The sequence below is a fragment of the Nothoprocta perdicaria genome, unplaced genomic scaffold (genome assembly GCF_003342845.1).
Source record: "Nothoprocta perdicaria isolate Ctin4 unplaced genomic scaffold, notPer1 scaffold_103, whole genome shotgun sequence".
NCBI lineage: Eukaryota > Metazoa > Chordata > Aves > Tinamiformes > Tinamidae > Nothoprocta > Nothoprocta perdicaria.
The window spans coordinates 1,025,710-1,314,067 of record NW_020454128.1 but is presented as its reverse complement, the minus strand read 5'-3'; the positions used below and the strand labels follow the sequence as shown (position 1 = coordinate 1,314,067).

General features: G+C 40.7%; 2 protein-coding genes and 4 long non-coding RNA genes across 9 annotated transcripts in view; 1 reads left to right on the top strand and 5 right to left on the bottom strand.

Moving 5' to 3' along the window:
* The window catches only part of KCNU1 (potassium calcium-activated channel subfamily U member 1), a 54,928-nt gene extending 37,983 nt beyond the window's left edge, over positions 1–16,945 (bottom strand). The window contains 5 exon segments of the mRNA XM_026042475.1: positions 209–270; positions 1,173–1,289; positions 1,825–1,901; positions 5,681–5,735; positions 16,931–16,945. Of these exon segments, the coding sequence (XP_025898260.1) occupies positions 209–270; positions 1,173–1,289; positions 1,825–1,901; positions 5,681–5,735; positions 16,931–16,945 (326 nt within the window).
* Positions 16,946–55,408: 38,463 nt separating this feature from the next.
* LOC112950567 lies at positions 55,409–56,973 on the top strand. 3 transcript variants are annotated; one of them, XR_003250050.1, is made up of 3 exons: positions 55,409–55,508; positions 55,938–56,019; positions 56,708–56,973. It is a non-coding gene; the product is annotated as an uncharacterized LOC112950567 (long non-coding RNA). The 3 variants fall into 3 exon arrangements; XR_003250048.1 differs by having other exon boundaries at positions 56,686–56,973; XR_003250049.1 differs by having other exon boundaries at positions 55,924–56,019; positions 56,686–56,973.
* Positions 56,974–93,169: 36,196 nt separating this feature from the next.
* UNC5D (unc-5 netrin receptor D) lies at positions 93,170–173,148 on the bottom strand. Its single transcript, XM_026042467.1, has 16 exons — positions 173,052–173,148; positions 138,668–138,886; positions 135,913–136,056; positions 134,138–134,241; positions 119,946–120,126; positions 119,050–119,217; positions 118,451–118,615; positions 111,710–111,895; positions 108,745–109,122; positions 106,456–106,540; positions 104,560–104,728; positions 103,073–103,300; positions 100,198–100,347; positions 97,143–97,307; positions 95,461–95,639; positions 93,170–93,901 (listed from the first exon to the last, which is right to left on the bottom strand). The coding sequence occupies exons 1-16, from the start codon at positions 173,146–173,148 to the stop codon at positions 93,697–93,699; spliced, it is 2,823 nt and encodes a 940-aa protein (XP_025898252.1). The 3' UTR covers positions 93,170–93,696.
* On the bottom strand, positions 129,217–130,054 carry LOC112950575. The gene is made up of 2 exons (XR_003250053.1): positions 129,951–130,054; positions 129,217–129,283 (listed from the first exon to the last, which is right to left on the bottom strand). It is a non-coding gene; the product is annotated as an uncharacterized LOC112950575 (long non-coding RNA).
* A 13,282-nt stretch (positions 173,149–186,430) lies between the features above and the next one.
* On the bottom strand, positions 186,431–215,488 carry LOC112949706. Its single transcript, XR_003249864.1, has 4 exons — positions 215,349–215,488; positions 214,997–215,138; positions 194,956–195,082; positions 186,431–186,534 (listed from the first exon to the last, which is right to left on the bottom strand). It is a non-coding gene; the product is annotated as an uncharacterized LOC112949706 (long non-coding RNA).
* A 36,107-nt stretch (positions 215,489–251,595) lies between these two features.
* On the bottom strand, positions 251,596–253,197 carry LOC112950984. Of its 2 annotated transcripts, none has more exons than XR_003250117.1 (3): positions 253,112–253,197; positions 251,969–252,122; positions 251,596–251,796 (listed from the first exon to the last, which is right to left on the bottom strand). It is a non-coding gene; the product is annotated as an uncharacterized LOC112950984 (long non-coding RNA). The 2 variants fall into 2 exon arrangements; XR_003250116.1 differs by lacking the exon at positions 253,112–253,197 and adding an exon at positions 252,205–252,285.
* Positions 253,198–288,358: the final 35,161 nt, after the last annotated feature.

Sequence of the window (288,358 nt, the reverse complement as noted above, 5' to 3'; positions counted from 1 at the left end):
CCAGCTTTGAAGGTATATCCAAGGGGCGTGTGTTTGTGTGCTCCTGTGTGCAAACAGAACAGCCTCACACCCAAACACCCCTTCACTCACCCCAAAACAAAACACCCCCAAGAGTGCTTCAACAGAAAGATATATGAAAAACATGTGCTCGGGCTTCCACAATTTGTTCTAAACAAACATTCTGGATAAACTTCAAGAATCTACTTACTTTTTAAGGTCGACAAAATACACCATGAGTGAGCCAATATTCAGAAAAAACACCAATATCACCTGAAAACAGGCAAAGAGGATGTTGTGAGGTTTCAGTACCATGAATTCCAAACATACTCTTAGACCCCACTTTGGTTGCAACTCTGGTTGCAAGACATAGAAACAAGGCAACTGAGGAGTGTTATTGGCAGTAATCGGTCATACTGAAGGGACCAAGGTGGGATTGCGACGGATCTTCCTTTCTGTGCCACTTGGGTGATATTTTCTGCTTGCCTTTTCCTTGTTCTCAGTGTTTGTCCAAATTAAACTTCAAATTACTTGTACTGAAGAAAAGGTGGAAAAAACATTATATCCATTTCTGCAGATGTCTGAGATCCAGCTGTATTTAGGGTAATGACTGTGGGCAATGAGACCTAAGATGCTACCTGTGATTCCTGTGTGTTCAGGAACTCCCTATGAATGATATAACATTGAGTATACGTTTGAATTCATTTAACATACAGCCTCCCTACTCATTTCTCCTTACAAAGGTCTTTGCCACGTGCAATTCTTTTGGTGGCTGAAATGGCACTCTCAAACCACTGTACATACACTTAAATTAACAAAAATCATCTTTACCAATACCACTGTAATGAGATCCCACTTTAGTAGCCTTGGCTGAAAAAGTGAGCACTGAGTCACAGGACTGAGCCTCTGTAACTACCACAACAGAGGTTCTGTAATCAGCCCCAACAACGTACCTACAACCAGAGCAACACAAGCATCAGATAATTTTCAGCCACTTTATCATTTTTATTCTACTTAAGACTTAGTTAGACTTTCCAAGTCACCTCCTCAGGTCAAACACACTTGTATTAGGGAAAAGCCTGCAGTAGAGCTAAAAGATCTGACACTCTCGGTGTTTTCACCGTGCCTCAACGTCCTCAGAGGAACTAGCACCCTGTGCTGGCCCATGTACGCACCAGCACACGCCCCATGGACGTTTGTGCTGACAGCATCATCTGCACCTCTGTAGAGAAGATCCTCATCCAGTAGACGGAGCTTTGCTTCCTTTGGTAAGGCCACCAGACATCCTTGTCCTGCCAGAGAAGCAAACAGAGCCTTATCCTCAAGCTCCCCACATGCTGTTCCTCAGCATGGCTGAGCAACACACACAGACATAACCCAAACCGATCAGAGTAACATACAGGGGGTAGGCACATACGAACTTGTGTGGTTAGAACTGACAGGCTATATACAAGCAGAGATAATTGTGGTGGCCAGTGAGGTGACAAGCATTCCAGAGTCTTTCCATGTTTATCGTTTGCATATATAGGTGCTCATGTTCCTGTACGTATGTGTTCACATTACATAGTTGTAGTAGCTACCTTGCCCCCTCCTTTCAGAAGGGGAAGGACATTAATGTCCAAAACACTAATCTTGCAAAAATAAGCACCTCAGAGGTAAAAATCAATACCTTTGAGTTTCCTCAGACCAAGCTTTCCCTCAGCACACCCTATGCAAGATGCAGATTCTCCAACTGAGTACAACATAAAAGGGCCCAAAACTTTGACCACCACATTCTCATATCAACACATAAAACATGAGCTATTGCAGAAATATGGTGCGTTTTACCTTTTTCCTCCAGATGTATGCTAGGATGAATCCATAGGCATATCTGGTTAGCCTGAAAGCCAGGATAGTGAGCAGGCCTCCCAAGAAAATGAACAAGGAGGGCACAATAAAAGCCAGCTGAAAGTGTAGTGCACCAGTGAGGTCAAGTTTCTCTATCACATTATCCAACATTTTGCTTTGCCTTCTACTTCCTCAGCTTCCTTAAATTCCCTGGCCATGACCTTCTAGAATGTCCCCTGCTTTTGTGACACTGCTGTTGTGCTGCCATCACGATGCCACTGGTGAGAGAGGCTACTGGAACTAGGCTCCCTCAGCAGCAGAAATATCTAAAAGGTGGTTTAAGCCAGAACTATTTGCAGGTCTAGTTGCCCATTCCCAGCTGGTGTGGTAGCAATGGGATCAGATGCCATTCATTCACTCAGAAAACTCATCCCTTTCCATTGAAACAGAACCTCATCAAAAGCTTTAGGTCTAGTCAAGAATTTTGAAGTTATTTTTATTTTTTTAAATGAACACTGCACATGAATAATGCAATCAGCCTCCTCTTCATGCAATCAGGACAGCTGAGTCTGGAAGTAGTGATTTTGCCTGAAATGGGAAGACGCATGCCCAGGGCAGGGAAAGAATGTTGAAATAACAGCCCAACAAATTGTCAAGCTGGGAGGCTAAGGGCATTACTGCAGCCTTCACGTGCAGTAACACACACCGCGTACCCTCCCCTTGCCTTTCACGCCGAGCAGCAGAGCAGCCTGTGAACAACTGGAAGCAGCCAGGGATGTTCTGCAGGGTGAGGGTGGTTGTGGGGACAGTTGCCCACCTACCACAATCGTTACTTGTGTTTGCTTGGACACTAACACACCCCAGCTGCCAATGGTTCCTCACCTAAGGCTCTAGAATGCCCAAGACATGGACAGAAGTTATTTTCAACACATTCCCAAGGGCAAGGATGGAAAAAGTGCACTGTTCTAAACAGAGGAATCTGTCTTTTACCCTGGTGTAACTGCATTTTACTTGCACATGTTAAATTTCACTATACTCTTATCACTCCTTACACCAAGCTTTTCTGGTCTAGGAGTAGCAGCTGTGGGACAGTGCGGGTGCTAGAGCAGAGCTCTCCGAGGCTCTGCCCTTCCCTGGGGCGACACGTACATGCTCTATTACCAACAAGAACACGTCTCCAAGCAGCTCAGCAAGCAGGAGCAAGGGAAACAGCAAAGAGTGACGTGAAGCTCCCATCCACCGTCTATCTCAGCCCAAACTCAGGCCAGACACTTTCTAGGATGGGCTTGTCCACAGAAGCACTTTTAGGGATGCTGGAAAGTCAAGACTCACTGTGGGGACTGCAAGCAGACCTGGCTCCCTGCCCAGCAGGTAACCCCACCTCAGCATGAGGGCAGGGCCTTGGCAGCTGCCCCTGTGCCTCCCTTCCATGCCGCAAGCCGCTTTTCTCTGCTGCCACGGGAGGGTTTGGGCTGCAGGTGGCAGCCTCTGCCCGCGCGTTTGCAGCTCCGAGGCGGCTCCGGGCAGGATCCATGCAGGCAGGCCAGCCCTGTGCAAGGGCAGCCATGCCCAGCGCAGGAGCAGCTCCCCGGGGCACAGCCCCGGAGTGGGGGAGCTGCAGCTCCAGACACCAAGGCAGCAACAGCCACGCGCGGCCCCGAGGAGACTTCTGCCTTATTTTCATTCCTGCGCCTAAGCTGTGGTTTCTGCTACCTGGATGCACACGCATGTGACCAGATACATACACGAGGGGGCACACCCTGCCTGCTTCCAGTGCAAGCCCAGGGACCCAGCTCCCAGTGCTCTAGAAACGCGAGGAGTTTCCCCACTTGTCTAGTGCCAGGAAACGGCTCCTCCCATCAATATTTTGCAGGTAGAAAGCCACAGAAGGGAAGAAACAAGGCCAAGAGGGGAGCGAGCAGGACACCGAGAACCCGCCTGCAGGAGCTCCAAGCACCGAGGCCCCTGTTTACATCCTTCCCCCGCAGCAAATCCATACTGCCTTGACCTTCCAGCCAAGTATTACTGCACCTGCTCCAGTGCAGTATGGAGCACCTAACATTACAAATAATCATCCCTGCATTTGCGCTCATGCACCCTGACGGCATCTCTTTATTTCCTCTTTGACAGCCTCAATGGCTCAAGCTCCTTATGTTCCACGCTAGCAACACGTTTCCCTGACTCGGAATCATTTTCACGGCTCTTGGGAACCCTTTCAATTTCTCAGCATCCTCTTTGATCTGCAGGAAGCAGAAGCCGAGTCGCTATCCTACTGAAGATCTGGCTAATGTGGCTGCATGAGCTCTAAGCTTATTACGGGAGATCTGTGACGGGAGAGATTTGGGTTGAGTGCACCAGTCTGACTGAAAGGAAAGAAGGATGAGAGAAGCACTGAATTGGGGAGACATTTCCTGAAAGGATTAAACTTCTGTCTGGGTAATGAGAACATCCACAGTCATATTAGCCTGGATTAAAGAGACAGATAAATTCCGCTCCTTCCAAGCATAAACCAATAGCTGCTGGGGACTGTGAATAAATGTCTCCTTTGGGTGGATTCTCCCTACAGTGAGCAATTAGAGAGGAACCTAAGTCTCCCACCAGAGCTGCTGGTTACCAGCACAGCCAGGGCCCTGGGATGAACGGGCTTGGAGGAGGTCAGCCAGCTCCAAATTCCATGGGGACACACACACACAGCCTCAATAAAGCACTTGTGTGTAAAGATCAAATACTTGGGTCATCTGCCCCTGCTTGCAAGCCTATCTAGGTAAGAAAGCTAAGGAATCAAACTGAGAAACATGTCCTCAAACCTGTGTTCTCCCATCCTTCTTCCCACTGCAGCCTTCATTTCGGAAGGGAGTGAATATCACACGTGAATGCAGAGTTCCTCTAATGGCTGCCTGGCAAACAGGCCCTGCTTTTACTGTGCTCTGAACCTTCCAGGTGCAAAATAAAACAGATTGGTCTGGAATTTGGAAGCAAATGAGGCAGGCTGCTTGCTCCAGGCTTCCAATTTAATAAGCATGCACCTATATCTAATAGACAGTCTGTCACTTCCCTTTAATAGAAATCACCTGCTCCTCTAATAATCATTAAACAAATTGACAGCACAATAGCCAGAGCTTCTCATCTTAATGCCACCTGCAGCAAAAGCAAGATAATCTACTAGTATCTTGCCAGCAAGGCCACTATTCTGCCCAACAGGCAGCCTGCCCCCTCAGCACACCCTGCCACATGCCAGCAGAGCAACCCTGCCCACAATGGGAACAAACAGCACTGGGAACCCACTGATACAGTACAAGTGGCTTATTAATAAGCTCATTTCTTTTTTTTTTTTTTTTCCCTCCATGGTGAGGAAATCATCCCTCAATGCCTCCTGTAGTGTTATCTTGAGGCATTCTGTCAGCGTTCTCAGCAGCTGGGGGCAAAACAGCCATTTCTCCTTCTGGCCTGGCTCACATTCCCCTCCACATCCTCACTCCAAACACCACCCAGAGCCTTCAGGCCCTTACTCCAAGCTTTCTGCTCTGCAGCAGTCAGTACCGAAGGACACTTGAAGATAATGAAGGCTTTTCAGCAGCATTATGCAGACTGATTGTCTCAATCACACTGATTTGGGAGCTAGGTTGTGCCTGATGGGGCCTCTCATGGCTGATGAGGGAAGGAGGAACAGCTATGCTGGGGTGAAAGGGGACCAAGGGCCACAGTTGCTGTTTGTTACCACAGCCCTTCACGAACTACACAGGAGCACCAAGACAAGTGACTCTAAAGGCAGCTGTGCAGAGAAGTCTGATCCACACACTGATGTGTGGTGGCCAGAATATCTCACAAATTCCCAAACTGCAAAGCTTCAAGACACCTCTATGTCCAGCAACATGGCTCTCTGCATGGGAAGAACTCTGGAGGGAGTCTTTCTGCCTTTCCAAAGCAGCTCACACTGCAAATTCCCAGGTGGGTTGTGTAGGGATAAGGACTAGAAAGCCAAGAGCCCAATTATCTCCCCTGCGCAAGAGCAAAGAAGTCACTGCAGAGCTCCCCTCACAGCAGCTACATGGAAGGTAACTGCCCATGTCCTCCTCCAAATAGGGAGGTGGAGCCAAAGGAGGGTGACAACAACTTCCTGGTCCTCCCCAAAGTCCCCCATGGGGGCTGCAGATGAGGGGAATTCAACCAGTGTCTGCCCAGCTCCATAGCCCAGGCACCTGTAACAAACAGCTCTGCAAACAAACCTGACTCGAAGTCTCAGCCGCGCTGCCAGTGTCTCAGGATCCCTCTTTTTACCTAGGGCCTTTCTTCTTTCAGGAGGTTCTTCCTTCTAGTATCTGCATCTGTTGGAAGCCAGATCCCAGCTCGCTTCATTACTGCCGTACTCATTGCAAGGCACTGATATATGCTAAGACACAGGATTACATTTCCCATGTCCACAGAAGCTAATTTAGATGGTATTGTAGCTGCAAATTAAACTCTGTAAGCTCTGCACAACGTCGTCTGTCTGCCTCTCCCCTGTCTAGTCTGTACTGAAAAGCTGCCAGCTTCAGTGTACAGTTGTACACTGTTTACAGTTGTAAAACTATGAACTAAAATTCCTAGAGCAGCCCCAGCAAATAGAGTGATAAAAGCAATATATGAAGATTTATCTGATTAAGCACTAGTCTTCGAGTGCCAGGATTAAAAACCAAACACAAAAAAAAACAATAAATACCACTTTTTGTATGATTACGTATGGTGGAACAGAGTACCAAAATTCACATTCCAAATCTTCAGCCTGAGCAAATTAGTGCAATTCAGTGAGTTTTAAGCACCATAGCCAAGCAACCAACTAAGATCACACCTCTACAACCTCATTCACAACTCTTTTTCCTCTGAAATGTTGAATATAGTGGACTATAGCGCCCGGGGGAGTTTCAGTGCTTGTTCACAGGAACACGAACACCTGCAATGGTTCTTCTTCCTGCACGTGCTGCTATGATGATCAAAGAAGTGTTCACTGGATACAGGTTAGTCTAAGCAAAGTGTGTTAGACAGACAAAGATTACATGCCTAAATGATACATGTGCTCTAATTAGAGAATGTAATCACCTCAGGCTTGCTCATTATTGCTCCCTTTCTGTTTATCATTTCAGCTGCATTAAGGTCCCTGGCAGTGCTTTTATCTGACTTTTATATTCAAGGACATCAGGTTTTTAATCATTAAACACCTTAAGCTCTATTCTTCAGGAATCTTTGAAGAATAATTATTTTCCTAGTATAAACCATATATCACTGAAGGTTGTTTTAAAAATCTCTCATCTCTGGCTGCACTTATGTCAACAGATCTCTTTGGGCTGTGAAAAAGTATCTCAAAAAAGAAAGGCAAAAAAATATTTTGTCATTCTTCCTCTGTTTTTCAAACATTTTGTTCTGCTGGAAGACTTCCAGCTCAACTATATTATCTGTCAAAGCACTAGCCATGGCAGAGCTAAGGGGATTTTCATGTGAGCTGGAGCCCTTAAGCACCACTTCTCATCCTTGCTAACAAGAGCATGCAGCATTTCAGCATTGCCCTTGATTTGAAGCTGCCTGACAACAGGAGGAGCTCATTTAGCCAAATGATCCTTCTCACACCTTTCTGCACATAACCACATTTCCCCTCCCTGTATGGCAACTGCCCTTAAGAAAAATAAAAACCCACTATGCCACTTCCCTTCCAAAAGTCTCCTACAATCTATAGCTCTGGGACTACTTCCAAACCCCTCAAAAAGTCTACATGGACATGAAGCTAATATTTATTAAGTTATGAACTTTGCTTTATTTTGCAATCCCCTCCACCTGCTAGTTATTCAATTCCTTCAATCAGTGATTGCCCTATCTCACCCCAAGACCATGCAGATTTTTTGACCATTTCATGTCCAAAACTCCTCTCCATTATCGGGGTCTCTGGGGAGGCAAAATGGTTTAAAATAAGTTAAAATGTCAACATGTAGAGGAACACAAACCACAACACTAAGTGTAATTAACATTTCTGATGGACTAAAAAAGTTCAACACTTGCTAATTAGACAGGAAAATTGCTTCTTCTTCATGGGATAGTTGATTTCTTCAGAAATCTACCCGTACCACTGATTAGATATTATACCTTAATCCATGTTTTCTAAGCACACACCAATATCTTCTATTATTTAAATGGGCAAAGCAAGGAATCTTTTGAGACACACAGTGCTAGCAAAGCAGAGATGCATTATATCTAATTTATACATATATACACATGTGCATATTTATATGTGTCTCTACATAAACAAAATCAGCACTATTAAGAGCCAATAAAATCTCCCATTTTTTTTCCAGAGGGTAAGAGACTGCTTTTCTATTTCTCCACAGCAATACTACAAAAATCAAAATGACAACAGCAGCTATGGAGGAAATTTGAGCCTGGTGCAGAGCACAAGGACTCTCCCAAGTGATTTCAGGATCCTTTCCACAAGTGCTTCATTTTGCCACACAAAGCAGTGCTGGCAGGAGCAGAAGGCCCCTGGGTAGCTGGTTAATCTCCTTTAAAGGTTTTCTGCTGTCATTAGTTGCAGCTCAGCTGACACCTGCCCCTCACAGCACAATCTAATTTGATAACATTGATTTACATTAACAAGGGGGAATGACTTCTATTGTTCTGTATTTGCTTTTTCTCTGCAGTCCTAATTGCTGGATAATCTTTTATTTTCACTGTTGAAAATAGAAGGGGAAGTTGCCCCTTGAATGAGACACAGCTAGAGGCTGGAGATCTGCACATGCAAGTCTGACTGCACCAAGGAACCTTGTTTAATGAGATTCCTGGTTTTGCAGATTGATAAACACAATTACATTCCTCAAAGTTGGTTATTCATGAGATTGGAGGGTTGGTATTTGAGGCCCAGCAACCCCCTCAGAACTGAAAGCCAGAGCAAACTGCAGACTGTATTTTGTAATCAGAGGCTCCAGATAAACCAGATGCATTTTTCCCCTGCACTCAGAGAATTGGGATGATAGATGTGCAGCAAAACTGAAAGCAGGTGAGTGCTCTCAGGCTCCCCACCTGGGTGCTCGCAGACAGCAAAGGGCCAGTAAACGCACAGCAAGCGCTTCAGCCGAAACCTTACAGAAAAGGGTGAACAAGCCCATCTTGTCCCAAACCACATTTCTGATGCAGTTCACAGAACACCTGATCCAAAGCCCCCTGAAATTCATACAACCCCCTTTTGGAATCTGTCTGAACATCTCAGGCTGAATTGCTCCATGTGGTATATATATAGTGTACTGCACAGAATAGTGCACACTGTGTGTGTGTATATATATGTGTGTGTGTGTGTGTGTGTGTGTGTACACACAGATTCTGCACTAGCTGGGGTGCTCTGCAGCCAAGGGAGAAGGGAATCAAATCTACTGGGTCCCGAGCAGCCAAGATTCCCCCTTGCCCCCTGTTTTCTTATCACTGGGACTCATGATACACAAGAGAATTTACCCTGAAGGAAAGGTGGGATTTGAAGCCTCCAGGCCTAGAGCCCTTTTCAAAGGGGCTGACAACCTCATAGCTGTGAAAAATGGACATGGATTCTTTAACAAGTGTAATGACGTGAAGACCATTGGCACTGATACATCATTTGAAAGATTAAGCAGCAATCCTGCAAACTAATCACCATAAAGCAGTACAGAGACTCCATATACTGCAGATTGCATCACCTAGATGCAGGCTAAACAACAGCATGCTTCCAGCTGAGAATTTTCTCTATTATTAGAAAATCAATTACTCCTTCCCTTCCTGGCTACAAATATTGGAGGTGACTAAGTATCCTGTGCTTCTGTTCAGTCAAACTTCTTGACAGTAGGAGCACCAGAGAGGTGGTAATAAAATTTGTATCTGGGGGTTCACACACATTTCAATATTATTCTTCTGGAAGTGAGCCTGGTGAATGGAAAACAAATTTAAATCATGATAAAAGCCCAGGCAGCTGCTATCCATATTGTTAACTGCTTGCCATAGGAAAAGATGGATTTTGCATCCTTTGGGAATGGCAGTTCTCATTTCTTCTCATTGTAAAGCTGTAACATTTATTGTACCTGAGCCCCAGCTACAAGGTTTTCCACACAGATGATGTGCTTGCAAGAAGGGAACCTGGCAGCTTATTGCTTTCTTCCTTGTACTCCTCCATCTCCCTGCAATCCTCTACAAATTTCTGCCTACAATCATTTTCCAAGGCTAATCAGGAAATTCCAGATTTGCTTCTGCTTGTTCACAAGGCGGAACACACATTTAAAAACCGTAAGTGTCCTCTCCACTTCCCTAGTTGCAGGTCTCATCTTTCTCTTCTCCTATCTAGTCCCAAAACCAAAAGCTTGATCCAGTCACACTCAAATACTCAAACGGCTTTAAACACGAGACAGAAGGTGGGTTCCAATAAGATCACAGGAGGTTTGGTTAATGAAGGTGCTTCAGGGACTAAAGAAACTACCCCAGAAGTCAACAGGCAGATGTCATGTGCCAACAAAATATGCCAAAGCAGGGGAGGCAGTGGTGTTTGCTCATTATAACAGGTATTTTTCAGACAAAAAAGGGCACCCAGTAAGATGCAGCGAGTCATTGACATCACAGCTCACATGATGATCTGGCAAGCCTAAAGCAAACAAAACATTTGCCTTTATTCAAGCAGCATTTTGTTTAAAATATGACCAAATTACAAAAATATTCAGAAGTGCTGGGGCTGCTTTCTGGAAGCTCCTCTGCACACCTGCAAAGGAAGCAGTGGAATCATTCCCAGAAGCTCAGTGCTATTCAACTTGTTCAATGTGAACACATGGCTGCAGACTGAGTATATTCAGTCTTCCCAACAGACACAGCATCGCTTTTCTGCCTTTCCTCATAAAAGAGAAAGAAACCAGCTTATCACTGGTAACTATTAGTAGGAAACATGTTTTTAACACAGGTAAATAGGCAAGATGAACTACAAGGTTAGGAGCACACAGGAATATTGCATTTTGACTGGGCAGCACAGCCTCATTTCCATTCCTGCTTACTTGCAGCTGGCCAAAGCCTGCCAGTGTCTTACTGTAAGAACACAACTTTTAGAGCACAGTCTTTCACAGCAGCAATAGCTGCAAGCCTTTAATAGGCCAAGGGGTCTAACAGAGACACAAACCCACCTTCCTTGGTGACTGTAGCAGCCTCAACACAGTTTTTCTTGCACCAGCACTGCTGTCACATGAGCTAATATTCTCTTTTCATCAGAGACCTACTTTAAGCAAAATAAAGGTGATGAAGCCCCTACACAAGTCAGTCTGAAGGAGTCCTGTGCTCTCTTCTAAACGGAGTTTAATTTATAGCGGTTTCCTTTGAGACAGAAACAAGGGAATATTCCGCCCCACCACCTCCGGCTTGTTTTCATTTTCTCTTGATCACTTATTTTCAGAGCTTCAGGAATTAGAACTCTTATGTACCATAAGCCTTAAAACTATGTAATTAATTTCACTAATGAAAGAATCTCTAGATACGCTTTAAAATATATATTTTTATGCAGTTGCCTAATTTCCTAGGTAAATACCTAGCTATTACCATTTTGAAAGGCTCAAATTTATAAATAGTATATTTCCAGTGCACTAAACTTAATAGAATCCTTCTAGAAACCCCATTATATTCTTTAATGTAATGTAAAGTTTTATTACTTTTTAGTAATTACAGTGTGTATTTTGCCCAATTAATTACCAGGCAGCTCCACCATGAATGACTTATCATTCTAGCCTTCTCTCCCCTCTAGCTACACATCCCAAGTTCTGGCCATGGACATAATTACCAGAGATGAGGAGAAACAAGTGGATTGGTTTGTGTTCCCCGGTACACTTGACGATGAACACATTTCCTTATGAAGTCCTTCACTTTGAATTAAACCTTGAGCAGGAAAGGTAATGCAGTAAGACTATTAGAAGCAAAATACTTTTTTTTTTTTAAATGAGGGATTAAGATTTTGAAAGTATATAGGGTATTTTTTATCTTGAGTTTCCCATATTTGGGATCAACAATAGCATAAAAATTTTGAAATACAATGGTGAGGTTTCTTGCTGTTATTTTTATTACAACATTGCAGTGAGGATGCTATGGTAATAAGTCCTATAAAAACCACATACCAAAGCACAGCTCCTTTGCCACTGTCTTGTAGAGACATCAGCAATAAAGCAGATTGCTTTGTACCACAGGGTCCTAGATATGTCAAACAGGGATATTCCCAAATGGAAGCTCATCCAAATCCAGTTAGTAGGATATTAGCCCTCTGATAGCCCTGGAAAATGGGAATATTGTGCATCATAAAAGCTCAAAACAAGACATATTTCCACTCCTTTACTCCGTTAACATGACTGTACTTGCAGAAGTCTAGTAACCCATTTTAACTACATTTTTTTCTTGCTAAATACTTAGATACAGAAAATAAACACGATGTATCTGATTATGTCCTCAGAGAACTTGGCACAAGCCTACATCAAGACAGACTAAACAGCTCCACAAAACCATGCAACCTGCCTTCCCCTTGCTCTCACATGCACACACACACACGCAGTACAAGTCACTCAAAAACATACAGGCAAATGTGAAGTCCCAAGTTTTCATTCTCAGAATCCAGAATCAGGTGCCAAGGATTTCCAGACCTTATGCGACTGTTTAGAAAGGAGCTGTTTCTGAAATGTGACATCATGCAAGTCATGCATGTGCTGACATGTTTATATGATTGAGGGCATAATGACTACCAATTACTCTAAATTTCCATACCAAGCAATAGCTTACGTTATATATATTTTGGAAAACCTACAGCCTCAAGAACAAAATACTTACAAGCGATTCTGTGCTTTCCTGAAACCAGGCTTAAACTTCTCCTGCTGAGAGCACAGATCATTAACATTGTTAATGCTCTCACTAAAACTGTTTGGAGAATGTGACAAGTCTAATTTGTTACTGACAGACCAGTTGGGAGTACGTTTCAAATGCACTGCTCTTGCTGTTGTATGCTTGGAATGGATGTGCATCCTGTCAGGTAGGCTTGTGATTTTGTTAAAGACTATCTGCTATTTCATCAATCTTTTTAGCTACATTCAGAAGGGAAAACTCTGCATTCTGGTCACCTCCATTTCTGCTTTTAGATTTAAAAAGCCTGTCTTTACAATATCATGATTGCAACCCAGGGAGAAAGGAACTTTCCAAGACACAGCTTGGCAACCCAGAGGTGTTTGATTCCTCAAACAGAGCTATTTTTTGATTAAGCTGTATAGCTAATTACCATAGATAGCACATCTTCTCTACCTTAACTTTGATGGTTTGATAAGATCTATTTACACACAATGGAAAATTCAGTGCTTTGGCATAAAATACATATTTTAGTAGGCTGCATATAAAATCAAGCAATGTCAATGGACATAGCCTCTTTTCTTCAGAGATGAGAACTTTCTAGAAGAAAAGGCCTAAAGGATTTTTCTTCCCATTCCTCTGCCTCCATGTCTTTCATAAATTTAGCTACTTTGAGACAGAAATCAGACCACTGGTTTTATGACCTATCCCTGATGATGCAAGAGACTGTCAATACCACTGGTTTCAGCAACATGAAATACCGAGTCAGTCTGCCATCTCCAAGAGACACACATGCTCAAAGACACTGAAAACATAACTGCTGGGAGCTTTCAGGTATTACTACCATGAAAATAAAAATGTTTACCCTAAGAAATGTAAGATGAGAAGCTCTTCTAGCTCTTCCCAGCTCCTTTGGGAGCTTACTCCCCTGCAGAATCAGCCTCTCAGAAAATGCAACATCCACTGCGTGGCAGCTCCTGGTTGTCTTTTCTAACATTGTAGCACTTGGAAATAGGCAAGACTTCATAGTCTGAACTTGCAAAGAATGGCAGTGGTGGGAGGTGCATTTGTCTGAACTGACACTAATTAAATTCTGTACTCACCCCTTTCTCCATGTTTCTCCAGCAAAATGGCAACAGGTGCATTCATGCGGAGACAGCTTTTGTTTTAAGCAAAGCTGACACTGCTATAGCAGATAGCAAAGACTAAATCAAACTACATAGTTTGGGACTCCTTACCTTTTAAATACTCCCCAAATCATACAGATGCCAAGAGCTGATCAGAGAATATTCACATCTCCACTGGTACAACAGCATTTACATCAGTGCACGTCCTGATGACTACACAGCAAAAAGAGCTTCAGACTCACAGAAATGCTTGAGAAATTCCCTCATGAGTTCTCTTGTGGAAGAAAAAGGCAAACTGAGTATTAATCAGTATTTTAGCATATGAGCATGGCTACAGATTCTGATTCAACCTGCTATTGCTGAGTCTTTCCATCTCAATTTCCTAGCTATAGCATCCTGTGCCCACTGCTGCTTAACTCCACAAAAGCAAACCTGTTCTCACTTTATGGCACAGAAGATGCACTTTTCATTTCACACAGTGAGGGAGACTGCAGCTTCATTAGAGATTTAGTTGGTCTCAAAGCTCATTTGGAACTAAAAGCCCTATGAGAAATCCATAATGAGAAAGATGTGATAGCTTAATGCATTCCTGCAAAAAACTATAATTTGCTAGGAAATTGATGGGATAATATTCCCAAGATCAACCAGAGGGCTATGTGTTAAACCTCAGCTCTAAGTGTCAGTGTAGAGGGATTCACTTAGGTATGGGAACACAGTTCAGAGTTCCATCGTATGCAACACCTCTAGGGAAATCCATGCTAGTTCTGAAGAGTTTAATGTCACATAATTTTTTTCAGTTATCCTACTCAAGATTACTCAGTTTCACAGCTTGGTATCATCTGGATCAGTGCTCAAAGCAATCTCCAAATTCATTACGACACAAGTCAGAGAGCTCAAGCTCCACTGTACTATACACTACAAAAGAGCATCACACAACAGTGTCTAAGAAAGTCAAAAAGCTTTTCAGGATGACAGCTGATGCCTTCTGCTCTACACAGTTGGAAGGCAGCTTTTGGAGAATCATCACTGTTAGCACCAAAATAATGTAACAAATCACTCAGCTATTTAAATTTGTCATTTGCTATGTAGAAATAAGGTCTCTTTCTATACAGAAAGTGTGTAGAGAACATTTTCAATATTAAATGAAATACACGAGCATTCTGAAACCTAAGCTTATCCAGTGAAACATTAGTTTGGCAGATTTCAGCTCTGTATCTCAAGATATTCCAGCAAGGCAATCTGTCACTACACCTCCAGACTTCCTGATGAAATAACAAAGAACAAAAGGTATCAGATAATTGAAAATCATCCAAGATAAGCAGATAATCCTAAGATTTGGAGCAGAACCAAAAGGAGATGACTCCACATTCAACCAACTCACCAATAATTATCCTTAGAAAACAAAGGGGCCAATAATTTCACAGATTTGATATAATGATCATGGACATTGCCTGGTGTTTTATGTATGAAGTGCCAAACGATGTTAATTTTAAGGCAAGATTGACTGGGAAATGAGACAGAACAGAGAGAGGAGCATGATCGTTATCTTAAGGATGCTGCTGCTGTAGGATTTATGGGCAACGTAAATCTGAAAAGACTAGAACTAGTGAATTAAGAGGAAAGTCTTGAAATATATCAAACTGATCACCTCAGAGGTAATAAGAAATTGTAGGGTAGAACAAGCCCACTGCAAAGAGGTGCCTGGAACAGTACAGAACAAAACTTTGGAAAAAAAATTGCATAGTCAAAGGTGAAGTTAATGCATCTTTAGGATTACTGCAGCCATAATGTAATGCAGCATAGAGAGCTGCTCATAAATTGCCTCAAGGGAAGGAGATGTCAATGGGGAGCCTGTGTGGTGTTAGTGAATAATAGTATCAGAGCATCTGCTACCCAATATGGTTTGAACTTCACAGAGCCCTGTTGTATAACTTGCTTGTCATTTGTGCTGAGCAACAGATGACAGATCTGCCAGGAACACTCAAAACAGACCTATTAACTTTTTTCCAAATAGAAGTTTCTAAACCAGCTGTTCTCACGAGATGGCATTTTAGCAAATATAGGTCTCCCCTAAGAAAATGGTACTGTGGAGTCTGGGAACAGGTCCCTGTCAGGGCAAGAAAAAGTTAAAACAGGAGCTGTGGCACCTTCAGTAAACTCACAGCACAAAACCAGCTAGGAAGAAATGCAGGAACACTGTACTAGAATGGGCATCAAGTCCAGACTTTCACAGTATGAACACAGTGATACCAGTGAAACTCTCTAGAGATATTTCAAGACTATTCTCAGACACATGAACAGGACAGGATAGAAAAGGTTGGCAGCACTGCTGCCTATCCTTCCAGTCAGAGATTGTGAGTCAGAAACAGTAGGAGTTTGCAATTAAGAAATACCAATTTTAGAGGGATGGTAGAAACTGAGACAAATGTGACAGCAGCACTGGCTTCCTCTTTTCACAGGACACACGTAAATACTTGGTCAGCCAGCTTGCTAGGAAATGCAACAGCTGAGTCAGAAGCTGAAATCAGAATGGCCATCTGTTCTGACAACATACAAGTGACTTGTTTGCACCAACCAGCAGCACAAGTAATAAAAAGATGGATGGATAAACAGCAAGGAGCAGGTAAAGAGATACACTGCGTATATACCACATATAACCTCAAAAATAAGAGTCTGACATAACTAGCTGTCCTTTGAAGTACAATCATAACAAATCAATGCTGTAGGGAAATAGCCAAATACAAAATCAGGAAAACAGATGATCTAATTTTAAAAAGACCGATCCATTCAGGCATCACAGAGTCTTCTTCCAGATGCACAAGCACATACAATCCTGTATTAAAACATGTGCAGATAGCAATTAAAAAGGTCAGGGCATCACTATAGTACTGAATCAAGACACTACCTGTTCCTGACCAAACAGATGCAGTTTTAGTAAATCTTAACAAGTCAACACCAATCTTTTGATTGCTTTTATATTCTCAAATTGTCACCCATTTTTCTTCCACTGAGGCAGAGCCAGCGGAAGCTTCCTGATTTGCAGTGCACACACATTCAGAAGGCATTAGCCCCCACCCCAAGCACTAAGCAAACAGTTAAATTAACAGTGACTTTTCCAGGCTCAGTGGATCTCTGTAAGGCACCCTTACCACAGGGGGTACCATGTTGACAAATTATCCCCTCTTTTGAATTCCACCTCCACTCCTACTTTTCCTCTGTGCCAGATAACATCTTTTACTGATTTCATGTTCCTTTTTCATGCTCATTAACTTGAGCTATTTAGCTCTTGTTTGACATGAAAATGGGAAATGCTGTTAGCCATGGAACAGATTCCTTCCCTCTAATCAAATCTGCTATCTGAAAATTGAGCATTATTATTACATTGTTTCCAGCTTCTGTTCAGTGTAAGCCAGACTGCACACTCAGGCTTGAAAGCCTCTGGTTCAGTTAACTTCCAATTTAAGCTGTGTTCTCTATCACATACAAAGGATTCCAGCGTCAGAAGACCTGAGGAGTAACCTGACTCTTAGGCCATAACTCAATCCAAAGTCTGCTTAATATCATATTTGACTATTATATTTGTTCCAACTTGTCTTTAACCTCTGTGTAGCTGGGAATCTTTTTATACTTGCTCTGCTGCAAACCTGTTTCAGAAAGACCACCTATTTCAGAAACCAGTGGTAACAATAAATAAGTTTTCTATCTCTTAGCTTGAGAGATTCTATGTCTATCTGTATTTGTTCACTATAGAACAGAAAACTTAATTTCTATACACCAGGAATTACCTATTATAAATGGCAAGTATCAAATTCCTTTTCAAATGCTGTGGGTTGACAAATGACATTCATAACATGAATCCTAAATATTCAAAGAGTTGGGGCACACTGGAGCCTTAAAGACACTGGGTGCAATTACCAAGTCTTCTCTCTGTTTTTTTTGGTGACTTAAGGCTAGCCCTAAGTTGCCTTCAGGCACTTTACCAAAGATATTTCATCTTATTCTTGGGGACAGTTTTAGCACTCAGGACTTGCTCTCAGTTCTTCAGACAACTCCCACCTGAGCTGTATTGTGCAGATCAATACAATATTAAGGACCACATAATCACCTAGATACCCATGGTTTGCGCAGGGACCTGCCGCCGAGTCATTTGTGTTTAAGACAAGTGATCATCTCCTATTTAGATCTCTCCTGAACTGTCATGCAGCGATTCACCACGAACTTAAGAACAAAGTGTTTTGATCATTTAAAAAATAAAATATCAGTAAAATAAAGATACTTGCAGTGACATCTTTGATGTTTTATAGATTAAGACTGTCTCATAAATAATAGTCATTCCTTCTGTCATCTTTCTCTCACATTGAGAATTTTCATTAACTGAGATTAACACTAACTGGAAAATAATTAAACCAGCTTGGAAGAACCTAGCCTTCACATCAGCACTAGCAGTAGCTAATCAACACCATCAATAGATTTCAGTAACATTAAAACTCTGGTACTCCACATTATTTCTCACCCCCACACCACCCACTTCTTGCCTTAGTTTCATTGTGTGCTGGTAGCAGTATTCTCTAAGACAATGCCAAGAGAAAAGAGACAGGAACTAAAATTAGCCCAGATTTGCACTGTCCATGGAAGAAAAGTATCATGTTCTTTCTGCATAATCGCCCAGCATCACTCACCACCGCTCCACAAATCTCATCGTTCAGGTTTCCTGCTCTCTCCTATAAATAGAAACTTCTATGAGGAAGCTAAATTAGGGAGAGAGGATATTTATGCAAAAAGATCCTCCAGCTGGTATGATTCTATCTTCCCTTTGGGTTGTTATTGTTCATTGGATTAGAAAAAATAAGTCAGCCTAAATTGTGTTAATCACACCAGAAATAGAGCAGGTTTTCTCATCTTTTATTTTCATGTTGTTTAAATGAAAATGAGGTCCTAGTTCCTGGTGGGGGTGAGGAAGATCATTAGCCCTGCTGAAACATCTATGACTTTCAGAAAGAGAATAAGACTCTAGTCAATTTTTCATCTTCCCAAGCACAGAAGATCAGTGAGGCAACACCAGCTTTTGTCCAGGCCAAACAGCTCATAATTAGCTTCTATCTGTTCATTCCTACTCAAGAGGACTGATTAGGACATGTCAGCAATCATGACTGCTACAACTGTTTGCAGAAAAGCTATGGAAGGACAAAGAAATCCTGATTTTGGCTTGTTTCCTAAAGTCTGTTTCAGATTTCTTGTATTCTGACACATTTGGCACTTAAAAAGAGGTTAAGATATAAAACCACTATCTTGAAGAGGCTGATGACATATGGAATCAGAACTTTAATGAAACTTAAACAGTAACTACAAATACTAACTCACAGTGATTCAAAAAAAGTCGTTGTATTTCAAAAAGAGACCATTTCCCTGAACATTTTACTTTGCTTTGGTTCTACTAGTTGCTGAGGGATAGAAAGTGACTTTGGATGCATCACTTCCACTTGAGACAATTTCTCTAAGTCTAGGTACCCTGCATGCAAAAGAGCACATACCTCCCCTGTGGCAGAGTTAAGGTGACTTCAGTACCTTATCAGAAAGGGACAGATTTAATTCTTTGCTTCTTGATGTCTGTGGAAAGTTTAATTAACTTTCAGGTTACAAAGCTTATAAAATGGTGAATTAGATATGGATTAACCATTCCTTTATCACCAAAACCCAAATTTTACCAGTGCATCATCTGTTCCAAAGAACAAAAAAGCTGAGACTGTGCAGAGGCACCTTAACACATGCTGGAAGCCCAAAATCCCCACGCAACTAAGTTTTAAAACTCAAGATTTCATGCAAAATAGAATTCTAGATACTTAGCAAGCCTCTGAATGAAATGCTTAATCCAAAAAATCCAAAAGCAATCTTGCTGGCAACGTAATTGTTTTCTAAGGAAGAGACTCCAATAACAGCTTATTTACATACAGTTGGATCTACATGTTTGTGTTGTGCTTATTTCTGAGACCTTTCAGGATAGAAAGCTCTCCTGTAATGTTTGACTTGGCTTTTTACTCTCACCTGAAGAATTGCACATTACTTCACATAACAGCCTAGGCAAATATGAATTCTGTATTAGTCCTGATCAGGAAGTACTGCTATTCCTTGAAAACCAATATAAAGTACACATAAAAACTGAGCAACTTGCACTCATTTTTAAATTGTCATCCAATTTAAGCCCATTGCCTAGATCAGCTTCTGTAGGTATAGTTCAGCAGGGACAGAAAGGTAACTTTCAGTGGGGAGAGAAAGATAAGTATTAGCTAATTCTCACACCTTGAGCAGAACATGATTTACATCTGCACTCAGAGGTTGGTGTGATGGATGATTTTCAGACTGTGCCTCCCTCTCACTGATATCATTTATAGTCTGTAAGTGAAAACATTGCATTTACCTTATATTCCATTAGAGTTGTCCACATGGGTAGGGTAAAGGAAGGTCAGAAAGTCTTTGGACTGAACTGGAAGCACAGCTTGCCATGCTGCATGCAAATGACATGGAATTCCTTGCCACGACAACAGCTAATGTTGCATGAACTGTAAACAAGAAATTTGTTCCCTACTTAGTGTTCCCAGATTTGTTGTGACAGATTTTCAGCTCCCATTTACTTCCCATACTGTACAGTAGCCACTATTTTGACACGCAGGCAATACAGCTAAGAGATAAATAGGAGGAAAAACAAAAATACAAGATTATGCCAAACCCCTCCAGATCAGCACATCCAGGCATTTTCCTGACTCCAGTCATGGCCAATACCTGCCTGACACCTGTGGAGAAGCTAGAAGTCCTCCACACTAAAACTAGCGCATTTTGCAGGATGCGTCACCTCAATTTTGAGTGCTTAGTTCAAAAGGGGACAAGAAGAAACTCCATACATTAAGATGCCGTTACCCAGAACATGTCTGTTACCTGGACTTGGCTCTCCTGGAAAACAGCAACAAGGCAGAGGATCCTGATCAGAACAGCCAACATCCACTTTCCAACTGCATCCCCTGTAGTCCAGCTGCTAGCCTAGTACAAAACAAAATAGAGGGGAAGCCGCAGGGAGCCATTAGAATTGAGGTGATTTCTGAATCCGGAGAAATGCTATTTGCTTAGAAGCCTGCCGACACAGTTGAGTCCTGCAATTCCAGTTTTAAATACAATAGCCTTCCCCACATTTCACTATGGAAAAATCCTGATGTGTAAGAACCTGAGGTTTACAGTTCAATTCAGTCTTTCTACACCAATCCTTTCCAAGCTTGTTCTCTTAGGAAAGAAAAGATGTAGCCTTCACTGTTATTTCTGACAACTCCAGCCTGACACTTGTAAAGCTATTCAAACCAAGCACAGAAGATACGACAGAACAAGGCTGACATTTTAAATGAAGAATAATGATAAAATGTCTAAAAATGTGCTGTAAAAAATACGGCTCTTACAGATGGTACAAGTAATTTGAATACAAAGAATTTGATCAGAAAAACATGCAAGAAATTTTCATGCAGCTGAACATGGAGTTAAATTATGTAAAAGTTGCAAATATTACATTACAGAAAAGGAAACTTGGTCCTTTTTTGTGACTTAATATATATGCCTATTTTGCATTAAGAATTGTTTCACTTTCACTCCTGACAAACACATCTATTTCATGAACAAATAATACATGGAAAGTAATGATTCCCTCACAGGTGAAGAAAACGGGTCATCTGGTGAGTTAAATACATTTTTCCAGGGGCATTTCAGGAATTCTTCTCTCCCAATACAAGTTCTTCAACTGCCACAATTATGCTTGTCATGTATCTTGAGGTACCAAGAAATAGCTAATTGTTTTTCCAGAATAAAATTTAAAAGGTGAATAGTGTACTATAAACAGTAAATGAATACACCACTGAAAATGAATGAATGTCACCACAAGTGACAGCAGTGGAGACTACAGACCTTAAATCAAACAGTACTCTGCCTCAGAAGTATTTTTCTATCCCACCCAAAGGATTACCAAGCAAAATATTTTCATAGCTAACTCATAAGACAGTGTAGCACAGTATTGATAGCAGTAATGTGCAGAGTGGAAATGCCTATGAAATGCCTGGATTTTTTTTCCTGACAACATGAATTCCAAGATGTCCCAACACCACCACCAATATATTACTTGTTAAAGAGCTAAAAATAGAGACTTAGCTTATATTTAAATACTGAGGTGTGGGAATCCTACCATGTGCTGTCTCAGACTTAATTGTCATTAGTATCAGCTATGCAATCCCTTCTTGACACAGTTTGTATGTGTTCCAATAAGTAGCATCTAAATAAAAAATGAAAGCTCAGTTCTGATGCAGAATCAGCAGGAATATCACACACACAGGGTCCTGGGGCTCATACCCCACCAGTGCAGCAAGCTCTCCATCACCTCAATTCTCTTGCCTCAGCTCTGCACCTCCCTTCCCTGAAGGGAAGCTCTGTCTGTGACCCAGGGAAGGAGTCCAGTCTCCTCTGCACATACAGGGTATCTTGCAGCTTTTCCTCAGGGCAGGAAAAAGAAGGTAACCATGAGCATGAAGTGTAAATTACTGAACTCCCACATTAGGATACATCCCCTTGACAGCAAGGCTGCTTTCTTGCATGAAGATAACATACATGAATGTCCTATCCCTCACTTGGTTTATGATCTCAATAATACTTGATTAAACATTGAATAATTAAGTACAAATAATCCATTATGTTCTTCAAACAATTATAGTAGAAATGAATTAAATATGGGCCATTAAGTTATTATTGAATGTGGCTGCTGTGCTTGCATAGTATTAACTTGCTTCCCCAAAACCACGTAGTATCCGGTAGTTAGCACCCATTTAGGATGTTAAATTTATATAAACCACAGTCCAATAAAAAGCTGCATGTCAAAAGGGACATGTCAGTGTGGACATCTCAACCTGCCAGGAAGCCAGTTCCTTCCTCCTAGGTGCCAATGGCAGGAGACAGGCAGCTCATTAGCAGAGACAGTTGCAGGAAAGCCAGTGTAAGACAGCTGAAGGAATCAGCTAATCAGAAATAACCTAGATGGGTGATGTGAACAGGAAAGGATTTTCCATGCTCCTAGCTCTACCCTACAGCACCACTATGTGGATCTCTGTTCATGCAGTGGAAAGTCACAGACCTTCCCAGAGCTGGCAGCTTGTTTGCTGTCCCCTAGTAGTTCTGCTATTGATTTAGTCAAGGAGGCAGGTTTTCAAACAGGACAGAACTTACCCCTGTGCAGAAAAAGTCAGTCACTGGCTTCACTTACATCCTTCAGCTCTATTTTTAGAGATATATAGAATAAATTAGCACTCACTCTTCCTTTTTCAGCTGTCTTTCCATACAGAGCCCACATTCCCCAAGACACAAAATTGTCCATCTGCTTGTCTAAATAGTCTCTCATTGCTAAAGTTGCATCATCTTCATCTTCTACAGGCTATTCATGGAAACATTAATGTGCAAGGATAGCTACTCTGTGCTATTTCCCTGTTTCTTTGAATCTTTTGAAGATTTGGGGAGATTTCATATATGAAAATGTCCAAGATCTACAGCGTAAAGAAAGATACTTCCTACAGAACCACAGCCTGTTCCTGAATTTGTTTTTTTTGTTAGAGACTGTACTGTTTGTGAAGCAGATTTGTTAAACAGGTAGGTGACAACCCACTTTAGAATTGCATGATTGGCAACTGAAGGAAAAAAGTACTTTAATTACTAGTCTCTGAGGAAGATTTTAAATTGATGAGCTGGTTCTAATGTGACAGCACTTACTAGCAAAATTGAGAAAAGAAAACAAGCCACTAAAATCATGGGACCATGACTTGGAACAGCTGCTGGAATCTTCACTAGAAGAACTGCTCCTCTTGGGGCCTAGTCCTCCCTTCCCTTGCTAGTGCACATACCCTGACTTGTTCAGCTCAGCAGCAACCCACTGTTGCACATGTAACATTGCTGTTACCTCTGATTAAACTAACTGGGAGAGTCATGATACCTTGGGTTATAGGATATCTGCACTGTTCATTCTGAGAAGTTACTTGAGCTACTGTTTACAGACATGGCACCTGCCAAGTTGTAATTTTTCAGATTCTGAGCTATCACAGATACTGCTGGCATCAGAAACAAAAGCTCAGGAAAACTGGTGCTGTGCTTGTAGAACTTGTATCAAGTCCCTTTTCCCTTCTCAATTGCATACTTACCCATTCCTGAGTTGTTTTTAACCTACACTAGAGAATTTTAGCAGCTAACTGAATTAAAAGGCTAGTTTTCAAAAATTTCTAGCAAAAACAAAACATTACTTGCAGCAAATACCAGCACTGTGTTACGACAGTACTGAGGTGTTCAGTGACAGCTTCTGAACAGCTGAGAAATTCAGATTCACACTCCACGGGACATGTTTATGTTCAAGGTCATTTTAGGAAATCAGGATCTCTTCCCAAACTGCAAGAAAATAAAAGCACAAGCATCACTATGTAGTAGACAAGTAGATATGGTTTCAGTGGAAGTTATAGTACTTAGTTAACAATTTAGATGCCATTACAAATACCCAGGGGAAGCAAGGAGCTGCAGGTAGGTCACAAGCCCCTGTTTATCATGTTAACCACTGTACCCTCCATTTATTTTGCAGAACTCCCATCAAGGAAACAGCAGGTGTCCTTCAGGCTGCTTTGCTGGGTGGCTCACATGCATGAAATTGTACATGGCCTTTAACTAGCTGTTTGTCTTCTTCTTCTGTATTAGTTTTAAACGCTGAAAAATGAGCACCAGTTTCCTCAGTCAGCAAACCTGCAATCCATTATAGCAATTAATCAAAGACATACTTTGTCAACTTCCCCTTGTTCTCTTATGCTTTATGATCATGCTGTTATTCACAAAGACAATAAAAAAGGATTAATCTTCATTGCTGGGAAAATTGCTTTCAGGGCTAAAGGTAGCCAGCCTATGCTACTGATCTTGTGGGTCAAATCAATCCCTGAGTAGAATTATTTTCATCTGAGATACCCTCATTAAACTCTAGTAAAGCATTTTCACATATTAGCAAGTTTTTTATACATGAGCATAATACTTACCTGCCACTCAGGGCAGTATGTTTATGCATTCCCTGTTTGCAGGGTCAGCAAGGAAGTGATCAGGACTGTACACATTGACTACAGACATGTCAAGTGAACATATACAGTTACACCTACAAAACACATTAGCACACCCCCGCACTGCTGTTACTGAAAATAGCCACAGTAATTACACCGCTCTGTACTGCAAAGCCAAAACCATAGATTAAATGCTTACAAACTAACATCACACACTATTTTCTAATCTTGAGACTACTTAGGCTGCCATTATTTTTACAGTACTGGTCAGCATATTTGGGACTTTTCAGCCCTATAATCAGCACCAGTTTATGTAACTGGTCATGTAACTTGCCATGGAGCTTTCAGACTTTAGGACACTCCAAATAACACAGGACCTGCAGGACCCCTTTGGCCAGCAAAATCATTGTGATCATCAGAACCGTCCCCTTCTTCCTACAGCCTCCCCTAGAACATCAGCTCAGCTTCAGGGTTGTTGCCACAACAGAGTAGTTAACAGTCCTGGACGGAACTTGTTTCCAAGGGTATCTAAAAAGCTAATAACACCCCAAGTCTGCCTAGACATCCAAGTGCTACATCTAAAAAAAACCCAATATCCACTTATGTAGAGCAGAGCCTCATTTCATAACATTCAAAATGTCTACATTAAAAATTGCCTGGTGCCACAACAATACTAACCACAGTGCTCAAAGACTTGTTTCAATCGTGGTCACTAGACTCTTACTGCATTTCAGAAGAGTTATTCAGAGCTCTGAGCTCTGTTTGAACCACTCGGATGTTTGGAATCCATGGACAAGTACTTAAATCATAACTGTGCAAGTCATCATCAGGTAATGCAACATCAGTGTGAACATTATTCTGATAACAAAAAAGCAAATAGAAATTAGTGACATTAACCAGAAAAATCTAATGGAGGAGCTATTTTCTTTCAATTATCCTGAGCATAGCTTAATGAACCTGCCATGCTTAGGATTTATATGAAAGGAAAAACAAAAATGAAGTAGCATATTTGTAATGGCAGTTCATGATAAAGTGTAGAAACAGTTTTGCTAAATTACTAACTGATGGCACTTCAGTGGCAAGGTAGTTCATGAGAGAAACAACTTTATTGATCAGTTTATCCCACCAAGCCCAAGAATTACAGCAAAGAACAGACTGTGCTGCCTCCACCTCTAAGCAGCTCCCAGCAGGATCAGACAAGACCAGGGACAAGGGATGCTATGAGCAGGACTGCTCTGGTAGAATAAGACTTCCTTGCATTTTCACTTATATACACACACTCCAAGAGACATTCCACTGACAGGGAGCTGAAGTTCCTGCAGCAGTAAGTCAGTTTTCTAAAACTATTGGTCAGAATACACAAGTTTCTATTTAATAGTTCATCTCATAGTACCAGAAATACCTGATTCTCAAAAGTCTTTCCAAGAAAGACTCCTTCAGCATTTTGTGATATCATGATATTCAGTTTCTTAAGCCTTTACACTTTCCATCAACTTCTCCAATAACTCAAGGCATATTTTTCTGTTTTATGATCCATAACTCATCTGAGTTTCAAGTGATCATAACAGATTAGCAATGACTAATACAAAGTGATCAATCTTTTTATTCCTCCCTCTCTCACAAAAGCCTAGTAATAGCTAAACTAATAATAATCACATGGAAGTATTTCCACTGTGCATTTCTGGCAGTAAAATCAATTGTTTTCAGGACAGATATTACTGTAAGAATTAATCACTGCTATTTCTAATGACTGTACCACACCATTATCAGTGATATTTATGATGCAAGACATGCAGGTGGGCACCTTGATAGCAGGAAGGCTGTACAGTAACTACCAAACTAGTGTTAGCAAATAGCCTGACTACTACCTCTTTAAAGATGACACCCCATATGATTACACAGGCCTTTAGTGCACAGAAAGACCAGCCTGGCTTCTCGCCATAGTATCAACTGAGAGAAATGCCACTCTGGTCTAACATGAAAGCCCAAGAACTCTCCCAAAGCCTCTCAACTCACCTAAGTTTTACTGCATGTCCACAACAAGCAGAGTGGCAGAAGGCAGCACAAGGCTGGGCAGAGCAGATCTCAAAGGCAGCAAGCACCTTCCTTCAGTTATTACCTGACATTTCTATAAACTACATCTGTGCTGTGAAGACAAGTCAAATTCCATACTTGTTTAAAATACTAATTTCCTATTGTATACACTGCCTTGGTCAGGTCTCCATGCCTCATTAGCCACAGCATCTCATGTGCCCAACTATGAGGGGGTCCTGGGCTTGGGAACCTTTTCCAAAGAGCCATCATTTAATAACTGTTATTTAACTAAAGCTTTAGGGACCAGAGAAAATTGTCTTTTAAACATTAAAAAGTATTATTAGCAGTAAGCAATAGAAATGATTGTGCTGGCATAGAAAAAGCATTTCCTGAAAGGATCTGTGCCAGCCTTAATTACACTCCCATTGTATTTCATCTTCATGCTCCCTACACAGAGAGGGAAGGGGTGGGTGGAAGATAATTGGAACAAGGTGAAAATGAGTGCTCATTAAACTGCAGACTACACAAGTACTTATTCCATGCAAGAGGGCTGTAAATATGACTTTTAATGAAGTTATGACATGCTTGCCAATAAAAGTCATTTATTTCACAGTATTACTGTTAATTATAAACAGCTGGAGCCATTTATGGCCCATCCCTTGTTAACTTTGCCTGGGCTCCTTAACTCTTTCACAGCTCTGTGCTCACAGTATCTTCCATGCAAGGGGTACACTGCCAAAGGCTGCAGGAACTTTAGGAGGAAGAGTGGGAAAAGTCAATGTAGATATTATAGGAAACCTTTAAAATAGTAAATTCTGAAAACAGAACTATGCTTTTGTTCTAGAATATATATAAGGCCGTAGAAAACTGCGATAGAAGTGTTAAGGTTATGAATGGAAAATGAATGTGAATGAATGAGCACAGAAGCATCAGAGAAATAGCAAAAAGAGCATGAAAGCCAGGGTCGCACCTGGGTCTGCACAGCCTATCCAGCCATGGTCCCAAAGCAAGTCATTCAGCAGAGCTCTGTTTCACCAGAAACCTCAGTCTTCCCCATAAACTAAAACACACGTCCTCTGGAACTGAGAGCACATTTTGGTTTGCTACCTATTCCCTGTTCCTTACAAATTCAGCCCTTTGGGTAGCATGTGCTTAAGCACTCAGCACCCAAAAGAGGAGCTTGACAGTAGGACAGCACCCTTTAGACATACTCCCAAGCCTGACATTGGTCTCTTGTTCAGGGGAGGGTTTGTAGCACAAGCGCACAGACTTTTTGCACTGCAGTTCCTGCAACATCTTGTTTTTCCATGGAAGAGGTCCCACTTGAATAAATATATCAGTGTTAGCTCCTTTAGTGCTTCTTTGAAATTTTTAAAGCAGAACAAACTATCCCTTGCTTTCCCAATTAGCATGTGAAACTCAAGGATTAAATACTCCAAACACTGCCACCAAATTCTTTTGTTATGTAGAAAAATCATCTGGGACCTGCAAGTGTGATGGAGGAAGCCAACAAAGATTATGGTATGTTTGCCCTTAAGAAATCCTGCTGCAGAAAGAACAGTTGTGCAATTTTAGCAGTGAAGCCTCCATCAGGTGAGATTGAATTGGTGCTCTGTTTTAAAAAAAATTCAAGCAATAGCTCCATGACACTGTAAATCAAGTTTAAGATGCATAGTAACAGCTTCAGTTACAAGACAAAGTGCTGAACTAGGACAAACTGAGTCTGTTAATGCAAGTTTGTTGAAAACGTTTTGAAGGTGCAACTTCATGCCTGCAGATCAGACTGCTTGGGCAGAAATATTTCTACTATAGCCAGCAAAAAGCTAGCAAGTCAGAACAAACACTATGCACTCTAATTTCATTAAGGTGTGCTCATGAACTTGTCTTATCTATATCAAATTTGTACTGCCAAGAGACCTGTAACAGATTACCAAACACAGACTATGGCCTCAATGTCTTCAGCAGATTTCACCGTTGCAGAGAAAAATTTTAAGAATCTAGAACTAACGTATGAGGCTTACCTGGTCTACGAAAAGTTATCTAAGGCTGCAGACAACTCCCAGCTCACCACATACTGGCTCAGTCTCCTCTACAACTGACTTCACAATCTATAGATTTTGTACCATAACTCATGCTGAAAGGTGCTTCAGCATATCATACTTCTCAATTATCTAGAGCACTAGGATGGCCAATACCTGAAGAGGGCCAAGAACTCAAACTGGTGCACTGAGTAGTTTGTTATGCCCCCAGCTCTGAAAATCATCCGCTTAGTAATCCTGGATTAATATCCTGCCTTTCACTGTTTTGTCTTTGCAATTAGTACAATCTGACCACTCACCTGTACCCAACTTTGGGTCCTGTCTATAACCCAGCATGCTCTTAAGTCAGAGTAACTCCAAATGAAAGAAAAATTGGCTTCTTGCCTAATCAAAGCAAACCTGCACCCAAAAATCCATGGATTTAGTATTTAGAAGGAGCTACTCACATGCTACTTTAAGTGTGTACTTAGATGTTAAGCTGAGTTTGAACACTCCCAACTGAGTCTACAGATGAAACCGATAGAAACATTAGTATTTGCTTTTTACTGTCCTGGTGCTGCTGAAACTATGTTACAGGATATGGGTCTGCTTTAGGAAGAACATTAACCCCAAAAGCCTAGATTACTGCTTCCAACTGCTGTATCACCAAGACAACCTGTTTCATTAGCCAGTTTGCTAGTTAATGGGTTTAATCTAAATAGCTGTGTTTCAGCTTCCCAAGATAGTGAACAATAATCATTTCATTGAGGAAAATGGTATTTTTGTTGTAATTAAGTTTAAATGAATCCTGCCAGGAGAAATTTTTCTTCATTAACAGAGCATTCCACTTTCTTTATCTGCATCATTTAGTCACAGATGAAAGTATTCCTGCTCCTGCCATGAGCCAGCAAAGGACACACTGACTAAAGTGACCTAGTGGAAAGACTTACTTCTGTCTCCTTATGTTCTTCCTTTACCACAATGATTCTCCCACTATTTCATATCTTTAAATCTGTTTTAGATCAGTGTTTATTTATAGACCAAGAAATGGGCTATCTGTTTTCACATATTCTAGCAACATATTCTTTCCCATACAGGCATCTCAATCTTTCCTTCAAAATTTTCTACCTTAGTGCACAGTATCACCTGAAGTCCAAAGGTTTAGTTGTAGAACAAGTAAATATACTCTGCACAACAGCAGCTTAAGACCCACATAGGCTGAATATTTAATGAAACAGGCCAGATTGGCAGCCTGCCCTGAGCCCACCATATCTGGGATACATATCATCACATACAGCAGCGATACTGTACTAAGCCACACAGACACAGCACCCAAGGCTCATGCTTTTCCAAAATGGGTAGCACCCAAAGGTGCAAAACAAAGGACTCAAGCTTTATACAATGTTACATAACCTTGGCACTACATCATAATTTGCTCCAATTTGCTAATGAAGACTAATTATTCAAATAATTCAACATGAGTATCTGCTCCTGACCACTGCAAACCATCCTGCTGTTCCTCAAAGCCCTGACTGCTCCCTCTCCCTTCTCTTATTTTAAGCCCCTGACTGTTCCAAGTGGCTTTTATTTAAAGAGAAATTGGTTACCTACTGTGTAAATTTCTGCAGGGAGCCCTTCAATGCAGATTCTTGTAATTTTCTCCAGGAATATGCTAATAATTACGGTGACTAGGGACTCACACTACTATCCAAGAAGCATCAAACGACAATGAAAAGTTATTTATCAAAAACTGAAAAGAAAAAAGGTGAAGAGGCCATGGTGTCTTCTTAAAGATTGATAGGCTAGAGAATTAAAAAACAGAGGGGGAGCTTCTTCCACTCATGCACTAAAGCACAAGTTCACAGTAGAGAAGGACAGTTAAGACATCAAGGGCATGAATTTCTAAGCTAGTGGTTAGAGAAGGGCCAAGGCAGAAAAAAAAGAAAAGAGTTCAACCTCTTGCTTACTGAGCAGTGAGGAGACAACATTAGAGAATGAGCTAAAACTTGCAAAGATAAAACACTGGGAATCATAGGCCGGACACTTAAATAGTTAAGAAAACAAAACAGAATACCAAGAGAACAATGCTTAATCCATGGAACCTCTTTCCCTTTGGAGTATTTTAATGAGAGATTAGGAAAACATGCAAGGAGTGTTGTAAGCCTTGCTGATCCTGCCTTTGAATGCAGGATCTCAGGAGATTCCTCTCAGCCCTCTTTCTCCTGTAACTGCATGTTGCAGAAAGCTCTGAAATTCTGCCTTTATTAAAAGACAGATGTAAAGCTCAAGAGAGCTCCTGCACTTGATTTATCATTTCCCTCAGCCTCACAATCTACAAGAGTGATTAAGAGATCTCATGATCATAGAGAAGTCTCATATCAGCTTACTATTATAAAACTCAAATCTCACTAGTACCATAATGCTAGATATCAACTATTTCAAAAAATATTACTGTCCCAACCTCTGCACTCTAGTTTTCATAAAGTGGCTGTGATAACACCAAGAAACAGGCAGGATAGGGCAGCTCCAGCACAGCTCCAGCACAGCTCCAGCAAAGCAAAGCAACTGAGGATAAACACAACAGAGATAACACAAGAACCTCCCAAACAAAACACAGCTCCAAAAGGCTGCCATAGTGGCAGCAACCAAACACAAGATGGCAAGAAAAAAATAAGTGGCACAGGGACCACAGCAGGAGGACAGAGAGTCCCCTTCCTAAACCAGAGCCAGACTAAGCAGGAAGGCTGCAGGCCTGAGCTTATACAGAGCTCCCAGCCAATGGGCAGGATGGGGCCCAGGTGACACTGGTCAGGCAACTAAGGTCAATTGCTGCACCAACACCTGACAAGTTTCTTAGTATCTGACCAGCACCTGGTGGAATCTTAGTATCTGTGGCAGTCCTGAAATCAGGTGGGTCAACTGGATCAGGGGAAAATGCAGGGCTGGGCGAAAAAGAAAAATCTACCTCAGAAAGCTTTTGGTCAGTTTGTGTGGGGTGAATGTGGGCAGATAATGTAATGGAAAAGCAATATTTTATGGTAATAGTCCTACTATTCTTTTACTTCTTACTTGAGGCTTTTCACTTAACGCTTGTTCAGCCCTCAGCTGACCTATCTCGCTACAAAAAAACAATCTGGATTCCCTCCTTTTCACACTAACCTTCACTGGAAGAAAGCAACCCTTCCAAAATATTTTCTTTAAATAGGTATATGTTTACATCAAAACAAATGTCACCATGTAAAGTGTGAGTGCAGATAAGGCCCTGATAGTTCAGCCTCGACACAGCTAATCAGGATAAAAATGAGATGTATTTGGAGTGATTATTCTGAGCATAGATAGCTACATTGCAATACAGATGGCTTGGAGAAAAGGTAGGAGGAAAAAAAAAGAGAGAGAGAGAGATAACAGAGTTTGCAATAGTAGCATTTCAAAAGTCTTTATTATCTTTTAAATCATATGAGCTGGGCTAATAGAATCTGAACAGCTTGTCAAGGAAATAAGTATGTAAATGTGTGAGATTGTATTTTCAGAGTGACTTTTTTGTTCACCCAGCACTTTTTCTGACGGTTGCTACATGTCTACATTATGCAGTTAAAAGAAGATATTGATCAGCCTTATGTTTATGTCACCTCAGAGAGTCAAAGCACACAAGACTTGCACGAGCTCTCAGCAAGAGTTGAGATGACCCATCAGGAAGATGGGCACTGCTGAGAACTACAGCATGAGAAACAGGGCAGGAGTTGCACTTGGGAAATGTGGAAGGGATTCCCAGGGGAATGGGGATCAATGGATGTCTCTAAGCCTGTTCCCAAGTCCAGATTTGCTACATCACTCACATAAAGCCACTCTGACAGACATAATTTTTGTCTTCCTCCTACAATATACACATGAAAAGAATAATTCCTCTAACCTTAAATGTACTCTTGGATGAAGCTATCTTTTTACATATACACACTGTGTAGTGAAACAGGAAGCAATGAATACTGAAGGGAGAAAGTTAATATGATCTTAAGTGAGTTATTGTGATCACTATAGAATTCTTTGGTGCAGCAGGAAGCAGGAAAGAGAAATACAGGGGTTATTGACAATTTCATTTCTTTTGATTCCTAATCCATCTGTGGATTGTGTTATGTTAGATTCTGTTGCTTATCTGGCTTCTTAATCCCTCTTCAGGGGATTTCATGAAGGGCTTTTCAGACAGGTGTTTTGGAACTCAAAGAAAGAAGCACAGATCAAGAAAGGTCTGATACCAACCACAGCTAAGTATACATATCTAGAGATTCAGGACCAAAGCAGGCTGCCATTCGTAGTCATGAAAGTTCAATTTTGAGAATGCTGAGATTTAATTTGGCACACAGCAGGCCTCCCAGTCATGGAGCAGGAGTCTGTGCAGGGAACTCAGAATGGTTGGCTCACATCTGCTGTGCTTCAGCTTTGGTAGTAAGAATACGTAATGCAGTGGGTAAGGAGAAAGGGAAGCACAACACCTCAGCTTTTCCAAATCTGCTCTGCTTCCCCATTTATGTTACGTTTTTAAAGGCTCTTTGACCTGAGAGCTTTTCTTTTTAGTTTTAGAAATGTGGACTTCATATTCAATTGCATAGAGATGTTGCTTTTACAATATACAAGAACTTGCAAACTTAGCTGAGAGGCTGGCAATACTAGCAATCTATGGAAATTCTCTCAATAACCCTATTTCAAAAGACAAATAAATGCAGGACAGAATTATGTACCACTCCTGCAAGTTGATCAGTCAAAACAGGTGAAAGTACATCATGCCCTGTAAGAGTTTGTGGGTCAGTCTAAGTATGTTCATTTGCAAGGTCAGAGTTTTATCTACAGTAAGATCTCCTCTGTCACTCACTGTAAAATGCTACAGACTCTGCCTGAAAATTTATTTAGATGTTCCATTAGAGTTACTGAAATTGGAAAAGTTGATTTCAGAGGCATAAACCTGGCTTTGAGATGCTAATGTGCTTTGAAGACAACAGTAATTATACACCTTGAACAGTGACTTTGTGGGGAACATCAAGCAGAGAATGTAGAGATTTGTCTCATTCTCTTCACAGTGGTAAAATTCATTCCTGAAAATTAATTGCAAGCTGTTTAAGAACAGAGAGCACTAGTGTAAATGTGTTCTCTGCAATGAACATTTAATAATAATAGTAATAAACAATAGAGGCATACAAACAGTTTCAATTTAACAGCAGAGTTTGCTGCTGCTGTTTCTATTGTTATGAACTTGTCAGAGCTTCCTGCTTTAATTAAAGAGAACATGTTGCTGGTATAAGGTATTGGATTGACAGTACCAGAAAATGAAACCTTCTGCTTATCAGCTAGCAAGCAACAGCCACAGTTGCAGTAATATAATGAACATTTGGTGACTTTTGGTATAAATTGGGAAAGGCCAATCTCTGAACTTCTTTAGAGTTACTGTTTGTTCAAAACAAGATTTTTCATGAAGATGTATAGTTTAGTCCATAGGTAAGTGCTTTGCACTGTGGATTGAGTTTTGAGAGACTTGGGTTTTACTGCCTGCTCTGTGACTCACTGGTAAATCACTGTAGCTTCCTGGGAAGTTCAGGACACCCAACACTCTGAAGCCCTACCTCAGACCTAAGGATGGGGTGAACTGTGCCTAAGAAGTGCCTTTTTCTCTCCATGGCAGAAGAGAAACAAGACAGACAGAATGAACTTTGCAGTCAACCTTGTCTTTACTCTTGATGTTGCATTACACTTGAGTGAATGTGTTGAAGATCTGTGCCTTTGCATTCTTGCTGCAAGAGATTAAATATTTTTTTCCATTAAAACTAAAACATGTTTGTAAATGACACTAAAATTCGTCTTTGAAGTTTTATTATTTCTGTGACCGCAAGTAAATACACATTGCTCATTCACACTTCAAGTAACATTCAAAATGCTCTAGCAACTTTAATCTCTAAACCCGAAAGACTCTGAGTTTGCATTTAGATACAGTTTACATGTTTAGGAGAAAATCTTCGGTGGAAACTGTTTCAGGACTCCCTTCTGAATTGTGCACTTGCATAAAGACTGCTGAACAGTGTAGATTATGTGCATAATCTCCTCATATGGATGAATGAATCCATATTTTCTGATTTACACCAGCCTGCTTCTATATGGCATCTGTGGTCCCCAATATGGTAGTCATGTTTGGGTTTAATTAAAAAATGGGATAGCACATCTAATCCTCAAAGCAAATTTTATCTTCTCTTTCTACATTGTGTTTTCTTGCATTTCTGTTTGCATACTTGTATGTCTCTATGTCTGCCTGCACATTCTCAACACTTTTTTTTGTATAAAGTTATCCAAGGTTTTAACTCCTTTGTTATTTTTAATTCACATTATTCTTGCTAGAATGCAGATAATCTTAAGGGGGAAAAAAATGAAAAAAAACCCATACACATACACTTTGGAGGTCAAATGCTTGCTTACTTTACGTACTTTACAACCTGTATGTTACAGCTAAATGCAGATGACAATCCTTTAAAAAAGCCCAAGCGAAGCTATTTTAGTTAAAGCCATTTGGTTTTTTGTTTATAACTAAAACATTCGACTTTAAATTCCCTTCCAGTAACAGAAAGCTAAAAGGTGATTATACCTGCCTACTTTTCTCCTGCTACAGAGAGAGAGAAAACCAGTAAAAATATCTTTATTCTACTATATCATTTTAGGAATACCAGTAAAGTGGTAAAATCAGAGGAATTCTGCCTCAGAAGACTGACCCTGGAAAATGTTAGAGCTTTGCTAATTTTCCAGAGAATGATCAACCAACAGTTCTAGTGGTTGCGATAAGAGGACTCCTGTTCACAACAGCATTCCAGATAGCCTGCTTTTGTTTTAATACCGCTTTTTTCATTTTTAATCTACAAGTCTCTCAGAGCGAGGCACAGCATGCTCTTACCACCTACAGTCTTTCTGTAGTAATATATGACCCATAAATCTCAGTGACACTCTTTGCCAGGGCTGTCTTTTAATGCTCTTTTCTCACCTCCCTTCTTCTCTCTCTTTTCTCCTCATTTCTGCTATGCAGTCCGGGTGTTCCACCGAAAGAGGATAAAACAGAATGTGATCACATTTTCTGGAAGAACCTGAAGGCAATCACAGCAAAAAGTTGATCAGATATGGATCAGATACTGATAGGGAGTCCTGCTTATTTAAATACATCAATATTCATTGCATTGTAGGAATCTCTAAGGAGTTTGGAAATTAAAACAAGCCTTTCTTACAAAAATCAGTAACAAATTTGGTTCTAGAAATTCATACAATCTAGTTCATTACAGGTTTCTTCTCAGAGATCACTCAGCACTCTAAGGTAATGGCAGCCACACATTCTACAGGGAATGAAATTAAATTAACTTTTTGGAGCAACTGTATGCCGTTGAAGTAAACTTTGTTGGACGAGTGATGAATTTGGCCTCTCGAGATCCATTTTCCATTTTGAACACACACTAACTCATAAGGAGAGATATATACATACACAAGACTGCAAAAATTAATTTTAATATCTCTAGAATTAATAGATTCTCTCCAAACTGCTAGCATTCTCTTAGCAAAGAAATTGCAGAAATGATTTATATAATAATTGCCTCCAAAATCTTCTTATTGGTTAATTGGACCATTTTGACAATTCCACAGATATATGTTTCTATTACTTTTTATTTCATTATTTATTTGGCTTTTTGTTCTGTTACATTTATTCTATTTAGACAATAAAATCTCTGTCAAGTTTTAACTTAATTGGTATATAAAGCCTGATCTGCATTTACATTTTACTAAAATAATAATGTTGGCAAGAGGTATGTTTTTTTATAAGAGAGCTATGCTGTTATGAACACTTTGGTGGATGCAATTAGATTAGTATAAAAGTGATTTATATTCCTTTAGTTCTTCCTCTACGCTACGGTAATAGCTATCTAATTACAATGTATGTTTGTCCTGGTACAATTGTATCCACAATCCTGGTATACTTTTCATTCTTCATTTGTCTCAATGTAAATTCTGCTGGAGGAAAATCACACATATACAAACACAACCGCCCACCAGCCAGATCATCAAAGTCCTGAAAATCTATTCGGTCAAATTCATGAGAAGATAATTTTATTCCTGGGGCTTTAATCTCCAAAGAGCAAGATCAGTTTGTGGTGACCAGAGCTGCTTGATTTGCATCAAAGCATTGGCAAAAGACTCCCACAGTGCTTAAAAAAATATCATTTTTGAAATGAGCTTGAAGAAAATGGGATCAATCGTGTACTAAGGTGCTAAAGTGTTACTTAAAATGTAAACTAATTTAACTCTTTAATGCAGGAGAGGTAATACAGTTCTTGATAAAGGAATCGAAGTTTTGCTGCACAGTTCTCTGATATAGGAGGGCCCTGACAATTTTTTTTTAAATGCACTCTCCGTTATATTCCCTAGATTTGTGATATATGCTAAAAAAACACGTGAACCTTGGAAGTGAGGAGACCCTGACGGGGGAGGCGGTGCGGACATTCGAAGTGCGTCGTTTGTAACGAAGCCCTTTAATGGAGGGAGGAGCCATTAGCCTCTGCGGGCCCCACAAAGCGGAGGCACCGCGCGCTCCTTATGGGCTCCACCTGTGGTGGCTCCCACCCCCTTTTTAATCACGGCCCAGGGCGGCTGTAGCAGGAACCGGGTTCGGGTTTGCAGCGGGTGGTGCTGGAGCTGCGCGTGGGCGCAGTGAGGTGAGGGCGGGAAGCGCGAGGCGGCTGCTGCCGTGAGGGAGCTCGCGAGCGCCGTGAGGGCGGGAAGCGCGAGGCGGGAATCGAGCTGTGAGGGAGCTCGCGAGGCGGCTGCTGCTGTGAGGGAGCTCGTGGGGGCTGTGAGGGCGGGAAGCGCGAGGCGGGAATCGAGCTGTGAGGGAGCTGTGAGGGCTGCGCGAGGCGGCTGCCGCTGTGAGGGAGGTCGCGGGCAGCGCGAGGCTGCTGCGAAGGGTACAATGAGACGAAGCGGCCCAACTAACCCGTACCTTTATGGGTGGCGAGGCTGCTGCCAGCGCTCTGTGCGGCCTCGCTAATGGCTCCCGGCGGCAGCTCCGCGGAACTTTCCAGAAGCCCCTCAGGAGGCGGGCGGGCGAGAGCGCTGCCGCTGGCGGCGCGGGGTGCAACAGCACGGGTAAGCTGCGGCTAATTAACAAAGAAACGTGTACAAGTGCATAACTTAATTCATTTGTGAGCCTAAAGACTGTAGGGAGGCCTTTTGTAATTTTTTTCCTGTTTCTGTGTCGTAAACACTGAAATTTCCTTGTCCTTGTAGGGCTGTGCAAGAGAGGTTTTTGAGGTGTTAAATATGCATCTTTAATTCCTTTTCCCCTCTCCCACCATTTTGTTGGTATCTTTTCAGTTCTGAGCTTATTTTTGCAAAAAGCAGGTGTACTTCAAGGGTTGTTGTGTGTTTTAACCAGTGCTGTGGCAGAGCACAAACAGCTACAAAATGCCAATTTGCTGTAGCTATGGCTGTTAAAAAGTGTGGCTCTTCTTGACTTGGGCAGAGCAGTTAAATAAATATGAAAAAAAAAGTAGTCAATTGGCCTCAAAGAAATGGACTAGAGTTCACATTAAAAACAACAAAAAAAGTGGTCCTTATGGGAAAATTGATGCAGGGCAGTAATACTGGAGTATATGCCAGAAGAAACAATTATATTAATTGATACTTAATTTCATGAATAATTCAAGAGTTGTGAATGTGTTGGGAATTGGATAGCAAGAGAGAGGGTCAAATTCTAATTATAAAAAAGCTCTTTTGAATGTTTCTGGGCTGGTTAGGCAGCTTGCTGTATTGCTGCATGCAGTATCCACCTAACTGCAATTTAATGCCTGAAGAACCTCCAGGCTGCTGATAACATGACCCAAATTTGATATTCAGTAGTTCTGAGTAACAGGCAAGTGCAGAATAAGTACTTTGCTGTGGAAGTTCTGACAATTTAAGCTCAAACACAGGTGCTTGACTCTTTTGGTCCATTTTTTTTAAGATGTTATTCTCGGTTGAGTCTTTGCAACTCTGAAGTCTTCAAGTTGGAAGGAGATGCTCTTGGGCATGTTGTATTTAACATTATTTTTAAGCAAGTTCGCCCTGAAGAGAAGGTTGAGGGGGGATCTGATCAGTGTCTATAAATACCTCAAGAGAGGGAGTGAGGAGGATGGGACAGACCTCTCTTCAGTGGTGGCCACTGATAGACTCTGCGTGTGCAGGGGAGCTGAACTAGTTGATCTCTAAAGGTCCCTTTCAACCTTAAGGATTCTCTAATTCTAGGTATTGATTTGGTGTGTTCCTGTTAAAGGATAACTACTGTAGGAAGTCTTATTTCCAGTGGATGCGTATCCCTTCTCACTGATCCAGGCATCACTTCTGCCTGGAATTCTAGACCTACTCACTTCTAGATTGCTGTAGTTGCTTTTATGCCTCATATAGGATATTGAATCCTTTTATTGCTTTTAGAAAGTAAAAATAGATCCTACTTCCACTCGCAAGCCAGGAAGGTAATATTTGCAAAGCACTTGGCTATTGGGAAGTGCTGAGAGTTGTTAATTCTTTCTAAATAGCCATCTGTTTGGTTCAGTTGGTTCACTGTTTGCACCAGGGAATTAAGCAAGCAGTTGTGACTACCGTCTTCCATGGCATGTAGCTCCTAGGCAGTCCTGCTCAGCTCCTGTATCTAAGAGGTAAGAAGATTTGGGATCTGACAGAAGTCGAATGGCAAGAACACATTAAGGGAGCTATGGCCTTTCTGAGATGCCAATAGGACAGCAAATCAATAACCCTCTTGTTCGAAGAACAGAATGAGCAGGGAGTTTAGAATGAAGCTAATGGGAGGGCTAGGAAAGAAAAGCCTCAACTGCTGTTGCCATGACAAATAATGACAAAAAATGACTGTAGCATTTTAAAGGTAATGTTGCAATAAAAAATATCCTGTGGGTTGCTTGACTATAATTGGGCTGGGCGCTGTCAGCACTTGTTAAAACTGAGAACAAGTGCTCAGTGGGATGCAGAAGTTGTGCATGCACTGAGGGACATGCAGAGGGGGGAGATAAAGGTATTGTGGAAAGGCCTTGAACTTAATACCCCTGGGGCTTCTTTAAATTTTCTGTTGATGGAGTACAGTCATAAGGCATCATCTAATAAAGTATTATCTCTATTATCTAATACTTAGAGACTGATAACTGATGCTTCTCAGGTGTCTTGCTATCTTGGAGACATGGGGGTGTTTGCTATTAGGCTTTCAAAATGTAACTGAAATTTCCTGCTAGAAATGCAGGAGAGAAAATCCCCTGAAGTACATTTGCTACTAGAAATGTACCTCTTTACTACTCAGGCCTCTAATAATAATTGTAATATAGTTCTTTAAAAGGGATACAGGATATTTTCAAAGAGAAGCTACAGTGCTGTAAGGCTTATTGTATGCTTAGTATCCAGTTAATGCCAAGCGGATTCTCACAAGTGTATAATATACAGCATATACCTAGGGCTTAGCTGCATTCAGGTCTGACTCTGAAGTCTTTGCGTCCACGAGGTGTTAGATTTTCTGCACTTAAGAGTGGTAATATGTGGCTTGGAAGCATTTTGACTAACAAGTCTTGCTTAAAACCTTGGTGCCTTGCCAGGGAATTAGAGGCCTTACTGGTTCCATGTTGTTTGTTGAGCTAGCTCTTGTTGCATATGTTCTCTTGCACATAAAGTGTGGTGCTGCCTGTGGATTGACTGAATATTTCACCCTGTGTTTCTTTAAACTTCTAAGCATTGCAGTTGTAGACTGTGCACATAATTTATGAAAGGCTCTGTATGTATTCCAAGCCCTACCCTTTTGGCATCTGCCATTTCATCTGAGTGTTACTTGTATGTTACAGAGCTGTGATAAATTAGCTACTTAGTGAGCTGGTATGGTAGATTTTTAAGAGAAAGCTGGAGTAGCTGTTACTCATAAATATGCAGAAATTTGCTATAACTGGGAAAAAAGAGCTAATTAGTATAATTACTGTCATTATAATTCTAATTTAACTGCATAGATGTCCACTGCAGTAACACCAGAACTGTCACGTTTGTAAACTGCATAATTGTATTTATTAAGGTCTGCCTCTGTTGTACCCAATATATAAAATGGGCTTTTACCCTAAACTGCTCAGAAAAAGTAGTCAAAATGTCATTAGAGGTCTGACTTCATTTCCTTGATTTTTTTGATTACCAGTGAATAGTGAAGCAAAATACTCTCCTAATAGATATTCTTAAAAATATAATTTGATGAATATCTGTTGATGGTGAGTCAAAGTAGCTAATAATTTGTATGTGTATTTGCATGCGGGTGTGTTTGTTTTGTCTGTATTTATAAATCCTGCTGTCTCCTACTTGTAGGACAACTCTTTGCTTAAGTGTTACAGGTTCTCTTTCACTAAAAGTTGCATAAGATTTTAATACTACAGTTAGGAAGAATTTATTATTTCCAAGCAGAATGAATATAACCATGCTGATACTGAGATTTTTTTTAATTCATAGCATACAGAATAATGTAGACTATAAAATCCGGCATGGTTATAAACATCGGATATTGAAACGTGGAGTCAGAACTCCTGGGTGCCTTTGAAGTAATGATCAGGAAATCAAGTGTATTGATAACTTCTAAATAATACATTTTAGCATTGTCTTGATGGATTTTTTTCTTCTGTATATGAGTTGAATATTGCCAAGCTTTTTCAGTTTTGGAAAGCCTCAATCTTAATGTGATAACCACTAATGGTGTAACTCCATGGGAAGAGAAAACTATTAAATGTAAACTGAGTAGTCAGAATTGTTAAAATGTCAAGGTCTGGTAGTGCTGATCATAGAGGTGGTCACCTTCTAGTGTAGTATCTTAGTTGCATGTCTAATCAACATATGCAATATTAAATGCTTATTTAGGTAAAGTGGGAGCTTCATGAAAAATATAAACTCAGTTCTTACACTGTCCAGTCCAGAAGAAGATGAGTTTTTCTTGGGCAATATTTTTTATACTTGGTGCTACCCACACTTCAAAACTGATTTTATACTTACTGGCTAAGAGTGGAAATTGGCAGTGATCCTTTTCTGAGCTTCTCCAGTGCTCCCCACATAGTGCACTTAATTGCTAATAACTCGGATATATATTTGCCCCAGGATGTCAAATGAAAATCATTCTGAGCTTTGAAGGTGTTAACAGACCTGCATGCAAGTTTACAGCGCTTGTAAAGATAAACAGAAAATGTAGGGGAGCAAGTATAAGCTTTGACATGGCCCAGATTCAGTTATGATTCTGAATTCTCTGACTTTGTTTAATTCTTTGAGACTGTGACAGGTTACACACCCTTTCTGAGCCCCAACCCTCTTCAGAGATAGAGCACATCCTGTGAGATTTCCGTACTTAATATGTATTTATGCTTCTGGAGCAATCTTGACAGTTTGTTTTCTCCCCTTTTCTACATAAAAAATGAGTTGCCTTTGTACTGCTCTGCACTGTTATGAATATTAATTTGGGGGTTATTTTTGTTATTCTAAGTCTGCCTGTATCCTTTTTAAGAAGAAAAATGGGATATAATTAATCTCTTTGTTAATCTCTTTTTATTTGCATAGAACAAATGAAACAAGCCCTTCAAACCACTTGCTCCACACTGAAGAAGTATTTACACTGTAGTTCAGAGGGAAACTTGAGGGTTTATTTATTTATTAATTTTCATCCCCTAAGATTCAGTACACAGTGGGAGGCAAATCTCCTAATTCCCAGTGTTTTAGCTGCTTCACAGTAGTGATTGGAAGTGACTTCTCAAGTGTATACAGGGGAGGAAGTGGGAAGATGCTAAATCTGAAAAGGCATTTAAAGTGTATTTAAAGCGTGTAGCTTAGCTTGGTGTATATGGTTTGGGTCTCCAAATGTAGCGGGCCAAATGAGTGCACTTTAGAGCTTCTTTAAGCTTAAGCCTGATGCTTAGAATCACTGAATTTGTTGGGGTTAAGGTTCTGTCACAAACTCAGTAGGAGTTTAATTTTTGAGTAGGATGCTCTGGAAGCAATAGAAAAGCACAGAAAGCCAAACTGTATGCTTTATTAAATTGTAAAAAGCTGTTTTCTCAGGACACAGATCCCCTTTCTGTAGAAATAAGAATTGAAGTACAGTTATCATAAGCATCTGTATTCTTATGTAGAAGGTCAAGGGTTGCATTAGATGAGTTCTGCAAAGAAGCTTCAAGTGTTGTGAAAATGTGAGCAATACAGAACACTTAAGCTATTTGTCAGTACAAAACAACTTGTGGCTCAGCATTCTGGTACTTGTCACATACACTGAACACATACTAGATTTCCCAAGGCAAAAAAAAAAAAGTTTTGGGCACTGTGTATTCTAGTTGCTATAATGGACATGGCAGAGCAGCACAAGCAACATCAGAGATGTTTATGAATCTTTAATAAGCATCACAGTGCAAAGGAATTGAAGCTTGTTTGATCTTGTTGCTGTTCTTAAAAAAAAGAGGAAGAAGTGCCAATTAAAAGAAGGGAGGGATCTCTATGTAAATTAGTAGGATTGGTAAAGCAATGGAAATAGACACGATTGTAAAGGCTAGGCTGGGGAATTATGCTTTTTTTCCTAGACCTGAAATAAAATGGATGTTTCGTCTTTATGGAAGCTGGGAGGTAAATGGTTACTTAGGTGATCTAATACCTTATCCTCAGCAGGGCTCTGATATGTTTTACAGAAAATGGGCCAATACTTAATGGATGACTCCATGATGGTGGGAGAGCTGAATGAAGCACTCCTGTCATCAAAACCAGGAGGCTCAATGCAGTAAAGCTGCTATGTTAGAGCTGTTATGGTTTCATAAGTCACTGACTTATGAAATACTGGAAGGTGACAGGTAGCTGCTGCTTTTTTGAACCTGGTCAGTTTAAGCAAGAGAGCATCTTATAGAAAGAAGCAGCAATTTTTTAAAAAGGAAGCTATTCAAATCTGTTCCCAGCCCATCTGTTGGCATTTTGTGAAGAACATAGCATGTGCCCAATGTGGAACCTTTGCTATAGCACTGATACTGAGCATGCTGATAAATTGAACTCTTCGGTCTTAGAGAAACATGTGTTGGGGAAAGATGGCTTACATTGAAGTGCTTTCCTGTATCAGCCTTGAAAATTGCTTGGTGTGTCTAATCCTCTGTTCCTCACTTTTATTATTTGATATTGGAGACTTTCAGTCTGGTGCTGGAGTAGTACATCCATCTCATGTTTCAGGGTAATGCCAAGTGACTTTGAGATTACATGTCTAGGCATTTTGATCTGATGCACAGCTATACTACTGAAATTCTTTTTAACAGGTAGCTAGAGGAAAGAAAAATCTGAGTGTCTAAATTTCTCCTTGAGATAGGGGTCTTGTGTATAGCACTATATGAAGGTCTAGTTAAGATACACCTTCTACACAGAGCACTTGAAGTATAACTGAACAAGATCGATGTTTTGCTCACAAGCACTGAGAGCCAAGAAAAGCACAGGAGAAGCAACTTTTCCACTATTAGGCATTGGTAAAAGAATTAGGCTTAATTTGAGAAGAATTAAACCTAACAGCTAAATGTTGTTAACCTTGCAACTGTGAATCATATAAGACATAAAAGCACTTCTTGGAAGGTCCTTACACATATTGACTCCTGATTTAGTCTTTTTTTCCCCCCTGCCCCCAACTGCTTCCTGAAAATGTTTCTATCCCCTTCTCCAGCTGATGACAATAACACAGATCTGGCAGTTGAGAGGCCTGGCTTTGCTGACACATTTCTCTTACAGCTTGCTTACAAAGCAATGTTTCCATCTGTTCATGAGCTGCTCTGTCACATCCTCTGCAGATAGAAGCTGGTGATGTCCCATTAAATTGGTGAAGCCATTCCAGTTATGTAGGTGAAGATGTGCACTTTCTGTGGACCTTAACAGAAATTTTCACCTATTCCTATAGTTCAGGAGAGTGACTTAAGTGGGAGGATTTAGCTCTTAATGTTTTCTAGTCTCATGGTTTGTCAGACTTTCAAAGATGATGTAAAAGAGCTCTAGGGAGGTTCATTCAAGGTGCTACAGCCTTCTGGAGTCAGGCAGCAATCTAGCTGAAATAATGGGCTAAGGTCTTCTGTGCCAAGTGACCAGCAGCTGACAGCTGTAGAGCTGTATTTTATGCTTCATGATACAATCTGATTAGTTGGTGTGGTGAAGGAGGCTATTGTTTATACCCTTCAGACTTCGAATCTTTTAGCCAAAGTCAGCAAGCCTTTTGAGGTCGGGTGAGTTACACCAGAGCTATGAGGGTGAGCATGGCTCTTCATCTGAAAACTAAATTAGAGCAATATTGAAGCTTTGGAAATGGTAACCCTCCTTTGAGGGCTCCTGTTTTATGCAAGGTGCTTTGAAGGTGTTAATTTACACAAGAATGAATTCATGCTATTCATTCTACCATTTGTAGAATAAGATATAATAGCAGTCAGTCATGATTGCTGACATCTATCAACAGTTATTACAGAGCAGTTGGACTGAGGGGAGCGTTTATGAGAAGTATTACTATGTGCAAGCTGAAAAGAAAAAAATGAACTTGTATGAAAATATTTGGTCTATTTTCCACTCAGTTCTGTATATCTGATGTTCTTAATCTTTTTTTAGAAAGTGAAGTTGTTGGGCTTTGCTAAACTTGTAAAAAATAGCGTTTCTCCAAGGAGTCACTTATCCAAATCTGAATATCCAGTTAAATGCATGGTACTCTTAAGGCAGTTGAGAATTTTACATGCACTTTTATAATTTTGGTACTTTATACATGCCTTAATTTATATAAAAATATAGGCTATAGTGCATATGTGAGGGCATATACCATGCCCTCCTATTTCATCAGCCTGCTGCTATTCAATACATTAGCCCTGTTTCTTAAAAAAAGTATGAAAAATATTTTCTAGAGGTTTTTGAAAAGGAATAATAGCATATAAAGCTAACTACAATCTGTAGATTAAAAACATACAAAATCAATATTAATAAAAAGATACACAAGCTGGAATGGACACAGCTGGGAGTATGGTTTCACCCAAATCTCTGAAATGCAATTGAGCTAATAACTAGGTAACTACTTCCTAATGTATAATTTTCTCATTTATACAGCTAAATTGTAATTAACACATATGGCCTATGGATACATGCAGGGAAAAATAATCTAATTCTCTTATCCCAAGTATGGCTAGATTAAAATGCACTGTTTTGTGGGAATTGTGTTTTAATGAACTCTAATATGCACAGATCCCTTTAAAGAAAATGTCTTTATTGACTCTTAATTATGAGGATCGGCTTAAAGCAAAAGGATTTAAAGCTTTGTGTTTAAAAAAAACAAACCCTATGACTATATTCAGAAATAATAGCCTTACAGTTTTGACTCTTTTCTTGTTAAACTTGTGGCACCATCACACTTGCAAGTATCTTTTGAGAGAAACTTTAAGAATGCTGGCTCATCAACACCGTTGTGTGGCTTGGTGAGAGATATGTAAGAGGAGGAGAGGGAGAGGTAGTGATAGACCTCAGGTCAGCAGCTGCCTCTCATTACCCAGCAATGTGGGGGCTCTCTCCAAGTTTTCATGGTTTTTTTTCTTGGTATTCTTCCATAGCACTTTGTCCTTCATTTGCCTTGTGTAATTGAATCACGTTGGTGGTGTCTCTTTCCTGAGGTGGCAACAATTATGCTTTTTGCAGCTGCATTCTGTCTGGTCACTAGCAGTTGAGTAGGCTGGTGCTTTTGTGATTGTTCTTGTTAATCCTCTTTACCCTGCCATGCTCAAGTCTCCAAAGCTAGTAGCTCCAGTTGGAATTCACTACTGTGTGTCTTTGGGCACGTGTACCTCTGAGTCATTTCTGAGCACTTTCTACAGAGGCAGAGTCTTGCAGCCACCTGTCCTGGAAATCACTGCATCAATTTGGTGGGCTGGCACCAAACGAACATGGGCTGTGATACTGTTTGAGGTACTCTTTTATCCCAATCCTTCATAGCTTAGATCTGATGCCACTTCCTTGTAATGTTGCCTCTTTCCAGCAGGTGTCCCTTCAAGCTCACCAATATTCTGCATTTCTTGAAGAGAAAAATTAATGAAATGCTAGGTGAGACTTCAGAGCATAGCATGCTTCAGTGGGCTTGCGGTATACAAAATGACACTGTAAAAAGGTGAGGTCTATCACAGTCACTGTACTGGACCAAATGCCGTATCTGTGAATGCCCCACATCTGAGTAAGGTCTTCCCCCATAGAGGGAAGAGATGATGAAGTAATTCAACTGCATCATGGGGTGTTGATTTATACATAGGCAGATTTGTTTTTAAAAGTCAAAGCCAAACACCCCCAAGAAGTATGCTGTCTGAGTCTGTTTGCCAATCTCAACAGGGGTTTTAGAAGTTATCTTTCTTTTCTAGGTGTAATTTGTGGAATTGATTGTGGTTTTGTCAAGGAAAACCTTTTTTTAAAAAAATAAACAGCTACTATGTCAATGATCCATGAAGGCTGCCATACTGGTTAAAAAAAATCAATCCACCCTTTTTATTTGGGGAAAAAAATTAAGAAGCCTTGACCAACTCTAATTTTACTACAGACTCATATGCAGCATATGTGCAAAACTTATTTTTGAAGGAGGAAGAAAAAAATGTAAAAGCTGCCTTCTGTGGCTTGACAATTTTAAAAACTACTGTTTCTGTAGCTTATGTCTGTGAATCAAAATTCCTAGGTTTTAACACTTCTGGTATGTGGGAGTTTGCTTTGCTGGGTTGGATATTTTTGTATGTTATCACTAAGTACTGCTACTATACTGGTCTTGTAGCACTAGGAAGTTCAGCAATGTGATGGAGTGGCTTTTTGGCCCTCATTCCCTGGATGAGGGCCACCTCATGTATGTCAGGCTGCTAGCTCTGATTTCTAGGGGATTGGTGACTGGACAAGAATGAAGTTGCTTTTGAATTTGGTCTCTGAAAGGATATTTCTATGTGCAGTATCATAAAGGGAGCCTGCAGAATGAATCTTTCCCATTCTGAGTAGCCAGCTGATGGTCTACAGAGTGTTAGATAATCCCTCTGGTTCTAATTTTACAGTGATTTGCCTCATCGCTCTGTGTGCCCTTTCAAGGTGATAATTGTTCATATTCTTCATCTATACTTAATGCTTATGCCAGTTGGAGCCCCTGGCATTTAGCAGGTTACTGGGAAGTTGATCCCTAATTAACTGCAGATGTCTGTCAACTTTGAGAAATATCATTAAACAAAATGCCTAGTATGGCAAGAAGCAGCAAACTCCAGATTTCTCTACTTCGGTCTTCACCCTGCTACTTTGGGGTTACTTTTGAAATAGTAATGATAGTTATTTCCCATAAAGTTACAGCGTGTGGTTATCATGCATTTCTTAGATTAGTAAATAAGAGCCTTGTTGTCAAGGTGACAGGCATTTTATAATAGTCACTTGAATAAATATGCGGAAAATTAAATCTCTAGTTTTCCTGTCGTGATCAGCTTTTGCACTCTGTTTATCTCAAAATGGAAGACTTCTAAAAGCTGTTTTTGTTAGCTTGCCTAGATGTAGATGTTAAAATCTCAGATGTGTATTTGGGCTTGCAAGGGGTTCCAGGCTGTCCTCCATTACAAACAGTGAACTTATCCATATGATGCTGTCATTTCCAGACTTGTAATAAATTCTTGTCCAGATGGACTCCATTTCTTTCTTTCAACCCCCAGACTGATGGAAACTTCCCTCACTGTTAACAGTATGATGTACAGGGATAAAAAAAAGTTGAAAGCATATGATAAATTGTTATCTTTGCAGACAACTTGTGACCCATTCTGTCACAAGAGCAATCTGGTCATCTATCCATGTTAATTTAACAGTTGGTGTTTTGATATCTAATTTGTGGTTATATTTAAATTTTGACTGCTGTTGAATGAAGAAAATGAGGCTGTTTTAAATAATAGTTTGAAAGCTTCAGTAGTTGGAAACTTTGTAATTTTAACTTAATAGTCATACTGAATTGTATATTAATTTGAAATAATTCAGAGAAACTACTTAGTATTCATAACAAATGATTGAACTTCCAGTTTGTTTTTAGATAATTTAACTGTTTCTGTGGAGTTTGTTCCTTTGCTTTCTCGTCATATTGTTGGATACTATTGAAATGCAGTGGTTACAGTCTAAATATCCAAGATCTGTGCAAAATGAGGCATGACTGCAAAGGGTCTTGCCTGTGGCCTTGTTGCAGGTTAGTGACAGAGCTAAAACAGAATATTTCTGCTTCAAGTGGACCATATTCCTTAATCTAAAACTCTCTTTTGTTTCAACTATTTTTAATGCTTTCCCATGACATTGCAGAGCTGTGTTATCTCTTTACTTTCTTATTTTAAACTTTATTTAAATGTGCTCGAGAATAAAGGCTCATCGTCTGCTCTATTTTTGTGCTGAGCCTAACATAGTAGCTTATATCCTGAAAAAAAAATCTTCCTTTGTACACAGAAATATGAACAGAGTTTGTTTCGGCCTTGGAAGATAATTTTGGTATGTCCATTTTGATCATCTTTTGCTATGCTAGATTGATATGCATACACAAGCTAGAAGAGTTGTGTTTTTCTGCCTTTCCTCCCATCCCAAATCAACAAGCTCAATTATCCTGAGAGCCACGTGTTGCAGGGCTTAGCAGAGTACTGTAAAGGTCACTGCTCTGCAGGTTTTGATGACATTTGTGAATCTGGTGGGATATAGAGTCAGACGGTTCCCTGTGGAGTGACAGGGACTGTGGTAGCGGTAGAGTCATTTTTAGAACGGCTTTTGTGCAAGTTTCAACTGATTTAGCTCAGCAAAAATAAAATTGTTTGCTTGAAAAGATTAAAAAAGAAATAGCAGATCAGTGCAGAGCTTGAAGAAAATCTGTGGCATATTAGGCTATTGTGTAAATGAGATTTTTCTTAATTTGAAATGGTCTCTACTGTATCATGCTAGGGCTGTTAGCACCTGTGAACCTTGTATTTCAGTGACATTGCACAGTAGGATGTTTCACACTCATTTAAGTTGATGTAAAAACCATATGGGCAATACCACATTAGTTGGAGTTGCTTATTTTATTTCACTTAAATCTCTAATAAACGTAGGCTAAATACAAATTTGTGTTCTAAGCTTAAGAATGCCTACCCATCATCGTATGTCATTTTAACTCTTGTGGTTTGGTATTTTTTTGGTATCAAATTGATAAACAGCCTAAATGTGATGCAAGCTGTAGCACAATCTCTTATTTTTTAATGCATCTTTGAATCTCATCCCACTGTATAATGTAAAAACTCCAGTAAGATTGTGCATGGGTTGTAAAGGACCGATATACTAGTAGGGATAGGGGGAGTTCAGAGCTTAGTGGTGGTTGGGGCATTAAGCTTGCTCACAAAACTGAGTTAGATGAATGACTTTGAAAGAATTTTATGACAGTTGCCACGTTAACATTCTTGGCAAAGGTGAGAAGTGAGGAAGAGCCCAATGTAGACCCCTTTGTTTTAATTAAAAAAAAAAAAAATGACAAAGTAAACTACTAAAATGGGATTTTACCTGTCTAGAGCGAGGGGAGAAAGTGCTAAATTGGGCAGATGCCTTGCATACAATAAATAACATAACCAACTCTTAGACTATGGAAAACTAACTCTTGCTTTCTAATTTCAGCCATGCTAATAGAATAAGATTTTGAATTAAATGCAGACAGACACTTAACTTGTAGAAGGAAAAATGTGTAGTATGTAATTATCAGAGGGATGTTAAACGTATTCTGGAAGAAAAAAGGAGCTAAAGAGGGCTGCTATCTTACTGTGTATACAACATTGCAGAAGTAGCAAATGTATAATTAGGGCAGGGATCTGTAGATGTGTGGGCTGTGGTGGCACAAAATGACAGTGTTGTCAGTTGCTCTAGTTGCCACAGGAATAATTCCAGGAAGCTGACTGTCTGTTCTGGAGTTTTTGGTCTTATTTTTCCTGTTCTCTGTAGGAAGAATGTGGTGTAACTGCTTCAAAATAACATGCAGTATGAAGAATATATATTAGGGTGTGGTAAAACATGGGCTTGATGTTAGCTTCACTTAGATGGGTCAGTAGTAGTGCTGGGTCTTCTGAAACGATAATGCTTGCTTTCTTCCCTGGAAGAGGGCATAGCACCCTAAAAACAGGTGTGTATGGCTGTCTTGGAGGACAGGAAGGGCCACTTGTGCTTTCTTACATCTGCCCATGTTGATACCTCCGATTCTATGTAAACCAATAAATTCATTCACATGTTTTGTAGTGGTTAATAAGCCACTGCCATTTTATGTTCACAGGTTAAATCTTTCCTGGTCTGACCTCTTAAAATGGCTTTTTTAAAGCCAGGGAAGAGGGAATAGAAAAAATGAGTAATTTTTGTTAGCATCTTTTCTCGTTAGTTGCCAAAAAGCAAATATCATCAGCCTGTTACAAATTTGGAGGTGGTTCAGGCCCTGATCTCTTTCTGTCAAGATGGGTACAGTATGCCAAGGGCAGAGACTTAACATAATACTTCATTGCAGACTGCTCTTGTGCAATGTTCCAAAGACATTTGCAGATAGAGCCTAATAGTTCCACAACCCTATGACTTCATGGGAGGAGGAGAGGAAAACAAATGGTGATTGAGCACATTTTTCTCTCCATTAATTGAGGCAATGTACTGCATAAATAACTAGCTTTGGATTTTTCTGCCTCATGTTATTAACAATAGTCTGTTGTGGAAGATGGTGAGACAAAGAAGATGGACCACTTAGAAGAGATAGCATGAGTTGGGTGGATTTCATTGCCAGGTGGTAATTTGCTGTGGAAGGTGTGGAATGAATGGTGCTAAGTCTAGTTGCTTTATTAGCTAATTGGAAGAAGGTGGGAAATGAAAACTGCAGTGAGGTAAAAGCTAGCTGGCAGTGCTATGGCATCATTCTGCTCGCTGATACAGAGCTCTCCACTGTTGTGTTTTACTGAGTTGAACAACTGAGTGAAAGGTCTGTGAGGTAGGAGGTGGTAGAGTAGTGATGGTGACAAAAAGGCAGTTCAATTGCTGCTTTTGCCTTTAGAATCTTGCCTGGATTCCAGTACTTTAGCACATCAAGCTGTGGGTCTCTTACAAGTGTTGCTTTATGCATCTTGTTTCTTCCATCTCTTTAGATATCTTCCATTTTATTGCTTATCTACAAGTGCCATGTCTCCAAGTTGAATATAATTTTTCTCTTGTATTTGTAAATCTGTCTATTCTGGTTCTGTGGAGAAAACTAGAGAGGAAAGAATATTTAAGAAAATCACCTTTGCAGTGATCAACAAACAGCGTTTCCTGCTGTGGTGAAAATGAATAGTGTGAGCTTGTGATTTTAAGAGGTGGGAATAGCAGTAAAGATTTTAGTTGGAAATGGAATTAGGATCTTTTTGAGCAGAATTCCTTTGAAAACAAACAGGCCGATCAGATTCCTCTCTTCCCCAGGTATGTCATCTGCAGCTGTGGCTGGGATCTTTCAAAGCTCTTGGTAAATCAGTAAAGTGTTCAGCAGTGTCTGTAATGAGACTGGGTTCAAAAGTTGATACAGCCATTAGTTCATCCTTGCTCTAGAGCTACATTTTGGAAGGGAAAAATGAGGAAAAAAGCAAGAAACAAGTAGAATTTATAAGGGCCATTTAAACTATTAAATGCAATTTTTGTGTCATTATAAGTGTAAAACAACAAAAAGCTGGACTTCGAACATCTGAGGCAGGATTTATTTCTTTGTCTTCCCAATTGCCTTAACAAACAGCTTTTCCGGTCTCTGTTCACTTTAGCTGTTTTTAACAGCCCTGGAAGTATTCATGAATTCAGGTTTCCTCACTCCCCTAATCATGTTGTCGGCTTAAAATTCACATTTAATTAACCTTTTCACCTGAGGCATAAATCAATACTAAAACTCCAAATGCTAACCACGCTGATAGTGATTTTCATTTGGAGAGAGCCTGCTCAAAATTAGGCATTAGGGTGCCTGCAGGAAAGGAACAAACTAGTTATGTGGAGTGAAACACAACTAACTCATAAGCTGCAATAATGTATGTCCTTGGATGGCATGAGAAATCCACTCCTTAAGGTACAAGGGAAGAAAGTGAGAAGCACTATATTGCATTTGGGGCAACTCATGGGTGGCAGGACCTACATGAAGTATTGCTGTGTTTTAAGAGTACCACTGAAATGACAATAGAATAAGTAACACTAATCTGATACTCTACCTACCTCATCATCTCGTTAGGTATGTTTTACTACCTGCTGTAATCAGTTGTTTGTTTTGAGCTTTTCCCTTCTGTGAAAAACTTAAATCTTTGCTAGAAATGCTAGCACTTTTCTTCTTTGAACCAGCTGTCTCTTGCAAATGAGCTTTCAGCCAATCCTGCAGTCTTAAAGTGCTTATGCTATGGTTTATATCCCAGCTGTAAACAGGGAGGTGTGTGTTGTCTTGTGTATATTTAAAACATGTTCTTAATCTTCATCAGTCTGTCTTGAGTAGCAGTGATGGATGATATATCAAAGCGAGTCTGTCTCTGTAGAAGCCTGTTTCCCTTCTGTGGTTTTTTTGCTCTGGTACAGTAGAATATAGCTGTTAATTCTACCTAGCGAGAGAAGCCTTTGAATTTGAGGTCATCTCAAAGCAAGAAACTTGTGGCTTTTTGTTTTTTTTTTCATTTGTCTGATATTTATGGTAGTAATGAAGTTCACTTGTACCAGGAGGTCATGGGATAATCTTGTAGCAACTGTCTTGCTTTCAAATATAGTTAGGTATATTTGAGGAGTAGCTCAACAAAGACCTCAGACTCTGGTCTGATTTGTGTATCTTGTTTACAAATGTTATTTCAGGTGGACCTCTATTTTGCAGTAGATGCAAGTCTGTGTACTTCAACTTTTAAACTACTTGAATTACACACCTCATTTAACTGGAATTTAGTGGTTAGTATATCTTCAACAGAACTGTTAACTGAAGTCTAAGCTCAGCAAAGTATTTAACCATGTGTTTAAAGTTGAACACACTACAAGTCCCCCTGATACTTGAGGAGCTTCAGGCAAAATTGTCTTCAGTTGTGTTACCTCTATAGTTAAGGAGTTGCTCAAATGCAACTAAAACCAAAATGAGGCATTAAGACCATCCTGCATAGTCCTGTCCAGTTGGCTCTTCACTGAAATTGGGAGTTCTAATACAAAACTTGAGGTGGAATGCAGGTTCAGGTTGGTTAGCACATAGTCAAACTTCGCAATGCAAATACACTTTTTATTTTGAGGCTCTGTTGGTCTTGCCTTGTGGCAGAATTAGCTGTGAGAGGTAACTCCAGTGGTTCAGGCACACAGCAAGGATGTGATCTCATGGCATAGTCCAATGAAGGTGAAAATCAAAGCTTTGTTATAAGCTTGAATTAATTATGTAGTAGGAGGGCATGGTGATTTTGTGTTTACTTGTAAATATATGTATTCATATGCATGCTTAGCCAGTAAAACTGTCAGTAATTGAACATGGGTATTCCTAAGCTGTAACCACTGTAATATGTAATCGGGTTCATTTAATGCAGTGCATAGTGTCAAGGCTATCTCTGTGGACAGAGAGCTGCTGAGTTGCAGGGTTAGTTTGGGGTCAGGCGGAAGCAGTAAAGAGATACCCCTTGTTCTGCATGGAAAAGGCATTTTAAGGTTTTATTGGAGCTTAACCTTGTGTGCTTGCAGCTGCAGAGCTGCACAGTGCATGCATGTACGATAGCTGTCACTTCAGGCTCCATTTCACCTTGTCACATCCTATTTATAAGGTGGGGTGTCTTAATAGGAAGACAAACAGTTACTGAATAGAGGAAGGCCTTAGAACATAAATTAAACTGAGGAAGTTGGAGATGATTGAAGCTGACACCACCTCATGTGTGCATTAATTATGAATCCATTTAGAAGACTTTTGTTAAAGTGCTGACAGGTGCTGGATGCAATCTTTTGAAAGCTCTTGACCCAACTCTTGAGACTGGGTAACCCAAAAGATGCAATTCAACCTTGGGGTATTTAAGTTCTGAAATTCTGGGCAAAGTGGCTTTCTATACCAACTATTTCCTGCAGTGCTTTTCACTTGTGAAAGAGACTCTCTTGTATATGAAAGCAGCATTTGATTTTTGTGGGCCATGGCATCCATAGCTTCTCCACGGGATCTTCTGGGCTTTCTTGACAAATTGCAGCCAGTTCCTGGTCTATTTTATGTAGACAACTGTAGATAAATAAATGTTCTGGTTGCCACCTGGGGCAAAAACCTGGAGGAGATGTCTGTTTTTATTATGTTCCTTATTGTGCTGTTCCTCAGGGAACATGTTGGTTAGCAGGTGACTGCACATCAGAGCAGATTTGAGATTTGCTTTTGGTCCTGAAAATTGCAGTCTTAGTCATGTGTTTTCTCTGCTTTTTTTCCCCCCTCTTAGGCATCTACAAAGTCTTTAAAGAAGAACTTCAGCCCAAAATGAACCATGTTCAACTTCCCTTCCTGCTGGAAGGAGGACACCAGGCATCCCAGAGACCACCTGCAACAAAATGTGAGTAGACAGGACAAAAGCACATACACAATCTGGCCTCACATAATGGGGTAACTCTCAGCAGAGTGTAATGCTACCAGATGTCCTGCATGACAAATGATGATGCCTTTTTAACAGATGTCTCTTTGACCCTCAATAAAAGGGTCATAAGTAATAACTTTGTAATTACTTTCCTTAAACAAAAGCAGAAGCACAAAAGGAACCACAAACTGGCAGATATGTAGTGCAGAATTTCATTGGGGTGTATGTGTTAGTTTTTTTTTTTTTGTGCCATGTGGTTTAGGTACATGTCAGAAAGAGGAAAGGTGGCCTATACATGCAAACAGCTAGAAGTCTTCAGGGTCTTGCAAAATAAGCACTAATAGTTCCAGCACCTGTGCTGCTACATGATGAATAAATGAGGTGGACTTGGAAGTTTTGTATTTTTAGCATGCAAAGGGGGTTGCAAGAACCAAACACTGAGGAGACAGGAGCGAGTGACTGTCTGCTGTCCTCTTCCCCTCCAGGAAAGGTAAGTGCCTCCCTGCATGTAACTATTAAAGTTCACTCCTTCTCCTTAATGGAATAAGAGGGACAGCTAGGAGCACTGAGATGAGTTCCTCTCGGGTTCCTTCAAACAGCCAAGTGTTAAACTTCTATGAAAAGCAGATAATTGGAGCTAAGGAATCATTTGTGTGAGGCGTTGCCTAAGCTTAGTTACAGGCCATAACAACTACTTTAGTAATTGTTTGTTGTAGTGACTGAAGTTAACCAGCTGGCTGGAAGTACTCTGACAATTTTGGGACAATAGCTGCTCTGAGAACTGGAAATAAACTGTTGAGGGTGGTAGCTTCATAACTGCATAGAAAACTGCCAAAGCTTCTTTGCTTGTACACTAAGGCATGATTAAAGTCAGTTAATTAACCTGACAAGGTTTTAATGTTGTAACTTAATTGGGCTCAACTTAAGCTTTATCTTCTCACTGCATCAGGAGTTTGCTTAGGCTTAAACAGAACAGTTAAAATGGCAGAAAGATCTATATAGAGAGCTTTTCTTTTCAGAATCTTGGCTCTGATAGAGCTATTTTTATGAAATAACTCCTGTCTTCCCAGTTGTAAATTAATTGAAACACAAAGTTGGGCCTGTGGACCAGCATTAAGAGCTAATGCATTTCCTTATTCTAAATCCTTTAAACCAGTTCCTCCTTTATTTCATACAAGGGCAACTATGAGAATCCCTGAAGCTTATTCCAAATGCCAATCTAATATAAACTGAAGAAGGATAGACTGTTTTGTTGCAGCTGCTGTCTGACCATGGGATGCTTAGTGACCTCTGCAATATGCCCAGTCTCCACAGGCATCAAGAAGGGAGTCTGTTGTTAGCTGCCATATGGTCGGGTTTGCTGGCCTGGTGTGCAGCTTCCAGGCTGCTGGGAGACCTAGGAACTCATTAAGCTGCGTGTGTCATAATGACTTGTATTCTTCTTCTCCCATGCTCATTTTTCCCTTTCTCTGCATTGACTAAAATGCCAAATAAAACATTTGATACCTTACAAGCAAAAAAGACTTACTCCTGGGCTGCTTTTTGCTCATCTTGCAGATCATTCTTACTGCTACTGTTTCCTTAAAGTCAGCATCATTTCAATAAAACTCAGCAAATTCAAATAAAAACAAAACAAACCCTCCAAAAGTCTTCATGTGGTAACAGTTGACAATACATGCAACTAGTATAGCACCTTATAGCTGAGGTGCTTCAGAAGCCTTTAAAATAACAAACCTTACTTATATAAAAACATTAAGTAGATAAACTTGGTAATCGGCCCATATGAAAAGAGCAATTAGTGAGCAGAGCAGTTGGTCCAAAGTCAAAAAGCAAGTGACTGTTGAACTGCAATCCAAAGCCCAAGGGTGCTGATTATCCATTACCCGTGATATTTACCCATGATATTTACTGTAGCTGCTACATCTCAATCTTTTTCAGAGCAGGCAGTAGAATCCAGAAGTCCTGATGCTGTCCTAATCTTAAATAGACAGGAGAATGCATGAGGGCTAATTTTTTTCTTAATGTCACACAGGTGAACCCCATGCCAGCACCATATCCTCTTAAAGCAAAGCTTTCCTTACAATAGTAAGTAGTATAGGATTTGCGGTAGTACAGGATTTGTCATTATATGTGCTGTACTAGTGTTGTCTTACAGTTTTGGACTAGAATCTTAAGATGCCAAGCAATTATTCAGCTAGAATTTTGAAGGTAGATTTGAGATAGAAAAAGGAAGAAGGGGAAGGGAGAGACGGGTAATTCTTTGAAGTATTTAATGATTTTCACAAGGAGGTGGCTGCAGAATATTAACTAGTGTGCATGGCTTGGTAAATGAATCTGGATTTTAGTTTTATAAAATGCAGTTATATTGTTCAGTGTTAAAATATTCCCCAGTTTGTCACTGTATCTACCTGTACATGAGGTTTCAATAAAATAATGGACAGAACATTATGGATCAAATCTAGAAATAGGTCTCTTTCAATCTTAACTTATTTTCCTTTCTTTTCAAAGGAAAAGACAAGTATTATGTAATAACTGGTGTTTGTTGCCTTTCATATTGCTGAAAAATATATTGCTGAAATTCATATTGCTGAAAAAAAGCTTAGTTCTTATTTAAGCTGAAGCTGCTGGTTATAATTTTTGCCCTGTAAAGGGGATCTAAAGCATTTAGAAATCACAAATCTTCTTACATTCACATTTACGTTCACGAATTTTATTAATCTAACAACTGACCTTTATTTAAATTTACTAGTGAAGAAAAATATAAGATATCATGGACATAAATGTGAGTAGTCAAAAATTCAAAACCCAGAGTAGTATGTCCCTGAAGAATCCTTGACTGTCAAGCTAGTGTGGTCTGTAGAAACTCGAAACTAGCCATTTGTCCAGGGTGAATTGCAGAGGTCTTTAAAAGATGGCCCGAACAGTGGAAGTGATGAAAGGAGGATTGCCCTGGGGCTGAACTTGCTGAGACTTAGTGAGACGGGAATTGTATAGAAGCATTTAATACTCCAGAAAAGAGATGGGAAAGATGAGCCTGAAAGCTAGAGCTGCTAAAAGCACATTTATTTCATTAAAATGCTTTGTTTGCCTTGAAGATCTGCAGAAGGCTTGAATAGGATTAAGGGAAGGGCATCAAGATGAGCAGAGAACAGCCATATCGCAAAGGGTTCTGCAGATGACATCTCATGAAAAGCCTTTTATACTTTAAAATTATGTTCAGACAGCTTAATATAAGGTAATAAGAAAAGTAAAGTCAGGTGAATATGTAGGAAACTAGCAGGTGAAGCTAAATGCTATCTTAAGGATTTTCTGAAAGGATTTTTGAGTATTATGCTCTCCTTTAGGAAAATGTCCTTATTCTAACATTGCTGACTCTGGTGTCATTTGGTGTTTCCTCTTGTTCTCTATCACATAAGCATATTCCTTCAGTTTGCAGGGAATAGCTGCTGGAGTTCAGACTTTCAAGCTATAACAACACAATAAAGAAGACTTTATTCTATTCTGAAGTTCTAACTTTCTTAGAAATTTAAGCATCTATCTTCCCACATAAATGAGCTATTCCTTCAGCATACACAACAGCAACTAACTACTGTTGGAAAAGGATGAGTAAGAGCAGAGTGAAAAGCGGTTTCTGTATTGGAAAGCTTTCATATTTTACTGTTTCTCCTTCTGTCAAAAACATATGTATCTCTTATCACTTTCCAGGAAAGAGCAAACCAGAAGCAATACTCCTTGGTGTTAAGGAATTGCCTGAAATCCCTATTTCAGTGTTTTCTTTTTTTAAAAAAGGGGAGGGAAAAAAGAGGAATAGCTTAGTTCAGGTCTTTAGCTATAAGCTCTTCTGGGTAGAGAATCAAATTTCACATTTTTCTGCCAAGATGAGTACGAGCTGTTTAAAAGTGGGTAACGTCAACTCTCTGGTGATATCGGGCAGTAAGATGGGGATTTCTGACCAAGGTGAGAACATTAGATTTCTAATATATGTGGAATGAACACATAATTTCCAGCGCACAAACTGTGGCATGGAGCAAGTTGTAGATCACTGCATCCAAAGCAATAAAATCCTCAAACTGTGTTTCTGGACTGTATTTTTTATATCTTCATGTTCTGTATCTAGCTGTCAAAAATAGTTAAAGCTTTAGTGATACCCAAATTACTTTTTTTGGCCTAGATAATGGAATAGTTACTTTGGTGCCATGTGCTCTAGGTGACTCTGTGTGTGCAGGGGGTTGGATTAGATGACCTCTGGAGGTCCCTTCCAAACTTAAGTATTCTATGATTCTTCTAGTATTAGTTGCAAGATTCTTAAATACAGCTTGCAGCTGATCCTTATTTATGCTGCCTTTCCTAGCTGCATCCAATAACTGCTAATTAAGTCTTTTGTAGCCTGACTCTGAACTAATTAGGGTTAATTGAGCCTGCTTGTGCATTAGCTACTCCAGCACTTGTCCTGATAATCAGGGCTTTTGAGTGCATTGCATTTCTTGTGACTAGATAACCTAAATTCATATTATCATGTTTTTTGATTCTTAATGTCTCTGATTACTGTGGTAGTGTGAATACTTTTTTCTGATGCCTTATTGTGTGGCAGAAAACTACTGATCACTGCAGTTCAATGATGACCACCAAGTGGTAAGTTGAGTTTCAGATATTCAGTTGCATGTTGAAAGCTGCTAAAATGCCAGACTGTTTTTGAGATTAATTGGGAAAAGTCTTATGTACAGCATTGCACATGGCTACAGGCTGGCCTTCTTTAACTCCCTCAGAAGGAAAAATAGTGGCTTTTCAATTAGTGGTATCATTTTGGTGCAGTGCTTTTTCTCTTGGATAAGCTTTGCATAACTCTGTGATGATGAGGAACCTCTTCGGAAAGCTGTTGTATGTAGAAGTGAAAGAAATGTGTACTGGGCAGTTGTTTTTCCCACATCCTTCATTAAAAAGACCTTAACATTGAAGTAGATGGTAACATACATTTCAGATGTGAAATAGGAAGGAAACATGATCAACTATTTAGAAAAATCAGTACCTAATATCGGTATCGTAATCTGTCTCCTGGGTGCTTTCTGCCCTAATGCCTGAAGATCTGGGGTGTTGATTCCTGATATTATGTCATGTTGTATTGCAGGTGTGCAGTCCTTTTAGCAATCCTAGCATGAACTGTGTAATGTTTTCTGTCCTGAACTGCATATGTTGGAAGTTAGACACCATAATCACGTACTTAGTGGAATGGTATTTAGGGACACAGCTCAGACATGCAACTTTGGGGTTAAATTTGGCTCCAGCTAGAGATGTGATTGCCATATCTGTTTAAAAAAAAAAAGTGATGCTTTCAGGTGCTTCTCTGTATTCAAAATTGCTTGAGCCTCTTCATTTTTTTTGTACCTTTTCCACTGCTATTTATTCTGTACAATGGAATTGTAAAATACTAACCTACTGTTTTCTGGTATCAATTTAGTACCATTTTCTACTCACACCTGCATTTGTACAAGATTCCCAGCAATGGAAAGTCATTTCTGTTGAAATGGCTTGTGGGAGAGTCTGACTGCTATATGAAAAGCTGTTCTTATTTTCTGCCCAGACCAGCTGCAAAAGTATAAAGCTGCAGACAGACATTTCTGGTAGCCTTTCCTTCAAGAAATAATACTGTTTGCCTGGAGGTTTTTTGTTTTTAATAATTTTCATGCATTTTTCTCTTGTGAATGAGAATTCCTGACATCAGAAGCAGAAAATATGAGGCAGAGGATTTGTAGGTGGACACTTGCCTTAAAGAAATGAATTCCATGACATTTTCAACTTAAATAATGCTACTGAAATCTATGCAAGTTTTTTCCAGAAATTCCAATACTGAATTCCTTGGGCTCAAGCATGTCCTTCTTTAATGCACATTTTTATATCCATTGCTGTATGACTTTGTGCACAAAAATGAATACCCTGTAACAATCTTCCTGCTCAGGCTACCTGTTGTAGCCGTCAATTGGGTTGTACATATTGGGTTGGCTTAAAACTACTGAACTGAAAGGTATCTTAAAGTGTTTAAATCTATGGTTACAAGAAGAGTTATGAATAAAATATGACTAATAGTATATATGAGTCTTGAAAGGGAAAAATCGATTTGAATGTGTCTTTGAAAGCACAACTAAACAACAAGTGAATAAGATGGACAAGTGAGAGTTACAAGAAAGAAATGTTTAATTTGGGACAGGGGATCTTGACTGCAACTGTGAAATACAACTGCCTTTGTATGTAGAAATAGGAGTAGGATATTCTGGGAATGAAAGACATACTCATCCCCTTACTAGGCTGTTACATTAGGTACAGAACTTCCACCTGGATTTTTGCCTTCCAAGAAAAGGTTTGCTTGGATATTGATTTTTAAAAGTCACTGATTTGGAGAAATACAGTAGTGGAGAGCAGTAGAGGAGGGAGGAAAAAAAGCTGGTGTTGAATTTTGACTTAGGACAGGCATAATGAAAGCCTAGTATGAATATGCTTTCATTGTTTTGGATCAGTTTTGGTGTCTCAAGCTAAAAGTTTTCTGTCTAGCCCTCAAGCTGGAACAAATAATATAAATAGCAGGTTGAGTTTTGTTTTTGTTGGCACAAAAGCCTAGAGGAACTTCACTGAGGTTAATGAGCAGTGCAAATGATAGAGGAAAGTCTGATACTAAATTGAAAAAAATCTAATAAAATTCTTCTCAAATGTTTGCAGTCTAAATAAAGATGGAATGTGTCCAAGAAATCCAAGCAGCAGTCTGGATGCACATTTGAGGCTAAGTTTAAACCATCTCCATGCCTTATACAGCACTAGGGAAGCTTAGATCTTCCTGCAAGTTTGTTTGCTGCAGACCAAAGTTAAAAAAAAAAAGACATAATCTCAAAGGAAACTCTTTTCCCAAGCATATACTGCATCACTTGCAAAACTCCTTAATATCACTGAATGAGAGATGACAAGACTGTAACAATGTGTAGCTTATGCTGATCTCAATCAAAGTGCAGAATGGCTTGCACTGTAAGCAGTAGTTTTTGCAGTGCTAGTGAATGACCCTCCCTTTTGACTAGGGAGGGAGATGAACTGGCTGGAGAGGAGTGGGAAGTGTGTGGTGTTGGAAAGTCAAAGAATATAAAAGGCTTCCTCATAGTCACTCGAGTCCGCTCAGTTCCGCCAGCGTTGCAAAGCACCTTTGTGCTCTGAAGAAGAGCTACAGAACCTGGGTTGTAGGAGACCAGAAAGTGCAAGACACCTGGAAGGCAAAAATTCTCCTCTCCATCCTGACTATACAGTCAAGTGACCCAGGAGGTGCTACATACTCCTCAAGTCTAGAGCTAAGATGGCTTTTCAGGGTCCACTAAGTATATTCAGTGTAAAGCTGATAGAGAGGCAGCTAACACTGCACACAACTGTCCAAGCCAGATAGCTCAGCTGTCTTAACCAGCTGCTTTGTAGTTGACTCTTTACAAAGTTGCTTGAGAGCTCCTGGTGAAAAATGACATAAATGAAACGTTATTTTTAATAATAAGGAACTGAGTTAGAAGTACTCAATTCTGGAGATGGATTTGAAGCTGAAGTGTGAAGTGGTGCAGGAGGAATGCTTACAAAATGCTGAGCAGAGCTACTCGGAGCAAAAACTGCAATGCAAGTACAATTCTAGGCTGCTTGCAAAGCAGGTAATGAGTAGAACTTAAAGTTTATAAATGCCGTTCATAAAAGGTTCCTAAGCTGCACTTTATTAATGACTTTTCAACAGAAGTGGGCAAGAACGTTCTACTGCCAATAAAAAAGCAAAGAAGCAGGACACATTTAGTTTATAAAATAAACTTCTTATGATCTTGCCTTTATTGTTGAAAATGAAAATCTTTTACTTGTGGAAAAAGTGAATTTTCAAGTTTTGAAGTATAAGAAAATGTATTTTTTCTAGGCTAGCTCTGCAAAAGTTTTGATAGTGAGAACTGCATCCTGTAGCAAGAAGTCACACTTCAATCTGCATTAAGTTTAAGGATTTCTAAAACTGCACATTTGAGATTCTATTGCAGATCTCCTTAAAATCTGCTCCCAGCAGCAGTAAATCACATCAATAGCATCTGTGCAGGAACCCTCAAAAGAATTGTTGCAGTCTAACTTCAGTGAGCTGATGGAATAAAAGATGTCTGACCAAAGCAAGTATCATCTCCCATGTATCATTTAATGCATTAAGCTGCCCCTTCCAAAAGACCTAATCCTTTATTTCTTTTTTTAGTATAAAATCATTATCTACCAGGCCTGAGCTAATCTGCTACAAGCTTGAGAATAGCTCAGCAGAGAGGAGATGCTGTAGAACCTACACAGACATCTGTCTTGTTGCAAATCCTATGCTACATTTGAAGTGGTATATTAGCAATTATTTTCTTCTGGTGGGGGATACAGTTGCCTTTATACAGTTTTAGAGTTAAAAGTAAAAATGTTTTATGAGATCAGGAACACTGATGGCTCAGACTCATAATCTGCATAATTAGCCAAGTCAAGTTGTATTTGGTGAGCAGGATGCAGTTGTGTTACAGCAGAAATAAAGGAGGTCAGGAGCTTGATTCATGCAGGAAACACAGCACCCTTCTTGGGAAATAAAGTGGGGATTTTCAAATAGTTGCTCAGTGTAAGTTGCATTGGTCAGCAACAGGTTTGCTCTGTGGGTGTCATTTTGTCTTATTTGTGACTGTACAATTTAGTTAGCCAAGTAGGAGTATTTTATCCTCATCTCTCTAAAGTTAAATAAAACCACTGATGGCAAGCAGGAAGAGCAAATACCTTACAGCCCGCGAGGGTCTGTGTGCTGTTCATGTAACCTGGCGGTCTCCCTTGTTGAAATGAAGCAGACACCTGTTTCAGTCTGTGTATCCTGGTCCAACTCCAGCTTGCAAAAAATGTTTGATAATTCTCCCCTGTGTTTTTTGATGGGTACAGGTTTATTTTGTACAGTATTCTGTATGTGGCTGGGCCTGTCTGATACTCTACCCTATGACTGACTGTTTTACTCAACACCTCAGCTCCTTGAGCTTACAGTGTTAATGCTTGCAAATAAAAAGCAGTCTCTACACTAGTACTGCCTTTTTCTTTTCTCTATACATTCCAAAGCAATAGCAAGGGAGAGGAAAGGCAGCTGTTAATTCCTAAACAATGTCAAATTTTAGAGGTAAAATGAAAAATGATTTTTAATGTGCATATTGCTGTGTAGTCTCCTGATCAGCTGTGCTCTGATATGTTGAAATCCTGAAGCTAGAGCTGTTATAGACAGGTAGGAAGCAGAGGTGTGTGCTCTGTGTGAACAGCTACGCGTCAGGCATCCTTTCCATCTGTTGATTCTTTGCTCTCCCTCACATAGAAATGTAAATGTTCGGAATAAAAGGTAATGACAACATACAACACATGTACATATGTATGTATTAACAATACATATATAGGGTCCAGACTTAAATGTGTATGTATTTAAAGATGTAAAGAAAGATATTTATTTGTGCATGCTGCCAAAGAGGACGAAATCACAGCATCTCTTACCTTCTTGTGTTGGAAGAGGATTTGAGTTCCCCATCTAAATGTGGCAGTTTAGTAATAATACATAATTTAGAAATCATAGGCAATATTTTTTAAATAAATGCTTAAATATTTGAAATGTTCACCGTGCAGGTTGGGTACTCTGGAGAATTAATCAAACTGTCAGGCTGTAGACCGGGCGCTGCAGAGAACACACAGCGGTTGTCACGGTTACTTAGCAACTGTAGCTGAAGAGGTTGAGGTGGGACCCGCTGTCATTCTCTTACGCGAGATCCCCCCCAGCTCTGTATATGTTACCTTGCCCCCCGCTCCCCCCAACAGATAAAGTCTTTTGTATGTTTTAATGATCCAGCGCTTTAGCTTCCAAAAGAGCGTACTATTTCTGGAGACCAATTTGAATTAACTGTAGACTGCTGAGCATTTGAATGTTGCTCATAATAAGAGCAGGAGGTGTTAACCTAGAATGTATGGAAAAGATTCCCACTATTTGAATGGGAGGCTGTTTAATTTTGCTGTAATTTTCTTTCCTTGTGGCAATTGAGCTCAGTAGGGTCAAATGCAATTTCGTCTAAATCAGCATTGAATCAATGTTCTACCATGGTGGCAGCTGAAGCGGGAGCTGTGTTATATTTACAGATGAAACTGTATAGATACAAGGGCATCCATAAATGTAAATACAGAAGTGTAAGACCCTTCTTTTTGTAAAGGGCTTTTTCAGCCCTTTTTTCTTAAGCATCTCTACAGTTAAATATATCTTATATTCTCGACCAGAATTTTCCAGAGACTGTTGTGTTTCAGTCCAAGCCTGTCTTGTAGCTGGTTATATTTACACCTAGTGTTAAAAATGTTCTAGATCCTGTTCTTCTCTAGTGTTTCATCTGTTTGTTGTGTTCCTTTGATAACAAATGTGTAAAACCAGACAATATCCCTACAGGACTTGGTCCTATTGTAGGAGTGACCACACTTTGTAGTGTGAAAAGTCAAAAATGCACTTCAGAAATGAAGCCAGGGAAGCTTTTCTGAGTCTCTCCAACCTGGAAAAGAAATATGCGTTGATGGTGCTAGTATTTATTGCCCTGGTAAGTAAATTAAGTTTGCTTACTAGGAGGAAATGGATGTAGCTGCAGTCGGCTAGAAGATTGGCCTCTGGCAATAGGTTAAAAATAATAGCACTTCTGAAAATTTTATGAAAGCTTCAGGGTGTTACTCTAACATTGGCAGCTGTATCACAAACAAGCCTTAAATCCTGCGACTTATGAAATGATAATGAGAAAAGGATCCAGAATTGCTGTTGTGTTTGTGAAGAGAATGCCTGTGACTACAGGAGTGTGTGTCTCTGTTTGTAATATATATATAGTCACAGAATCATAGTCCTTATGGAGAGGGGTAGAAAGGTTAGCAGGAGCCAAATTTGGACATTGGGATTGTTCAGTATTATTAATCCTTAGCTCTTTAATTCTGTATTATAAAAATAAATGTTTATTTTTCTCATTCTTAGGAACCATTAAAAATTGAAATCCTCCTTTGCTACCCTCTTGATAGAGGATGAGGCCCGCAGAGCTGCTCTGTTGTGTGCAGCATGCATCACACCGAGCAGCACTCACTGGGGGAGAAAATTAGAATGAGATTATGATGACTCTTCCAGCAACACTTTTAAAACAAAAAATATCAACTTTATGAAAATGATAAAAGAATTAAACTAAATTGTAAGTCATTATTTGAAAGCTGGGTAAAGATGTACGATTCAGGCGTAGTGAAGTGTTCCATGATTCAAGATAGTCTCTTCCATGTCTTTTGATTCATTATTTACTAGGTCTCATTGTGGCTTGACCACCGATCAATCTCCCTCCACGTTTCCTTTGCCCACCACAGCCAGATTTTATTCCTGCCTGTCATGGTTTGTGGTTGCAAGTGATACAGGAAAATGCTGTATGTAAAAATGAGGAATGCCCCTCAGGGAATAAAATCCCAGTGAGCTGATAACTTGTGAAAGCTGCAACTGGGACGTTCTCACAACCCTGCATTGTGCTGTTAAAATCAAGTGAGAAGGAAGAGGGGAAATAATTTGTAGCAGAGCAAGTAGTTCCTAAAATATTGGAGTGTTTAGCTATAGCAAGGAAACTAAGAAAATTACCATCCTTTCATTTTTTCAGAACTTGGTGCATAATCGTTGAACTATTCAGTTGTAAATTCACATTTGGATAAATACTGTTGAACTTCCTGAATTACTTTGATCTGATTTTAGTTTCATTTCTACTGTTTTTAAGGGCACTCTTAACATGCAGTTTTCATGCAATATTTCAGAAGTGCAACATGTGAAAGAGGAAAATAGGCATTAAAATGATGTCCCAGGTTGAGTTGTAGGGCAGCATGAATGCTTCAAAGCCATATTTTTTAGAGGAGGCAGCATTGGATTAACAAAAGTGGCGGGGGTTTTATTGTTGTTGTTAAAAAGTAGGAATATGATATCCACCATTTCAATAATTATTGGGGTTCATTGGAATAGTTACTGTAGTGGTCTGAGATCCCTCTCATTCCTACCCAGATTGTGAGCATGCAAGTGTGTTCCACAGAGCAGCAGTCGTGATCTGGGCAAAATAGCATTTTTAAATGTAGTTACTAGCATGTGAAATAGGCACGAGCCTGTAGTTCTCTAAGTGCTGCGAAGGCTGAGTGACAGGCAATTAGTGTGTTATACGACATATAGAGAAAGACTGACTTCAGTGAGATTTAAAATACGCTTGTAACATGGTGTGTTTTAACCACTTCCTCTAGTCAAGGTTTTTCCAGTTTATCTGGGACAGGGTCTGTCACAGTTAGATTCATACAACGCTTAGCACAGTGGCTCTCCCATCTAGGAATATAAATAATACATTAGAATCCCCCTGGGTGATCTCATGAAAACAATTAGTGCCATCGTTGTAGATAGTATTGTCTAAATACTAGCCTAGTTTTACTTTTAAGAAATCTGAGCAGCTCTCAAAGTTTGAACAAAATTGTACTGCAGATGTCATCTGTTGTCAGCAACCATTAGGAAAGAATTTGCTCTGGTGGAGTAGTGAAGGAGTTTAAGGGCATTGTGTTCTAAGCCTAAAAAAGAAAATGCATCCCATTGTGGGCCTATTTATTCTTTAAAAAGCAAAACAGAAAAAAATGTTTGCAGTTGGTTTACAAAAGATTATTATGGAATGTTTGTATCCTCTGAAGACTTTTTGACGAGGGAAGGAAAAACACTGTTTAAGCATTTCCTGATTGTTAAATAGTTTCGAGGTGTTATTATTGATGTTCTTTTTATTAGAGCTCTTTTCCCAAACAAGTTCTCAGCAGCAGTCCACTAGAGTGCAGTTAATTCATTAGAACAAGAACCTCAGTTAAATGCATTATAGATGAATTGTTCATACATAATAAGGTCAATTCATACTGGGCAAATACTCTCCTGGTTATTCGGCTGTGATACAGGATCTTAGAAGCTCATGCATTTGTTTTATCTGAGCTTGGACGAGTTTCTGCATAACTTCTTTTGCTTAATACCCCTTTGTAGATCCTGTCTAAATCTGCAGATGATGCCATGCCTTTAACTCTCTACTAAATAAGTGTGATTTAAATATAATATTATGCACTTCTGTATTCAGAGACTGATGCCATAGGGCTGTATTGTTGATACAGATGAGCTTCTACTTTGATATTGAATGTTAAGCTTCAGATTCTACAGCATATTCTTAAAACCAGAGCAGAAATGAAGGCACAAGAAGAATAGTCCTGACAGATTGTGGTGTCTCAGCTTCCTAGATGATAATTTTCAGTGGCATTAGCTGGATTCCCATTATCTGATTTAATATTAGTCCCAAGAATTTTGTAGTTTTGAGGAGTTGTTAGCTGTTTTATTTCCTACACTGTTTTTTTGCTGGGCAGGACTGTAACCAGTTAGTGCAATACATTTACATTCGGAATGCTTAAAAACTATTTCTATAGTGCTATGGGAATGGCCATATGGCATCATCAAACCTAGTAGTACTTTAATTTAATAACCTCTTCAATAGTGGCTAGCACTAGTAATTATGTTGCAAAGTGATTTTGTGCACTTTTTAATTAAGGTCTGCTAGCAGGAAAAATCCTAATCCATTAGAGGTCGATTTATGCCTTGAAGCAAGGTCAACTTTTCCTTTCTTAAATGCTTGCAATGGTAGATTCTTCTTTTTCTATACGTAAATGTTAAGTAGGCTGTTTTTGTTTGAATCCTATTCAACTCTTGATATGAGATTAATGTTTCTTGGCAAGGAAGACATGGCACGGCAGAACTTACCCTAGATGTTGCAAGTTTTCCTTCTTTCTGGTCTGCTGATCTCTTTTGCTCTAGAATAAGGAGAACATGGAGATGCAAGCATCTGATCTACCATTTTCTTATATATTTTATTCCAGTCTCTCTCGTGTGTACACACACAGTATTCCAGCTGCTAGTTATCATTCATATTCATTATTCCTACCTAATGATATTGTGTTCTCTGCAGCTCTGATTTCTTTTTCTGCTTTAGCTCTCCCCAGTTCAGGTTGCTCTTCTGGAACTTGCACTTAACCTTTAAGAACCTTTAAGAAACAAGCTGAAGTCTCTGTGTGTGACCTTGAAGGACAGGGGCAGAGAGGGTGAGAAATATCACTGTGTCTCACTAAAGACACTTTTAGAAATATCTAACAAGACCTTTCAAATAAAAGGGAAGCAAAGCACACTTAATGTAAGTGACAGGATCTGCAGAGAGTAAAAAAAATATATCCTGCAACAGTAACTAAAAGCCACAGCCAGGACAAGTGATGACAGGCACATGAACTGGAAAAGCAGTGTCCCTTGTATTATGTGAGGCTGTTCCTGAAAGAATTGCCAAAGGAATGAATATATAAGCAAAGCAGTCATGAAGGAGAATAGAACCCAGTTCACTGGGCAAGGTGATTTTTCACAGAAGATGCAAAGGTTATTGTCAGCTTCCTAGTGCTGAGGCCAAGGGGAAATGCCATTTTCCTTCTTGTTGCTGCTTTCCTGCCTTTCAGTCATGTCCTGGGTAGAATCTTAGGTTAACTTAAAACCTCTGGAGATCAGATGTAGCTAAGCAAAAATCCAGTGTGTACCTTCTGTCAGCAGCTGCATGGATTTTTGTTTTGGCTTGACTACTCTCATTTCACTTTCGACACAAGAGTTACTTGCTTTTGTGTCATAAATTTACGATGCCTCTTTGTAGATCTGTAATTGAGTTCAGCAGGTTACCATAGTTACCACTGCGATTAATTAAAGTACTTGGGCATGATAAGTTTATAGATGTGGAAAATAAATAGTACAGTCTGTTTATAGTACAAGAATTTACCCCTTCCTCCTTTTTCTTTTCCAATCTCTAATGAGAAATTGGATGGTTTTCTTTTGGGGAGTTCTGGATGAGCAGCACAGCACTGGACATACCATCAGAATAAACGTTTACAGAGCTATGAAAACTGTGCTGTGCAGTTCGGGCATATCTTGTGTGCTACCTTGTAGTCCTGTGAGGTGGACATGCTGCTCATGCTTCTTAATGGGTCTAGAGTGCCAGTCTAACAAAATAAGTCACTAGATGGTGTCTTGTCAGCCAGTTCCTAGCTCTGCCACCAGCCAAATGTGTGATCTGCTGCTTCCCAGGCAGAGTGACCAGTCAGACATGGGGAACGACAGGGTTCACATGTGATAAGGAAACAAAATTGAGAGGCTAGGAAAAATAAGGCTTCTTTCTGGAGCTTGGCAAATTGCTTCTCCTTGTACCTCTTTTTCTATGTCTTTGTTTCCAAGTCTGTCAGCTGTTTGGCGTGCTCCGTTGGATGGTGGTGTAAGAATTAATCTGCCCCTTCCCACCATAATGAAGACCTCCTGTAGCCGTGGACCTGTAGAGAGGTATCTCTTCTAATTGAGGATGAGTCTCTTTACTGTCCAGCAACTTACATGGATGGTGACAGCTGTACAGTTTTAGATGCAGACCAGTGCCTAATTGAAAGGGACTTAAATCTTTTAGTTTTACTGTTTTGCTATCAAAGATACAAAAGGCATCAAGCACCAGAGGATTATTTCCCTGTTACTGTGCTTTTTATGTGAGGGGACATGAGAAGACAGTAGCACTGACAGTGGAAGTAATGTAAACCCATGACCTTGTTTGGATAGATATCCTGCTTTTAGATATTTATGATGTACTCTATTTTCCAAAGGAAGAAAGTTATATGCAACTGGACAAGTTCATTCCTCCTGTAGCTTACACTTTCAAAGAGATGAAAATGAAACCTGTGAGCCTTAGCACAATCTTTCACAAACCGCTAAGATCAAACTTAGTTTATTTCTCTTTCAATAGCAATAAAGTTTCTCCTCTTTTTACTCTAAAGGCAATGATTGCCTCTGTTGGACTGGGAAGAAACTTTCCTGGTCATGCTCGACACCAGTGCCGCAGAAATTTCTGACAAGTTCCTTATACCCACGTTCTTGGAAGTACTTGTAAACAGTAAACAAGAGACAGCAAGGATTATGGAGAAAGTGTAGTAAGGAATTTGCAAAATCAAAGGGACAAGGGCAAAAGTGCCGTTGAAAGACTGAGCTTTGTGCTCTCAGCGCTGAAATTACGGTCAGGCAGCATCAGCTCCCATTTTCTCTCTCTGCTTCTGCACATTTGTTCGTCAGAGTCATTATCAAAGCACAGAATATAAATAAACTACTTAGTGAAGTGCTTTCAGAATCTCCTGTGAAATTATTCACTATCACATAAGCAGCTGTGTGTTTGTAGGCTGGAAGCTTCCACTGTGTGAATGAGAGATGGAGCCGCTACAAATGGAGGTGGAAGGGCTTTAGGAAGCCCAGATCACGGTCACCACTGGATATTCAGGCAGGTAGACATTGTTAATGATGTGCAGTCTCAAAGCCAGGTTCTGCAGCAACGGGTAGATAAAAGTCAAGTTTAACTGTAGTTTTAGCCAGTAAAGAGTCATCTGCCTCACAAAGAGGTAGAAACACATGAACATACAATCCCCAAACTGTCTATTTCCATTCCTTTCCTGCTTAGTCACCTGTCTAAGGTGTATGAGCACTGTTATGAGGAATCTGCAAGACATAGTGGAAGTGATAAGTATCTCTTATACATAGGAGTATATTGTAGTTTATGATGTAGTTAAACCTTTTCTAGGTATGACAAGCACAGACTGACAGGGACAGTTTTATCTGTATCATATTAAAGTATATATGCCACAATGGACAAGCCTAACAGAAGAAAAAACAATCTCCAAAAAGATGAAAAATCTCCAGGAGCAAGTGGAGAATAAAAGATAGATGTCATATGATGGTAGAGGAAGTAGATTCCTGTTGGTTAAACATCTAAGGGAGGGTGGTTTGTACAAGCATTTGTGTTCCTTCCGGGTGCCACTTCTCTCACATAGGAGCCTGCTGCCACGTGTGTCATGTCTGTGGTGTCAGCTGCACGTGTCTCTGTGTGTCTTCATATACTGGCAAGGCAGGGATTTCACTTCACTATTTCCCTATTATATTTTTCATTTTATTTATCATGATGCAGTCAAATGCACTGGGAATTTCTAAATGGTGTGTAAAATGAACATCTGCCCATTGGTAGGATGGGCACAGCACCCATTAATTTTTCATCATTTTTCAGCCTTGGAGGTCACATGTTCACAATGTGGTAATGTGGGTGCATTTAGTGTCTCTGAGGCAGGCAATTCAAATTAGAAAAGTATTAAAAAAAAAAAAGCATTATAAGAACTCGCTGCAAAAATACTTTGCCATTTAGAGGCAGTGTGTGTAGCTTAACTGTACTGTTTCGGAGCAGAGATGTCTGAAACAGAAATTTGGTCCCCTACAGCTGTTAATGTAGCAATTGACATTTAATGACAAGTTTGGTCCTGTGTCAGAGAAATGAATTATTACATTTTCTTGGCAACTTAGTGCTTGACTCTTCTCCATTTCTTCCTCATCCCAACCTTTCTACCAGATGTCAGCCTAATGCAGGGAAAACAACCCCTGACGGGGAGAATCAAGGTGATAAATGTTTCAACAGAAATGGTGCATTCTTCTCATTTTGCATAAAGAGGAGCAGCATTTCTTGGGCTGGACTCCAGATATTTTCTTTTTTTTCCCTATGGCACTGGGAGTAGTTAAAGCAGCACTGGGAGTAGTTAAAGCAGCAAGCAAGCCTGCTTGCTGCCCAGCTCTTCAGAGCAACATGCAGCAGCTAGACCAAAAGTAATGGGAATTCTTAATGGGAGCTGTAGGGAGCAGAACTGAGGAAGTGAGAGCGAACATGCAGGCATTTAAACTTTTGATCATGTAAAGGCTTGGAAGCAACCTCCACTTGGAAAAATGAGGAGGCAGCGATCACTGTCTGTGTTCAGGTTTCAGTTCATGAACAGCAGGAGGAAGTTTGCTTATCACAAACGTTCAGTTCACACCACACTCTCAGATTTCCCTGCAGAAATAAGATGAGGCAAAGTGAGCCAGCGTTTCCGCAGCGTAGCAACGTGATGAGCCTAAATGGCAAAGCACTTGCGTTTCTGAATACTTAAATGAGTTTCAACTACTTGTTGATTTGGAAGAAGGAAAAAAAAAATCCCTCAACGTATCCTATGTTGTTTTTCTCATGACTGTGAAGCAGACTAATCAGTGGGTGACACACAGGAAATCGGAGCGGAAAGAGGATTTGGTCAAGGGCTCTTTGTAGGATTATTTTGCCTATTAGTCACCAGCTCAAATCTAGTCCAATTGCTTATGTATACCCTGCTTGGTCACAGATGATTGGTAGCACTTAGTAAATTAGTTTGTGGGAAGCAGGTCCCAGGTTCTTGGATCGGATCTGTCCGGTTTATGGGTAGTCCCTATGTAGCAAGGACTATTTCCTACCTGTCTGCCATGAATGCCATTTAAAACTGACTTGCAGTATCACACCCATATTAGTAGAATTGTCAGAAACCTAAACACGCATCTAAAAACCTATTTAGCACCTCTAATATATTTCACAGTGGCCAAGATCCATGCAAACGCAGACTCCAAGTGTGAGAAGTGGAGAATGTAGGTTTAAACAACAATCTGCCACCACCTTAAAGACAACAGCAGAAACAAGCAGATGCCGTTTGTTTCTCCTCAGGTGTTAGTGTGGTCACAGACAAATGTATATAGTTTATTCAGCTAGGTGTCTAGATAAACCACCCCGGAGAGAGCTGAAAGTCTATAACCTCTGCTGTCTCCTTCAGGTTCCTTTATATTTGCACTCTTTTCCTACCCTTCCTCTGTGATCTGTCTACGGCTGCTGGCACTGAAGTCCTCCTGACTCAGCATGAGTGTGATACTCCTTCTTGAAGCTGGTCCAAGTCAGGAAAAAAGAGCTGCTCGTGGTACCAGGGTGAGATGTCTGTCTTTTAGCTAAACTCTGCTCTCCTAGTTCAAAAACTTTGTAGCTCCTCTGAGGTTAAGCTCTGACATTAAGGACAATTGGCCACCAACAGCTTATTGCTGTTAAAGTATTAGAGCTTCTGCTTAAAAAGGGACAGGGTGAGGGTGTGGCTGTAGAAGAGGCAGTTTGTGCCTTATGTACACAGCTTGCATGTCTGTATAGAAAGAAGTTTGAGCCATGCTTCACAGATTTGTGTCATATTTGTTAAAAATACCATCTTCTGAGCAGCCTGTTTTCTAAGCTCTCCCAAAAGGAGATAAAATAGTATCTGGTTTAGAAGAATTCTTCACACGTGGGGATGCACAGAGAGGCCTCTGACTTCTAACCCCTGGTGCTTTGCAGGACTGTGCCTTTGTCTACAAAGGCCTTTCAGCCTAGAGACTGTTGGCTCTAGGCTGAAAACCCTTTCCTTGTGCATTGCTGTTAACCGCTCTGCATGCGAATTGTGGTAAATATGGCTGTGAGAACATTCTAATAACTTAAATCATCATCACTCACCATCCCTTTCAAAGTTGAGGTTCACCAAACTGAATTAACCGTGGTGTTGAAGAGTGCTGAGCGCACTGGTTGTGCATATCCTGCAGCAGATAGTTTTCTCCCCCACCAAAACGTGCAGCCCTGTGCTAATAAACCGTCTAGAATTCATCGGAAGCTCCTCCAGTATTTTAATATGCTCAGCGAATGGTGCACCAAGCAAAGAGTGTTTCAAGTCAGGCTTAATCTAAGAAAAAAAAAGGTGAGAAAAAGCCCTTGTGCAATTAACAGTGTTAACATATTGTAAGCCTCTTATTTATTTATTTTAGTACTCATCTGAAATGTCTTCCCTTGGTGTCTGGTGCTTAGGTTCAAAATTCAGAGTGACAACTTCCTGGACCTGACAGGCCTGACAACTTGGAGTGCAGCTCAGAGATTTATCTTCATAGCACAGTCTTCCCCTGCAATGAGATACCTGCTAAATAATGTAGGACTGTGCAGTTTATTTATATTCTTTCAGTGAAATCAGAACTGTACCATAATCAGGACTTTCAAGTGTCAATTCACTTCTCATTGTAGAAGTTCAGGGCTTCACAGCTCCTCTGCAAATGAAATTTTATGCACGAGTAACTAGGAGGTGGAAAGTGCCCCTTTTTATTTGTTCACCCAAAAGGAAACGTTCTTGTCCAGGTTGGAAAGCTACAATATATAATTTAAAATGGAAAGGGGGAAAAAAGTCTTTGGATCTGTTTGAATTCACCTGTGTTTCACAATGTCAAAGCTGACGGGTTGGGAACAATACCTAGCTTAACCCTCTCCTGAAACCTGAGGGCTTCTATTGATAAAATCAGAACACATCAATCAATTTGCTGAATATAGATTGATTTCTTGCACAAAATTCAATACAAGGGTTGCAAGTAAAGCTGGAGTACTGTAGGCTCCATGTTTCATCAGCATCCTTGGGTAATTGCTGAGAGTGGCTTTTTTTTTTCCAAGTTGATTGAACCCTTAAAATTACCCATGCAGGAATATGGCCAGCTGTAGATTTTGAATGCTCATGATATTTTGGCTACTGGGGAAATCTGAGTGTGATCAGGAGACAGTATCGTCTTGAGGGTAAGGTTTTCAGTACTTCAAGCTTCTGCAGATAGCTTAAGAGCTGCTAAAAGCAGAAGACCAAAACTGGTCTTAGAGCAGAAAGATAAAGACTTGCCCACTGTTCTTCACTTGCTTTATTAGTTTTTCCACTTTCTAACAGGGAGGCACCTGCAGTCCTGGTGCAAAGCACCTGGAAGAACTTAGTTTTTTGGCTTCTGAAATTGGGTGCTTGCTATTTCAGTTTTCCAAGGGTGAAAGTGAGCGGAAAAATGTCACCGCTAGTGCAGGTGAGCACCCTGACAAACAAAGTCTCCCAAATGGTTGCCACCTATTGGCCATATCTTTAATAGATAAGACTAAATATGAGGACAATGTGGGGTTCTTGCAAACTCTGGATGCATTTTTCTAGCCGTGTGGTTGACTAATCTATCCTAGATAGGCAACAGAGGGGACTGCAGCTGCTGAGTCAGCCCTACCTCTTGGGTGCCCAAACATCTAACTAGTTGCTGTGTATTAGTCCAAACCCAAATTTTGACAAGAGACCTCCAAGGAACTCAACTTGCTGGTTTTAATTTAAAGACCATTAAAAACCTCAGTTTGCTTTTGAATGTGAAAATGTGATTAGTTCCTACAGTGATACATCACTTTAGGCTTGTAGCTTCTCTTTTCCTTGAGGACTCTGTGTTTCAGTAGCTTATAATAGTAACAATTAATGCTCAGATTTCTAGAATGTGCTTGCTCTAATTTTAATAAAAGGCCTCAGAGGAGGGGTCAGTGAACTGTAGAAAATCAATCTTTCATAAGTAGTCTTTGGTTCTCATTGAAACATTTATGAATGATAAAGCTATCTTGACAAGGCAGAGTTCAGCACAGAGGCCACTTGCGACAACATGACAAGGTTTCATAACAGACGATGTGTATAATTAAAGTGAGAGGGTAGGAAGATGCAGAAGGAGATGTGTCCATCTCGTTATATAAGTTTTCAAGGATCAGTGATATGACCATGTATTGCTTTTCTGCAGTTAAGTCTAACAAGAACTTTCATAGAATTGTTACGGCTGGAAGAGACATTTAAGATCACAGAGTCCAACTGTAAACCCATCCTCGCCATCCTGCTAAACCATGTCCCTAGGCACCTCATCCACGTGTTTCTTGAGCACTGCCAGGCCGGTGACTCCTCCACTTCCCTGTGCCGCTTGTTCCAATGCTTGTCTGCTCTTTCCACGTAGAAATTCTTCCCGATGTCTAACCTGAACCTCCTCTGGTGCAACTTGAGACCGTTTCCTCTCATCATATTGGTAGTTATTCTGGAGAAAAGATCAATCCCTGCCTCCCTACAACATTCTTTGAGGCCCTTTCTTTGGGGCTCTTGGGCTGTCCACGTATTTATAGGATAAGATGATTGACTTATAGTCATTCTTTCGTGTCAAAGGACCTTTGCTAGTGTATTAGCATTTTCTCCCTGTTGGGATGCAGCCTTCAGGACTATTATGTTGATGTCTGAGTGGGAGAAGAAATCAGGCAGGTGCCCAGCAGGGTTAGATAACTTGCTGGTGGTTAGCAGCTGAACAGGGTCCATGTGCAAGGTCAGGTAGAGCTGGGAAAGGAGCGTATCCATCACACCCTGCACCAGCTTCATTGCCCTCCTTTGGACCCTCTGTAGCTCCTCAATGTCCTTCTTGTAGTGAGGGGCCCAAATCGAGCACAATATTCGAGGTGCAGCCTCACCAGCGCTGAGATCAGTGTATTTAATTTAAACTTTGCAGGAAAGGAGCGATGTATAGTTATTCTTTTACCTATATTTGGCATAAGGTGAAATAGCTGTCTTGTCTAGTTAAACTTACATGTTAGAGAAAAGACAGAATAGAGTTTTCTTTGAAGAGATTTCAAAAAGAGTTTTCTTTTTGAAAAAAGTTGCTTAAGTCACCTCTTCTGTGACTGGACTGGGATTAGAAATCGTGTTTTCTCAGGCTCAGCTCTTGTAAATTCTCTTTTTGTGTTTACTACAGACTTGTCCAGCTGTGTAAACGTGTATAATGATAGAGGGCAACAGTTCCTCTTGTTCTAGCCTGCAATCACTTATGCCCTGAAGCATGACATTAAATGCTTTTTGTCTTGTAAAAGAAAGAAAAATACAGTTAATAGGCTGTAAATTCCTTTCTCTTTAAAAATTTTGTTCATCTATTGGCTTCCACACCTTAAATACAAACTGCTTAAGATGTTCAGCTTAAATGTTGGAAAATGCTTGCTGAGCAAGTAAGAAAGAGCCAAGTACACTTAACTACTTGGGAAACCAATACTGCACTATAATGACTCTACGTAGAGCTGCTTGAAAATCTTTATTGTAGGACATTTTGCACAGGATTCTTTTCGTGTGAAAGTCAGTTCAGTTTAATCCAAGGTGGTGGATTCTGAGCTCAGGAATCTCCCCATCTGACACCAGATCTACATGTCACACTGTTGAGGTGGGAGGAAAAAGAGAATTTTAGGAAAGGTCTAATTCATAGCTTAATTTTTAGAGTTGCCCCAGTTGTGATCCTGAGAGTCATTATCAGCAGATAAATGGCCAGTGTTTGCATTGCCCACAGCAACTGTTTTGGTGCATTAACTTTTATTTGTAAGGAGATTTTGCATCCGATTTAGCTTCTGATTTATTGGTAAAATTCTGGGAAAGTGCTTGTCATTTAGAAACAGCCATCTCATGCCTTTGGCCGCTCGTGCTCTAGATGGTGCGGCTTGTTAGGCTTGCTGCTGAAATAGTGCTGTGGCTGTACTTAATATTTAGCATTTCTATTCCTGTCGTAAGGGAGGAAGACATTAAGGGTATAACCCAGGAAGCTAAGGATGTTTGTTAGGAAGGAAAGAGGTAGCTGAAAGATTGGGTGATGCAGAAAAACAAGCTCCAAAATCCTGTTCTGTGCCTAGGTTCACATCTGCTCCGCAGAGCTGGCTGTCCTGTTCATGCTGCTCCTCTCCCTGCTCTCGGCTCCCACTCTGTGCTGCGCTCAGGCAGGTGGATTCTACCTTTCTCATAGGTGTGTGCAGAGCTTGGCTTTGATCCAGGGTTAAATTGCAGTATTATTGATTAGAGGAATTGTATTAGCAACTAAAAAGCCTCACTTAAGTGGGCTTGGTTATCATGTAATGTTTTTATTCCTGTGTTTCAGACTGATATGTTGATCAGGAATTAATGAGATAGGTGCTGTTTCACTTTGTTATTTCAGCACTGAGTTTATATAAAAACAAGGTTATAAAAACAGCATTTCCAGAGCAGCTTTCTCGATCTCTGATGCACAGAAATGCTCTTTGCACTCTTTGCCAGTCTAAATGTTGATTGATGCTAGGAAGATTTTAAACTTCTTATTACTAGCTTGACAATCATGGTTTTCCCTTGTGTTGAACACCGGCCGGTCAGTGTTTGCAGCCACTTCACTTTGATAGGAAACCTAGCAAGGTTTTAGATGTGGACAACCGAACCCTGTATGTAAGCTTTGGCATTCTGGTTGCTAATGAGAGGAGAAGACATAATGATAAATTTTGGTCAGGTATATCTTCAATTGCAAGTTTTTACCATTTATTGCTCAATTGAATGACATTATCCACAAAGGCTGTTGAAATCAATGCACAAAGGAGGGAAGGAGAAAGCTAGCTAAATTGCATTATAAAACACAATCTACATCACAACAGGAATACATTAATTCAGAGGAAAATTAGCAACCTTCGACTAACAGAATAATGAATAGTTGTAAAGGTTTATCATATTAAAAAAATGGAGAAACCCTAATTGTGTTCATTAATTCACAACCTTACCCCTATTGTAAGAAAAATATAAATGTGAACAAAGCAATAATCTGCCCTGTATTCTTGGAAATGAGTGAAAATTTTGGTTATTCATTGCCATTATTTCAATGCATTTCATCTTAATTACAGTGAGAAGCACAAAGAAGAAAAGAGCCATTTTCAGTGCAGACTAAACTATTGTCTCATTGAGCTCCTTAAAACTTGTTCTCTCGGGTGGCTGTTCTTTTTTTCTTTTCCCCTCTCCTCTTCACGTGCGGATGAATAAACTCCTAGGAGTGCCCAGTGCTCAGTCAGGCAGCAATGTCTGTATTTGACCTAGCATTGCAGGGTTATAATCTAATAAAAAGGTTTCTCCGAGTCTAAGAGGCATTTTAGTCTAAACTCATGGTACTTCATAGCTTATTTTGGTTTTGCTCGTAAAATGGAGTTGTAAGGCAGAGCTGATCTATAAAGCATTTATCTCTTTTTTTTTATTAAAGTGTTATCATTTTTGGAGGAGTGCTAGTCGATGGCTACCTCCAAATGCCTGTCTAGATTTCAGTCTTTATTCTATTATTCCGTGTAATGACCCATTAGAAGACAACCAGGGATGATATTTTCTTTGTCTTTTGATGATCACAAAGGTTAATTCACAATTAGATGTAGCGAGCTGCAGATAGTGCAGTGTGTCCCTATCCAAGGAACCACGTTCTTCTCTAGAAAGACACTCCCATCAGCCTCATATCACCGGGCTGCTTGCCAGTAAATTCTTTAAGTGCTGCTGACTTGGGTGCTCGTCACCCTCGTAATGCGATTGAGCTTTGGGCGATTGAGCACAGGGTCAGAAACACTCTTCAGAATTGTCGATGCTTAAGGGCACCATTCAGGGAAAATATAGACACAAATACCCATCCCCCTCAAAATAAAAAGGTCGACTACTATTGGATTAGTTCATTTACAAAACTCAGTGGAATTAGCAATGTACTCTTAAATTGCTTCTTGATTGAGGACTTTTGCCTCATTAATCCTAAACAACCTGTGAAAAATTAAAGTCTGAAGGAATAATGAGTGGGGCTTTGGCGAGCAGGTGGGAGGTGGCAGCTACTTGGTGGTTCCAAAGGGAACCCGCAGCAAGCCCTTCCATGGCCAGTATGAGGATCTTTGTCCAGTTCTTGCCATGGTAATGTTTCAGAGTTGAGGAATTACCCTCAAATAGCCACAACCCAGATTATTGTGGCCATAATAATCACAGTTCATGGTAGAAATAGAGCGTATGAGTGCAGGCAAAGCTCAACTCTGAGAGCAGTCTGAGCAGTGCGAGGGAAGGATTCCTGTGCCCATGGATTTCTTCCAGAAGAAAACTGCTGGCATGTAATGGACCTTCTCCATCTGAATCCCTTCTTTTCTCATTAATTAAGTAATTTCTCATCTAGTTTTCTTCTGGCATCTTCCATTTAGTCCAGGGGCTGAATCCCTGGTTGTATCCCAGTATTCTGACATTCTCCAAGTTGTTTGTTGTCTTTACTTCATTTCTCATTCTTCTTTCCTTCCTTTTGGGGAAAAAAAGCTGTTTCAATTTTGCTAATATTTAGCAAAAGTCCTTGTCCTTGTTGATCTCATCCCACTGCCTCACTGAACGCATAAAGGATGCTGGATAAATCCATGGATTTTTCAAGTGTTGGTCAATTTAGGAGTCCTGCCAGCTTGTACTAGTATTTAGTTTCTTAATGCTGTTTATTATATGTTGTTGTTCTTGCATTTTGCTCTCTGCTCGACTTTTCTTAGCTTCTCTCAAAGAAGAGAGAACTATCTTTGCTGCCCAGATTGTGCATCTAGCTTTGTGCATAGAAACGACGAATTATGTGATATTTTTCCTGTACGTTTAGTCTCCTCTGTAAAATACCTCAGAAAATTTCTGGTGCTATTATGAATAATAATGAGGATAATGAGACAATTTCCCCTGTAATGACAAAAAAGATGCTGAAAGTGTTGGGAAGGAAGCAGAGGAGTTATTGGCCCCCTCTGGCAGCTTACCCACAGTCACAACAACATCCGCTTGGCTTGTCAAGCAGTTAAGGAAGGCACTGTCTCATTCTGTTTTTGTTCCCACCTCCCACATTTCCTTGTCGTCAACACAACTGAGAGGATTACCTCTCTCCGTGGCTTCACAGATGACACCTATTTTATTTTATTTTATTTTATTTTATTTTATTTTATTTTATTTTATTTTATTTTATTTTATTTTATTTTATTTTATTTTATTTTATTTTATTTTCCAATGAAAATATCAAAAGACAATTTCAACCCTTCAGGGGACAGACAGTGTTACCGTCTGGTCTCATGTGAGTTATTAATTTTAACAAAAATTTCAATTTCAGATAGCCCAAGGTGAGTCTTTCTCATTGGCAGCCCTCTCATCATTCCAAAAGTGGCCCTAGTAATAACCTTTGCCTGTCTCATTATTTTTTTACATGCATAATAGCACTGTGTACCAGAGAATTAAAATAGGGATGCATAAAACTGGTGCACAGTTGTCCAGGATATTGTATAATGCTGCCTTCACCTGCTCAAAGAAATGAACAGTAGTTTGTTCAGCGTGCTATGTGTTCCGCAAGGGGAATTTGGAGGAAAAAGCACTTTTTATAGGACCAACATTAGTTTCTGTACATATCTGTAGTCTCTCTAGAATATTGTATTGCAAGATTTTAATGAGGCTGCTATGAGCGAAGATCTTCTTCCAAGAGTATGAGATGGTGGAGAGGAAAAATCACAGCACCTTTTTTCAGTAAAATTTTAATTGAGTTTATATGCAGCAAAACTGTTCTGTACTCTTTTCTCAATGACATTGCCTTCTGGGGAAGTTTGTAAATCAAGCCTAAGTTTAAGGTATTTTTCTTCCGTTGAATTTTAGTTTTGTTTGAGTTTTCCTAAAACCAGGATCTCTGGTGCTTATTGCCTGCTCTGTCCTCATATCCGCACCCGACTTCTGTAGATGGCTGTGTCAGGAAGAAGGTTCTGACAACGAGTAGCAATGAATTGTTACAAGCAGACAACCTGCCAAGAAGCAAACCCGGATGTGGCCAGGTAATGTGGAAATCTTTATCTAAAAATAGGTCCTGCTCTCTGGCTAGGAGAAACCTTGTTATCTTGGTTCTCTCCAGCTGACTCCCATGGCCAGGCTTTCAGTAAGAACAGGTCTGTAGAAGGGCATAGGGGAGGAAAACACTTTATTTGTTAAACCTTTTGGGAATAAAGTGGCACATGTCTAAAGGAGATTCTAGTGCTGTGCTTGTGGGTGTGCTCTTTTCCATTGCTGCCCACTAGGGAACCTGAGCTAGGAAGAAAAATGATGCTCAAGCTTGACAGGACATTGGGAAGATGTTCGTTCAGTTTTAAAAAAGAATCTCTGTGCCGAGCTAGATTTCTATTTTTACCTTTGTCTTTTATTATGAAAAGGAGCTAAAAAAGAAAACTCTTAGGAAAAAAGAAAAATCTTAGGAAGGGATAGTGAGTAGCAGACAAATCATACATCTTATTCAGTAAAAAAGGATCTGTCCAAACCTGGGAGAAAAAAATTACTATTCCCACCCTTAAAATCACATTGCAGTCCTCACTGACGCAATAATTACACTTAGCGCTTGCACAGCCTTCACAGTCTCTTATTAATCATTGCATTGCACCAGCGAGGTAGCTAAGTTATTAACCACAAGCTCAAGGTCACTCATTCAGTCAATAATGAAAGCAGAACAAGCAATCAGCAATCCCGACATCAAAGTGGGGTTTTAGTGGCATTTAACGGCCTTGGTACTCACCCTGTTTGTTCCCTCAGCTCAATCCTTGACCTGCTGGGCGCGCTCAGCGGAGCTGCTCGGTGTGCAGCCCCTGCCCAGTGCCAGGGCCCTTCAGGAGCAGTTACAGTGGGGACCGTGCAGCACATTTTCCCCCACGCTGTCCCCAAGGCCTTGAGTCCAGGCTGCGTTACCCGGTGTTCTTTTTCTGGTGGTGTTTGGGTTGGAAAACCAAGTGAAAACAGCCTTCAAACCCCTGTAAGAAAGTAAGAACGTGGATGGCCATGTGAAGCTGGGCCTTGCCCCTCTCGAAGCTTCCCGGCTTCTTGCTGGGCAGAGGGAGTAACACTGATAGCTCTGGGACGTCGTGAGCTTAAATCCCTGTCCCGGTCCCCAGCACTGTTGCTTGATTCACGCTGTCCTTCACCAGCTGCGCTCTTCCTGCAGTGTGCGGTAAATAATTTGGATGGTATTTCCTCATTTCCCTGCATGGTGTCTCTTTGATTTTAGGCTACAATCTAGGATTAAATGCAGTTTTGTGATAGGGAAGTGGTGTGCTTCCAGGGTTGCTGTGGACTGGGCTCCATGCTGCCTTTGGGGTTTTCCTTCACTTTCACAGTTCTCGTGGCTGATGGCCACGTGGTCTATTTGAATACAGGGGTTCATATCAATAGAACAGCATTTAAATGGTATCGTAGTCCCAGGTTTGATGTGCATTTTTATTCAAAACCCCAAACCCTTTGGACTCCGGCTTTCTCCTGTTTGACAGTCGCTAGTAGTTGAAGCCAACCAAGGTGCCATAGGCGGTAGTGGTTGTGACACCACCCGGTGTATTTGCGCTTGTGGCTCTGATGGTAGCGGTGCTGCCAGTGCTGCTGCGTTTCCACGTCCTTTAGGAAATTTTGAATAATCAAATGGGCTATTTCTGTTCAATTGCTATGATTTATTGTCCTACCAAATCCTGTTTTTCTGAATGTTAATGAAAAAAGAATACTTAGCATACCAGCTCATGTCATTCTATTTTATGACCTTATTAAGCTGCCTACTTTCCTGGCATGCCATGACAATTACTGAAGCCTAGGACAGAATCCTCCCCTGCATCAACTGTGGCAGGTGAGCTCTGTGCTGTCGTCTGCACAGGCTGAATGATTTAGGCCAAATGAGCAGGCCCGAGAGAGATTTTTATCCTCCTGACGGGATTATAGAACAAGAGAAAGGCCATTAACAAATACAGAGGAATAAGCAGAAGGGAAAAAGCAGGTGAGGAATGTGAGAACAAATCTTTAGATCTGTCACTTCATAATAAAATACCTCCATGTTAAGATTTAATGAGCTGGTTAACCCTCTAAAGAAGAAGGAAAATCCTTTCATATCCCGGGGATGTGGGGCACAAAACATGTCTGCTGGCCAAGGCAAGACGAGGACTAACAGCTGCACACAGAGCAGCCCCTCTCATTCCTGTGGTGCTGCTGCATCTAAATCAGCCTCGTCCTGACCTGCTCGTGTCTGCAGGCAGAGCAGAACTTGGGCTCGCTCCTCAGCGCTAGTGGGAGACTAAAAGACTTCAGTAAATAACAGTGTTTTATTTTTATATACTCCCAGAAAGCTAATGCTGCTTTTTCTATCTGGAGACTTTCTTAGCTGTTGCATTCATTTCAGCACTAGCGCTCCCCTTCTCATTAATTCTCTGGAAAAATTACCCTAGTAGCGGCATGCATAATTAAGAAGCAAGACTTGCCCTCATTCACAGGGAAGCTTGCTTTAATACGAGATTATTCAAAGTACTTTAATATTTCTGCTATAAGGAGCTGAACTTTTTAAAGGACTTGCTTTAAAACTTATTTTTGAATTCTGCATTTGTCAAAAAGCTTTTCTGTGCTTACTAAATTTGGAATTTTTGATTTGCTAATGTTTTATTCATAAGTAAAAAAAAGTTTATAATGTGTTTGCCTATTATACATAAATGCAAGCCACACTGTTGAGGCAGCTGCCGTGTAGTCATAGCCTATTATAACAACCAGAACACGCTGTTTTAGCCATTTTTTTCAGCCTTTTCAGCTTCTTCTGTAAGTAAAACATGCTTTATTGCTTTATGGTGTGCCTGGTAAAGCTTTATTGGTGAAGGTGTGTAGTGTAGATGGAGCAGAAAATGAACGTTTAAATATAAAACCCCATTAAACTTCAGCAGCGAGCAGAGACTTGAGAATTACAATTCCAGTTCCAGGCCTCATCTCACCAGTCACCAGGTGAGAGGTGGCCCTTTCTCTAACGAGCTAAAATGGCAACACCCATCCATGCACACACTGACTTTACTACTAAATTTCTGGAGGACAGATGAGACAGAAGGACTGCTGTGTTCACCTTATTCATCTGCGACACAAAATTACCAAATAATGGATGGCACACAGAAAATATGGTTTAGAATTATGTCTGGCTGTCCCGAGTTCCAGCGCGTCAGCACTGCTCTGCTCTCTTTCCCAGTAAGTTTTATGTCTTTGAGCCCAGGTATCGCAGTGCCTGGGCTAGCCCAATAACACCCTTTTGCTCAGGCATTATTGGTGGCTTCAAAACCTGTAAAATACTGTATTCAGTAAAGAGAAATGCTGTAAAGTATTGTATTCTGTAAGGATCTCCCTCAGTGATACTGTCCTTCCTGGCCATTACTTGAGGTTTGAATCTGAGTAGTGGCTGCTATTTGTTAATTAAAGCCAAATAAACAACCAAGGCAAATAGGTTGGAAAATAAGGTAATTTTAAAGGGAATATTAACTGTTCTAATGTTGTATTGAGATCGTTCAATTAAAACAAGGAGAAAAAAAGTACAAACCTTTCTAACAGAGGACAGATTGGGATATATTCAGCTTAATTCAATGTAATCTGTAGTGTTTGTAACCAGGAATAGTCCTCCCCAGCACTGCCTCCTGTCACAGCAGAAGGGTTCGAGGATTTGAGTAAGCACCAAATGGCCTTAAAAGAAACGAGAAAACAAACGTGCAGCGAGAGATTCTATTTCTCTCCTTATCTTTGTTCCATCCACCAACCCTTGCTGCCCCTCCTACCACAACCTCTCTGCTCCATTACCAGGAGCTGGGGGAACACGGTGTAACCAGCTCTGAGCAGCGGGGACGTGGGGGATCCCTGTGGGATCGGCTGCTTCCTTCCCAATCCTGGGAGCTAGAGAGCGGAGACGGGAAAAGGTGGGGAATGACCGGCCAGCCAAAGCACCTCTACGTGAGGGCCTCTTCACTTTGGGAACATCTGCTTATGTTCCTAACTTCTTGCTTTTGAGCCAGCCTGAAGTCTGTGGGAGGAGAGGGAAAATCATTATAAGCTAGAGGAAATTAGATGTTTTTACAGTGCCGTTAAACTTCATAATGCTACAAAAATGTAATTTCTGATCAGCCTAGAAAAATTAAATTTGAACCTAGAATTTCTAAACCAGAACTGAATGGCTGGCACGCGGTTCCTTTGGGAAACCAAAGGGCTATGATGGGACAACCTCTGCTTTTCACTCCTTCTCTTGCCTCTGTAGCTCTTCCCCACACTGCCCTTCAGAAGAAGCACCTCTCGGCTCACCCTGATGCTCTTTTTGCTAATACTGCAGGGTCGCCTTTGCATGGATCTTTAATAACCCTCTCCAGCTTTGCTGAGCCGAGCTTAAGTTTGGGGTCCGTTCCTACAGCCTTGTCAGTTTTTCTAGAAAAAGGTACCCAGGACACAGGTTTTATTAGCAAAAATTCCTGTACAAGGCTCACTTCAAATACAGTAGTCCTGTCAGGACATCTTGTTTAATGACATAAATTTATGTGCGACTCATAGTCTAAGATGTCAGTAAAAGACTCTTTATTCATAAATAACTGATATGCAGTAATTTATGTCTGTACATTTATCTTCAAAAGGCTAGAGCCATACACTTTTTGCAAACTCTACATAAAACATCCAAACTGTCCATTATTATTTTTCAATACAATATAGCACAGTTGTTTGGCATTACCAAATATATATGTATATATATTTATATATGTACATGTGCTGAAAAAAGAAGCCAGTGCAGCCTTTTCCAAGGAGTCTTTCCCAAGTATTTTACTGTACAACATTCAGAATTTACATTGATAGAACAAGGCACAGAAAGTGTGGTATGAAGCCAAGGCCATGCTTTTTATTTAACGTTCTTCGGTCTCTCTTCCTTGCTCTCCTTCAACTTAGTACTAACAAAATTCACTCCTCTCAGGAACCCTCCTCAAAAGAGCCTTCAATGCTCCGCTCTTGGTCAGTTCCCAACACCCAGAACCCAAGGGGAGAGGCGGGAAGGGCAGAATGTTTAGTCCACGGAGCAAGAACCAGAATTTCAGAATCTCTTCCTTGTGAAAATAAAGGAGTAGAAAAGTCTTAGAAAGCTTAGGCCTCAGTAGAGGAGTGTTTTTACAGCAGTGCTGTGTATGGACTATATCAGCTTTGTGTTGTTCTTTTAATCAGCATTTCGAAGGGAGATTTGCTTAGGTTAAATTTTCCTCCTGCGCTTTTCAGCTGAAAGTTTGAAACATGGTGGAAAATTTGCAGGTAAGTCGACTCATGCCTAACAGGGATGTAGGGCTCAACAGACTGACCAGCACCACATTTTACCATAGCCAAATTATCAAGGGCTTTATACTTAACATTTTTGTAGCCTGCTATAAAATGAGATCAGCAAAGTTAAAATAAGAATGAATTGCATCTCCCACGTGTCAAATCTTGTGATGGCTAAGGTTGCTGTTCCCAAATCTATGCTAGAAGGGTATTTCTGCCACTTCCCCAAGGAGGCATCTCTTGCTGCTTACTGATGCAGCAGGCAACTTCACGAGTGTCAGTAACGGTGTCTCTTTTTTTAGCTGGAAAGTGGGGAGAATACAGAATGCTACAATGCGAATATTCCCTTCTGTCCAGCCTTCCCTGTCCTGGGGGAAAACTGAAGGAATCTTGAACAGATATCATCATCATAAAGTTAATATTCCCAATTTCCTTATAGGAAATACCAGGCCTTAAATCTTCTGACTGAAAAACTAAGCTTCAACCAGTTCCAAGTGAGGATTTGTTAGGCAACAGTCCCGATCTCTGCAGCAAATACTCTTGCGGTTACATCCATATCTTCCCCATCCCTCCCTATCAGCAAAACAGTCTCACTGGGTGCAGGGCACCCTTAAATTCATTGTGTGCCATGCGCTTCCTCACGGGCTCAGGCAGCAGGGTATGTTTGTGTGCACAGAGCCCGGCTCCCACACAGGGGCTGGCATCATCCTCGTCTGTGGAAGGACGCTGGCACCCACGGCCATTGCACCAGGGCGCGGATGAACGCTGCCAACACCACAGTTCTGCAGCAGGCCAGTGGCTAAGCGCACGAGGTTACAGTTCACCACGGTACGGACCAGCTGTGGGGCATCTAATCCCCTAGCCCTACACGACATCTTCACGGGTGGCCTTGCTCGAGCACCCCTGCAGCAGCAAGGCCAGGAGGCTGCCGAGTCCTGGCTCGCCTGCATTCCCTCCTAACACACAGACCAGTTAGGCAAAACAACAGCTAATTTAAAAGCAGCTTCTGCAATAGCTTGAAAATTACAATACAGCCCTACCCACCCCTGCCCCAGACAAGAAACACTATTAGCATCTGTACTATTCACCTCCAATACAAAAAATATAGTGGCAAATCCCTAGACATAGATTGTATTTCTGGACAGAACAGTGAACATGGATACTGACAGCTTCTTTATTTTTTTTTCCCTTGTGGCAATGAGTCGAACATCAGTTTTGTTTTCTGCATTACAGACACTGTTACTATTAAATGATTCTCTGAGGGCTTCTTTAAGCTTAGAGTGATTTATTTGTTTTGTTCATGTTGGAAAGGAGATTTTTTTTGAGACTATTAATATTAGTACAGGTAGGGTGAAGAGCTAGACTGTTCATTTACTAGGAAATGATTCATGACCTTTTGGCAATGGATGGAGTTTGATTTGTCACTGCAAGTATTCAGTGTGCTATCATCTACCTTGGGTTTTACCTTACTGTATTTGCCCAGGAATCCCTTAAAGTTTTAACTGATTTTATCCAATTTTCATCACTATCTCCATGTGCCATTTGACAGGCTGCAGCAGGAAAACTGAGCAGGAAGATGCCTAGAGCAGGAATAAGGGCAGGGGAATAATTTTGCTAAAAGCAACTGCCAGGAATGAGCAATCCACAGAAAACTCTCTTCAGCAGCTCTAACTTGAAGAAGTTTCTCAGCAAGTCATGTGGTCACCTCTATTACTGTGTAAAAAGTATAAATTAGGAAAATAAAAGCCAAAAAGATGTATTTTCAGATATTTCACAGCTGCTGAGGACTTGGAAATAACTCCCTTTTTCTCTCTGTTGCTAACTATCCAAGATGTAATACAGGTCTTTGCTTCGAAGTCTGTTTTGTAGGCAGAAAAAGACTGAAAACTCTCAAATAGCCAACAGAAATCCACAACTGTTTCTTATTTTAGCTTCACAGTTACAAAAGTCCAATAAAATATTTGTGGGAATATATCTTGGCATTAAGGGACTTGCACTGGTAAATGAGGTTTGCATTGAAATCCATGGAGCAGGCATCTTTTACGTGGGGGCTTAAAGGATTTTAATGTAAGCTACTAAGATTGCACAAGCAATGTTGTAGAAACTGTAGATTATCTTTATGATGCTGCATTCTTAAATGACTCACAGTGCCGAAATATCTCCCAAAATGCTTAGGAAGGTGAAAATATATTCAAACAGTCTCAGGTGATATAAACTCAATGTGGCTGTTTCACTGTATCAGACTCAGCACAGCTAGACAGAATCTTCATGTACAATGTAGGACTTCCCCTCCTTTTACTTTTTTTGTTTGCAAAGGTTTTTTTTTTTTTCCTTCCCATTATTTTTCAAAAGCTGTAATTTATACAACAGAGGAAGGGAATCAGTGTTGAATTTCTGATGTCTAATCCTGGTTCAGATGCCGACATCTGTGTTTTGGATCAAATTATGTACATCCAGATTAAAAAAAAAACACACAGCATAGATGCGGAGAACAGGCTTCTGGAATTTTAAGACTGCTCATCATTTTCCAAACATATATTTATATATTATTTGCATAAAACTGTGAATTACCATTCTGCGAGAGTATTACATTGCAAAGCATCCTTACCACAGCCTTTGTGGGAAAAAGCTGTCAAAAATCAGCTGCTTCCTACTGAGGAAAAGAGGAAGAATCATTTAGCCTCTTAAATTATATGGCTCTCTGTTATCGGTAGCACAAAACCCATTTGTGGCCACTGCATTTACAGGAAGCCCCTCCAAAAACCCCTAATTTCTCCAGCTCTAAAGCGGGGACAGTAGGTAAAAAGGGAGGGGAAGTGGCATTAGCCTCTATAAGTTTTATCATGCCGTGATGCTAGCATAAAACAACAGAAGGCGCGCTAGGAAACAAGCCCATCTCTACTAGATAGGTCATCAACAGATACGAATGCCCCAGGAGTAGGGGGAAAGTAGCCACTTTTTCCACTCAGAATTCTAAGTGAAGTTCCAGTCTACAAGGGCATCAAAACAGAAACAAGTTACAAAAAGCCCTAAGTAACTAACTGTGTTCTTGAGTCAGAGCCACCAAAAAAATTGCAGGCAAGCTGCTTTCACAACACTGAACAGAACAGGAACAAAACCTAAAGGGAAAACTCATAACACTTCCCCAAGCACTGGAACATTAAAATCTTACCTGGGGCCAGCGCGGAGCGGTTTTGTTCCGCCACAAAGAGCGGGTCATAGTTAGCAGCTCCCTCCGCCAGCTCGGCCTTTTCCAGCCCTTCCCTGGAGCGGAGCAGGGCGGCCCAGCCAGGGGCCAGTTCTCCCTCAGTTTGCAGAGCGGAGTGGCACTGCACACAGAGGCTTCTCAAAGCCAGCAGCGTCTGCAAAGTGACCGCTGCATTTCCTGAGGCAGAGCTTTGCAGTGTGAACTCCTCATAGCAGCTGGTTGCAACCCCATAAGTGGTGTTTAGCTCAAGAACATTTGGAAAACAAGGAAAGACAACACAGAGAGAGGGTCACAAAGACGTGAACCTGTTACACAACCTGCGTGGCTGTATTTAGGTAACTAAGCTCAGCTAGTTTGAAAAAGCAACAAGCAAATTCAAACTGCACCCGAGACGTTCTGGGACTGGAGCAGGTTTCCCAGACAACGGCAGCTCACTACCATTACAGTGCTCTGCTGCGGATGCCACGGCCCATTTTTCATTTTTTAATTCATGATACTTTGTCCAATGCAGAACAGGTTTTAGAGGAGGAGGAAATGGAAGTCGCTACAAATAAAAGCCAAACACAGAGCCATGTGTTGCTGATAAAAGCAGCAGCTTGGTGCTGAATAAGCTGGTATTTTTGTCTCAGTTTTAAATATGCTCGCAGCCATTCTGATTTCCCCATCACAAACATGAAATCTCATGTCAGGTGGCACGAAATACTAACATGCAAAAAAATGTTTCGGGTGGTTAAATATCTTAAGTGTGTCTTAAGATTCTATTCCAGACAGGTGAGCTGGAAAAGCAAGGGCAGCTGCAAATTCAAATCAGAGAGAACAAGTGAAGTCTGGCATCAAAAGCAGGTAATTGTACTTTTAGAGCTGGCATCTTGGATGGAAAGACCAGTTTTAGGTAATTATGGGGTGCACACTGAGTAGGTACCCACTGCACTGTCATCCTTCTCTCAGACAGATGTGGGGGTAGACGGCATTAATGCTGCTGTTCAGTTTCTTGCAGTGTCGTAAAGCTCTTTCTTAGAGCTTCTTAGAGTTCATGTTGCTACTTTACACTGACTGTGCTCACATAACCAGTGCTGATAGCCAAGGGCCAGAGCTAACGAGCAAACGTACTGGTTAAATCTGGCTTAGTGCAGGTTCTCTACGACACTCACAGTGACAGTTTTTTTTTTTTTTTTTTTTTGGTTCATTTGAAGTAATAAATTATTCTTGCATGAAATGGATAAAAAATTAAGGAGAATTCTCCAGTTAAATTCTAGTTTAGGTGGTAAATGCAAAACTTCTGTAGCTAAAACCAAATGTTAGCTTTGTTATATTGTTGAATCTGTGAAAATTGTGCTAAATTGGCAAATTCTAGAACGAACTTCAACCAATTTGGGAGCTTTAACCACGCGGGGCTTGTTGTTTCAATTTGAGACCAAACCTAAGCAAAATTGTGCTGTACTAGTTGAATTCACCTTCACTTTTTAACCGAATCCCCAAAGATGGAGGAACAGAAAGTGCAACTTGCTAAAACTGGGCTGGCAATTTCTGGTTTCATTTGGTTGCTGAAAGCCCCTTATCTCCCCTCCCACCCCCCCATTGAACAATTTTTGACTAAGTCTGCAAAGTGGGAACTTCATAGTGGAGGATTTTGTTGCGTTCTTCGGTTAACAGAATATCCAGGAAAACTGCCATAAAGGTACATTCATTCGGGGAGCAAATTTTGGAATTATTTGGATGACAGTTGCAGTCACAGGGCTGTTTTTCAACAGTCCTGCCACTAGATTAAAGCAAATACAAAGTGACTCTGCGATGCCATCAAAGGGCACCTTGAACCCACCCTTGAAATGCGGTGAATTAGAGAGGTGCAGGACAAAAGCGACACAAGGCCCCACCACAACAAACCTTTAAACTACAAGTGACCTCTCATGGCTTTACATATTCAATACGCTATTTGCTGATTATCACTAGGCATTTTTTCCTAAATACAGTATAAAAGCTCTACGCACCTCACCCCGTCCTGCCCCTGGGAATGGCAGGTGTGTAGTTTAGTTTTTGACACTAGAACATATTTCAAATATAGAACAAAGGAGAGCGCTGGGCCCGGGAGAAGCCTAAATTTTCCTTATTACTGAGATGATTTGTAATGGGGGCAGCTTCTGCTCCTCCAAATGAAAACTGCATTGTCGAACTTAATGTTTGTTCCTTATACACACTGTGCACGGATCCTTACTCCCTCCCTGCCAAAGAGACATTTTAGTGTAAAAATCAAAGCTGGCCATTGATTCTTGAATGGAGAGGAGACGACTAAAGTCCGTTCTGTCTGCTGTAGCTGAAGTCAGCCTCCTCCATCTCAGTTTCTGTTATGTTTGAGATTTTGGAGTGTGTCCTTCCTATTTCTTCCAGAGCACATGCTAGGGAGTCAAGGTCACCATCGTGCTGATGTCGGGCTTCCCAGAGGTCCAAAATGACAGCAGATGGACTGCTCTGTGTAGCAAAATATGAGAGATTCCTAAAAGGAGAATAGAAAAAGGTGACGTAAAAGCATTTGAAAAGCGCACACTGTGACTACCGTGAACTTGGGGAATTAAGATGCTTTTCTTAAACACACGTTACCTTAAATCACCTTTTGCAGTTGCTTTGGACATAATCATCCACATAAATCTACTGTCTTTGTGTACATAAGCCTAAATGTTATATAAAGCATTTACTTGGTTAATCCTGAGATGCCAAATCCTGATTTGAAACTCCTAAGATCATGCCCCTTTTATCATCCACAGACAAAGGAGTAAGTTGTCAGGCACAAGATGCGTGGAAAAGAGTAAACAGGTAGATGTCAGCTGGGTGTTTTTGCCTGCTCTGAACATGCTTTGCTTGTAACTGTAACCCGGTCTCTTCAGTGAGGCCCATGAAGATGACAGTGTGGTCACCAATGCCTTGCCCCTTCCCTGCTCTCCAGTTAATTCCATACAGTGGGGATCATGCTCTGCATGGGCCGCATGCTACTCCCTGGTTTTACAGGTGTATTTAGGGTCACATAACCTCCTGTTAGCAAAACAAACAATGCAAAGACCTTTGCAGGTCTCTGCACACAGTCCAAAGTTGAAGGGATGTGACAAAGCTTGGTCTTAGGCACAGCACTCGCTTAGCACGCTGCCTCTGAGATGCCTCTAAAAGGGGGGATTTTTCTCTAGTTCACTTACACATGAGAAATGGAAGCAAAGAGAGATTTAAGTGCCTAACAACAGGTAGTAAAAGCCAGTGACTGAACCAAAATTTTATGACTTCCTCTCTGCTGCCTATAAATTACTCTCTTTTTTTTTAGTTCAGATTTGGCCTATTGAGATTCCCATGGAAAGCAGCAAGCCGAGCGTGTTTTGCTTGACTTAAGTGTTCCTCTACCCCCCTGGGAATATGCTGGTGGAGTTCATGGGAAGCACAAAGTATTTCTGGGAGCAAACTGCTATTGCCACATCAGTTTAGCCAGGTGAAAAAGGCAAAATGAGCAAATTAACTTCTACAGTGTCTCATTTTTAGCAACAGTAATATTATTCTTAACAGTATAGTAAGACTGTCTTTGAATATGCCTTTGACTTTAAAAAAATGCAAAATATCTAATTCTTTTTGAAATAGAAAACATGAGAATAAAAGCTATTAAAAAGGCCATATTCTAACCCTGCAACAACCTGATTTTTCTGAGAGAACATGCAGCCTTAGAAGTCCTTTAATTCTCTGGTTCCATAATACACCATAGCACCCAAATCCTTCTGTAGTCACCTGCTTTCCCAAGCCCCCAGTCCTGCAGGGGTGCAAGGAAAAGGGCCACGCTCTAATGACCTGAATTTACAAGGCAGACTTGGACACAGGCTCATTTAGAGGGAAAAGCCATCCCTGTTTTCTGTAGTCAGTCGTATATAAAAGAATGTATGAACTGCAGTTTACCCTTGGGAGTACGAATGGTAATTACTATTCACACGTCTTTAATACCAGCAAACAAAAAATACCATAATAGCAGCAAATTATTCCCACTGCGTATGTAAATGTTCACCTTTCCAAACTGCCTCCCGTTACCTGTTGATGCTGTTTTTCTGTGCTAACATCTGCCAGTCTTTGCCTTTGGCGCTGGGTGTGTCGAACGTTGCGCATATTCTCTGTCTGATAGAGTAGGGGATTTTGAAGGCTTTGGGGCCCATCTGTGCAGCGAAGTTGGTGTCATCGTGTGCAAAGAAAGTGATGGTTTCCCTTTCATTCTGTGCAGAAAACAAAACAGAAACGCAGCAGTTACCAGGGTGTCGGGCTTGGTGACACCGCACCTGGGGGTGTGATGGTGACGTCCGCGCTCCCGTGAGGCAGGGGACAGACACCAACCCCTTTCAGAGCAAGAGGAATGAGATGCCAGCTAGAGCTGGTGGAACTGCTAACTGGAAAAAAAAGAGCTAGGAAATTTTTGTTTTTAATTTTGAATTCGTACATCATGAGCATAAATACACTTTTCCTTCCACTGGTTTCCCATGTTCTTTTTTGAGAGGTTACAGAGAAGGTCCAATACAGCAGTGACCAGATAAACCATGAAAGGAAGGGGCTTTCATTGCTTTAGCCTAAATACAGACATTTAGGACTCCCCATTCATTTCTTTAAAAAGCACCTAAATTCTGTAAGTCACCTCAGTTCTGCCGTTCCTAAAATCCCCTTTGAATTCAACGCCTCTTGGTAGCTCTGGTCCCGGTGTAACTGTGCTAGTCTCGTGTCAGAGTCTCACATTCCCATGTATTATTCGTTTCAGTGCCGAGCAGCATAAATATTAAATAACAATGATGCTACAGCCTTTTCATATAACATTTACGACACATCCCAAAAGTCATCCATGCAAAGTAATAGCAATGTTGTAGATAGATCACATTGTCTGACTGTTTTAAATTAAATATGCAGAACAATAGTAGATTTTCATACCCTGTGCATGAGAGATAAGCTACTGCTATCGGGTTAGTTCAGGGAATTATAAAGTAATGAGTAGTTCAGGTTATTTATTTATTTTACAGTCAAATTATCCTCACCCTTCCATCACTTTTAGAGATGGGGATGAGAAAGTCTTCCGTATTAGTGGATCTGTTTGAAGAGGGAATTACAGCATGCTCTGGGGACTTGTGGACAGGGATAGATCCCTTTGTAAAAAGTAAAAACAAAAAAACGCCAGCAAGATTTTACTCAGATACAGGGAATGACAGAAGCTTTTAATGAAATTACAATGAAGAGCTTAACAGAAAAAAAAAATACTTAGCCATATTCTGAGCATGGTTTTATACTGAATGGCTGTGGTAGCCTTAATTAAGCTGCCCTGTTTCCTGCATGTGCACTATGCAAGTGGTCATACATCTTTAATCCAGAAGTATCTGGATACTTATGAAGCACTAATAAAGAAAGATGCTGAATAATAATATGAAAAAGGCTCAAAAATACTCTGCTAAATGAACAGCTGGTGTTCAGTGTCCTTTCTCAACCCGCAGCTCTCTGCGAGCTGTTCAAAAGCTTTTTGCAAGAAAATTGGTACAACTGGCTCAATTCTTAGCTGTTTTTTGTGTTGTGGAATTCCTGTATATGCACACGTCTAGTCCTACACGAAAAAATCTGCAACGTCCTGTAGACTTGCAGATTTGGCCAAGATGTAAGGAATCAACAGAGGCAGAGGCCGAAATGGGAAGGGGCTGTGTCCTGCCTAACAGTAACTTAGCGGTGCAAACCAGCGAGAAGGCTACCTCCAGAATGGACGTCTGGATCTGCAGAATCTGCTCGTGCCCCTTGACTTGCCGCACGCAGATCTTGCAGGAGAGCTGGGTGGTGGCCGGCGTGTAGCGCTCCAGGGAGAAGGCACAGTGCAGGGGCGCCTGGTTGCTGCACCACACGCGGGAGAAGGGCACCTCCTGCCAGAGAAATGCAGCAGGGCAAGGAGAAGGGATAAACAAGCAGAAAGTGTTGCAAAACACAAGTGAAACATCTATTTAACTCTTACAAGAAATTCACATGGGGAAGTGTAGTGGGAGTTTATGCCTTTCCCCCACAGAAACGAGGCTTTTCTCCATTCTTGTCGCCTTCTAAGCAATTTCTTGTGTTTTTTTTTGCTTGTTTCTTGCAAAGTAGGAAGCAGCAAACTTGCTACAAGATGACAATCTATGTCCCTGAAGATATCAGCTAACTAGTGGCAACCTGAGAACACAGGCTTAGAAATCTGCAGAGCAGCGTGGTCTAAAATCAAAGCTGAAATAAGGAGAATTGTTTTACTCATGACTGAAATCTGACTAACTTGGCATCTTCTCAGGAGTGTCTCACGCAATCCACAACAATGCAGTAATAATTACAAACTCTGAGTTTAGATCCTCAGGTGGTAGCCATGGAAGCTACCAACAGCAATAAAACATAGGGAAGTATTACAGTAGAACAACTGTAATTAGATTTTTCCAGAGCAATCATCTTTGCCTTTATTAAAGGTGGAAGAATCATTCCACTGAAAAGTTACATGAAATGTAATTCAGGAGGACAGAGTATGGTGGACAAGGAGTGTTCAAAACACTCCAGAAATACACCAGTTTGAAGCTCCTGTAATAAATAAACTCTAAGCAGAGAGTAGGACACTAAAACCATTTTGTGGGTGCAGCCAGACTGAGGGGGGGAACACAACAGCCAGGAGAAGCTGTGCTGCTGTTCCGACAAATAATTATTACAGTTTTCAGTTGAGTCATCCAAGCCATACTCGGTTACAGAAGGCGAACATGTATTTGCTTTCAGTCTCAGCATCCTGCCAGGCTCTGCTCCCAGCACGTGCTCGCTGTAGCCGCGAGGAGCTGCTGAGAGCAGGGGCCGTGTGTCCTCTGCGAGCGGGGCCTGCAGCACTGCCGTCCTCTCCGAGCAGCCTCTGCTCCCCCACTAGCCAGGGATTCTTCCGTGGTTATGGCTCCCTCTTCGCACTTTTTATTTTTTGCTTTTATCTTGTGGCAATAAATTTAATAGCTGTTTTGGACTGTGCCACTTGCATTCGATTCAGCAAAGTGAGGCCCTTACAACACGTAAAGATTAATACGGAGAAATTTGCATGGCTATCAGGACTTGTTTTAACAGCACCCTGCAGTTCAATTTCAACTGGAAACTCTAGACCATTACTTGCCAACAGAGAACAAAAATACCTGAGTTTAATATGCCATAAACAAAATATTTATTCATGGAAGTGTACCCAGCATTAGGAAAAGTGCTGAACTGCACACAAAGTATTTGGGGCCTCTGAGGCACGCTGAGCACTTGGCATGCACCAGGGACTCAGAACCAGCTAAGCAGATAATGCCCCAAAGAAATACCAGCTCTGCAGAAACAAGGAGGCAGAAATAATCCTCTCAAATTGTTACCTCCAAAGAAACAGGGAGGCCAGAAAACAGCAGCTCTTTCTCAGGTTATCAGTCAGGTGGTTTGCAGGCAGCACACACGTACTGTTTTCTGCAGGCTGTTTTTCTAATTTAACACTGCTATTTAGGTTCTTGGGTTCTATTTATGTAAGCAGCCCTTTTTTGCTGTAGTCTTTGAAGCAACACAAACTTTGGGCCTTTCTGTTGCGGATGCAGTACCAGGGAGTGAACGTTCACCCCTCCAAAGAGCCGCATATTCTGCTACTAGAGTCATTTACAAGTTTCTTCGCTGCAAGGAAAGACCAGGAATTTCCAGCAGTGCAATGTGTTGCTTCCGCAGCAGTCACCATGGTGAGGGAAATTCAATTAAACTTTAGAGATTTTTTTCTCCCATATATTGGCTCTTTGACTAATAAACTTTGTTGACGACAGGCCAGTGGCAGGTGGTTTGTCTGCCTTTTAGAGCCGGCCTGGGAGATCTACACAAGGTGCTGCTAAATGCATTTAATTCTCATCTATTGAATCTTCATTAGAAAGCAGCTACCAGCAAACAAAATCTAAGGGTGCTTAAGTTGAATTTATCATACAGTTTTATTGCTAGAATTGGACAATCAAGAGATTATTAATTAACCAAAGTACTGAATTTTTTTAAAAAATTATGGTTATTTTTTCTAATTGGGCTAAGTAACACCTGACTTGTTGTGTTAAGAGAAAACCCGCATGATTTTTATCACTGCTCAGGAATCTGCCAGTTTTGAATGTGTTTAATATAACAAGAGGGGCATCCTAATATTGATTGGTTTATCTTGTAAGCTATAAAATATATTTATGGAAGGTTGAGAATGATGTAATGATGCTTTTTATTTCTTTCCTTCATTAACTGGGGGCATAAATTACCTCATAGATTACATCATCTAACTTTCAAAATCCATTCTACTCATCTTTTGGAAAATAAGCTATACATTCACAACTGTGTCCCATGCCACACAATTGTCTTAACTATCAACCTGCTTCTGCAGAAAGCGAGATGATCGCCTTGTTAAGTCTGCATGTTGAAGGACCAGCCATTTTCATCTGTCACACTGCTTGTAATTTCTAGTAACCAATACACTTAGAAAAGGCCTCTTTTTTTTTTGATTTATACTTTCCCACCTTCAAAAGCCTCTTTAATTAATGTACTACAGGAAAAACAATTTCTTCATCTGTCCTGATTCTGAGTGTGTACGGGCCTTAATTTAAACTAAAGATTTTGCATGTTTACATATATCCTTGAATTTACAGGTATACATTTATAATTACACAAAATTCAGAATGACAAAAAAACAATATTGAAGTTATCTATCCTTTCACTAGGATAAGCTTATCCTAGCGAAAATTCTTACTGTTCCCTTAATTAAATATAAACAAAATTACCAAGTACCTGACATGCAGTAAATGGTTTAATTCTCCAGAGGAAAGGAGGGATATCAAGGACAGATATCTGAAGACTGAAGGTATTCCCCCTGAAATGCAGAAGTTTTGGTTCCTCCAGTAATTGTCCTCCTTGGAGCTTTTCATCTGAAACCACTTCCTGCAATGGCAGAGGAGAAAAACATTTTAATTACTAGGAAAAAGCACCAATTCAGTGGAAGTTCAGGTTTCTGCCAGGCGCCTGGTCATTGCACAGCAGCAGGGCAGGCAGCAGCGGGGCAGGCGACAGGCCCTGCGCTTCAGGTTGGGTTTTACTGCTGGAGCTCAAGCTGGGCCCGGGCTCTGAGCGCACTCTGTCCCCCTGCCCCAGGATGGTCCCTGTGACACAGTTGGGTTTGGCCACCTCAGTCTCAGTGAGAATTTCAGAGGAAACTTGTCTGAAGGTTCTGCAATTCAGCAGTGGCTATCAAGTCAACGCCAGGCCGTTCTCGTCTAGCTGAACGTCACTGGGCTGAGAGCTGCTCTTTCACAGCAGCGCTATTAGAGAAGCTTCTCCACCCATGGAGACTTCCTGAATTACTGGCCAAGGTGCTCAACAGCCTTGCAGGGGACACCTTGGAAGGCAGCAGCCCTGCTTTGAGCAGGGGTTTGGACTACGGAGCAGATGCCAGATCCAACATAAATTTTCCTAGGAGTCTGTGAGCTGAAGGTGTGTAGTTAAAAACACCATCCCTGCTGTTACTTAAGCAGTATTTCTTATGGTTACATATAAAGAGGAGCAAAGAAGGAAAGTTTGCAGAAGTATTTTAAAATTAGCTAGCAGAAGTCTTTCAAAATTACCTTTGTCTACCTAAATTATATAAAATCTGTGCTTTATCAGTAACCCACATTATTTCTACAAGAGCTATTAGAACTGTTGTGATTTTCTGAAACTAAAAAAATGCTCACAGTTCCTGAAATTACTATCTTGAGTGTTTACTACAAAGTGTTTATAGGTGTTCAGCTTGTTCTAAGACCTGATGGTTGGTTTTGTATGAGAGAATGGAGCAGCTTTGTCTTAAAAAAAGAATTGGAACCAACACTTAGGTTCTGAATTTCAACTGCAACGGATTTCATAATTATTTTTAAAATTCCCTGAAGGCACTGGGTGTTTTTACATGGGTACTGTAGATGTAGGAAGTACTGCTCTACCTTTAATCACGCAACTAGTTTTTAGTTCCACAGGGATCAAAGGTTTGCAGCAATATGTAATATATAAAGCACTTGGTTGTTACGTAGTTCTCTTATCTGTTGAGAGCTGTGCGTTTCACACACACTCAGAATTGCCGAAAGGGCAAAAGTAGCATCGTTCTGAGGCGGGACAGAGCGAGACGTGGGGAGCGTCGCATCCCGCAGGCTGCGCTGCAGGGAGCAACGGTGTCAACAGAGAACCTGGCCGCCCCAATTAGGCTACTGCTTCCCAACGCCTGTGTTTTCCATGACCACTACTCAATAAAAGCATTTAAAATAGCATTGCATTGATGCAACATATTTATGAACAAAGGAGAATTTGATAAACAGACAGTTGTCTCATTGTGTATGAAGTTCCTGTTCTAATTTCTGCAAGTGGCTACCACTGGTAATTATTCTTTAAACAATTTTCCACAGAAAGAAAACAAGCAGCTTTGAAATTTTACTTTAACTCACATTAAGAAAATATTATCTGGCCTCCTCCATGGTTTTGCTGAATGTCACAATAGTTTGAGAAACAAGATGGTACAATTAAATTAGGCTGCCTTGGGTGAAGGTATTTATGTATTCCTTTTAACAGAGTGAGGGTAAAATTCAGTACAAAATGAATCATGGAAAGAGATTGCACCATGCTGTAAGAAGCAGTATGAAAAAAATAAATGGCTGCTGTGAATAAAATGAATCTCATTTCCCTGTTGTGAGCATCTTTCATAGTTACTTGAAGAATGGAGTTTTCAGGGATTTTTTCTCCATATTAAAATGTTCCTAGGACTTCTCTACATCTTGTATAAAACAGCTGCACAGGACTGCATGAAAGCACACTTTTTATTAGCTTTTATTAGAAGCACATGGCTATTTGTGTACTTCATTAAGATTCATGTTTCTATTCTGCAAGATCGGAACAGGGAGCAAAATTCACCTGTCACAACTGCCTTCATCTCAGTTCCCAAAAGAAAAGCATTTCATTGAAGCTTATGGTTTACCAAGGCTGCAAAAGCCAGTGAATTTTCTTGTTTTGTCTTGATGTACCATGTAGAAAAGTCATGCTAATTTTGATTAATTGCCACTTGAGGTTTGTGCTGTTTTGTTAAACAGTAAAGAAATGCACAATTATGATTTAATTCTTGCAGAAAGAGATCATGAGAGAATCCTTCTTCTTCCTCACATTATACAAAGCAGGAAATCCTGATCTGCCTAATGACAGTGTACGGTAATGACTGTGATAAACACGTGCATCAAATGGTAATGACTTCATTTTCTGCCCGTGGCGGGATCAGTGCTGGGCCGCAGGGGCAGGCAGGCTCTCCTTGTGCTCGTGTAGCCAACGCACTGAATCCGTTCTGCCATTTTTTGCATCTTTCCTGTAACTAACCTTGCCTACAGGACGTCAGTCTAGTGGATTTGCATCTGCCTGGCAAAAATGAGTAGACAGTTTGGCTACTCTAAAGCTCTTACACTGTGAATCCACCGGAGAAACAACAGTGCAGAGAAATGAAACCGTCTGCATGAAGTCATGCACTAGTGACGGAATAAACTACAGGACTCTCCTTTTCCGAGTTATGGACCATTAACCTAAGGACCATCCCCAGGAGAAAGGAACGTCAGTATTTTGTGGAGTAAGAGCTAAAAACAAGTAGCAAAGCGCAACCATTTACCTGAAATGCACAAGGCGTGTTATCCATACAATACACTCTCAGATTGTAATCCAGAGAATTGCAAGACATGCATCCAAAAACGGCTACTTTCAGCTGTCGGACGGCACAGTCAGAGATGGGCTCTCCAATAAGAGCATAAGTTCCAAAGCTGTTTAAGAGAATGTGACAGGCATAAGGATCCAACAGGCAGTAGCAGGAAGTAGTTTCCTCTTCCACAGACATCACTTCCTGCAAAATGAAACTTAGGTTAAAAAAATAACCATAGATACTTAGAGAGTAGGAGTCATGACATTATTTTTATTTATTTTTTCATTCAAGTGGAATATAAAGTACATGTGAGTGCCAGTCGGCACCGTCTTTGCTTGTGCTGACCTTGGGGAAGGGGGATGTCCTATCTGGGCAAATATTCTCTGGTTCACCCCAAGACAGCAACAGAGTTTATGACAATATATTGCACAGAATTCAATGTGTGCAGCATATAATAATAACAATGAAGATCTGCAAGTATTCTTGACTTTCTAGGCATTTTTTTCCCCACTATCAAGTAAGGGAATTACTTGAAGATTCAAGGCAGTAAGAAAGCCTTGCCCAACAGTAGGCACTTGACATGCTCTCACAACAACCGTTACAGTTAGGTTTACCCTCATCAAAAGAACACCTACCCCACTGTTTTGTCTTTCATGCTCAGTTCTGCATTATAACATCATTAGATGAAGTATATGAGCAGTCTGCAGTCTGGTGTTACACTCCTCCTCATTAGTCCCAGGGTGTCTGTAAGCAACACTGATGGAGCTGACTATTGAGGGCATCTAAGGTAGGAGAACTAAGCTGAATTTGAAATGGGTTAAAGGAGGGTGACAAACAACATAGCGGCTTAGAGCAGGAAAAGGAGAGAGTTACGATAACCTGGAATGTCTTAACTGTGTTTCCTCACACTGCAATGCAGCTTCGGTGGTTTTAATAATGTACAATGAATGTGGTTTTTTTTTTTTTTCTCATGTTGGTAAATTTAAAACCTCTCTGTTGACTAAAGGCTCGGTTCATGCACTGGCCCTCTCCTCAGGAGTGCTAAGTGTATTAGTAGGATCTCTCCCCCAAAGATGCAAGAAGTTGGACACGTTTGAGGCTGCTGCCTGTGCCAAATTTGGCCAGTGGGCTTAAAACACATGGCGGAGGGCAAGGTGAACAGACACATCACGCAAGGGGGTCCTGGCTGCATTATTGATGCGAGCTGATCAAAGGGTACCTTTGCATGTAACAGGGGCTAGGTCATTAAAAACTGTTTTTGCACACTTCAGTAGAGCGCTTCAGGCTAGTTTTAACTGCTTGACAAAGCAGAGTTTTTTCTCTTTTGCTTTCTTAAGGAAAAAAGAGCACTTCTGGTTCTATCCCTTGCATCATCTTTGACCAGCTCCTGCGTGAATGAAGATAACGGTGCTTCCATGGTTAGTACAGCCCTCTGAGTGGGAGCAGAAATGCAAACTTACCTCCCATTTTCCCTGTTGGGTCTTTTTCTTCAAGTGAATATTCCAGTGCTCTGAATTCAGCTCTGCGCAGTGTGGAATAGTCAAGGCAAACGGGGTGCTCACAGACACATCCGAGGGACCACAACTTACTTCTGGGCCTAGAAGAACATCTGGGCCATCTGGCTGTAGGCTTTGTTTGAAAAGAAGGTAAAAATCTTTCAGGTTTTGCCTTAATATGGATCACTAATGTACTTGCACTACCTTCATTACACAGTGAAGAAACTCGTCAAAGAAACTCGTCATTTCGTTCATCTGCTGCCGAAAACACATGCAACCCAGCCTGTGTGCTAATACGGAAACTGGCTGGAGATGAAACAGGCCTATTAGGCTACATTTACTCAAATCCTTGGCTGTTCAGTTCAGGCTTTTGATCTTTTAAATCAGGACTGCAAATACCTGCATCTATCTGACATCACACAGGAGGAGCACTCTCAGTATAACTAGAATTACGTGCTCTAAAAATGGAATGAAAAGCACCATTTCTCCCAAAGATTTGAGAAGTTCTAATGACTTCAGTGACATAACTCACACAAACAACTAAACACACATACAAGCATCTTTGAGATGAAGATCAGAGTGGAAAAAAAAAAAACAGACTCAACGTAACTGACAAAACAGGCCAGTTCTGCCTCTTCTTTTTCAAGTGTCAGAACAGTAACTCTTCCCAAGTCTTACTGCTCATAAGCATTTATAGGACTTTTAGGTTTAAATAAAAATCAAACGCACAGTTTCCTACAGCTGCCACTTCCCTCTTTGAACAGGAGCATGAAAACCTAAGAGGGAGAGGGAAGAGAGAGGCGCCGTGTTCCTGATGAGCCAGCCCTGCAGGAAGCTCCAAGCCCAGCACCCGGAGACACGCAGGGGATTGTGATTCATGGGCATAACAAAGTCCTTTGGTTTGCATCGTTTGCTTGAAATACTCGTTCTGACAGCAGTTCAGTGAAACACCCAATTTTTCACAAATTGCTCTCTGCTAAGAAACACTCTTTTTGCACAAAATAACATCGCTTAACAGCAGCCAACCTTTTGCAAATTGGAATTTCCTTAAAAACAAAACCTTCCACTTTTCCTAAATCCTTTTTCTTCCCAGCTAATTTAAGAAACCATCCTGAGTTTCCTACAAAGAATAAGAAAAATATCTGAGAATAGTCGCAAGATAAACATATCTAATCCTCCCAAATCCATCAAAATCCAAGATTTCCAAGCGCCTGTAAGACTTGCAGTAAATGAAAAACAAAGGATCGCTATAGTTGATCAAAAACTTTTTCTAAAAATAATGCTTCTTCTAAATAGAAGCTTCTTTCTAGAAGCAGTAAGCATTTCATCTCACAACACTGAGGTCACGCTGTCGGCAGCCGCGCTGCCCCTGCACCAGCTTTAGCTCCCTGCAGCCCCCGAGTAGCTTGTGAGACGGAGCTCGAGGTGCCCTGGGCAAGGAGCAGAGCGGCCTCTTCCAGAGCAGCCACGCTCAGCCCTTCTGCATAAAGTGTGAGGACAAAATCAAGCACAGAGGCTAGAGGGTGTCTGTTACACACTAATTCTCCCTTGGGCCAGAATCAACAACTCTGCTGCTCCTTTCACAGGCATCTGCAGCCTGTGCTTCTTGCCAGCATGCAGCACGTGTGGGACCTGGCTGTTTTCCTCCGTCAGGAGTCCCTCCCTGCTCCTTTAGGGCGTCTGGACTGCCAGGAGCGTCGCAGAGCACACCACCATGGTCACACCAGCAACACTGAACAGCGACTGACTTGCGTATTATATTCCATTCACTGAACAGCAGCAAGGACAAGAAATCAATGGAATGAGGCAGTTGCACAGATTTGGGATGGTATTATCGTGTGAGTTTTATGTGCTCTTTACCTGGATTCCCTTTGAGTGATGGCAAGATAGATCTCCCATGAACTCTCCTCAGGAATAGCTCCATGGGGTATCAACAAACTGACTCCTACAAGAGAGCAAAGGCAGAATTTATCTTCCAGAAAAACACTGGAGATAAAGAAAAATCTCACAATCGACCTCTGATTTACAGCACCTCGAAGGGCTGCCCAGAAGAGAAGAGTGCTCCTCTGAAGTAGTGGTTCCAAAAAATAAACATTAATACAATTCACATAGTTATTAATATTTCACTGTCCTCTAAAGATACAGATCAAAACAAGGTCCTTCTGCAGCCAGACACTGTAAACTCAGATGACTAAGAACTTCTTGCACCAACAAAGTTTTTAAAAAATGGACTCCTACAGCTCTGTGCCCCTGAATGCCACTGGATTCCTGGTCTAGATATGACTGAAGGTCTCTCTTCCCTTGATATGGGCAAACGCTTCATCTAATTCACCCCTTTGACAAAGGGAATAATTTTGGGAAACAAGAGTGACCTTCAGTCTTTAGCTCTTTCAGCGAGGCTGCCAGCAAGAACGGTTTATAAACACAGTTGTTTGGATTGTCTCAACCCATATAATAGAAGTACTTGGTTGCCTAAAACAACCAGCTCATTTCATCCACTGCTGAGCTAAACCTGCACGCAGCCCCGGCCGCACAGGACTGAGAAAGTCTCTGTTCTGTCAAGAGTCCTCAGAGCCATCCTGTCCCTGTGGGGAATATTCTGTGGCACTGATGTTTGGACCTGCAAGTGATTTTTCGGCAGTGCTCAATAAGTTTCAAGGATAAATACTCTTCTGTGGAACTCTGGGTGGCCTTTAGCAAGGTGGGCGCGGTGGGGGCCGAGGCGCAGGCACCCGTCCCCGCGGCTCGCTCCGCGCTCCCGCTCCTCCGCGGCCAGCGCTTTGAAGTCCAGCTTTCACATCAGCTAGCGGATAAGAGACCACAGAGTATGGCTCTGCTCTTTCATGTAGCTTTTTGTTTATGATAAAAACCAAACTGAGTATATTGGGAACGGGGAAAAGCTCTTTACCCTCTTTCATTAGAAGCAGCAGTGCTGGAGTACAGAAACATTCAATTAGCTATTTATAATTTTAGTGGAAAAAAGGCTTCCTTTAATGCCCCTGCTGCGGCAGCCTGGGCAGCACGTTTTTCTCTCCAGCTACGCTGCAGCTTTACGAGCCGAGACTCCGCTCAAACTCAGACTGCACTGCAAATCCGTGACCGTTCGCAGCAGCAACGCGGGCAAGTGTCAGTCCCTCCCATTTGTGCCCACAGCGAGGCTCGTGTTCTCATCAACTACAGTCTCACTGTGAATGTTAGAGGGACTCAGGCTGTTACACGTGTTTGCAGCCTTCGTTCTAGAAATCCCTTACGTTCTTCTCCTTCCATTACTATCGCAGACAAACGTTTTCATATTGAAAGCAGGAATGCAGGCAACCATTTGCCATCATATGACCAGGAAAGAGGCCAGTTCTCCCATGCTTTTGATAAATGCTGGCACTTTAGCTGGATTTTTTTCAGATCTTCAAGCCTAAAACCCAGGTAGACACTATCATGGCTTTCAAATAACCCCTTGAATACTTGGAATATGTCACACTTGCAGAAGCCGAGCTAAGCAGTACCGTGATGGAAGCTAAGTTACAACTGACTAGAAAATTTCATATTACATTAATGGAGAAAAATAAAAAATATATAAACTGCATGCAGGCTGAATAAGCATTTAAATCATCTGATAGATGGGGCTGGCATTATTTAAAGTAGCTAAATATACAGTATGAGAAGCTTCTTCGTTTATGACCATTACAGTGACTTAGTGCATCTGCCTCTGCAGTGCTCAATCCCGAACAAAAAATCCTGTGAAGAAATGAATGCATTCTATATATTATGCATGATTGTCCACTAAATATTTTAGCTCTTGGTTATATACTGTTATCAATCTTCTTTAAATGCAGACTTTATTTTTTTTTTTTTATGATTTTAAAAGCCTGATTTTATGGTACATGAGGGATAAGGCTGTGCAGTAGCTTGCAAGCATTCACTGCAGCCGGACAGTACGAAACAAGCTTGGAAAGACTAACAAACTGCTTTGGAGTTGAGTTTAAAGAGACTTGGGATGAGAGCACACAGAAGTCCAGCAGAGCCCCTGTCACTGGCAGCAGCAGCATTGGGCTAGTTCTCTTTGGCATTTTGAACAAGAAAACATTCAACATGAGGGATTTGCCTCAGTGCGACACAAGGAAGGGAGGGAGGGAGGATCAAGGATCTACCCACCTGTGTTCGGAATCACTAAACGGCCACCCAGGTGTCCAAAAACGGCAGCTGTTTTCAGCTCACTTTTTGCTGAAATAGGAGAAAGGTTCTGGATGTAGGTAGCCTTGTTCCTGGCGTGTATCGTGCCAAAGCCCCTGGTATTCCCATGAGGAAAAGTTCCAGAATGAGCTTTGCTGTGATATTCAGCCCTCTCGGTCACCCCTAGGGAAACCATGAATGAACTCTGCACTTTGACTTTGATGTCGGACAGCGGGTTAAACAGTGAAGACTCTGTCATCAGCTCCTTGTCCATGGGGTCCTGCAGGCAGATGGGTCCGCTGTACGTTCTGCTCACTGTCAAGTCCGGCTGCATGGACGAGTTCAAAAGCAGGGAGTTACCTGATGAATGAAGGGGAGCAGGGAGTTGGTTACTTTTTCTCATTACATTATATACAGCATCTGTGTAGCAGGCAAATGGAGAAATGGTATGGGCAGGGGATGCAGCATCCATTTTATGGAGACTCCAGAGGGCAGAGAAGCAGGAATTAGCAATCCTGGTTTCCTGGTGATGCGTGTTCTAGTTTACAATCTTTAAATGCATAAACTCTATGTTCTGAAGTCTCACAAGCTACAGCTGCACTTAGAATGAAAAAAGCAACATGCACATGAGCTTCAGCATGACCCATGACTCATGTCCTAGACGTGTCTCATGATTACTGCATTTTATAAAAATGACAATTTGGGGGTAACTGTTAGTCAATTATATGATGGCATGTCTGCCTTTCTCTGCGTCCCATCTGTCCAGACTCTGCTGCAGCCTCTACTGCGGTCCTAAACATGTACAAGCTACTTCCTTCTTAGCGAGATCTGGAACTTGAATCACACTCTGTCTGCAAATAAAAAAAAAACTGTGTGGGAAAAAACGATTAGATGCGTATTTAATTGTCAGTTTTAGGAAAAACATTACATGTATATGTAACTCCTGTGCAGCACCCAACTGCACTTCGATTTTCCCATCTATAAACAGGAGCTAGACAGGCTATGCTCAGATGTGCTGCATCTAACACTAATGTGCTCAATGTAGTCAGGACATACTGAGTCATGTAATAAACCATTCAGTTGATGGAGAGTCTCCATATTCTCTCACTTCATGTCAGTCAGCTGCAGAGCTCCTCCCGCACTTCTGTCCTGCACTTCCTCTACTCCTGTGCTGTTCAGACTGTATAAAAGCTTAAGTTTAAACACAGTCACGCACAGAGACCGGCACTGTTGCCGGCCTGCGTTTTGAAAACACTCCGACTCTGTGATGGAAAGTGCCAGCCTTGTTACCTGGATAATTCCTAGTGAAATCTGCAGGAATTCTGCACTCTAGCACTGCCTTTCTGACCTCTGCACCGTTTCATGTTTGACTTGCTCTTCCTTCCTGATACTCTCAGAACACAGAATCACACAGGGCGATGTTCAGAAGCAGATGAAACGATGCAGCAGATCTAAAGGACACTTGATCACTGTTTTCTACACTGCAGGCAGTTCCAAGGAACATGAATCCAGAAAGGAACTTCAGTTTTGGAGGTTTTCTTCTGTGTATGCTTTTTTTTTTTTTCCCCTTCCTTCCTTTCTTCCATTTTTTTTTTTAATTAAAACCCACATCTTCCTGCGGACTTTGTCAGAGCTCATGCAACAGGACAGGCTTTATGCCTGAGAGAAACTGGGTTGGAGAGAAACTGGGACAATAGCAATGCAGGGAAGAACACCAGAGTTTTACTTCCAGGAACATTTTAGCTCAGGAAACACTGAAAAAAAAAAAAAGAGGAGGAGGAAAGGATCCTTTTAGGGCCTGCTGTCTTCAGATCCCTTGTGTGGGAGCTGAAGCTCCATCGTGTCTTAGCCAACTGAACAGGTAACTGGTCTCTTCATGGCCGCTGAATGTTTTAGTTAACAAAAACTCATATTGAAAAACCCCAAAGTAGCTAAAACTGAAGTAACCTCCTGGCATAAGAGGAACTGCCTGTCTTGGCATTAAATCAAAGAAGAAATTTCCCAGCCTCCAAATGAGATTTTCATGGCAAGTGAAACTATTTGAGCCAGGCACTGAGAATTATGTGACACTAATTTAAGGCTTAGCTATTTAACCGAATGAGTAAACATGCTTCAAACTTTCTAGTCTTATGCTTCATGAGGAATGTCTTTCAGAAAATAATCCTAAAAACAAAAACTCTGCAACACATTTAATTCCCATAAAGAGAGAAGAATCCTGGAGATATTTTCCTATCCCTCAGTACACCACTCATCTCCAGCAAGGCAGGCAGCTGCGTTGGAATGCCACTACCAAAATATACTCTTTCATATACGCGTTCTCTTTTGCAACTTTTTGCTTCTAAGAAGTATTATTTCAGAAAACACCTAGGTATTACTTTTAGTAAAAGGCTTTATTTTTTACCATATTTTATTATATCAGGGATCTTATAAAGCCTTAAAAAAACAGAGAGAATCAGTAGGGGTTTACACATATTTATCTCATTCTCTTCCAGAGACCTTGGAATATGAACGTTTCACATGCAAAGAACAGCTTATAAAATACAAAGGTAGACTGATCAAACTAACAATACAATGATAATCCCTTTAAGGAAGGAACCAGATGTGTAACCGAGCAGGAAGGCTCTACAGAGGGATGCCTGCCGTATTTTTTTTGTTTGTTAAGTCACAAGCGCCACGTCAGTATTTCTGTAGTGCTAACAAGGAGGACGTGCAGCCAGCAAAGGTGCTTTATGATTCCTGTGAGAAAGCAGCAGCACACAGGGAAAGACACTGCAGCTCCGAGAGCCCCGCTCGTGCTCCCTGCGCTGGAGCTGCTCTCCCCTGGCTCTGGCCCAGCCTGCTGAGCGTTAAGCTGGGATATCCCCCAGCCGCCAGTCAGTGCATATGAGCTTAGTATCTCTGTGCAGTAGGAGTTCGGGAGAAAAGAAAATGAAATCACAACACTAACCTTGTCTGACTGTTTTAAAATTAAATGTCTGGAAGCCTCCTGTCAGTGCAGACGAATCAATCACATCCACGCCGTACTCACTCTGACTCCGTCTGTACAGGGTCACTGCCACCACCAGCACGGCCACAGCGATGACCGCCGCTCCCAGCCCCGAGTACAAGGCAATGTCGCTGGCGTTCTCCATGTCTGCAAGCAGAGAGAGCAGGGGATGAGGGCTGTGAGCAGAGGGATGGCGTGAGGCCACGGGCCTGTGGCCAGGGGTGTGGAGCCATCATGACAGGAGCGCGGTGCACCAACACACCCAGAAAAGCAAGCGCAGGGAAGCATGAGAAAACCCTCCGGAGGCCCCACTCCGACGGCGGGAGGCCACACTGTGTGCATCACGGTATTAGCCATCTTTTAAGAATGGGCTGGTTTGAATTGCAGCCATCAAAGCAGGGCCAGAAATAGAGCTGAGGACTCAGCCTCCTCGCTCAGGAGCACGCGAGCCGGGCCGGCTCCTCACTGCGCATCGATCAGCTCCCCTCCAGCCCAGTGGAGATCCTTAAGAGATGGCAATGCAGCCCTGAAATGAGGGAATGTGGCAGTGCAGCCACAGATGCTGTTACACAAATCAGCATGATTCTCATCTACCGCAGGCTTCCAGGGAAAGTTCTAGGTTTGAGCTCTGGAGCTAATGCAGGAGGTCATGAATCCCCTGAAAAAGAGGAGTTCTGCATCAGTCTTAGGGAAGGTTTCCCCCACTCCCCTCTCCACTCCCTATTCCCTGCATGAGCCTTATTACGAGGAGCAGCAGCCCTTCCTTGTGAAGCCAGAGAGGGGCTGAAGAAATCCCACACCTCACCTTGGATTCCTGCAAGGTCCTCAGCCTTCCAATTGGGAACTGGACCTTTGAGTCATCAAACCCATGTACTAAACGTACAACCAAGTTTTCTAAGATTTTAGTCTTGTAGAGGAATGTGTTTCTTTAAAAGAATGAATCCAAGTGAATCCCGCTGTATTATGTAATTTAATTACCCAGTTTCACTTTTCTACATCTTTTGGGATTTGGGACCACGTACCGTGAAATTAAATTACTCAGCAAGTATCCTTAGTGGGTCCTTGGATAGATCCCTTAAAGCCAAGCTCCAGTTTAGAGAAGAGATAATCACGTATTCGCAGGGTGCATCATCTGCCTTCCCACTATGCGGCACTGCTGCTGTCAAGCGGGAAGCACCAAGTAACTGCTTGCAACTGCTTCCACAAACAGTGGGATTCAAAACATACCATATATTCTTTGCTGAATTTCCTTAACTTTAGTAAGGTGTTAACTGCTCAGTTTCAAAGGAATCCTGGAAGAGTTCTTCACGTGTGAACACGCCTGTTCACACATATAAAATACTTAGAATTCAGGGAAAATACAAATTTTGAAAGCCATCAGAATTTAGAAGAATTTTAAACTGACATGATAGTCCCTACTGATCCTAAGGAACAGACCTGCTAAAGAAAGGTGACCTCCATTTCTATTTAGGACACTGCTGTTACTTCTTTGGAAACATCCTGTATTTTTGAAGTAACTTTAATCTCCTTTCCATCTTTGTGCAGAGAGTTCCTCTCCTTTGGGGACCAGAAGTTGGCAACGTAGCAGGAGGGGTAATTTTTATGTTTTTACTTTTTCTCAGAAGGGAACAAAGTGAAAAACAAACATAAAAGGAAAACATTTACAGTCAAACAATTACTATTTAATGAGTTGCATCCTCCCAACCCAGAAGAGGGATGACTCTCATAAAGCACCAAAGTTTTTTTCCTCCACATTTCAGTTACAGGGTACATGTTTGTCGTAATTGTAGCCTATATTTCACTCCACCTCCTGACACTGTTACACAACATTTATTGAAAGCACATTTGATGGTAATGAAGTTTCTATTAACTATGATTAAGTTTCATAAAGCACCTGAAGATAATTTAAGATGTTCAGGAGCAGAAAATGAAACATTTGGTTTAGTACATTAGGAAACATAATTGATTAAATTATCTCATTTGCAATAAGTGCTTTCCAGGAGCTACACGGGGCATACGTTTCCCCCAGTTTCCCATCAATTTGCTGCGCGATAGGGAAGATTTTTCCTGCTTGTCCTCTACCCAACTCCCAGGGCCCTCTCAGTAAACCCTCGAGTCCAGCTCTTCACGTGGCCATTCCCGCCGGGCACGTCCCAGCAGCGGGAACGTGAGTCCTTGTGGATCTGACACGCGACCCAAAGCCAGAGAGTCACCATGAGGCTATTTAGTAGAACAGGTTGTTTCTCAATTACCTCCATAATTGACTTGATTTTGCATCCGTGATGATTCACATAGTCTTAAACTAAGCTCCTGTTCACGGTACTGAGCAGCAACAAGCTGTATTATACATTTCTAACTTCACAGTTTAAAGAAACTCTTTAATTTTCCTAGGAACCTTGCATGTTAAGATCAATTGCAGCAAAATTTCTTTTTTTAAGGCAAGAGAAATTACAGCAAGTTGACTGATGTTCAAGGTGCTGGGATTATTAGTTATGTTTCTGATCAGTGATGTCTTCTGCAGATAATACAGACCCCAGCTTGAGTCCTTTCCAACTCCTGCTTTATCAGACAGCAGAATCCTGTGGCATCTCACAGCCAGGCAGGCGGCCTTCAACCTCCCAAGAAAATCATCTGCTGTTCTCACACCGCTGCCTGCTGCACATGTGCCCTAAACAAACACAGCTGAGGCAAGGTTAGGCTTTCTAAAGATTTTCTAAGAATTTAAGCGCCCAAGTTTCATAAAATTTCAAATAACCGGAGCACCCTGTGCCCTTATACCCTAGAGGAACTCTCAGACTTTAAGGGAAATAGCTTTTAATAAATAATAGAGAACCTGCCTTCAAAGAAGATGAAAGCAACTGCATCCATTATGTCTCACAAAAGAGGCAGATTCTTGTCCTAACTCCTTCAAAGGAGTTTTGCTAAAAATATGTTTATTAGTCAAAATTCAAAGAAAATAATATTGAAAACAAAGCAGTCAAAAGTCCTCACAGCTTTGTGCAGGGCTTAATGAAGGAAAAAGCAATGTCTCAGCTTTAGAACAGACAGGTCTCACGGAAACTGTGGTTTTGCTGGAAGGTGAAGTGTGCCAAGTCTTTCACGTCTGTTTCTCTAAGTGTAAAATTAGTCAATTTACTCCAGATGTTTTAGATAAAACTAAAATTCCCCTGAAATCAATGGAAGGCTGAGAAATAACAAGATGGCATGATAGAAGCCCCCTAAAGGAGAATATAAACGTTACACAGGGTAGAGCACATTAGCCCTCTTTGCCAGGCAATTAGCGAAGTCTGCAGCAAACTGACCAGGCCCAGACACAGAGCCAGGGCGGAACCAGATTTCAAGCAAGGCAGCCAAATTCCTACATCCTTCTTTTTCATTATTTTTTTTTTATCCCAAGGCCTTAGCAATACTCAAGACGAGTATTCCAGCAGAACGAGCTCCCAGGCAGATGCAGTTTATGAAGAATGATCACTTTCTTACTTTCAGACTAAAACCGAAGATCCCAAAGTCACTAAGTAGATGCTGTCAGTATATTCGAAAATCTTTCATATAACCTTCAGTTTTATTTAGCTTATAAACAAATAAAGTAGAATTACAGAAAAGATGAGAAAAGATCATGTTTACAAGAGAAAAAAATAACTTACTTTGGGATTTTATTTCATGAAGAGGTTTTTTATCTAAAAAAAGAAGGGAGGGAGAGAAAATTGCACTTAATAAATTTACATGGAGCATATCTATTTCCTATATTGCTCCTGTCTAGTGCTACAAATGAAACATTTTCTCCTGGTTTGCTGACAATATGAATATTTTATGCTGTCCATATTTTTCTCTTCCTTTTTGTTAATCTCTTTCTGGATGTTCCTTTACTGTCATTTCTCACTGGGTTAGTTCAAGTATCTGTTAACTTTCTTTGCTGCTTTCATTTATAATACATATCTCGGCAATAAGAAAGTTCAATACTTTGAAGTGTGTCACTTTGCAAACGAAGTTAAGGATGAATTAATTCTCTGTATGTTTGAAACAAGGGAGTGAGAGACACTTATTTATCAACTACCCGTATGTATAATATGGAAACATTTACTTATCTAATTATACACAAATGACATCTATGTATATATAAGAACCTAATAAATACTCTATTCATACATATACAAATATATGAAAATATTAAATACAGGTTTTATACATGAGTGTACATCTTAAAAATGAGCTTTTCTCTCTCTCCCTCCTGCTAAGCACCGGAGTTACCTTTTCAGCTTTTACCAGATAAAGAAATCAGGAGGTGATGGGACCCCACCTCGTTCAGTGCCCACGGCAGCGACCCCTCTCCGGGGCATGCCGGGCTCTCCGTGTTTCCAAGCTTGCTGCTTATAAATTCCTCATGTGCAGGAGCAACTGCCAGCAGCGCCTCCGGGTTCCGCGCGCTACAAACCCGCAGCTCCAGCATCAGTCCTGCCAGCCCCACCTGCTTGGGCACGCTGTCCAGCTCAAGCAACTGTTCAAAGAGGCTGCTCGAAGAAAAACCAAACAAAACTCCGCGACATACAACTAACCTGGGCCAATTACAGTTACAAAATCATGTCTTGGGGCACATCTTTTTGTTTGGTTGGATTTTTAAGCTTTATTTTAGGACAAGGTTATTAAGACAACCATTTCCTTCTCTCCTGCCACCATCTGAGACCAAGTGCCATGCTCATTGCAGCTGAGCTCCTAGCCGTGTTCTGGTGACCTGCACACAAACTTCCCACTAAAGCTGCAGACCACAGATTTAGATGCTGAACTTGGAGTGCAGCACTGGTGGTGTGCGCTGGCATTAAAAGTTCTCATCAAGAGAAAGGAGAGCCACCTACCTAAAAAGCACATTTTCAGTTAAGGCACAAAACACTGGGTGTATATTCCTAAGTGTGCACAGTTCATGTCTGAAAATTTTACAAGGATTTTTTTAAATTTTATTTCTTATTAGGAAAACCAGCCTTATTCTAACTGCATTTTCAATCAGTGTTCTTAAGCTTGAGATGAGGGTTCCCTCATCTCAATAAAATAAAATACTGTTCTAGCAGCATGTTGGCAGACACAACTCCAAACTCCCAGTTCCTTTTCCCTTCTCTGCAGCAATGTGGATAGAGGGATTTGAGCAGTCCAGTATCTGCAATCCTGGCTCGTAGGAAAAGGTTCAGAGGGCTTTACCCGAGTACAGTTCCTGAGAATTCACTCCTAGAATCACAATTAAGCATCAAACGCAGCGCTCATGACACAGCTGTCTGGCACAGCACTCCCCTTGTGCACTGCTGGGACACCCGAGACAGACTGACAGCAGCGGCACAGTGACAACACACCGGAGGACAGGCAGTGACAGGGGCATCTTCCAACCTGCCTATTAAAAGAGCCTAGAGGAAGCCCTCGGAACAGAGCCCTCGGAAGGAGGTCAGCAGAGAGCTGGAAGGCACCGAGAAGGCCTGAGAGCTGCAGCACTTGCTCTCGACGAGCAGCGCGCAGAGCTCCCACTTCTACGGGGTCCAGCTGTGCTACAGGCACCCGGGGAGTTCGCAGATTGCCCCCATGGAATGAAGCTATTGCCAGCAAGTGAAATTAGTTTCTCCAAAATGTCTATCATCAATCTCAATGCTTAATAAAAACAGCTTTTCACCAGGCCACAAGCTGCTTTCAGATTACCAAGATAAACCTGGGAATCTTTGTTCTTCTACTCTAAACTGTCAGCACAGCTGGAAGGTGACACACAGGGCTGACATTATCTACTCAGTCAAAGACGTCCCTGGAGTAGGACAGGGAGTCTCTACCACCTTGCAATGCCATAAGGTCTCTTCTTGGAAGCAGTGACCTGAACAGGGCCACCGTTTATTAACTCTGATGAAACTCATGGCTGTCACCAACACTGATGAGCACAGAGATCTCAGCTGCCTCTTTTCATGCCCCTTTCAACACATCTTTTCCAATGGAAATGCTAATCTGCACCCATGAAAGGACTAAGCCATTCTACAAGCCATCTGCAGAGAAGGGTATTCATTTAATGTATAAGAAGGAGAAAGACCTCAGAAAGCATCTTACTATCGCTGTGTTGGTCCTCAAAGGCTGAATGAATTGCAGTGTTCACAAATTTTCACTAGTTATTTCTTTTTAAAACACAGAAAAGGAAAAAAAGCTGAAATTTGTTCATGTCCTCTGCATGATAAAGCTTGACTGGGTAACGCCTTGGAGCTGGAGAGCTGTTCTGTAATCCTGGAAACTTGAAGGAGTTGGGATATGCAGCAAAACTGAAGATGATCCCTCCCTCAAAAACCAAATAAAATCTTATTTTTCAAGTCTCAGCTGAGATATGCATATTTATGAAGCTTATATAATTATACAGGATGCTAGCTGCCATTAAGGAAATTATTATAATCTTTGGACAAAAAAGGGAGTTCATTTTGTTTAGACAATAATTTTCCTCTTTTCACCGGACGTATTTCATGCAATCACCTGGTAATGAAGAAGCAAAGTAGGTGCTAGATAATTTTGGTGACACAGAAACCACTGCAGATTTCAGACTGCACAAACGCAACTCCTTAAAACCATAATCTTGTTTTTTTGTAGTAACATTGCAACCAGAGGAGTTCTGCTGACATGGATGTGAGGCACTCCCGACACTGTATCTCCAGCTCTAGGTGCTACCTGCCCTTCTCTTCAGTGCAAACCATTACCCACCTTGAATGCAAAGCCCCTCGGTGCAGTTCTCCGACTCCTGACTCAGGCCCTCGCAGTCTTTTCCTCCGTTCCTTGGCGGGGGAGCAATGCACTCCCGAACTCTCAGGTGTTCACACTCCGGGCTGCACACGGACCATTCGCTCCACACCTCCCAGTTTCCATCCACTGCACGGGGAGGGGAAAAAAATCCTTGCTGCAAGTCAAACTGCTTAGCTTAGGGATCCGAGTAGAACATACAGTGCAAGTCACAAGGAAGCAGAGTTCAGACTTTCAAACTGAAGTGTCTTCCTTCCTCCTCTCCCTATCTAAGCAGCCCTTTACATTCTTCTTACATTGAACAAGCTGTTTTGTGATCGAGCATTTAGTTGGCTGCAGTGTCAGTTTAAGGCCTGAGAAACCTGCATGAAAACTGCTGCTCTTAGAGAAAGACCAAAAGGCACAAGGCCCTGCCCTGCAGTGGAAGCAAGCACACAACTATCCCCAAGTTCCAATTTAACCTGAATGGTCTCTAAATATTGTTGTCTACCATGTATACCAGGTAGGGATAGCTCTCAGAGTGACCCGCAAGGTTAATCCTGAAGAAGCCACGAACGTCTCACCAGGGCAAAGCGAAGTGCAGGTGATTTTCTGCACTGACATTCCCTCGCAGAAGGCCCCTCCGTTGAGCGGCGCGGGGTTTGTGCAGGTTCGCGATCGCTTCTGCCAGCCTCGACCACACCGTGCGTTACAGCTGGACCACTCGGTCCACGAAGACCAGCCGCCGTTTACTGCAAAACACACACACGTCCCTGAGGCTGCTGGAGATGCATGAAGAGTTATGCAAGAAATCACTCCAAGGCAGCATTTTGCTTTTCACTCTCTGCAGGTAAATTTGAAGTAGAAGCACTGCCACCCACAAAGCATCAGAACATAAATGCATGAAGGACACGGATTCAAAAAACACAAGCATTTGTTTCAAAAGAGTAATACGAAAAAAGGTGCAATCACTGATGGCAAGACTGAGGAGGAGGTAAAAGCAGGTACCGCAGCTTTTTTAAATAAGCTTTGCTTAAATGCAAATGATCTATTTTTCTAAATCGGGTGAGATAACGGTGGAGATAAAGGAAGGTTCTGCTCCTTCGTCTGCTGCAGTGCAGCTGCCCCTTTGGAAACTGGTGCTTGAAGCCTGCAGTGCCCCACATCCAACCGCAGCCACCCCCAACGCTCCTCCCCAGGCACATGCTTAGGGGCCTCCTGCTAGCAGGCAAGGTGTACTTGGGTGCTTTAGCTTATAATGAATCTTATTAATACCTGGAGCCAGGATGGTTATTGCTGACATAACAACCAACTCATAGTGCTAATCACTGCAAAAAAGGCATTCCTTTAGCCTTCAGCAACAGAACTGAAGCTCTTCTTAGTAGTAACGAACTTCCAGCCTTCGTTACCAATACTAGGCACCCACGCAGTAAGCACATCCATTAAGTTTTTGCATAATTATTGAGTATTTTTCACCGACCATATACCACGACGGTGGCAGAGAGGCTCCTCCTCCTGGCGACGATGTTGGCAGCCATGCAGGTGTAGTTGCCGGAGTCGGAGAGCCGCGCCTGGCGGATGATGAGGTTGTGGTCTGCTCTGGTGTCAATGTTCTCATCCAAATTGGAATCAATGGGCTCCTCGTTCTTGAGCCATTCCACCTGCAGGGAGATGCAGGAGAGAAAATCATGAAATATGTAAAGATGGAAGCAGGAAGTCTGCACAATCATCCAATATTTCAAGCAATTCATTAATAGATTTCATTTTGATTTTTATTACAATCATTAAGATAAAAACAAAGCTAGTTTCCAACAAGGCAGATATGCACAGGCTCAGGAAAGAAAGTATTCCTATCCCAAATGCCCTGGAGCTTATTACAAAGGGGGGGGGGAGGGGGCGCTCCTCATCTAGAGTTGCAAATAACCAGTACTCAAAGGGAGGGGTTGTATTTGTTCTAACGGGGGTAGAGAAGGTAAGGATGAAGGAGACAGGATTAACATTTAATCCTAGGAATCAACAAGCTAAGATAAAAACATCATTTACCCCTGATTCTTTTTACCACAAGTAGTGAAGCAGTAGCAAAGCTTCAACATGAAGTCATTTCCTTAAGTATGTGCATCACTTACTCCACATCACACACAGCGGAAGGGCTACATCTTCAGAACAGGCTCCCAGTTTGAATAAACATTCTTAAACCAGGAAGCCATCAGTACTTGTTGCCAAGGAGCATTAATGCTGTATGTAATATACCCCGACACACGTCCTCTAGTTCACCAAGCGGCCACTCTCTGAGCAGACCCAGCCACTCTCTGCAAGGCATTTCTCTACTTGAAACATTTAAACAAAATACTTAAGGCATGGCAAGCTGCTGTTGTAGAATTGAAAAATTAAAAATAGAAGCAGAAGAAAACAGATCCTATTAAAAGACTGAACAAATGTGACTCATTTTAATAGCTTTTCTAGACCTGAAGGAAGCGTGGTTGTACCCTGAAGACAAATACCTCTCTCATCTCAGTACAGATGAATAACCTCATTTGGGAACTAGGGGAAGAACTTGTAACTTTGAGGTAATGAGCTTATGGATTTGCTAGCTACAGGCATTCATTAGCACACTGCTCCACGCAGATGGTCTGCAATTTGTACATTTTCCAGTTTATAAACAAATCTGCAAATGCTGACCATCAAAGCCAATTAGATTTCATGCCAGACAGCAGGTTCCTCTTCCAGTGGCATCAGTCACTCAGCTTAGCTGGGACAGAAGGTGTGTGACTGTCACATCCCCAGCTCCTCACACCCGTGTCACCGCTCGCTCACTGGGGAACTGGGTTTGGATCTGGGTTTATGGCCCTGTTTTCTTACATGGTGACTCCAGGAGTAAATAAACAGATTGTTCTACAGGTCTGATAAAAGAGGCATCACTCAAGTATGAAACATACAACGCATTTAATACACAAAATAGTCAAAAAAAAAAAAGTAGTCCAATATCCTCGTCTCCCTGATATTGCTAGCCAATAATGATATCCAAGCAAAACAGCCTTACCAAATCCCATAAACTTGAACTCTGTGTAAATATGCCATTTGAATATATCCCTCTGGTTCCATTACACTGCCCTTTAGTTGGGGGAAAGCAAGGAACAGTCAAGTAATTCATCTACTATTCGGTTTCCCTTGTGCAGTTAACTTTAATACTAGTTATAGGAGAAGGCTTCAATAAAGAAACTAGGATTGCAACTTAAATCATGGAACAGCATGAGGGTAAATCAAGTGACAGAAATTCAATGGTCACAGTCAGAATTAACCTCACTTTATGTGCAGTGTAATGACAAACCCAGAAAGTAATATTCAACGAAATGACAAACCTAACTAGTATTCCTGGAGACGCAGTTCATAATTTCACATGTATTTACAGAGAGATTTTGCATTTTGGTCCCCCTCTATTTGGGGTGCTGGGAAAGTGGTGGTTTTCAGTTTTGCTTTTTCTTATTGTGAGGCTCCTTTTTGAAGGTTCTGGTTTCTGCTGCACCAGCACTTTGGGACCTCAGGCTGTTTTTCCTCTAGACAGCTCAGTGTTTTCCAGGAATGAGCACACGGATCCTTTGTTCACTGCGCACAGGTCCGCAAGACGGGGTGGATGAAAAACGTGTGCATTAATGCAAAGCATTTAAAAGAATGATGATCAGTGTGAAGGGAGAACATTAAGCAGACTGCACATAAACGTGAAAGTGTTGAGATGTGCAATCAAAAGAGGATTTATAAATGAAAATGTAAATTTTACTTCATATCTGGAGGCCTGATGACACTGGGAATGCTCATCTCTAATTCCTGCCTCCTGCTTCCTTTAAGGCTGCTTCCAACTCTCTCACCTCACCAGACAGACACTTCCAGAGCACTAAGGGTTGTTAAAGGTTAAACTGATAAATTTAAGGGAGTCTTGATGATACAAGATTACTGTTAGTTGAAGTGACAGAAACTTTCTTTTGAGAAACACAAGCACCCATATTAACCAAAGGAAATTATAGCAACAAAGAACCCAACCATGTCTTCGTGCCAAAATGACATCTGTATCTGCCCTTTCCAACCTGGAATCTCGGAGGAGTGGACTCCAAACTCACTGGCATTAAATCTTCCTTGCTTTACCTTCAGTGGAGCTGGACAACTGCTTCTAACACACCGTTTGAAGATTTTAAAGGTTATCTATCTTGAAGTAAATGTAAAAATGACTGTAATATTCTCCAAGTTTATGTATGGAAAGCCAAGAGTTTTTCCCAAAGATTAAACTCGCTCAGAATTAAAACGTTCCCATCAACTTCTCACGCAGGCCAATCACACAGCGATCGGGGCAGGCACGCAGGGGCAGGTGCGGATTCGCTCGGCCGCAATGCAGCGGGTGGCAGGAGCGGAATTAGCATGGCCATACATTTGTTCCAATTACAGAAAGCAATCATCAAAGACCAGCTTACAGCGTGATCAAAATGGAATCTGACAAGCACCCCACTTCCCAAGTAGATTATGACAGGTTAGGGAGCTCTTCTTTAAAAACAAGGCTTATCTAAGCTCAGCCCTATTTCTGTCTACTGTAGACAATGTAAGAAAATTTGTTGGCTTCAACCACAGGAGCACAACGACCACTGGAGTCTCACCATGTGCACAGCCAGTTATTTAAACGCGTGACCTAATTTAAGGTTTAACTTTAGTTATCTATGTATCTGTACAGATACAGTGACAAATATAGTGAATATTGCTGAGGAAAAAACTGAGCTGTCACGACCACCTTTTCTATTCTTTCCAGTACTTTGCTTGACAGTATAAAGAGCTAATACCCAACAGGAACAGCACAACCCAGAAATCCTTTGGGCACACACAATAACTTTATAGGTCAGAAGACAAAAGACCTTGGGACCCTTGCTCTTAGATTATACTATTCTGCCCTTTAAATACAACATCCGACTTTCTTACGTGGTCAATAACCAGAGTACATATATACCAGAGATAATACACTGAGAATGTCAGCTCTTCTTTAAGAGAGAATCAATTGCTTTCGGGATGCAAGATAAACGCTTTGTGGTTTTAAGATGGGAAAGGTCAACACCTGACTTACGGTAGCACAAATAACTCTTATAGTACAGTCAATTCACAGATTTTAAATGTTCTCCCTCTCAAATGGACAAACCAGTAAATATACCCTTCACCTGCTACCTCTGTTCACTAATTCTGAGAAAACAAGGCACTATTTGTGTCTTTTGGGTAGCACTACTTAGGAGTCCCAGATGCACTTCATATTGTAGATGTTCGAACAGCAGAACCAGAGTTCAGACGGTTCAGCAGGAAGGCAGCGAATGAACAAGCCAGGGTCCTGCTGCTCATGAGACTTTCAGCAGAGGAACAATGTTTGCACACAAAATGTTGAGCTAACAATGCCAAGTTCTGCAGACTGACAAAACCCCATTAACAAAAGACTTCTAGAGGCACCTCTTTTTTGTCTCTTTACAGAACAGAGAACATCTTGAAGATGATTCTGATGCCATTTTCCCTGTTGCATATCAAGATACCTAATTAAATCAATATAAATAATACCAAAGGCATCCCCACTTTAGCTCTTGGCTTCCCAACAACACCTGCTTCTCATTAGGCTGTGGAGAAGCCACTTTCCTCACTGATCACCAAGCAGACCCAGGAAGATTAAATCCCTCAGCAAATCCCTCAGTCACCTTTGGTGAATATTCTTCCCCACATTAACCAGCTCAAGCCTTTGCCTAAAATGAGGCTTTTCTATCAGAACATTGATTTAGATCTTATATTCTCAAATGTTTAAAAAAGAAACCTTTATGAAAAATAGTTCTTGCAGTAACTGTAATCTTGTAATGTTTAGAGGGAGCGAACAAGATCCAGTCCCTTCAGGATCCCACTCGACCACTAAACTCCTCTCTCTAAGAATTCAGGGGTGTGAGAGCTTGAGCATCATCTTCCTCTGCTAAGCAGAATGGATGAACAAAGGCTGACGGCAGGGCAGGGGCTGCCATTACAGAGACGCATTAAGATGAGGACACATCTTCATTGTTCTTTGTTGTTCTGTTTTGCTCTCTTTCCTCAAACTTGCACAAATACACAGGAGAAGCTTCCCCAGAGCATAAATCATCGAGGGAGATTAGCCAAAAACAACAGCCACTTTGCCAGATATGAGCAATTCATATCTACCTTTATTATCACATAGTTATTTTATCAACACGATCAAAAACATTAATCTTCCTTGCAAGGAGCCGTTCACCAGCAGTACACAGGGAGCAGGTCAGCAGTACCTGCTGCATTTTTTAAATTAATCCACTGAGGGAATACTGTTACAGAACCATTTAATCACGGCACTGTCATACTGTTCTGGTAAGCATATTTTTCCTTCATTAGATTGAATATATAATCTCATTACATAAATCTGACACACTGACTAACTCATAAATCAGCCTGGGCTTTTGTTGGCTGCACTTTGAAAAGCAGCACAGGAATCTTGGCTTTGGAAAGACGCATTGGGTTGTTACATCCTCCAGACATTCAAGGACCATATGCTGTTAACGCACGTTTTCCTTTATTGTTTCTCTGTATGTTGCACACAGCTAATGCAGTTACGACTTAAACCTCAACCAGCAGGGGAAGGCAAGAGAGGTCGGCATCTCCTAAGCACAGTATGCACCAGGGCTGCATTTTCTTCTGTAATTCAGAGTTTGAGCTAAGCCCAGTTTGCAGTGGAACAAACTGTGCAGGCCTTGAAATCTCTACTAAAAATGGATTTTGCTCAATAATCCTGAGGAGGGAAAGAAGGCTAACACAGCGGGGATGAGTCACAAGCACATTCATATCTACTCTGCATCGAGTACAGCAACAAACGTGGCAGACTGGACGTTCACCTACAGATACGGATGTGCGCTGGGTCGACTCAGCCAAGCTGCTTTCAGACTCTGGCATAAAGGTACATTGCTAAATATACTGCTAATCCTACCCTGACTGTTAAAAGAGGCAATCAGAGCCTCAAAAACACAGTGAGGATGTTTTGAAACAATTAGCTTCCTACAAAGTCCAATTTGAATAACAACTTGTAACAGAATTGAACATCAAACTGGCCCATTTGTAATGATCTTTCCCTTAAAAGTGCATTTATTTTTAAGTGGTCTTTTGAACTTAAGGGTTTACAAGCCTTGGTCTTACAAGTAACTTGCGGCAGCCAGGTGCTAAAAAGGCAATCTCATTAACAGGTAATATATGTTCTAGATATTGATCTACCACAACCTATGGTTTAGAAACAAGAGGGTGGACTAGTGCATTCTGAGTATCAAGATACATGTTCTAAAACTGTAAGGAATAAATCACTCCCCTTTGCTTAGCTATGTGGTCTCCTAGTCCTGATGACCACACCAACTCCTGGGCTCCTATGCTGACATCACGGAGCACGGAGCTGTGCAGTTATCCTGTTCCCAAGAGTTACAGCCAGCCATTAACACACAACACTGCTCTCCTTGGTGAACAGGGGTCTGCAGAAAGAACTGCAAGATAGGAACTGTGAGGTGTTCCCAAGTGAACATCTTTAAGATCTATTAATGAATCCTTCCTCTCTACTTCATGTCCTTTTTGCTAGAGTAATTACTTAAACACTATGGCTGCATTTGAAGAAATACAGTTATCAGCTGTGTTACAGGATGCAGACTAAATGCAGCTGAGCACCAGATCTGCAACTTCAGTAACTTACATCTCAGCTCTCCATAGCACTTCAGGGTTGCGCACGCAATTGTAACACAGCACAGAAAGAAAGAAAAAGATCATTAGTTTAAGCCGCACAACCAGGTTTCTCAATTTTTCCAATCCACATAATTGGCCATGTTGCTCTGAAATATATACAGCTGCTCGGCTAATAAAAAATGCTAAAATATTTGCCATGTTTTAAAAAGACTACCTGTTCTAAACAAAGGCTCAGCCTTTTTAGAGACAATCCCCAATTACATAGGATCACAATGAAATCTAAAGCTTTTTTCTTTATCATATTGAGCAATGGCATTAAACTGGTTTTTACAAGCACTGATAATCACCAGCCTTTTACTTTGAAATCTGCTCTTTGTTTGAACCTCTACAGAATATTACTGCAGGCTCTGTGCATTACAGCTGCTCGTGTAGTAGCTAATCCAGGATCCAGGCTGAGGAAGAACGCGCTTGGGGTGTTAACATGAAGCACTTCAGGAAAGACAGACAGGAAGATAACACTGAAGCACCTTTTCTTTCAAGAGAGAGATGATGGAGGGCAGGGGTTTTACCTTGTCATTCCTCCGGGAATCCAGGCACAGGCACAAACAAAAGGCTTTAACCCCGCAGATGTTTTACAGAACCAAGGCAGGCTACAGAGCATTAAATGATTATCCTGCCCTGAACCCAATCAGCCCAGACCAGACCATAATGAGTTATCCAAAACAACTGCACATTCCACAATCTCTGTTAAAGACAGATATGAAAACTGGGAATGAGAAAGCTGCTCCTAAAATTGCCTAAAAGCCCGAAACTTAACAGGCTACATTTGTGTGTGTCTGCAAGAGAAAGAAATGGCAGCAGTTTAAAATGTAGAACAAAGAAAACGGCAGTAGAAATTACTAGAATAATTAGGCTGCACAATTACAAGTAAGCTGCTGCGTGGTTCCAGTAAAACGGAATCGACGTCTCCACGTTGCTCCGTTTCAGTTGGCGGGGTGTGTTGAGAGCTGATAAAAAGAGATTAGGGAAGGCAATTTGATCCTTCAGAAATATGGAGAGACTCTTGCATGCAACTTTATGTTCTAAATGGTTTCAAAACTGCCTTGCTCACATAAGCGACCATTCAGTTTTATTGGACTACTAACTGCTTTAATCTGTGGCCTTTTTCACTCTATGTACAATGTGCTGCATAGGATCTAATTAAAAAAACAATTCTTAAATACAAATAAGGGTGGTGACTTCCACAGTGATGTAAGTACTTTACAAGTCTCCACTACTTTATGCCAAAAGTGATCTTATATATAATTCTGCAAGGAAAACATTAATTTATTAAGTGCCTGGGTGATTCATATCATTTTTGGAGGATGTGGTGGTATGTATATGAACTGTCATTAAAACACTGCTTTCTAGAATTTTAGTTTTTCCTGAAACTTAACTAATTCTAAAGTGTATTTCATGAGTAGCAATGCCACAGAACGCACATAACCAGAACGAAAGGGAAGTCCCTCTACCATAACTTTAAGATCTTGCACTTGCCAACTGGCTCGGCACCCGAATGAGCTGCAGGCTATGAGCACCCCACACTAAGCAGAGTACCTCAAAATTAATCATTTTAATATCTTTATTATAGCTTACAGGTCTGATCTGCTCACCGTCATAATACAGCATGGACTGTTTCAAGGTGAACGCGTCTCTTTAGTGAAATTATCAATTACAATTAAACTTGAGTTTACCGTGCGATCACATAGTCTTTGTTAGAGGCTGGGAGCAGTTCCAGCAGATCTAAAATGGGAGACACAGGTCGGCAGAGGGGCTGGTGTCTGCGTGGACGGATGTACCCACTGAAACCACTTCTCATTAGTAACAGGAGGAATTCCCTTCATTCCTTCACAACGAAAGAGGAGTCGACTTCGCCATCGCTGCTATAATGTGACCCAATTTTGTCATGTATAAGTTGACTATTAGAGTTTTAACAACATCCATTAATCATATATATGTATGTATGTGTGTGTGTATATATATATATATATATATATATATATACAAAAGACACTGTTGGCTGCAGCAGTTACTTAAGGAAAAGCGGTCCTGGGAAGAGCCTACATTTAGATAAATAATCATTGATACATACTGCACATACTGAGATGTCTGTGGTGAAAAATGAAACACACTTATTGTATTTGTAACTAATGTACCTTAGAAGTAAACCAAATATTGATATTCCAGACACAAGAGGCAAGATCTATAACTAACTGCATAAAATGCATGCTGTTTGCATTTAGTAATCATACTGTTTTCTATAACGAGAAACAAGATTCATTGAAGACTATAATTCACTAGCCTTTTTTGCTAGTGTTTTATTACAATACAGTTACCCTGCTATATTACATTTTACAGTATGTGTACAAGTCCCATAAATATACAGGCCTATGTAAATAGGCGGCAATGACTCTCACTGCTTTTGGAATACTCACAGCTTTTGCATTTTATGCGGGTTTCACATTTTGTTGATGTATTTCAAAAGGAATATGTGCTGCCCAGAAGAGAAATATTTTACATTTCCAATAAAACCCATAGCAGTAAATAAACCATCAGAACTCACGCAGATATTCCCTGGAACATCTACAGCAGTCCATTAAAATGTCAAAACCTATGTTAAACATTTGAGGAAGTAGCATCAGATCCAGCACACTTAAAAGTTTTTAAAAAACACATTAAATGATAAAGATATTTGAGAGCATTCTACAAACCTCAGCAGAACACTTGGATCAACACATGCTTCAACACTCATCAGCAGCACAACAGCTGCCCATTTATTGTAACAGGAAGAGCTGCAGGGAAAGCTGCAAGTTGCTGCTAATGCTCGTGAATACCACAAGCTCTGCAGAAGTTTGGTGTCAGAGAGCACTTGTTTGCAATAAGAGGGTTTACAATAAACATGAACGTCAACTTCTCAGTTCTGCACCTCCTGCACTGCAAGCGGCTTCACCAGAGGCTCCCACCAGGCATTTGAAGCTGGGAATCCCACCACAAGTCAACGGGACTCAGGCCTGGCAGTATGATCACTGGAGCGCTGTTCCAGCACAGTCTAGAAAGCTGAACATTTTTAGTTTATTTATTTACAGGAAATTAGAGGGTTATAAAGGCTCATCTCAAACCCCATGGTTTATATACAGCTTCAATAGGAAGGGCTTGACTTTCTATTAAAGGAATGGTATAAATCAGCAGTAACTACTGAAGATGAGAGAATTCACTGAATTCACCAAAGCTCACGGCGTTTCTTTCCATGACAGTTATAGGAATTGCTCCGTGTTTGCAGGAGTACCATCGTTCCTCAAATTTAAGACACATTAAGTTCACATTAAATCCGTGTCTGAGGAGGTCACACAGACTACTTTTGATGGTTAATCTGAATGCAGAATACGCCGTGTCCAATTAAAATGGCATTTAAAAGCAGGTTAGCACATCAAGGCCACTGAATTGAAGAGTAACAACCTGGGACACATCGGGAACTTCAAAGCCCTTGTGTCAGTGCAGGAGAGCACATTTCCAACCTGCCCCAACACATGCCAACCCCTGCCCCAAACAGTGAAAGGAACTCGGGCAAGTTGTTCAAGGGGATGACTAACTGCAAAAGTAAGCATTTCTTTTTGCTCCCATACCCCAAGGAAGTAATACTTTACTCTGTGAAGCAATAATAAAGCGAAGCGTACAGAACACATCATCCCAACCTTAACTAAATGGGTATTGACGGAGCACTTACCAGGCAATGCTTCAAGATTGGCCTGACAACATCAGCGAGTACAACATCATGGCTATCACGGATCAGGCAGCGAGAAGGAATTACCAGCAATGAGCTAGAAAGGATGTTATAATTTATTCTGTTTGCTGACTCTATCCCAAAGCACCAAGATCTATTAATCATATTGATTCCAGATGCTACATCTGAGTTGGTACGGAGCTGCACAAATGACAGAAGCAAGCTGGCCACATTCTTCATTGTTTTACTTTGAAAGTAATTGAGTTTGTCACGAGGAGATAGCAACTCCAGCACTTAGGATGTCCTTAAAATTAATAGAAAAGAAAATATCCTTTGGCAAGAGTACCGGAAAACACCAAGGTACGATTAGAATGACCAACCTGCCACAATATAAAGTCTTATCGAAGTTGCTTTACAGAGCCAAGATAATAGTTATGAACCCCACTAGATCATATTAATGGCAGAACTATAATACATCGAGCAAAAAGAGAAATTATTTCAACCGGGAAGGAGGATGGATAAGAGATTATTAAACAACGGAGAAGAGACAGAGAATGCTAATATCGATATACAGCAGGACGCTATCAAAGGCAGCAAAAGGGAGGGGCTGTTTTTATAGCCCTCCCCACCAAACAAGAGACACTGCAAGAAACTGAGAGCCGGCTGGGGAGCAACCAGAAAACCAAACCAAAGCAGCAGCAGGGTTGGCCTTGCAAAGAGGGGCAGGTGATGGGCAAAGGCTTGTACTTGGCTTTTTCAGAGAGAGAACTTGCCTGGCTTCCCACACGTTCATCCTGCCAATGGAAACCAGGAATAGCTGCACTCGTGCCCTTGGAGACAAATGGGCTCTGCAAGAGAAGAATGAGGGCCCGAGGTACCCACCTGGCAGCCTCATAGAAGCCACCAGCAGGCACAGGCTCAGCGGGGAGTAGCTGCTGCCTGTGCTACATCACAACTGCCTCTGCACATCCACTCCACGCTAAATGAGGCCCCTATTGCAAACAATTAATAAACATCTCCATGGGGAAAATCTGTTGTGGGGTTTGAAAGCCAGAACTGTGTCTTCCCTAGGCCAATTCTGCATCAACAGCGAAAGAAATGGCTCTGGTCCCACCAGGCCTTTGCCAGCAGAGACTCTGTTATATTTAAATCAACATTTGCCGCAGCAGGGATTATCAGACGCTCTGCTTAAATACTGGATTTTCTTTTTTGTTGTGATATTTAGCTCATAAAAACTGAATTTATTTGGGTTGGTGCTGATGCCTATAAGCACAGCTGCTCAGCAACTCTGTTTTGCTTCCTGTGCCAAAGCACAAGAATTTCAAACCTCTTTGGGATCTGCCAAGTGTCACAATTTGGGTTTTCTTCCTCCGACTGCAGTGGCAACACACCCAAAATGCCCCAATTCCACAGCAGTCTCCTGCACTGGCACTGGGGACCTGCAGCATTTCCTCATATTCCTTCCTTCAGAGGAACAAACTACACGAGGGCCATCTAAATGATACAGAAGAGTAAAAGGAAAGGTAATATGGTTTGTTGTACAACAGCTAACAGCAGTCACAGAAACTGCTGCTGCCACCTGAAGATTTATGGGCAGTATAATCCGACACATTTAACAGTATTTCATGTACAAGAGACGGGCTTTGGTTCCATGAAGTCTGTAATCAAATTCTTGGAAAGGGATCGCACATTCAGGGGGATGCTGCTTAAGTAACGGAGAGCATCTCTTCCTGAAGACCTAGCTGACACAAGCAACTGAAACGTGCTGCTAAATGAATCACGACAGTGCAGTGCATTTTAGAGGAACATTAAAATCAGTGCTCGCCTCAGCAGGACTTGGCACTTCTCATAGTTGCCTCTACAACATTAAAGCTGAAAGAATCGTGTGGTTCTTTATTTACAGTCCTCCCTGATTATTTGCTTTTACTAATGTATTATTCAGCTTAAAGACTATTTACTAAAACTGTGTGAGCACACAGACCATTGACAGTGTCACATTAGCTTCCATTATTTGTAAATTAATTTATACAAGCAGAGCTTTAAACCATATAAAGCTTGGATACTTTAAACCAACAATACAAACCTTTAATCCATGTTCTCCGTTTTTTTTATTTTTTTTTAATTTTAACTTAATTCAGGTATTTTCAGCACCACTGATATCACAGGATACTGAAGCCTTATGCAGCCAAAAGAGGTGGTAGAAAAAGACGTAGAGAAATTCTGAGAATTAGCAGGGGTTAAAATCACTTATGTGAGAATATCTGAAAAGTGCCTAGGAATGTGGAAAGAAATATTGGGAAATAAAAGTACTCACTCCTGATACTTCAAAGAAACCTTGCCTTCTGCTTCTTTAAAGACTAATCACCTCAGAGCTCTAGAATTAAGTGCTGATTTAGGTCACTTACATGAAGAACATTTATTTTTAATGCTTCTATCCTTAGATTTAACAAACCTTGGGCACCTTCAAGGTGCAGAAAAACAATTCCAGAGACAAAGATTTATATTGTTGTTAATGGGGGCAGGCTCACATAAATAATTGAGCTGCACTTAAATTTCATTCCTGTTGTAGAGTGTCTGCCTCTTATTGAACTGCACTGCATTATTAAGAGGTCTGACTCTATCAGTCAGTCATAGCCATTGTCAGAAATAAATCACTAGATTAGCTTGTGACTGCGGCGAGCACAGGAAATGTGAGCTCTCTGGGAAAATAATGCTCTGAACGTGATGGAATACAATGATCACAATCTTTTCCAAGGCATTCGGGCAGATATTGGCATGATGACAGGAAAGGCAAATGAGTCTCTTCTCTAGACTGTTTTCTGTTTCTGTTTGCATTTCTAGGGCCATGCAGAGTATGGATAAAGCAAAACAAAACCCAATGATGCCACCCTGAACATTTATGAAACAGAAGAAAAGCTTCCATAGTTACTTCAAGCCTTATGTTTTCATCTAGGGCTTCATCCAAATTCTAACGAAATCAGCGCTGGGATCAGGCTCGTAGACATCTGGGGTTTGAAACCTTGGCTTCTCGGTACCCACACGCACTCCACACAACTGCTGCTGTTATTTCCCTGTTATCTCCCATCCAAGGGTTGAATGGGGCTGGTCTTAACTTGAAAAATCACAAAAGCTTCTAGCCTATCTAGAACTGCCACACAGCACAGCCATGATCCTGGGCACCTGGTTTCTAAAAACACTCCAGTTCTTCCGAGTAGACTGCTGGGCTTGATAAGCACTGGAGGAGCCCTGCACGCAGAGGCTCTATGTGAAATTCCCTTGTCCAAAGCAGTATGACCTGTTAAGATTTACAGGCTTTATTAGCAGCAATAACAATTTTATAATCAACATCAGTAAATCAGGGTTTATTGAGAACTCTGCAGCGCTAATCTGTAGAAAACAATTAAAATGTCAGCATTTCATTGGATATAATTCCTAGCCTTCATAAAAGAAAGATATTTGGTTTAATTGTTGTGTGTAAAGCAGTGGAGTTCAGAATGATAAATTTCTCTGAAAACACATTGGTTTTCTGCTGAATGAGTACCAAGCAATGCAATCATCATCTTTAATTAGGACCATACTCATAAATAATAGGATAAGGAAAAATGAACATACATAATACAGAGTGCACAGTATAAATTCTGTTTCTGTGCACTGGTTCCACATGATCTCTGAACTGTAAAATTGCCAACTCTCCCAAGTTTGACTCAAGTCTCACAATACTTGATGTTTTCTTTAAGTCTCAACCTCTGCAACCAAGTAATAACTTGGTTATCACTCAACTCCTGCCATTTTGAAGCCTCTCCATTAGTTCTTGTCTAGATTCAGCCAGCACATTTAAAACATATTTAAGGATAAAAGGAAGAAAAAACAGAATCATTAGCAGCAGATTTTCACTCTGCAGCAACCATCAGAAGTTTTTCATGCTCACTTTTCAGCAAAAAAAGAGATTTATGACAGGAAAAGTAACACTGTTTCCATTTTTTCAACACAACACCAGAAAACATCAAAAACGGGGGCTCTTCAGCAAATACCCAGACTTCTGATAAAAATACAGATTTTTGTAAAACTTCATCCAAAATACGCTTTTAAGCAGCCCAGGAAAGAATAGCGGCGCAGCCACCCCGCCGGCAGGCAGAGCACAGGCTGCCCAAGGCGCCTCCGCTCCTCCCCGCGTCCCGCGCGATCCTCACCTCAGCGGCAGGAACCCCCTCCGGCGGGCGGCAGTGCAGAACGATCATCCCTTCGATGGGCACCTCCTTCCCCTGGGGGTCTTGCTCGAAGTTCTTCCGTAGATCTGGGGAGAGTTCAATGCAATTGTTCATTTCATCCCCCTCCAGTGAGGCTTCTCTGGATAAATACCGAATTCTAACGCTGCCACACAGGTATTTTAAAAGCCATTCCTCCTTAGCCAATATTATACAGACTACAGAAGTCATATTCTGTCATAACCTTCTCTTTTGTATGTACTGGACAACTGATAGTCACTCCACCTTGCACAGAGGAAGGAAGCAGGGGAGGTCCTATCGTCTGTAGCTCTGTTTTTGTACCTCAGCCCTTCAGAAATCATTTGTGGCTACAACCACAACCAACACTGCAGCCCAACAGTGCCATGTTTTCAGCCCTGCATACTCTCTCAAGTCTTTGCTTTGCAAAACGAGGAGCAAATCGCTCTAAGTGTCCCTGTGTGTGCAGGGGGTTGGACTAGATGATCTCTAGAGGTCCCTTCCAACCTCAGGGATTCTGTACAATGCTACAGAAGTCCCACGGTGCTGCTAGGGCGTGATGGCTGCCCAGGGAACACAGTCACTTTGTATTTCAAACTGAGCACAGCACAGGTGCCTCTGAGGAGGCTCTGAAATGCAACAGCCAAAGGCTCTGTCTGTTACCACAAGCTAGACCTGCACGTTCTCCTCTCTAGTCCCCTGTGGAGTGTTCCCCAAGTCAGAAATTTATTTCCCAAATTAAGCAGCAAGGCTGCTCGCTAGAGACAAGATGACACAAGTCCATTAGAGGGTGAGCCCTGAAAATTCACGGTGCGAGATTTATAGACTCCCACTGGCAGTTCATCATTTCCTTCTATCTGGACTGCTAACAAATCCCATCATCTCCGCACTCAGGAAGGGCTGTCCCTTTGTCATTACAGACACAGCTTGGAGTAGAAGTAGCATCGCAAATAGCCAGTGCAGGAACACCACTCTCAGGTGCAATATTCAGCCACAGTCAGTACATTACACAGGGTAAAAAACCAAGAGCACTCTCTGGAGCATCTGTGAGGTCACTAAGTTATCTCCAGTTCTGCTCGGCAGCTGGGGATGTGGTTGCAGCAGGTCTGGGAGCACAGTGAGGGGTGGGGGAGTCCCAACATGCAGCTCCACCTGTTCCTGCTCCTTTTTACTCCCACTGCCGTGTCACGGGTTGGGGGATCACAGAGCAAAGTCAATAAAAAATTCAATCTGGAGTAATAGTCCTTTGCAGCTCAGCAACATGAGGGAATTATCAGCTCATTCAATACTATAACAATTAATGCAGTGAAATAAAAATTTGAATTTACGTATATTTGCACATTCAAATTAAATCAGCCAAAAAAAACCACCCTGTCACGGTGCAGTTACGTGGTCCTAGTTACTGCTCCCGAGTGTTTTAGTCTCAGTTACCCTGTTAAAAGGGCAAACTGCAGAAAAAAGATCTATCAATAACTGCTCGGACAGAACCCAAAGTGCCATTCGGCGTTTTCTTGATCACCACCTCACACAAAAGCAGCTTCCTTCACATCTCTCTTCAGCCTTTGAAGACACAAAATGGTGATTTAAAGGAAAAGGTTTCATGAGAGTTTTGGGGGAAAGTCATTTCCCAACTTCACTATTAGCATATCTATCTATCTATATATGTATAAAATAAACTCCAAAGAAAGGCCGTTTTCCACACCACTCAAAGCCTAGAACAGCAGAACATTTGCTCCACTCACAAGCTATGCGCACGGCTGCCTTCCTGCTCTTGGAGGTCCCCAGATGGCTCCATGCAACACACTGACACCAGTAATCCTCTGGCCCATGAAAATCCTCCACCTGCTGCCTCGTCACGTTGATGAAAACCTCTCGAACTTTTAAGCCTGAGGAGGAAAGATAGGTAAAATTAGCTGATATTAGGGTCTCCTATTTGGGTAGAGAGCTATGGTTAGCCACATCTTTTCTTTTAAATAAACAACTCAATTTTTAATAAAGGCAAAATTTTAATTACTTGGAGAATAATTTATATGCCCAGGAGGTTATGTAAAGCAGAGCAGTCTAAGGAAATGCACAGGAAATGCTGTATAATCCAAAGGTGGGTTAAAAGGCCTATGTTCTTTGTTGATCATCGCTATAGCTCACTAACCAGATGTATTCACCTACCTTCCTCATTTCAAGAAATGACAGAAAAATTATTTGGAGAAAACAATACAGAATGAAAAGCACATGCAAATAAAAACAGGCATGTCACGAACAAGAGCAACATGGCACCTGTAACTTCTGTACCTCTAAGAAGCACCGCAAGTCCAACCCTTTAAATTATTGTGCAAATTACAACTCTCATCTTTTGTTATACACTACAGCGTTACAGAATATGAAATTATGACTATGGTACTGAAATGCTAATAGGTTTTCTGCACTGTTGGATGGTTTAGATGCAGATCGACTAATGGTGGCAGCAGATGAATAATTGCTTTCTATGTACTAAACATAACAGAGCTGCACAGAACTTCAGCATTTGTCAGCTTTATTTGTTTAAATGAGAAAAACGCTGACAGCGGTTATTGCTGTAATTCTTTTATTTATCAGATAGGAAAATTCTAGTTACTCTTTGTAGGTCTTTATCCTGTAGGAAAACCAAAAGTTGAAATATTTTAAAATTAATTCTAGGGTACAGGCTGCAATGTCCAGGCAAGAAAATCAAAGCAACTTTTTTGCCTTTAGCCTTAGATTTTCTCTTGCTTTGGAGCATTGTTGTTATTTTTAACCATTTACCTACATATTCTGTCTCAACAAAGAGTGGAAGTGTGGAAAAGAGGGAGCCCCCTTTCACTGAGCGGGACTCCCTTTCAAATGACATTGAACATTATGGCCCTCTCGGACCGGACCGACCAGGGCACTATTCTTGGTCTGAAACCTCATGCAGCTCGTCACAGATGGGAGGCTGCACAGTATCCACAACACTGGGCATGCCTGGTAACAGACACGTTTATATCCCAGATCTGGCTCCACAAAAAATACGACACTGATATTATGCACATTAAAAGAAAATAAACAAAACCAAAAAGAATAGTCTGTTGTCCACTGAGGACTGGGGAAAATTCCAAAGTAATTTATGGATAAATCATGGGACAGTCTGTTCAAATCTGCCCTTCAACATTTTATTGCATTTGGACTTGGACTGTTATGTTCTCAGGCCCATTACAACAATCTTGAGAGCACGCGGAGCTGTCTGGACCACACTTATGGTCAAGGAACAGCAGTTTGGGGCTAGCTCTGCCACAGGCTAAACTCAAACCTGCGGTCTTTATATTCCATATCCCATGTTCTATGTTGCAATGGTGCTATTAAAAAAAAAAAAAAAAAAAAAGGTAAAATAGATCCTAATGTCTAATGTTGCTTTATCTTTCTTTATTCTGTTATTAATCCAAGGCTTAGAAAATGTAATTGCAGTGTTCACAAGACAGAATTTCATTAACCATATGGAAGAAAAAACATTCAGGAACGACATTTCTTACATATTGATTCAGCAATGCCTTTGGAAGTAAAGGTTATGCTTATTAAATTCTTTTCAAAAAGGTAAGAGTAAAAATTAAAATTCATCCAGATTAGCATTTAACAAAAAGCCTTTAGTATGAAATTTCTTCAGAATGTGTCACTTACAAAGGAACACCAAATACCACTGCAGCTTTAGGAGATGTAACTTCTTTTTAAATGGCATTTTCCCCCTAAAAAGGCATTTCTTGTATTGATAGAGAGGATGTTTTACCTACACTGCTATTTCTAAGACATGGAGTTGCCTAGCAATCTTGGAATTTAAAAGGAGGAACAAAGCAATAACAAAACAAAATTGTGAAATTACAAGACGGCGCAGCATTAAATTGGTTTGCAGTACTTATCAAGGGGCTCCTAAATGAGAAAGGATAGAGGCTGTGTTGGGAGCATGATAAAATCTGCTGAGCGTTTCTCAGCGCTTTCTCTTCTCCTTCCCTCCTTTCAGACAGACACTTCTGCCCAATGGATTCCTCCACCCACTCAGCTTCGTTACCCACCTCGCCCTTACCACCGCTGGGCGAAGGGCAGTTTCCAGCGCTGCACCACAGCCAGCCCATCCCTGCTTTTCAAGCTTCCTCCTGCCTGAGGAATTCCCTAAACGCACAGCTCTGCCTTCTTTGTAGCTCCATTAATACACAACCAAAAGAGGCAAAGCTCTTGCTGCTCTGGAACCCTTATTTTCTTTCAGAGAGCTCTCTGGTTAATGGGCAATCAGGCCCCAAATCTCTACTTGGGAAAGCTGGTGCGGTGTGTTCATTTGCTACCCTCTCTGCACAAAGCCTTCTGTATCTATGACTGGTTTTTCCTCACACTTTTTCCCGTTTGTGCTATTCCTCTTCTCCCAGGATGTGTCTTTGCCTCCTTAGCCCTGTTTGATTTTAGCTACTGCTTACAGATGCTGCATTCAAACCCATTTGTGGAGAGATACACAAGCCCTACCTGTAGCCTCGTCCATGCTTTCCTCAGACACGTGCTCATTCTGATGCACCCATTCACCATTGCACTTGAAGAAAATCTGCATAGCCGGCATAGCTTTGCAACGTAGCACGATGGGGTTGCTTTTGATAATGTAGGCATCATCTGGTTCCTCCATGAAATGCGGCAGTGTTCCAGGAGCAGATGGGATAGACTCGGGAAGAGCTTCACTATTATCATTTCCTGAAAAGGAAGGAAAGGAAAATAAACGTTTTTCATGTTGTTCCATTCCTATGCATCACAGCATGTACTGGACTAAATGCCATTTGAGATTTTATTATAAGCTACCACCACCTGAAGAAAACAAGAGTTGTCTGTGTTTGGTTTTGCATGGCATGGACAAGAGAGGGAGGGGCATGCACCCATGTGCACACGCACACACACACTCAGATGTAAATGCTACTGAGAAAATGGAAGCATCAGAAAAATGCACCATCACTCTATGCAATTTCACAGATGGGGAACTGAGGCACAGAGAGAATAAATGAGACACATAAGGTCAGAGAGTCTGTGGATGAACCACGAATGACAGCCCAGTGCCTTAACTACCCCAGCCCTGCCTTCTCCGCCAACACTGGATTTAACTTCCTTTGGACAGTCGCTGAAGATTTAACAGGGATTGGAGCATTAACCACAGAGAAATACACGGTATGAACAGCATTACTGTAGTACTCCAGCAGTGGAATAAGCAAACTGTGATTTCATACCCACTTCCAGGAATGTTTCCATGTGCTTTTACACTGATTTCATTTACTGCAGCCTCTTGAAGGTGATACAGAAGTGGAAAAGTCCAATTTCCTCAATCTCTCTGCTCCACCATGAACACAGAAGAACAGAAACACAAGCTGCTCCTTACAACTCTTCAGTGAGTCAAATCCTCATCCTAAATTCACTGTTTAGGGCCTTACACACAGGACAAAGTCCTGGCCCCAGCAAAAATGGAGAGCTGAATGTTCCTTGCACGTGGGGCAAGGTGGTGCTGCGGCTTCCAAGTCCTGCTGGGGGCAGTTCTTGTGCTTCTGAAGCTACCTAATGGGAGAAAATTCACTGTGGATTTCCATTGCTAGCCTTTTTTAATGGAGATGTTACTTTTCTCCATATGGCCACCTAATTAGACAGGGCCTGCAATCACACTCATTTAATGTGTTGCAGTAACTGCAGCTTTTACATCTTAAATATTTAGTGTGATTTACGATACACAAGTCTTTCTTAACTGGTCCTTTTAAACAGAAGACACAAATAGCAGTCACTTTAGATATATTACCATTCAGATACAAAAAATGCCTTTTGCATCTTGGAGCCGTAATCAAACCCTAGAATAGCTGGTGACCAACAGAGAAACTCTTCTAAAGTGTACTTAATGCATATATTTCTTAATTTGTCTTTTCTGTTGCGCATCATCTTCTTCAAGTCTTGTTTTCAAATCAGGTGAAGCCTACTGGAACTTTGGAAGGGTTTTGATTTCATATTATTATGGCTTTTTAACTGCCAGTTTTCAAGATTCAGGCCATTCAGAGTTAGAGAAAAATGGCTGTTTTAATGCAACAGTGAATGACAGAAGACCAAACAATCAAATACAATTCTTGTCTTTTTCATTCCTGGAAAATTACTTTTCAGGAAGTGCTTTGTGTTTAATGTTCTGCACGCTAGTACAATAGGGAATTTAATTCTTTTTATGACAATAATAGAAACAAAAAAGAAACAAAGGGAAAAAAATGGAGCAAACATGAAGCTCTTCTGTGGAATAAATACACCGCTGCTGGCTGTCAACTCACATTTTAAGCTCCTGATAGCACCAGAGATACTCTTGGCATTAGCAGTTAGTTTCTTTATTAGACTCTTGGCAGTCTCCTGCACTCTGGAGTTGAAGGAAATGATCAGCGATGACCAGACTTGGCCTTCTCCGTGCCTGCTTCCCACTGCCTTTTCCATGTATCTAATACTAGTAATTCCTGCTGATCTTTGAACCACCTACAGTCCATTATTTGATAAAAACTAATGTCAACTGTCTTCTCGATGCAAATTTATTTTTTATAGGGAAGTCATACGATGAAAAAATTCATGTTACAGAAGACAAATTCCTTTTCTGCTTCTCTGATGAAAACGCTTAATGAACCAAACAGAGAAATGATTTAGGCAGTTATTGTATACTCGAGATGCACATGAACTAACAAAGTATTTTGGACTGAATTTGTATCAATTACTGTGACTCCAGAGCAGAGAGAACCTGGAACTGCTAAACAGATAAACCTGCTTCTGAATAACAAATATCTTTTGAAGTAGCAAACATCAAAGCAATGTATATCTGCAATGGTTCTGTTTCTGAGTATTCTAAATGCATTTTTTTTCAAAGTTGTGAAGCATAAATAAGTTCCCCTAAATCAAACAGGATTCTAGGCTGGTGAAATTATATTATACTCAAACTACTGCTACTCAATTTTCAAAATGGACTGAATCTCATAGGAAAAAGCCTGGCGTATGTGCTAAGTACCAAGCAAATAGAATGGTAAGGAACAAACTCTCTTGTTAACCATGTTTGTACACCTAGGAGTGAGGAAGTCCTCAGGAAGTCCCAGTTTCAGGGCAGTCTATAAAGAAATGAGTACTTTAACCAACTGATTAAGCAACCAAAGAGTACGTTTTTTTTACTGAGTTTCAATTAACATGCAAGGAGGGAGTATTTCTCCTGCTTTTAAGTTAGATATCCGAGGTAATCACCATCTGTGTTTTTAAGATGCTCTGTTAGAACTGACACCTCATCGGATGCCACCTCGTGGGGAAGCTGAAATAAACCACGAGTCTCCCATGACTGTGCCAATAAAATCTGTTACACTAACAGGATCTGAGCCTAACTCGTGTTTGCGAACGATTGTGAAAGCGAAAACACAGAAGTTTCAGCAATTAACTCAGGTGCTTGAGCAAGGGTAGGTGGTCTCTGAACAAGAGGGAGCCTGGTGGGAAGTCAAGGATTGCTTTAAAAAGCGCTCCAGAACCAAAATCACTTCTGTATTTCACATCTTTGCAGCCACTATCTTCTAAATTTTCAGCACATGTTGAAAGTCACAAGTGCAGCGTACACATCTCAGCAAGCCAACAGTTGGTATCAGTATATTAGTTTCATCAGACCCTCTTGCTTCCTATGGATATAAAGTATAAACTTTCAGCAACTGCACCATAATCCTTCTCATCAAATATTTGGGCGACAGGTGGAAAATTGTTCTGCCAGCTGAGGAAGACAAAATCCATTCCTCCTGGCAATTTTCTGCAATGAAAACTCCAAAAAATGAATGTGCAATAAGTTGTGGAAATAAATCTAAAATATTATCACAGAAAAGCAGCGTGCTCAAAATCTTTAGCTATAAAATCTCTCTTATCTGAATTAAAAAAAAAAAACTGTTTCTGAATGTGCATAGGACCAGATATTAAATATTAGCTTAGATGTCTCTACTTGAAACTATTAGCTACAGATTTGCAGTTTTGGGGTTTTTTTTGGCTTTTTTTTCCCCATGTTTTCTTTACCTTGAAATGCACTATGATCGCAGCTTCTGAAGCATCTTGCATGAATCAGCCAAGTCTGATGACAAATCTGGACAGTAAATATTATTACTGGGTGATTAAGAGCAAGTCGTGACACCAGGAATAGAATGTGAGGAGCAGCAACCCCTAGCACTTAGTGAAACCACGCTCCCTTGCGCACATGGGTCTTTGTTATTTACAAGAGTTTGGATGACAGAATCCAGCTTATTAGCATGAAAGGAGAATGAAATTCAGGATATAATCATGAAAGTGAGCTGTCTTAATAGCATTAAAAATCAACTGTGAAGTATATCATTTTTAAAATGCCTGTTTCTCTACCCACTTCAGAAACCTTTTCCTACGTAACCTACCTTACATCCACTAGGTCTGAACATTTTCAATACAGAGAAGGGCATGTAAGAGAAAGCCCTGCTTCTCCAAAAAGCCACTGCAGGCTCCCGAGCTGGTGAGTGGGAGCGGCTGGTGAATGACAGAATAACCTGACTACAAGCAATGCAGGAAACCTGCTTTAGTGACTCACTGCTCCTTGGCTAGGCTAGGAAAACTCACCTGCACTGAACAGTGAATCGATGAGCTTGCTTGAAGCACATATTTCTCACTGACTAGCAGCTCACACGCGTGCCCCTCGCCATGCCTCAGGAGATGAGCAATATTTCCTTAAAGCATTCTGATCACAGGGAAAAACCAACCTGCAGCAAACTAAAAACTCCAATTTGTCCACAAATGATGAGTATAAAATAGGATTTCTTCCAAGTACAATTACTGCCTTATCACAGCTGCTTGTCAAACTTTGGGCCAAAAAGCAGGACCTGATGCTGCAAGTGTTTCAAGCACAGCATCAGGGCAATAATAAATACGTTGAATTCATTCCCAATTCATAACTGCACATGTGGTAGAATGCTTATTCCCAGCTACAGCAGCATTGTCTTTACTGAACGAGCCACAGAGCTTTCTGCAAACTCATTGCACAAATCAATGTTCGTTATTAAGGCTACGGGCTTTGATGTGGCCAACTGCCGATTCCACTGCTGGAGAAAATTCTTGTTGCAGAGCTATTCACAGCCAAACTGCACTAGAGACAAGTTGGTATTTTGTTTGCAAGCAAGCAGTAAGGCTGCTGTACAAGTGCTGACAATGTAGTAGAAAAGGAGCGGGCAAAGATAATCCCCACGTGCTCCAAACAGCTCTTCTCTTCAAACTACTGCAGCATCAAAGCTGTTCTGCAGATAAATGTCAGTTTAATGTCTGTTTTAAATGAGGGGCGAGGGGATAAGCTGTTTTTTCACCACAGAATAATGCAGACAAGGGCAGATGTTGCAGAACAGCATGGGCTAAGCACTATCTGCTTAATGCTATGCTCACAACCTGAGCATTAACTCCCTGCAGCCCCTGCCCATCCAGGCTGGCTCCTCAAATCCTTCCAGGCAGAGAGGAATCAATGACCTGATCATATCAAACACTGGGTGCATGTGATTGCACTGAGGAGCAAACATCATCTTTGAAACAGAGAAGGAGAAAGGTCCAGGAACCCTCACGTGCCCAGAGCCTGGCATCTGCCTGCTTAAAGTGGGACTTGTCTTCTGCTAGAGGGACAGCTGAAGACACTTAAATCACTAAGATCAACTTAAAGGTTCTGCACAAGCAAACAATCACAGTTCATTGTTTTTAAAATCATGTAAAAACAACATAACAAAATGTTTATGCAGCTTCTAGTCAAGATTTTCAAAGTTTTACTATTAGAATTATCTAAAATTAGCAAATACTATCATTTATCAGCTGTTCCTCTGAGGAAAGGAACTATTGGCTTAACTCAGACCTCAAGAGTTCTGCTAAATTAGAGTTTAAAAGCATATTGCTTTCCATGTAAATAATATTTACACAAAACTTGTACTACTGCACTGTGAAAAGCTGCCCGAAACAGGGAGAACGGGTTTAAGGCTAGTTGTTAAAAACTCAACTCAAACCTACTTAGTCAAAAGGTTCATTTCTAGCATTTGTTTATGCCAGTATTAGTTCAACTGCACTACTTGGTTGCCACTGGTCCGGCATTAAAATCTGACAGATTTTGGTTTCATCAAGCAACAAGTGCTCCAAACTCCACACGGTCTTTGAGGTCTAAAGGAGCTGCGGTACCTAGGGTAGGACGACAAAGATCCCATGGGGTATATGTACAGAGCTGCAATCAGCGACCTTACTGTCCTCAGAAATAGATCTTATGTCTACATGCAGTAATTATAATATTACCTAAAATACCTCTCTCATTTGGAAAGTTGCTGGTTTTCATTTATTTTCCTCTAACCTTGCTGTGACTCAAATGCAAATATCTGTCACTGTCAAAAATAAATTTCAGTGTGAAAAGAAAGTGTGCATGGCATTTAAGTCATGAGTATCTGAACAGTCAGTGACACAACACTAAATACAATGGGAACTTTGCCTCCCACCCTTACCTTTTGAACCGTAACCAGTCACTGCACGCACAAGTAGTGCGGAATAAAACCCGAATCACAGCATTTTTCTGGACCTTTTTTAAAGGTTTTGTAAGGGAAGGAGGTTTCACCTGACCTGAAGTGAAAGGGACACAGTGAGATGTCCACCAAGGCAAATATGGAAAAAGAATGAGAAACAGGAGGTCACACTTCTTTCCTGCCAAACACACGCAGCTCTTGCTTGCTCCTCCTCAGCTAGCACAGCCTCCTTTGCTCAAAGATAGCCAAAATTAGACTATTTACATCCAATGCTCCGATCTTTTGCTAAATTCTTACCCCCCAGGTGCTGCCTAGAAGTAGCTGGAGCACTGAATTCATTCCAAGAACCTGACAGAGCCCTCAGAAATCACACAACAGCCCCAAAGCACACAAGGCGGGGAAGGGCTGACACCTCAGCGCACACCCTGCTCCCCAGCAAACACTCCCTTTGCTTTTCCAGTCGCATTATCAAAAAATGACAAACGTTTCTCCTACTGCCAAACACAACATCTGGAAAAAACTGATTAAAAGAACTCCTTAAATTAAATAATTTGCTGCCAAAAAGTCTCCTCTTCACCTAATTAAAAAAAAAGATGGCCTACATTCATTCCTAGTAGGTTCAGAGAAGGCCAAATTACGCCAAAAAGCTAAATGAAATAGCCACAAAAAAGGAGGAGGCTCATAAAGTCCCCCTATATAAGCTATAAGGGCTCTGCGGAGGGCCATTACTCCCCTGCAGCAGCAGCATCACCTGGGCTGCCCGGCTGCACCCTGATTCACCTGCTCACGGGTGACACCAGCACGATTCAGCTTCTGAAACAGCAGCTGACATGAAATCCTCACAGGAGGATCCAGAAACAAGCAGGTACTCACGTAGTCCTGTACTCCCTCTCCAATTAAAAACATTAATTTACCGACTCAGACCTAACAGGGGAGGAAAGAATCAGCAACATAGCAAAAACGGAGTAAACAGGAAAATACTCGAGAAAGAGCATAGGAAACATCTACCATCAATGTTTTTAAATTAACACATCAAGTTATCTTCATCCAATCGTAGTCAGGAAGCATACTGCATGTGAGAAATACACAATATATTCTCATTTCCAACATCTGGCAGTTTCTTCCTCGTGTCCCAGAGCAAACCTAATTACTCTGTGGTCTTTGCTCTTGTTATTTCCCACCGACTACTCCAACTTAATCCAGAGTTAAAAGCTTGGATCTGTGGCACATCTTCTGGCTCTTAAGCATTTGGGAACCTCTTCTCTCAGGAGGGCCTGTATTTTGCATACTTGCTCACAAAAGGTGACTGGTTAATAGTTTGAAAATTCAGTGCATTGAATGTGAGGAGAATACCTATGTTTGCTCATCTTAATACCAGCATTTTTAAAGGATAATTTTAAATCAAGTTGTCACTATCATTCTGCTGCAAATATCCTGTTGCTCTTCGGTTGGTTTGATCCAAAACATCTGTGATTTCACAGCCCATAGTACGTAGGTGTACCGGGGACACACCAAATCAACCCGCAGGAAACATCACAGACGGTAGAGCAGAAAAAGGAAGAAAGCATTTGTGGATATTTCAGTGCTAGCACTGCCCTCTCCTTTAGAATTAACTGCTATCCTAACCTCTGTGCAACTAGGATTGAAATAGTAAAGTGCCCTAGCACTCAACAATACTACATATATAAGCATAGGAGGCATTTAAATTCATTTATTTTACTGTAGTTCTTACATTCTAGTGCAGGAAGCAGCTTATAAGATAACTGAGTAAACAAAATACCTCTTTTACAATTCTCCTTTCTTCAATTCTCTCTTATACTCAAACATCTTTTACTAGAATGTCAAGCATAGAAATCCTATCCGAATTGAGAAAGTAACATTTATTTCTGTTTCGTTCAATGTACCAAACGGTGGTGCATAAAAGCAAATGTTTCCATGCAAAGAGCTGCCCCTGCTGCTCAATGGGTAGGTGGGAAAGGAGGTTTCCTCCTAGAGGATTTAAAAGAAACCAGACTCATTTCTTGCCTTGCACATGCTAAACTACAGCAGAATCTAATGCAAACTTTTATAGAAATTACCCATTATCAGCAGAAAAAAATACGGTGGAAGAGATTACAGGTCACAACTTTTCTGGATAGCTAGTTCAATATCTCCTCCCCAGAGCAGATTTCTATAATATCCTGGCACAGAACAATTTCTAATTCAGCTGCCTACCCAATTTCTTAAATATTTTTTTTTTCTCTCAAATTGGCCTCTTTGGTGAATCAGAATGCAGAGACTGGAACACTCAAGGGTAATTCTGACTGAGCTATAACTCCCTCACCTCATTTTTCTGTAACTTTTGCTAGCTGGCAACTACTGTCCTAATTATCTACTAAAACTGCCTGTTTATTCCACTGCTGGGGAGGGAGGACGAAAAAGAAAAAGAAATGAAGCAAAAAGAAAAGACATCAGTATGAAAATACCATCTCCCAAGAGCCTCCTACACCCACCTCCCCTACAGCTGACAGTTTTGTGCAGCTCAAAGATTATTAATAATTAAAACCTGACACTTTCCATCTGAATCACATTCTGCTTTGTCAAAAATCTTTTCTATATCCTTCTCCTCACTGCCACTCAAAAACCAGGGCATTTTGGCTGTGACAGTTTTTGTCATGTTATGTGAAGAGTTTTAACTGTTGGCTCTGCAGCAAGTTGTTTATTCTTCAAACTCACTATTTCATTATCAGATAAAAACACACATGATCTTTTTCCTAATCTGGAAGAGGGAGGAGGCATGGCCAGCTTTGCAACTCAGCAACCAATCACACATCCAATGCCCACTGCCATAACAAAAAGCAGCAATAAAATGACAGCACGCTGCTTTTTTTTACCCCAGCATGTCAAAAAAATCTGGAGTCTGACATTAAAATCCTTTGAATATCACAAATTTGATATTTAAGTTCAATTTCTCCCTGTTAAGAGACATGGGGCTTTATAAGGTGTAGCTGCCTCCTCCTCTCACCCAACACCCTGACGGGGCAGGAAAGGACTGTACTGAGGACTCTGCCCACCCACGTCCAGGACAGCTGGGCTTTTGTCCTGCCTCGCCTGCCAAGCCTTTCCACTGGAAGGTCAACTGATGTCCTCGAGAGCGCCCCAAGGGAAAGCCCAGCACTTCCCCAATTCAGTCCTCTCTCATGTACAAGAGCAGCACACGTTACTACCCTACATGTGCAATGTTCATGTTTCTATTCGAGTACTGTCTGATGACCTCTCAGCCTGCAAAAGCAGCAACGTGGTGAAGTTCTCACAAGAGAAATACCAGCACAACAGCCTTAAAGTGACTCTGGGTTAGTTTATCCATCATAATGAAAATACCAAGTGTCTAGCACCCTTTTTTTTTCTGGTACTGTGTGAACAGCTCAAATTGATAGCAGTAAAACAGTATTAAGTTTTCAGTTCAGTACAGAACAGCACCCATACCACATTAAAAATTTCATGAGATTTAAGCACTTGCTTGATTTACAACTTATGTTTAACTCCCCTGCCGAGTCTGGTCAGTCTGAAGAATTACATTCCATCAAGGTCTGATGCATCAGACCTGCCCAAAGCTGATAACAATTTATGACAGAGCGTTCAACTCTTAAATTGGGTTTTATTTAGATACATGAATGAGAGACTGAATCAATACTGTCCTCAATAAGACTCCCCTTAAAAAAAGAACACCAAGGAAACAGCCCATGTGCAACTGGTCTGTGCTGTAGCACCTGCACTTACTGCTCCCCAGCAGATTGCACCGATCTGATCACAAACTGGAAGCGGAGTTGAAGGAAGTGAATTTTTCATAACCCCAGCACAACGTAACAGTCTTTTTGGAAGAGTCACAAAGTTAAATATTTTCTGCAGAAAATAAAAAGTAGCTTTTGTATATGCTCAACAAATCAGATGACAACATACACTACCCACAAACACACCATTACTAATAGCCTATTTCAACAGAAGGATGAAAGACATCAGGGTCTGCTAGGCTGCAATTCCCTTCCTGCATTTCACACGTGCAAACACAGACACATCATGCCTAGGAACATCCCTACGCGGTCATCGGGCTGCTCCAAGCCCTGTCAGCTATGCTCAGACAGCCTTTTCACATCTTTTAAATAAAGCACTGGGAATGAGAGGAAATTACTCAGGAACGGTTCTCAAGTGCTCTATGAGCAATGCTCTAATACTCTTCATATTTGCAAGAGGATAAAATCATTGGTTACTTCAGCACTGAGTCATCTTTTCCCTTCTCTCTAAAGAAAAGCAGTAGTATTAGTCTAGCATGTTTATCACCAGCTCTGTGATTGAAAGCCTTTTTGTTCCAAGACTTGAAGATTTATTTGTCAAGTCTGACAGCTCTGATGTAGCTTTGCAGTTAAAATCAGTATCTGGAATGGAATTTATATAAAATCATGAGCTCTAGGAACTAGCCAAAAACACAGTAAAATGGTAAAATTATGGGCCAAATTCCTCTGTGGTGTAAACTGGCACAGCCGCATTTAAGTCGCACAGCCGCATTTAAGTCAAGATCTGAATACATAAATCTTTCTGTTATCCACATACCTGCTTATAGATGTATACATTTCTATAATGGCTTTAACACTGGACTTGGCATAAAATCTCCAGTCTGTCAGAATCTGCATTACGAGACCCACACACGCCCGAGTGCAGCACAGCAGAGAAGAAGCTGCCAGGACTCTGCACATCTAGCCCGACTTGGATACTCTCCAAATACACCAAAAGCTGTTTTGTCAATGCACGAGAAATAAATCAGAGAAGATGCATTTCACCTTTAGGAAAGCCAAGCAATCAGTTCATCCATCATCCTCCATCAGTGAGAACTTTAGTAAATAGAAGCAGAAGAGGAGTCAATAAAATATGCTTAAATACCACCCAGGCCTTTACTTGCTGTGCTTTTAATTTGGTAAATAACTGCCTTCCGTTGGGCACACACCCTGGAGTCTGTGCAGCGCTGCAGATGAAGCGCTCTGCCGGCATTCCACTGCTGAACGCATCTCGGCGGCATCGCTAACGATAACGGCCTCGAAACGCTCAGCCCCCATCTCCCTGCTGCTTAATTCCTGACATTAAAAGGTGCATGCGGGGGTAAGAAAACTGCAGTTAAAAATACAAACCTTTTTATCGTTTTATTTCATCTGTTAACTATACAAACAAGAAATGTGCGTCTTACTGGCAAGATGACAGAGCATAATAATATCTAAGAAATCTGGTAACATATATTGTTAATTAAATTTAATTTAGCCCCAAAAGGCATGTTTTGCCAAAAGGCAGGGTTTTTTAGGCCTAATTAAGAATATGTATCAGGAAAAAAAATCACCATTATGAATAGTACAGTGTGGGCAAAAAAAGGGCATCTATGTTGCTAGAGTTCTAATATTAGCATGAGGATTTTTCATTCTGGCTGTCTTTTCATTGACCTGTAACTCCCAGATAAATACTATTTGAGAAGTATTTCTTGCTATGTAAGTGACCTTTACTATATCTACTGTTGTTTGCCTCCAATTCCTCTCTGCATAATAGTGAAATATTAATCAAAATGCCTGCTATGTGTACGAAGGCAACGCAGTGCCAGAATGCAGCACAACACATGCTCACAAAAGGAGGCTAAAACACTTCAGCTCCCTTGCAGCCCTCGGGTAGAGGGCTCATGGATGGCGAGGAGCAGTGCAGTAGCCTGCACCAACGAAGACACGATGCACTCTCTTACTTTGCTTTTTCTTGGCCTTTTTGCTTTGTCCTGAAAGAGGTCCATTAACTGCACCCGCTTCTTCACTTTTAGAGTACTACCATGGTAAGAAGCAAAGAAGCATCTAATTGCAAGGTGAGGGCATAATAGGAGATAAAGCCATTGCCCTCTTCTAATAAAGAGCATCACATCTAAACTGTGTTTGTAGCACAGAAATGGCTTATATTTGCAGAATTGTGTTCTGTTTGTCCCAGGAATTTCTGGGAGTGTGTAAGCTGGCAGGGGCAATTCCTGGAGGGGTCAGTCCCAGCCATAAGGTCTCTCCAGCCGAGCGTCGCAGCCCCTGTGCAACAGCTAAGGACATGCAGCACAGCACAAGAATACCAGAGAGAGCTCAAAAGGCTGAACAGCAACATTATCACGACATAGATTTATCTGAGGGATTTCTACAGTTGATTAGCATCACCCACCGTAGTGTAAGGGTTCTTCCCATCCTCCTTGCCATCACACTGCAGCTGCTTCTGGCCCTGCCAAGCAATGAGATAAAGATTTCTTTCTGGAATATCGAAAATGCAGTGTTCTTGACAACACAACTGCTTATTTTTTTTTCATATTGCTGTCAGATTTCATACACAAATTAGCTGATGTTACAAATACTTCAAAAATAAATTCCCTTCATTCCCCCACATGCTTTCCTATTACACTTACAAATGCACTACACAAATGCATGCATTGTCAAGCACCACTGGGAAAAGCAGGAAGTATCAGTAGGAAGGCAGCAAAATGAGAGAAAAAATACATTTAGCCATCTCTAATGAGATCCTTCCAGACTCTACTCCAAGCTTCCAAGAGCAAGGCAGAGAAACACCAAATAATTAAAAAAAAAAAGAAAAAAAAACCAAATGTGAATGTTATCAAAACTCCATAGAACTGCATGGATAATTTAGTAAGAATTGAAAAAGAGAAGGGGAAGGCTGCTCCAAGCAAAGCAGAGAGGAAATAAAATGTAACTCCTCCACACTGCAAGAGAATATCCCACAGTGCAGTGGCTCTCCGGCTTAGAATACAACCTCACACAGAACTGTGATCCTGCTGGCCACTTCAGAGCAAACACAGCAGAGCAGATGCAGTTATTAAGTATCTTTGCACTTCAAACAGGCTTCACTGCTTCCTTTTGCAACAACAACCATATTCCCAGGAAAACAAACAGATTCGGCCACGCTGGCTCAGCATCTGCAGCTGCATGAAGGCTTCGCTCCATATGCACCATAGAAATTCTTTACCTCCCTCAGCACCTCCTCTCCTGCTGCTCCCTCGGAACATCCCTCCTCTCCTGCTGTTCCACAGGACCCTCCTCGGTGCCTTCTGCTTGTCCTTCCATCACCCAACTCCCTTGTTGCTCCTCCTTCTCCCTGTCCTTTGGAAACCATTCACACTCAAAACACTCCTAACATTTCTAAAGAGCAACGTAGATTTTTACTATCTTTCCCTGTAGTGATTTAAACATAAAAAGCTAAACATTGAGGCTCTCAGGAGAAGTCAGATGGCATGGCCCAGTTTGTTTCTAAAAGCCACATCTTACAGCAACTGCATTATTGCTGTGAAATATCATCTCCTGGTAGTAACGCAGCAGGCAATAAACCCCTTCCTACAGCCAGGATAACAGTTGGAAGCACTTAAGGAGCAGGGGACATCGGAAGTGCAAGAGTGAAAGAGCAAGCAAGGACTGCTGCTTTTATTCTTCATTAATGGAAGACTGAGAAATATAAAGGCATTTTTTTCAGTTATCGTAAGTATTCTGGCACCTTCTGATGCACCTGGAATGAAATAATCCACAGGACACTTCGCTAGTGCCTCCTTTTCACATTCTCCTCATGGGAGGTGTCACAAAATCTCCCTATTCAAAGCTGTTTTTTTAAAAGGATTTTTTGAAACAGCTGCGAGGCCTCTCCTACCCTCCTGTAACCACTAGCTCCAGATTGAGACCTATCAGCCCTTCCCTCCAGCCTACTGAGCAGCCACCAACAGGGTGGTGACTGTGAATTATCATTTTAAACCAAGGAAAATCACTGTATTTTGGGAAAGCCAAATGCCTCCCTGAATGGCCCCGCTAATGAACAGCAGAGTAATTTACTGTAACCTGCACATAATTCCTCTCCCCAAGTCCGCTCTTTCACTTTGTGTGTTTTCGAATTGCACTAAAATTCTGCTTGCACTTGTAAATATGTAAAAACTCACTAGCAGCCGCATGTGTGTCATGGGGAAAGTATTCCTAATTTATGTAAAGTATTACAGAAAATGATCTATATGACAGCTTGGTATAAAATGCTAAACGTAAGTCATTACTCACTGAAAATAATGTGAAAGAGTATTGTGTCAGGGGAGACATTAGATTACCGAGAATAAAAAGCAGGAATAGGTATTCAGATATTTATTTTTATTTGCATAATCAAGTGAAGGAGATGGTACATGTTCTCTTGGGCCCAACTAGCATACAATGAATTGAACAACAGCTTGCAATCCTCCTATTATTTCTCATGTTGTCAACAGAACACACTTTTGTCCTGGTCTTGCATTGAGACATAATGATTTTAACCCAGAAAAAAAAGTGCTCCTAGTTTCTATGGTTGTTTGTAACTAGGAAAAGAGGTGTTACAGGTTGGCTGCTCATTAGGCATAGGTAAGTAGTGCCAAGTTGCTCTGCCATTCAGAAGTAGTGTGATTAAACTTGATTTATGAGTGATTATGGGAAGAACCTGCTCTGTTTCTGATTTTATAATGTTTGTTGATGTTTTCCATACTTCCGCTACCAATAGGCAGGAAGGAAAACTTTCAAACTCTAAACATGTTTGAAAACCTTTGAGACCCTCTGGATTTGTTCTGCATCAATGAAAAGCCATGTGCTAAACTACCAGGGCTAAGTCTAAATTCATCCTATTATTGCTTATACTCCATTCCAGCCTGACACATTCCGTGACTGACTGGGTATTTAAGCATTCTCCTGCCCTGTTACGAAGCAATACTGGTTTATTTTTAATTAAAACAAAATCAAGTGATTCACTAGTGCTTAAGAACCTGAATAAAGGTGATATTATTTGATGTCCAGGCAGTTGAAGGTTGTGGTTTCCAAACCCTCTATACTGGCACAGCCTCCTCCTTTCGATGCATTCAAACAAAACAATCTATAGAATTTCAAGCTATGCTGTCTGTTATCTCCTCTGTAACATGAAGGTGACTGAACTGTTAGTCCCCATTAAATGATATAAATGCAACAGGTACACTACGAGTGGCTAAGATGAAAAGTAACTCAGAGCTAAGAAACAGAAGTGTTTCGCACCCAGCGGCTTCTTCACGTGTTCTGGTTTTCTGTTTTTTTTTTTCCACAAAGGTTCTTTTCATTTGCCTGTTACATTTTCTTGGCAGACAAGACAAAAAGATTATGATAAAAATGCTCTGTTTTTTTCTTAAATGTAAAGCTAAACAACAAATCAACATCAAAATTTACGTAAAATTACATCTTCTCACATTCCAATGACTGATTGATTTTAACCCTACATGAAATTTCCTAGACAACTGTATTGAGCATCATATATTTCCAAAGAATATGACAGAACTGTTTGTTAAATGCTGTATGAAAGATTCATTGTAAATTAAAAATTTAAAAGTATTCAACAGCTCCAAGTAGAGTTCAAGCCCATCTGTTACTATAAACTACTTTTTTTTTTTTCTATAACTTAATGTAGCCATATGCTGCAGGATAGCGGCTGACACGTAAGCATTCATTTCAAATCTCTGTTTAGGTTGAGAACACCCCTAGTTAACACACAACATTTAGGATTGTGAACACACACATTCTGCATTTTGTCAATGGCACCATGACAGAAGCCTCAGAATCACTTCATTAGAAGAATATTGTGTGGAAGGAGCGCAGCACTCTCCAGAGAGCACATGGAGAGGAATATTCAATCTCTGGACCACCACAAACTCGGCCATCCAAATTCCACATTCATTCTAGTTACACCAAACAAGTCCCCACCTGCATACTCACAACTTTGTACTTCAAACACTAAATGAAGATTTAATACTTCTTGCCCGTGAAAGCGCACCTATGCACCAGAGTAAAGAGAGAATAGTCCAAACACCTGCACAAGGGCAGGTCACACAGAAAACCCTCCCTTTCATGGCAACGACCTTTATAGCAACTGCTTGACTGCCCACTAGAGGAAAGGAGGATTATTTGATGGAAGATGTTTATATGTTTGTATACAAATGCATGTTATGGGTAGAATTAAATAGAACTCCAATTCTATTTATGCTCACCAGAAGTGTCCACAAATAGCCAAAGACACTATTCAAACAGAAGCAACTGGGTTCAGGAAGGCAGGCAGGCAAACAGGAGTAAAGATAAGCAGAAGACATAAATCTTCACTTCTAACTGTGACAACATTTGTATTAGACACTTATATCCAATTTGCTTCAGACAGAGATAAATCTAATGTGTATTTTATATCCTTTACATTTCTGTGAATACTCAGAAGAACACTGAAATAAAACTCACAGGCAGAGCCAACTACATATAAAAGCAGACCGCTTTGCTAGGCCAACCAAGGTTTTAAACAGATTTACTGTCCTTCTCACACCAACAGACAGCTGACGATACCATCAAACTAATACAGCCACTTTCCCCCAGGAAGAGAGCAATCCTTAAAATTCCTTAAAAAGGAAGATTTCAGTTCAGAAGCAGAAACTTTTCTGACAGCGAGATCCGTGAGGATGATTTTCTCCAGGGAGAAGTGGTGGAGACGTCACCTCAGACATTTATAACTGCTCTATTTACAGTAATAGCAAATGCTCTGTAAGAAAAATGCTGCACTGACAGAAAGCCTGAATTAAGGTACATGATAGGCGGGGACTAAAGCTTCTCTGCGCGTACGGACACACATCAGTGTGTGTACTGAGAAAGGCTCATATAAAGAGACAGGAAGTCTTCCAAGTTCTATGAAATCCATACAGTTTATACTAATTAATATGACAGGAATATTGGGCTTGCATCTCAAAAAAATCAATGCTGAAAACCTAAAAGTCGCAGTGAACCTGCGGCTGGAGCCCTGGCATCAGTACTGTATGGAGAGCAACAGAGACCGGACAGAAAACGCTTTTTCTATATCATTTCTTAGCACAGAAGAGATTAGCACTACTTTAGTAGTGAGATGTTTAGAAGTGAATTCTAAAATACATTGAAAGCAACAATACCGTCACAAAACACATTTTCAGCCTCTAACACCATTCAAAAACAAAATTTTTATCTGTTAACACTTCTGCAAAAAAAGACAGTAGAAAAAATATAATTTTGAAGAAAAAAGAACATTCAAATACAGTTGCACCAGCGGTAGCTAACTGTTCACAGACACTGAAGAGTCTATATTGTAAACCTCTCTGAGACTTCAGTAGTCAGAAATGAAATTGTAAATATGGAAGTTTAGATTGCTTTGATTTAGAAAATTGTTGCCATTAAGCAGTTTACAAAAAGCCTAGTGTTTCAGCATCATTATCTCCAATATGTCAAAGCACGCAGCTTCACAATATTTAAAACATTCCCAACTTCTTCATAAATATAATTGATATTTCCAGACTGCTATATCACACCATATTATTTGCAATCCTCCAAGTTATACATGATTACCTGAACATACATGCACTTCGTTAATTCCTTCTTCTTCCCACTGAGATAAAGAATCAAATGGTTAACTAACATTACCTAATTCTCAGTTTGATTTTGCTACCAGAAAAAAGGGGGGAAGAGTGAGGAGCTACCAGAAAATAAGAAATTGCTTCCCCCCCGCCTTTGCAAGACATCAAGAAGAAATCTAACAGTTTTTTATGTTTGAGGGAAGAAACGCCTCTTTCTGCACAGATGTGCCTATCCTGTCATTCTGCGGAATGGCAGCCATTCAAGGCCTATGAATCTGCAGAGAAATTCAATTACTAGGATGTCCCAAGGCAGCTTCAATTTACAATTAAACTGCTACAAAGCAGCAGTTTGTTTCACCGCAGCACCGCTGCAAACTCTCTTGCCCATCTTTGCCTGTTTTTCTCACCTTACCACACTGCCCCAAGGGGTTACACCAGAAATCTGCTGTATCTCTAGATGGCAGCACCTTAGAAAGGGCTGGAGCTTTGGCCTCCCATGCTGCAATGGAAAGAGTGTGCAACCTTTACAAGATCAATTAAGAGTCCAATATTTACCCATTAGCAGCCCAGAAACCCTCATCTCTGCTCCGCTGCAGCACAGAGCATTTCTATTCTAATCATTCACTGAGCACTGTATTTTCCTACCCCCCAAATGCTTCTTTAACCTTGATGATCTTTCTCTCATTTTTCATACGTGGGGTACATGGGGCTTGCCAGAGACCTGGCCCTGCTCTCAGAATGGTGCAGGTTTGGTTTACATCTTCAACAAATTACTCCTTGCACTGTAGCTCAGCAACCCCCCTGCAAAGCAGGTCCAACTCTCCCAGCAAAACCCTGCTATGCAAGAACAGGATATTCCATGGGTGACAATACACGTGTCAGGATTGCGTCACCAAGCACTACAATATAACAACTTTTAAGCCAGACCATATTTAAAGGTATCACTTCCATCAAGACAATACATCACAACACTCCCAGTGTGTTCTCTGCCCTTGCAGTAATAATGATTTATTACTAGAGCTCACAGTGGCACTGTGGAACGCACAAAAAGCCCCCACCAGGTTAGGAACACAAGCCATCAAGGAGATGCATGTTTAACAGCAAACTCCTTTGTAACAGATGCTGCAATTTCTCCTACTTGATCTTTTAATATTAAAGATGCTTTGTGCTTCAAAGACCTTAAGTCAAGGACTTTATTTCCAGCTTATAGCAAACCTTCATTGCCAGAGTACTACATCACAGTGCTGTTCATAGACCAAAATCTTATTACTTCAAGAGTTCTTTTATTTTTTTAAATCACTGAAGGTTAATAGAGCTCTAAAATCTAAACTCGGATTAATATTGATCAACTTTTGAAATATCATCAATGAAGCCACTGCCATATGTAATATATTCTTAAAAATATTTAATTACAAACTTGTAAATGCAAGGAACAACAGCAACAGCAGTTCTTATTGCACTTAATTTATACAAACCAAACGTCTTCTCAGAACACAGAGAAGAGACAGCTCCCCAGGTAACACGTCAAGAACAGATACTGCCGCGCCAGGTTTTCACTATTCTAACGGTGCCCAGGCTCACTTTCATCATCTGATCTTGAACCGAGTAAATGGTTCATACTACAGGGGAAATAAAAGGCAAGTACAAGGGCTCAATTTCTAAATGTTCAGCCATTCTTTTAATCTTCTTTAAGGACAATAAATGTTTCTGTCTTAAGAACTGTGCTTCTCCTCCTCTTTCCATCTCGCAATACTTTGAATAGCAAGAAAAAGAGTGAAATAAAAAAAAAACTTCAAGGAAACATGGGCAGCCAAACAACAGGCACTTTCAAGGCATGGAAAACACCAAGCTACATTCTGCTTCCCTCAGGGTAAATGCTTTCCTGAGTGACAGTGTGCTGCACTTCTACAATAATTTTTAAAGTCACTTATCACTTCATCCAGATTTTGTATAATATAGTGAAAGAAAACACTTGAAAGCTGAAGCATCAGCACATTAAGAAGGCCTGTCATGGTTCATATAAAGTTCAATTTCATAGGCTTTTATATCAGAGCCCCAAGGTTTATCACTATATGGTAATCAACAAACTACAATGATTCTCTCCCATGCACATTTCAGATCTTCAAAACAAAGGTTAGAAATTGAGATTTATCATTTATTTGCATCTTCCTATTCCACAAGCTTGCACAGCACAGCAAACTTGCAAAACAACCTCAGACGAGATCTTCCTGGGAAGGATTTCTGCAGATCTGGGCTCCAATAGCTGGGTTTAATTACCATATATCCATTAAGTTGGAATGGCTTTTTTCTGTCGCTCCCTAACTCCTGAATCAGCGAGGACTGATTGGTTCGTGCTGGAAAAATAACCAGCTTTGGCTGTGTGGGATTTCAAACTTAAGCTAGTATTCATTGCATCTAGAGCTTAAAAAAAAAAAAATCCTCAGAGCTCTTATTCAGGAAAGCACAGCAGATACAAAAGGATCCGTGTAAGTCTGATCTGGACATAGAACTCAAATACCTTTCTAAATAGAACAGACATAGTGTAGAAAAAGGAGAAAAGGCACCGATTTTTTTATTATTATTATTATTATTATAGAAATAATTGCTAGTGCAGAATTTTTAACCTTCCACCCTAACAATCACCTGAATAGGATGGGTGGACAGAGAGTGCCCTATTTGCAGACACATCACATACACGTTAGGCCACCAATACAGCAGATTTTACAGTAGATTTCTACATAAATCAAGATATTGGGAAAGGATTATTCAGAACAAAACACACAGCCCATGCTCAGCTATCACTAGACAAGGCAGACAGAAATACATCATATAAAAAGAGATTGTCATAAATTGCCAAACTGCCAACCTTCTAAACATTGTGCTGCCACAGCTCTCCCATGACACTTTCTAAGAAATTAAGTTTACACAGAGAAGAATAAAAAACCATGCTACATACACCCACAAGAAAAAGTTGCAAAAACACAGTCAGCACCATCATGTATAAAGGGAACACAAATTTTAAGTGAACACTAATTTAAAAAAACGTTCCTCAAAAAGCATTTTGCACACAACTTAATGAAATACTGCTTTTAAAGTCAGACTGATTATCATGATGAGTAGAGAGAATTAGGGAGGAAAAAAACGTACCTCTTTCAGATTAACTAAGTCACAGAAGAGGGAAAGCTCTTGCCCACACTCTTAAACTCAACAAAAGCAGATCTAGGAACAGGTCTTGATGCTCATGGTTTAATAGCAACTGACTTGGTCTCAGCACAGAGATGTGAAATACGGTACAGCTGAGGAGAGCTGATGCTTTTTGACCAAGCAATGAACATATTACAGATATTTAAATGACTGCATAGCCAGCAGTGGTAATTTTTGACATTTTGAAGGAACAGCAAGTGCTACAGGCAGTCAAAGCATAATTATGTATTTGACAATTATGTCATGGTGGTTCTGCATCTTGGGCATTTTTGCAAGCCTTCGAGAAGCGTCTGCAGAGCAGAGGTCATGGTTTCTGCAAGCACTGACACCAGCAATCCACCTAAACACATGTGAAATCTGGGTTACTGTGGCTGCCTTCATGAACAGCGCTCTAACAGAAATACACTACTCCCCGCTACCTGCTTAAGAGAGGAGCACACCTCTTAATGAGCATGACCATGGCCTCAAAGTTTCTATTGGGAGAAAACTCATCTACCTTCTGTCCTTCAGTTCTGCAAGCAGGGGATGGACAGACAGACAAAATGCACCTGTTGGATGGGTTTGGAGTGTTCCCACTGCTTACAAAGGCCATTTTAAGGCAATTTTATGGACGGAAGAGAAGCAGAATGCAAACTATCCTTGGAGCTCTGCTCTGAGCAGTACAACCACCAGCCGTGACTCAGTCTGGAGCGATCCTGGTAGAAGCGACAAGGGCTCAGATCAATACAGTGCAGCGAGGTCAGTCAGAGGCAGGGCACTACCAGAGCTGGCAACTCCCACGAGCAAAGCGTTGGATCACTGCAACCCAAGCTACATTTATCCATCTGACCTAGCAATGAAAGAAGAGAAACCCAATTCCCTTAAGTTTTAATAATCCCATTCAAGCACACGTTGGATACTGCAAACATCCAGTCTACCGGCAGTGGAGACAGAAAATTCTTGTTCTATGGATTTCAAAAGCATTCTGGGAACAACCAGGTTCATTGTGAACATGACTTGAAATATTAAAAGTAAGAATTCCTGGAGTTATTTCTCCAACCCATCTCTTTTTTTTTTTCTTTGACATTAATCAGTACTAGCTGTTAATTTAAATTCATCTAGGATTTTTGTCCGCTATAAATATGCGCCAAACTGTCATTACTGGATACATCATCTCATCAACTTCCTTCTGCGTTTTGGAAGACCACGTGCAAGTTCTTTACTATTTTGCTGTTCTTTCCCCTAGTAAGGCAGAGCTTTTCTTTCTCTTTTGAGTAGATACCGTTGACTCTGTATCTGACTGGCTATTTTCAGTCAGATTCTACACTATAACCTCGGAAGGCGCCACTGCAATCTTTGTTCAGCCCATCTTCACACTTGTCCACGGCGCCGGGCACTGCTCCACTTGCCTCCGCGGGTGCAGGTCCCACCACTGCAGCCAAGGCAGTTCTTCTCAGCGGCACCTGTGGTGGCCCCCGCTTCCTTCAACCCGACACGGATGGTTTATGGAAGCAGTACAGTTTTTCTCTTCCCCACTCTCATGGGGGACCTAAGGGGCATCCTTTGCATTTCTGGGGATCGGAGCAAGGGAAGAAAGGCAGCACTGGAGCTTCCCCAACCCTCTGGCTCCCATGAATTCAATACATTTCCACAGCTTCCAGAATAGCCCACTGTAAATATTTCTAATTACTTTCCTTTGTTCATGATTGATTGCATGACCCCAGCAGGCTTCTAGGCCCAGCACTGCAAGACTAATTGGTTTTTACCACGTATATAATAGAAAAGCTTTTAATATTTTCAGTCATAACTTCAGCAGGATTTTAAAAAAAAGGTAAATAGACCTGAGAAGTCATATGTTGCAGATACAGCTTAGGAGAAGCTATTTTTACACTTTAACACAATTTAATATATTAAACTAAAAATGGTTCCTTTCAGATGTACACAGCATTCCAACTTTAACAGCTTCAAAAGTCTGAATGATAGTGCTGGACAGAAGCTGGACAGAAGCTGAGCTGTATGCCCCTATTTTATTATTTTAAAAGTCACTCTCATTTTACATTCCTTGACATAGACTAACTTATTACACAAAACTAATGAAAACTGCATAACCTGGGTTTTTTTTCTCTGGACCCACAAATGTAGTTATCCACCTGCAGAAGAGCAGGGAAAAATGAAGAGCAGGTCTCTGTTACTGACAAACACTGCCCTACGTTTTGAACGCAGAGGAAAGAAACGTGCCGGCAAACATGCAAATCCCACGCAAGGGCTTTCCAAGGGCCCATGTTTACAACAGATAAAGGAGTAATTGGGGATGCAGTAAGTTTTGTTTTTATATTAGCAGGAAAGGAGGCAGCATCAGAGCGAATCTCCGGTGAGGTTCCAGCGTGCAAAGTCAAGTCCATGGCAATTCTCTCCCTGCCAATCAAAGGATTTCCTCTGCACTGCACAAGCTCTGGAAGCCAGACCTCCTCAGGAGCAGATCAATGCTCCTCCCTTGAGCAAGGCAGACTAATATCCTGCAGTTTTAGTGCCAGAAAGACAAACAGAACCATGACAGAGACAGACACCATGATGCTATTAATAAAGTGCAGGATTATTGCTCATGTAAAAGCAGCAACAACAAGAGAACACACATTGTTTAGCTGATTTTTTTCTGTTTTAGAAATTGCCAGATTTCTACATCAGAAAGAAAAAAAAAAACAGCATCAACAAAGCAGTCAAAAGACACCGCTTTGGGCCCGGTTCATAACTTGGACAACAAACACTTGGACAAGAGACCGAATGATTCAAGAATAATTTTAGCAAGTTAAAGGCTTCCATTTTCCCCACCCCACAAACCAAAAATGACCAAAATCTATCCCCAAAGGTTTATGCTGAAAAAGTAAGTTAAGAGCTTGAAATGGGGAGACCAAAGACTCTTTCCATGGGCCCAGAGAAATTAAACTGAGCAGAAAAACAGAGTGGAAGTTGAATGCAAATTCCTGGGTTGCACATTAATGTCTTAAAGCACTCACTCCTCTGACTTCCTGGTCTTTAATACCTCTATCTTTCCACCTTAGTCCAGCTCCCTTCACCTTCTAGCCTATAATGCTCCCATACCTAATATATTAGATATATTCCTTCCATCTGCAGTTCCACAGTTTACAGCAGACAAGATGGGTTTAACCTTTACAGCCTTTTAATGTGGCTGCTCTCTAGACAGGGAGACTCCAGGAACTTTGACATCATTTAAAATTGCTCCGATTTCACCATCGTTGGTGAAGTCCATTTGTGATGCTAATACCATTAAACAGTTGTCAAGACAGATTTAAGAGAAGACAGTTCCCTAACGTTCCCAAAAGTATTTTTCAGTCCTTTATGAAAAGCCGAGGAATCCATAAGACAAATATATTCTTTTGAAGTTCCTTTTTAAAATGCAGACATTGAATCATGACATTCATATTTCTGATAAGCAATAATTTAGTAGTTCACAGCATTACTAAGAATTTCACCAACTTTGCTGGCATGGTTCTGTCTGACCATGAGAGATGAAAAAACTCTGTCTGATAAGGATACACGCAGGTGAAAGACACCTGTCTCTTCTGCTTGCCTTTAAGTGCAGAATGATTTTCAGCAAATACTATTTATATTATACAGTATCGGGCAACATTATTATCTCGATCATGTGTAAAACTGGAATATATAACTACCTCCTGCACTGCCAAGAATAGTACCTTCTCTCTGCAGAATATAAAATATTTAAATCACTGTTGCTGACCCTCTTGATGCATGTTCTGGGCTGGTTTATGTCTTGATTATATATGACTGAGTATATGAATTTCTTCTTCAATTTCTTTGTCAGCTGGATTTCTTCTGCAGCTAATTGGAAGCCAGGGAACTTTGCCTATGGGAAAGCCAGCAGCTACTTCAGGCTGTCTCCACCAGAATTTATCTTTTTGAACAAGGTCATTTGTAAAAGATGTAAATAAAAGAGGGAAGGGAAGAAGAGGAGGAGAGACCAATGTGAGATGCTACAGTTCAGGTTATTAACCAGCACAAGCTGACTGCATCGGAGGTGGCACCATCCCGGATCTGCATGTCTCCCCATGAGTCACTGCAGCGACACGCAACGCAAAGTCAACACTGGCAAGTGTTCGCGTGGGCAAAGTGTGATGCAGGCCGGGAGCAACTCCTGGGCTCTAAGAAACCGATTTCTGGTTCTGACACCGTTGTGTTTGTACTAGAAGTAGGGATCTAGACGGGCCTCAGGCAGGTTCTCCTGCCTGAGCAAGGCTTGTGTGGTTCCTTCCTCTGTAAAGGACTGCCTAGTGCTTTGACTTGACACTTGCTTCCCGTTTTCCCCATCAATGGCCTCCCTAGGAACAGCCTCCTGAGCCTTTTCTCTGAACACTATGTGGAACATGCTGCCACAGCTACTTCCTAAGTCTCCTTCCATAAAATAAATACAAAAAAGAGCTAGAATACAAGTCAGTACTTGCTGAAATAACCAGCCCCCCTCTCCCTTTTATTTCTACTCTGCTGAAAACGAAGGCTGAAGTCAAGTAGTTTACAGGCATCTCCTGTGGAAATAACGGTGCTAGAGAGAAACCAAGCAAGAAAAAGCTACGTGACATGCATTTTTACTGCTTTCAGTTCTCAAGTTTCTAGCTTATTCCTGTGTGAAGATGCATTTGCTTGTAAATAGTAATTTGCTGATAATATCCTAGAAAAATCTAAGATTGACCTAACAAGTGCTTGGACTTCAAACAAGTTGCATGTTCTTTTCTTGGAAGGAAGGGAAAGAGTTTCAGAATAAACGTGTAAGTAAAATAGATCTTTATTTTCTCATCGTTCTCCCCACATGTATAGCTAATGTTCATTTTCCAACTTGGATCAAACGTGGTCCTGAAGAAGCAAGGAAGCAAAAATCTTGGGCTTAAGCCAAGAGAAAAATCATTAGGAGACAAACAAAAAAAATCAGCTAATAAATCACGAGGCAATGTTTCCACCTGGAGATTTTCAGATCTGTCAAGTGTATTTTGTTGAAAGCAGTGGGATTTGTAGATGCTTCTAGGAACTCCAAGAAGCAAGCAAGCACGGCGTGTGATACCTCACGCATTTCACTCCTTAGGAAAATACTTCAGAAAGATCTGGATAGCTCTAAAGGCGTAAAACAAGGCACTAGCAATAAATTAGAATATTGCAGCCCTCTTTTATGGCTTTCAGACATTGCTTCCCAGCTGCTATTGTGCCTGAATTTTAAGCAGCGCGCGGGCCAGGAGAGCTCATGAGCAGCAGTGTGAGCCATGACCGTAAATCATCGCCAGGCAGGGCTCAACACTGAATCTTTATCACAGTGCACTCCAGCTTAAAGAAAGAGTCCAAAGAAGAGAGAACATCACCAGGGTGCTCAAGCAGTGCTAGAGGCTTTTGCTCTCCCAAGCTTTTGGATTCCTTCACAGATGGGGTCCATCTCATAGAGGTACCCATAGAAAGCAGGCCATTACCAGAGGGCAGCTCAGAGTGCTGGGTCCCCCGTTTTAATCCAAGCAGACTCTCACATATCTCACTTTTGGTCAACAACCACCATCACCTCCCTTTCGGTATTCCTTCAGCATAATATGCAAGAGACAACCTGCAGAGCAGCAAACTCTTGCTCGAAGTCTGTTCCCGTATGAGCACAAACCTCAGTTTTGGCTGCTTCCATTGCATGTCATTCTGCGACCACTAGCTTAAAACAAATGAACAAAAAGAACAAAGAAATCCTCCTCCCCACACACATCACAGTTCAGTTCTAGCTCTAAGAGAAAATTTCCACTGAAAAACAAATCAAATCACTCTTCCCACTCCATCACACCTCTTGCAGTAACGGGGTCCTTTACTTTCTGCACAGTATGGAAACAACAGCTTAATTCCTCTATGACAATTTTTACTGCTAGTAAAACATTTTAAATACATATCTTTCAAAGGGTTAAAAAAACCTGCATGTGAACTGTTAAGTGTGTTTTGTGCTTTTTTTTATTGTATAGAAAACAAAAGTTAAAAATATGAATAAAACCAGTCAGAGTCCTCCCTCCTAGCAGCAGCTTTTGTTAGTTTCTTGTGTTAAGCTGTTTTTGAGGTTAAGCAGTTCAGGCTACAATGACAGAACATTGCAAGTTGCATGAGAGCAGCAGCTGAAATGCAGCCAGATATAATAGGAGCCCAGAATGGCTGTTACTGCTTCCATCATGACAGTTGTACCTTTTTTCCCTGCAGGATGTAGCAGACTATAACTACAACTGACATTCCAGAGGCAAAAACCTCACTCGAGAAGAGTTCTGCCAAGTTTTTAATGGCAAAGATTTCATTTATGCAGGTTGCTGGATGGCCAGCAACCACTATGCCGGACAGCAGCAAGACTCTCAATTTAGCTCTAGAACATTTATTTGCATTCTTTCGTATAATATGCAACTTTAAGAGAAAAGGAGGAAGAGAGACTAAATATCCCTCACAATGTATTTTCAGGCACACAGTAACACCGTTCACCTTTGCCTTCATCACCTACTTGCTACCACATAAAAGATATGGGAGAACATTCTTTTCACTAAAGTTGTTCCTATCCTTTCAAAAAGGGTATAATCTTGAGTGCTTCCCTAACTTCAAGGGGTAAAAGTGCTAAGGAGTACGCCTGTACTTAAATATACACACACAAATCAGTCACATATCAGCTGAAGTTTCAGCTGGAAATGGTATAAGCAGCTGACAGTGTCTCTTAGTCACAGACATAATCTTATATCAAAATCACAAGTGGCAAGAGCCAAGAATAGTGTGGTCTCCCTTTACTGTATTGTACTACTTTCCTACTCCCCTGCAGTGCAATTACCTCATTACTCAACTTGCAAATTGTGCATGTGATGTGAGAGTCGGAATATATCTGCTGGTTTGACTGGTCACGCCACTATCTGTCACCATTAGGTATCTTTTTGCTACAATAATGCTAACTGATGGACCTCAAGACCTCTGCTACATGCATGTGTACCGTTACCTAAACATAAAGCCCAAGTGCCACCTAAAGTCAGAATTATCTAAGATGTACTCTTCTCCCTCCTCCCTATTCTCCTAAGAAGAAAGAGATGGGCAAGTGCTTTGTTAAATACTGTTCTCAAACTTGAACTGTTACAGCCCTGTTTACCTCAACTGAAAAAAGAAAAACATGACACAACCTTTATGGCGGCTTAAAGATGCAAGGACTGGAATTGGCATTCAAGTGATTAAAGCAAAGTTACTAAGCACAATGAAAGCAAGGTACCATATTACTAACTCCCAGATCCAATCTAAATAGAGCAATTTAAACTGTAGTCTAAATTACATCTGTAACAATCTTTACAGAAATAGGCAAGTCAAGTAGCAAAGTTATCTTTAGAAAAAATCTATTAGCAGTAATGGAATGATAATCCTCTTGGATTCATTGATGCTGACAGATTAAATACTTCAGATTCATTTTTTATTTTGCTAGCTCATTTGACGAAGTCCTACGTTTTTAATATTACAGTAGGAGTACAAGGAGTTTTGCTGTTACTGTACTAAAGCTGGTATTAATCGGATGTCTCTGTGTTCAGCAAGTTACTACTAATACACGTAGTAGAACCATAAATTAGGTTACCAAGTGACAAGTAGAGACTAATTTGTTCCCATTTTTAAATTACTACCACTAATTATTAGAAACTAGAACAGCAGTATGGAATGTGCTTTCCATTTAGGAAAAGCCTAAAAAGCAGGTCAAGAAAGAATATATAAATAAGCATATCTTTCCTATAATGGGGGAAAAAGCAGCCTAGCATAATTTGGAATGGACATAGTAGACATTGGAGTATATGAATGGCCAGCAGCTGTGACTCCATTTCAGCGGCTTGGACCTACAGATTTACCCACCGAGTCTAACAAAATTCCACGGTTTATCTGAGATAAAGATGATTTTTTTTCCAGTTCTGATTATCACTAGAGTATTTTTAAGATGCCTTCCCCCTTTCCCTCACAGAAAGGAAACTGCTGACCATTTGCCTAGGATATGGACAGAAACCCAAAAGCCTTGAAAAACCATGAAATTATCTCAGAAAAACAATTAAACTTAGGAATTACAAAGTGGTTTTAATGGATCTTTTTTTTTAAAGGTTACTTTGATCTGAGAATGCCATAACGTGCATGCAACCATTCCGATTGTTCCGTGGAATCCTTCAGTTAGAACACAGGGCTAAAGAGGAAGGACATGCATTAAATATATGCACCACCTAGTGTCTTCCAGTGTGTCCACTACAGTCATTACTGTTCTCCAGCACACAGCTCTGACAGGCAGAGGGTTGTTAGCTGCTAACCAACATTTATGTTTTCACTCCGTGCTAACAGTCCATGTTCTACACTGCTAAGGTAAGAGACAAAAACAAAAAGCCCCAACTCAAAAGTCCCATTACACGCGTCAGCAGCAGTAAACACCTTACAGTATGTCATCAACAACGAATATGTCCTCAATGGGAAGCTAAAATTAATATTTCAAAGAGTAATAGCTCACTGCAGATCTTTAGTGGTTTAAATCTGGCCTAGAACACAGTTATCATGAAGCATTTGTCACCATAAAAGTCACACACGCATCTGTGTAACTGCAAATCAGATATGGTTTTATATAAAAGGTTGAATTCAATTATTGGAGCAGATTTGTTTTTCTGTTATGCAATTTATTATTCGGACTGGTAAAAGTATAGAAGCAGTTCTGTGAGTAACTGTTGACAATTTATAAAAAACCTCCATGTTCGTTCCTTTTATGCTCATTCTCTGCCAGGATCCAAGTAATTCAATTATACATGCAGAAATGCTCACAGAGGAAGTTTCAGACCCCAAAAGCCTCTTCTACTGAGGTGGAGAAAAGAGAGGAAAAAAAAAAAGGCATATCCAAGTAGGAAACAAGTAATATTATATTTTCTTTAATCATTTACAAATAAGCAATATGTATAACATTTCTTTTTCATTTGTACCAAGTCACGCAGAAGAAAAAACAGAACATTTTGTTTGAGCATTCTGGTGCTAAAACTCTCATCAACTGGCAAAGTTAGACATTGGGGCATATTAATATTAGTTTAATTTCACATTCAGGCAAAAAGCAGTGATCTAAATCTCAACCACTAGAAAGAGCTTTCATTCTTCATCAGGTAAAAAAAAGTCAAAAGCTAGTTTTAAAAACTATTCTTACTGTTTCTTCAAAACAAGCATTAATAATAATAATACTAATAACAACACACACACACAAACACACTCAATTACACTACTTCCTTTCTCATTTGAGCTCACTTTTTACTCCTAGATGCATTCAATAAGGTGCAACTACAGAAAAACTGTAGTTTTTCTGTACTACTGGGCTTCTGTCCAATAGAGCCAGGACAGAAACTGGGCTGCTGCATCCGCAGACTGGCTGCTAGAGCTTCATGCCAGACTGCCCTGCACTTCCACTTAAGGTAGTGTCTCTACTGAAACGTATTTTCTGGGAGATACAACTGCATACAGAAAAGGTATATTTACAAAAAATAATGCAGTAAGGACACAATGCAACTTGAAAACTGATGTTCTTTAAAAGCAGAAGATTAAACACTTCTCCATTTTATACAAATGAATCCAACCATCCGCTCTACGGCAACAGCAACATCTAGCAAACTGAAACAGCAGCCTCTGGTGTTTCTTCTCAGACTCTGCTCTTTTTCTCAGGCTCCACCTTTCACCAGAAAGCAGGACTAAAAATACAGAAAAGGGACATTGCGGGATCCTTTGCACGTAAGTAATTTTCCATCTTATCATATATCATGCTATTAGTGCTTGCTCTCTGTAATGCCCTAGGAAAGTATCCTCAGATTAGCTTCTATTCTGCACTGAATTTTCATCTTGATACCCTGTCCCTTTACTGCACGTTTGTTTTCTTTGGTAGCATGGAAAGCTCACTACACCCCCATACAGCTCAAGCACTGTTCCCTACATCTGAAAAGGCCAGAATTACACATTTCTCAAGCAGATGCTTATGAAGAATAAGTCAAGGAAAAAAAAAATATTCCTGCAACACACTCCATTAAAGGCAGAATTATCCTGTCATTCCAGGACTGAAATATTTTCAGAAATGTATGCATTAGAAGGCAAGCAAATGACAGAGGCTGTGCACGTCTCACTCCCATGACAGGATCACACAGAGCTCTTGGATTTTGTGTTTAAATCACACAAGGCATACTTGCTGCCAGCGGGATCTGTTGTGTGCCAGAAATGCAAGGTGCACTCTCTCATGTGTGAGGCGGCAATATACTCGAGCACTACTGGAGTGCAAAACAAAGCATCACCATTAGGACCAGTGTTCTATAACAGACAAAATCGAAATATAATCACGTCCCAAGTCAGTCTTGTACTCAACAGGAATGTTCAGGCTTTCCCACTCGCTCCTTCTGTGAGCTAGCTCACAGACTATGTTGCAACACACCACCACCATGGCCACAGATGAACAAACATTTCAGGAGGACTACGAAAGCAACGACTTAAAGGTAAACGTACATACACACACACAGAGATGCTCCATCTGTCCCCAGTCTGTGCACCAGGTTTTGAAACACTGAGTCCCCAACACTGCGCCTTTAGCCAAGTTAATTGTCCTCTTTCTCAACCTTCAATTCTCCATGTACGAAGACAAAAGCAATGCCCTATCACAAGCAAGTCAAGCTAGTAGCATTCTTCAGGTTTGAGAGGAATGATGAACTATAAACCAGAGAGTTTATTTTCTGAGCCTTTATGAAGTTATATAAATATTACCTGAGAAATATATGACATCAATACACTGCACTGTACGAGAATGAATAATCCAAAGAAGAGCTTGTGTTTTGTTATTTTAATGAATGCTGCGTCCTAACAAAAACACACATCTGAATGGATCTGAACAAAGCTACACCAGTGAACCATAAATACAGTTCATACCTTTCCTTAATGTTTATTTACTCCTGCATCACCTGTTAAAAATATTTCAAGTCTACATCTAATCAATATGTTAATGGCATACATAGTTTAAGATCAAATTAATCAATATGCTGACACTGTGTATATTCAAATAGACTTAGCAAGTCAGAAGTATTTATCCTGCAGTTTCAAGTAGTAAAGTGATGAGGTTTTTTTTTACAAATAATAAAACAACTTTACTCCCAGCCGGGCATCAGGAACAGAGAAACAGAACCTGAGACAATCTAGTAAAACAACAGAAATAATGAATATCCTTTCTGATGTAAAAAAATCACGACACCTGAAAAACCTCACTCCATTAATTTAGTGTTCAGCTATATTTCTTAAAGCATGAGCAATAGCTCCTGTACAGGTACTGTACTCCAAGGCACTGACCATGAAATACCTTGCAAGTCTAGACAGAAATCAGATATACAAATGAAATTCCAAGGAAATAAAATATAAGGAAATAAATGGAGGCTCAACTAATATGTGCAAGGATAGCGCTAAATGCAAAGCAAAAGGTGCCATTAGGACTCCAATAACTTGCTTATCCATCCTACCTACACACAAGATGTAATCCTGTATCAAAGGAATTAGCTACTTTTATCTTCTTAAAATACACTACTATTTCTCCCAAGGGCTCTGTTGTCCAGAAACTGGTTTGCCTTGCCTTGTTCTAGGGAACAAGGATCATTTGCTTGCCTTGTTCTAGGGAACAAGGATAATGTCTTAAATATGCAGCTGTCCATACTGCGTATTTCAGAGCTTTTTATCTTAAAAGAATAAATTACAAATAAAAGAAAAATAAAAGCTTTTAGATTGGAAGAAGCTATTTTCCTTAAGAGCTTGTTGTTCACAGACCCAGCCCTATTCCATTAGGTGGCTTAGCGGAGCATTTTATCATAATAAAAACAGAGGCAATATCCAGTGGTTACCATGCCGTACTGTAAATGCATAGGTACTATCGGAACAGGAAAAGGAAAACCCCCAAATGATGTTTAATTCAAACAAAATGTACCCACATCTAGAAACAGCACACAATATGTAGCTGCAGGCTTTAATATCAGCACACAGAAAAACAGTAACATTCATATTTAACAGGCACCTTTCATCACATTCATGCAACTCAAAATGTATCAAATGATAAATATTAGTGACTTTCTTATTCCCCAAATGCTACATCTATGCAAGGTTTGCTCCAAGTCCCAAACTGTATGTGTATTTTTGCCAATAGATCTAAAAAGTAATATGAAGGTTAATCACAACCCTTTCCTTTTTCTTTACACCCTATTCAGAAAGGAATCCTGGAACATAGTTGCTTTCAGAGGCAGTTTTCAAGACAACTTCATAAACCATAATCTTACAGCGCAAAGGGTCAGTAACCGAGGTTAACTGCTTCAGCTAAGACTACAAGGTAACACCAAGCAACACCACAGCCAAGAGACAACAGCCAAGTCACCAGGTCTGAAAACATCCCATTACTCCTCCTAAAAATGCTCAGAATAACTCTACTCCAGGCAAGAACCTCAAATGATCCGCACGGTATATTTTAATTAAGCAGCTCAAATATGTTTCTTAACAGTAGAATAGCTGCCCGGCTGCGTAAAACTTGTAGGGTAAAATTTCACCTATTTATAGGGCCTGATGCTTATTTTATTTAACACAGTGCAGGAATTGTCGTAAGAGTTCAAACGTGTAAAACAAAGCCAAAGCAGCACCCTGTGCTACTGTTTTAAATGCAAACACACTCCTCTGCAGCCAGCATCATATTTTAATGGAAGAAATAGCAAATATACATCTCCCATATAGTTATGTATGAATAAAGAACAATTTACTCCATTATATTCTCATCATTTCATTCACTTAAAAAAAAAAAAAAAACCACAGATTTTTTCCAAAGCATCAGTGACTTCCTACACAAAGCTTAAAACCAATAAAGTACCAAGGAAGGAAAGCTGGCCACAACAGACATGCAAGAGAGCTGTGAGAGCAGATGCCAAAGGGAATCTTTCAGAACCTACACAGGCTGATGGAGAGATTCCTATGATCTGGAAAAATCAGCTGCTCCTAGGGAGCACATCAATGCAGACTACAAACATGGAATGTAGGTGCTGTGGAGAGCAGACGCCGTTCTCTAACGGCGCGCTGCTCCTGCTGCCCCTTTCAGTCCATCCACACACTGAGCCCTTCGGAGCGCGGCTCCACCAGTCAAGACGCCAAGGGTGCAAGGCAAAGAGCAGCTGTTGAAACCCCTGAGGGGTTTTTAAGTGAATATTTCATTTTAGCAATTTACCAGGAAAAAAAAAAAGTTAAAAATAAAATGCAGGATTTGAAGCATCTTCAACGTTAACCCACACGCATTAACGATACATGGCCATGCACGGAGAGGGGATATCCACCTCAGACACTTGTCACTGCCAGAAGAAGTCACTGATCTCCCCAACCCCACCATTAGTAACTCAGCTATCTCCAAGAGGTGATGTCCAAAGGACTGGTGCTTGTGCCGGATCCTCAGGGATGCGCCCAGAGCTCCCCATGCCCCTTGGGCAGCAGCCGCGGGCTCAATTCCCTGCACTCTGAGCACTCCAACTCCAGAGAGCCGCAGCCCCCCTTGCAGGACGCCCTCCTCGCATTAACTCCTGCGGCCAAGCCTGCTTTCCCCCACTGCCGCGTCCTCCTCCTCCCGCTAAGGACCCCGTGGAAAGGGCCCCCACGGGGTCGCCCAGAGCCGCGGAGCAACCTGTGGGCTCGCGGCGGCCGCGCTTACCTCGCAGCGCGGCTGTCCAGCCGCAGAGCCCCAGCAGCAGCAGCGGGAGCCGCCTCCGGCGCGGGGGGCAGCTTCGCCCCGCAGCCCCTTCGCCCATGCTGGCCGCGCAGCTCCTCTCCCCTTGGCCGGGGCGAGAAGAGGATGCCAATGCCCGCGCGCGCCCGGCTGTGCAGCGCAGGGCGCGCTAGTCCATGTTCTCCTCCTCCTCCTCCTGTCCCCGCCGCCGCTGGATGCGGGGGGCGGCGGCGCGGGGCCCGACGAGCCGCCCCTCCCCGCGGCCAATTGGGCGCGCGCGGGGCGGGCGCTGCCGCCGCGCGGGGCCCCCCGGCGCTTCAGGTCCTTAAGGCGAACGCGGGGTTCGTGCGGCAAGAGGCGACCCCGGGGCTGCCCTCACAGCCGGCAAGGGGGAGCACGGCCGGGGGCTGCCCTCCCTGCCCCAACTCAAGTACTGGAGCTACCCAAAACACGCACCTTGGACGCGATGCCGACTAATACTGCAGGGCGCTGGGAGCAAAAATTCTCCTTGTTGCCAGGCGTGTCACTGTTTCCCCCTGCGATCCAACGCTGTGCAAACATTTTGATTTTCTCCGGGGCTGAGGCACCTGGCGCACACCCACGAGCACGCGGCCCGGGCTGCTCAGCGCCACCACAGGCCCCGTGCCCGCGGGCACCGCATCCCGCCGGGCAAACCCCTAACGCTGCGGGAACTATTGGGCGCTTCCCAGGAGAGGGACACAAGAAAGCCTCAAGCGTTTGACATGAAATATCAAGTTTCTTCTAAAAGTACTAAAATAAGGCCACTTAACATTTAAAAAAATAATAATAAACACAGCTTTCTGTGCTTTAGTCCTGCCTAAGCATTAGAATTTGAGGTGGATTCATCCCAACGTCACATTTGCTCTGAACTACAGTCATGCAGCTCCTTCAGCAATAACCAAGCAATGCCTGCGATGGAAAACACATGTACTGAGCATGGGAAAGTAATCAAAATATTCTGGAAGCAAATTCACTGTGTGGTACATCAGTGCTTCTACAGAGCTCAGCAACTGCAGTAGAAGTGGAGGAAATATCACAGAAAGGGGCGGGGGGGAGAGATTTGGCACTAGCCAAGCACTTGAGAGCTTCCTACAGCACTGCAGTTGAGAGCAAATGCACCGTTTTTATCGCTGCCTTCCAGGAGCATTACCTTGGTGTTCTCCTAGCCAACACATTCCAGTGTCACACCAGTGCATGAAAGCCGTAGCTACTGCCAGTGTTCTCCATCTCCAGCCTTCTGGGGGTGAACGCTGTTTTATAGTCAGAGGAAGAGACCGTTAAGAGAATTGTGCAGTTCCATTCCCATTTGTGCTTTACACTTCACCAACCTACTAAATTCACTCTACCCAGATTTCACAAATTCTCAAGTAAGCCTCTATTCTACAAGTTTAAGGGGGATCAATTACTACTTACAAAGTTCTTTGCAATCCTCCAGGGATATTTTCTGGGAAAATGCAAAAGGATTAGTTACAAATACTTAAGAACAAGGCTTGCCAATCGGGCCTCCTCCAGGGTAACTCTCTGTTGTTTTCAGATGGAAACAAATAATTAAAGCAAAGGAATTTGTAAACAGAATTTTAAGAGGAAAAAAAGAAAAAGGAATCGATATCTGAGAACATCACAGCAGAACATCTCTTATTCCCTTTCCATCAAGTGTTTGCAGCACAGCTGTAAGGGCAGGGAGCAAGCATATGAAAAATACATTTCCTTCAACAGCCTTTGATGTCACCTGCACATCCAATGGGTTCCAAAAAGCCCTGAGCAATAGAACTGGGCAACTATGCAAGAACTCAGGTCATAGAGAGCACCTACTTTACCTGCTTTGGAAGCATTATGGTGCAAACATTATACTCCTGCATTGGAGAAAAAAAAAAAAGCATCCATGTACATTCTGTAAGTACATTATCTCTTCCTACTTATGCTACTGAGTCAGTATTTGGTGGTTTGGATAAAACACCAAATTCTCAGTTTATACCATTGCAGTGAGGAAGAAAAGGAGCACAAGCAGAGAAAGAAAAAAGGGGGGCAACAGCTGGTAACTTCAATTAATGAATCAAAGTGTGTGGGAATACAAATAAGAATATTCTGCAAGGTGCAAATCTCGAAGTGGGGAGTGTGTAGCATTCTAAGCAAGTGAAAAGCAGCCTGAAACATGAAGATGTAAAAAAAACATACAGAGATTAATAGAGAAGAATCTAGAGGATGCTAGAAAGAGGTCTGTTCATCCCAAGCACTTCAATAGCAACAGCCAAGTGCCTATGGGAGGGATTCCCAGAATCCGGCCAAGGGTCTTGACTCTAATTCTCAGTTCTGTCACTGGTTCTGTCACTCTCCAGACACTCAAACATGTTCCCTCTTTGCTAAAGAGATTTCTACAACCTTCAACTACATTAAATTCTTAAAGAGACAGCACTTTACAACTAAGTGAATTCTTCTAGACAGAATATGTCAATAACCAAGTATTTTTCAGTACATATATATATTTATACATAATTATAAAAACAGGGAAAAAAATGTCTCCCCTTCACTCTGGAAACTCAGCTGAAGACTCCAGCTGAGTTTGCAAAGGTGTTTTAAATGTCTTCTCAAGAGCAACACAGAGGTTTGCAGCCAGGTGATTATGGTTTGCATCTTATTTAAACTTTGATCTTGGACAACCCCAGGTGTTTTGCAATGAAACAGAACTCACATCACCTGGGTCTCATCACATCCAGGTGAGGGTCATTGCTAATGTGCCCTCAGCAACAGACGAAGACTCCTGCAGCTGAACATACACAAGATGACACTGGAGTCTCATACATATTATGTATGCGCTGATAAAAGGAAAGTATATCTACGCCACTGACACACATCACAATGTTACACACACACACAGCAGTTGGCTCTAAAGCAAACATTCACATCTATACGATAAGTAAATAATTCAGGAACAGACAACAAGATCCAACTGAAATAACAAGTAATGAAATTACTTAAGCGCTTTGAAGGGCTCAGTTGCAGTGACACAGAAGCCAACAAGAGCACCCAAGTACTTGTTCTTAGCATGCTGCAGACGTTTATCCTTCACCATCTTTCACTTTCAGGAGAAAACATAACAAAAGGGGATCCAAGACGTGCTCCAACACAGCCAGCAAAGCTGTGGCTGTGACAGTACCTGGCTTGAGTCAGCAATCTTGACAAGCTCAGGCTGCAATCTCATTATTCCAGCTCCTTTGCAAGCAGAGATCGTGTAGAGATACACTGAGCTCTTGCCTCAAAGGACATTCACTGAGTAAGTCCATTCGTGACACCAAACCAACGCAACAGCCACCTGCTCAGCACAAGAGGTAAAAAAGAGGAAGCCTGGGCTCCAACTGCTAACTACAATTTCTCTCCATACTGGAAAAGATTGGATTAAATTCCCCCTCTGGAAGCTCCCAACACTTCCCATGTACCAAGAGGCTGCTTTCTCCAGGTCTGCAGGCCTAGGTGTGCATGCACATGCCAGTAGAGAGAACACAGCGTGTTTCTCTCTGCCGCATCCCTAATGGAAAATACAAGCAATGTATTCCTGTCGCACACTCCCCACCTTGTTGATTTCAATTAATCACTGAAGCCACTAACAGACAAGAGCTGCCTTAGTACCTGCCCAGACCGCAGCTGCATAGAGTGAAGGAGGCCACACTAGTGCCTCAAAGTTGCCTTCTTCCATAGTTAGATTTTTGTAACTATCCAACCACAGTAGTCAGGGCTTGACTCCAAAAACACTCCACACGTTTTAACACTGGAGCCTGCACAGTCCAGACCTAGTGGACACTGCAAAAACTTCCAGCAATAAAGAAGATCTTGACCACAGGCCTGTCTCGCACAAGGATCTGACAAGATGCAAGAGCTGTGATCACATTTGCTAAATTCATGGGCAATAAACAGTAAATAATAAAACCAATGTATTGCATAAGAAATCCTGAACTCCAGAAGAACCAATACAGCCACAGCCAAAAGATAAGAGCATGAAAAACATGCTCTACTTTCCTCAAACATCTATTCCAGAAAATGGAGCCGGGTGGTAGGGAAAGAGCTTTGCAGTGCCTGCCAGTGGAAGAATGCAAACCTCCTCCCAACCCTTTTTTTTTTGAAAAAAATAAAAAAAAAAAAAAGAAAAAAGTAAGAACATGTTCGGTTTTAGACCAACCAACAATAAACAAGCCTTCTTGCTGCTTCCATTTCAAAAGCACTTTCTTCTTAAGTGGCTCTGTATCTTTATATGAAGCCATATAAAACAATGAATCCTAATCCCGCAAGGACTACAGAAATCCTCAGCAATCACACTGCACTTAGCAGCTATCACAGCAGCAGACCAAGTCACGATGTATTTTGCATCCCAGCTTTGCAATTTGGGGGCACCATGGCTTGTGCTGGACTTGCAACACAGCTCTGGGACATCTAGTGGCAGAAACATTTAGTGTGTATATACATATATCTGCATATCTGATTTTCATTCTGTCAGAAAGCTCCTATCTACTTTTCTGAAGCTCACTTAAGTCCGGTGTGAGAGCATCTCAGGACTTCTCTGTTTTTCTTGCAAGTAATGTAAGGCCAACACACTGCTTGCTGTGCTTCTAAGTGTCGAGCACATCAAGAGTGACCAGTGCATAAGCCAATTTCTACATTACCTTTCATCAAGAGACCAGAGTAGCATGCTTACTTCTGATCCATAAGGCAAGGTTACTATTTACAGTACACACAATTCTTCGTGGCTTGACTTGAGAAATATTTTCTTTATTCTAAGTTTTAGCAACTTAAATTGTTAAGATTACTGCTCTTATATTTTGTTTCCATATTAGCCAAATGATGTAAACTCTTTTATTACAAAGAATCTCCCCCAAACCAAAACAAACCCCTCAAACGCAACAACACCTTACTCGCACTCAGCAAGTCCCGTTGTGCAAACACAACACGGTCAGTAATATGCCGCAGTGGTTGGCCTGGCCTCAGGAGTCTGGATTAACATGCCCCGGGGGTGAGGAACATCTGAACTTCACTAATTGATTTTAAAATCGAAAGAACCAGGCATTTAGAAAATGTCATAATCTTAATGCCTAACTCACACCTTGATTCCTAATTTGCAGGAATCAGCTGCTCTTGAAGTTTTGCCTACATAATTTCCTTCAACTGTGCAAAACGAGATTCCCTACTGCAGCATTAATTATTGTTGTTTTATTTACATGCCCTTTTAGATTTCTCTGCAGACGTTAACACTCAGCTCCCACCTACATAAATGCCTGGATGTGTGACCAGTTATTGTTGTGGGTGCTCCTGGATTACAGGCAAAGGGCAGCTATTCAACATGCTCAAACCCCTGCGCAAGGAGCTCAGACTGCAAATGCAAACTGTCCATCACTGGTACTTTTCATTCTTTAAAGTCACTCACCAAGTATCTATTCCGGATTTACAATTCTTGCTCAGATATTCCTGTCTGAGCTCTCACTTGGCCTGGCAGGTGCCTGACAAGAAGCAGATGAGGCAGGTACGAGGTAGGCGTGAACTGGATAGTGCACTCAGGGAGCACACAGGGAATATCAAATACAGCAACACTGGGCAGGCAATTCAGCAACTTGACTGTTTGTAATTTGTGGTTAAGGAAAAAGGAATGTTCTCCATCCAAGCAGCCTCTTTAAAGTACTGTGTGCATAGTGTGGTTCAGAGCTGGCAATGATGCCCCTGTCTGAGCAGGGGTACAGTTAGTGAGTGACCTGTCTAGCTGTTCCACTCTCAGTCAGAGTATTGTTGTTCTCAGAAGGCTGTTACTGGATAAAATTCAGATTCCTCTCCTCAAGTGCGCAGTTACCGCCACCTTTTCTCATCCAAACTCGTATACAACAGTGAAAAGCAGAATCCACTAACGGCTTCCTCTGACAATTAACCAGCAAAGGCTGAGAAAGATTCAGCAGCCAAGAATGATTGCAGTCGAGTCATGAAAAGCAGAGGGGCAGAATTACAGGTCAGAACACAATGGAAACACATAAAGCAGCTTTAAATTAAGAATTACATGGAAACAGAAAGCTAAGAAAATTCTTTTATGGAACCTGGCAAAGAAACAGTATCAGCTAACCAGCAACATGGGAGGCTAATGCTCTGAACAAGGGTTAATGAGACAAGTGGAGTTTTAGCCTGGATGTTGCCGCGTGCTTCTTGGAAAGCCCGAGGCACTTTGGGAAAGATGCTGAAGGAGGCACCAGTCGTTCACATCGCAAACATGTTTGTCTTAATTAGGGCCACTTCACCCTGCTTTGATTTGCTCAATGTACTGGACTAATCCACACTCGGTTCCCATCTCCCCTTTTTGCTAGCCAGTGCATTGAAGCCTCACAATGAGGCATGAGAAATGGAAGATTATTTTCACCCTAATTAAGTGCAATTTTGACAGAATTGGAAATATGCAAGTGTCATGTTATTAGGTTACCTAACTGTGCCTTTGAAATGGTCACATAATAACGGCTTCTCGGTGAAAAGAGGAAAAGGGGGGGGGAAAAAGGAATGCTTTGCTATATTGTTTTCATCTTAATCTCCAGCACAAAAGCAGAGGGCATCCACCTAGCAACAACAGCTCTGAATTATTCATAATTAGAGACAAATCATGAAACTGAACTATCTGATCATCTCAGGTGGGAAAGAAGGACAACACGCAGTTGAGTAGTTCCTTAAACATAAAAAATACATTTATATCAGCCAAAGCCGAAGTACAAACCTATATCAATGCAAGTTGTAACACTAACAAACTCTTCTGTTTGAAAAGTGTCCATGAACCCACATGAGTGAAGCACAACACAGCCAGTAAAGCTCTTTGTCTCATTTAAGGTGATTAAGGACAAAGAATCCAATTTTTGACAGCTCCCACCATACACACAAGTAACCCCTTGGGTTAGACCCACAAGTCTCTTATGGAAGCCATGAACATCCCTCTCTACCTACCCTGCAACATCTTCAACATACCATTTGATGAGGAAGTCTCCTCAGCCGGTTTGAAAGTGTTCTGTACACATACAGAGGAGGAAAAAAAAAAAAAAAACTACCTCGATTGTTTCAGTGGGCTGCAACGACAGCGTGCAGGTATTTTCAACTCACCCAGTATGTCTTGTCTCCAGTGCACAATGCCCTCAACACCGTTAAGAATAATGGCACTGCAGTGCTAGAGCTAGCAAACCTATCGCATGGCTCCATAGTCTAATTTGTCTTGGGTCGTTAGCTAAATTGCCTGTATCTTGTAAAGTGAAGATGAATCTCACTGCATGTCCCACAGCAGCTAGAAGGGTTTGGAGGATGCTTAATAGAATGAACTTGCTGTTGTTTTCAGTGGATGTGGGCAAGTTGAGAACATTATTTTATACTTGCATTGAATAGAACGTAATACTGCAAAATGCCAATTAAACATTTTATCAGCAAACCTACAGGTAGGAACTGAAAGAAAAGCCTGTTTATATTGCATCTTGATAATCCTTTTACCATCAAGAAAAACACTGCTTCTTTTTCAAAGGCAACAGCCTAGTTCACTTGCCAAGAACAAGCCATATGAATGCTCTTCTGAAGTTTGACACACATGTTGCAGGGAAAAATAATAAAAGAAATGGGCTGTGTAGAAATAAGCACCTTCTTCTGAAAATGTTACTAGTGGCTATATATATAAAATTATTGCCCAATTGAGAGAGAACCGGAGACGAGCCAAATGAATAGTTTGAGTGCTCTGGAGGGACTTTTGAGCCCAGGTAGCTCAATACGTGGTGCAGCACCCTGCCTTGACTGGCACAGTGCTTCTTGGAAGGTCGAAACACATCCCACCAAATTGCTGCGTTTCCCTAGAAGACGTTTATCCAAGGTTACGGAGCAATTCCAGCTCCACCCAGCAGAGGGAAGCAGGAAGCATCGTAATGCGAGCTAGCCACTCCACTGTCATGCACTGAAGACTAATTATGTTCTCAAACAAAATAAAATGAACTCTGTCATAAGTAATCACATAAGAGACCATGAAGTCAGCAGCTTAGTGGAAGTGGCCGTTTATGAAAGATGAAGTAGAGTTTTCCCTGGCTATAGGGAAAACCTACTGAGCTCTTCAAAGGAGGAGGAAATAAAGGCAAGAGGTGATGTCGAGTGCAGGGTGGTTTTCTGATTTTCTTTCTTTATCAATACCTGATTTCATGCACTGATGTTTTACTGGTATGCTTAATAAGAAGAGAACAACTTCCTCTAATCTTGAGGGGATCTTCAGGATTTATGACTACATTCACCCTGGTAATGAAAATGCATTTCACAGTCAAGCGTTGGCAGAGAGGCAGAAGAGGAAGTATTCTGCTTACAATACCACTGCGGCATTTAAAGCACACACCATATTTTGCTTGGGTCCAGTTTACCCCTGCACAGACATTAAGCATAACATAAAACCCATCTTCAGGAGGATTTGGACACTTGTCTTTTTTCTCATATAGAGTCAAGCGTTTCTCATTACCAAAAAAAAAAAAAAAACCAAAGGAAGAGAATGTATTTAACACTTGCAATTCCAAAAGTGTTTCTTATAAGAGAATAATAATAGTTCTACTACTAATTACTACTAATTAGTTCTACTACTAATTACTACTAATAAGTAGTAATATAGCGCAGATTACTACTCCCCAACAGGTCACAACAGTTATATGAAACTGAATATTATATTGCAACATAGAAAAGGGAGGGGAAAAAAACCTCTTCATTTTTAAAAAAGCTTTAAGATCAAGCATTGTCTCAAGACAGAAATAAGTTACCAAAGGTGGGGTTTTTGCTGTTGTTTGTTTTTTGGAACATGGATCTTGTGATTTGCTATGAGAATGTTTGCCAAAACAGCTGAGCAGAAGAATGAAGAGGACATGACATTTGTCCTGGCTGCAGGAAACTACTAACCTGGATGAAGATCTCTGCACACACCACTTCACTCTTGGCAACTGCCAGCCAGGGCACTTGGTGCTTTCCTGGGGTGTTACCTCTCAGCCATGCAGCTGAAGTCGTCAACTCCTTGGTCGCAACAAAGAGCTGTGAGGAACAGAGAGAAGCAGGCACACTCACTGCTAAAGAATAGGAACTATGGTATTATTTTTATGATTTACATATACAGTTTAAATAAAAGAGTACAATATATGCAGAATATAAAACTTTTTAAGCTACCAAATATATCCAGAGTAAAACAGTGCAAGAAAAGCACAAATATTAATTTTAAAAAACGCATTTTTAACAGAAAATTGAACAAATTAGGAACATTAACTTATAGTCTTGCTGAGTAAAGGTAGTTTTCTTTCCAAAATAGCTTTCCCTTAAGTCAGCCAGCCTGTGTTTCCTTTTCATCCATTGTCATCTCTTGTTACTTAGAACATCACATAAACTACTCTTGATTTCACTGTGGAGTTAAGAGAACAAGATCCCATTTCAGAAGGTGCTTAGTAATTGAAAAGTTTCAGTGTGTTGACTTGCTTAAAGGTAGATGCCTGCTCTGATGTGCTGCTGTGTCAGGATTGCACTTTCGTGAAAGGAAAACTTCTAGAAGTTAGAGATGGCTGCCCTGGGTTTGCAACTTGGAAAATGAGGTTAAACATTAAGGCCTCCTTAAGCACGCACTCTTTAGCATTTCTTGGCTCCTTGCTCGTTGTGAAGCCAAAGCAGAGTTTAAATCTATTGATAGAGTCATCTGTCTAATAATAGGGCATTAAGACACCCACCTGTAATAAAAGAGACCCAATTCCAATGTCCTGATTTTCTGTTTTGTTGTTGTTACTGTTGTTGCATGTCCTAACCACTAAACTACAGAGTCACTGAAATCTACACTTTTCCATGCAAGCTGCTCTTTCACCCTCATACAATCCTCTAACTGCACTATTAGTAACAAACACACTGCTCTACGCCCTAACACCTCATTAACACACTGTAGGAAAGTTCCCTGCCCTGAACCAGAAACGGGAGACCTGAAGACAGGTCCTCATAGCTGTCCAGACCCACTGCTCTGAATTTTCTCTGCAGGTAAAACCTGAACAGTTAAAGATTTATCAGAAATAATGCAATGCCATAGAACGCTGTGGTCACGATCAATCAACTCATTCTAAAGCAGAAATTTTCTGCCAATTTTTCTTTTTAATTCACTTTTATAATCATCCTTGCATAGTTCTGCAACTACCAGTAAAACATGGTTTCCTGATGCTCTCTGGCAGACGGGATGATGGAGAACAGGCTCTCGGCAGTATGAAACTGGTGGGCAGGAACACGGTCTGTTGAGTTCCTTAGGTGTCAGATGGGAAGAGAAGGTGAGGCTCTGCATACTGAACATGTGCTGATTAGTCAGCCTTTGGCTACAGATAAGGCACTACTGCAGCCCCAATTTCTCTAGTAGCAAGCATGAGGTAACACAGAAGATAAGAAACCTGTCCCTGACTGTGGGTTGCTATCGATTTGTGAGTTCTGATAGGTGAACTTTACAGAAGCTGGAGGTCTTGCTTGGCATGGGGCACCAAACGGTACATTTGAGGAGCTGCCAAAGGATTCTCGCCTACTTGAATGCACAATACCAGTTTAAGTGTGATGGCAAAGCACTGAAAAATTACCTTCAAATTACAGATGCCTTTGGAAAGAACGCATTGTATAGTAAATATGCTTTCTACCCCCGCCCCAAAATAGTGGGTTTCAGAGCGAGGCAACAGCAGTCATTCATAAATTTCAAATTTTACAGCTTTGGAATTACAAGGTGAAGATATTGCTTGTATTCTCTAAGCCAGTTCAGTACTATGAGACTTCTATCTGTAATGCTACAATTTGTCTTGTGACAGTGTACAGAGGTCAGAACCAAATCCCTTATTACACAACCCAAACATAGAAGACTGTTCCCCCACTAAGGAACACTCACAGCCAAGGTGTAGCCCCTGCTATTTCAGTTTTAGCACTTTGGAGGGACCCTTCAGAAAGCGGTCTGTGGTCACCGCACACCTTCAGAGTGCTTACCTCACAGTTTTCCAACACATTAACTCCAGCAAATAGATGATTAATATATCGGCAAAGTAGTTGTCTACCTTCTCTCTCTAGTACCAAATGAAGGACATTCATTTCCTTTTCCAGACTGGTTTTACAGAGATGTCAGACTAGAGAATCTAACCTCAACTGTTCCATATTGTCATTTTAATTAAAGCTATATCCTATACAATGCTATATGCTGCTGAAGCCCTGATAAGATCCTATTATCAGAAAGGAGCAAATTCGTGATGCTATCTGGGCCAGCCCATGATTAGCTGCCAGAACAAAAGGAATGTTATTAAAGTAAACTCTGTTAGATCACTGGGAGGATGGAGTGAAACCCCTTATCTCACTGGGGTCACACCTGCACTTCCTGCCGTGTGAAGGCTGGGGAAGAGAAGGAAAACAGGGCACAGGCAGGAGGCGCTGACTCCTGCTGGGCTAGGGAAGTTTTCTTTCTTTCTTGCAGTTTCTTACCAAGACCACCACTAGCTACAACATCAATTAATTCCTGGGAGATGATAGTTTCTTGGGTACATTTTCACATATCTCATTAAAAAGCAGACTGACTAGAGGTGCTTTTCTAAATACAGCCATTAATTTTCAGGACTCATTCCTCAATGACATAAGGAAGAAAGAGCCGTAACATCTCTCTTATCTTTAAGGTTTAATAAGCTCCTGTGAAGAAAAAGCAGGGGGGAGGGAATATCCTTACCTTGACTTCATTCTTTCAGCTCTGTCTCAGTCAGATAGCACGTCAGCCCTCCTTGAGGTGGATACTGGTCTTCAGGCAGCCAGAAGAAACATTCAGCAATCCCAGACTGAGCAGAGAGCTATGTCACATCTTCAGATTCTTTCTGTTACAGGCTCCAAAAGCAGCCTTTTGTTTTTCAGATGTGTGCATGTGCTGTATTTCTGTTCTTCCTAGCAAATGCAGAGCAAGCTTGAAGGCCTGTCCCACTCCAGAAATCACACTCAGCATCTTAGGGCTTACTTGACAGCTTCAGATTGACAAGTACTGAATCACAAGGGGGGGGGGGCGGAAAAAAAACCCACAAACACAGCCAGACTACATTCCTGATCTTTAACTGCTCTGTTACTACAAGGGAGGCAAAAACAGCTCTTTCTTCTGCTGCCTAAGCTAGTCCTCCTCTGCTGGAGAACAGCTTAATCTAACTTGGCAATGGTGTCATCCAGAGTTCGGAGAGCTCATCACAAACACCTGAAGATGATTTGGTCTTATTAACTCCCACGTCTATGCTCTGCTATAAGCATCTTTAAGTTAAACCCCATCAGGTGGTTTATAACACACAGCTGGCTATTCTTAAGTATCAAAATGGGTGCAAAAGACATGGCCCTTAACCCAGCTCAGGTGGAGCACAGTAGTTCACTGTGTAGTTACTGCATATCCTATCTCTGCTTATCCTAAGTAACAGGCATAAAATCCCTTTTCTGGGAATATAGCACCTCCTCTTACGATTATGGGAACTATAGGGCCGTTAAATTAGTAATAAAAGTGTAGTAAAAGTAATGTCTTCAGACTTGTAAATAAGTTTTAAACCAAAGTTGTGAGAGAATATAGCTTCTTGGTCAAATGAAAGGTTTAAGGTATCAATAGTTTCTCTAAAATGCAGAGTTTTATCTCTCCAAAAATTCATGAAAGAGGAATCAAAGGATTTGGCAGCTGATAAAAGGATGCTCACAATAAACTAAGGAATAGTAGCGGGTATATTATATAAATTCATCAGAACCTCATGAATTGGTCTTTTTTAGAGAAATAGTTTCATCTTTCTCATCCATATGTATTTTTATAGGATAATGAATACAGCTGTAACTTAGAAGGGGTCTTGGTTCCATCTGAAATGTATTCTCACAGTATTGTGATTTGCACACTATGGAGCTAAATGGATCCTCATTGCTGCCCTGTCTGATGGAGTTCTATCCATTTGCTTTGTAGCAGCTCCACCTATCGATGCAGGGAAGGCAGATGTGCAACGCTGCCTCGGGAGACTAGGCCAAGCACAGTGCAGCCCTGAGAGGCAGACACGGGCAGAGCCCAAGAACGGAGCTCCTGGGCTTGTGCTAAAGCAGGCTGCAGTGCAGCAGCAGGGCCTGACCAAGACTGCTTGTGCATGCGGGAGGAAGGGGATTCCTGCCACCAACAGCTGCTTCAAACGAACAAACTCCTCCAGCCTTCTTTTTCTAGTGGACCTGTGCTTCATTTCCTGCTAAGACTCTTGTGTTTTATGGGCATTGGTTTTTTTTAGGTTGTTTGTGGGGATAGAAAGTAGCTCCAGATTAACAAATTGTGTTGTAGAATATTTCTGCAATGAGCAGTACCAACCTCCGCACTCCTACATATGGAGAAAGAAGAATATTGCTCATGCTTGGCTCCAAAAACTCCACAGATCACCTTCAGTTCAGAAAAGATTTTTACAAAATACATGGTTTCCTGAAACAGAAGATTGGAAAAATGCAGACAGATCAAATGCAATTGCATACATTATAATTTAGTCAGGATGTTCAGAATAATACGCCCTTTTTCAAAAAATACCAAGGGACCTTAGCAACTTTATACCATCTGCTTGTGCTGTTCCAGTTGGCATGTGCGCACCTGGCTTGGAAAGTTAGGAGAGAGAAGGATTAACGTGTGTATCAGTAATAACATCTATAGAGAATTACACTACAGAAAACGGAAATAGTTAACAGAGAGGAAAAGACAGCAGGATTTCCCCAACTGATGAATAACTGAAGTTTATTAGAAGTGCTGGAATACAGACAAAAAAAAAGGTAAAGTAAAAGGCACATCCATGAACATAGTTTCATTGTATACACAGTGGAAAGAATCGCTCACCAACCAACATCTTTGAAGAAAGAAAAGAGAATGCAAGGAAAAAGAATAGAATTTTGTTTAGAAATTATTTAAAAGACACTCTATCCACAGAAAGCAAAATATTCAAGATGGATTTTAAATATGTCTGCAGAAAATTTGAGTATCTCCAATGACTGAAAGGATTTCCAAAAATTTAGAGATGTAAGTTGCAGTATTTTTTTCTTATTGGCAATAACTCAGCAGAAAAGCTGCACTCAGTCATGGCAGAGTTCTTGAGATACATGTTGTTTACCACAATATGGTTGTGGGTTGACTTTTAATTGCCTTTTATGCCACTTCTCCTTTGACATATGTGATTTTAGATTCTCCTGAACATGTGAAGCACTCCACAACACGACGTCTTGAGTTTCCCATAATGACTGGCAAAGCTGCTTACAAAATATTTGCATAAACAAAAGTCTAATTATGTCTAAAAAGGCAAGCCTTTAAAGAAGAGAAAAAAAGCTATAAGAGTGATTAACAATGCTAAACAGTATCAATAGCCAGCGTTCAGAAAAACACGGGTGAGATAGTTGCACTAGATATTGTCGTCACCACAATCAGGAGTTGAGAAGCTGGAACAGATGTTCTGAAAAAGGATCACTTTTATCCACCAATTTAAATGAAACTCTCTCTCTAGAGGAAAATTCACTAACTCACTTAGGCTTCCTGTACCAGTTGGCTATTTAGTGAAGGAGATGACATCCAATTCTCATGGAATCCATCTTGTGACTGCTAAGGCAGCTCAATAGAAGTAGCTGAAAAGGGTGTGACAGTTTAAAAGACAAAACAAAGACCCTTATCCTCAAGCTGGGAATAAATAATATCAAAACCCTGGATTGATTTCTGTCAGAGACCATATTAATTCTGTCTGTTACCGCATCTCAAAATAGCCTAGCCTTCTGGCACTCTAACAACACAGGAGATGAAGTGTGCCTTGCTCATTCACGCTCCCAGCAAGCACCATGTGTTTCATTTAAGATTCTTAAACGAAACAATAAGCCCTTCACTAAATGTAGTTATCCTTGTAAGTTGAGAGTGCACAGATACTAAGCAGGGTTAGACACAGCCATGTGGTGAGCACCATGCTTATGTCAGGGTAAATCAGAGGAGGCTCCACTGATTTCCATGAACTAAATACTCATTTGCTATTTCCCTGTAAAACTAACAAACATAAATGCCAACACATTCACAAAACAGAAAACTGCCAACAGTGTTAGGTTAATGCAAGACAGGAGAAATTCCTCTCCTAGGCATCAGTTCAGCTTCCCCAAAGCTTTGGCATTTCAGGTAAGATCTGTGGCAGTTTCCCCTGGACAGTCAAAGACGCAAGAGGAGTGGCTGAATAGGAACGCTGTGATTTCAGCATCCCTTACTGACCTCATTACAGTTCAGATTTCACCTGGGTAAGTATTGCTGTGTTTTCTCTGAGAATCAATACAGGCATAACTGCAAACACCTAAAGCCAGTAGTCATTCCAGCCTAAGTGGCATGGCTCACCAACAAATTATGTTAATAGGGTTGAGTTTGAAAGGCAGGTGAGTTATTTTTTTGACTATTTTGACTAGTACTTTGACTTTTTTTGACAATTTTTGACATATAATCAACAGCCATGTGCTCAGCCCTAGTAACATTCCCTCCTGCTCATAGCTGAGGTATGTTGGCAGGATTAGTCAGGAATTTTGGACAGAGAGGGAAGCCAAGGGATTTGTAGCACTGGTACTTGCTCTGGGTTTTCAGCAGAGATAAAGAGCCTACGCTTTTCAGAGCTGCCTATTTGGAGTCATTAACTATGCCTGATTTCCTGCAGACATTTTCCAAAACAAAATGAGATGATATATATTTCCCTATCATGATGGAGTGTCAATACAGTAAAGTTCCATGAGGCAGCTTTTGATAGCAGACAAGCTTATTCATAAATTTTCAGTAGCTACTATCAGAATTAAAAACAGTGTGCAATAATTTCAGAGAGGCATGACAGTCTGGATTTTTTTTCTGCATAGTATAAAGCAAAAGAGCCATAGGAGATGCTTCTGACATCAGCGGGCATTTTAATTACCATAAGTGTCTGTGCCATATTAAAAAATATTATATGAGAACATTAGTGCTTAACAGTCTGCAAAAGACATTTTTCCTGAGGTTTTATAATTCTGGATTATGAAATAAAACTATTGTAGGAGGTAACATGCAGTAAACCTACCAAGTTATCTATAGATCATATGGAGAGAGTGATGGGCCAAGAATCTATTTCTCATACATTGCGAGCAGTTCTATTGACCAAAAGGTAAATTCTTCACAGAAAGCAAGCAAGCTATTTCTTCTTGGGATGTTCAGCATGTTTCAGCTTATCATTTTTTAGCTCTGTCAAATGAATCCCCTACCGACAAATAGTCTGTCGTTACTGGGACACAGTCAGAGGATGCTGCAACTCTCTCCTAGTTCAAGCACCCAGTGGCTCCTTCCTTTGCAGCAAGGTGCAGGGAAGGGCAGGTATCCACAGTAAGAGAGAGACTCTTGAAGAGTGTCTCTGGAGAGCAGAACTACCATAAAATTGACTTAGAAATCTCTCATTTTAATTGAACAGACAAGAAGAATTCGAACTTCACTATGAAAAAACATCTGAAAAGATCAAGCACTGAAAAAGCCTTAGTGATCATATCCATTTAACAAGCAAAACCAACAAATAGTTAGAATACACACCAAAGAATATACCTCAGGTTGGACAATCTACCTATTACAGAACACAGGAATTTTATAGTTAAATTCCTTTTGGCTTGTACAGCTTTGCATCTATAACTTACAAAACCCCTGAAAGAACATAAAGTTAAAATTTTAATGGCTTTTCAGCAGAACCTCTTTGAATTTTGTATTAGATCTCAATTTAGCCTCGGGTAAAGCCTTCAGAAAAAGAAATCTGATGCTTAAAAATGTAATAATCATAGAAGCACCTTCCAAAGTCAGCATCAAATAGAATCAAATATATTTTATTAATGATACAATTCACAAAATTACTAGTCCTGCCACTCTCTGCCCGCAAGAGATGCTTCTTCCTCTGCTGTATTATATTGCATACACATTAGCCAGTGGTGTTTGTTCTGTATGATTTAACCTCCAGATTGCCTTGGATGCTTCAGGAAGGGCCACTCCAGTCGGGGACCTCTGCTGCAGAGGCAGCACCAGACTGTTCTTCACTAAGCCAGCTTAGTCTAGACTGACACAGAGCGAAAGTCTAGCTCTAAAAACAGAGCTCGGACAGGAACTTTGGGTTTCAGCTGCAGCTGTTGACGCAAACAGCAGCAAAGTGCACCAGCTACTGGACAGAGTCTAGTCAAATGGTGATCATGAAATTAATAACTTTCTGGAACCAGCGTGAGCTGCTGCAAGAACACATGCAGGAGCACAGCTGGAAGAGACAGAGCTTTTCTGAGGGAGCAAGCACTCTCCTTGAGGCTTTTATACTGACAATATGACTGAAACTCCTAAATTTATTCATATTCACTACAAAGCAACTAATAAACAAAACACCACTTACCCATCAAATTTCATTTTTCAAGATGAAAAATACAGAAATACAAAAAACAAACACCAGGCCAAATCCTTGCCCTACTAAGATCACAGATTAAGCCTAGTTCAATAAAAATTAAATCAAGATTATGTTGAGTATTTTATTACTAAGGCATCTGTAAACCCTAAACAGATCCAGAGCCTGCTATTGCACGCAGAGATATCAATTGAGAATCAAAGATCTTACATTTGTATTATACAATCCATGATTTTTTTTCTCATTTAACATTTTCAAGCACGTTCTGTGTGCAAGATAAGAGGCACTAATGGGGTATAAATGCTTATAAATATTCAACTAGACAGATGAGCAGGTCTTTGCCAGATCAGGGCCACTTGTAAAAGATTTTCAAATTCTATAGGTTGAATTTTATGTAACAAAATGGAAATCAATGTATCTTTTAGAATAATACAACCAAAATAAACGTTCTGCTGGTTAAATAGCTAACATAATAATAATTTGGGTAAAAATACTATTTATTATTCCAAAAAGAGCAGGGTTTTGCAGAAGATATTTCCTTTTTGGTCACTGAATTTGATGGCCATCAAGCACTTGCCATCAAACACTATGTTTTGCGTGCAAATTGCCATAATCCTCATCCACACACTTCTTAGAAATGACTTTTACAAGTTCTTTTTCTTTCCTGAAAGCTGCTCCGATTTTCACACTTAATTCATTTCTCTATTAAAAAAGATTTCACACACTCAAGTGTTGAATTGTGTTGCTATTTAAATAGGAGACGACCTAAATGTGGCGTGTAAGGCATTGACTATTCATTAGCTGCCACGATCCACCATTATACAATGTCACTTTGAGTGAGTTTTTTCCCCTCTTCTTTTAAAGAAAAGGGAAAGAGACGCCAGCTTGAAGAAACTGAAGCAATTCCATTCTGCAAGAATGACTCCACTCAAATGGAAGTACAGTTAAAGAACTGTAACTGGAAAATAGCTTACATAAATATGTGGGTGGGCAGGTACAACTCCGGATTTCAAAGAAAATGCTAAGAGACAGGGGAACAAAGAGACTGGCAGAGGAAACCGCTGACTTGTGTCCAGCAAAAGCAGCTTAACTCTCCTCCATCACTTTTAAATCTGTAACAGTTTCCCAAACCTAGGTACAATCAGGACTAATTTATGACCCTAACACTTTCTATACAAGATATTTGCAGGGTCATATTTCCATAGTATCTTTAATGTATTTATCTTCACAATACTAGTAAGGGATAGAAATGCCAGTATCACTCAGATTCCCAGCCACAGACTGGGTATTTCTCACAGGTAGAACAGGGAATCTACAGCACAACACAGTGTTGACACTGGGTCTTCAAAGTGCCAGGTTCCAGCATATCTGTGGGACTAGAAAGGAGAAAAGAGCAAACAAAGGGTCAAGTAGAGCCACAGAGAAGGGTTCTCACCATGTTAACCAAGACTTGACATTAATGGAAAAGCTGTGAAAAAAAAAAGGGGTTGACTTTGCATTCTTTGTCAACTGAATTACACTGCTCACACATTACAGTAAGATATAATCCAGTGAGCATGTCCACCCTGCAGCCCACTTGTTATCATCTGTTTTGTGCTATCTTCAGATACCAAATGGTGAGTAAAAAATATTTTGTACTGGTTCATATGGTTATGATTCTCCAGCCCTCTTCCTTTTCCTTTAATGAAACATTTTGAGCAATGGTTAAAAATAGAAAACGTTAAAAAATATATCTTTGGCTGGCTGACATGATCAGAAGTAAATGATTCAGGGCAGAGATTTCACACAGATTTTTTCCCCAACTCCCTTAAAGGTCAGTGACTATAGTCTCTTACTCCTGGACAAACAAAGTGTGCTTCACTTAGGTATTTATAAAACACCCATCCATTTGAGAGTGTTTGCTGCTAGAGAGAATTTAAGTGGGAGAAGGTAAGCTCTTTTGAGATTCAAGTTATCTTTTGTTTCTGAGTTTGTAGTGAGGTTGGTGAGGGAAGAAACTATTAGACAGTAACAAGAACTGTAATAACACCATCAAGATTTAATGAATATCTGAAGACAACAAATCTTGGATCCGCACCTGAGCCAGAATAATATATTATGAACAATACACAGAAGCACAGATCAACACAATAAATACTCTCTTCTTGCTAGCTATTCTTCTACATTCCCTTTCTCTCCAAACCTAGAGAATCAGCACAGTGGTTGCAGTCCAAGCTGCAAGAGTAAGGTGATGTAGCCATGTTGATAAATAGGGGCACACCTGTGCATAAGATCAACTGCTACATCTATCACCATGGTTTCAATAAGGGACACAGCTTTTCACCTATTATTTTCATTTCTGAGATACAAAATGAAGATGCTGTTCAGCTAATCCTTATAATGTCTTGGAGAAGAGATATGTTTTTGTCACTTTCTTACACTGATAAGACTTATATCAAGGTTGTGGGGGAAGGAATTGCAATTTTTCAATTTAAGAGACTGCTCATATCAGCCAGAGTCTTGCTTAAACAAATCCCCTGTGAAACAAGAGATAAGGTGCAATCTATTAGGATATTAAATAGAAAACTTGTTTCCTTTGGTATATGAACCAAATAAAAATATTTATATTTCTCCTAGTATTCTCTGGTAATTACTTACTAACTAGTGCAATTAATAATATTTTCAGTCAATTAGGCTGAAACAAATATTTGCTTTGGCCTGCCCTTAACACTGATGATGAGTTGACAGAGACGTCTCAAGCATTATCCCTAGTGAATTTACTCCATCTTCAAATCCTAGTAAGTTGCTGTCACTGTCTGTCAGGCTTGAGTCCTGCCTACATTAACGGAAATGCACAGAAGCACTTCACAGTGTAGAGCTGCAGTATGCACACTGCTTTACCCACATAAAAGCTCTTTTTGTATCAGCATATTATATCTTCATGGGAGCTTTTCTATTCTCTTGCAAATTACATTAAAAAAGAAGGGCAAATACTTCTAATTGAGCTGGAAATTTTAATGTTACAGCTTGCTTCATCCAAGAGAGTTTGTCCTCCCCTGTCAAGGTAAACAAGGTGATTACACTGGAACAGAGAGTAAAATTAGACGGTCCTCTTCCCAACTTTACTTCTTATTTGATGCGATTCAGGGGAGCCTCAAAAGCATAATTCAAAAAATACTTCACAGAATTAAGGGAATAAATTTGAGAAAGCTCAAAATTAATAGAGAATTCTGAACTCTACTGAAAGCTACTGAAATACTCATGTTTCTTCATTGTCATCAGCAGTAAAGAAGTCACCTGTATGCTTTATATTGGCTGGGGACAGTGAAATTATTACAGCTTCTTTCTGAAGCATCTGGCATTGTCTGCTGTCAGGGACTAGACACTGAAGCACACAAATCATCGTTCCGTTTCATTCTGCTATTTCCTTTTATAGCACACAGCTTCTCAGTAATAGTCTGGCTCTTCCATTTGAGTCTGAAATGAGAGCCTTCAAAGCACTGAAGTGTGTCAGAGAATTGCTGAAGTGGACGGAAGAAACCAAGTATAGGTCCCTTCTTAAGGCACAGATGGGGCAAGAAGACGCGCAAATTCAAGTACTTCTCTTGAATGGACTATTTTATTCCAGTCTCCTGATCAAAGGATATGCATACATGTTAGTGGTCTAAGGTCTATGTGACCTCAAGGAAAGCGAAAGATCTAAGCATTGCAGCTAAAGTTCCACAGTGATTACATGCTGATTAGTTTGCAAACCTGTTGGAAGAACCCTTAGGTAAAAGGGTCAAAGTTTCACTGAACACTTACAGAAGACTAACTAGAAAAAAACCCCAACCTATTACATAAGTATAATTCACTTGTATTCACAGGTCTAGTGTAAGGCTTAAACACCACTGAAAATGCAGTTCCGCCTTTAAAATAAACACCTTTAGAAAGCCTTGTTGCACACATGGTATAGAAGGCTGAAATGTTATCATCTTACTGTAAGTTCAAGAACTGTAAGAATCCCATTGACTGCCCAACTTCTCTTCTCTCTCACAAATCTAATCAAGCTTAACTAGCCTAATCAGGCTTAACTAATGCCTGATGAAATGCAGTTGCATGTAATTTTATTCTCATTCCACACTTCTACACTAGGTACGAAGACACCGAAATGGGAATGATTTGATACTCAGAGTTCATTCATTACTGGGAAGTGAAGGAGGAAATTTAGGGTTGTTTCTCTAACATCATTCTGACATTTTTTAAAAGAAAAGTAAGAAGTACTGAAGGGATGTATGAAAAGTGAAATGCTAGGGGCAATTTTTTCATTACCCCATTGCCTTCCAAACGCAAGGGGCTCAGCATGCATAACCTCCATTTCCAGTGAAATGGAACTGCTTTATCTTTATTACCTTATTACATTAGCTCCCTAGCAGATACCCACCGTGACCTTTAGCAGCCTGATAATCCATGCCATGAAAGACACACCATCCATCAGGTACCTGTTAAATGCTGCTGATCTAGCAAACGGGAATACAGAGAAGCAGCCTCCATGCAGACAGCACTGGTGAAACAGCTGAACATTCTGGGAAATGTCTCGCTACCAAGTCGTTCCACATGTGTCCAATACTGTGGGAAGGGACAGTACATTTACAGAATACATTAATGCTGTCTCTGAGTGATTATGAAGAGCAAAGACTCTCCTGATAAATGACCACATGCACTGCATTACAAACACATGGGGCTACAGTATTGGCATGGGTAGGTTTATTAGTATCTGCTCTAAACTCTTGATAAGCTGGTTTCCCTTTTGGAGACTTTCACTTCCAATTTTACAAATGAAATCTGTCACAGCTACTACAGTGTTGTTTTTATTTACTTATTTTTCTTTTCCTAACTAGTCAGAATAAGCTGCTTTCCACAATCCCAGGAGAAATCCCTCCAAAAGTAATGACCTTGTTAAAGGTTCACTCACGGCTGTAAAGTGTCACACAAGGTACTTCAAGGTAGTAGAACTAGACGGAAAATGTGTCTCTACATTATTACTTAGGAAGAAAAAAAAAAAAAAAACTAGCAGTAGGTCCGTCAACTCCATGCATTTAAATGTCATTCTTGTCCATTTCTTGGCATTTTATGTCAGGTCAAATATAACAGGGACTCTTCTAATGTGAGCTAATGGAGCTGCTTCTGGAACTAAATACTGGTTTTCCCAGGAATAATGTGTAAACATAGCCATTTTTGTTGAAAAATCCTCAGGATTAAGGTGTTACTTTATTTTTATATTGCTAGTCACATCTCAGGGGACTCATCTCAGCTACTTTCACTGTAATTATTAGTTTTTCAAAGTAACGACCCAATGAAATACAGACAAGCAAACATCTATTCCAACACCCACAAACATATACCTGACAAAGAGCTTTCTGGTGTGCGAGCACTCACCCATATCTGTCTCCAGGCATACATGCACTGCTGTCTTTACAATGGGGTAATAAAAAAAACTGAATTGAATGGGATCACTAAGAACTTTATGGATTTTTTTTAAGAGTTTGACTTTTATCCTAGAAGCATTCTATACAAATCTTCTTGTTTATATCTTCATTGTGGAAAATGAAAGCACAGTTAAGCAAATAAGGGACAGGGGAAGGAAAGGAAGGACAGAAAAGCAAATCTTTACTCTGTTGACAGTCATTGGACTGTTAATACTATAGATACTCACACAATCTAGGTGGTAAGTAACTACAGATCCAAACATCATTACACGTTGAAAACCTTTAGATTAAGAACTTTGTTACTTGTACTACCCTCCACAGTTGACAGAATTGAAGTTAGGTAGTAATTAAATTCCTCAGCATTGCATGTAAGTGTAATGTGTTAATAAAAAAGTAATTGCACCTTCATTGTTTCAGCAGGTTTGGCTTAATTACATGGCAGTTATATTTCTCTCTATACTTATTCACTCTCAGTGAGGGCTCTCCTTACCATCTGCTGATATTTAATTAATATATGCTAAATGTCCTACTATATTATTAAATCTCATTTAGAAGTGTCCTTACTATCACAGTATAGGGCTGCCTATACTAAGGAAGAATGAGCAGTGACATTGCCTTGTATTTAAATAATTTAGGTAAAAGAAGGCTCATTAATGGAAGAGAGGTGTTATCTTCCCCTCTAGAAATGAGCAAAAGGGGACGACGATTATTCCAGAAACGTAATGAGAATCTGGAGATTTCCCAGAGGTAAAATTTATCTAAAAATCCCTATACACTATCAGATCTGACAGTGCTTTTGGCTTATATAAGGCCACTGCACTAACTGTAATATTTGTATTGTTCAACATCACAAAATAAAACATTAACTTCTGTTTTGGATTGTTAAATAAAATAAGGGAAAAAAACAAAAACCATAAATCTTTTGCAGACCTAACTGAAGAGGCCGTGCAACAAAGCATTTACACTGGGACAGAAGATGAAGTAAAAGTCAGTCAGGATAAAGTGTTTTATTTCTCACCATCACTTCCCTGACAGATTTATTTTTTCCCTTTGCAATGTATCACCAAGGAGACTTTACATACATTATTGCAGAACTACAGCATCTCAAGTCAAAAATGTCACTACATATGAAAAAAATAGATAAAAAATAGCATGATAGAAATGTGACAGAATCAGGATAAAATCTCATGGCTCAGAAAAAAGCACAATGGCCAAGATTTCCAAAGTTGCCCATGTGTGAGGGGAAGAAAAGAAATTGAGCATCTAATCATATCAGATGAAAAATGAGAATCTGAAGTCAGTTCATTTCACTGCTTTCACTATTTCCTCAAAAGCTCATGCTTCCTTTGCCTTTCAATTAACCAAGCACCTTACAAAGCAGAAATGAAGGAAAAATAAGTAATTCTAAGTATTGTAAGAGGACCCTGAACCTAAAGCAAAGATCCCGAGTGGATCTGCATTACTGGGAAAGAAATACCAGAGTTTGAGTAATATCACTGCCTAATGGGACCATGTCTTTTGTAACCTATTTCGAACACCATGGCCTGGGAGGGCACTGTTTAACCCAGAACTCTCTAGACCTGTAGCCACTGATCAACTTTAGTGAGTCCCTTAGATGATAATACATTAACCTTTTGCATCCTCTCGTCTTTTTCCCCATTCTGTACTGTTGAGTCTTTCTGTATAACTATTAATCTCCAATTTCGATATGCTGGTCATTAATATGTCTAGTGTAACTCATAAGCATAAAATACCAACTTACTCATGAAAAGAGTTAAGAGAGGTCTGATCCAAAAAGCACTTGGATCAACAGGAAATTTTCCACTGACTTCAGAAGGCTTTAGCCCTGTGTATATATAAATATAAAAAATTCCCAATGCTTCATTTCCCACTGAATGATTAAACTTGTAATAAGACATGCGTTTTAAAGGGAAGCATGTGGAATTTTAATAAGTAACTTTGCTCAGTGCATCTTATGAAAAATGTAATTAGATAAACTTATTAATAGCTAAACTACACAATAGTGCCAAAGTAACTGTTCAATTACACCATGATAATTCCAGACTTCGGGACTACAGAAAGTTAGTGATCTTCAAATTATCACAACAGAGGAGAATTCTATTCTTTTTCCATCTTAACCAAACCATGTGAATGCTGCTTAACCTTACAAGGATACTTACAGTCTTATCTCTGCAGAATTCTTTCTAAACAGGTTTTGAAGTAGTTTCCACACTCCTGAGGCAAATTACAAATGAAATCCATGAAGAATTGGCAAGCAGCTTTCTTGAACTCTCAACAACTAATTATGTTACAATACCTTTCAGATGGCTTACACAAAATAATCTTCTGATACTGTAGGAATTGAGGCTTGGTAGAATTTCCCTGAAGGGCTTCGTTTGATATGCTTTGGGAGTCTCCTACATTGCACATTAATGCAGGAAACAGTTGTCTTTTTTTGTACTGCTTAATTCATTACTTTGTTTTACTTATGAACCTCCTACTCTCTAGTAATATAAAAATGTTTCATTTTCAGATTCAAACCCTGAATACTGGTTGCTGTTATAGTCAGCAAGTATGCAGCAATGCTTGGAGAGTGACTTACTGTACACAAATATGGGAACATTTAATTAAAACTTAACTCCTGCTGGTATCACAAAGTTCTCTTAAGAAACATTAAACACAAATAATTGAGAAGTAGTGGAGTGGTACTGTATTTGAACCATTAAACTGGGATTTGGCAACATTTGGCATTAGTAAATTGCCCAGGATTATGTAGTTAGATGGAAAAAATCGCAAAACTCCGTTTCCTTGTTCCCATTGCTAATAGTGACACAGACATTTAAGAGAAGCATTTTCTTGGTATTTATACTGAGTTAATGTCCATCAAATATAGAACAAGTTAATTAATACCTTACCAAGTTAAGGCATTTCATCCAAGATAGTTTTGTGCCTCTCATGCCAATGTCACTTGAAGTTTAAGGATGATTAAAAAAAAAAAAAAAAAGATAATTCATATATATCAGCACCGGGCAGTACATAGATGCCCACAAGTCCAAGGTCTTTATTTGGAAGATCTCTCAATTATGATCAAATTAAATTCAATAGACAGGTTTTGATGACTAGAAGTCATAATGCATATTAATGATACAGCAAAAAAAATGCTGTTATTGCTATTGTCTGCAGTAACAAAACCTGGGGCTAGAAAAAACACAATGTAAACACAGTTGCACCCATCCAGGTTCTTCAGATATGTTTATGGGGACTCAATGCATATTTAATTCTGGTTGTATAGTATGTTTATTGCTATTCTTGACAGGTATCTTCTGTTATCAAATATCTACTTAACAATTCTTGGGCAAGATCTCCTACTAATCACAGATCTATTGAATAGATTATTTCTTTTTATGAAAATAATAAGAACACAGAGCTAAAATGGTAAAGGGTGGAATGAACTCACCAGAAACCTGGCGTTTTCTATTTTGAAAATAGCAACCAAGCCAAGAACACCACACATGCATCCACAGCAAAGAACCTCAATGCAAACTTCCCTAATGGATCGTACAGTGCTCTGTGACACCTGCGAATCATTATGTCAGATGTGTTAGCCTGCTGCCAAGCTCCTAGGCAGCTTTTCATGGTTTCGGTTCTGCATACTACTCTCGCATTCACATTCCCCTTTTCACATTCACATTCCCCACATTCACATTCTCCTTCCTTTATTTTTTTCTCTGAGTTACTTCATTATCAAAGTCATCGCTAAGGTTTTCTAGGCTATCTCTACAAACCTCCATGTAATTTTGACAATCTACAAACATGAAGGATGTGGAGCTTTTTCCGATTCTATAGCAGTCCCCGCTATCCAACCCCACTTTTGCTCATAAGCACTAAATTTAATTCAAGGTGCCAAAATATTCTTAGATCTTCAGATGGCTGCTCACTCAATGGCTTGCAACACTCTTCCTATTCTGAGCTGCATGGAAAAGTATCGACAGAACAATTTCAAGAGGCAATTCATCTTATTAAAAACTCATTTTCATCTTGGAGCTTTGCCAGTATTTGGCGATGACTTTCAGAAGGAGAAGACTAATACATTTACTTTGCCTTTCATGACCTTCTAATATGCTGTACTTAATAATTTAGCATTATAAAAAACAATTCAGGTGTTGCCATTCCTTTTTTTTTTGCCTTGGCAATACCCTGTCACATAGATCCCAGCCTTTCTGCAGTAGCTTCTGTTTCTTCCTTTTCACTTCCTTCATAAGAGGTTCAGAACATTCTGATCTCATTGCATGGTCCAGCCAGAGTCACTCCCCAACAATGCCGGCCAAGGAAAAACACGACACTTCACAACTTGTCTCACACATTTGTACAAAGGGTTAAGTTTTAATTCGGCATCAAAAACACTAGCCTCACTGCCTAAGATGCCAGTTCAAATCCATCGTTTTTTATTAAGCCTAGCCAAAGCCCTAAAGAGCTTGTAAGCTCACCAATGGGTCCCTGGAGAAATGGGACAATGTTATTTGAATATAATTCACAGAGTCAGACAATCAGCCTCTCTGTCACTGGGCAAACAGTTTAGCGGTGAGCGATGCTCATGAAGGGCAATAATTTAATTGCATGCTGAAATGCCGCTTTCAACGCTCCACTCCTGCTGACAGGACCTACAGCCGAAGCGAGAAGCGCGCTGCGTTTCTTTGCATGGCTGAATGCAAGAATAGCTCAGCACAAGAAGCCCTAGGCAAGGCTCAAGGTAAAAAGCTCAGGCTAAGCAAAGGAGAATTACTTTTTTTCCAAGACATTACCGAATGACATGACAGTGAAATCCTAACTTATTCCAAAACAACGAGCCTGCCCAGTTGAGGACAAGTGGAAGTGGAACAAGCTTTTTTGAACTAGCCCATCTAATGACTTAAGCTTGGGTTGGGCTTGCAGAAAGCTACAAGAGCAAACGGCATAGTTTTATTTTTTAAATAAAAAAAATACTGAAATGTATTTACTAATGGGCCTGTCAACAACAAAGAATATTTTCCCTTGTAGAATATTAAAATGAATGTACTATCTAAATGGTAGCATTTAAATATATTTTAAAGGATTGTACTTCTAGAAGACAATTTCTGAGGCAATGGGATCAATAAGCTAGCTCTCTATTTTAGAACTGTCCCAATACTTCAGGAAAAAGTGATTCTCAGCAAGAACATTCAGTTTTCTTCAGCTAAATAGGTATCTTTAATGGAGTCACAGGAGATTTTAGGCAAATTATTAAATATTAAGTCAAGCCCTGATATTGCCCAGATAGGTGTACTCAACAGCTGCAAAGTACAGAGCAAAAACATTAACATTCTTCTGTGAGAAAAATCAAAATGTGAACTGTAATCATTCCTAGGGAATTGCCACATCAGAAAGAGGTGCTCAAGAGAGGAATGGTCAGCCCTGCACGATCATTCAAGTATGCTATCAGAACATTTAATTGTCTCCTGACCACAGACAGAAACACAGATGCCTACTGGTTCATCAAATTACTTGAGGCACTACGCAAAGTTTTCTACACCTTGAGGAGCTTCTCTAGCTTCCTACCTATTACTATTTCTATAACACTTCCAATTTACTGCAAACTGACAAGCTTCAACCTGAGCAGCAGCTCTTCTGCCATTTTATTTGCAGGGATATAAATTTAATAGCAATTAAATGTGTTTACTGCAGAGATGAGTTATGCTAAACATTTCATGCTGAAACAGATTTTGCCACATTTCTTTTCACCTTCAGTTTATTCTGAGCTTTTCCTTTTTCTGACTTTTCTTTTTTTTAACTATAAAGGCCACTCCCAGAACAACTCTAGACTCAAATCAGAAGTAACTGAAACCCCTGTGTGAAGGCATAGGGATAACTCCTGTTCTACTTTGCATCAGTGTAACTGAGCTTAGACTAAGTTCAGTTCTCTATAATTTTCATGTTGCCTCATGACCTTTGGCGTTTTGTTTCTAAGAACTGACGTGTTCAGTAGTTTTGTAATCAAAACAGCTTAGCAATTAAAGAGAAAGAGAGGAGTGGGGGACTCTTTATTTCCTTACCCTGTCCTTATTGCTATGGCTTCCTGGCTAGAAGAACAACTTCCAGCAGATAGATGGCAGCACACCTCTGCAGCCACCAACAAAGGTTATTTCACTCCCAGCTCTTTGTCACTTCTGTTAAGCTTCAAGAGAGGCACTGAGCTGTCAATGTGGGGCTGGCCACCGGGAGCCTGCTGGTGTCTCTCATGTGTATCTAACTCCGTGGGTTCATTTGATAAGGCACCCGGAAGCCGAACTGGCAGAACAACATTTAATCTTTTGTTCCACAGGCTATGTTTGGCACTGGCAAGCGCCACCCGTCAGCTCAGGGAAACAAAACAGAGTCACAGGCTGGAGAGATTTTTTTCTTTACTTCCATGAGTCAGCCAAAGAGCAAACTCAATGTGCTGGGGCAGGCAAGCTGGCAGTGTCGTTCTCACTAGTAGGACACTGAATGGCTAAAATTGGAAGAACTGGGAAACAGCTGTGCCCTGAAATAGATTGTAAATTATTAAGGCAATATATTCTGCAGCTTAGTGTATGTGAGATGCAAGGATGGTGCTCACTCTCTCACCTCACACATCAGCAAGGATGGAAAGGTGACAAGCAGTCTCCAAAAATGATCACCTTCTCTCTGCTTTTAAGAGTAGCAATTAAATTGCTTGTATTGTCAAGACCTAAGAAAGGTAACAGTGATAGGAAGAATCAGCATTAACTCTGTTTATATAAGGATGCATAATGCAAACAAAACACTAGGCCAGCATCTACATACAGACCACATGAATGTTGTCACACAGAGAAATGCAAAGTGTTCTAATAAACAAGTTCAGGCCTCGAAGGAATAGCAGAGATGGACATTAGTTTGCACTGAACGTTACGATTGCATTAACAAGGAAGGGGTCGACTAACACAGAGCTGATTTAGCTCTCCTTGTCTCTATGTTTGAGAAAAGATCTACCAGACAGACAATGATAGCAAACATTGTTTTATCAAGACTCTTTTCCCTCAAAGAAAAATTCCAGTCACATGAACCTGATGGATTCTAGTTATTATTAGACACTGAATAGTACCCGAGCAGACACCAGGATGACCTGGATGACCTACCCGGTCAGCAGAGAGTGACAGCAGCCCTCATTTTTTTAGCCAGTGGATTAGAATAGGAATTTCTTGCTAAATGGCCTGAGTTATTCCATTCACTGACTGCACTTCAAGATTACATCCCTAACTAAAGCACTCTAGTTAAATGTCAGAAGCTAAGAAGGATGAATCATGAGTAACTGTGCTTCTCTCACTCCTTCTAGCTACTTTCCTTGCCATGGGAAGGTCCTGTGCTGACTGAGTCCTGCAGGCAGGAGTAGTAGCACTTACTAGGACTGCCCAAGCAACGTGAAAAAGGACAGGAACTAGCACAAAAGCAATTCAGAAGTTCTGCAAGTAAGGAGCTGAGTGATAGGACAATAATCTTCAAGACTCAAGCTTCAGAAACCCAGGGAAACCCAGGGAAATGTGCAGCCATTCTGATCCTAATGCAAACGTAATGGAACCTGGCTAGACAAAAGTGACAAACCCTGACAAGACCAATCAGGAAGGAAGGACTGAAATTTCTGACTAAAGGTGAAGACATCAGGAATATTTGCTTTTGAACTTCAAGAGCAACAGTTGCAACCATGTAAGCTACACAAATGATGAAAATAATGGGTACTACTTTGAGCTAGAAACACACTTGAAAGCACTGGAAAAAAGAGGTGAGGAGGAGAAAACAAACGTAGTCAGAGCTGCAAGGTGCTTACAACTCAGAAAGAATAGTATTAATTAAGGAGTTTAAAGCAAGAAAAAAATATCATAGCGCAGAAGTCTGTACACAGCCAATTGCTCCGAGCAAGGTTTTAAACATGATGTGATGCAGTTCACTAGCAAACTACTACACCGATGAGATCAAAGATCAGTTCTACAAAAGCCGACAGACTCTGATTGATAGCATGCTCAAACATGCCATATGTTCTGTAACAAAGTTGAAGTTTCCAGCATTAATGCTTATAACATCAAGGAAGAACCATGTATCAAAATCAAAATGATAAAAATAGTATTAGAACTGCCTCTGGGATTAGAGCTCATAGATCATGGCACATTATTCCCAGAGAAGCCACACATAAAAGAACCTGGGATTCCCCAGATAGTGTCACCAAAAAATAGACAATATTTATTTCAGAAGGACATTTAGACCAACCATGCAGAACGTCAGAATACAAAAGATAACTTAGCACAGCATAATGCAGAAGCTGGAAACCCCAAAGACATCTAAGTGGTTTTGAAAACACTTTAGATTAATACTATGTAATAAACAGAATGTATTTACTTTAGAAAGAGAGATTTGAGAAAAAGAAGTCTGTTGGATATAAGAATACAAGAATATCAAGAACAGAATTAGTACATTGGCCTTAGAAGGAATATGAGAGGACAAATTTTTAAATAATCCTTTAATTGAGCATCATATCTTCTGACATACATTCTGAAAAACACTTATTTTTTGACTATCTTTTATCACCACTGCACATCCAGGTGAAGGGGCTGCATAGTTGGAATTACTGAATCCAGTTCAAACACTGAAAATGAACTTACAAATTGTATCTGAAGTGCACTGACATAAACTGGACTTCTCCTGTGGCCTGTACATCCCCAGTCTCAATTAATTTCAATGCACTTTGGAGGATGCTTTAAACACTCAATTTACTGCACTTGTGCTTAGTATCTTCCCTCAGTTGCACAGGAGTTAGCCATGCACCCATCTGCACTGAGCCCAAGACCAAGGCCTTGCTAACCAAGTAGAACCAACAGCATTCGGAGAGCTGGCAAGACACTTGTGTTCTTTTAGGCTGCAAATTAAGCAGACACGCTTCACTGCTGTTGTCAGAAAAGTGAAGCGAAAATTCACCCTTGCATGTACAAATGCATTTTGTTTTATATTTTGCTTCTGATACTGGGCTATGACACTGACAAACACAGTGTTGCCTGACAAGGATCCTTCAGAAAGGGAGAAGGAAAAAACAACAGGAAGGAATAGGAAGCAGGGCAATGTCTATGTGATTCATTCATTCAGTCAGTGTTTTCATTTACAGGCTGCTTACTGAACATGCAACATCTCCAGCATTCTTTACTGAATGGCATTATCTGCGAGATGTAGCCAGTAGCTGGGCAGAGATGGGGCCTTCCCTTAAGCCTCTCATTTCTATTTTCATTTAGACAGAAAGCAAATGTCTTCCTTTTCCAAGAGCGTTAAATCAGTAATGTTAGGGAGCAAAGCCTCTACCAGGCCATTCATTCCCTATGAATCATCCTACTGTTTGTTAGACAATTCTGCCTCATATATTTTAATGTCAATTTTGAAAGAAGAACGCAAGCCAATGCAATCCTTAACAGCTCCCTCTAATTTCACCTTGCTTTTTACTTATGTATGAAACTGGAAAAGAGTGGAAAGAGAACTGGGTGGAAAAGGTTAGAGACGGATGAATTTTGAATTCAGTGCTCAGGAAAGGTCAATAAAATGCACAATAATCTTAATGTTTGGATTTCACTAAGCTGTAAATACCTTTTATATTAACTGACAAATACCAGTAATGCTGCAACAAATTTGGAGTTTTAATAAGTTTTCTTGAACTCCGGTGGAGTCTTAGAATTATCCATCATTCTTCTAGCAATCTGTATATTGGATTAGCAATCTGTACATATTAAGTTATCACATATTTGTAATTCTTGTGGCAAAATATTCATTAGACCTTCTTGTTCTACATGTATAAAAGTAAGTAAGTACAATCTGTAGGCTAAAAGGCATGTAGAAAAGGGGCAGGAATAAAACATCACACTAAGCTGTAAGTTCTTTGGACTGAATTCCTCTACATACAATGTCAAAATTGCACCTGACTCTTCTTTAGTATTCTGATTATAGTCCCTGAGAAGCCCAGTACAAATAGCCTGCTCTGAACAAAACCAGTCCCCTCTGACAACACTGGATTCAGTATCAAGTACAATAAAATTATGTATTAAAGACACAGGATTAATTACTACTTGAGATTTTTCTATAAGACAGTTTTATAGACCAGTTCTCCTGCTAACGTATGTCAGAATAACTCAGCTGAACTCAATACATCTGTTTACTCTGGGAGACTTTCTAAGGCTCTATTTCGAAGGCACTGAACTGGCAGTATTTGTTTTTGCCTACTTAATGGCATGGTTTCTCTTTATTATTTTTGTGAATTTTATTTAAGCCATAATGAATTTGGCCCTATATTATGTTACTTTTCTCTCCTGAAATTCCAATGAAATTTTTCAGCCACTATGTGGCTTAGCACATGTTAGTTGTGAGAAATAAGGGAAAGGTTTTTGCTGATTTCTGTCTCCAAAGCAGACTAATGTCATTTGTATTAAATGGACCAGAAGCTTTGATCTGTTACTTGCTCCACCTACACCATCATTCTGTGTTTTTTCTTTTTTTTTTCCATGTTTCCACTCCATTCCAAGTACACCAATCTCAGCATGCCAGCTTAACCAGTATTTATCATTTCTGAGTTTAAACTTCTATGCAAATACACAGATAAAAATATCTAATGCAGGATTAAGACAGTCCTCCTTTCCTTCCTACCAACCATCTCCCACTGCTGCTCTGTGTGTTGCATTCAGCAGCAATGGGTTTAAAGAACAGCACTGCCAGTCCTAGCACCATGAGGTTTTTCAATGGATCATAAAGAACGCTATAAAAGCAAGAAAAATAGCTGCCAGGAAAAGAGTGAGTTATGGAGGTGGTGGAGATGCAGAGATCCTCCCTCCCGCAAAAAGCCAGTGACACTGCCCTGTCTGTACAGCTGGACATTTCAAGAATATCAAACATGCCTGGAGGAATTGATAGTCTGTTCTCACTTCCTACTTGTATCACCAATTCAGAAATCAGAAAGCACATACAAGTAGTTACACACACTGCAGGATTTCTGCAGACAGATCAGAAGAGAAAATTAGCAATATTAAATGCAACCCGTTAAGTAGGCTGAGCCCATTCATTGCCAAGATACTAGCAATTCAGTTCAGTGCCTGCAAGAGAGCTATCAATCACAACACTTGCTTTGTATCTGCACTAAAATCCATATACTTCCACTCCATTTTCTACTTTATTATATTTGCAGCTATAGTCTCATACATCATCTGGATGTCTTTAATGCAGCCATCATCATTTCATGAGATGAAATTACACATATAAAATCTCTGCTCGGACTGTGAGTCTACTACAGTTATCTTAGACACAGATTTACCTGTTTAGACAAAACAAAGAGTCCCACAAGGATGAAATACTCCCTTTTCCTCTTCTATTCCTCCACATTAGCACCAGCTGGCACTGGATGCTTGCTTTCCTCCATGGAGTTTAAGTACATTCTTTCTTCCTGGTTGAAACCAAAACCAACATTGTTTGGTTGCAAGTCCATCAATATTTGATGGGGATATTTTGAGTCTTCAGTTTTGGGACAGAATGCGCATCCTAGTTTTTATTCAATGAAGAATGTATTGCTAAATCTTATGAGTAGCATTTGAGAAAACTCTGAACTCACCCAATCCACAAAGCAAGTAAGAACTATGCACTTATTACTAAGTTTCTACCCCAAGATTTCAAAGTATTAAAGCTTGATTACTATTATAGGCCTTATTATTTTCAAGTTAAGGCTACTATGCAAAATTAAAAATCAATTTAAAGAGCCATCTTAATAATAACTACGTAACAACTATAAAATCAGGTCACAATCACAGTTACAAATCACTCCTTCTCCTCTGTTTTTAAGATAATTTATAAAAGGAAATTCCATGTCTCAGTTTTTTTCATTCTTCCTAGTGTATACTCATGAGTCAGGATGAGCTTAGGAGGATCACAAGGTGCCTACAGAGATCACTAATATCTGTATATTAGGAGGCTGAAACCTTCAAATAATACATCATTTTGGAGCTGTCCACAGGCAGTCACAACTTTAATTTATCATTTACTTTCTCAGGAAGAAAGGGTTTTCAAGAAAGACAATTATGGATGAGCACAAGTAACAGGTAATTGAGACAAAAGATTGTGCAGGTAATTCATTACTGCATGGTCTCTCCAGATCTGATTACAAGTGCAGATGTGTGAAATACTCTTTTCAAAATATGCTTTTCTTGTAAGTCTACTGAATCTTTATTTTGGATTCGGAAAAAAAAGGTCTCATCTAAAGCATATATGGAGACATGACAGTGTAATTAGATTCTATCTAAAACACCATTTTCAAAACTTTTATACTTTGTCAACAAAGAAGAACTATTACAAACAACATCCAAAACAGCATTTGTGCCCCTCTGATAATAAAAGTCACATTATCCCCACCCACAGAGAAAGCAAGCTGAGGTACAGGTATTTCACCTCAGGTTATACAGAACCTTGGGACAGAAATGGCACTTGTGGCTCTCAGCCCTAAGGCACAGGACTTCTCTCTGATTTGACCTACTATGCAAGACAATACTGAATTCTCTCTTTAATTTTATTTTCCTTCTTTTTTATACTTTCCATGAAGATGCATTTTATGGATTTAATACATCTTGGCAGAGCTTATTTCTCCTAGTGACAACAGCACTGAGCACCAGGAATGCGCACAACTGATAAAACAGTTTCTGCCCTAGCATATTGTTAGGATGCTGCATCTGGCCTGGGTGAATGGCATTCATTAGAGCTGGGACACCAAGATAATGACATGCTGCAGCCAATTATGCCACTCATCTGCTCTCCAGCCAATTAGCTCTCTCTGGTTCCAGGGAGGATTCTTGCCAAGACTGAACAAAAAGACGTCTTTGGCCTTTAAGAATAAGCATAGTTTTGTCATACCTAAAAATGTCCTAAAATGGACATCCTCTTCTTGTATATTTAAGCAATATTCTAAATATAGTGTTAAGGACAAATCCTTGGCATTGTGATACCCCCTGTCTTTTAAGAGGGCAGTTACTGGCCAGGGTTCTGTCCTCTGTCTCACTGGGGTTTAAACCACTTGCAGCATTAACAAAAAAATCAGGATATATCTTCTATACAAATGTAACATCACAGAGATCCACGATATACATTTCTTTCATAATAAGCTCACAGAATGAGTTTAGAAAGACATACTTGTCTAATGGATGGCAGCTTTTCCTTAAGATGTGTGGAATACTCTTCCTTTCCATTGACATTCTGTGAAATCCACCCTCTTCTTTAAGAGGTACAAAACCTATGCATCACTTGACACACTCCAGACAGCTGTTAAATAGGATGTTAATAGCTTACAGCATTACATTTAAACAGCTAGAGTTTCTACCAGCTTTCAAGTAAACAGCCACAGCCTAATACTGCTTCCTGAGCAGCCTTAGAATCCCCTTCTGTAAAATTCCAATGAAACTCTGTGACAGGTCTAGATATATGGAGCATATATGTCAGAGGTGGGGTAAAGGTGAAGTGAAATCTGAAGAACTAACCTTCTGCAGGAAGACATATCCTAAGAGCTACAACACAACTATGATGTGATGAACACCACAAATTCCATTAAAAACAGAGCTGCAGTGAATATGCTTGACTCAGCTCTTTGTATATTGTACTGAAAACATGTCATGTGTCTGTCACAGATGAAAAAAAAGCCCTTTAACTGGGTTTAATCTTAGTTTCATGGAAAAAGTTATATAATAGACTATGTTCCTTTGTGGTCATTTGTATGTATGGGTAATACATCTTTTTAACTAATCAAACTTTTTAGACTAATCAAAACATCACTGCACTAGGAATATGTTAAACCATTTTAAGTCTGCCCAGAGTCAATAGTAATTACAGAAATTTATCATGGTTGCCAATCATGCAGCTTCAATGCAGGACGCTTGTCACTGGTAAACTACAGTTTGTCAGGACTTGATTTATTTCTATGGGACACCAATCCCTTCACAGCTGCAAGTGGGACTGCTTACAAGATTAGGCACTAGGTGCTCTATCTGCTAGGAAATATTTCAGTCGTGGCTTGGTTGAGCTTTCTGAACAGGAACAGGGACCATTTTCTGATTTTCTGCTACCCACAGGAAGATGCTAAGGGGTCCTTTTAACCGGACACGGTGCACAGAATAACCTTCAATGCATCTTCAGTACACAGCAGATGTTAAATGATTGCCTCGAGTTACAGGAATTTCATTAAACGTGAGAATCGCACCTCTCTCTTATCAACATGAGCTATGCCAATAAAGAGACAAGTCTCCCCAAGGGAAAATTCGGCCCCTGCTTGGCCAGTACTTTATTCCTCTCTTGACTCTCCCTCATGCCTTCAGACCAAATGTGGCAGGTATAGACACTACAAACCTCCAAGCTTCTACTACAAATCTCCAAGGTTCTATAAGGAAGAAAGGATGGAAAGGAGAGATGAGGGATATGAGCAAATCCACTTAAAATGAATTAGAGCACTACCACAGAATCCTTTCCTTCATACGTCACAACACAGTGCCCTTGAGATTGTTTCTGTAGCACCTTCATTTCAAAATCATCACACAGGGCTTGGTAACTTTGTCGATTGATTTATAAAGCACATACTCGATTTTGACCCAGTTTTACACTTCAGTCTGCTGAGATGTGGGGTGAATGTCCTGTGCTGATGGGTGAAAGTGAAAACACAGGGGTAAGAGTATGGATCCTGAAAAGGCAGAACAAAGGCAGCTGAAGGATACTAGATTTTTGAAATTCTGTCTAATGGGATAGGATGGCCCAGGTAATTCAGAAGTAGTAACTGCTTTCTTCTACCTCTATGTCAATTTGAAAGCAGAGTGAGTGTTTCAAAACTAATCTTTCATATGAATGTTTCCACTCATATAACTAAAATGTAAAAACATTTTTCAGCATAAGACCATCTAGTGCTTGGCAGGTTTCACTGGGAAATTTTTGATGCAAAAACAACTTTCATATTAAAATATATTTTGTGATTTTTTTCAGTATGTTCACAAGTTTCAGTATTGAGATAAAGGAAAAAAACTTACGCAATATCAATATAAGTGAAGTATGAGCTAAACTAAGGCCTTCATTTAAGATCTTCAAATCTTCGAGAATTGACCTTGTTCCTGCCTAGAACTTTATCCCTGGGGTAGGAGATTGCATTTTTATTGTTTATTTTAAATAAACATAAAGAACATTTTAGGTAGTTTTTAATCATTATCTCCTTTGTAATTAGATGCAAGGACTCTAACATTACGGTTTCTGTGGAATAAAATACCCAAGGCAATGCTCCTCTCACCCTGCTGCATTTACTAAAGCAGATTTGTCTGACTTTATTGTAGATAAGGGCTGTGGGCCTTCTAGGGTCCTGCTGCAATTAGCTGCAAATAGCTGTGAATGAAGCACACGAAGGAACATGCATAATGACTAGCCTTCCATAGGCTTATAAAATATTCAGCAGCTTAGTACTGCTTCAGGTGCTAAGTGTGTGCATCTGTACACACACATGCGTGTGCACACAAATAGAGGCGACGGGGAAAAAGAACTAAAGCTAAAAGGGATCTTGAACTATTTACGCAAATCTGTTTCCAAACTTCAAAGTGTGTTTGAGAAGAGCATGATTTATAGGGTAGATTTTCATTCCTTTTTTGTCTTTCCCTTTGCCAAAGCTTAAATGTGTTTTGCAAATTAATGAAGGTTAGCAAAACAAGGCTGAGGCTGAGATGGCCCTTAAAGAACACAATCATCTGCATTCCTTATAACGCTTCCATGTTATGAATATTCTCTGCAACTGTACACCAGCAGTAGCAAATTCCCATATAGGAGAGCACTAAATTCTTAGAAAATACATATGTAATGGTGCGAATGGTAGCGATTATACTTCTTATACAAAAAACACAAAGCAGAAAAACACCCCTTATTTGTATAATCCTGCCTTCTCTTACTCTCACCTTATTTTTTCTGGTATCTGAATACCTTTCATGTATTCAGATGGCACATTAAGATACTAAGTAACATAATTGTTAGCATCTATCATAGAAGGTTCCTTATTTGTTTCACTATCTGCCTTGAAAAGAAATTTGCAGAATAGAAATTTATTCTGTTAACCTATTTATTTCTGTATCTATCCCTTAACAAAACCTTGCTCATGAACTTTGGAAATGATGTTCAAATTAGTCATTTGGTTTATGAAGTTCTTCAGCATTTCTTCACAATCATGAAGAAATAGAACCAAGAGTTTTGTGGGTTTCCGACAAGAGAGAATAAGAAAGAAGAGCTGTCTTTGAAAAAAAGGAGCCAGAATGGAAGAAGTTGCAGAAATATCTACGGGAAAGACACAAAAGCAGCAGTACAAATGGAATACCTCTGAGATCCAGGATGAAAGCACGAGTGCTGCATAAAGCCTTGTCAAAGCACAGAGGTGATAATTTGAGACTATAATAACTAATATATCAGAGCTTAAAAACTTGAGTATGATTTATTTTAATCAATATATGATAAAGATTGAACACGAATAGAAGAGGGACTTTTGTGAATATTTCATGCATTTAGGATACTGATTTAGTTCAAAGTCTCTCTTTTCTGAGGAAAATTCCTCTGAAGAGGCATCTCTTTTGTTCCTGTTTGGTCCCTGCTTCTCCTGCAGAACAGACGGGCATGATTAATCCAAACAAGAGGGATTAATTGAACAACCTTCTGTGTCCTGCAAGCCGCTCAGGGAATTGGCAAACTATTATCTGCTCAGATCCTCTATTTCATCACATGAATCACCCTGCCTTGAGCATCACTCTATATAAAGCGAAAATGGAGAGGCTGCAAAGTGTCTGTCCTTTTTATTTGTTGTAAGCACTTCTCAGAATATGTATCCACTTTATTATTTTTTCCCCTTCCAGTCCAATTAGCCTATGTTCTCATAGCTAATTTTTTTGTTATAATTCACTTATTTTTAATTGGTGTGGAGTTCTGAGCTGCAACAGTTTCACAGAAATGAAATATTTAAAGAGTAGTTGAACTGTGTCTCTCTATGCCTCTATGATTTCTCTTTATTCAGAAAAAAAGTGCTTACTGTTACAGACCAGTGGATGTTGGATGCCTCCAAATTGCTGATAGAAAAACAGATGTATTTTCTTATCCATGTATTATGCTGAGCAGTTAAATTCTGATGTACATTATCTACATCTAGAGTGAGTTCAAGTTCCAACATTCTGGCAGTCCATCGTTACCAAATCATGCATGTGTTTGAGTGCACATCTGTGCAGTCAGTAAAGGACAAGCGCTTTCTACTTAGCTGGTTAAGGATCTGTTTGCCTATGATGAGAATTCAATGGTCAAATTTTATTAGTGACCTCTGCTACAATGACTTCTTTTGCTACCTCTGTTTTATCCTGGTCTACGTGGTATCTGAAGTTTATCTCTCTCCTCCTTGCAATTCTGCTGTTACTAAAATTTACTATCTGTGTTTCTGAGGTCCAGTCCAAAATGGCCTGATCCTATGTCCAATGGAATTAGCTGGAACCATTCTGCTTACTTCAGTGCACATCACATCAGGTAGTTAATCACATTCCTTACAGTAACCCAAAATCCCATCTACCCTCCTTGATTCCTTCAGCAAGTGAGGGTACAGTGCATCGTGTTATCTACAAAGCACATATTGTGTACGCTAATCCAAGTACCTATGCTGCAAAACGGTCAACTGCTTTGGAGGGAGCAAAGAATAAAGGAGTATACCATAGGCATGATTTTTTGGATTGCCAGCTCTATGCAATAGATCACAGGGGATTTTCTGTAACTAGCTTGAAAAAGATACCGAACAGGAGGCAAGAGTCCATTACCGGTAGAAGAAAAGGCCTGTCAGAAAACCCCAGGCAGCGAGGCTATAGCTAAGATCAGTACAAGAGAAAGTTTCTGCAATCCATCAAGAGAACTGTGTGCAGGTGACCCACGAATCACCTCACACCATTGTACTCTGCAGCAGGCAGTCCTTGTTGGAATTGCCCCTCTGGGCGATGAAAGCACTCTGTGTGACACCTGCGAATGTGCCCTTTGCTGCTGCAAACCCAAGCTGTTAAATATCATGCTCTTTTGGCTGTGATTTACTCTATTTATGGCCCTCCTTCCACCCAACCATTCCCTATCACAAGGGATCAATTCTGGACATACAACAAAAGGCAACAATGGTTTTAATAAAAAACAGAGGGACAGGAAAGATTGATTTAGCCAATGAAGACAGGCTGTAGCAATGGAGAAATGCAGAAAAAGGAAAGCAGAAGGACAAGAAAGGATAATAACAATAAAAAACAAAACACATTGGTGGCTACACCAACCCACAGGCACATTTATAGCAGATGAAACCAACTGTGTTTTCTTAATATCCCTTGTTTCTTCTGTATCCAACAGCTTTTCTAATTTAAAGATGGGTACCTAAAAATGTTTGAGAGATTTTTCACTTGACAAGAAACAGCTTCAAGGAAGAAGTATGGCCCTGTAAGACCTGTAAGTTTGGGTGCAGAAAAGTTAATTTCTCTTGTGACCTTGTGCAAATCTTATTTAACTTTTGTTAGTTTAAGTCAAATGGGCACAGAAAATAATTCCAGACCTGGCAAAGTGCTGTCAGAATAAGGTCCACTTAGAACTGTGAATGCTTTCAGACTACGCATTAATGATGAGCATGTAGATAGTGTAAAAAAAGGGTGTTTTCCTCAGACATCTGACACTTTTCTTTGGCTTCTCAAATGCAATGTGTTTCTTATAAATTTGTTTCTTAATTAAGATAATGTTTTCTATGGACTACACATAAGCAGAAGAGGAATTCTAGTGAACATCTGCTCAATAGTCTGTTGAATGAATTCTTTTTCTCTTGAATGAAATTATTACATGATCTATCACATGACCTGTGACAATGCAGGATAGAAAATCATAGCTATGTGTCTTTTATTTAATACTTTCACTTTTATCTTGTTTATCTATTGTCTTCTTACTGAACACTATACAGGCTGAGAGTAAAGAAGACAGTAATACTTACCTAGAGTACAGTGACTAAATTACTTACAGAGATACAACCATCACAGTCTCCGCAGCACTTCCTCATTTTCAAGGCATATGTTTCTCATAAATACAGTGAGATTCACCTTTCTTTTATGTAGAATTGGATACTGCAGGTCATGCTATATATAGAAAATGATTTTTATTTCCAGAATCATGGGCTTCCAATCCTAGCAAAGTATCATACAACCAGTGGTCTATTTTAATATCTAACAGAGAAGTAATATCAGGCATATCCAACTTCATACTATCTCTCATTTAAAAAGTGGTACATCACAAGTCTTAAGTTTCTGTAAATTAAGTGATGGAAATTACCTGTGAAATGTACTTACATTCCAGTGGCTGTTGCTCAGAAAGTCAGTGATAACACGTAAGTGGAAATCAAAGTTGTTTTGCCACAACAATCAGGTAGCTCATGGGTATCACGCTGTACAACGTCTTTCACCAGTATTAAGCTTCCTTGCCACTTGTAATCATCTGCAAAACCAAAACATGTTCTCAAGCCAAGGAAGTCTGGAGTCAGAGGTGTCATCTCAACTTGCACTTAACTACGTCTGACTTTGCCCAAAACCAGTGCTAGAAACTGTAGAAAAGGATTTAAGTCAGGCTTGGATTTTAACAGCGTTCATGTGAAACAAATCATTTGTCTCCTATTTTGCTATATAAAGTCGCCAGCTTACCCTGAATGGAATGCTAACTTTAAAAAGCATAAGTTCCTTTAGTTCCATAAAAAAAAAAATCCATCTTTCATCTCAGTTATCCCTTTTTATGCAAATCTACATTCATTCCATTTTTATCAAAACAGAAACCCCAATTCATATCCTCTCACTTGGGTATAGATCAACCTTATTTTGAAAATAATTTTCTATTCAAACATAATACACTGTAATGCCATAAATTGTACGATAAAGAAAAACAGATTCACAATGCAATCCCAACAAGTGAGATTTAGAATGAACGTTAATAATGGAGAAACAGAAGTGAAATGCATTTCAATGAGCAGAGAAACATTATTTTGATAGATATTATATAACTATCTACATCTCTCTATTACTCAGTTACAAAGTACAAACTCTGAAGGACTCAAAGCCTTTTTAGAAAAGCAATTTGTGTAAAGCAAGGTGGAAAAGCTCAAAAAAAACAGTTGCTATTCAAAGCATGTATGTGCCCTCAACCTAGTATTTCTATTGAATTTACAGATGGTTCTTATGAAAACATGTCGGGCACTGTGGCACGCTGCTAGGTTAAGGGTTCTCCCATCTATTGATCTCAATACAATAAAGAGTAATCAGAGCCACTGAAATTTGATTTTTATGCAATGAAAATGTGCTGAATCATAGTTTATTGTTATAACCACGTGTTTCAAAAACGTTTATAAAATGGTGGTGGGGGCAAGAATAAATCAGATTATATTCAATACAGGTAGGATAAATGTCTTTAGAAGATGGTGAAGGGTCATAAAAAAAAAACCCCTCCATGGAAAAGGTAAGAATTTGAAACAGTGGAAGAAGCTGAAAGACACAGAAAATATTCAAAGAGCTATATATGTGCATGAGAAACATCTTTTTATTATATCATGACACGTATGTTTTTTCCACAGATTTGCAACAGAGACCTGGTTCCAGAAAGGAACTGTGAGCTCAATTCTGGAAAGGGGTCATCAACTCAGCTCTCACTGCAGCAAGTAAGTGTGGAAGATGTTTGGCAATTTGCAAATTCAGGCTGAAATAAAGAAAAATGGAGAGAGAAACTGATGCTAATGCCTGATACAAAGAATCTACTACAGTAAACCTGAGAGCAACTTGTGAAAGAAAAGGTATTGCATAATTGAGAAGGTGATTTTTAACACACAGCAGCACAACAGAACTATGAAAGTATTTTGTATCTCCTCATAGTACGGTAAGTGCTACACATATGTGAGTCAGTCAGGGATATATTAGATTACATATAATTCAAAAAGATTTTTTGTTGATAATGGGACCACAAAGCCCTCTGCAGATTTTCAAACACAATTTATTTAGAAAGTGTCACAAATGTATCAATCTGGGGAAAAAAAAGATTTAAGGAGTAAAACGATGCTAAATGGCTCTTGGTTTTATGCAGTGACCAAGTATTTCTTTTCCTTTAGCAGCAGGATTTAAAAATCCAGAAATTTTTAAAACACGTTCTCCCATTTTAAGAATGTTTAAAAGGACAAATGGTATCTGATTCTTCATTACTTACCCACAACTTCTCTCTCCTTCCCTAGTTGGGTTAGAGTACATAAATACTTCATGAGAACTTTATTTATAGAGCATCAAATAAAATGAAGCTTCAAGACCAAAAATATTAATGCTGGAATCTTCTGGTATAACAACTGGTTGCCTGCAAGTCAAAAAGGTAATTGAAAAATACAAAATACATCATAGAAAATAATTTAAGCTAAAATGAAAAATTTATATTTTAAGAGTTGAAGGCAAACATTTTAAATTAAGCAATAAGCTCAGCAGCATCTAAAAATAACAAAAATACTGCTGATTTTCCTTTGTGACGGTAAAGATTAGCAAATCTGATCAGCTACAGCAGAATTAATAAGTATCTGGGTGACAAAGCAACAAAAGATTAATATTACTGTTAATATTGCTATGATTGTGATTATATATTAGTACGGGTATTACAATGGCACTGTGTAAATTAAGTTCTATTAATTAGCTGCTATATTTACCCTAGAGAGGGCATCATTTCAGAAACTGCTAACAAGAAAACTAATTAATGTCAAGTTAGAGGACAGTTTCTGTGGTCAGGATACCTGCCCATTAGAGGCCAGATTTGGCTTTCCTGAGTCTTCACACAAAGGTCACATTCTCATTTGTATGTTAACATTCAAGGACTAAACTGCAGAACTGCTCAAATTTGAAAGGAATGGGTGCTGAATTTTTGTCTCCCGTAAGAAGAGTTGAAATCAAGCCTTGTATTTTATAACAGAGACAAGAGCATGGAAACTGAATGTGAGCATGGGTTGGAATAAAGCAGAATTCCAACCTTTCTGTGAATTTTATTAAGAAAATAATAAATGTAACATGAATCACGTTGCAGTGGAGATAACCCTCCCCGTATGCTTCAGGGAGCAGTCTGAAAAGAAATCCATATATTAGTCAAAGAGACGAGCACAGCCTCTAGAAACACATCTAAGCAGCTTTAAACTACAGCATTTTGGCAGCAAGAACAACATAAGCACCAAATAAGACATTTCATCCCCCATTCTATCCTCCACACAGCAAACCTTTTCCACTTTGTGCTCCCACAGCCTCACTGGTGAGCTCAGAGCCTGCGGCGCTGCTGGGGTTGTCTCAGGCCACTTCTTCCAGTCAGTCACACCCATGAGACCCAAGACATCATTACAGTCACCCAACTAAATCTCAGAGAAAAAAAAATCCTACGAGAGGGATTTCTGCATCTGGCTGCACCTCGGGGGCTTCCTCTAGCTTATGGGAGACAAGTACAATTCAGGAGCGGGGCAGGCCCAGGCTGTGGGAAAAGGCAGGCGGCCGCTCCAGAACTTTCTGGAAGCCTGAGGGGAGGTGGAGTGTAGGGGCTAAGGCTGCGCCCGCTCTGAGGGCGGGAAAATCCTGGGCTCCCATTGGCTGGGGCAGGGATGATGGCAGGAAGATCTGGCCGCCCACTGGCTGTGGTGCATGGAGGGGCGGGGCCTGGTGGAAGGGGCAGCTCCAGGTAGGCAGCTTGGTCTTCCCTCAGAGTTCAGCGCTTGCTCTGAGGCAAGTCCTCCGGGATCGGATCAGGAGCTCCCCCATCCTCACCATTGCCCGTCTCCCTCAAAGTCCCACGCAGCTCATTACACAGCTGCAGAAAACAGGGGGCAGGACCGTCTTTTTCTCCCATTTCCAGTCCTTAACTCCAATGTTTCAACACTTAAGACCATGCACAATACTTACAATGATCCATTTAACCGTCTTTACTACTTGTAAACTAAGAATAAATACTAATGAAAATAAATTATTTTCCTGTGTTCAAGCCAAAAAAAAAGTCACAATTACCTGTTCCTCTGTGGAGCATGTAGGACATGAGTGGCTCATCCGGATGCTGATATTCAGTTTTCCTCCTGCAGGAGCTTTGTCTGCAGACAACGGTTCCCATTTCTCCCGGCACTCGGGTGGTACTATCGCACGGAGGGAGATGGGAAAGCTGCCCCACTCCTTTTCAGAGATATCAGCAGTTAGTCTTGCCAGGATGACTGCTCATGCAGCTGAACCACAGGGAAAGCAAAAGAACTTTCTCAAAAAAAAAAAGATACATGTGTGTGAAAGGAATGCGCCACATTAGAAAAGCTTATTTATGCATTAAAATCCATACTCATTCAAAGGCCAGAACTTACCTCTTCTTACGCTTTCACTACAATGGTCAGGACATGTTCACTCCTTGAACAACCCTTGGGACACCACTGAATTCCACTTTAAGTTGCTAGACAGGTGTATATACATCGCTTTATTTTGTTTTCAATCTTGTGCATATTCTCTTTCTTGAAAGCATACAAGCTAATATCCTTAGCATACTATATGCCTCAGGAGTAAACACAGGTGTTCTATACTCTTTAAAAACAACGGGAAACACTTAATTCAATCATCTCTGCTATAACTGTTTTCCTTTAAAAATTAACTTGGTTACAATATGCAGTAAGTAGATGTGAATTATTTAACTCTCATCTTACTCTCTGCTTTCTTAAATTTGTACTGTTCTCTTCCCTCCAAACACCTCCTCAAAAAATAAAAACAACCAAAAAAATGAAGTAGGTATCAAGACTGTTAATAATTGATGAAGCATTTGTAAACCCTTAGCAAACGAACAGTCAAATGACGCATGAATAAAACATTTGAAAGAAGGGCTCACTGACAGCTAACAGTATTGTGAAGCAGAGTGTAAAATACACAGGTGTTATTTTAAAGCAATGTGTGTGCAACATAAAAAATAAGGTTGGGTAAAGGGATGGACCTCTGCATTATGCTGGGTGGGAAGCTGCCGGGGGCTTCACTAGTTGGCAGAAAAGCCTCTCCACAGTTCTCAGTACTCAGTAAGGAGCCGTACAGACTGCTCCTTACATAAAGTTTCTCCACTGTTCTGTTTCTTAACAGTTACTGCAAGATAAATAAATTCCCTAACCTTTATTTTATATTGATACAAAGGCTCTTTTATTAGCATTACTTACTACTCAGTTTACTGAGGTAATATTACAATGCTAGTAGTATTTCATTATTATTCCACCATGATATTTTTGTATTGCTGCTCACAGAAGTTCGCTTCTCCATTCCATGTAACAACAGATATAAAAGAGACGATGAATATGATGCATGCATGAAATACAAAATGCAATAACTAATAAAAAAGGTTTAGAACTGACATGACCCAGATCTCACTTAAATGGTACCCTGTAAATTACTGACCTTTTTTCTTTAGTAGAGTACCTTTCTCATTCCTTCTATCAAACGAACAGGACATTTCACTGCATCAGACAGACTCTAAACAGAAAGATAAGAAGACACATCAGCTCTCAAACAATGGCATTAAGATTTCATCATACTGTCAATGAGAGAAGATTCAATTAACCTGCTTTACCTGTCTTAGCTTGCACTCAACAAACAGGAGAGGGATTTAGCTAAGGAATATTAAATATGGAGCTTTAAAAAGAAATTACTGAATAATGCAGCCATGTTAGCTTTTATGGATGGACTGAATGACACCTCTGAACTCCTCCGCTCCTGACTTCAGAGAAATGATGTATGTTGAAATGCATATTGAAGGAAGGAAAACAGTGGCTTATAAAGGGATGAAACATCATATCAGAAATATGATGCTATATTATCAAATATAAAGGCATTTTTAGTTGAGCTTTTTCTTTTTAATGGACAATAATGGTATTTCGATGTAACCTGCAGAGTATGAGGAAAAAAGTGTTCTTTGTGAGATGCACATTCATGCATTTCTGTCTGTTGAGCAGCACTGCAGCCCTGCAGCGCATAATTATCATTGCTGTTTTCTCTAAAAGGTCATCAGAAGCTCACAAGGTGGTGCTTCTATTACACACCACTTACACTCCTTTCTCTCTGCGTTTCCATTTGCAAGTTATAGATTTCCTATACATTTCAATTACAGTCTTCCCCCCGCCTTAGTTAAATACGTTGCTGGGGTAACAAAGGTTTTACTGAGTGATAGCAGAAATAATTACTTATTTGATAACTAGTGTCTTTTAGTGGGGGCATTAGATGCGATTTTTATAGGGCAAGCACTGCAAAGGAACGGGGCATGTAGAGAGGAAGGAGGAGGAATCGACTGAGTTGTCTTGCGGTTTGATCGCTAGTCAGAAACCATGTTTAGCTGTCAAAGATACTGTTAGGGAAGTTATCACAAAGGAATAAAAGGGTAGGAGAAGAGAAAAATCTCCTTTGCTCAGGAATGTTTGTACATTTTAAGTGACAGTTTGAAATGTTATATAGAAATGCTTGACTGAATTTTGCATTATTGTCTTTTATTTCTATTCAAATGCAAAAAGGCTGGTAAGGAGACTGTCCTGATGATCCTGTCACTGGATCAAAAACTTAAAGACAGTTATAGAGTAGATAATAAATATATAACATATAGTTCTGCTTTTTAAAGTATTTAAATAAATTTTTCATGCAGAATTGATTGTTTAATATTGAATTGGAAGAAGGGTTTATGCACCATTAAGCAGGCAGATCCTGACAAATTTTTTAACTGGGTAGACTGAAGTTGGGCTCCTCGCTTTGATAAAATGATTTAAATAGACAGTCAATAACCAAACCTTATTAATAGGAAAGAAATAAAATTGCATAATCTAATTCTTATCAGTCTTTCTTTCATATTCTTTACTGTAAGTTACAGGTCCAGCTGACCTTTATTATATTGCATATCGTCTTACAAAAACATGAACAGAAGAGAGGGACAGTGACAGCTCATACAATGCACTAAGATATTTTTTAGTTGTTAGGATTGCAGCACAAGAAGGTCATTTTCTATGATAACTATTGGACACTATCGTAATTAAAATGTGTGCTATTGTGCTCTAATAATCCCAAATAACTGCTTTACGAAAGGAATATAATACAAGTTAAATTAACACATCACAATATAGTAACTTCTCATGGTTAGGTTTTCGAACTAATTATTATTTTAGCAAGCCTACATAGTACAAAGCCTCCCAACGTATAGTTGACATAAGAACATGAATTTCCCTCACATTCCCTCAAATTACCCAATGCATATGGTATACTTTCTGCTCTTCATTTTATTTATAGTTCTCTATTCACAGGTATTGAATGCTACTGTTTCTCAGGTTAGCCTTCAAGCTCAGATGAGGGGTGTGCTTTGGAACCGAATCGCCCGATGCTCCATTTTCTGTCCTTGGGCTGACCTATGGAGTAGTCTCAGAATGCATGGACTGATCGGTAACAAAAACTCCTTCTCTTGCATCTGGCCAGACTGGCAGCACAGCCTCTGGATTTAGGAAGGCTACAACAGATCATTACGATGCAGTCTGACTTCCATAGAACAGGTCCAAGAATGTTTTACCGTAGTTTCTCTGTAAAGCAGATAACTTTCTGATGAACTGCCTATTAGAGAAACGTATGGTTTCTGTTGAAAGAGCTCATGTGCCAAATTAACTACACACCATCCCTACGTAAATTATTCAAGTAACTCATTATCCTCACTGTTAAAAAAAATGACGGTCCCACCGAGTATTGCTGTGGGATCTCAAGTAGATGGTAGTTCCTCTATCCCTGTAAATTATTCCTGTAAATATCCCCGTAAAACATTCATCTGGCCCTACCTGCCAAGTCTGTCATTCCCAGTCGGGTAAATCTCATGCAGTCCTGTTGGTGTCACTCTGTGCAACTGAGCAAACTACAGCCCAATCTGATTTTGTCTCCAATGAACATTTACTAATACAATATTCTACAATTAGCAGGTGTTCTGTTGCATAGCTGGAAGAGAAAGCAACCAGGTATAAACCTTTGGCTCCATCTCCATCAATATTTCTGATGTCTGTCTAATTGTTATTGACTGTAGAAAGTACTTTTTGATTGAGGCGTGAGGTAAAGTGGTATCGATTAAAGCAAATGAACTTTTCTGTACCCTGACTCAACCAGGAAAGTATAGAAATAAATTGCAAGACATCACCCATGAATAACATTCCTCTTCGGAAACTCTCTGACCTACTTCTTCCACTGTGAGGAAAGAGCATTGTGTGAGCCCACATTTCTACTATTTAATACTAAAAAAATCAAGCTGCTATGAGCCTGGACAGAATGAAAATCAGCTTTGTTTCCTCAGTGTTTTGAAATAGAACAGAAGGAAATTAGAACAAAAAGAGATTTAACTTTTAATCCCTCAAGTAAGGAGCTTTTGCCATGTAATTTTTTTTTTTTTTTCTTTTTTTTATCAGAACTGCGTATTTTGTTCTAGGGAAATAATGGTAGGAAAACAAAGAAATCCCTATCAGCAACACTCTTGATTTTCTGTATCTGTTGGGACTTAGTGCCATGTTCAACTCAGCTTGTGATCAAAGAAGTGCAAAGATGCAGGCACCTGCCACAACTCATTGGTGATTCTGAAACGTTCAGGACACAGAAAACGTTCCTCTCTGTTTCAGAGCACTTAAGATGTATGACCACAGCATTTCCATTACAGCTGCACATAAGCCTTATTAATTTAAGCTTTTTGTAAAACAAAAAATAGCATTGCTTGGATCAAAAGTATCATGAAACACTTTTTTTTTTTTTAAACAACAGCCTCTAAACTTCCTAGCCCAGAGCTTTATTGTACTGCACACTGCAAAAAATCATAATAAAAGCTTACATCTAAACAGAAAAAAAATAAGACTGAGAGCATAAAGAAAACTATCTTCTCTATTTTCGTACTATCTAAGGTATATAAAGAATACAGTTTAACATGCACAAAAATTAGTTGTTTTACGCACGCGCCCAAGCTTACATGTATACCTGGAATTGGCCAGGCCTCTGGATTAATTCCGTGGCTGAGCAGGAGGTTTCCAGGGACACAGGGTCCTTCTCACTTTCCAAGGCTTAGTTCAGGAAAGACACGAAAGTTTCACCCTTTAAACATTTAATTAAGTCTCATCATTCTAGAGCTGTGCCAATACATTCAATACACCTCTTCACTGTTTTCCCTTAATTCCTATGAAACTATTTGCTAAAAGAATAACTTATTCCCTGATAAAAATGAAATAAAAGGGCACTGGAAATCCTGAATTGTCTTTAACAGTACTCGTTTGCCTACTGATTACATGTTGCATTGCATTGTAGAATTTACAGTATAGATGCTGCAGGTCTGGGAAAAATACATTTTCATTAACAAATCTACTCGCTACAGTAAATCAATATAAAGCAATAATTCAAACAATTAGATTACTTTATATAATTAACCAAATTCTTACATTCCTGTTGTGTTGTCATACAGTATTTGCTGCACATATGTCAAGACAGTAACAACAGACACATGGTGTGTTCAGCTTAGATTCTAAGTTCTTCATTTCTGGCAGTGTCTTATTTAAAATTTTATCAGAGCTCCTCAAAACTACAGAATTTTTGAAAAAAGTTCCATCACTTGCCTTTCTTTTCAGTATAATTTCGACTTCTATATAGGCTGGAAACCAACAATGGAGCCAAGGTCTCTAAGACGTCACATGCAGTTCTCTCTATTTTGCAGTATAAGAAAGAAAAACGAAGGACAAATATACATTTTGGTTCTCAAAGGGCATATGGCTGATACATTCTTAGAAAGTAACTAGTGATTCTTAAATTTTCCCCCATCTGCGCATTTTGTTGACTCTGGATTGGACATGGATTTTTTTTACCAAGCAGATCACTATGAAGTACAGATTTTCAAACCTTTTAACGGCTTCTTTCATACAATTTGCAGGATGTTAAATCAGACCGATTGCTCTGTTCAGAGGAAGAAAAGGGCAAATAAACCTTATTTTATAAGTGATGATGGCTGGTGGGAAATAGTCTCTTGAGTTTCGCATTTAAATTAGTGAGAATCAAAACCACTTCCTTTCCCTAATAGATCGCTGTCCTCCTTGATCAGGCTCCTGTATTTACATTCAATAACACATCCTTCTTCCAGAGGCTCTGTGGGGATTTTTTTTTTTTAGGGAAATATCAACAGTTTCCACCTCTCTCTAGACTCATTTAGTCTGTTTACGAAACACCATCAAATCTCAGTATATATCTCACCTGTGATTCATTTCCTGATATTTCATTATTGTTCTGTAAATCACTTAAGAAAAAGTGTAACAAGATTTTAAAAATACTTGGAAGGTTTTAATTATTTTCCACTTAGTCTTATAGAACTCATTGGTGCTATTTAGGAAAACCTGAACAGACAACTACGAATATGTATCTTAAAGATAACCTTCTTTCAAGAATGGAGGATTTATCAAGAGGCTTAGGAGTATATTTATATAGAAGATTCTATTCATACATGATATTTTAGAATATCTTAATGCACTAGGAAGATGATAGCGTGAATTTACCAGTCTCTCCTTATGCACAGCACCTGAGTGACAAACAAGATCTTTCAGAAATACAGAAGCCCTTAAAAAGAGGGACAAACCCTGTTTTCTTTACTGCTTTATCTGTCCTGGAAAATGGAGAATTCTGTTTTGCTCTTCACTTTGTGCTTATTTTGCATGGAGAAATTAGAATGAATCGTTACAAGCAGACTAAGATCCTTGACTAAAAATAATGAGAAATTAAAGGGTATCTCACAAACAGTAGCTGTTACCACTGGTACCATTAACTAGTTTAAAAACTCTGACACAATTTTCAGTGAGGAAACAACTAGTTAATTTGGGTAACATTCTTTTATCTTTTTAAATAATGGTTCATAAATTTTCACTAGATTTAAAAAACAAGAAAAGCTGATAATTAGCATGTGTAGATTCATTTAAAGCATATTGTTATTTTTCCCCATACTTACATTTTTCTGACTTCTGACTAGGCATGCAGATTAGGCAAGGATGAAAGGGTCCTGATGAGTCAGCAGGAATTATTTCTGCTCCTGAGAAATTTGGTAGTAAGGATGGATATGGAAATTCCTACTCGATTTTTATTTTTCATCTTGAAATGCTAGAGAATATTCAAAGTTGAAAGGTTTACCTCATCCTACAGCCTCAGGACATCAAGCTGTATGTGAGCAAGACGCAGAAGAACCACGAGAGCAAGGGACAGGGTGACATGAAGACAGCATACATGACTTGTCTCTTGAAAAACAAAGTCCAGGATTGGGTATTTTCTTCCTCTTTTTGTCCTTTCTGCATTCATCAAGGGCTGCAGACTGAGTATAAAGAACTAGCCTTTAGGGCATAATTATACAGAGAAAATCAAACATTAGGAAAAATAGTTTGCAGAGCTTTTTTTTTTTTTTTTTAACTATCATTAAGTGAAGTGAAAGATGTAAATAACTTGGCTAATTTATAATCACTACGAAAATTCACTGCTGGAAGGAAAATTCCTTTGAGACTGTGTTTCAGCATAACGTCAAATGATGTTCTCGGTCCACTATTAGGCTTTTTGATTATTCTTGTAGAACATAAAGATAAGCTAAGCTTGTAAACACGCGACCCATGCCAGCATATCAGTCCAACACAGAGTCACTGGGAGCCTGTCCTCACCTGGCAGAAGCTGAGTACTCCAAATACAAATAAAGTTCAATCTCTACTCAAAGTTATTTCCTCAAAATATTTCATTTACAGTGATGTTTGCTCTTCTGTGATACTTTTCCTAACACTGAGGATGTGCTTTGTGGCATGAACCCAATGGCACAGGCATTTTAGACTCACATATGGGTCCCTTGCAGCAGGAGAACTAGATACACAAGAAGTTAAACACAGTGAAGGAAAGGTGCTCGACTTGACATAACTTGATCTAAATTTGAGCGCAACACTCAAACTCCACATAACAGTGGAAATCATGTACTTTTTTTGCTAAAAAATAGACCTGCAAGCAAATTTAAGTTAAAATATGAGTCTGGTACATTTGATACTATTAAAATTTGCCATATTCTAGCAGAGATCAGCTGCTTCCTCTGTAAGTCTTTTCTCCACAACTTTGCAATTTGACTCCAAATAAACTAATCACTTCCCAGTCATCTGCTGGAATTACTGCAACATGTTGTACATGCAGATCTGGCTTTCAAAGGTTTACATTCACTTTAATCACCAGTGCTAAAAGGCCCTAGTGTTCCCTTTCATCTGGCAGCAAGTTAATTATAAAAGCTATATGTTAATATTAATATTGTCTTACTGCAGATCAATGGTTTTATTACCTTTGATTCAAATATTGCACATTTGATGGCAAAACTTAGATATATAAATCCAGAACTTTTAGGGTGGCAAATTTAGGTAAAGATTTAAATAGAAATGTTTGATCTTTTAATCTGCTGACCCAGTTAAAGTTCAAAAAACCTTGACTTTGGTTCACTGTTAGCAAATAATTTAAAAGAACCCTATGAAAATCTTATTTCTACCCTACTGCAAGTGAATTATTTATTACAGGTAATAGTCATGAACCCATTCCAGCATATATATTTTTATATATATATATATTTATATATACACACACAAACCATGTTCCCTTATGCAACGAGTCACCTTTTACTTTTTCACACCTCGACTTTAATTCTTCTCTATCCCACTGTTCACACACTGTGTCTGAATGAAACATTCTCATTTCAAAGAGCATCTGTTGCTGGTGGTGCTTAATTCTCTTTTTAAGGGGAGGAGAAGGGGTGAGGCTAAGAGAAATAATGAAATCTTCTATTGTTACTTCCTTGTAATGCAACTTTAATGAGTTTGTTTTTGCTCAGCGGTGCAATGACAAAGCCAAGCCGGGGACTGTGCAGCTCCTGATCTCGCTGTGGGAGCTCTTCCCTTCGATGCAACTGTTAATAGCACCTTGAGTTGGTGATGACAATTTAAGTGTTAAGGCTCCGTTCATGTTTGCCTGATAAAGGCAGTCATCTTGCAGTGAGAAAGGGAAACCTCTTTATAGTTTTATTGGTTTTCTTTCTTCTTTTATCCAGGGCACTTTAATTACCGATCTGTATGAAGGACAAACCTTATAAACCAAATACCCCCCTACCTTCTTTTAATTATAATTTTGTTCTTAACAAGATGGAGATGAAACTGAATGCTCCTGATCGAGCCAGAGAAAACGACTGTTTTAATACCCTTGAGTCATGCTTTTAGTAAAACCTAATCATGGGAATATTTTGTCTTTGGCAGTAAGGAAAATAAACTGAGGGTTACCTTGTTTTGCTTTGTTTAGGGAAGCCTCCATCTATTTCACGAGTTCCAGCTCGTTTTCATAATCGTCACCTCTCCAACAGCAGCCTGAAAGGATAAGCACTTTTTGGACAATAATTAAAATTGCCCCATGCCCCCAGGAGCTCTGGCCCAATGCAAATACCGTGCTAGGCACTGTATAAACATGAGCTCAAAAAAATCATCCTTGAGCTGAAGAGCTGGCAAAATAAATACAGGATAAAAGACCACAGCTGGATGCCACACGTAATTGAGGGTAATACAAGATCAGAATCAGAGACTCATATTTATAAGCAATGCTCTTAATATACAGGTGATAAAAAAGGAATGAAAATATACTGAATGCATCTTGAGAGAGGGGGTTCTCACATGAGCACGAAGGGGAGAGCGTGATCTGAAAGCATATTGGCTTGGCAGATTTTATAGTCAGCTCTCTCCACACTAAAGTGGTGAGGGAGGAAAAACGAAAGCATTATTAAGAAAATATGGTCATATTATGGCATAAATAAAGGAAAATAAAAGGTATGTGTTATAGGTATGTGCTGATGGCCCAAGAAATCATATGAACTCATTCCTTCTTTTGATTCCAGCCTTATTTCTAGTTTTCACTCACAAAAAGATTGACCGGCACTCCTGCTCTGCTAGGTCCTTCTCTTTTTCACTTTGCCTCCCCTGCAAAACCTTGGTTTTCCTTGCTATCCCCTTTCAGGGATATGCAGGACCGGAGATGCCCTAGGATAGGAGAATTCCTGTGAGAATCCTCTAGTCCATCGCTCTGGATCATGGCTGGACCGGCTCCACTCTCCAGCAGGAATCTGGTGCAAGTATCTCCTAAAACACCTGCTAGGGAACTCCAGGCAGATGATGGTTCATTAGATCTCCCTGTAGAGCATCCCACTCCTCTCCGTTTCCCAACTTGGATCAGTTCAGTGCAAACACAACCATCTCAGCTACTCAAGAGGATTATTTACTGCCCAAACTCGGTCAGAGTTTGGTGATGAATGCAACAGGAATGAAAAATTATTGCTCTTGCTATTATACTCCCTCTGCTATCAAGCGAGCTATTCTTTTCCAACTTCTGCACCACAGAACAAATAAGGTTTTGGATATTGGAAGCTTTTGCTCCTGTACACTTGGTGCCCTGTATTTAAGATTTATCTAAGAGAAATCAGAAATGCTTTATATAGGGTCTGGTCCTACCTGCTCTATAAGAAGGACAGATGTTTTTAACTGCTATGCAGGTAATGCAGCTCTGAACACAACAAGCCGGTAGTTCAGTGTTGTTCTTTGCACTGCCCTGAAAGCTCAGAGCTTAAAGTTCTGCACTGACACAAAAGCTTTTTTTATCACATTGTTGCTATTTTACATCTTAAAATCCGAGAAAAAAAAATCCCTATGAAAGTTAGAGAATCCCTTCATTCCCACTGAAAATGCAGAAAAGTTCCCTATACCCTGAAAATGGTGGATTCAAGTTTGTCCTGTCAATCTATTTTATAAGCTACCCTATAAATGCATAGAGATTTTGTCTGCAATTTCCCAAGAGTCTGTTATGCCAGCTGTCATCTTCCATTCGTTACACTTCCAAACACATTCCTACTCTCCTCCTTTCAGGGAAAGGATTCCCTGAAAACATTAATAGAACCTTCTTTTCCTCCAAATTATGGCGTTTTGGGGGTTTTTTTGCCTTCTCTTTTGATAATAATTAACATCAATATTCTGCACCTTCACTTGAACATGAGTATATCTTACCAACATGAACTGAAATCTAGCATGTACTCTGCATGATACCTGAAACCCAAACTGTTGTAGAAACCCAAACTGTTTCAATGTAGAAACCCAAACTAGACAGAAAAGCGGTAAGAACTGCTTCCTGCTTTCTCATCTGAACTATTTTGTTTCAGCCTAAACAGCATATACAAAGTGCTGATGTAGCTGGCTCCATTCTCATACCCTACTTTCACCAATTCAGCTTGTGACGAGTCCTAATAGTTTTTTTCCATCAGCCTTAACTGCCATTCTAATGGCTAAGGTACTATTTTGTGCTTTAATTTCAGGCTTTTCATATATCTGAAAATGATTTTCATGAATACATCTTCTAAGCGAGTTTTGCTACCATCACATTCCCCTGCCATGGTGTTGAGGGAGAACAATGGCCTTTGACTTCGCAGAAATGCCATCATTTTGCTTTTTTTTCCCCCCCATTCTTTCTTTAATGCCTCACTCCAGGCTCACATCTTCACCAAGGACACATTTAATGGCCAGTGCCTCCCACGCCTACTTTAGTGCAGACACCAGAATGATGTTCATTGGCCCTTGATCAGAAATTACCTGGCTCCTTTACGCTGTGCTGGACAACAGATAATCTGGTATCAAGAAATATGTTGCAAACGTTAAAAAAAATTAAAAATTGCATTGCCATCAATCCTGCAGATTGTATTTCCTACACCTCAACAACATTCCAAACTGCTTAGTTTTTGCAGTGACCCCTTCTGTAGACACTAGTAAATGAAATCAGAAACCGTCATAGCTCAAGATAAGAGAGGTAATGTGATTTAAAATGTTTTTCACAGCTGCTCTAAACTGGGTCATCATAGCAGCTTTTTTCCAGATTCTGCTCCTTGGAAAATCTCCATCATAAGCAACACACTGTTCCTCAGCTCTCTCACGGAGAGACAGGGATACAATTTCCTTTGCTTTTCTTGTGACGTTGTACTATAATAACAATAATAGTCATTCCTTTGTAGCATAATTACAACAGACTGCTGTGCGGTGGCATTTAGTCAATCGTGGCAGATTTTATTGCTCATGTACAACAAACCCTCCAGGACTGCAGCTTTTGCCCCCTGCCTCAGAAGGAAAACATGAAGGAGCAGCAGCACATGCACACGTAGCTGCACTCAGCCACATAAATCACAGGCCCCCGACTTGCACCAGGAATGTTGGTTTCAGGAATGAAGTGCATGAAACAGATTAATTATATAATGGGATTCCCTTTCCAGGAGAATTGGGAATGGAAAATAAGTTACCTAAGTGTCCAGTGATGTGCAGTAACCACTCACTTATCCCATACTAGCTCATCACACGCCTAGTGCAAACGTGTGCTTCCAGGTGCTCTCAAAAGCCTCTATATTTCCCAGAGTCAGCTAAAAAGCAAAAAGTAGAACCTTGATTTTCTCTGACTTACAAACACAAATCAGGAAATAACTCTAATTAAATCAGTGGAGTTACACTTCTAAAATTTAGAGGAAGAAATACAATGTTTTGGATGCTAACATACCAAAACAAATTTGCTGGTAACATGCACATTTTCTGCGTGCCAAGCTCTGGGGTGAAACTTTGCAGTTTTAGACCTGCAACATCTCTGCCTCCAGGCTCTGCTGTGGCATAATAGAGATGAGGATAAAAATACATGGCAATGCTACTTAAATTCATAAATATACTCACAAACTCTATTAATGAGCCCTGATTATGAGTTTATATAGGGTAGCATTAGCTCTAATAGATTTCTAGGTTTCCCTGATTTTCAGCCTTCAATTAACGCTCTGTTTCGAGGCCAGATGAAGATCTCATTGGTTTATCCAAGCTATGAATCAGGCTCCAAGCTTTTAAAAAGGGGAAATCAAGCACCCATGAAAAACAAAATCTGGAAAATCTGACCTTCTTTGTACCAGTTCTTCCTCTGCAGCCTGAAGAATAGTGTATTTCTTTAACCCCTGCAGGGATATTCTGAGAATAACCATAAATAATAATGAATAACCATAAATATGCAAAATCTGCTCAAATTCTGCAGTTGTAGGTGGATTATATCAAAAAGCTATCTGCAGATAAATATGCAGATAACAATTCAGAAAACAGTGTATGATTAACTGATCTGATTATTGGGAAAGCAAAATAAAACAGACCATATGCTATTAAATACACCTGAACACAGGTCCCCTGCATGCACTGCAGGCAATGCTGGTCACTACCCAAGAACGTGAAGAGGAGGGGTGAGGAAAAAAAAGTATAGCAAATCTGTAAATTTATAGTGCAATTTTGCCCTAGTTACAAGAGTGTACAAGTATGACAAGTAAGGCTGCTTTTGAAAAACAAATTTATCACCACTAGTTTCCCTTCTATTGCTTTCAATAAGATATGCTAAAGTAAATATGATTTAAAAATGCTACCAGCTGACTGGAATACTCAATAGATTTGGTGCATTACAATAAAATTGGTCTCTAAGTGTTGGACCTAAAGAAACAGAAAAGATTTGGATGTGGCCCCAGATTTGTTTGGCGCTCCTCAGTTGTGCCTCACCATTAATTGTAAAGCACTGGAAGACTCTCTTTGGCTCCTAATCTGCATATTCATAAGGTTGTCATACAGCTTGAAAGGGTTTTTTTTTCCTCCTACTTTGTTACAACACTTTAAATATTAGGGGTTTTTTAGTGCACAGTTTATGCAAATCCCACTTGGAGCAATATGGCTCTCACTGATGTTGAGTTTATAATTCTGCTGCAGTCTGGCCTGTTGATTTAGGGAAGACAGTGCCTTGGGTAAAATCACTCCGCTGGAAAATTCAACAGCAGGCACAGAGAGCAAGCTCGGCACGGAGGCTGTAAACACGGGGCAGGAGCCAGATGACCTGGCTCCGTGCAGAACTTGTGGGCTCCTTGACGTGTTATCTGTTTCTAATAGCAAGGGCAACGTGCTGCGATGCTTCTCCGAGCCTCCACAGCCTGTGGTGGTCGCACCTTGCGGGACTACGGAGAGGCCCCGGATCGAACCGAGGAACCTCCAGTGGGAAACGGCAACATTCCTTGGAGGAAGAGCAAAGTCAAGTGAAACAGGGGAGCAAAAGTCAACGAAGAAAGCTGAGGAACAGCATGTGCTCTGGGTTCCGTGTCCCGAAAAATGGCACTGTGTCAGTTGGTCCAGTGCCTGTGCTCAGTATAATCGTAATAATTCACCATTTCAAAGAGTAAGACTACATTTGCTGAAAGGAAAAGCCGAGATCTTGATCTGACAGGAATCCAAGCCTGCTGAAGAGCAGGAAGCAGAACTAGTTAAAGCCCCAGCCAGAGCTCCTTGCAGGATGGGATTCGGAACATTCAGTACCGATGGAAGGTCATAGGAATGAGCCCAAAAACAGGCTGCAGCAGCTAACTCTAGTTCTACCTACTTCATGACTACACTTCGTACACCTTAATCAATCCCTTTTCCTACTAAATTCATTTTCCTACTAAACTCCCCCCCAAAAAAGATTAAAAAAAAAAAAAAAAAAAAAAAAAAAAAAAAAAGCAAGAGGGAGACGGGACACGTGCAGCAACAGAGGCCTGATCCAGCACTGGGTCTATGTAAGAGTGAGGCCAGAAGGCAGCACTTGACTTTTCAGTCACTGTTAACAGTTTGGGCAAACATGATCTTGATGCCATGGATATTCCTGCCTAATGAGAGGGATGCTGCAATCCAGCTGCCACCCCTTCCTTCTTATGTGGGAACACAGATAACCAGACATCTGGATCGTACACACATCACATCTCCATTTTCCAGAGCATATTCAGGAGCATACAACTGACAATAGCTTTCCTCCAGTGCAACGAGAAACCAGATGGCTTCAAAAGACCCAGTCTGCCTCCAAGGTGGCATATGGAATATTAATTAATAATAGATTAATAGACCTTTCCCCACTTAAAATTTTAATCTGTTTGTTAGCAGAGCTGTTTGTGCCAGGGAAGAGCTACAAAATAATAGTTGCATTCAGAGAGCCCCGTCACGTCTGCAGAGACATCCTCCACAGGCCCTTGAGGAAACCACATCAGAAGGAGCCTAAAGATACAAGAACGACAAAGGCTTGGGCTCTTTGTTCTTTTTTCCCTTCTTCTTTTAAGCAATAGCCATTTGGAAACTTCAGAAAACTTGAGGGCAGAGCAGAGAACAGATGTTATGAAGCAGGGAAAGTTGTTAGCCTTCAACTTAACTGCAAGCAACAAGGTGCAACATGAAAAATAACTTGTCTGAGTGCACAGGCTCTGCAGGCTGGTGTCAAGAAGCTGAACAATCTGAAGTGGATTCTTATTAATGGGTATTTTTTCCTCCATCAAAATTACTCCTCCACTCTTTCTGACAGTTGAAACACTATTGGTGTGTGTTCTCCTCAGCCTTTCTCTTCCCTAGGATCTCACCTCCTCATTATGAGCTCAGATAAAGAGTGTTAATTCAGAGTCAGCTTCATCTACTGAATTAAACTGGCCCCAGAAAGATCCTATTACTGTTGTGAGCGGTGGTGAATAAATGTGTGTCTTTACTGATCACGTATTAATCCTGGTATCCACTCAGTGTCTGAAAGGAAATGTCTGTTCAGTTGCCTAGCAATATCATTGAATGGGAGTCTCAGCATTTTGAAAAGAGAGTCAATTGCTAAATAAACCCCACAGAACCTCATTTTCATGCTTTTCTTCCCCCAGGCTTTATATTCTCTAAATATGATACAAATAACTAGCAGATATGAGATTATGAAATGAGACTGTGGTGAGAGCTCAGATTTTACAAATTGAACATCTCAGTTGTCAGATGCAGAGCTCACACCTATTGAAGCAGATCTGGCATCAAAGGAAAGCAAGAAAAGGGGAAATTTGCAAAACCGTGATAAAAACAGTATATTACCTCAAAAACGCTGCCCACCACTGTCCCTTTTCCAAGTCCACTTTCCATAGTAAACCCATACCCATGAGCAGAGGAGCTGGCCCCACGAGTCTGGAGCTCTAGGTCAAGTCCTGGCTTTGCGCTCAATGATGATGGTGACAAAGCACAAAAACTGCTTAAAGGCAAGTGAGTCTTGTCATTAAAAAAAAAAAAAAAAAAAAAGGAAGTAAGGAGATAACAATTAAAGCGTTTTTTGATATGTATTATACTTACTAAATACTGTTTGTTCACAGAACTTCCCCAAGGGGAGGATTTGACTTTGGCCCGGAGAGCACATCTGGCAAGAGTGCACTGTGCAAAAGCTGCCTAGTGGCCAGTTGCTAGGAAGAAGCAATAATTCCCTTTTCTGCTGAGAATCGAGTGTGTGCTGTTAAATGTCAAGTGTTTTCATTAACAGCTGGAGAGATAAAGCCACAGAAATTCTTGTTTATCAATCTGCAGCCTCTTATCCTGTATTGGGATGTAATTTGGTTCAGTCATGTGGCTCAGAATATTAATCGTAATTTTAGTTTAGTTTACACCAGTTTATGATATCTTTTTGTGGAGGAAAGTTTTAGGAGGAAAACTTTGAGATCTATTCTGTGAGTTTCTCTATTTGTTGTGTGTCACTCTAAAGAGCTTCTGCAGGATTCACCCAAAATCTGAACATCAAAATACCTATAAAAGACACTCGCAATATCGTCCTCTTCCATGGCCTTTTGGAAATACAAGCAGCCCTCCCAGCAGGGACTTCTAGAGCAAGCAATGCCATGAAATCCTTTGGGAGCCAGGTTATCACTGCTCCAACTGCTGTAGAAGGTATTCATCTTTCCCGAGCACAAAAACACTGACAGCCTGATGTGCTGTTACCTTTCAGCTACAAACTCCTCCCTCTCACAGGGAGTTTTCCCTTCATTAATACCTGGATGTAGTTTGAAAGAATCAAAGAAATTAAAGAGAAAGCAAATAATAAAATGCTATTGAATAGGAGAATAGCAGATGAGCCTTAAAAAAAAAAATCTTTAAATTTGGAAAACCTTGAATGAGTATTTTGCTTATTTAAAAAGAAATGTTCAGAGCTTTTGATTATGGTCCAACAGTGTGTATGTGGAACAACATTAGGAGGTCCCTTTTCTCCCAGATAAACACACACCTATTCTTGGCTAAAACAGCTAGGAAGATTCAAACAAAAATCAAGGTGCTACCTTTTTTTTTTTTTTTAATCTCTGTAGATAATTAAATATTGAAATAGCACATTCATCATCATCCCTAGACATCTCATGCCTGAGATCCCTTCCTAAACCATAAGTTAAACCCTGAAATACCAAGGTGAAATTCTCTACCTGGCATTAGACAGAATAGCTAACAAGATGCTCCTAACAAGGTATCTTAAAATCCATGAATTTTAAAGTTTCTGAATGTAAAAATCTATGAATGCTTTCAGGTGCTTGGGTTTCCAAAGGATGCTCTCCGGCTCTTTCCTGCTGTATTAGCAGAGTTGCAAGATTAAAAAAAAAAAAAAAAAAAAAAAACCCACTACGTAACCATTTAGTCTCTCAAGATTTCAGATTAGTCAAGGAAATCTTATGGATTTTTGCAAAGTTTTGCCAATTCTTTTAAAGAAGCAAATACCTCACCAGCCACGTCAATATTTCTGACAGTTGAAGTAATTGCAACACTTTGTGGATCTCGATTTCTAATCTGTTCTTTATTGCAGTAAAGATTGCATCTGATTATCTCTTTGTATATTCTCTTCTCTAGTATTGCAACGCATTTGTTTTCTCAATAACTGGGTTTTTTCCAAAGTTATTATAAGTGCATCCTAACCAAAACAGAGACCAGTAGTATGCTAGGTACTATACCTATACCTAATAAAAGACAGGATCTCCTCCTCAAATATTTTATATTCTAAATAAAGTAGATTGTTATTTAACAAAGAGAAACATACATGTACCAGGAGCTTTGTGTGAAATAAAGTCTCCGATTCCTCTAAATAATCTCTGTACAGACCAATACTAGTAACAGCTTGAAATAAAATATCCTGCTCATTCTGAATGCACACATTCTTTATAAAGCTTTAATGATTATAGATAGCACAGATTAACTGTTGCACATAGCATTCTACTATGATGAAATTTGTTTCATATTTGCCCCTTTTTTTTGTGTGTGTGTGTATATGTGCCCAAAACCTAGTTTAACCCCAGGCATTTAAGAGCTAGATTCTGCAAAGACTCTAAATCCTAGCTAACAGATTGCTGATTGATCTGTGCTGAAAATGTTTTATTACAGAAATCAAAATGAAGAACAAAATGTTAAATCCTGATGCTTATGATGACTTTTCTCTCTTTTATGCCCTGAGACAGTAAGGAAAAAGGCAGAAAGGGAAAGGAAGGGGAAGGAGAGGGGTACAGAGCTCTGTTTTATTCTGAGACTTTAATCAGTGACTTTTTTTTTTTTTCCCCAAGATCACTTATTCCTGAGAGAGAATAACAACTGAAACAATAAAAAATTAAGGAAATTATTTCTTACACCACCTCACTTCCTTCTCCTCACAACAGAAAGCTACAGAACTGTATTTTAATTGGCCCTTTTTTTACATTTAAAAGTAAGTCCAGTAGAAAAAACACCAATAAGGCTGTCCTAGCAGGAAGCTCAATTAGCTAAAAATAAAATCTCAAATGTTGAGGTGGTGCTGGCAAGAGCCCTCCTACAAATGCTGTAATCAACCTGCAGCATTACTAGGATTTTATGCAATCTTTTCCCTTCCAATATGTTATTGTCCTTAGTGCACAAACCTTAGCAAAAAAATAATGAAGCATTCATTTCTTCTGCTCTGATTGCTATGGCTTGGAGCGAGCTGGGCAGGAAACATCTGCTTTTACCCCATTAAAGAGCAAAGATTACTAGGTTTTAGTTAAACCTGACATTCTGTGGTTATTTACTAGGACTTGAGGAAAATGGAAAAAAAAAGGAGAAGTTGGAACCTAATTACATAGCAGATGCTGAGAGTGGTATTTGTTCACCAAAATCGCACAGGTCATTCATTAAAATCTCAGTTTTAATTAGCAAACACCTGTTTTGTGTTTGATTTTACACTGATACGTACTGTCTGCAATTTGCTTTCTTCAGTACAAGCAATTAGATAGCCCTGACAGTAACAGTTAATCTAATTAGAACAGGGGTATCTTGGGAGTCAGACTTTGACTTCAAGAAATTACATCCCCCGACCACGGCTCCATCCCGTCGTGGCTGCTGGCAGCAGGGAAGGAAGATTTCCTCTTCAGCATGACACCACAGTCTTTCTAGCACGTTTTTTTTTAATACATCTTCTCAGGAAATGAAGAATTTGCACCAGCGATGTCCACGTGAGACCAGTGCTGCTCTCAAACACAACCTAGTGCAGAACTCATGGGAAGTGCAACCGGCTCGTTCAATACAACCCAGTCACTTCCAGCACTTCTCTACTTGTTGCCCTGAATTATTCTTCATTGGCTTCCTCCAACCTTTTCAGGTCCTTAATGGAGAAGCAAAAAGAGACTCCTCTCCTTTAGCTACAGTCTTTAAAAGCAAAGAGCCAAGTCTGAAAAGTTTAGAGGAATTATTTCCCAAATCTCCTATATAAAAAGATGGAAAGTAACTGCTGTCATTCCGCACTGACTTCTGTGGATGATACCAAACGAAATCTGGATTGGAAGTCTTATTCTTGCATTTAAAAATCACTTTTTTAAAACTTGCTTGCAGTCTAATCCAAAAAAAGAGGTACCCAAGATACAGCAGAAGTTACATTTTAATACGAAGTGAAGAACACAGAACACCTGTTGGAGCCTAAATGGCTTCTTGTCTTCCAGCTTTTACAAAATGAAGTGCTTGAAAATGGCATTTAGTCAGACACTGAGCAAGGAAAAACTGTGACTACGATGCTGAGCTGAACTGTTTTTTCTGTATGCAAATTAGAGATTATAATGAATGATGTCTTGAAAAATATGTATCTAGAGCCCACGTTCTACATGATAATGAAAAATTGTGCATTGTTTCCAAAAGGTCAGATTTTGAAAGCATTTTAGCACCCAGCATATAATCCCTTGTGCTAAACTTTCTGTCCACAGGCGTTAATCAATAGTTCTCTAATTCAAAGTGGTGATGTGACAGTAAACAACCCAGCAATGAGAAAATGTTATTGTAATAAGGGTCAGAGCAGAAGGCAAGTAATGCAAATGACACCTGCAATAAGATTATAATAATGCAGGGTATCAACACAGCATATCCGACACTGGTGCCGTTGCTTCCCTCCTCCCTGGCCGCTTCTCTCTGTTCTTTCGCTAAGCACAATAGGTTGGTTCCCCATCCATCATAAAACAGAGCAAAAGGAAAAAAAATCCCCCTGGGGTGGGTGAAGAGATTTTGAAATAAAATAATAAGCCAATTAAGCTTAACTGTGCCATCCTGGGTAGGCTGAATACTATAATTAATTAATCCAGCCCTCTGCTTGTCCTGGAGGGGAACAATGTTCCTAAATGCAGGGTGAAATCTGCTTAAGGAGACAGGGGCAGATCCAGCCCCCTCTGAGTGAAGGGAGCTGCCGGTCTCAGCGGGAGAGCGTGTAGAACATTGAGAGCTCATTAATACCTGAAAGCAGGGCAGGCTGCCGAGCAGCGACGGAGAGGGCTGCTCCACACAGCATCCGGATAGACCCTCACAGCGCGAGGGCAGCAACGAGGAAAGCTCCTTTCTGCACCATGGCAGCACAAACCTGGCAGATTATTAGGTTATATTTCAGAACAATTCTCAGCTACAGTTTGCCCCAGTCAAGGATATCTGTTGCTAAGTTGTAAAGTGAAATCATAGAAAACAACACGGGACAATCTGATGGTGAATACGCTGAGTACGTGATACGTCACTGAAAAGCACTTAAAAGAATTTGTTTATCTGTCTTTCTAACTATTTTTTAATATCAGTGAGATACAGCACGCTCCGCGCTAGCAATTCCTGTGGATTTCTTGGTTGCAGATCTTTGGCCCTGGAATGTTTTGGGATAAAACTCCATCTTTGGGATCCCATCTAATGAGACACATGTGGTACACGGTACCAAACAGGAGGTGTCAGACTGAATTCTGTCACCCTACCTGAAGCAACCTGAAGCAGGATGACACCTGACGCTCTGCACCATGATCTCAAGGAGGTCCTATTTAAGGAAGATTTGCTCACAAATGGGTACAGGGAAGGTATATTAAACAGAAAGCTCAGTTTTAAAGCTTCTGCTTACAAAAAATAACCTGATATGCTGAATAAAGCATTTTAACATACCCACAATCTGATATTTTAAGTTACCATAGCAATACAGACAAGTGTCAGAACTGTGACTTTCGGGTCTACTTGCATTTTAGACTAAAATTTTGCTCTTTTATACAGCTTACGCTGTAATGACGCACAGCAAGGTTAAGATATCCACACAGGCCCTGAGAACCTCATAGAAACGATGGGATAAATCCACAGAAGTCGATACAGATACACCAGGTTACACTAGCTAAGGAACTGATATTTCAGACAGAAAATACACAATAAGAAATAAAGTTCCTGTGAGCTTGAGGAACAGTTTTCTACCACCAAGTACAAGTCAAACCTTGTACTTGAAAATCTTTTTCATCAGCCAAGGACACTACCTCTAATTAACAGGGACAGGAGCTAACAAAGCTACTTACCACAGGATCCTATGTTGTTCGATCCTATCCAAGACTGCAAAGTTTCACCACTCAAGGGATTCACTTTTTAGTCAGGAAGAAGAAATAGCTCTAAGTTTCATGGAATAATTGGAAAGACAGAAAACCCAAGTGTCTCTTAGAGAATCACTAAAGACTTGGGCTGCTTTCAGCAAATCCTTTCCAAAGCTACTTCAGAAAGTCTGAGCTGGTCAAAACAAACTCAAAATAAAATACAGAATAACATAGCTGCTTAAGAACACATACAATATGCTAAGATAGGTCATCTTCTAATAAGCTTCAATATTAGACTATCAGCAGTAACCTCTCTACTTAGGCCACAAATGACAGGTTTATTATCCTTTCTTCTGAAACTGGTAAGTGGTTTCAGACTTGGGGCTGCCTTTTTAGCTGTCACCAGGAAAGAAATAGAGAAGAGAAAGGAAGGAACGAACAGAGAAAGTAGCTTTCAGAACAGATATTCGAAACTTTGTAGAAAATTCAGATAGACATACGTTGTGTTGCAGTCATCCTGGCTCTCCCAAACTTGGGAATTTTGCGGTTGACTTGCATCAGCTGGGAAGAACTGCAGCAGTTGACACTGCCCGCCAGGCTCAGAGCACGTTCAGGTCATCAATACTGGGAGTCCAAACCATGGTGCTGCTTTCAGACAGACAAGAAATTTAAAAGGCTAGTGGTGAAAATATACTTAAAAGCAGTGATAAATAGAGTTTCTGAATCAACTTTAAGCCTCATGGTCCCACTGAAGACAGCAGAATTATTCAAATACTGATTTTCTCAGCTGCTGAACTGTTTAATTGGCCTGAAACCTACTGGATGAATATCTACATGGACAACTCTAAGAGGATACAGAGGAAAATAATCAGTAACGGAAGCAGTTTCTTTTTAGCAGACTTCAGCATAGATGCTTATGAATTATCCTTCCCTTGACATAAATGATAAGGGAACATGGTTAATCATACTAATAACAATTAATAAGTTGGCACTTTTATAGTGGCATAGAGGAACATTTATTACGGACTCTCTATACTTGTAGAGAGCAATATAGCACAGCGAGTTCCCAGCATAATTTCCTTACTACGCCTTAGTCGGCCATTTCAAGGAAACAGCCTAAGTTCAAGGTTCAAACCAAGGCAGGGTCGGGCACATTAAAAATGCAATCGAGGAGCAGAAAGCCACAGATATTGTTTTTTGCAGAGAGCACAAAACCACTGCTCTCTTTGCAAGGGTAATCTCAACATTACTGTACTGGTTTGCATGGGTAAATGCCTCGTCAGAGGGGAAACACTGGAGATGAGAAGGCATCTTCTAGCAAAGAGTAAAAACCTGCCTAGCAGGGCACCATAATCATCTTGTCTTTTTTAATATCATAAATGAGAAATCAAAAACTACCACCCTGTTAAATCAATCCACCTGAGCCCAAAGCAGGGAACACAATTCTGCACAAACCTGAGAGAACTAAATAAAGTCTATGGACATAACCCTAATTAATTTAGTGTATTTGGATTCCTGTCCTCCTGTCTCTATTGTGTAAACTGCAGCAGCTGCAGCTGTATTGCAATGAGGATCGAGTCGTGCCAAACATGATATGTATTCCAGTTTGCAAATATTTGCCACGTCTGCGTGGGAAGGTTGACAGAGCATTGCAATCAATTAAACAAACAAGCTATAAGGGAACTGCTGCCTAGGAGCATAACGCTCCAGCAGGTCCAGCCATTGAAGTGAACAGGGACAAAAACAATTGTTTTTTTAATTCCTTCACCATCAAGGAATCCCTCATCATGTTCCACTTCAGCATATAATATCCTAGGTCTTGCTTTATTCATGACAAAATCCAACTTGCATGACAAATGGTAAAAAAACATACAAGGACATGCTGATTTAGAAATTATTTAAGTAGCTCTGGGAGTTCTTGGGGCCAGCTGGAGACAGGCGACAGTGAGGAGAAGCCAAAAACTCCTTGTGGTTCAGATGCAGTATCTGTATGACTGAATACCAGGAAAGCTTCCCTGAAAATATCCAGAAAGTGTTCAAGATGCACTGCCTCTCCCCATCCCCATTTCCAGTCTGGTTATGATGCCCAAAGACACCTGAGGAAGCCAGTGAAGAAGGAACAGACAATATAGTTTCTCTCTGGTTAGAATCATTTGTTTTTAAGTTGGTTCAAACTAAGGAATAGAAACGGTACTGTCAGAAGAACATCCTCAAGGCTGTACTTGGAGTGTGAATTCTGCGTGAACAAGAATTGCCTGATAATTAGCCAAGGCCGTAGGCTGCTACCAGCACATGCAAGCAGGGGCTGCTAGGGAAGCTCATCCCGCCGGCCCTGACTGGCGCTCTCGTGACATCTGTCATTCCCATTTCTGACATTTGTCAGGCTGGCATGGGAACCTCACGGGGCTGACAAGCCCTTGCAAGCAGCAGAAGCACAAGTCACTTGCTGTTTATGTAAAACACAGGGAATCAGCTTGGCTTCCCTCCTGTTATTGGTGCTGGCACAAGCAGGACACGCTCCTACCCAACGGAGCAGGAGAGATTGCAGAAGGAGCCGTCGCTGCTCTGCTGTCCGGCCGTATTAAACTCCGGGCACCGAGGAGAAGAGCTGCTGCTCCCCCTAATATTCCTCAGCCAGGGAAGGGGCCCGGCCCTCGGAACGGCTGCACACTCCACTGCTTTCCTTCGGCTCCGCAGACAGCCCCAAGCCCACGGTGTACTTGAGGCTGCCAACAGTCTCTGTTGACAAACGAATATGCTGCTTGTTTGAAAGGCTCCAGGGCTCCTGCTAGAGCTGGTGACAGTGTCAGGGAGGAGGGGAGAGGCAGAGGGAACAACTGACAGGGCTGGGGAGGCGGCGAGAGCTGCTTCCCTGGCTGCCCGAGGACACTCGCCAGGAGCTGAGGGGTTTGCTGGGAGCAGAGAGCACACAGGAAAGTCAGGACAAGCACAAAGCAGCCGCAGCCTAGAGGGCTGGGAGCCAACTCTGAGCTTTCCAGAGCACACTGGAGCTTCCCCACCGGTTAGGGACCAGTCGACCTCCCCCAGAGAGATGCAAACAGTTCCTTAATCCCCTCTAACGCCTCGTGGTGGCTCAGCACGCATCAGCCCGGCACTGCCGGGAGAAGCTGCCAGCTGGTAAACCTGGATTTTCCCTCCCTGGTGCTATCAGATCCAGGAAAGCACAGTCCAACTTCCCTAGCTGCCAGTACGACTGAACAAATCAGCTTGCCAGGTGCCTCCGACGACTGCTCCGCCTATGAACAGTTCCATTTTTAATTTCTACTTTGCTGATGCTACTTTTACATTGGAAAACTGGCACATCCTCACAAGTAAATTCAGGTTAGACTGATTCCTGAAAAGCCATCCCCATCTTGATGGAGATGCAGCATCCCCACCTGGATCAAGATCCAGGCACAGGAAGGAGCAAAGCTGGGCAGTCCCAGCAATGCAGCACAACTCCCTGTCTGCACTGCAGAGAAACAACCATGGGATGCATTAAACGGGCAAAACCAAAAGATGTGACACAACAGACTTAAAAAGCTGCACCTGAGGGGTAAAATTTTCCAGTTTGTTGTCATTGAACTGTGCCTCAGCAGCATATTCTAGCACCTCACTGGAGAAAACCCTGAATTAACACAGCTATAAACCCTGCTGAAGAGAACAAGAATTCTGGGCATTGCAAAACCAGGACAACGTGTTGTTTACTGGTCACAAGAGCTTGAAACATTAGCGAATTTCAAAACTTCTGCCCACTATCAAGGTGATTTCTTAGGGACTGAGTCAGTGACTGTCCCTAACAACAATAATTGTCCCCACCTACAGCCCATGCCACAAGCTAAGGCAGGAGATAAGATATATTCATCACTTTCCTTTTTTATTTCCTGTCATTCCTGTTTGTGCTGCGTATCTGCATTTATGTGATTTGTGCAGCAAAGTATGTTTATATTTGTATTTACATGAATCTTATTAGAGAAAGACCTGCCAGGTTGACATTGCATTTACCTTACCAGCTTTCAGGCTTTTGTATTCAGGGTTTTTTTTTTTTTCATTTTCTTTTCATCCTGGCAGAGAATGTGCCCTAGTTCCTTGTTTAGAAGATGAGATGTTTGCATTATGCATTCTAAATAAGAGATTTTTTTGTGAGACGGGTTGACACGGGCATCAAGAGAAATGTATTCGGAGTTAGCTTCCTGCCCCAAGGGAGTTGCGCTTAAAGAATTTGATTTCAGGGTGGGATTAAAACATGATGCAGTTCATGTGCAGAATGGCCATTTACTGTATGTTAAATTTTCCAGCTGGAAGGCAAAGCTACCAGCCGTATTTTTGTCATAAGCCTGTATTTTCAGAGCCTTTTCAGGCAAGAGAGAGCCGAACAGGCGTAGAGGTATTTTCTGAACAAATCAATAGAACTTGCTCAAAAGTTCACACGGATTCAAGCATGCAGCACGTATTAAGCAGCCTTTTAAATCCCCCTCCAAAGACATCCATATTCATCACAACGGTGCCTTCAGATCAAAGGGAAACAAGACCAGGGCTGGACTTCAAAAACCACCCAGCAGCCCGCCCTGTGCCTGGAGGCAGGCTCAAGTCTACCTGTGGGAGCCCTGGCAGAGCCCTGTCCTGTTCCTAGGGGTCTGCGGTGACAGGAATTACACGAGCTCTGCAGCATTTTGTCAGTCTTTGCTACAGAAGATGCCTCCTAAAGCCTAGCCTTAAAAATTCCTTGCTGCAATTTTAGCAGTTTCTTATTTCCTAATGCAGCTTAGGGGGGAAAAAAGTTACTAACCTTGCGTCCCACAGGCATTTTGTAGTACAGCTTGAAAGTGAGAATATCCCAAGCTACAGTCCTACCTTTCACATGCAAATACCTCTTCCTTGGAAAAGTGCACCAGTACAAAAGAAGAGGGTTGCAGACACCAGTGAGCCTCCTAAAATACCCCTTCCACAAGAAGGCCCTACTACTTACCAGCACGAAAGCAGTAACAACTGCACAGATGCTGAGTGCATCCAAAAGGCTTTGTGCATGTAATCTTCAGTTAAATCTTACATATCCGTATGAAATTAGGTGTCCATCTGAGGTACAGAGGGAACATGACGCATCTAAACCCAGCAGGACGATCAGTGGGCAGAGTCAGCAACAGAAACTACATGTTTTACTCTGAAGTCCTGTCTCTTTGGGCTAATGAGAATAAAATTAATCAAGTAAGGGGAAAAAAATCTATTTCACATGAGGAATTTGGTTACTTTTCATTCAAAAAGGTTTGCTTTTGTGGCTGTTTCTAGTTAAAATTCTATGTCCAAATTTTTCAGTAGTGTAAGACCACTGATTTCAGTGAACTCACAGCAGGAATAAAGATGCTAACACTCACTTAAATTCCCCCCTGCAATTTTTCCTCCATCAGGTGAAGCACTGCATGCAAGACAGGATACAGAATCGCTAGAGTTGGTGTCCTCATGACACTTCATTAAGTTGGTCTCCTAAAGCTTGGCATTAGTGGTCCTGAAGTCTTGCTGGAAGAATTAAATTGCATCCTATTTTCCCTGACTGAAGACGCACTGGAAGAAAAATTTTCATTTTGATGTTTAGTTTTTCAAGATCCTCAAACCACACAGAATTTAAATTCCTTCATCTGCTTCACTGGCTCTTAACTTTTGGGTTGTTTGATCTTACCATTCACAGCCATTGACGCCCCTATCCTTTACAGGTGGAGAAATGCTAAAAAGGACAGAAAGGAAGAGATAAGTGTAGCATGCAGAAAAGATACAAGTGCTTCCATCTATGTACAGATGGAGGAGGTCTGTGAATAATCATCTCTGGAAATGCCACTATAAATGTCATAAATCTAGTCTCCTTTTTGAAATTTGCCACTGTGAGGTAGTAAAGGTGAAGTGAAATTACCCATCTTGCAGCAACAGAAATATTCACCTCATATGAATAGTTTGCAGTTTGCTTTTGGAATTCTCCTTTTTACCCAAGGAACCTAAAAACAAAATTCTTAATTCTGAGCAATTTGATCTAGCTTTCTTTGGAACAAATAGTCCCAAGAGCCTCCTCTTTCTTGCACTGAATCAGGGGCAGCTCTGATAAAGCTGATGCAGTTTCAGAGGTGGAAAATGAGAGAATGTAATAAGAGAATCAGGCCCCTTGTTTGGTTTTTTATAACCTCTGCTCTCTGGAATCCAATTCCCTAGTCCTGTCTGTGAACAATAAAAGTGTTATTTAAAGACCAGGTTTTCTAGCTGAGATGTGCACTTCAACACAAGCAATCACTATTTATTCACAAACATATTAATACATTACAGCCATAGACCGACGTTCATTAACACATGCAATAAGATGTGTCTGTGCAAGCCATGCTGTAGTAGTGAAGTCAATATTTCAACATAAACTTCTACATTCCAGCATATTATGCTTTTTCTGTACAAAATAACACCTGAAAGATTTCTGCCCCCTCCATTTCCAACTAGGAATGATTATTACTACACTGCTCTTTGGAAGAGGAGGGACTTAATGGTAAGGCAGCACTTTGAGATAGGAGGAGTGGGCTTCCAAGTAATCTGTTACTAGCTTTGGATTTTATCTGCCTGTCAACTGCGCTGGTGCTGTGACCAGCTTCACGCCTAGGTTCAACAGCCCTAGGGAGACAAGCTCCCCTGTCACCCATCAGCAAGGCCTGTATTTCCAGGCCCTCTGCTCTTCAGGGCTCTGCCAACACGAGGAAATGCAGCTCTCTGCAGCTCCACCACCACCCGCAGACAAGGAGCACAGCTCCGCGTAGCACCTGCACACCCAATGTGATGGAAGCACCTTAGACAGACCTGTATTAAAAAAAAAAACAGGGCAAAGGGCCAGGTTGCACTGGTATGACAGAGATCTGCCCATCCCAGCCTGCAGGAGCTTCTGTGCCGGTCCTGGGCTCCCATACAATTTTGCCCAAGAGTCTGCTGCTGCCCTGGAGGGGCCCCAGCATCGCTGCCTTCGCTGCACTGTAATTTAAAAATCTATCTCTGTATCCATATACTTCTAAAGGTTTCTGCAAGTTATTCTTCCAGAAGGTGAACTGCTGCCTGGGGGTATTTTGGAATTAGAAAAGCAAAGGGCAAACCTACTTATTTTGTGCAGAAAAGCTGCTAGCACTCACACATAGTACACAGAATAGGAGAACACTCATCAGGATTATAAATCCTGGACTCCTGAGGCTGAGTTCTGCTCTTCAACAAATCCAGAGGTCATTTGACTTGCACAGCAAGAACAGCATCAGAATCAACCCCTCATTTTTTTGACTATGTCCAATGTCCAAAATTAACTATAGTTTGTGCACATACTTGAAAGAACAGATTGCATTTAGCAGCCTCAGATGCAACAAACATGTCCAAGTTACACAAATAAACCCTGAATATTAAAATTCCAAGGATCTTAAACACACATAGCTAGTGTTGCATTCTCTGTGCTAAAGAAGTTGCACGGAATAAATTGAAATGCCTGGACCAGCCCTGCAGAAAATTTTTCATTCAAAAACATACAGTTGCTGTGTAGCCTTTAAGCATGTGGTGGGTTTGCTCTTTTCAGGTGTCTGAGCAGAGTTGGGTTTGAATAGCTGTACAGTAATTAATAACAGAAATAATGATTGCACTTTTTCTTGCAACTAACCTGTGTATCGCCCTGCAGCACTTCAGCCATTCAAGCCAGTGAAGCAATCCATCAAACACATTTCCTTGAGGTGAGGTGGAGATGGTACCGCTGGGAGGATTTAACACAGATGAGACCAGAGAGAGGAAAAAAGGGAAACAGAGATGCATGAGCCCTGCGGTCAGGCAGCCTTAGCTCTCTTAAAAAGAACAGTTGGAGATAATCGGAATTTTGGAGGCACCTTGCAACTTTCTTCACTTGCCTGCAATGTATCCAGTTATTCCCATGGCATCAAGCCCCACTGCATCAGCTCTTGCACCCACCTCCTAACTTAGCAGGACTGTTGGTGGCATTTAAGAGACACCTTGAGAATGAAGCATTCAAGCCAGACTCGGGGGGAGGTGTGCAGAGAGGCTTCACTCTCACAAATGGGCGAGGAGGAAAACAGCTGACATGCAGACTGTACACGGGTATAGGGCTGTATTCTCTAGGACTGGGAACAGAACACCTACTTTTCCTAATTCTTTTTTTTCCTTTTCCAAGTCCTAGAAAACAGCAGTCTCACCACTTCTCAGTGCAATTCCATGTGGCCTGATGCTCTCAGCTTCACACCATTTTAATTAATCCTTCATGATCTGCAGTGAGAGAGAAGCCAAAAAGTAGGATAGCTGCTACCTTGTCTCCAGCCATAACTAGGCAGGAAGCAATCTGTCTAACGAGATAAAACCTGGAACATCGGTAAAACAAAAAACAGGGTACGTGTGTGTGTGTGTGTATATATATATGCACACATATACACATTGTATGGTTTGGTTTTCCACTTGAATGGCTGCATTTTAGCAGATCAGCTCCAGCAGATGTGGGATGCCTATGAATTCTCTCTTCTGATGTTTCACTGCATGATCCCAGCCCTACGCAAGAACATTAAGATTTATGACACAGGGGCTTCACCAGATGTTGTATTCCCCTTTGCTTTGCCGGGGGGCCCGTGAGGAAAGGAAGAGCCAAGTACAAAATGCATAAGGAGAACACTGTTGATGGGATATATTTCTCCATGTAGGAAGCATATGGGGAGATTTTGCCATACAGAATCACAAGGCTGATCCATCAAGTTCTCTAGCTGGCCTATGGCAGGGCCCTTCGTCATTGACCAAAGTCAGCCTGAATAATTTTACTCTACTAGTTAGGATGTCCCTTTCCTTGCAGCCTTAACCATGTTATTATTCACTTCCAGCTCGCTTCCTGGCCCACATAAGTTTATTTATTCAGAGGTAGGAGTCACAGAGATGACAAAAGTATGTTTTTATGAGCCTAGGTGATGTTTTTACACTCAGACAAAGCAATAACTTAAATATGGTTTGCTTTGTTTTCTACCAAAACCAGTATTTCATCTGTTTTTCATCAGTGATTATGCATAGTAATTATTTTTGCATGAAATAGCGCATGCTTTCAGAGTCAAATAAATACCTCCTGCGAACCATGAGCAGATGCTACAGCTGGTGATACAGAGAAAACAGAAGGAAATTTCTGATAAATTGCAAATTGAGCTGCTTCGGTCAGCTACAAGTATCCAGTGAAAATCATGTCCTGTTGCAAGAACCCTCAGCACGTACTGCAAAACGCTGGGGCTGCAGCTGCTGGGCCTCTCGGAGCCAGGGCTTCCAGAAACCATCTCCAGCTGCCAGTCCTCAAAAACTTGGACCGCCCTTCCAAGTCACCTGGAATTGTTTCTCAGGATGCAACAAAATTCAGGACTAGTTTTGAATATACAAACTAGGATGTTGCTGGTAAGCCTGCAAAATGAAATCAAAAAATAACACCAAAAAAATTAAATATGGGATGGATTTGATTCACAAGATGGATTTATTTTCACAATGCGACATGAAAGTTTTTTGGATGTATCCACACTTACTTCAAGCCAGATATAACAGTTACAATAAAAATGCCACTCTTCCTCATAGCACAAACTCCTCTAATGACAGATAGGGAAAACTTTCCCTTGCGACACCACCACTCTGCTCCTCTACCACAAAATTTCTGAGTAATTCATGCTAATAAGTGTTGGAGATTGAAGATTGCTCTAGCTGGAACAGGTCTGATGCAGAATGAATGTACTTGTGCACCCTATCCTTTCATTTTCTTCTTCTTTTTGGCAAGAGATGCTTAGAAAAGCACTTTGATGTGTGCTGACCTCTACACTCCAGGCACTTTCACCACTTGCAGAGAGGGAAGAAATGTATTTAATCTGAATAAGAGCTTTGCAAACCCTCGTGATGCAACAGAAAGTGCAAATTTCCAATTTATTTCTTCAACTACTTATAAGAAAGAACAACTTCCTTTGTTTGGAGTGAGCATTAAAATGCAGCCAAATGCACTTCAAAACATCTCCAGCTGTAATGATTTCAGGTAATATGGAGACAGAAGAATATGATTAATGGCAGGAAATTATTTGGCCACTTCCAAGTCTATTAATCAAATGCCCTAAGGGAGGAGGCCAGGTAAATGGAAAGCTATTGCAGGTATCTGCAATTCTCAAGTAGAAATGTAACACATGGTAGTGTAAAAGATAACTAATGTACTGCGGAATAACTGTGAAACAACATTAGGGAGATGCGCGATTCAGCGATGTGCCTCCACGTTGCACAGCCGTCTGTCACACGGAAGCAAAATTAGCTTAGAGCTATGCAGGTTGTGCAGCAGCTTGGGAAGCTGGGCCAACCTGAGCAGAAAGTAAAGGCAGAAATGAAGGGTGTGGGAGGCGGCGAGCACGACCTGAGTGCTCCCTGCTCCTGGCTAGCTGACAGGCTGCCAGCAGCCCTGGATCTCTGCAGCAGGACACACATCTTTGTCACTTACCAAGTGGGCTCTGCAGGGAATCTGCAGGTGCCGACTTCACCCCAACCCTGGGGAAAGCTCCCGCGTAGTTCAGCGAGGCCCGCGGCCACCGTCCAGCACAGCAATCATCTGAGAGGGAAGGGTGCTCTCCTCAAAGTTTTGTTGACTTCTCCTATTAAAATGAATGATATGGCCTTATAAAGCTCAGGGAGGGCTGGGAAGAAATTCCTTCATTTTCTCAGAAAAGTCACCTTAGTTTAAAACGCATTTGTGTACAAGAGATGAAAGAAAACAAATTCAAATTGAAATGTTTAACATGAACATATACTGCAATCTGAAGACTATTATCAGGCTTTACCAACAAAAATCAACTCACCTATGAAAGCTGAAACAAGGCCCTCATATTCCTCAGTCTGCCTTTGATTCTCCATTAACTGCAAAGGCTGTTGGAAGAACACGGATTTGGTGCCATCTCTGGATGAGAGACCATGCTCGAAACAGGAAACCCCAGCACGATTGGGCCCTAGAAGCAGCTGCCTCTTCCTCACGATTATTGCTCTTGTCCGGCCTTCGTGCTGGCACCACTGGTGATGTTGGGAGAGGAGGGTAAGAACATGGACAAAAACACTGGCATTGTTTTCCCACATAACTGCTGCTAAAACAGCTGTGATCTAGCTGCTCTTGAGCAACGCAAACACCAAGAGCTTACCCCAAGATTTATAGTCTCTTTTCTTCCTCAAAAAGCAAAGTCATTACCTTTGATTAAGGTCACTTCCATTCCTCTCTACAAAATCCACGTTTGCAGACACTCACACATGGCTCTGAGAGCGGTTCTACACAGAAAACTGCTGCAGGCTCAGGCCACCACTAGAGCTGGTAGGAAGGACAAGGTTATCTGTCCTCTGTGACACTGAAAGGCAAGAGATCAATGACTGCTCCTCTTAAGCCTGGCTCACAAGGCAAAAAGCAGGGCCTGTATAAAGACCACTTACTTTTACAGCCATAGATTTTGAAGACTTCAGTACAGTGAGCACTGAGGGTGGGGAAAGAAAGGGACACTAGCCAAAGCCAACGTTTCTGAAGCTGCAGGGGGCTTTGAAAACCCTTTCAATCTGCTCTTCTGCTTCATAATCCCATCCTTTGAAAATAAAAACACACAAGGAAAGGGAAGAGGTGGCTATAAGAAGCAATAGCTCAGCAGTTGGCAGACTGACACCCTGCTGACAACAACAAAGCCTGTGTTACTGACCTCCAAAACGTGACAAAGACGCTGGGAGGGTAGCACTGCTCATAATTCCTTGAGTATTCTTTGCTGCTCTTTACAAAACAACTGCTTAGAAGCTTGGCAATGGACCCTATTTCATTTCCAGGCTTGACTACACACAGTTGAAGCTAAGTTTTGCAGCTACCTTTAGGGAAGAGGATCAGCTCCTTGGCTTGTTCCTAGGCCTTTCAATACCCAGGTCGCTTCTCACCCGGGTGGTAGCCACATTGCAGCATTTAGAACGAGGGACATCTCAAGAGCACAGAGGAAAGAACTGGCCCAAGTTGGAGCTTCTGAGTCACAAGCTCGCTGTGAATCTGCAGCTACCGCTTTTGGACCACCACTCACACGAGGGTGATCCTGATGGGGAAGCCTCAACAGCAGCTGCTGCAGGGCAGCACCCCCTTCACGGCTGCCAGCCTCAAATGAGGCACTCTCTCATGCGTTCACACAACCCCTTGCTTGGTTTCCCCTCTCAGCACAAGCATTTATCCCATTTGCCTTTGATGTATGAGACGGGGGACACACCCCTGCATTTCTTACTTTTACAGGCCCCTTACACACTAAGTGTCACCCAGCTCTCATAACTCAGACTTCTGCAGGGAGCGATAGAAAAAGAAACGGGCTCCGTCTACCTCCAGTAGTGATTCCTGTCAGACATGGGATGCAGCTACAAAAGCCAACGGAGAAGCTAATGCATCAGGTCAGGTCACCGGAGCAGCACTGGGGAGAGCAACTGGGCCGGTTTCTGCAGCAAAAAAATACATCTGTATTTATTCAGGAGCATAAAAATTGGAAATAACTGTATAGGTCATCAAATTCCAGCTTCTAGAAGTACAGACACTGTATTCAGTTGGTACCATAGCTCACCACTACTTCAGCAAGATCCAAAAGTTTGTTTGCAATATACATAAAATATATAATATTCCTGACGATTGCACATCCCATCCCATTGCTGTATTTCCTTTATAAAGGCAGGAATAAAGAATCATGCTGCTCATTCCAGCCCTGTGTTTGCTGACCGGGTAACTCACCCAGAACCTGGCAAGATCTGAAGGGCCTTTCCTTGAGGCAAACCCAGTCTCCCTGTCAGATACTGAAAAATCCCTGGACAGAAAACATTCCAGGTCTATGAGGAGTAATGGTAAGAGATAGGAAGCAACTGGATCGTATGCTGGAGTCTGTAATACGTACAGAGCAACTTTCTGAAATGACAGCCCTTGTTTTGTGAAGGAGCTAATAGCCTTGACAGGAATCATGATTTCTATTCAAGGGGCTCTAGCAGCCCGAGTAATGAGTCTGTAATTCACTCGCCAGGACTGTCATATTCACAAAGCACATTCGTTAGAAGCTGCATCAGGCCAAATGCTTAATAAATTCAATAATCTCCCCACTAAACGCATTAGTGCTGCCCAGCTATGATCTTGATAGATCGTGGTAGTTGCCCTTAAGCAATTAGTACTAGGACAATTGCTCAGATTGAGCTGCAACTAAGCAGCGGCACTTGGTAATTGGTTTACTAATGAAAGAAAGAATTTGCAAAGAGAAAACAGGCAATAAAAACTGAGATATACCATTTATGGTGCAGTGACAAAACTAAACAGACTTTACAAAATTGGCCTTTTCCAGCACTCAAAGAGATGCTCCCCGTTACTTGGTTTAGACACCGCAGCCCAGCAAGACCCCAGGCCTGTGCCTTGCTGTACAGCAACAGGGCAAGGGAAGGGCAGCAAAGGCAGGATGCTGGTGCGTGCACAAACACCTTCTGCCCAGTGATACTTAATGGAATTGTGCATCTGATTAGACCAGAAAACAGGAAAATGTTTGCATGTGCTACACCCTGTCCTCAGTACCTGAACCCGAGTTCAGTGCTCACCTCACTGCCAACCATAATATAGCAATTAGTTCCAGCAAAACTGTATTTGCTTATAGAACTAATTAGAGATCAAGAGTGGCTCACTTTTGATAATTACATGGTTGTGTCCCATCTATCAGCCACTGTTAAATTGTTGTTATATTAATGTAAAGCTTATAATCATGGCTGTTCTAAATTGAATAAATGTTCTTGACAATTCTCCAATGCAATTAATTTACATAAAAGCCTCCGGAACCAAAATTAAAGTGATATGCATCTTTGCAAGAGTTTCATTTAAAACAATGCCAAATAATAGAGAAATCATATATCCTTCCTTTCTTTTCCTTTCGCTTCACAATGTTTACTAGAGTTAATAACCAACCAATCATTAAAATGTGTGTAAAACCAACTTGCTGAGGACTGTTATACCAACAGCTCATTTACGATGTAGTGATCTGCACAGAGGAAATCCTCAAGTGTGAAGCTAGTCAGAGCCCATGTAGGACGGGTTAGCACTAAGAGCTGGGTTTTGCATATATTCCACACAGGTAATGAAGGAAATAAACGCCCTGAGACAATTCCTGACCTCCAAACTCTTCAGACAAGCACAGGGAAACTAATTTATCTTAATGCCAGCACATGTGACAGAACATATACTAAATTGATGATGGTGACCCTCAGCATCAAAAAAAATACGGGGGCCCATGCGTTGTGTTTAGAGCCAATTATAACCCCATCGCACATCGGCTTCCAGCCCTAACACACACACAGCACAGGCTGGGGGAGCTGAACAGCCCGGATCTCCTCAACACTCCTCAACACACACACCATTTGTTGTCTCATCACTGCAGAGAACTGCACAACTCTAGACAATCTTATCACTCTTTTCCAGTAAGTAATTCTAGAACTATTTTGGACATCTGGAGAAAGTTAACTGTCTAAAGAGTGCTAATGTGTTTTAACTATTATTATTCTTCACTCAGCCACTCATCTCCCTTCTGACCTCAGGAAATCTAGTGGAGACATGTTCCTAATTCTCAGCAGCCTTAGTGGATCTCAAACTTCCAAAAATGTTTGTAAATATCATTCCCCAGAACTTGGTATATCCACTGTAAGCTCACAGCATAAGCTTTTCCTGAAAATCCTGAACTTTATACTGTTTAAACTGGAGCAGAACTCTCATGAAAACCCTGTCTATACAACCGCTTTGCTTTTCAAATTATACATCTCACACCAGGTACTAGCCTTTGCTGAGTTTATATCTTCAGGATAAAAGGCTTTTGAAATGCAAACGACTGCTCAGGCCATGTTGTTTCAACCAAAGAAACTCGGGCAAACTCACAGGGTTTAGTTCTGCATCCTGCCAGCAATTCTTTTCCCCGGGAGAAGATGAGAATGAGACTCTTAAGCCAACAAGACTGGTTCCAATCTGCTGCAGGACTTAATAAAAGGGTTAGTGCCACAGCTTGCCAACTATTCCCAAGGTGGTGCTTCCATAGAAAGCCCTTTCTAGTGTTCCAAGGACACAAGCATTCCCTTGGTGAACACCACCACCAGCTACTGGCATTAAGATGCTGGTGATATTTGTAACTTTTTCCCTGCCTACTACAGTTCAAGGAGAGAAGTTGACTCAAGAGAATCAAAACTTCTTGATTTTCCTTGTATTTACTTCTTCCAGTTCCAGGAGTGGTCAATGGACAATTTATGGCATCATGCTGATAGAAGCAACTTTGCACTTATATAATAAAAAGCCTGGAGTACCAGCAGCTCTAATAAACTTAAGAATTAACAGTAGAGTAGCATAAACATGTGATGGAAAAAGAGTCATTAAATCTGTAACACCAAGGTCTGGCTGAGTTGCACTGAAGTCAATCATAAAGGTTTATACTGACTGATGTATGGGAAAGTGTTATCTGAGGTCTCCTTATACACAGGAAGAGACAGAGGATGGACAGTCTTGGTTGTTCTCTGATGTCTTCCATGGTGACTGGAAAGAACTAAGTGGGAAAGACAGAAAACAAATCAGAACGTCCACACAAGATTAAACCATAGAAACTCGACAGTTATACAAGCACCATGTACACCAAGAAGGATTAAATTAGCAACAAGCATATTAAGGCTGCTTAAACATATGCTCAGAGAGGGAAAACACTTGTATGTTAGATCTGCTACCCTGAGCCTAAAGGGCACTTCACATACATGAAATTATACACAATATTTCAAACCTGACAAGGATGCCCATGCATTACTAGACAGGACTAATATTGACAGCAATGGCTATTATATTGCCCCAGATCAAGCAATGAGTAACATGTTCCTTTATTTCAATACTGTCACTGAGGTGTTAAAAGTAAAACAGATAATTGCTTTAATCAGAGTTTAGGTGTTTCTTTCTTACAAATATCACACACAAAAAAGTATGAAAAGAGCTCACCATGTTTTATTTTTATATATCTTCAAAAATTATAGCTCAGCTAATAAAATGAGGGTATCCTACACAAGCTCCAATATTGAATAAATCATGAATAATACATCAGGCAAAAATGAGAAACTGCAATGGAATCAAACCTATATGGAAATAAATAAAACATAACAGCAGAGCAGCAATCATGTTAGTGCTGTTGATAAAATGTGTGTTTGTGCTTGCGCGGGGAGGAGGGAGGAGACTTCTCCAGGAACCAAGTGTAAAAGCGTTAATAATAATAACGAGACCTACGTGGCAACTCAAGAAAAGGGGTAATTAACAAATAAGCAGCCAGTTCACCAAAGCTACAGTGGAAAAAATAGCAGGAAGGAAACCAAAATGAAACAATAACTTCAAAAAAAAATATCACAAATGAATTTTTAGGACAGATAGGTATAAACATCCTGCTGTTGCAGAGCAAATTTGAATTGCATATTGTTATCCTGTGGTCTCTATTTTAACTTCATATGTGAAAGCATTCCAAGGAAATCTGAAGAGATTGAGACAGAAATCTGGTGCGACCTCAATTCTCTATGCTGGGTGAGCAGGGGGCTAAATCCCTGCTTTACTTCCCCAGAGGCTGTTCTTATGGGAGAGCTCTATGGGAGCAGCTGCAAGCCGGTCAGTACCTGCCTGGGGGCAAAGCCCTTGCTTCTCAGGGAGGCAGGAAGAACGAACAGGGTTTACATGACCTCCTAGCGGGATGTGCCGCAGACTCCCTGGGAGATCCCACGGAACGGGCTCGGCCTTTCCAAGGGGAGCAGCAACACTGTCCTCGCTGTGTCTGCTCCTCTGAGCGCAGTGACAGGGACAACTGTCCTTCCTGGCGGGGGTACTGAACAGCACCAATTGTCCGAACAGCACTCGCCACCTCGGGGGCTAAGGGAGAGGCTGCTCCCACCCGCAGACCCAGTGCTGCTCTGGTTTCTTTACAGCTCGCTTTGATTCACTGTTGTAAACATTGTCACCTGGTAAAAACCATTGCTGTTTACTGCTACATCTCATTCCTTCTGAACCAGGTTATAGATATGTCCTGTCCTTCCCCCAGGCTTGAAGAAATATTCTAGCATTTTTAATTAGCAATAACAATATACTCTTACTCTCCATCCTTTTGCTTAGGCTTATCATGCTTTATAACACACTGCTTTTTACTGTCCTGATTGCTAAACATCTTTGGTATGCCCCGTAGATCTCTCCTCCTCCCACCTGCTCTTCTAGCCCTTCTCCTCATTCAATATCTGTATTTTCTTAAAGCATCACAGGAAGATTTCTCAGAAGTCAATTTTTAGAAACCTTGCAGAAGAGCAGTGTCACTCCACTACTCAGCTACCGAGCAGGTCTCCAGAAGATGCTGAATCACCTTTCTTCCCAATTCGGTTTACGCTCTCTAATGCCTGTGAAACAGAGACTTGTTTCCAACCTGACCTACAACTCTAGCCCAAATCAACGGGAGGTGCCAGCCTAAGCCCCCTGCGCGACAAGGAAATGACAGTCCCTCCCTCAACAACAGGCAAATAAATCACAGGTGGGATTCCTTACAGCACTCCCTTGACAGCCTGAAGAACATCAGCATCCAAAGCTTCAGTAGATGGGGAGCTTCTTTCACAAGGCTAATTGCCAGGGAGGCTTCAGGGCCGCCACTGCAGGGGCTGGAAGTGGTAGCTACAGAGCAAGGATGGACCATTTAATGGCACACATGCCCAAGTGAGATACGGGAAGGAATCAAAAAAACACCTTTTCCAAGAGTTGTGGAAGACACATTTATGGGCAGATAGATAAAAAGCGAACATATATACATACGACTATAAGCTAATGCTAAAGGTTAGTGGATGGTTATTTGTAAGTCATACTTGTTCATGTATACATCTATATACATGAAATAATTGAGCTTGATTCTATGGTCTAGTGATGGGCAATTATCAATCATCCACATCATTTTCTTGACAAAATCCACAACTAAAAGTAAACCCCCAAATTTGGAAGTAAATTACCTCCTGCATATAGAATAGTTCAGGAATTTAGGAATTCAATTAGGAATTCAGCAAGTCCCAATATTTACAGAATCTGTTTTTTCCATATGCTTCTCCCCTTCGCACGCTCCTCCCCACATACCTTTTTGCTACCAAAAAGGCAGGGTTTGAGTGGCACTGTGCGCATCTGCTAAGCTCAGCAAAACTGAAGCACGACAGTATCATCAGGCAGGTTTAATGGAACTCCAAAGCAAACGTTCAAGGACGAAGACTCCACTTCCAACAGCTCCCCGTAACGATCCCTGTGTTTCAAAGTAAATCTCTTACCCCTAAGATTACTATTAACATTTTATGCAAATTGGATGCATCTCTATTTTTAAAAAAAATGCAAAGTAATCTATGCATATCTTTATATTACTTCTCAGAGCCATTAGCCAAGATTAGTTCATATTTTTATTCCCTTTGCATGCTGAATGTATTTTATTTCTTTGGGGTGGCAGCTTTTATTATTAAAGTCAACAAAATTTGATGGATCCTATTACCTTGCCTTCCCTCTGTTTTCTCTCCTCTAGCCTCACATGATTTATGAGCCAAAAATCAAAGTTTGGATTTCTAATGGTTGTGTGCTTTGCTACCAGCCTTCCTTGCATTTGCTTTTGAAGAGGAGCAGAATTCAAAATAAATGATCAAAATAACTGTGATTAGAGAAAACAACAGCAACAAAACGACAGCGATTTTCCAAGACCTCTACCCCCAATTATGTTCTTATATTCTCTTTAAAGTTATAGGTGATCGAAGAGAAGGTTTAGCTTCTTCCAAGGCAGTTAGGAGAAGACCTGAGCACAGTCTTTAAGTACCAGCACAGAGCACAGAAATACAATAGTAGCCAACAGACATGAGCAGAAAAGCTAGACATCAACATCCGGCAAATTTGGAAGAAAATTAAGCCCTCCAGCCCTTTCTCAATTTAAGTTAGTTTATCTTGGGAACAGTAAACTAGCAGCACATGCAGATTCAGACCTCAGATCCTGGGTATAAAGCAGGAGCTGGCTGGGGAAATCTTACACATTAGTAGGTAAGAGGCACTTTGCAGCTTTAGAAATTTATGGATCTGTTTTCAGCCAACTGAAATGAAGGAATTATGTAGTTTCACAGAGTGCCTCAGTTTCCCCTCCCTACAGGAAGGGAACAACTAGGCCTTTTCTTCACCTACTGTCTAATTTAAGGATTGAGTCTCTCCCACCAAGCGCCGCCACTTCCGAGCACTGCAGTTCTAGGCTTAACACACGTATCAGCATAACAGAAATGACAACAGTAATAGTGACTCAAAAGAACAGGTAATTTTTTATGCTTATGGCTATAGCAATGGTCAATAAAGGCACAATAAACTGATTTTTACTTCATCCATTTGTAGAAAGCTGCAGACCTCCCTGAAGAAGAACGTGAAGACGACTGGTGCTACGGAGCCCTTTCCAAGACACCCCAAGTGCTGCCAAGGTCAGCGGCAGAGCCCTCGGCAGCGCCGGGCGCCTTCCCGCAGCAGCCACCCTTCAGTGGAGGCCTCTGGAAGGCCCCCAGACTCACACATAAATATTCAGAAGTTGAAACACAGCAGCAGGCAGGAGCCTCTAATTTAATTTTAAAAGCTGCAACAGACGAAACTCTCCAAATACGGAGGGAAAGGTTCTCCTGCCAAGGAGAAGCATTGCTTCAAGGCACTAAATCCCAGCTTTAAGGCTATGGTTTAGGGAGTATCATCTAAGTTCAATCCTCTCTCAAATAACAGTAAGAGAAGAGCACCTTCCTTGCACTCTTCACTGTTGGACCCACACAAATCTCATTCAACATAATGGATATTCAAACGTCTGGCACCCTGAAATTTAAGCAATTGCTGTTTACAGTCTGGAGCACCCAGCACCCTGAACCTCACTGAGACTTTTATCCTGTTAAGTGCCGTACCACACATAAGAAAACTTGCCCTACCCAAAAAAGCTGCAGATATAAACAGATGTAATTACAATGCAGAGTGATGAGAATAAAAACCTGAAAACAGTTAAAAAGGGGGTACTAATTTGAATTAACATTAGATAAAACAATGAGCCCACAAGCAAAACAAAGGGGATTTAAGGCTGAGGATCTGATGATCTGCTAAGGTGAGCAAACCCCAGCCCAGAATCTACTCCCATCATGGTTTATCTGCTTCCCCCATACAATGAGGTTAAAAGGACAGCTTTCAAGTTATCCAGAATTAGCTATCCAGGGACAGAATCGGGCAGAAAACAGATGAAGTGATGATGGCAGGAGAAGGTACTGGGGGTAAAAGTAGTAAAAGAAATGCTGGACATGACAAGGTGAGAAGGCAACCTGTCCCTAGCTGTAGCTATATGAGGATGCTTGAAGAAGAGTAGACAAAACAGAATATCCAGCACTTACTGTGGCCAGGCAAGTGACATTTACCCTTTTCCAAGTAAATCCGGGCTGTTGCTTTGAGACCCACCTACAAGTTGGAGACTAACCACTAGCAGAAAATAAGAGGTTAATATGGAGAAGCGTGTCTCCACGTGGTGTAATTTCTTATGTTCTCTATTTAACGATTCAGATGCCACGTGTGATTTAGGATCAGTTGCGACTTCTCACATTTAATGAAGTGAAACCCTCTTGGTCCACAGCGAGATGCGAGCAAGGATGAAAACTCAGTAATTTACAGCATTTGTGACCTTATTACAATGTACTTTGTGCTTGACTGCTCTTCAGACCTAACAGGAGCCGTTAGCAAGGGCTCTATGGAAGATTGGCTATTATCTATAACTGGCTATGAAAGAGCTTTATCTTAAAAAATATATCTTAAAATATAATTTTAAATAATTTTATGTTAACTTACAAAAATAAAGAACAGCAAGGTGCTCTTTGAGACTCTAACTTCAAAGATGCTGATGAATGCTGCTCTTCACAGTGGCAAACAAACAGGACAGGCTTTGCTAGACTGCCTGCTAAAGACAGGCTAATCGCTCAGCCAACCCGTGCAGCAATAAATACTCCCCAGGGACTCTTGAACTGCTCTTTGCTTCAAATCCATAACATGAAACACACTTCAGTCAAGCTACTAACCTGCCAAACCTTAGTTTCTCTCAGGTAAACAGGTACCTGAGTAAATATTAGTTTTTGGAACCAGATTAGAAAATATCAATTCTGCTGATAAGTCTAATCTTATCTTAAGATATAATCTTTAAATCAATCTTATGGACATATTAACAGGCTTATCACCCATCATTATTGTTCCCTGGGATCTACTTAAATACAATTATTCCTTTGAAACATGGACTATTTCTCAGCTACACGTATGTACAAACCCTGACACACAATGCTCTAGCAGTTTTGGAAGTCAGAGCATTTTCAGTGAAATCAGATTTCTTCAAATCTAAAACGTTTCAATCAAGTTTGCCTACTGCAGCTAAATTTTTTTTTTTTTTTTTTTTTTTTTTGGCTTTTTGGTCACATTTAGGGACAGAAAGACAGATGCTTTTACAACTGGCCTGAGGGAATGGAAGAGAAATTAGTGTTTGGATTCTTCCTCTCAAGATCACTGGGGAGGATGTAATTTTCTGGCTGGCTACGAACAAGCTCCAAATCAATCACAACATGAAATTCAACACAGGGTGTCTCTTCTCTACCAGCATAAAAGCTCAGGGTGCATTCACACTCCTGAATCTCTAGTACCCAAGGAAGGGGGTTATTTAGAAATCAACTAGAAGCTGCACGTTAAAAGGCAATTCTTCCCAATTCACCACGTGGGCTTGGTGGCTTTGGACCATGCTGGATTGCTCAGATGGATTATCCAGCCAAGCTAATGCCACTTCACAAGCAAGAGACAACAGCAGCAGCAAAACGTCCAAGGAGGCAAGGGGGCAGCATTAGGCTTTTCTTCGACAGGATCCATTGCTTAGCCTGCCCATCAGCATTACACAGGTAACGCTTCACCTACATTGTAAAGCACTTTGAAAGTTTCATAAAGCACATCAAATTCTGTTACATGTTACATTATTTTTTCAGAAGAGACTGCAGTGAAGCAGCAAAAGGCTCAAAAGGCTCTTTCAACAAGTACTGTTTATTCACATTTAGTCTCAGATTACACCATCTGCATCACAAAAGGGTCTGCATCTGCTATTTCATTTCAGTCTTCACCACTACAAAACAACAAAAAGATTGCAATTCTAAAAACTTAACTCTTTGAACTTTGCTAGTCTTCCAACAGTCATTCGACAAATGTTTTCACGTTTGCATTTTTTCCCTATAATATCAGGTCACTCGGAGCTTTAGCTTGGTTGCTCTAGGAAACCAAACTGTTGCTACTCAATCTCTCTGCAATGTTCCCTACAGGGCAACTGCTCAGAGAGCGATCAAAGCTCCAGTGGAGGGCGGATAAAAATCAATCTGTTAACGCAGCCTAAATATTTTATTCTTACTCTCCCCCACCCCGTTTTTAAAGGACGTCTGTTTGTTATCCAGCAGCTCAAACCAAAAAAAACCTCTCCCCACCCTGTATTGTATTAACACTGGAATAATATGAGCCATACTGCTGTATGGAATGTTTGCCTTTAAAGGTTTAAAACTCATCCGTTACACTTGAGGTGTTCAAGCTATGGAGCATATTGCAAAGGCAGCTCTCAAACTGCTGCAACGTTTTTTCCTTTCCTTAGCAAAGCTTCCTGAGAGAAAAATTACTTGAGGATCATGGAAATTCAGCTCTTGGTTACAGTAGCAACACATTGTGGTTCACTGGAACAGGAGAAAATAGATGGCTAGGAAGAATAGAAAGCACTCTGAATAGCTCATTAGCCAGTCCTGTTTGAGCACCCCAGCAATGTAATCTCTGGAGAGCGCTCCTACAACTGTCCTCCTGCTCCCTCCATCCCCACCACCCATTTGAGACAAACACACAAGGGACAGCGCCGCTTTGCTGGACTCCACCGCATCCGAGCGCCTCAGGTCCTTCCCTGCTCAGCTTTAGGCACCTGCTGTCAACAGCCAGGCCACCAGCTTTCAATTACATGCCCTGTTCTACACACAGCGCCTGCCAAAGCTAAGGAATGGGAGCCTCTTCTGTAGTGACTTATATTCATTATACAATGCCAAGTGTTTAATAGCCTGCAAATCAATGTAACCTGTTAAAGATCTTGACAGCATACAGAGGTACACGTTTTATCTCATTGTTTCATCCTATAAATGTATTATTTCAAGGTGGCATTAAAAGAAGTGAACTGTAACAGCTCAGCTCCCGATATTATATGACACAGGTTGGATCTATAAGAATACTGAAGCAAAATATTCCTTGTGTAAATCAAGCAGTGAACTTCTACAGAATTACAGCTGCTCCAGTAGCCACAGATAAAAGATTATTGAAAGACCTCTCAGGACTGGAGCTGTGTGCACGAATCCAACGCAACCAAAGCTCCATAGGAAAGTGCCAGTGAGAGAACTCTTCTTCCCCTAATAGTTGAGCATAATAGTTGGCTTAACTGTATGAGATATAACCTTAACAATTTCCTTTTGTGACTTACCTGATTAAAACCTGTTTTCTTGTTGGCAAGCAACACTACCAGCCTAACTCCCAGTTCTTCTTTCATTCAAGGTGATCTGGCATCATTAAAACTGGATTGCCTTCTTATCCCATTAAACAGAAGGTGATTTAATACCAAATGTTAAAATACTATTGCTTCACATTTCTCTTGGTTCAGCCAAACTCCACTCTGGCACAGCGAGATACAGTCACAGGTTCAGATTCACTGCTAGCATAAACAGAAAAAGACATTGGGCCTTGCACTGGTTTGAAGACTTTCCTATTCGCTGCTCTTTCTAAACAATACAGGACAGGGGAAGAACATTCCGTCCCGAGACTCCTACCTGGAGCTGAACAACTCCATCGTCTCCATCACATAATGGAGAGGTCAGACTGGACACCTGGGACATGACAGAACCTTGTTTGTGTGATATTAGAAGCGGACAAGCCATAATGAAAAGGCACAGACAGACAGCATGGTGAGGTGCAGAGAAGCAAGCTCGACAACAGCCCATGGCCAGCACAGACAGAAGAGGCATGGCAGTCCAGGAGGAAAGGAAAATCAATCTTCTGGTGTGACATGACACTCCTTTGATCAACCTAATCTTTTCATACCTCTCTTCCCTTTTGTTGTTGATGTGAACATCTTCTGCCTTTGGGGGGAAAAATATGAAGAGAGACAAATAGATAAATACACTGGCATTTGAAATGAACCAGCAAAGCGCTGCCTTGCTGGTTAGAATTTAACTCTATCCATTTCTCACTCAGTTCTGAAGCCATTTCGGGGAGGGACAGAAACAGAAGACTCTTTTTAGGAGGGATGAAGGAAGCAAGGCAAAGTTCTCCTGGTCAGTCATCACTTCCTTCCTCCTCAGCAGCATATGGATAGTGCAGGTCAAAGAGCCAAAATCTGCCAGTTAACAGGCTACTACTTCGTTTTTTCCTCTCCCTCCAGATAAAAATTAAGCCAGATCCAGGAGAAGTTACAATCCAAGATTCTAGAAAGATACCCACAAGCTTAGCATTTTTTTCAGCAACTGTGACTTTATTCATTGAAGCACTTAAAAATGTGCATTACAATTTCCAAATTTTCTAAATACCTTCTTCAAAGAGGATTGATTCAGAATCCTGAAACTAAATGCCCATATGTTTTATTTATATCATCTGTTTAAACCCTATTAATATATCTACAAATAAGGAACAGTAAGAACACAAGTGTAACAAACCAGGAATTCTAAGGAAAAGTTTGCTAAATATTTAAGATGGAAAGGTATTCAAAAGATGAGTTCAAGCAGTTCGTGGAAAACTTGCCCATGGGAAGTTGCGGAAATTTTTTCACTAGGTGCACTCAAGAGAAAATTGGTTTCAAAGGGAAACTGCAAGGACTCTGCTGAAAATTAAAAACCTCACTCATACATCCCAAGAGGCAAATGGACCACAGCTGTTGCTCAAGCACATCATTAGGGCTGCACTGTGTCATCTGCCCATGCAGATTTTGAAGAACACCATCTACAGTTTGTTTTCTCCACTGAAGTGGCAGACATTAACACAAGAGATCTTGCTAGTTTTCTGCCTCTCGGCACACACAGCAAAGGGAAGCGTGCTGGGAAAGGCCTTCATTTCTCATTCCTGACTTGTTGGTTAGCTATGAGACCAGATTAATTCAGGTGCCATTTCCTACTCTGTGTTATTGAAGTGCCCTATCACAAAATGCACTATCAAGTATTTGAGGTGCTGCATAGTCCATGATTTATAGCATGAGACACAGGGCTACACTGACCTTTTCAGTGTTCTATATTGTGACTAGCTACAGCCATTCTGGTCTTTTAACAGCTCCGGTGAGACCCAGCAGGACAGAATGGCTATCCCAATCAAAACATAAAACGATGAAAGGTCAGAATAGTAAAGTACACTAGAATATTCTAGGGAACACATTCAGGCATTGGAATTCAGATGCCCTCTCTCTACCAAAGTCTGAAACTAAAAAGAAAATGGTAGCCAATGGATTTGTCTTTTAGAAACTAGAAACTTTTTTTGTGTGTGTGGATACAGACAAGCATGTATTTCTAGGGTAAATGCACACAAGCGTTACACAAACTCGAACATTTCTGCATGACAAGCATACAAAGAGGTCTACTATGTGCAACCTAAGTCAGAGCAAGAGCAGGAAGGGCCTCATGCCTATAGCAAACCATACATCAAATCAACTCCTAGGTCTACTCCAGATTTTCATTCCTCATGCATAAACTGAGGAATAAATGCCTATTTTTCTTGCCACCTTTTTATCTTTGCTGTTTAAAGTGCTGGTTCTCAGGCCGGGAAAGCTACAGAGCACCTTTACGTTCAGTGCCATGACTGGCTTTGGTCTTCCAGGTACTGTTGCTTGGCAAATTAATATGAAAGCCAATACTTAGCAGAAATGTTCAAGCAGGTTAACATAAGAGCTCAAGATGAGCTTGTGAACCAATGCATAAAACAAAGAAACTTTTCACTTCTTTAAAGCTGGTTTTGACTTTAAAAAAAAGTCAAAAAAGCTGTTTTACATTTATATGTAAAGCCGTTTTTGGAAGCCTTTATACCAAGGAGTTTTAAATTTCTTATGAGATAATTCCTGCAAATTTAATTTCAGAATTGGGGATATTGTTGATCCCAGAATATCTTATTAGCAATAAAAGTATATTACCTATAATTGAATAGCTCCTCAATTAACAAGTTGGAGAGCCAGCAGAAACAACCAATTCCCTTTGATGCAGCCACAGCAGGAGGCATCTGAATTACCAGCGAGCCAATTAGCATACTTCTAACCAAACAAATGATAAATAACTAGATAAAATGTGCTAGATTAAAATAAGCAAATATTAGTTCCTTGTAAGATACATGCAGGAAATATTAATATGGGAAACATGAAGGGGAGCACTTTTCTATATATAATCTATATTTGAAATACAGCCAAAACTGAAGATGCAAACAGAGACAGCAGAGTTATTTTGTCACACGCAGAAGCCTCAGTGCGTTAGGACCACACAGACATAGGGTGCAATGGGTGCTGGGGCCTAAGGAAGTTTCCTTTTCCCAGCTGCAATGCTGTGCTTGCCCCCTAAAGAACCACCAAGTAAAACAAAAGTTAGTTGAAATGACCTTCTGCGGCACAGGGAAAAAGTAACTCCCACTTGAAGTAACTTTTTACAGAGGAGACGTTGAATTGCTTGGGAATATCCAGTAGGACTGCTCTTGTGTTTCAGCTTAAAGCCTAAACAGTGAAGAGGGAAGCAAAGTGAGGGAATGGAAGTGACCCCCTATCAATGGTCAGCAGGTAAAGAGTAATATCAGCACTTCTCAAAGGTCTGAGTTGCTTAACCGATCTGCACCAAAAGAACCAGTAACTTTAGAGAGGTGTTTCTGTAAAGGGGTTCAGTTTTATGTACAGAACCCTTCTATGATATTAGCTCATAACTTTTTATTTGAAGAAATATTTTTGGTATGCAAAAAGCCAGCTTTTATCTGTTGGAACTAAATGTGCATGGTGTTTTTCTGGGTGGTGTGTAATTGGCTAATTCTAATTGCAAATAAGAATCTTTTCCTTCTTGGAAAACAGGTTTAAGTTTCTGTAAGGTAATGAAGCAGAGGTCTGAAGATCAGTCATGGAACAAATTGCATTAAGTAAAATCAGGCAGTTGTCTGTTCTGATTTCTTTGCCTGAAAAAGCTTTATACCACCCAGTCCTCACTGCTGAGGGACTGTTATTATCTTCCTTGTTCTATGAAGAGACAAAAATTAAGCGATTAAGGAAAAATATTACAATCAACTTCCATTCATTCATCTCTCACAAACTGATGGCACTTCATCCCAATTTTGTTAAGTCTCTTTCAATAAATAACATAGAAACAGAAAGGGAAAGGTTGTTGCTATGTAACTTACCGTATTGAAATGTATGAGGCACAGTGACCTTAGCCTCTGGAGATGATGTGCAAACCATTTATATGCACAGCTGTACAAATTGCCAGAGTTTAATGTTAAATTCCATGGAAAATCATCTCTGCTGCTCTGCTTTTGAGGAAAGGACAGGGTTTAAATATTTAATAGGTTTCCTTACTGTGCAGGCATATTCAGCATAGCAGAAGTGAGCAGCACTAACAGCTCTTTCAAGACTTCGGCTTTAAGCATTTGACAAGCTCTCCTGTAACCAAGGTGCTGATGACAGAGGTTCATCTAATCATAACTAGCGAGGATAACGAACATTTGGGAGGTGCAGCGTGATCCCTGTCATGTGCTTTTTGTAGGGCAGCTCTCAGCAGTGTGTCCTGCTCTCTGCTCCAAAGTGCCTCTCAGTCTCTAGTGTATTTTACCTTACTCCACATTATACACAGTTAAGCTGCAGCTAGATTTGCACTTTCACAGGAAAACCTCCCAAACTTGCTTGTGATATTCCCAATTTGCTGAGAGTCTGATAACCTCTTCTCACTGTACCTTGATATTACCACTGCCAGCCTGCAAACACACAACAAACCTAGTGCCTATGACCCCTCATCAGAAACATCAAGAGGTTCTGACTTTGTCGGAGCTTTTCTTACGACTGCAACGTGAGGGAAAGGAGCATTCAAAGAGTGGCGGGCACTAGCCAGGCAGAGCTGCTGCAAGGGGGTTACTGACCCCCAGGGCCCCGCAATACAGAGCTGCAAGGGGCACCTTTTCCTCTGCTTCCAAAGGAAAACAGTATTTGGTTGTTACCTCATGCACTGTATGATGCTGAACCACTGCAATGTCATCCTGAAGTTCCCCTTTCTCCAGTGGCTTTTTACCTAGAAAACCAGTTATTTGATTTTATGGCATAAGATAGAAACCAGGATAAAAATTTTATTTTCATAAAAATAAGTTCTACTTGTTTTGAGGGACTTTAAAAATAGTTCATTACTTTCCATCAAAAAGGTTGTTTCCTGCTTGAGTTCCCATTTTGATGAAAAAGCCACTCCCTGCTGAGTGTTGTGAATAAAAATTTGAAGCAGCTAGAATTACAAAGCCTTCAGCTCATACGGATCTGTTTGTCACTGAAGCCTTTTATAAGATTTAAATATAGGCCCAAAGTTGTATATAATGCCTTGTGCTTGTCCTTGGAACTAGGTGCTAATTTTTAACAGCTGCAAATCCAACAGAAGCCACAATTAAAGTACTGCAGCCTTCTCTAAATAAAAATCAAAACTAAACATCTTAAAAATAGGGAGGAAAAGACAGCACTTTTGAATTAATTTACTTTTAATTTGTTATCCAGATGTGTCCTAACCTATATAAGGCAAATAATTCAGGATTGTAGGTGCTGAACACAAAGATTTACTTCTAGGTAAAGGCTTAATTCTTTTGTCAGGTAATAGGGATTTATATCACTTATTTATTCTCATAGTTCAGACAAACGAACTGTTCTTTTTATAGTATATTCAGGCAACTAGAAATGCAGACAGACAATAATAGATTTAAAAATTTTCAGTATTCACCTCATTGACTCAGAACAAATTTTATAAATCCACTTTCAAAGACATTAAATCAAAGCAAGGGTTAGTTTGACACAAGTTGTTGCAATTTCTGCATAGGTTTTACTATATAGGAAAAAGTAAACGGTGTCATGAAAATGGATCCAGTTTTCTGAAAAAATAAAACAAAACAGATTTGATGGAAACTGCAGCTTTTCAAGGTGTTTCAACAAAAAAATGTAACAGGCTCTATCCATGGCAGATCATATCTAGCTCCACAAATATTTGTTTCAGCGGAACCACTTTGGGGGTAGAGTGCTATTAATTCCAAGCACAGTTAGCACTGCTAATGCCTTCAAAGAGATTCCTCCTACAGATGACAAAACATAGTCAACTTATTGATCCGATTTTATGCTAGATCTTTCTTACCGAAAGAGTTTCCAGTGCAGAAAATCTTACACAAAACTTCACACCCTCTTAATCAAATTTCTTTTCATAACCCACTTACAATAACAATTCACCTTATGCTGAACATAACTTAATGGTATTATATTCTGAGGAGCAAGTGCAGCTAAAATACTAACTCTGTTAGTTCTGTGACTCTACCTGCCAGGCTTTCCAGCCACAGTCTGACATAAAGTGGCCACATATAGAGAAATAAAGTTAAAACCAAATCACAGTATCAAAGGAAGCTGCAGAAACCAGAAATGATCCTGTATATACAAGATTAGAGCAGGTATCTGCGTGTGTCAGACGTTATATGAGCTTTTCCACACTAGAAAATCAGAAATAAAAATCACTAGAGAAAACACTGTACATTGTGAACTCTGAGTGGAAGCTGCATTTGTAGCATGCTAGCAAGAGCAGGAGAGAGCAGACCTTTCTGACCCTGACCAAGATCCCACGCTAATAATATTTTTGACAAGTTGATCAAAAACATTGTGTTTGTGAAAAGGTTATAAAGAGGCCTGCCAGGCCCAAAGCAATCACACAATGCCAAGGCCTAATCAGATTAATCTTCTTGCTATAAGGCAGAAGCCTTGGGGGTGCAATTCCTCTCATATCGGTTTTGCACTGTTGCTTTACAGCACAGTTATTCTTGGGTTTATAGATCAAATAGGTTAGAGTCCACCAAAGAAGCCTGTCCAGATGAAATGTCTTCTTCTCCTAAGTGCCATGCTCTCCACTGAGCACAGACACATGATCCTGACCAGAGCTTACCAGCAAGGTAAGGAGAGCACATGCAAGATGACCAAGTGGTTCGGTCCAAAACGGGGACTGCAAAGCCCAGCTGCAATGCCCACCTGGCACAGGGATGTTTGTCTTCTCTCGCACCACCTCAGGAGCAGGAACACTGCAGGGCTGACTCAGAGGTCCATCTTCTGAGAAAGTAGTGCATATCATAACATCTAACCACAGAGAGAGGAATCAGATGTAAACACTGTGATAATCAGATAAACAAACATGCAGCCTCAAGTATCTTCAGAACAGCCTTATTTTCACTAGCATGTAATTGCTTGAAGAACTAGAGAGCATTATTGCTTAGGAAAAGATGAGAGTGCCAAGGAGAAAAGCATACTGAGCAAACTGACCTCTTCCCAGAGATGTTCCTCTTTGAATCCCTTGCCTTTTTGCTCCACATTGCCAACCCTTAATCTACACAGAAAATTACTATCCTTACTGAAAAGTTTAGTAAAGAACCAACTTCATTTTGCAGTCGAATCTCGGCCCTGCTTTATCTCATGGAGCACAATGGCCCCACATGTGAAAATACAAGCAGTGAAGCTAATTGTAAACTGTGTAATACCTCAGCACAGAAAGCGATCCAAAGTATTATCTGTACATGCGAGTAACAGCTTAACAGGGGAAACAAAGGTCCCACTGCAGCTCTGGAATAATTCCTTATTCAAGAAAAAACCACAAGTGTTTAAGTCACACATGCATACTACGTAAGCTAAAAAACTTTTTTTTTGGTTTTTTTTTGTTTAACTGAGTCCTTTCTTAATTCCTGCTTTCAACTACTAGACAAATTCAGCCCCATAACAAATGCTCCTGCTTTTTCCATCCCAGCTCGTGGCTTGATTCTTCTTGGCTCCCAGTCAGCAACCACGCCAGATGTTGTAATTTGCACCTGTTTGGTTAGTCTGAAAGGCCTGGTTATTTTTAGGTTTAGCAGAAGGAAACATGTCTTCAGTGTCACTGATGAGTTTCAAGAACTTTTTCCACCTTCTGTTAACTCCTCCAAGCTGGTTGTCACCAACAGGCAGGAATCTATCACTGACACAGAGTGGGTGAAAGCAAAACTAGGGATTTTTATCATTGATCATCCCACAGAGCTCGCGCTCACTCATATTTTGACTGGCTGCATACAGCCATATGTTCTCAGGAATGTGTCCTTGCTCATTCTGGGGTAGTGTTTAAAACGCACTATGGAAGTGTTCACTGTACAGAGACGAACACAAGTCCCAGGCTGCCTTACCTTCCTCCAATTACCACCTCCTCCTCTACACTTAGACATTAAGGCACTTAACAGCAAAAGGAAAATTTTCATGAATTAGAGTGAATCATTCTGTTGGAGAAGAGTGTAACTACCAGCAATTTTCAGATCAATTTACATGACATTCCCCTTATTTCATACAGTGCCATGCTGCTGCTCCACTTGACTGCACACATTGCAGGCACCCTTAAAAGTTTTCATAGTGAAGCCTGTATTTCTTGTAGTGTTATACTGAAACATCTCTTTTTTGTCATGTACTTCAACTGCTCATTTATCTCCAATTCTTAGCTTAAAGGCTCAAAAAACAAAATCCATGGATTCTGGAAGGCTACATCTCCCCTGGCAATGGCAGGTTTGAGTCCAGGTTGAGTTAGCCGTGAAAGTCTCACCACTCTTCCTCCCCCAAATAGATTAATCTATCAAATAAAAACAGAATTCCCACAACTACCAGTTCTTGCTTCCAAGTTCCCAATTTCTGGACAATGCCAATAGCTGCTGCACAGAAGCCTGGCTAATATCACTGAGAAGCTTAACTGACAGGACCCACTTACTGGCTACACAAGCAAGTGGCAGCAGCTCTGCTAGTAAGTAATTGAAGGTGTGAAAATCCAGCTGGTGAACTTCACAAGGTAAGATTAAAGCTGTAAAAAAGTCTCTGCTGTGAAAATGCTTCAACTTGCACTTCACACGAAGCAGAGATGTGTGAATCTAGTCTGCTTATGAGCTCCAACGGCCTCATGGCAGAATCCAAGCTCTTCCCCAGCACAACACATAGCTGCCACCACACAGCAGCCCTGGGAATCCCCAGCTCTAGGGAATACTAAGTGCAGAGTTACCCTTAACTTAAGCTTACAGCATTTTAAGTCATGGAAGCAGAAACAAGCCAGTTCTCCAAAAACAGCTTTTATTTAAAATTGAAATTAACCACCAAGGCACTGCAGGGTTCCTCACCTGTTGACACTTTTAGTCTATACAAGGCACCTTTGTAGGACATGAAGTCACACAAGATATCATGACTCAGCAGCACCATGCGCAACACTGGCTTATGTAACACTATACAGATAGAAATCTACGTAGAGAACAAAGACTAGACAAATGTTCTTCCCATAGTGGCACGCAGCAGCAGAAGGGAGATCCTCACACCATTTCCAGCCAAATTGCTCATGCAGAAGAGTCAAACACCATGTGCCCAACCTGAGTGATTTTCCTGGTGGGAAGCACCATGCCCAAGAGGCTCCTGATACCACTCACTCCAGGTCTGCAGGCAGGGAACAGGTTCCCTGACAATGTCAGGGAGAAGGAACTAAATTAGCACACAGGGAACACAAACAAGAACTACTCATTATGAATTGTTAATGACCTGTTTACTGCCAGAGTTGTCAGAAAACAAGAGTCAGTCTGCTAAGTAAATAATTTATTTTAGGCTGTAGAATTAATTAGAAAAATAGTTAAATAACTGAGAGATAAAAATGTTTGGATTTGAGATTCTAGAGGCACCTGATATTAAGGATAACTCTGTTACATGGGCACTTCTGGGCTGCTTGCAGTCCTGTAACACAGAGTTTTCTGGGAGGGGAAGAAGGGAATTTGACTTGATCCAGAAGCCCTTCCTACTGCTACATTTTCCTGAAGACCACCAGGGAAAATAAGAAAAGTGCTGGCTGCAAAGAATAGCATCTGGCTACAGCAACATCACTGAATCAATTTCAAACAAATCACCTGCTAAATGTGACTTAGGTCCCCCAAGTTACAGACCTCATAACTTGATCTTTAGGAACTTGTTTGCAGAGGTACAAATAAACCCCTGGTGTTTGGATAGCTAAAGAGGGAATTTATCTTACAAACTATCAGCAGTAACCATACTCCTGCTTCTGCCTCAGCTTAGAGCAAATATTTATCTGGATGCAATCAGCTTGAGGAGAGACAGGAGCCGCTTCCTGAGTTTGCTTCCTCCCTCCACTGAATTTTCAGACAGGGACACGTTTAGTCAGCTGGACAGGTCACAGGACAGGAAAGAAAGAGCTCTGTAAAAGGCACAGAGGGCTTCAACCAGCAACAGATCCGTTTCCCCTGTAATTAAACCTTTAACCATCAATTTTTAAAAAACAACAGTGACAACACTAATAAATGTGTAATATGAACCTGGGGTTCCCAAACAAGACAGGCCTGAACCATCTGTGCCTTCTACTCTTGTCCAAGTCTGCAAGAGCTGGACTCTGGCTCCTGCAGAGACTCAGCGAGCTTCTCTGCCAGGCAGCACTTCTGGCTGGCCCAGCACCATAGGCAGGGGTGGAAATTCAGGTTGAAGGTAAACCTTGAAGAGCCAGGGATCCAATCTTGGGCCCTAGATACACAACCTCATTTCCTTCTGTCTTTCCTTTAAGCTTTTTAAATTCTTTAAGCACTGCACATATATTCATACACGGCATTCAACACAATACTGTTTCTCCAGGTGTCACTCATGTACATGCATTTATGATATACTTACAGAGTAAGCAATTTGCATGTATAAAGCATGTACATTATATACATAATTCAACCCAGAGGACAACCTGCACACACACTTAGTGTACAGTGTGTTTGTCAGACACATTTCCCTTTTACACAAAGCTTTTCAGCTGCCTCCAACATGTGGCATTCAAAGCTTCAGCAATACAAGTGTCAGAACTGTCAGGAAGATTAATAAGAGGTATTTGAAAAGAAAACAATAGGTAGTTAAGACTTGTTCTTGGAATATGATTTATGGATTTTTTTTAAACAGAACCATGACTTTGAGGCAAAAACAGCATTCAGAAGCCTCTAACAAGTGGGTGTTTTTGCCATGCAAATAATTGCCTTTTTTTTGGCTGAGATACTGGTCATTGTTTTGCAAGGTTCAAGGCAGTAAAGAACACTGTCCTCCTTAAAACGAAAAGCATTACAGGAGACCTCACAGATCTGCCATTCAGTCTGTTCTTATTGAAGCATCATAAATGATGACTTACACTTATACCACAACACAGATTCTCACCCATAGTAGCATGCTCTTAGAGGATAGGAATCAGGGAATCTCTTCCAAGATAATCCAACCTACCTTCCTTACCCATTTGTGCTCCTACACTGTAAGATCTGTAATTAGTGCATGACCTGATGGACATGTGCCAGTGTGAACTCTTTCCAATTCCACCATATTGACGACTTGCCAAAATCTTAAAATAAATCACCAGCCCAGGCAAGATACACACCTATGGGAACAATCAGATATGTTGTCACATACAAGTAGATTAAAAATAAAATCAATAGAGATATCTAGGTATGTGAAACTAATCAATCAGGTCTTACCATCTGATCTATTGATCTAAACCATGAGCACTTCCTTTCCTGCACAAACTAACACCCTTTTCCTTCCAGCAATGTCATTTCAGGTCACAGCCAAACTAAGCCTTCTGCTGCACGAACATCCGTTCAGCAAATACCACAAACCTTTCCAGTTTGACGTATCAATTTCAAGAATAACTAACAGTTGGGTTTGACACCACCACCAAGGCTGAGCTTTCCTAGGTTGTACAGAGGTTTTCACATCCATCTGTAACCTCCCTGGACAGAGCTCCTTAACTGAAGGGAAAGGAAATCATGCACCACGACTTTGCCTCCTTTATGGGATACCTAGAAACTGAGGTAAAACAGGCCACTATACCTGCTGAGCACAAAACAGCACAAGCAGAGTGCACTTCAGTGTACTTGCTAAGGACTGCCAAAGAATGCCTGATCCATCTCACAGGTAACATATACACCGGAAGATCTGAATCCAGCCATAATTCCCAACGATTATCAGCTTTATTACGTACCCCAGCCTTTGCTCCTATCTGCAGAGAGCACTGGGAGGACTAGTACATAATTGTGAATTACAGAATGGGAGCTGTAAGAAAGGGAAGACAGACAATTGTTGCTTGCAAAAGTTCTTTGCCAGCTGAGCCAGCTACTCTGATAGTCAAACTGGCCACACGTGTCAAACAGCTGCTTGAAATATTTTTCCCATTTTGCTAAGCCTTAAAAGAAGATTAATGAAAAGTAAGTACCCATGCTTAAAACCCCAGGGGATTCAAGGAAGTGGTCTCATGCAATTGTCTGAAACAGCTGTGAAAACATTTACTCTTATTACATTTCTGCCCTCTTGTTTCTTGCAGCTTCCATCTCAAAGCATCCTTTGTAGGTTGTTTTCTAAGAAGTCCAATTTACTGATAATATTTTAAGGCAAAATAGAAGAGTAGGTTTCTAACTTCAAGTGCCCATTCATTCTAAAAAATGTTACTTGAGCAAATTTGTGAAGCAAATTATCACTGCAGACCAACAGGAAGGGAACTACTGAAACATAAAACTTTTAACCTGTGTTGTTTAGATTTGAGTTCTTTCCTTGGCACATCTTTCTCTCCAACCTTTTTCTTTAATGCTGAAAAGCACTGTCCGCTATATGGTTTGCTTTATCTCCCTCTCCTGCTCTCACATCTTCCCCCTTCCTCTCCATTCATCTTTTCCTGAACTTGTCACATCCGCATCCACGGCGCAATTGGGATCTCCAAGGAGTTACCTGTCAGACCCATCTGCCTGGAGATCAGCTCTGTTGCTTAAACATGGGAGATGAATGATTCCTGGGAGGAAATACTGCTGCACTGCTGTTAAGCATAGGAATTTTATCCAGTCAGTGAATGTAACAGAAGTATCAAAATAAATAACAAGCATTGTGTCATCAAGCCTTATTAGACCACTTGGTTACCAAGGGAAAAAATAAGGGTAAGAATATGGGAGATTTACATTTGAGAGATACAGAGCATCCACAAAAAGGGTCAAAGGAATTTTCACAGATTGGTCCTAAAAATCTACATGTTGTTAAACACCTCAAGGTAAAAAGCATGTATAAATTAATATGCATTTTAACTACTATCCAGAAATAACTACAGTTTTAGATCATTAAGATAGAAATGAGTATCACAATATTACACCCTGGAGCATCCAGAAATATCATCTGCACTTACTGCCATTTAAATGCATGACCTTGAGTGATGGTTAACTGCCTTGCTTATACATGGCAGCCTAGTCAGACCTCTGCATTTACCACACATTTTAACTCTCATTAGACAGATTAGATTTCCACTGAGCTCATTTTAATCTCCGTTCTTGGACAAATACCCATTGGTAGGTCCAGAAAATCCATTAGGTAATATACCGTTTCACAGAAAAAAATTAAAGGTGAGCTTTCAAATGAACTCCAGCAACTTTAATTACTTTCTTACAATACTATTTAAAATTTAATAACTGATCTTTGTCTAGTTCACATGCCTTTGTCTTTTGCAGAGCTGCATAAGAAGATTTCTGCAGAGGGTGCAGAGATGCTGCACATGCTCAACTGCAGCTTAACAGGCTCTGCATTTCAAACAAGCCGACCGGCCAGATGCCCAGATGTCCACAAGAAGGAAGTGACAAGTGCGATTCAGGTGCATCAAGTGTCACTTCCTGCACCAAGAACGTAAGAGTAAAAACAAGCATTCGTAAGACAAAGACATGCTGAAGAATAGGCAGAACAAAAAGAAAAATCTTTCTTTGGTCAGTAAACAAACCTAGAGAGAATAGGTTTTCAGTGTGTTGACAATGTTCTGGCAGTTCATTAATCCCAGCAAAATCTCTCCAAAGTTACTGATGCATGGATTCCATTTTCAAATTTCTCATTAGTTCCTCTTTATGGATTAAATGCTGATGTTCACGAATGAATGCACACAGCTTCAGTTGATGGATGTAATTGGGTTGTAATGGATTTTAGCTGCTGTTCCTTCTGATCTAGCCAATTTGAAATGCAGTATCAATGTATTCTCCCCATCTCTCTGTAGGGAATGAGAAATTGAAACCTACAAGATGAAATTTATCAACTTCCATAAAGTCAGCTTCAACCATCATAAAACTGTTAAACTTCTCATTATCATTCTACCACAGTTATTTCCCAAACTCTGGTCAGGCAGTCAAAATACTAAAGTGCATTTGAAATAAATAGAGTTGATCCTTCAATATTCTGTATGTCCTCAACATTGATTTAGGTGCTGTAAATATTACCAAGTCAGGATGACATTAACATAGCAAAAGCTTAACAGCAGAAACATAAAATGACATGAAAGGATTTAGAGGTTGTAGAACCTCCTTCCAATTTTTAAGAGTATCTGTATCTAGATAAACAGATAGATGATTTGCTATTATTATGGGGCCAGTAGCAAAATAGTTCTGTAATTTTCTCCCCAAAACGGCATCTGTCCTGCTCTCAGTATTTCTTGGTTTAAATCAGCATCAACTAAGAGCAGAGGAATACTAACAGAATGCTAAGACTACATGAAAGTATTCCATGGGAGAACATGGGACACCTTTAAGACAAAAATACAGAAGACACTTGAACACTTTGACAAAATAACCTAGAAAAGGATTTTCAAAGCTTGGTTAGCACCAAACTGCCTTGAAAACCTGGTTACTGCACACACAACATACCTCTGTACATGCCCCTGTTCCACATGACACTTACATGACATGAAACAGGGTTTTTTTTTTGGGGGGGGGGTCGGGGGGGGGCATTAATAAAATCCATAAGAGCAATACAACAGTGCTCCTGACCCAAAGCTGTTTCATTTTCATCAGCTTCAAGCGGCTCTGGATCAGGCCTGGTCAGCTGAACTCATTACAGCTTCCAACTTGCCAACCATTTTCTCTATCAGCTACTATGGCAAAACCCATTTCATCTGCATCATTCTCTCTCCCTTTCATATTCCAGGCCAAATTCAATAATGGTTGTAAGTGGAAACAATTATCAGCTTCAGTGAAGCTGCTCAGGCTTAAAACAGGGTGAGTTTGACCCTCTGTCTATTACAACCCACATGATCCCAAACTAATTATACAAGCTCAGTAAAGACAGATTCTAAATTTCTTTGTTTTATTTCTATTATCATACTATTCATTTCCAAGTTACTCAACTAAATTGTGCATCTAGGACATTTTAGAATAAACTCCTTGTGTTATCAAACTTGTATCATCTTTCTTGCACGGAGATGCTCACTAGGCTTATTTGAAATACACTTCCTAAACACTTTGGGACAAGCAGACACATGCGGTCAAACCGGTAACCCAGCCTGAGCAGAGCACATCAACAGAATTCAAGTTTTAGTGTCACTGAAATCGAAAAGGATTGAACAGAAATTTATGCTTAGCTTTATGATCATGATTTGCTGAGTCTATATGAAAGTTTTTCTTCCTCGGAGTGGGCAAAAAGGATATCACAAATCAAGCTAACGCTAAGATTCTCTACAAGCTTCACAAGTTTGGAGAATTACTGGCCATTTCAAGTAAGACTCCAGCTTCTAGGATACAGGGCAAGCTAACATGAGGCACCTGCTGGTGCAATTGCATCCCTATGGCAGCCTGCTCTTTCTCTTGCCCAAGTTCCCCTTCCAACACTAAACCTGTCAGAACTATGTTTTACAATTTGAATAATTCTCTGTAAGATGCTTCCATCTGTGTAAGCATTAATCAGTATTACTGCAGTCTATCTCTGCTATACAGATGTATTAATATAAAGCAGGCTAAACAGCCCTAACATCAGTGGAGACTTGTATCTTAGCTCTCTCCTGCTAGGAATTTGTTTCAAGCCTTGTCAGCTACCCCATGGTTTGTATTTAAATCATTGCAGAAGACTGAAGTAGCTGAAGTGTTCGTAAAAATACAGATTTAAACCTGTAAAAAACACCCTTACTACATGAAAGAAAAATACAAAATACTGAAGATAAACCTTAAATACTATACAAGAAAAGTGTGAATTATATGAACTGTTTGCTGTATCCTAACCAAAGGAATACAGAAATGAGACAGTTTGTGCATTTGGCATGCGCAGCCATGGTTTAACTTCCCTCTTCAATCTCCCTTCCCACATCAGAAAGAATTTGACAGTTTCTTTGTGCCTTTGCACCAACAACAGGGTATGTGTGATCATCAACTTGACACAGTCTTTATATGTTTGCTGGCTCCGTTTCCCTCTGAATTAGGGACGTTCCCATCAGATACAGCCTCTGAACTCCCTACGATCACAGCTTTCTCATGCCTTGAGCAGCAGACATCTATTCTACGTTTTCAATGGAAAATGGGGTTGTAGTGGGGCAATCAGAACAAAGGACAGTAGCTAAGATCAGCAGCAGAAACTCTACACAGCAGCACCTGCGTAGGTGTAGGACCTTTTAGCAACCATGATAGTCTCCAGACACCGCTCCCCAGAAGGCCTATTTCTTTTTATGCACCACGGTCTATCTGGTAAAACCTAATTTGATTGGGACATAGTGATTAAGACCCAGCAAAAGATTTGTCCTAATGGAACTGAATCCAGCAGTATCAGATGCCTCAGGGAGTCAAGGCTGAGAGCCTTCAGGTAACTCAGATTTAAGGGGCATAAGCTGCCACTTTCAGCATGAGTGCTGGGCTTCCAAACACTTTTCTTTATTCCTCGTAAGAGCTGAGAAGTGCAATTAGGACAGATTAACTTACAGTTTATCTGTTAAACTCACCTTTAACGATTGCTTCTTCTTTAGATCACTGTGAAGTTACCCTATTCCTAAACAGCGCATTGTCCTAACAGGAGTATCAGGTTTGAAATTTACCTAAAATCATGAAGTACCATCAACCGTGGTGGGTTCTGCTATCCTAAAACTGAAAACATACCAAACCATACTTCCTTAGCCACTGTTTGAACAGAAAACCTTTTTCTTATTTATCAGAAATACTCATCCTCTCTTCCAAAGTGCCATATATGCTCTTAATTAAATGATTGCAATCCTTTTGTAGATTATGCATAAATCTTCATTTGTTTTCTTTATTAGCATTCGATCTGGTTTTGTTAATTGCGTAAGTGTTCCCCTCCGGCAGAAAAGCAATACACTTCAAATGAAGCAGGGTTTTTTGTTAAGGATAGTCAATTTGATTAACATCACTGTCAATATGAGGAATGAAAATTCTCTCAAACAAGTTGCCCGATACCTTGAAATTGTCACTGGAATATTCATGTCATTAGGACATAAATGATAAATTCAATTTAGAATCATGTCAACCTGCCAAAAAATCCCTTAATTTGGAAAATTATATATGCTTTGTCATCTTCAATACTTTTTAATCAAGATTTCAGTTAATTAAAATCTTTTATTTCCCTGTCTGATACAAAAATCTTAATATCCTTGTTTTGCTGGATTTAGCAAGTTACTTTGCCTCAAAGATTTATGCCTGGTTCTCAAGTTAACCAATTTGCTATCAAATTGCAGTGTATATAGAATCTAAGACTTATAGCTTTTCATTAGTAAACAGAAGCTACTTTAAGAGTCCTATCAGCTAATCAGCACACATAAGATTAATAAGAACTACTTACTCAAGCCAGCACTAGCAAAGATGGTGGCCCTCCAACCAGTCATGAAAATTAGATATGCTTCCTTTCCCAAAAATTTCATGCAAATTCAGAGTAGAATTTACTAGACCAGGGGTAAGATGGAACTTTTTCACAGTATAATCTACAATATGGATATTTTTCTTCCCCCTACTCTAAGAAACACATACCTATCTACAGTCATGCAGCTGAACCTTCCAATAACTTTCCACACTGAGTGGAAAGATAACCTGAGGTCTCAGCCCACTTCTGGAGATGTTCAATCCATTTCAGTGCCCTTAACTTAGGTATTAAGGGAGAATTCTACTGCAGGCCCATTTACCAAGCTCTGCCAGTCTCACCCTGGATAGAGCTTCACAAGGTCTGTGCTCTACACAGTCTCACACAAGCTTCATGCTCCAAACAAAGGTTTTAGGAGGAAAGAGACAGGACTTCACCTGCTGTGCAGCCTGCCCAGGAGCAGAGGAGATAAAGCTCAAAGATAAATATAACGGAGCAAAAAAACCAGTTGTTTAGAAATGAGTGCAATGTATTCCTGCCAGAAGCTCTGCATATGCTTCCCACAGGCTGGTTCCCTGCACCTTGCACCGCACAGTCCAACTGACAGGAGTCTACAGCCTTGAAACCACTTGACAGAGCAGGGAAGAACATTATCAGGCATCTGCAACCTCCCGACAGTCTGCAGCGACAAGATTTGTTGGAGGGCAGAAATGACAGCTCTGTAACAACAGTATCTTATTGATATGAGCTTCCTGAGCAGTGATGGAAGCAAGGGCGAGTGCTTCTGACAGCAAGTGACTGCAGTGTATGTTAGAGGCTTGATGGAGCAAGCAGAGCTACAAATGAAGTTGCCCAGGAAGAGGAATGGACACGGCACAATGCAGATAAAGATGCAAGTAGGTCAAGCATTGCTATCACAGGATGCTGGTGACATTCTGGCCCACATATCAGACCAAGAGTCATTCATTATTATTTTGTTTAAGCCCATTAAGCACACTGCCTGGCTGCTAGCAAAGCCATTTATATTAAAATCATATTGACGATGCCATTGCTGAATGCTGTGTTTGCTCTACAAGCTTATTAATTATCATCCCCATCAAGCTGCTGGTTTAACAGCATTCACCTGGTTGCAAGGATATCAGAATGAACAGTTACTAAGCTACAGCTGCTCACATTAGAGATTAAAATGCTGATGCTGTTAGCTTTAAACAGATGAACAATAGGCATTATAAAAATATAGACAGTATTGAATAGGATAAAAACAGTAGGGCATTTACCTTTCCACAAAATACAAAAATAAAGGATTTTGATAAGCACAAGAAATCAATTTTGCTAATATCAGACTACTGATAAACCCAACAGAATGCTGACTTTACAGAACAAGCATCCATTACTATTGTAAATGCCAGCAAAAATGAAAATTAACACTCACTGGAAGAAAAAGTAATAATCACATATTTATCCCAATGTAAATAAAATTAAACCATCTGCAAGACACTTCAGGACTTTTCTGGCATAATAGAGAGATAACAGATGGACTTTTTTGGACAAGAATTTGCAGGAAAATATTCTGACCTAAGTTTTATGACAAAATGTCAGTGGCCTTCTTAGCCAAAGCTACTTGTCAGATTAAGAGTTTCCACTAGCAGATCTGAAGAGCAACTCAAACTCCACACTCAGCTGTTAGTGTCCATACGAACACACAGTGCCTGGCCGTAACGGGGCAGGGTGTCATTGCCAAGTGCAGACAGGACGCTGGCCACCGCACAGGTCTCATCACCAGGCTACATTTTGCCAGTGCTGCTGGGGTAGTGGTAAACCTTCCTTACTGCGAAGGCTGGAGCCTCTCGAGTCCACTCGGGAACATCAGTATGATCACTACCAATTATGTATCAAAGAAGAGAGAGAATTCAGAGTTAGATATCATCAAGATTTATCATCTTGCATGCAGTGACTCCAGACAGCATTGGGAATCTGTCACTGAGAGACATTAGGAGGTAAAACTAGAGCTTTGTATCGATTTGCATTGATTACAAAACATTAACCATTTGTCTAGGAGTGAGGCTTTAACTTATACCTGAAAATATATTTGGATGTTTATCTCTGCCTCTAATTAATATAACCATCTCTACTGCAAAGAAATGAGCCATTAAATTATTGGGCTCCCATTACCTGCTTTTTTCAGATAGACCAAGACATATCCCCACAACATCCCTCACAACAGCTCAACCTAGTGCAGACACTGAACAGGAAGCTACTAGGACCAGATTGCTGACCGGCATGGTTCAGATCTAACATTTACCTGCACAAAGGTGGCAAGCAACCAAGACAAAATCCCTCAGGCAATACCTGGTTGCAAGGACCACTTCTCCTTGCTTGGAAGTCCACAGTGCAAGGAAAGCAGGGGAGGTGTCAGAGGGGAGTAACATGTTCTGCAACTTACAAGCCAAAGTTATGCTCAATTAATGTCAAAGCAAAGATCTGAGGACAGTTCTATAAATCTGAGTTGTTCATCTGCAAAGTCCAGCTCATGACAACAAACTATCTAGATATAATGCAGCTCTACCATCGAACCCTTTTTTCTTCTCTAGGGGAATATATTTTCCAATTTTCACAGCTAGAGTTTTTTTCACATCCCTTACTTGCACTGGGCATGCACTGGCTACAAACAGGTGAATTTTACACTGTGACACTCACTTGCAACAGCTGTTTTGTCATATGCTCTGCCACATGTTAAACCACCTCTCCCTCCCCATTCACTTCAGTCACAGTATACAGAACCTACATACTATTAAAACATTATATTGAAAAATAATCTAGTCACAGGCCTCACCAATTTAGGCCTAATATATCAGAGCAATGCAGATCATCTCTGCTGGGACACAAAACATGTATTAACTATTCTAGACAACACTGAATGATTTATTAAATCAGTTCTGGAACATGTGACTTAGATCATGTAAGTTCATGTTATAAAAAGGCAGTACCTCTGCAGATTCTATTGAAAGCAACTGGCACTTCACATGCTTCACAGCAGCCACTTATCTCCTTGCCATTTGCTCTTCATGTCAGAGGTTGTGTCATTATGTCCTGTCCTTATTAAAGCTTTTGATTGATGCAGAAGAGAGTCTGTATCAGTGATACTAACCCACCTGAACAGTTTTGCTCTTGAATCTCTAGACTATCTAGTCTCTGTGGAAAACTAGATAATGAGGCTACCTATTTCCAGAAGAAATTCTCTCCTGCTCCCCTCTGCCAGGAGTTCAAAAAAGTCATTTGGAAATCCATCAGCTGGTTCAGAGGTTCTGCAATGAGACACTGTACAAACGTAAGCATTTCTAAGCTATCTTAAAGCACTCCAGACACTCTCCAAGAAGATTCCCCCACCCAACCTTCCCGCGTAAGGCCTATTTCATATTGCAGAAGAATGCAAAAGGGTTCCTTCAGCATGTGGCCTAACACAGATACTGCTCCCACCACTACCTTTGACACACTCTCCAGAGGAAATGGGACTGAAAAGCATCTCTTTCCAAAAAGGTCAAGCTCCTTAGAGGCTGCTACCTGCTGCCATTCTTGCACAATTTTTGTTTGTCATGAGCAAACAGTCTAGCAGCTCCACTCTACTTGAAAGCCTCTACTAAGTTTCAACATATCTTTCATTTCATCCTGTCTCAACACAGTCTTGTTCCTTCTGAACATGAAAAAGGCAGCAAAGTGAAAGCATTTATACATTCACCACACAGAACTCCCAACCAGCACTTTACCTCTAGGGTATTTTATCTCTAGGTACCACATCTCCAGATACACTTTTACTCCCATTACTAGTAGGGACAACTTACGAAGTAGCTCTTTTAGGGTCGCTTTAAAATTATTTTGATATTTAATATACTCTTTTAAAGTTACTTATATAAAAATATATTAAGACTATTTGCTCAACAAATATCAAAGAAAAGTCCCCCCACTCCCTAACTCATAAGGTAAGAAAGCTGCAGTGAAATCGAGTACACCAGTTTATTCAACTCAGAACTGGTAATCAGAAAAGTGAGCCACACTGACAGAACTCATAACACCAGACAGAAATGCTAACAATTTAGTTTGCTCTCTCACATTTAACAGACCATTACATTTTATTCCTTTACTTGTGGAACAAATCCAGTTTTGACAAAAACACAGCTTCTAAAACAAATCCTGCCTGTCTGAAGACACCCTTCCCCAGTAGTTTGTCCCACTGGCAGCCAAGCACACTGTTAGGTCTAGTCTGCATCTGCCTTTATTCTACTGGCCTTATTCTACCTTTATACCAGCTTATTCTACTGGTCTTGTTCTACCTTTCTCCACTTGATTTAGGAACCCTTTTATACCCACTGAGAAACAAAAGCAGGAGCATACTCTCCATTTCCCCTGAAACCATGTGCTGTTTCATTTTTAAATCCGAGAGCTAATGCCCATTTCAAAATAAAAATAGATGAAAATCATTCTGAAAGACAGAAACATGAATAGTAAAGTAAATGCGCTCTCTCTCATTTGCAGTAATAGCTGTGAAATGCTACTTTGGGACTGGAGAGCATCTCAATTCTGTAATTACATGTTCATCATCTCAGCTCCATTTTCAGTCCCTCAGGCAGTATTTCACAGCTACAGCCCTCCAAGGCAGCCATACTTTGTGGTAATCGGTCATATATTTTCAAAGCAGACGACAGGGTCAGCTTGTACAGAACTCTGGCTCCAGCCAGACTGACACTTCAGTGGATTACAGTTGTATAAAGGTCCAGGAAGAAAAGCACTGAGGAAATGAATCACGTCAACTCATTTGGAGACACAAGGTAAAAGGAGGCTCAGCATCGTGTTTGTCACTAATTTTGCATTCAAGACCTCCTAGCAATTGAAAAATGAGTTCTGCAGGACATGGGTGCAAGGGAAAAGATATTTCTCATCCCTCCTACGCTTTGAAGATTCAGAAAATTCCCTCTTCTTAGCAGAGCCATGGCCTCCAGGTTTGAGGATGAGGTGGGTAGAACCATCGCAGGAAATAACTTATCTAATAAGAATCTCTCTAGTCTGACCTTTTGCCTCCAGAGACGCTCAGCAAAGGGGAACAGCCAACCTTGCAGTGCAAACCACAGAGAGTATCACTCTCCCTACCCTAGATGACACAAGCGCACCCTGCAATAGCAGAGAGAAACATGTTCCCTGCTGCAAATTGCCATGGAAGTGCTCACTACCTGTGTGCAGGGAGATGGGTGCATGGGTGTGCCTTGAACTGCTGCAACAAGATCTACCAAGGCATTTATCCTGCCACTGAATATAAAGCACAATGCTTGTTCCTTTGCTTCATAATTTCCTAGGATTCGGAGTGGCTCCTGTAATCAAAATAGGACATATCTCTTTCCATTCTACTGAAAAGACCTAGATAATTAAGTGGATGTTTTTAGAGTAGTGCTCTATTTACACTGGTTTCTATATAGTGAATTAATACTGTACTCCATAGATTGCCTCTCAAAGAAATAACAAAAAAGAAATTGATTTGTATCTTGTTCTATTGTACATAGATCTAAGTTACAGCGTGTTTATCTCTGAATTATACAATATCAGACTAAAAAGGAAGGGCTATAAAGCTTAGAAAATCAGAATTGTGGCAATTTACTTCCACTTTGCAGAGGCATAAATGAAAGCATAAGATTTTAAACAGGTTTTTAAACTATTTTTATGATTCTCATACAGATTCTGGAACAACAGGAAATCTTTCACAATACTTTGCCAGATTTAGAGGAACTTAAAAAGATGAGCATGAATTTTCCTTCTGCAGGAATGCAGTTTAACAACTGTGAAACACATCTAGGCCTACCTGCAAGCATGGAAAACCAAAGTTCAGCCAGTCTGAAAAGTAACAGCCTTTGTGGTCACTGTTAGTCCACAACAAATGCAAAGACTACAGCTTAATGGAACCTACCGGTCAAGTTTATGATTTCTTTCTTGTTTATTCCCCAAGTCAGACTAACCAAGTTCCAAGAGAGCCAAAATATAGAAAGCTGTGAATGTCAGAAGGTTTGTACAAAGGTGCTAGAGCCAGCATATATTTTCACTTGAATTCTTTAAAATAGTTGCTAGGAACAGAGCAAGTTTCAAAAAAATACTATCAAAGTCAGCTGCTTCTATTGCCAACTACCCCATTTTATCAATAAATACTCAACATCAGCAGGCATGGTCATCGTGACTTTCACCAAATAAAATGAAGCTGTTACTTTGCAAAATTGCAGCTTGCAGACAAGCCCTGAGAATTTAGGGGGCAAAGCTAATGCTTTGAGATGAATTATCTACTTGTAGAAAGCTTCTGAACCCTTTTGCTATGATCAGTTCAAAATCCTATGGTTAGAAAATGGACTGGGAAGCTAATACTCACAGAATACAGTTTAAATGCACCCTGCACTCCCTGTCCTCTTCTCCTACCATGAAGGAATCAGCTTCTCAGGAAGTGAACTCACAGGCATATCCAGTCTGATTAGACATTTTAGATGTAAACACTAAGTGACAAGCCATGAATTTCCCCCAGCACAAAATCATTTCCAAGTTTATCTGGTATCTAGCATTATTTAATCCTTTTGCCACTGAAAGGATGTGGCCAGGAGGCAATTGAAGATGACAGGTTGCAG

Coding starts and splice junctions, on each gene's coding strand:
- UNC5D (XM_026042467.1), bottom strand. CDS start 173,148: ATGGGCGAAGGGGCTGCGGGGCGAAGCTGCCCCCCGCGCCGGAGGCGG. Junction 119,218..119,945: donor TGCCACCGTCGTGGTATATG/GTCGGTGAAAAA, acceptor TGTGTTTTGCAG/TAAACGGCGGCTGGTCTTCG. Junction 106,541..108,744: donor TTTAGTGATTCCGAACACAG/GTGGGTAGATCC, acceptor GCTCTCTTGTAG/GAGTCAGTTTGTTGATACCC.